At 45.2% G+C, this 288,358-nt stretch overlaps 1 protein-coding gene across 1 annotated transcript; it reads left to right on the top strand.

The window, feature by feature from the left end:
• The first annotated feature begins 94,544 nt into the window (after positions 1-94,544).
• Positions 94,545-280,009, top strand: ADAMTS18 (ADAM metallopeptidase with thrombospondin type 1 motif 18). The gene is made up of 23 exons (XM_084811929.1): positions 94,545-94,646; positions 94,840-94,924; positions 102,878-103,194; positions 170,205-170,487; positions 181,207-181,406; positions 184,963-185,046; positions 187,423-187,582; positions 190,999-191,104; positions 200,908-201,045; positions 202,384-202,537; positions 204,258-204,353; positions 211,615-211,763; positions 224,365-224,537; positions 225,848-225,978; positions 229,184-229,307; positions 231,021-231,265; positions 248,711-248,852; positions 254,566-254,692; positions 266,765-266,969; positions 270,333-270,524; positions 272,695-272,907; positions 276,239-276,386; positions 279,894-280,009. The coding sequence occupies exons 1-23, from the start codon at positions 94,545-94,547 to the stop codon at positions 280,007-280,009; spliced, it is 3,690 nt and encodes a 1,229-aa protein (XP_084668055.1).
• The last annotated feature ends 8,349 nt before the right edge of the window (positions 280,010-288,358 follow it).

Below are 288,358 nucleotides of genomic sequence, written 5' to 3'. Positions count from 1 at the left end.
AGTCAGACCAGCTCATAGATTTTCGTCTCCCCCCCCAGCTATAGAACTGGAGCCCTCCCTCCCTGCTGCCACCACCATTACTGCCACCACTGAGCAACCCTCCCTCTCTCCCTGCTGTCTCCAGCCCCCATCCCGGAGAGCCCTTCATGTCAGAAGGGAAAGGGAGAGGGCTCTCCGGCCTGGGGGTTGACAGTGGCAGGGAAAGAGGGTTGTGTGGAGGTGATGGCAGTAACAACAGGGAAGGAGGGTTCCCAGCTCATGGATTTTTGTTTTTTCCCCTGGGGGGAAAATAACCCAGGAAGGTGGGAGCCCTCCTTCCCTACTACCACCGCCACCATCACCGCCACCGTGCAACTCCTTTCTTTGTGATGTGTGGGGGCTCTCCAGGCTGTGGATGGCAGGGAGAGAGGGAGGGTTCTGTAGACACAGGCAGTGGTGGCAGGACGGGAACTTTTTCGGGGGGGGGGGAGTTCCCTCAAACCACCAATTTCTGCAAATTGGGGCCATAATTTGCACAATTTGCACTGGGAATTGGCGGAAATTGGTGTTCACGAAAAAACAAACAAACAAAAACAGCAGCAAAAAAGTCCCCGTATTTTGGGAACAAACCCCCACTTTCGTTCCCAAAGGCAAGATGAGCTGGGAGTGTCGGGGGAATCTGTCAGGCCCCCAAAGGTTCATGTTTACCCATGATGGACTTCCCTAGTTGAGGGTGTCTTGCCCAAAAGCCCTCAAAAACCTGGAGCTGGCACTGCCTTAATGAAACCCACAAGCTCATCCACTGACTTCCTCCAATGTCAGTCAAATCATGCCACCTAGGGATAGACGCACCTCCGTCTGCTCCCGTCGGGTAGTCAACAAGCCATCCTCACTGCCTGCCCACATGAGCTGCACTGTGGGAGCTTCAGGATGGCTTGGTGATCACCCGAGAAGTGCTGCGGGGCCATCCATACTCTTACCGAGCACCAATTGTGCATACAATCGCGGCTCGGTTACACTCTGCGTATGTAAAGTGGTTCTATGGCTGCCTTAAAGGGGCAATGACTCAAGATTACAGGCATAAAGGGCCCTGTAATCTTGAATCATTGCCCTTTTAAGGCAGCCACAGATGCCACTTTACATATGTGGAAGTAACCAAGCCGTGATTGTACGCACCAATGGCACTAGGTAAGAGTATGGATGGCCTGACAGCACTTCCTGCTGGTCGCCGAGCAGGCAAGTGAGCCCCCCACAGCCTGGCAAGTAGGGTCTAGGTGTGTGGGGGGAGTCCATCGGATGCCACCCCATCCTCAGACTCCTGTGCCATCCCTAACGCCACCCACAGTCTTCTGAAAAACAGGAGTTAAGGGGCCATTACAAATAGCAAGGTGGAATTGCCCTCACCCGAAATTCAAACACTGGGGGTCATATTTCCAATTTTTTTGCACATCAAAACAGCTCCTTCCATGTCAAAAAATCATATCCTCTCAGGCTGCTTACTGAGCGTGGGGGGGGGGGGGTTGACTGCAGCCCAGAGGGCGAGAGTGCGTGGGGAGAGCTCAGCTGGTGCCCGGAGAATAGGGATGGGCGGATTCCCTACCTGTCGTTCCGGCTCGGAATCCGCCCTTGCGGGAGGAGATCCATTCCTCCCCCCAGCATCCTCTTCGGCTGGCTCCGCTCCACAGCAATTCTGTGGAGCTGCCGGCCGGCTCCGAAGCGCCAGTGATACAGCCGCCATTGCCATATTGCTGGCTGAGGGGGATTGACTGCAGATGCAAATGGCGTACTGGACGCCATTTGCATCACTGCTTTTTTTTCACGTGATAGGCTATGCAAATATTTGCGTAGCCTATCACATGAAAAAAAAGCAGGGACGCTTTATGGCTGCATTTATGGCTGCATTTACCTTAATCTAAGACCTTTATGGCCGCAAATGGTGTACTGGACACCATTTGCATCTGGAGACAGTCCCCCTCAGCCAGCAATATGGCAATAGTGGCTGTATTGCTGGCGCTCTGGCGCCAGCCAGCGGCTCCACAGGATCGCCGCCCACAAGGAGGATCCAGCTCCTGAGGATTCCGGAGGGAGATGGAGGTAAGTGCTCTGTTCCGCCATGGACTCCGGGTGGAACGGAGTCTTTAGAAACTTCTTTAGAATCCGGCCTCATTGGGGTCTGTGGCGGAATTCTCCACCATCCCTACCAGAGAACCTGAGATGGGATGGGTTATCACAGCCCTACTTCTTCGGGCTGTTTCTTCCTGCTCCCTCTTTGTTCTCCACTTTTCCTGACTCTGCTGTTTCTGCTGTAGTCTTTCTGACTCTCTCTACTGGCAGTCTTGCTCTCTTTCATATACTCTCCTTCCTCAAAACTGAAAGTACTATTTCAAACCTGAAGAACTGAAACCTAACTAGGGAAATGAAATTGAAAATTAGCTGGGGAAATACTCCTCCTCTCAGGGATACCTCCTCCCAACAATAAAACCCAGGTTGCTAATCCTGATTTTTTCCCCTTTGCCTTTGTAGGCCTCAAAACCACACATTAACATATTTGTATGTTATGAGTATCTAGCAACAGCTATTCACTACCCAGCAACTAAGGATGTTGGAGAAATCTACAATGGATTGAAATAAGTTTGGGTTTTTATGAATCAGACCTGTGGATTCTGCAATGGATTCTGCTTTTTCTGAGTCACACAGACTTGCAGACCAGTTATTCACTTTGGGGGGGATCTGCACGTATTCACATTAGCACTAATGTACACCAGCACATTTGTGCAAATGCAGACACATTAGTGCTAATGAGAATTAGCACAAGTAGAATGAAATTCTTGTAAAAAAAATTCTGATTCTGTAAAACAGATGATGGAACAGAAGTTGCCTGACAATCTGCGAAACACAGATGGCAATGATTTAAGAAAAAAATCCACACATCCCTACTAGCAACCCCTACTAGCAACCCCATCTCCCTGTTCTTTTTAAGTCACACTGTGAAGGTTTGAGGCCTATAGAGGCAAGGAAAAGGTTAGGCCTAGAGGCCTGGAGTTTTTTGTTGGGAGGGGTATCCCTGAGCGGAGCAGTTTCATTTCCCCAGTTAAGTTTCTTTTCCTCAGGGTACTTTCAGTTTTGAGGGAGGAGGGTATATAAAGAGAACGAGAGAGCAGTAACAGCAGAGTCAGGGAGACCACTGCCTGAAGAGGGAGCAGGAAGAAGCAGCCTGGAGAAGTCTAAGTACAGCTAGGTTAAAGGAACTTGCATTTTGCAACTTTTATTTACTCTTAAGGCCTTTTGTATCACTCAGCTCTATTGTGTAAATACCTGTAGTTGTGATTTGCTTGCTTTAATTTACCAGGAAAGTGTTGTGGTTAAACCCTGTGTCTACAGTGTCAATCACCCCATGCCTACGGCCTAAACCCCATGTTATCGGGAAGGGGAGGTTGAAAAGAAGGAAGGTGAGACTCTTAAGGGGGCAAGAGATCCTTAAGGAGTTGCTCAGGGGATCCAGGTCATAAGGGGAACCCTGGCACATATATTCAGTACAACCACACTTAAGTGCAGAAGGAGTTGAATTACTACACAGTACAATAAACACACTGTCTAAAAGGCATGATCCAAATGGCCACTTTTATTCTGAAGAAGCAGTTGTAGGGCCCAATCTGGACCATGTGCTCCTAATCCAGATTTAAGGCCCATACCAGTTTCCTGCAGAACGTCATATAAACATAGACTTTTGATTTGGAATCTTGGTATTCATCTAGTCCAAGATTCAATGCAGGCTACAGCATCCCTGACAGATAGGGATGTATGAGAAATTCTCTTTAAAAAATAAATCAGAATGTACCCAACTTGTACCTCCCAGCCACAAATGTAGACTCAAATGCAATCTGTGGTTGAAGTCTATACCTTTCCGAGCTTGCAGTGTGATTCATGGACACCCCCCACCCCATGAGTTCAACAACATGCATACATTTGGAAAATGTACATGAAAAATGTGTACTTTTAAAAAGTGTGCACAAAATGCTTTATTCAATGGGAGAAGAATTCATACTTTAAAAAAATGTGCACAGTTGATGCATAGATTTGACAAATTACCATGAAAATATGCACACATTTTCATTCAGGAAAAAAAAATGCAATCTGATATGGACATGAGTCGGAACAAGCTTTGTGATAAACTTTAGAATTTTGCTGATTTGCACATCACTACTGACAGATAGTTCTTCAGCCTCTGCTTAAATCCCTTGAGCAAAAAGGAGCTCACTGGCCCTCGAGGCAGTCTGTCCCACTGTCAAACAGCTCTGATTTTTTAGAAGTGTTTGTCCAAAAACTGCTTCCTTGCAATTTCCACCCGTTAGTTCTAGTCCTGTCTTCTGGAACAACAGGAAACAATCCTTCTCTGTCTTCTCCATGTCAGTCCTTCAGATATTTGGAGACAGCTATTCTCGGTTTTCTCTCCCACCCACACCCCTAATCTTCATTTCTCCAGGCTAAGCTCCATCCTCCCCCTGCCCTGCTGTTAGCCCCTGAAGATACTGATTGTTGCAAACTCTGGGGGTAAACAGCAGTTAGCGAGGGGGCGACTTTCAGCAGGAAACCAGTGTAGGGCCCTGATCTGGATCAGAATGAGTTCCAGATTGGAGCTGTGTGGCTACCTTTTCTTCAAAATATAGTGGCCAGTTCAAGCGCACTTTTTTTAAAAAAGCATGTTTATCGCAATGTGTAATTTTCTCTCTTAATTCATCATTTATCACTTTCTGCTCTGGAAGAGACCTTAGGCATCTTCTGCTATTATTTTTGTCAGGATCTTAAAGATAGGGAACTCACCCTAGTTCAGGTTCTCCAGGCACTCGATGAAGCAGCGCCCTTGCTCTCATCCCCCCGAACCTGTGCTCGAGCCACCCATGAGTTTGGCAAATTCCCCAGTGCTCACCGCGAACCCGTTAGGTGAGCGCCACCATTTTTGCACCTTTGATTTCTGCGTAAAACAGGAAGTTATACCTCTAATATTGTGCATATTTAGCTTTCCCAGCACCAAACTGTGCATATTTGAATATGCACATTTTTTAAACGTCCTGTTTTATGCAGAAATCAAAGGCATGAAAATGGCGATGCTCACCAAATGGGTTTGCGGTGAGTACTGGGAAGCATGAGCGGGCATGAGTGGGGGGCGAACAAGGACAGCGTCTCGGCGGGTGCAGTTTGGGGGTCGTGGGCAGGGGTTGCTCGATGAATTCCCGAACCCTGAACTGTGCTTGTGACATCCCTACTTAAAGACCACTTGAATGCATGTAGCTTAGAAGGGAAGGGAGACATAGAGCTTTCCGAAATGAGGCATTTGTTGTACGCTTGTCATTCCCTACTTATGGTTGTTTACAGGTTCTTTAGACGACATCATTACCTTCCAGTTTTGCTTCTTTTTGTAAACATCACTTTGTGTTAGTTTTTTTTAGAGCAGGGAAATTGGGGTATTATTTCTGATTGGCAACAAATCCAAAACAACCCAGCACAATTTCCTCTTGTGTATTTGTGGTATTCTGCTATACCACAGTGCCACCTAGAGGTTATGTAGTGAAAAAGCAGGAAAGGAAATGCTCCTTGTGTAGCACTCAGATCTCAGTTCTGTGATGAAACTGAAAGTAGATGCAGCGGATTATCAGCCTCATGTAGAAACACCCATGTTAATTTGGTTGAAATAATTATAATGATCTCAGAAATAACTATTGTTCACCCTAAGCCACTGACTAGAGTGTTGATGAAAGTTGCAGGTTTTTCCCATGGAATGCAGGAATCTGTAAAACATCCCTCTCAAATTTTTATTGCCTAGTAACAGAATGTTCACCTTCCTTGGAGTATGTACCTTTCAAAAGCCATTTTGAGAATTTGGCTCACAACATCAAATCAGCACTGTAAATGTTCTTCTTTTCACATTTTTGACAGTATGAGAGCCATCTGGATCTTAAAAAAAAAACAAAAAAAAAACACCCACCCACCAACTTAACTTTAAACACTGTTTTATCTGCTAATTGCTGGATGGACGCTGGAGAGAAAAGAAATAGTGTAATATGCAATCAAACCACAGCCGTAACTTTTTAAATATCCATCCAGAGACAACCAAAATGGTTTAGAGATCTATGGCTCCCAGTGGCCTTCCTTGAACACTGTGGCCTATTTGGAATTTTAGCGCTCTCTTTCTCTACATTAGTGACAGCTACCTACGTATTTTTTTACTTCTTCCAATAAATCTCACATTTGGATTTTATTCTCTTAAAACATAAAGGAAACAGTTAGTCTGGCAGGTTTTGTCTCAACTCCTGCTCAAAATGAGCTGGATCTTGATCTGAACAATAATTCCTGTACAGAAAAAAAAAAAAAAAACCATGTTAGAATCAGGTTGTATTTTTGTAATGACCCAGCCAAAAGGCATTGCACTATCCATAGAAAAATGGATGTATAATATAATGTATGAGGGGTTTTTTTAAGAAAAAAGAAAAAAAAATGAAGAGAATAAACTTATTTTTATTATGCAGATGACTGGTGGGTGTCCTTCCTTTGGTCCAATTCCAGCCTGTGAAGCCCCTTTATGGGGCTCTAGGAAGCCCTGACAAATTTTAATGAAGGTATTGTTAACATTTTGCTCATAGTTTTTCCCCTGTAAGAGAAATACAGGGGGGTGGGAGGTGTCTCTATGAGCAATTTACTTTGAGCTGGCTGTGTTTGGAGGTTGTTAGGGATACATGATGTCGTGGCCATCCAGCATTCACCCTGGAGCTTATCATGGAAAAACCAGATTTCCTGAGACTGTTTGAAGTCCAATTATTTTCCTTAAGTCGGGTTCTCCGCATTATAGTTGTTGTGTGTGCCCCAATCCCCACATTTACCTCAGGTATGCTAGCCCTGCCCAGGGGTGTGCTTTTTTGACCATGACCAACAGGTGTTTCCTGTCCCTGTGTTTCCCAGCACAAACCAGTTAGTGTCTACTCAGAAGTAACTCCCAGTGTGGTCAGTGAGGCTTGTCCCCTGAATGTACACATCAGAATTTACAGAGATACCCACACCCCAATTGAAATAGCACATTTTAATTCCCTAAAGGCTATAAAGCACTTTTTCGAAGCTGTGATTCTCCATTGTTTGGTTTGTTGCCATTCAGAAGTAACTACGCCACCTTCCATCATCTGATCCTACACAGCATCAGGTTAGAAAGGGGGCCGGTTTCCCATCCCTTTGTTTCCCATCCCTGCCTTTCCCAGCACAAACGTAAGTGTGTCTACTCAGAAGTAACTCCCATTGTGGTCAATGAGGCTTGTTTCTAAAATGCACGCTCCTGAAGTTACAGAGGTTCCCATGAATTGAAATAACACATTTAGGAACCTTAATGTCAAAGCTTCAAAGCTTTGAAGCTTCAGTTGATTGCAAAATGGCAGAGAGAAAGCTGTGTTCTTTGTTGCTTTAAGGAAGGAAGTAATGTAGTGGGGGCGAGGGAGAGAGAAGGAGATTGTTCAAGCTTTGGCAGGTTCAAGGCAGAAAGAACACTCTGTTCTTGTAATGATTGTTGCTTTAAGGGAGTAAGTAATGCAGGGGTGGGGAGAGAGAAGGAGAGTAATCTTATCAAAGAGAAGTGTGTGGGAGGGAGAGCCTGGATGGTAGGGGGAAGCCTCTCTTATTGGTTGAGCAGCCCTTGCCAGTCAGATGATGTTCACTCCACCCCACTTCCCGAAGTATGTTCTGTGAAGCGACTTATACTGGTGTGGTGCACTCACTTGTGGAGCCCTGGACAGACCAAAGCACACCAAAGCCGATCCCTCGAAAAACTACGGGTAATCCTCCATTCGCTTCTCCTTCTGCTGTCGTGGAGAAACCTACCAGGTCCTGCACAGATGTTCAAAATGGGTAGATAAGAAATGCTTTGGGGGGCAGAAGTAAGATCAGGCCTATTGTCCTTGTTCTCAACTTCCACACATTCATCTAAAGGTTGTACATGCATGTATTCTGATGTTAGCACATTCGAGAACCTGGCAAAAGGCATGGTCCTTCATTGTGTAGAGTGTTGTACCCACATAGACTCTGTTCAGGCCTTTGGATGAATTTGTGAGGCTGACAACAGGGACAGTGGATGCATTCTTGATTCTGCTGCTCTCTATAGACCTGTTCAGGCATTTGCCTGAACGTGTGAGTGCTTAAAGTGGATAGAGTTTCAGGCTGTGCACACAGGCCTTGCCCTCTATGTCTCTGGTGTGCTGCCTCCATCCCCAGTTCAGATTTTGCCATGTGGAATTAACAAGGAGTTCTATTTGTGAGTAGAATTCTGCATAATCACGGACCCTGCCTCGTCAGGGTTCCTGATCGCACAGATAGTTCTACTCACATTCATGGGAATGCAAGTAGAACTCCCTTTCAGGCCTTGCCAACACAGCACAGTCAGAATGGGGGGGGGGCAGTGTACTCAGAAATATAGAGGGCAGGGCCAGTGTGCATGACCCTCACTCTCTACCCACTTTAAGCCCTCATGCATTCAGGCAAATGCCTGAACAGGGCTATAGAGAGCAAAGGAATCCTGTGAGTGCCTGAACAAGGCTTATGTGTTCACTGAATGGCCAGAAAGGGCTACAGTTGTTACCAAATGTTATTTAGGGAAAGATATTCCACATGTTGGTCTCCATCTTTCTCTCTGTCTCTTTGGTTTTAGGTATAATCCATCAGCCACAGGACAAAATTAGATGTGAAATGGGAGAAGCTGTTCATCCATCTCCCATGTTTTTGTTTTTGTTTTAAATTTAAAACAAAGCAGCCACTGGGTGGGGAGGGGAGATAGGATCTGTGGTGTTATGTGGCTTTTGTTTGTTTTAGGCTTTTTCCACATGCCTAACATAGGACCACAGAGTTGAAGGGGGCCATCTGGGCCATCCAGTCCAACTCAATGTATGTTCAATGTATGTAATCCAGAGAACATAGGAAACTGCCTTATATTGAGTTGGTACAGGTGGTCGTCCCCTTCATGGATCACTGCCTTGTTGTGGCGAAGGGGCTTGCGTAACTCAGTGAAGCCATAAGCTATGCCGTGCAGGGCCACCCAAGACGGACAGGTCATGGCAGAGAGTTCTGACAAAATGTGGTCCACTGGAGAAGGAAATGGCAACCCACTCCAGTATTCTTGCCAAGAAAACCCCATGGAACGTATCACAAGGCTAAAAGAGATGACGCCGGAAGATGAGCCCCTCAGGTCAGAAGGTGTCCAATATGCTACTGGGGAAGAGCAGAGGGTATTTCCAAGTAGCGCCAGAAAGAGTGAAGCGGCTGGGCCAAACCCGAAAGGACACTCAGCTGTGGATGTGTCTGGTGGTGAAAAGAAAATCCGATGCTGCAAAGAACAATATTGTTTAGGAACCTGGAATGTCAGATCAATGAATCAAGGTAAGCTGGAGGTGGTCAAACATGAGATGGCAAGATTGAACATCGACATCTTGGGAATCAGCGAACTAAAATGGACAGGCATGGGCGAATTTAATTCAGGTGACCATCATATCTACTATTGTGGGCAAGAATCCCTTAGAAGAAATGGAGTAGCACTCATAGTCAACAAAAGGGTGGGAAAAGCAGTACTGGGGTACAATCTTAAAAATGATAGAATGATCTCAGTACGAATCCAAGGCAAACCATTCAACATCACAGTAATTCAAGTCTATGCCCCAACCACTGATGCCGAAGAAGCTGAGGTTGATCGGTTCTATGAAGACCTACAACACCTTCTAGAACTAACACCAAAAAAAGATGTCCTCTTCATCATAGGGGATTGGAATGCTAAAGTAGGAAGTCAAGAAATCACCGGGATAACAGGCAGGCATGGCCTTGGTGTACAAAATGAAGCAGGACAAAAGCTAATAGAGTTTTGCCAAGAGAACACGCTGATCATAGCAAACACTCTTTTCCAACAGCATAAGAGGCGACTCTACACATGGACGTCACCAGATGGTCAATATCGAAATCAGATTGATTATGTCCTTTGCAGCCAAAGATGGAGAAGCTCCATACAGTCAGCAAAAACAAGACCTGGAGCTGACTGTGGCTCAGATCATGAGCTGCTTCTTGCAAAATTTCGGCTTAAATTGAAGAACGTCGGGAAAACCACTAAACCGTTCAGGTATGACCTAAATCATATCCCTGATGAATATACAGTGGAGGTGAGGAATAGATTTCAGGGATTAGACCTGATAGACAGAGTGCCTGAGGAACTATGGACGGAGGTCCGTAACATTGTTCAGGAGGCAGCAACGAAATCCATCCCAAAGAAAAAGAAATGCAAGAAAGCCAAGTGGCTGTCTGAGGAGGCTTTACAAGTAGCTGAGGGAAGAAGGGAAGCGAAAAGCAAGGGAGAAAGGGGAAGATATACCCAACTGAATGCAGAGTTCCAGAGAATAGCAAGGAGAGACAAGAAGGCCTTCTTAAATGAACAATGCAAAGAAATCGAGGAAAACAACAGAATGGGAAAGACTAGAGATCTCTTCAAGAAAATTGGAGATCTCAAGGGAACGTTTTGTGCAAAGACGGGCATGATAAAGGACAAAGAAGGCAGGGACCTAACAGAAGCAGATGAGATTAAGAAGAGGTGGCAAGAATACACAGAAGAACTATACAGGAAAGATCTGAATGTCCCTGATAGCCATGATAGTGCGGTCACTGAACTTGAGCCGGACATCCTAGAGAGTGAAGTCAAGTGGGCCTTAGGAAGCATTAGTAACAACAAAGCTAGCGGAGATGACAGTATTCCAGCCGAGCTATTTAAAATCCTAAAAGATGATGCTGTTAAAGTGCTGCATTCAATATGCCAACAAATCTGGAACACTCAACAGTGGCCACAAGACTGGAAAAGGTCAGTTTACATTCCAATTCCAAAGAAGGGCAACGCCAAAGAGTGTTCAAACTACCGCACAATTGCGCTCATTTCACATGCCAGCAAGGTGATGCTCAAAATCCTACAAGCTAGGCTTCAGCAGTATGCAAACCGAGAACTACCGGAAGTACAAGCTGGGTTTCGAAGAGGCAGAGGAACTAGAGATCAAATCGCCAACATTCGCTGCATCATGGAGAAAGCAAGAGAATTCCAGAAAAATGTCTATTTCTGCTTCATTGACTACGCTAAAGCCTTTGATTGTGTGGATCACAACAAACTGTGGCAAATTCTGAAAGTGATGGGAGTACCAGACCACCTTACCTGTCTGCTGAGAAACCTGTACGAGGGTCAAGAAGCAACAGTAAGAACCAGACATGGAACAACCGATTGGTTCAAAATTGGGAAAGGAGTACGACAAGGCTGCATATTGTCACCCTGCTTATTTAACTTATATGCAGAGTACATCATGAGAAATGCCGGGTTGGATGAATCAGAGGTCGGAATTAAGATTGCCGGGAGAATTATCAACAACCTCCGATATGCAGACGATACCACCCTAATGGCAGAAAGCGAAGAGGATCTCAAGAGCCTCTTGTTGAGGGTGAAAGAGGAGAGTGCAAAAGCTGGTTTGAAACTCAACATTAAAAAAACGAAGATCATGGCATCTGGCCCCATCACTTCCTGGCATATAGAAGGGGAAGAAATGGAAGCAGTGACAGATTTTACTTTCTTGGGCTCCAAGATCACCGCAGATGGTGACTGTAGCCCTGAAATTAAAAGACGCTTGCTCCTTGGGAGGAAAGCTATGGCAAACCTAGACAGCATAGTAAGAAGCAGAGACATCACCTTGCCGACAAAGGTCCGTCTAATCAAAGCTATGGTTTTCCCAGTAGTAATGTATGGCTGTGAGAGCTGGACTATAAGGAAGGCTGAGCGCCGAAGAATTGATGCTTTCGAACTGTGGTGCTGGAGAAGACTCTTACGAGTCCCCTGGACTGCAAGGAGGTCAAATCAGTCCATCCTAAAGGAAATCAACCCTGAGTGCTCATTGGAAGGACAGATACTGAAGCTGAAGCTCCAATATTTTGGCCACCTAATGTGAAGAGAAAACTCTCTGGAAAAGACCCTGATGCTGGGAAAGACTGAAGGCCAAAGGAGAAGGGGACGGCAGAGGATGAGATGGCTAGATAGCATCACGGATGCAATGAATATGAACTTGAGCACGCTCCGGGAGAGAGCGCAGGACAGGAAGGCCTGGCGTGCTATGGTCCATGGGGTCACGAAGAGTCGGACACGACTGAACGACTGAACAACAACAACAACAACAGGTGGTCGTCCTTGCATAGGGTGCCAAAATACCTTGAGACAGCCCTGCTTGATACAATGATGCTTATACTATATGTTTTCATTAAAATAAGAATTGTGCTACATTTGAGATAATGTACAGTATAACCCCCAGGCCTCAAATGCTGTCAGGGGTTCCTCTTGGCATCAGCAATTATGAGCACACAAGTCTTTTCAATATGAAGGATAGTATGCATTCATTAACTGATAAAACATATTGCTGAACTGTTAGGTAAGCTCTGTGTTCAGAATGTTTAGAACATTCAAAAGCAGTAAGTCAAACACTGGCCTGAAAAAACCAAAAAAACTGTTTTATTAAGGATCCATGGGAAAAAAAGGTCTTAAAATGAGAACTCTTGACATCACCATAATGCATTATATAATACCATTCTCTTTTTTGCTAATAAAGTAATCGCTTCCCTCCCACCTTTTTTTAAAACACACTCACAAAAGGATTGCTTAGAAGTGAGTCAGACTTGTTAGTTGTCTTTCTGCATCAAAGTGCAGAGTTAAATATTTGATTAACAGATGTCTGAATGAGGAAACCTTCATGCTCATGCCAACTCTTACTTAGCAGGGACAATAATGCCTGTTCTGCACTTACGGTAATCATTGTTTTTAGACAGAAATGCTCCAGAATGATGGTTATAAATTATCTCTTTGCTGTCTCCAGAGAATAATTGTCGTCAGACAGAGTGCAGCTAAGTAGAACTCCATCAGAAACATATAAATCATGCTTGTCAACTTTCCCCATGGATACGGTCAACTTGCACAACCTTGTTCATAATTGTCCCATGTGGTTAAAAATCATGCAGAGCACTTGAGGGAAACAAACTTTCCCATGGCAGATCAGTTCAGGGGCTGAAATGTACCTTCACAAATTATGCCTCCATATTAGATGCCTCCATTATCCTATGCCTATCAAGAGCTGGGAGGAATACTAGAATACCTGTCTGGGACAGTGCTTGGGGACACTGTTCTTTGGTAGTTCTGCTCCTGCCTGGTAGGTATTCCAGAAGGTGGTGCTGGGGGACCAAAGTTTGGTGGTGTTTGTATGCTGGATTCAGTACTGATGAACCAGTTTTCTTGACTTGTTTTCCATAATGTCTTGAATTCAGTACTGAGTATGGTGAAGGCCCAGGTGTTGTGTTCCCTTGGTCCCCTCCTTCCTCATGCACACACACAAGAAGAGAGGCTTCAGTCTCACACTTTTAATTCACTCTCAACAGGTTCATTACAGATGCAAACCCCCAAAGACTTTCAGGCTACAAAGGAATGGCAACAGGGGATCCAAGTGGGAGCTACAATGTTGCCAGCAGTTTGAAACAAGACTTGCTGACTAGAATAACTTAGGGAGGGATGCCCCCCCCTTCCAGTGATGCTCCCCTACGTCGACCCTCACACATCACAAACCAGGTCGACCATCTGAGCTCTGCCTCTAACTTTTCCCTCTTAACTCTGCGCCGCAGTCTAGCATCCCTCAGGTCATACCCCACACTCTCCTCCTCCTGGATTCTCACAGAGAAAGGAAAGGGGAGGCTTCAGGCCCAGCCATCTAGGGGTTAGCATCCTGAGGAGCGTGCCTATCCATATGTGAACTCACTCAGGAAGATGCCTCCCCTGGTTCTGGCTGTTTCCCTTCTGAACCATAGAACCATAGAACCAGAGAATAGTAGGGCTAGAAGTGGCCTACAAGACCATCGAGTCCAACCCCCTGCTCAGAGCAGGAATCCAAGTCAAAGCATCCCTGACAGATGGCTGTCCAGCTTCATCTTGAATGCCTCCAGTGTGGGAGAGCCCACTACCTCCCTAGGGAATTGGCTCCATTCTTGTATTGCTCTAACAGTCAGGAAGTTTTTCCTGATGTTGAGCCAGAATCTGGCTTCTTGTAACTTGAGCCCATTATTCCACGTCCTGCACTCTGGGATAATTGAGAAGAGATCCTGGCCTTCCTCTCTGTGACAAACTTTCAAGTACTTGAAGAGCACTACCCTATCTCCCCTCAGTCTTCTCTTCTCAAGGCTAAGCACACCCAGTTCTTTCAGTCTCTCCTCACAGGGCTTTGTTTCCAGTCCCCTGATCATCTTCGTTGCCATGAACTGCTAACTATCTCCATATGCTCAAAATCAATCCTGACACCAGGGCAAGTGGTTCGTGTGGCTGCAGATATTGATTCTAGGGAGATGTGCAGATGAGTCCTGAACCCTGAGCCAAATTGGGCTGCTTTAGACCAGTTCTGGTGCTTCCCAAGGTGAAACAGGCTTCCCTCCAAAAGACAAGAACCTAAACTGAAACCTCACAAAGCTTCATGTGTGCTTTAGTGCTTTGGAAAACAGACAGTCTGTCTCTCCCCCCCCCCCCCGCCCCAAATAGCATCTCTGAAGATTTTGTTTCTCTGAAAATGCCCAGGGTGGGGGAGAGGAAGGGAGGGAAGGAGACTGAGTGACTGACAAGTCCACTTTCTAATCCAAAGAAACATTTTGCCAGGGGCTCTCCAATCATTGCAGGAGGGATTGTTAGTTTAATAAAATAGAATTGTTTGCTTCTCAGCTTCCTGTCCTCTTTGTTGGCTGGTCAGTCTCAGCATCTGGATAGCTCAGGTGTGGTGTGGTCTCTTAGGGCACAATCCTATGGAGGTAATCGTCAGCCTCCAAACTCATATGCTGATGACTATTCAGTGCAGGGCGGCAGAGCATGGAGATGTGGCCAGTGTGGCAAGAACCATGCTGGCTACAAGGGAGCAGGGAATTGGGCGGGGAGCGCAGTTTCTGGGAACAGAAGTCGGAGCCCTGGCTCTGATCTCGGTTCCCAGAAACCAAAAAATCCTATGGCCCTCTAGACAGCGTCTAGTGGCCATAGGATTGCCCCCTTTGGGTGTTTCTGGTGGCTTCTTCTATTCTCCTTCCTCTGTCTCTTTACCAAATCAATCTTTGTCTTGCAAATCTTTCTGTGTTTTCTAATTCGTATTGCCTGGCCCTTGCTGTTCTTTCTTATTCTTACTTTCTCGTCTGTGCTGTGTGTCTCTTCCTTAATAGTAGGTAAGTAATCCCCCGTGCCCTGCTTTCCCCTAGTGTTGGTGGGGGTGGGGTGTAGGGGGGTTATTTTTTTTTTTAAAAAAAATAAGTTCCATTGTCCATCAGTTTTTTTTTTTTTTTAGTGTCTGTATTTCATTTCATTATTGTTACCTTGCAGTTGTCCTGCAAATCTTTCCAATCCTTTTCAACTCCAGTTTTTAAAGTTTCACTTCTTGTTGCTTGCTGTGGTTTCTTCTGCACATGCACCCCTATTTCTCAGTCTGCTTTCGGTGTCTTCATATTGTGTCGATTAGTATTAGCCTGTTTAATCCACCCTTTCCCCTTAAGGAGTACAACTTTCTGATTCCAATTGTTTCATCCCCTTCAGTCATATTATTTTATTGTACTGTCTGTGTTTTTTTCATATTCTGTTATTAGTACAGCAGTGTATTGTTTTGCATGTGGTATGGTCAGCTTGTGTTGTGGGTCCCGTGCCTGGATTACTTTAATTCACACAGCGACACACAGTGCTGTGAGATTGTACTGGCTGTGCCCTGTTTGTGTGTTCTGTAACACATTCAAACATTAACCCAGCTTGTGGTGTGGGCAAGCCGTGTAGTGGCAGTTCTAGGGAGGGAGGGCAGAGAAGGAAGAGGAAGACCTGATGTTAGCACTGCCATCGGACAGCTGAGTTCCCCACCCTACCCTACCCTCACTCAAAATCAAACATCCTTTATTTTCACCACTGTTGGAGCAGTCTTCGCAGCAGCATCACCTGAGCTCTAAAGTAAGGATAGGAAAACCAGTGATTTTTGAGCTTGTCCAAATACTCCAAAATTTACTTTGAAGCTCATTTCAGCCTGCTCCGATTTTTGTTTTTGATTTGCTTTTCGATTTGTTTCAACAAGAAAACTACACATTTTGAATGGGAAAAGTACGCATATCTGTGCATATTTTTCAAAATTGCACAGTTTCCCCCCATTGATTAAAGTGTGAACATGCATATTTTGGAAGAAAGGCAGGAATGCACATTTCAAAGTGTGCATTTTTTTTTAAAGCATATTGTGGTTGGTGTACACCTCTAATCGATTCCACTCGTAGATTCGCCAAACTCTGATTGCCACCATGACTTGCCAGCTATTGACTAGGGCTGGGACAACCCCTTCCTAAATTGACTTGTTGCCTGAATTGGGGCTCATATTGGCCCCTCCAGGCCCCGGTGCCTCAGCCTCTAGCTGACATCATTTCTAGAGGCATTGTGTGTGTGTGTGTGTGTGTGTGCATGCGTGCGTGCGTGTGTGTGTGGAGTGCTTTAGAAGTATTTTGGTGGAGAGTCAGTGTCCCTGAAGTGCCCCTTCCCCACAACCGGGAAACATGCTTTTTTACCCCACTCTGAAAATGGTAGAAATGTGCCCTCCTATTCACCATCTATGAACAGGGTAGGGGTAGGGTGATTACACATCAATTCTACTCTTGGTTTAAAAGGTCTTTTGTCCTGCATCCATCTGTGTCACACTAGAGTCCACCATGCTTGATCCCATGACCCACCATAATCCTCTCCTGGCCTACCTAATTTCTGTCCCTTTGTGCTACCCAGGGAACCCGGAAGGAAGTATATCTTTGATCAAAAGCTGAAATTCACCCACTTTCCCTCTATCAAGTGTTTTGGAGGATGGCTACATTCACTAATGAAGATTTATTGGATTCATGGTCATTATGTATCCCAAAAAGCTTTCAGCAGTCAGATTATATCTCAACAAATAATCTGTCGATCATTTACTAGAAATCATGTACTTCCTTCCAATAAAATATCTAACTGGAACAGGAATAGGAATAGGTTGAAAGTGGAACAAGACGTGGTATGAGCTTTCAAGGATGTGCAGTAAGAGCTTTCTCTCAGTATAGTACAAGTTAAACAGATTCCTCTGTTTGCTGATGTGCAGAGGACAAGACCCCCAGTTCCTACACTTTTATTTTCTTTAATAAAAATCTTTATTTGTATCATACTACAAAAACAAATTGCCTTCTCATGTCTATTGAAGCAACTAACAGCCTGCCAGAGGGTGCCCACAACAGGAGGCCTTTGAGTGGAGCCACCCAAAAATTCAAGAGACCTGCCCCGCTCATATAGCTTTGAAACCAAAGATGCTTGAGAACATCTTACATTTCTCCTCTGAAACTCTGTCCTGCTTCTCCTAAGCGAACCAAAACAACAGCATGCAGGTCCATGCAAGTCAAAAACTGGTAGGAAAACCTGGTCTCAGTTAAGAAGCAAATTCCAATGTTTGAGTGTATCAGTGGGCCCCATAGTTAGCGACGCTACTGTGAATTGTGTAATATTATGACAAAGCAACCCACCTACAGTTCAGAAAGGACATGTAAACACTGAGGCATGGCTTCAGAGAGTGTATTGGGTTCCTTCTGTGGGGCTGTTGCTTTAGTAAGACTACATACTTGAGAAAATAAAATGCCCTGTCTTTCTTTCTTTTCTTGGTCACGATTCTTTCCGCAGCAAGTTTGATGTGAACCCTGATGCTTTTGGAGGTGACAGACAGGAAGGGAAGAATGATAGCTCAGGAGCAGAGTGCATGATATAAATGCAAAATGTCTCAGGTTTTTAGTCTCCTTCTGAAACCCTGGAGAAGAGCTGCTCCTAGATGGACTTAGATGGGCTAGGTAAACTAGATAGACCAATGGTCTAACTTGGTACAAAGCAGGTGCCTATCTTTTTATAGCTTCAGAATCACAGGCTCTTTCTCCCTTCCCTTTAACTTTACAGGAGGACTGTGGAAAAGAATAGGGATGTATGAGAATTGCTGTTTGCAAATCATGCTAACCTGGCCTGTTTGCAATCCTAAACATGAACATGAACAACAGTGTTGTTGTTTTTTAAGAAATGTTTGCAAATTCCCGAATTTGTGATTGTGTGCAAAAAATGCATTAAAAAAAAAAGCAGACTTTGAAATGCACATTTTCTAAAAATATGCATTTTCATGCTTTAGTCAAGGCAGGGCATGTACACAAAATGCACACTTTTCCCATAAGGAATTTACATTTTTCGCGTTTGAATGAGCTGAACAACAGGTTGGAAACAGAAATGGAAATGAGCTGAAATGAGCTTTGAAGAGATTTTCAAAGAATTTAGGTGAGCAAAGAAACAACCAATTTTGCATCCTGGTTTCCCATCAGAATCTGGCACCCATAAGAAAAGTCACTCTAGATCAGAATAAAAGCAGTGTATTCCTGCATCCAATTTCCTCACAATGAAAACACACAAGCAAGGCATTGAGGCAATGACAGTCCTTCTCTTTCATGGTCTCTCAGCAAGTGGTGGGCAGTGCGATGCTGCCCCTGAACAGTGAGGTTCCATGTAGCTATCATGCTTAATAGCTGTCTGTCTTCCATGGATTTGTCCAACTCCAATCTCATTTTAGGGGCAGCTAAACCGGAGGTCATAACCATATCTTCTGGCAGTGAATTCTATACACCAGTTCGGGATTGTGTGAAACCACATTTTACAGAATGGGATTTAAACCACTGAACATGGGAACAAAGAACCAGACACACCACTTGGATTGAAATAGGTCACAGCTTTTATTAGATAGAAATAACCTTATAACAAAAACAACTAGGACCATCATGGATGACACGCAGCTCTACCTCTCGTTCAAATCTTCACCAAGGTTGGCCGTAGAATCCCTGTCCAAATGTCTGGAGATGGTGAGTGGCTGGATGGGGAGGAATAAGCTGAAGCTGAACCCTGACAAGACCGAGGTACTTTTGGTGGGAGACAAGAGGAGGCTGGGGGGTGTTGACCTGGTGCTGAATGGGGTACGGCTACCCTTGAAAGACCAGGTCCGCAGCCTGGGGGTCATTTTGGACTCCCAGCTGTCCATGGAGGCTCAGGTGTCAGCTGTGAGCCGGACAGCGCTGTATCAACTCCATCTGATACGGCGGCTGCACCCCTTCCTTCCCGACCATCTGCTCCCATCCGTAGTACATGCCCTGGTCTCCTCTCGTTTATACTACTGTAATGTGCTCTACATGGGGTTACCCTTGAAGACAGTTCGGAAACTGCAGCTGGTACAGAACGCGGCGGCTCGCCTGATTAAAGGCAGCCGCCGGCGAGATCACATCACTCCAGTGCTGAAGGAGTTGCACTGGTTACCAGTTGTTTTCCGGGCCAAATTCAAGGTGTTGGTTTTGACCTTTAAAACCCTATATGGTTCTGGCCCAGCCTATCTTAAGGAGCACCTCCAGCAGCACCAGACAGGCCACTTAACAAGATCAGCCTCAGATGGCCTTCTCTGTGTCCCATCAGCCAGGACAGCTAGACTGGTGGGGACGAGGGAGAGGGCCTTTTCTGTGGTGGTCCCCACTCTGTGGAACTCCCTCCCTAGGGAACTCCATCATGCCCCCTCTTTAATGAGCTTCCGTCGTGCATTAAAAACGTGGTTGTTCAGGCAGGCATTTGGGGTGGGTTAGGGTATTTTAGAAATGTTTTTATTGTAGAATTTTATTGTTTTAAACTGTTTTATTGTATGTTGTACATCGCCCAGAGTGGCTGGGTGACCAGCCAGATGGGCGATTAATAAATTTAATAATAAATAAATAAATAAAAATCACACAGTGGATCTGCTCTGGCTATCCAGCCACAAATGTCATCCCTCGTTGCTCCCCGTGACCTTTGGCTCAAGTCTGAGCCAACTATCTATCTGAACCAGCTATCTATCCAGAAGTCCTATGCCCTACCCAGATGGGTGGGTGGGAGCAGGTCCCCCTCAACACACAACCACCAAAACATCAGCCATTACATCTGCCTGCCTGCCTGCCTGGCTCTAATGATGCCCTTCAAGACAGGAAGGGGCTTTATACAGGCACACTCCCTAAATCTCACAGAAGGACTCATGATGTTGGTGTGGTCCCATCTCTTAAGACTGAGATAAACTAGATGGCCTTTAGTCTCCTAACTCTAATACGTTATCTACACTGCAGACTTAAAATGTCAAACATTTCTTAAATGTCAAATGACAAACTTAAAATGTCAACACAATGATATTGAGGCAACTTCTAGCTTTTGCTTAAGGCAGAGGTGGGCAACCTGCAGCCCTGGGGATGCATGCAACCATCAACCTAATTTCATGCAGCCCTTTGCAAGTGATCAGTTCAGACCTCTGCCAAGAGTTATCTGTTCCTCCCCTGGAAGCCTGCTACATGGGGAAGAATAGGGAGAGAAAGGCAGAGGAGTAGAAAAAAGACCCACCCACTTTTGGTTCTGGACCCACCCACCACTGGTGTTGGCCCTGCCCAGTGCAGGATGTAAGCCCAAACAGATTACCCCTGAAGGAATGCAGCCCTCAACAGAAAAAATGCTGCCCGCCCCTGGCTTAAGGTCTACAGAGACAGCATCATTGCAACCATCTGGTGCTGCGGCGCGAGGGCCCTTTCTCTGGATTGCACCCATCAGAGACATATACACTACAAACTTGTATTAACTTTCTACAGGTTTAACTGCCATGATGTCTGCCCAAAGGATAGTACCCAGTCTTAGTCCTACCTAGAGTAGATCCATTTAAATGAATGAGACATAAGTTAGTTACAACTAATCTAAGCCCCATTCATTTCAATGGGTCTATTCTTCATAGGACTCACAGTGAATACTACCCAAAGAATCCTAGAAATTGTCATTTTGAAAAGAAACTGAGGGTTCTTTTGTTCAGATGGTTCTTGGGGTTTCCTGGGAGAGAAGAAATGTTTGACATTTTAAGTCTGCAGTGTAGATAACGTATTAGAGTTAGGAGACTAAAGGCCATCTAGTTTATCTCAGTCTTAAGAGATGGGACTAGCTCTCCACAAATCAAGATCTACACAACGACGACAACAACAACAACATAACATTAACCTTTGTGAAGTGCTGTGCTCCATAAAATCCATTCTCAACATTTCAGTTGCTAGTGCAAAAAGCCTCTTGCATATAAGGTGAAAAGAACCCATAAAACAACACAAAATCAAACCATGGGCAAATAGATTCTGCAGTATGAAATCTAAGCCTGAACAAAAATGGCTTCCCAAATTCTCCACCCTGTTTGTAGGCTAACTTTTGTGGGGGTTAAGGAAATGTTAAGTGCAATGATATCAAATCAGGCATCATAAAGTAACAGCAGTGGAACTATAATGCCGAAAAGCCTGTTCCACCTTCTGAGCAACAGTGAGGGAGCAATCCAGAGTGGGAAAGATGCCTTTGCTCATATTATGTTCTATCAGACTCTGGCTGGATCTACACTTACCACCTTTTTTCGCTTCCAATGAGGTTTCACCGCCCGCCTTTCACACTACGCAGTAGCTGCCTCGAGTTGGAACTGGAATTTCCCACTTCCGTGTTCCCGCTTTCAATACCCTAATATCCCGGTATTTCCCCTTAATGTGCTCTGATTTTCCGCCTGCACTACCATATCCAGTCGTAGTCCCCTCCCCTGCCTGTCCATATGCGGCGATGTTTGTATTTCCCTCCTGTCCAATCACAGCTCTCGACGGCCCCATGTCTTCTTCCAGCTACCGATCGCATAGCTTCCTCAGCAGCCCCCATTTCCTCAGCAACAAGCAAAGGGCTGGATGTGCACGTGCTTGTCTGATCTCGGAAGCTAAGCAGGGTCAGTCCCGGACAGTGCTTGGATGGGAGACCGCCTGGGAATCAGGCTTCCTGCACTGAACAGGGGGTTGTTGTATCCCTTCAAATGAGATTAAGTTTTACCCCCTCCTGTCCCCCGCTCTGGATGTTTTTTAAAAAAATTCAGGCGTTATCCTTGCAAAATTGGGCTTCTCCGCAATGTTTTTTTTTTCTAATTGAGGCATGATCTTCGAAGCTTTGAAGTTGTGAAGCATGTCTTCTTGTCTTCTTCTGGCTACCAATCGCATAGCTTCCTCAGCAGCCCCTCCCCCTTTCCTCAAAGATTCCTTTGAGGCTTTGAAAGGTCATGCCTCAGTTAGAAAAAAAAATGTTGCGAAGAAGCCCCGATTCTGCGAGGATAATGCTTGAATTTTAAAAACAAAACATCCAGAGCGGGGGATAGGAGGGGGGAAAACATAATCTCATTTGAAGGGATACAACAGCCCCCTGCTCAGTGCAGGAAGCCTGATTCCCAGGTGGTCTCCCATCCAAGCACTGACCAGGACCAACCCCGCTTGGCTTCCAAGATCAGACAAGCGCACGCACATCCAGCTCTTTGCTTGTTGCTGAGGAAATGGGGGCTGCTGAGGAAGCTATGCAATTGGTAGCCAGAAGAAGACAAGAAGACATGCTTCACAACTTCGAAGATCATGCCTCAATTAGAAAAATAAAATCATGGAGAAGCCCCGATTCTGCAAGGATAATGCCTGAATTTTAAAAAAAATCCATCCAGAGTGGGGGTAAAACTTAATCTCATTTGAAGGGATACAACAACCCCCTGCTCAGTGCAGGAAGCCTGATTCCCAGGCAGTTGCCCATCCAACTACTGACCGGGGCCGACCCCGTTTAGCATCCGAGATCAGACAAACGCATGCAGGAAAACAGCAGGAAAACAGCACAGTGCTCGAGTGTGAACCGAGCTTGTGCATTCGATGAAGCACTGCAACGGGGAAAATGAGTGAGTGTGAATAATCACATTTTAATGCGAGAGCGTTTAACCCGATGGGACACCGAATTCATTGCGATGGCGGGCGCAATGTAGATTGGTCCTCTGTTTGTTGAAAGTTTGCTCATCTTCCTTTTCTCTTCTTTTGCTGCCCACCCAAATATCCAAACATTTCAAATCAAGGTTTGAATAGTGGAATGTGGGCTGCATTCTTCCATTGCCTGACGGGACAATGTGCACACCATGTGGGATCTCACTGGTAATTATTTATTAACCTGAAGTAATTCTGGGAGCTTTCTTTGGAGCTTTCTTTCTTCTTATGTCCTGTAATGAGTCAAACTAGGGATGGCAGAGAATTTCTGAGAATTTCTCCACGAATCTCGGTGAGGCCGAATGCCAACGCATTCAGGAGGGGAGGGGACTGTGGAGATGGGGATATGAACTTTCCCCAGCCTTTCCCAGGCTCCTCCTCTCCCCTCCCCAGAGGCTTCTTCCCTCCCCCTCCACAGAGCCTTCTTCCCTCCCCCTCCACAGAGCCTGAGCTAGATGGGCAAAAAATGCCCATCTAGCAAAAATGCAGAGCAGGAGTAGTGTGGAGGTGACAATCATGTCTGTGCTCCTCCCACTCTGCATAGGATGCCCATCAGCCTCCACGTTCAGAGGCTGATGGGCATCTGGATAGGACTGCAGCCTAAAGTAGACATGTGGCATGATATCCTTTATTATGTATTTTCTTCTTCTTCTTCTTCTTCTTCTTCTTCTTCTTCTTCTTCTTCTTTTTCTTCTTCTTCTTCTTCTTCTTCTTCTTCTTCTTCTTCTTCTTCTTCTTCTTCATACAGTTAAGCAGCCAAGGCTGCGAACAAGGATTTTAAAAATACAAAAATAAGTAAGTACACACTAACAAATACCAGCAAATATAAAGAGGCAGCTAAAAAGCAGGAGCAGACTGAAACAATAGCTGATTTAAAACCATCTGCCACTAACCAGCAGAAGAAGAATATAGCCTATCTAAACATGCCATTAGCATCAAAGAAGGGGCTACATAGATCTTTCTAGGAAGGGACTTCCAAAGCCTAGGCGCATCCATGGAGAAGGCCCTGTCTCACATCCAGGTCAAATGCACCTGTGATGTTGGTGGGATGCAGAAAAAAGCCCTTTCCTGAAGATCTGAATAGTCAGGCAGGCTCAATTCCATCCATGAATGGACAATGAAATGAAAGGCACCTGACAATCCATGAAACACAGACAGAACAGGGTTTACAAAATCTGTACGTCCCTAGTCAGCATTCTCTCACATCCTCTCCCACTTTTTAAGGAACTTCCTTACAAACACAGAAACTAGTATTGTGTCAGAGTACTGATCCATCTAGAACAGTACTCTGACTGGCAGTGGCTTTTCAAGGCCTCAGGCTGCCTGAGGCCTTTCCCAATACAAGATTCTTTTTTAAGGTGGAGCTGCTGAGGATGGCGAAGCAGGTGCTTTATTGAATATTGCCTGCTCTGTTGGCTAAGGCATGCATTGGCTACTTCAGGTACAGGGTGAGGAAATACTAAATGCAACTGTGTCACATCATGCACCTCCTTTTATCAAGGATTACAAGGGGATGTGGGTAAGAGATGAGGATTAACAACAACCATGCATTTAAGTAACGTATACTTTAGAAATGAGGTGTTGATTTGTAAGAGGCTGTTCAACTCGAGCACTCTGTTGCCAAATGGTGGTTGGTTGGGAAGAACTCACATGAATGGGTCTGCCCACGTGGTTCCTGGCTTTCGAATGTTACTATGGCACCACAGAAAAAGGCCCTTATGCCAGGGTGATAACGATGAGGTCCTAGACAAAATGAATCAATTGATACAATTGATCAAAGTGCTGAATGTATTTTGTATGATTCATGGTTCATACACAATTAACATTATCCTTGCAATCTTGTTTCTTATGCAAAATCACCACCACAAATAGCAAAGTTCCAAGTAGGAATGTTAGAGGAAGCTGGTTGTGGGGTGGAGCTCGGCAAACTTTCATTAGCTCGGCCCCCTAGACTCTGCTCCGTCTTCCGCCAGCTGGCTCAACTCAATCCACAGTGAGTCTTGCCAGTTGGTGGATTTTCCTCTTTTTTAATTTGTGGAAATAGATATTTGCACAAAGTGTGGATGCAATTTGTGTAATTTGCATGAATTTTGGCCACAATTTGCGCAAATTATGCACATTGCACCTGTAATTTGTGCAAATGTTGATTCCCGCAATTTTTTTTAAAAAATGTAAAAAGTCCTCTGAATTCAGGAAAAATGGACAGCTTGTCTTGCAAATGCAAGCCGAGTTGACTGTGCTGCTGTAGTCTGGTGAGCCCACAAAGGGCAAGATTTCCCAGAGATGGACGTTGGACTGTGACAACAATCCTATATTGGTTTGAAAATACAGTACCTGAAAATATTTTCCCATTTCCTCCCCACCTCCAAATATTTATTTAATTTATCTGCACAATTTCTAAATTGTTTGTTTGCCTGTGCTCCTGAAGTGGTGCCAAACAAACAAACAAACAAACAAAACCAATTATAAGAACTCAAGAAGAGCATATTGATGGCTACTAATCCTGATGACTATGTGCGACCTCCAGTACCAGAAGCAGTGAGCCTATGTACACCAGTTGCTGGGAAACATGGGTGGGAGGGTGCTGTTGTGCTCATGCCCTGCTTGTGGGTTCCTGGTCAACAGCTGGTTGGCCACTGTGTGAACAGAATGCTGGACTAGATGGACCCTTGATCTGATCCAGCATGACTCTTCTGTTCCTTTCTGGATCAAACCAAAGGCTTCCCTGGTCACGCATCCTGTTTCCCAGAGTAGCCATCCAGATGCCCATGGCAAGACCAGAAGCAAGACAGGAAAGCAATAACTCTTTCTCACTAGTTGTTTCCCAGCAACTGGTATTGAGAAGCTTGGTGGTAGGGAAATATGAGATATTCATTTCAGTTCATTTTTTATCAGGATTCACCCAGTTTGCACCTTCCAGGTCAAACATGGACTCAGACACAATCTTCTATCAAAGTCCATACATTTCTGAGTTTGCAGTGTGATTTGCATGCTAAAATGCATTTAACACCATGCATACATTTGAAAAATATGCATAAAAATGTGCACTTGAAAAATGTGCACAAATACACTTTAATCAGTGGGAGAATTGAATTCCATTCTGTTTAAGCCGAATGGAATTCCTCAGTGTTTCAATTCCAGTACGTGGTGGTGGACTGTAATGGATCCCCCCACAATTCCAGAAACGGGTGGTATTTTTTTTGGGGGGTGCACACATTAAATAGTCAATTTTTTTCCCCAGGTTCCATGATTTGCACAAATGGGATAATGTGTCCCCCCCATTTTTGGGTACCATGATTTGCACAAATAGGATTGTGTGTGTGCTTTCCCTCCCACACATTTTTCAGGTCCCGCGATTTGCACAAATGGGATTGTGTTTTTTTTTTTTAATGTTTGGGGTCTGGAAGTTTGTGCAAATGAGATTTGTTTCTTTCTTCAGATATTTAAATTTGTGCAAATGGGCTAGTAATTATTTTAAATGTTTTTTTTTTAATTGGGGGTCTTGCACAAGTACACAGTTGCCGAAGACCCTGATAAGAAACAACAACAACCCATTTGCGCAAATTTAAAGACTCAAAGTGGGGGAAAGTCCCATCTGTGCTAATTGCCACTGCCATTAAACCCTCGCCCCTGGAAATCTGCATATTGGATCGACTCTCAACAGATTGAATTGACACCAGCAGGGGAAAACAGAATGAAATTCACCAGGATGGAACCAGTAACATCTGTTGAGATTTTATCCCAAAACGAAATTCCCATACATCTCTAATCTTAGTAGAGATGCATAGGATTGTGCTATTAAGTGACTGTCATATTCACCCATGAGTTTTCAGACATTTCCAAAATTTGTCCAGGATTGTCAACATTTATTTATGAATGTAGACATTCACCAAAATACATGTGCTTATTGCATCTGCTCCAGTCAATGGGACTAAAAAGGACTTAACACAAACTGGATCATGCCCATAGTCAAAATTATCTCCCAAATCTTTGATTCCTGGGTGGCAGTGATTATGATGGATGAGTGGGTACATTTATATTTAGTCTTCGCAAGACAACGACGTGTGGGAAAAAGTGTAGAAAGCTCTGAATCGGCACAAGCTAATTTTCCCCCCTTCAAAAATGAACCTTTCTTTAGAAGCATTGTTTATTTAAATGTCAACAGCAGACATCTCTTTTATGTGTTTAGCAAAAGGTTACTGTTTTTTATTCGTTTTGACTTGATTAATTAGACCACAATGAAGACATTGGAAGGAATAAAGCTGCACTGGTGGCTTGTCTCTCTTTTGTTTTAAAAATAAACATGCTCTCTGAGACCACCACATTCTTCTGCCTGAGCACAAAAAGATTATATTTTCATGTGCTTTGATTTTTTTTTTTTTTTTAGGGTGGAAAAAAATCAAATATGGTTCTGATTAGCTTTCTCTCCTAGTAATTCTTTTCATTAACCTGTATTTTCAAACCATACTTAGATTCCTTGCAAAGAAATCCATAGCACCAGGGCCAGCCCAAGACATTTTGCTCCCTGATACAATGGACAAGATGGTCCTCCTCCCCTACTGAATGAACTGGACTGGCAGTTGGAACTGACTTCTACACTGGCAATGGAACAGCATCCTCCACCATACGAGAGGGCAGCCGGTAGATCAAGGGGTGCAAGGCAAGCTATATTATATACATTAGGGCTGTGCAAGGACCCCCTGACCAGCCTTGGAGGCCACTTTGGGGTTTCTGAGGTGGGTCCAACCCAATTTGGGCTGCTTCAGGTCCAAACTAACCTGCTTCGGGCTCCAAGGCAGAAGCGGGATACGGGAGACTGAGGTAGGCTCTCCCCTCCTGATGTCCCTGATGCACCGCATAAACCTCCTGCTCTGTATCTGCACCCTTGGGACATACATCATCAGCTTCTTCAAGGGACTCACCCTTATGGCAACTTCCTCTGTTTCCGGAAATTGAATCCTGTGCAAATGGCAGTCATAAGGCCATCATGGATGTAACACTACAGATGTTTATGCCTGTAATGTTGCTTACATGACAGGCTTACAGCCGCTAGTTGTGCAGGATTCAATTTCTGGAAACAGAGGAAGTTGCAATGGTGACTCCCTCGAAGAGGCCGACTGCTGCGAGCACGTGTCCTGAGAGTCCAGGTACGGAGCAGGGGGCTCATGCGGCTGGGCCGCAGAACGTGCCAAAGTGTGCCAAAGCACTTCTGAGTGACCTGAACCACTTTGGGTTGCTTCAGGCTGATCCCCACCCACTTTGGATGTGTCCCGAAGCACCCCGCTTCAGCTCAGAATTCGGCTTACCATTCCCAGTTTCTGCCACCTGAGACAGCCACCTCACTCTGCCTAACAGTAGGGCCAGCCCTGCAACCATCTCCAGCTTTTGAATCTTGAGTTGACAGGATTAAATTCATTTGTTAATCTTTGTAACTGCCCAGACAGCTTTGACTATGGGGCAGTATAGAAATGTTAATGATAATAATAACAGCAACAACAAAAACCACAATAATAATTTGTTACAGCGATGGATGCTTCTGAAATTGTCCTCATCTGAATTTCTCCACAGATCTGATATCCACAGTGGAATTGATGCCTTACACATCCTCCATAGTTCCATTTTTTAAAAATTTAATTTTTGTACAGCATACCGTGTATGGACAGTTTGACCTGGCTGTCATTCCTTCGGTTTATTTGTGTCTTTTTCCTGATCTACATTAGTGATGTACTGTACATATGGTTTTATCAATGTGCAGGAGAGAAAGTGAGCATCAGTAAAACACCACACAAATAGAATCTTGATGTAATCATACATGGAGATTGATTTTTTGTAGTTTTATCAATGCACTCACATACATCATCCTGGACTACTTAACCAAAGGAACCGAAAGCTATGAAAGAAACGATACAAATTCAGCATTAAAATGTTTCCCCCCCCCCAATAGAGACAGCGTGATAACAATTAGAAGCTCCAGTTAAAAAACACACAAAAAACAACGTACTAAAACAGCGAGAGCCCAAGGATTGTCATAGTATCATAGAACTGGAAGGGGCCATTGAGTCCATCCCACTTCTCAGTGCAGGAATCCAGTGTAAAGCATCCCTGACAGATCACTCTCCAGTCTCTGCTTGAATATTTCCAGTGGCAGAGAGCCCATCACCTCCCTCGGCAGTTGGCCTGCCTGCTCTGACCATTAGGAAGTTTTTCCTGATGTTCCATCTTCCTAAGGGTGCAATCCTATGGAGATAGTCATCAGCCTCTGAACTCGGAGGCTGATGACTATCCAGTGGAGGGTGGCAGGAGCACAGAGGTGATCCTCGCCACTGTGCTCTGTCCACCCTGCATTTTTGGCTAGACAGGCAATCTTGCGTGTCTAGCATGGGAGCTTCAGAGCCGGAGGTGGGAGGCTGTGCGTAGGGAGGCTTGCATAATGCAGCTTCTGCAGTCTTCCCCCTACCCCCCAGGATTGCCCCCTTTCCCTATCTCTGTGCTCCGTTTCTGAGTGCAGAGACTTAGCCGGCACAGAGATAACTGCACCAGTTATGAGGGGCAGGGGAGAGAGCAGGGAGCACACTTCCGTGGCCCTGGCTCCGATCTTGGTTCCCAGAAACTGAAAAATCCTATGGCCTTCTAGACAGTGTCTAGTGGCCATAGGATTGCTCTGTAAGTGTAAAAAATCACTTCCCATACATCCTTCCAGCAATCTTTCAAACCAACTGTTAACTTCTTCTACAATGATGCCTACTATGACACATGATTGCATCATCTATGAACAAAGAAACAATGCTCTTGCTTCAGAACTATTGCTTTTACTCATATGCAAATGTATGCACATTTAATTAAATAAGTAATCAGTCAATTAACTTTAGTTAATCAAGCAGTGTTTTGGGACTTAGGTTCTTTTCTGCAAAAAGTATAGTATGAACCAGATCTCAGTTGACTGCCTGCCTCAGCGTTTTTGTTGTTTACTGCTTACCCCAGCCCTCTTCACAGGACATATCCATGATCCATGAATGTATAGAACGTATATGTGTATGTGGGTGTGTGTAGAATTGGGATTTTGCCCACTTGTCCTGCCTCTACTCTTGGCACATTCTGTCATAAGGGACTTAAGGGGCAGAATCAAAGTGTGCCATTCTTTGCTCTATAACTTTGCTCTAGTGGAAACATGGTTCTGAACTATGTGCAAGAGGAAGATTAAAGTTATGTTTGTGCAAGCACAGCTGTGCAAGTGGTTGCGTAACCAGTTGTGCAAGCCTAATCTACAAGTGCTTGCACAACAGACAGATTCAGCAGATCTCTGTTACTGCTATTTGAGTTGTGGAATGACACGGTTGAATACTGCCCAAAAGAAAGTACATGCATACAACGTAGCAGCTGTACTTATCATCATCAGCCCTGCCTTCTATGTATAGGCTCTGTTCACACCTTCAGCTTAATGCATGGTGGTTGGGAGTGGGGAAAGGAGATTCCAGTTGAGACTTCTCTGGCAAACAACTGCAATTGTGTGAGGGGGGCAGCGGGAGAGCAGTTTCACACATGCTGACCTCACCCCATCTATCACATTCTAAGCACCTGGCCCACTGCCTTCTATCCATTGGAGGGAGAAAGTCTGAAGCAGGAAGCCTCCTCTTAACATGTAGGTTCCTCTCTTGACTTAAATCTCTGATGGCACAGGGTTCTAAATAATGTTGAGAACCTACACATATAGAGGGGGGTTTTCTTCCTATTTTCACATGTTTTCCTGTCCAAGAGGTGGAAGGCAGCAATGGGGATATGTTAGAGGGGATGGGACCAGAGGACATGGCCCCACTTTCCTCTCTCATCCAACTCTAAGTGAGACAGAAAGGGAGAGAGAGGGAGAGAGAACACCGAAATTGGACTTCTGTGGTCACCAAATGTGTACAAAAGACTCCTGTTAGTGTTCAATCCATTTCCCAATAATTATGCCAGAGATCAGGTAAATAAGAAGATGTGTTCTCCATAGTTATCCCTATTGGCTTGAAACATTTCAGTGTCACCTCTCATTCATATTCTAAAATGAAGCCGGGAGGAACCCAGCTCCTTACCACAGTAACCTTTCCATCTATTAACAGCATCTAAAGTATTTATTAAAAAAGACCAAAAAAAAATCATTAAGCCCTCATCATCCCAGTAGCTAATTGCAACAATTGTATATTTAGGAAAATAAATCCAACCAGGAAGGTTTAATTTAAAGTAGTGCTAAAACCTTCCTGCCTTTGCAGAATTGTTTTTCTTTCCTAATTTGTCATGCTGATTTGCAAAGCTCCCTTGTTATTCTGGTAATAGAGGCAACAAAAGATAATAACAGACTTTCTTTTTGTTGGACAATTGCCAGACTGTTAAGTACATATCTCATTTGTCCAGACAGTTTGAGACTCTCTCAATTTTAAATTACAAGTTTAGTATCAGAAGTTGTAGCAACTAATTACAGATCACTGTTCCAAAAAGGGCAGGGGGAACAGGGAAGGGTGTGCAGGAAAGAAACATTAAAGGAATTAACTACCAAGCATTTTTTAGATTTATGATAGATTACTGTATAAATGTGATAAGAAGGGATGCCAGTGATAATTCTTTGCAGACTGAAATGCTTCAACAAGTATTGATGGTCCTAGTTTAGAATATGATAGCATTTTTCCACAATTCAGTCTGGCTACTGTCATTTCTTTCTCCCCTCCCCCTCCCCTTCACTTGTTTTTTTTGGCTCACTTGCTTGAGTCACCTGAAACTAAAAAGGCATAATGTACAAGGCTGTCCAGGCCATAAGAACTTCAGGAGAGGACCTTCTTTCAGCATTTGGTGGTGTCATGACAGAGGGCCTTCTCAGTGGTTGATCCCAGACTGCGGAACTCCAAGAAAGGCTAGGTTGGCTCCCTTTCTGCTGTCCTACTGCCAGCATGTCTTTGGTGTGTAAGTGGATCTGTTGGCTTGGGTGCTGTTTTTATTCTGTTATTGTTGTGTGTTTTAATGAATTTGTTTTATCACTGTTTTAATCAAGTTTTCTTCAGCTGTGATTGTAAGCTGCCAAGAGTACCATTTTCTTGATAACGGGTAAAAATCCAATAAATAAATACGTAAACAAATAAAGCATTTTATTCAGGCGTATCTTCTGCTTGTTTCTGATTATGGGGTTGATTTGTGAAAGAGAATTCCTTTGCATGTTTCGATGGAGTTTATGACTGGAATGGGGCAGATTTATTCTGAATGAATGAATGCACAGAGTAATGGATGGATAGGAATGGGCAACTGATTAAGTACTCTCATTCAGATACCTCTAGACCATATTCCACCACTTGAGGTTGGGTGGGGGATGGTTACTTGCCTCTGGTGGCAGCAGAGGCAGCCAAACTTGGTTGACTGACAGCCACCACATACCTCCCCCCTGATATTGCAAGAAAAAAAAGAGAGAGTTCATTCCTTTTTTTCCATGGTGGTCACCATTTTCCCCACAGAATTCCCTAGATCAACACAAACAAAGACTAGCGGCTTCTCCGTACAGAGGCTTTTTATCCTGCAATTTTACAGGGGCTTCTACTTCTTTGCAGGATTAAGATTGGCCTTTTACATGTGGTCCCTTCCCCACTTTTTTTCACCTTTATCTGCGACTTCTGTATGTTTCATTATACAGCCACTAGATGGTGCTGTTGTTATAGTGCCACTTCCTCTTTACACTAGGGTTGGCAGAGAATTTCTCCCCGAAACTTCGGGGGGCTGAGCGCCAAGGTGTTCAGCCCCCCGAACAAGTTTCAGGGAGAAATTCTCCGCCCCCCCCGCCCCCCGCACACACCCCCCGGGACGGGACTTACCTTTGGCGAATGTCCCTCCCGGCGGCGGGTCCGGCCAGCGGTTCGGCGGGTCTTCGTCCGGGGCGGGAGCAGCAGCCGGTCTTTCGACCGGCTGCCGCCGCCGCCATTCCAATAAAAGAAAAAAAAAACCAAACACCCCCGTGATAGGCTACATGACGATTAACATAGCCTATCACGGCTAGATTTGCAAAGTCAGCCGTGATAGGCTACATAAATCGTCACGTAGCCTATCACGGGTGACTTTAAAAAAAAAAAAAAAGCACGTACGGATAATGGCGGCCCCCATAGGGAGCCACCATTCCCGTTCCTTATTTGGTCGCTGTAGTCTACGTAAATCTTTACGTAGACTACGGCGAAAATAAGGGCAACGCTATTTGCGTTGCCCTTTTTTTGGCCATAGTCTACGTAAAGATTTACGTAGACTACAGCGACCAAATAAGGAACGCAAATGGCGGCTCCCTATGGGGGCTGCCATTTGCGTACGCGCTTTTTTTTTAAAAAAAAGTCACCCGTGATAGGCTACGTGACGATTTATGTAGCCTATCATGGCTGACTTTGCAGATCTAGCCATGATAGGCTACGTTAATCGTCACGTAGCCTATCACGGGGGCGTGTTTTTTTTTTAACTTTTTAGTTCGCGGCCGGGTGAGGCGGGAAGCCTCCCCCCCGGCCTGAATTTCGGCCGGGCGAGGCGGGAAGCCTCCCCCCCCAGCCTGAACTTCGCGGGGGGAGCAGCGAAGCGCCTCCCTCCCACCGCGAAAAGCTTCGAGGACAGGTAAGTGACTTTCGTGCACCCCTACTTTACACAGACAAATTCAAACTGATTCAGACTGGTTCTTTTTTATTAGCACATTATTTCCTTTTCAAATTAAGCTGCCAAAATGGTTGGAAACCACAGGAGAGGTGCTGGAGGTTGATGAGGTGATGTAAAGGACCCTCAAACTTCCCTGAGTAACCAGTCTCAATTGCAGGATAAAAGCCCCATATAGAGAAGTACTGTGTGGAATGGGCATCAAAATAGTAAATGCAGTTCAATGTAAGCAAGTATAAAGTTATGTACATTGGGACAAAAAAAATCCAGCTTCATTTAGAAAGCAATCCTATGGTCCCTGGGGGTGCATTCCAGGGACCATAGGATTGCTTGTGAAACCCCTCTGAGGTTGGAGACAGTGCTCCGACCTCAGAAGGAGGGGCAGAGACCTGACCCCAAACTCCTCCCCCTCACACAGCCAGTGCAAAATGAACCCTGCTGGATGCCTCTTTAAGGTTGGAATCCCGGTCTTGGAGAGAGGGAAAAGGGGGTGTTCTGTTGGGCAGGGAGGGGAGGAGACTGGAAATGCCAGGATACAAGTTATCCTGAGCCTCTGCCAGCCTCCCTCCCTCCCTCTCTGAAGTGCCCTTGCTAGATGGGCTGAAAAGCCCATCTAGCAAAAATACTGGAGATTGGAGGATGGAGAGGTGAAGGTCACCTCTGCTGCTCCTCCTGGCCTGCTGGCTTCAGCCCAGCATGGCATAGGAAACTCAGAAACCTCCATGTTCAGGGCCTTCCAAGTGGTGAAGGCACAATTTATAGGATTGCACCCTTATACACTGATGGTTCTCTGGGGGCAGTGACTGACTGGGAAAGGGATTTTGGAGTTGTGGTGGATCACTTAATGAAAACATTGATCTGGTGTGGAGCTGCTGTAAAAAGGCAAATTCCATGTTGGGGATCCTTAGGAAAGAACTGAAAATAAAACTGTCAATATCATAATGCCTTTATGACAGGCATGGTGAACTTCTGACCCATGGGCCAACTACAAATTGAGAATAAAACTGCCAATATCATACTGTCCCTGTACAAATCTATGGTGCAACCCACACCTGGAATATTGTGTACAGTTCTGGTCCCCCCCCCCCATAGATAGATAGATAGTAGAGCCTGGAAAAAGTGCAGAAAAGGCCAACTAAAATGATCAAGGGGCTGGAGCATCTCCCCTATGAGGGAAGGTTACTATAGCTGGGATCGTTTAGCTTGGAAAAAAGGCAAGTAAGGGGGGACATGATAGAGGTCTATAAAATTATGGATGGTATGGAGAATGTGAATAAGGAGATATTTTTCTCCCTCTCTCAAAATACTATAACCTGGGGTCATCCTATGAAGCTGATCGGTGGGAGATTCAGGACAGATAAAAAGAAGTACTTCTTCACACAGCACATAGTTAAACTATGGAATTCACTACCACAGGATGTAGTGATGGCCACCAGTTTGGATGGCTTTAAAAGGGGATTGGACAAATTCCTGGAGGAAAAGTCTATCAATAGCTACTAGTCCTGATGGCTATGTGCTACCTCCAGGACCAAAGGCAGTATGCCTAAGTACACCAGTTGCTGGGGAACATGGGTGGGAGGGTACTGTTGCACTCATGCCGTCGTTGGGGGTTCCTGGTTGACAGCTAGTTGGCCACTGTGTGAACAGAATGCTGGACTAGATGTACCCCTGGTCTAAACCAGCATGGCTCTCCTTATGTTCTTACAGCCCATGGGGTTTCCCCATGCTATATTCTTCCCCAGGCCCTGCCCTCCTCTCCTGACAGGGGAAAGATCCTGCCTTCACTACTAATTGGAGATAAGAGCTTTTCCTGGCTAGGAGGAAGAAGCTGCTGATTGATTCAGTCCTGCTTAGTCCTGCAGCTTGTCCTGCGAGGCATGTCCTGTTTATTTCTAAGTAGGCTTAAAATTGGTAAGAACCACATTTTGGCCTAAGCCACTCTACCTTTGGCCCCACCCACAGATGGAATGCTAAGGGCCCCAAGTCCTTTCCCAGGTTGATATTCAGATGATGGACTTAAAAAGTTTCCCCAGCAGTACTTCATACAAATCTATGGTGAACTCACTTGGAATACTGTGTAAAGTTCTGGACACTGCACCTCAAATAGGAAATTGAAGAGCTGGAAACAGTGCAGAAAAGGATATGCAAAATTATCAATAGGCTTGAACAACTTCTCTATGAGGAAAGGTTACAGCATTTTGGGCTCTTTAGCTTAGAAAGAAGGTGCATAAGGGGGACATGATAGGGTTAAACAATTATGCATGGTGTTGAGAAGGTGTATAAGGTGTTAAGGGGGACATGATAGTGGTGTAAACAAAAGCTGCGCAAGGGGGATGTGATAGAGGTGTAAACAAAATGTGCATAAGAGGGACATGATAGAGATGTAAACAAAAGGTGTGTAAGGAGGACATGATAGAGGTGTTGTGAAGATTTGAGGCCTACAGAGGCAAAGGGGGGGGGAATGGTCAGGCCTAAAGGCCTGGTTTTTTTTGTTGGGAGTGGATATCCTTGAAAGGAGTAGTTTCATTTCCCCAGTTAAGTTTCAGTTTCGTTTCCCCAGTTAAATTTCATTTCTTCAGATTTGAAGCAGTACTTTTGGTTTTGAGGGGGGAGGGTATGTAAAGAGAGTAAGAGAGCCAGTAAGAGCAGAGGTGAGGAAACCAGAGCCTGAAGAGGAAGCAGGCGGAAACAGGCTGGAGAAGTCTAAGGAGAATTAGGGTAAAGGACCTTGTGTTTTGCAACTTTTATTTTCCCTTAAGGCCTTTTGTATCACTCAGCTCTATTGTGTAAATACCTGTAGTTGTGATTTGCTTGCTTTAATTTACCAGTAAATTGTTGAGGTTAAACCCTGTGTCTAGAATGTCAATCATCCCATGTCTGCAGCCTAAATTCCATGTTACTGGAAAGGGGAGGTAAAAGAAGGAAGGTGGAACTCTTAAGGCAAGAGATCCGATCCTGAAGGAGTTGCTCAGGGGATCCAGGTCATAAGGGGAGCCCTGAGAGGTGTAAACAAAAGGTATGTAAGGGGGACATGACAGAGGTGTAAACAGTTATGCATGGTGCTGAGAAGGTGAGAATGGAGGAGTTTTTCTCCCTCTCCCATCGTACAGGAACCTGGAGTCATCCAATGAACCTAAATGGCAAGAGATTCAAAACAGATAAAAGGAAGTACTTCTTCAAACAGTGCATACTTAAACTATGGAATTTGCTAACACAAGATGTAGCAATGCCCACCAACTTGGATGGCTTTAAAAGTAGGGATGTTTGAATTAGCAAAATTTGAGCTTGTTGAGGTTCTTCGAATCCCACCTTGAAGCGTGTTCTATCTTCTGTCCATATCAGATGGCAAGCTTTATTTTTTGTTTCCACATGAAAGTTTATGTGTCCTTTTGTGTTCATTTCCCCAAATGTATGCATCAATTGTTCACATTTTTTTTAAACGTATGCCTTTTTCTACCCTTGATTAAAGCATATTCATGCACATTTGTCAAAAATATGCATTTTCACATGTATACATTTTCCAAATGCGTTTGTTTTGTTTTGTTATCTGAATGATATTGCGTGCCCAGCAACATATGGACTTTGACTGCAGTTTGCGTTCAGGTCTGCATTTGGTTCTGGGAGGTATGAACTGTGTAAATTCTGGTAAAAAATGAACTGAAATGAATTTCTCATACATCCATATTTAAAAGGGAATTAGAGAAATTCATAGACAATTAAGACTATCAGTGGCTCAATGGCAATAACCTCTTTGTACTAGTTGGTAGAGAATATGAGAAGGAAGGTGTTATTGCTCTTGGGTTATGTTCTAAGCTTCCTAGAGGCATCTGAATGACCACTGTCACCACCATGGGAACTTAATGCTTGACTAGCTTGACTACTGATTATTCCACTGCAAATTTGGAAGGCATTCTAGCTCAGTGATTAAATTCAGCTATATGGGTGTGGGTCCTCCTTAGAGTTACCTATCCAATCAAATAGCCAGTTGCTGCAGCTGCTCTAACTTGTTATATTCCTGAACCAAAGTGGAATTCTAGCTAGCTAGGCTGACGTCCGTGGCAATGTGTCAGTTCACACCGGCAGAGAAAATGGCTTCATGCTCCCGGCAAGAAGGCTGAGAGAACTATACACTCCACGATGTCTTTGTAACATGATACTTTGCATTGCTATGAACTTCTTTGCTGAGAGCTCATGGGAATATGATGGGGTTATGTGAAAACTGTCAGGTGTGTGGATTAGAAACACACATCGCTCCAATTCACTTTGGAAAACATACGATAGGGAGGGTTGACAGCAAACTAATGTCCATAGATTGGGGAGTCTATGGCTAATATCAAAAGTAGTGCCAACGTAGTGGATGCTGCAGATGTTCACAGTAGGAATGGATGAATCTATCGATTTCAGTTTCTGTCAGATTCTCATTTTTCCAATCTTAAATTCAGCTTGTCCTGAATGTTAAGAAGGTTTTAAAGTTCACATTAAAAATGGTAGGCATTTTTCTGTGCACCTTTTCCGAATGCATGTATTCTGTATGCATTTTTAATGGAAGGGCTTCATTGCAAAATTCACAGAACTAAGCATTTTGAAGGATGACTGAGTTTGGGTTCACAGACTGATTTGAAAGTACAGAATTAGGCAAGTATGACTTAAAATTTGAACCAAATGTATCCCCCTATTCACAGTGACTTAGGGTTGTGTAAAAAATTGATGTTTTTAGAGAAGCAAGTCTGCATAAAGATTGTAAAACAAAAAATAGACAGGTTTAAATACATCTAAAATATTAACACTGACATAATTAGTAAAATAGCTCAAAAATTAAAAAAGAAGGTATATTTGCCAACAGTTTTTAAACTAGTAAGCTTGTTGGCTTCTCACAAAGCGGTATGTATGTACGTCTGCTGGATAAGGGAGTCTAAACATTTCCTCCCATACCTAAAACATAACAAGGCAAAATGCCTGATAAAAATTCCCAGGGTATCACACCATAATAGTAGTAGTAGTATTAGTAGTAGTAGTAGTAATTGTGGATGAGGGGGCTGACCTGGCATGTATTACTGAGACCTGGGTGGGGGAACTGGGAGGGGTCACTCTCTCCCAGCTTTGCCCTCCTGGGTACTCGGTGCAGCACCAACACCGACTTGAGGGTCGGGGAGGGGGGGTTGCCGTGGTCTATAGGAATTCAGTCTCCCTCTCCAGGCTTCCTGCTCATTCGAGTGCAGATCTTGAGTGTTTGTACCTTGTGTTTGGTACCCGGGACAGATTGGGGATTCTGTTGGTGTACCGCCCACCCCGCTGCCCATCAGACTCCCTGCCTGAGCTGACGGAGGTGGTCTCGGACTTGGTGTTGAGGACCACCAGGATGATGGTCCTGGGGGATCTCAACTTCCATGCCGAGGCCGCTGTATCTGGGGCGGCTCAGGACTTCATGGCCGCCATGACAACCATGGGGCTGTCCCAACATGTCATCGGCCCAACGCATACAAAAGGACACATGCTTGATCTGGTTTTCTCGACTGGGCAGGAGGATGGTGATCTGAAAGTGGAGGAATTAACATCTGTCCCTTTGTCATGGTCAGATCACTTCCTGCTGAGGTTTAGACTCCTGGTGGCCGTTCCCCTCTGCAAGGGTGGGGGACCTATTAAAATGGTCCGCCCCCAGAGATTAATGGATTCCGATGGATTCCAGAGGGCTCTGGGGGATTTTCCTGCTGGTATGGCTGGTGCTCCTGTCAAAGCCCAGGTCGCTCTGTGGAATGCAGAGATGACTCGGGCGGTTGACACGATCGCACCCAAGCGCCCTCTCCCTCTGAGCAGAGCCCGGCTAGCTCCTTGGTATACACCTGAGCTGAGGGCAATGAAGCAAGAGGGGAGACAGCTAGAACACAGGTGGAGGAAAACTCGTGCTGAGTCTGACCGAACACAGGTAAGAGCCCACTATCGAGCCTACTCTGTGGCAGTGAGGGTGGCAAAGAGACAGTTCTTTTCCACCAGCATTGCATCTTCTCAGTGTCGTCCAGTGGAGCTTTTCCGAGTGGATTGCGGCCTGTTACATTCTGGGCCAGGGAGAAAGATGGTGGAACCCTCAGTAGCACGCTGTGACGAGTTTGCACAGCACTTTGAGGATAAAGTCGCTCAGATTTGTCATGAATTGGACACCACCATTAATGCAGTTCCATTGGTAGAGGTGTTCAGAGCACCGTCTGGTCCAGTTTTATTGGATGAGTTTCAGTTACTGAGGCCTGAAGATGTGCTTGGCCAAGTCCGATCGACCACTTGTGTGCTTGACCCTTGCCCTTCATGGCTTATTAAATCAAACAAGGAGGGGTTGTCCGGCTGGGTCCAGGAGGTTGTAAATTCCTCCTTGAGAGAGGGAGTGGTGCCTCCTGCTTTAAAAGAGGCAGTAATTAGACCACTCCTGAAAAAGCCTAACCTGGACCCAGAGGATGTTAACAATTATAGGCCAGTGGCCAACATCCCCTTCCTGGGCAAGGTGCTTGAGCGGGTGGTTGTAGGACAGCTCCAGGCACTCTTGAATGAAACGGATTATCTAGATCCATTTCAATCAGGCTTCAGGCCTGGTTTTGGAATGGAAACTGCCTTGGTCGCCCTGTGGGATGACCTCTGCCGGGGGAGGGACAGGGGGAGTGCGACCCTGTTGATTCTCCTGGACCTCTCAGCGGCTTTCGATACCATCGACCATGGTATCCTTCTGGATAGGTTGTCTGGGTTGGGAGTAGGAGGCACTGCACTACAGTGGTTCCGCTCCTACTTGGATGGCCGATTCCAGAAGGTGGTGCTGGGGGATTACTGCTCTGTGCCATGGCAATTGTGCCATGGGGTTCCACAGGGCTCTATTTTATCCCCCATGCTGTTTAACATCTACATGAAACCGATGAGGGAGGTTATCCGGAGGTGTGGGCCAAGGTGCCATCAATATGCAGATGACACCCAGCTCTACCTCTCTTTTACATCAAAACCAGGTGAGGCAGTGACTGTTCTGAATCAGTGCCTGGGCACAGTAATGGACTGGATGAGGGCTAATAAACTGAAACTCAATCCAGACAAGACAGAGGTACTGTTACTGGGTGGTTCGTCTGCCCAGCTAGATGATATTCAACCTGTTCTGGAGGGGGTTGCACTCCCCCTAAAGGATCAGGTTCGTAGTTTGGGGGTGCTCTTGGATCCAGAACTGTCACTTGAGGCACAGGTGAACTCAGTGGCACGGAGCACTTTTTATCAGCTTAGGCTGGTATACCAACTACGCCTTTATCTGGACAGAGATAGCCTTGCTACAGTTATCCATGCTCTGATAACTTCTCGTCTGGATTACTGCAATGCGTTATACGTGGGGCTGCCTTTGAAAACGGTCCGGAAACTTCAGCTGGTCCAAAATAGGGCAGCAAGATTGTTAACAGGGACTGGCCTGCAAGCTCATATTACGCCAGTACTTTTCCAGCTGCACTGGCTGCCAGTCCATTTCCGGGCCCGATTCAAAGTGCTGGTGTTAACATTCAAAGCCCTTAACAGCTTGGGGCCAGGTTACCTGAAGGATCGCCCCCTCCCATATGTGCCTGCCCGGACCTTAAGATCATCATCAGCGGCCCTTCTCCGTGAGCCCCTGCCAAAGGAAGTGAGGCGGGTGGCTACTAGGAGGAGGGCTTTTTCTATTGTGGCACCCCGGCTCTGGAATGAGCTCCCTAGTGAGGTTCGCCTGGCGCCTACATTGTATTCCTTTCGGCGCCAGGTGAAGACCTTTTTATTTTCCCAGGCATTTTAGCATTTTAGCTTTCTAAATTTTTATCTTTGCTGTTTTAAATCTGTATTTTAAACTCCTTCACTGCTGCTAGGTTTGTGGTTGTATTGTTATATTGTGGTTTTAATGTTCTGTATATTTTAAATTGTTTTATTGTGTTGTTTGGATTTAATTTTTGTGAACCACCCAGAGAGCTTTGGCTATTGGGCGGTATAGAAATGAAATAAATAAATAAATAATAAAATAATAAAAAATATCTCTTACAACAAAAGGAGCAACCCACCAACTGAAAACCCTTAAGACTTTCTTACCCAAGACAGTAAAGTTCTTCCATCAATATATACTGAGCAGGATTGTATCAAGCTCTATTCCAAGAAAGAAGAAGATTTTTAACACTATGTCCTACTCCACCATTCGGCTTGGATGCTGTGAGTAGCCATCTACTGTTGTAATCTGGGTTACTAAATAAGGGCCTTAATCAAGGCTCAGTGCAGGTGTGTTATCAATTTAGCAAAGGGTGAGTACCCGTCATTATCTAATGCTAAACGCGTTGCTCCCAGAGTCAAGGAACTTAAGAAATTTTAAAGCCACATTCATAGCAAGAAGCCAAGAACAATCTTAAAATCCATGTAGTGTACAGAGAGAACCACTGCTTAAAAGCATACTACAAATAAAATAATCCTAAAATTACAATCAGAAAAGATATATTGCTAAGATACAACAAGCAAATAATAGAAAAACCCCCGATGGCAAGTATAGTATGAAACTAATTAGAAAACCAACACAGAGGCAATTACAAATATGGCATCCAACTGAATTCCTCATTAAGCCCGTAAGGCAACATGGTCCTTAATGTATATATCCAGAAAGTTTCCTTCCTTCTCAGTAGAGGGTATAGCCTGGTTCCACAACCTTGAATCTTCTCAATAATCCAGAACTTCAGATCATTTTCATCATGCCCCATATCCATGGAATGTTTCACCATAGGTGCCTGTAGTTATCTGGAGCAGATGCAGCTCTTATGCTCAGAGATTCTTATTCTGACAGCTCTAGTAGTCATCCCAACATATATCAGATTACAAGGACATGAATAGCATAAATGACCCCTTTGGTGTTACAATTTACAAATTCCTTGATATAATTGTATCTGTTGCCAGAAGGATCCTTAAATGACTTAAGTTTACAAATTGTTGCACACACTGCAGTGGCCACATGGATAGTTTCCAGTAACCACCTATATTAGAACTTACTAAAGGTGGAGAGGCCTTTAAAGTACTGTGAACCAGTACATCTCTTAAGTTGCCTGCCCATTTGTATGCAAACACTGGATTTTCTCTACATCTTGGAATTTCTGCCAACAGATACTAGTATTTACAAACAGCAGTTCTAATTTGTGCTGTATATCCATCATAGGTCAGGGGTACTATGAACCTTTCCTGGTTGGTGTGACATTGCTTGGGTTCTAATAGCATCTTTCTGTCCAAACTCTTTGCTCTATGAAATGCTTGTTTCAATAACTGGGGGCGGGGGTAGCCCCTATGTTTGAGTTGTTCAAGAAGGATGTTAGCCTGTATGCAGAAATCCCTCTCACAACTGTAATTTATACATAATCTGATCAGCTGGGAATATGGTAGATTCCTTTTCAGATAGCCAGGATGGGAACTATCGTAAGACAAAAAAGAATTGGCATCTGTTGCTTTTCTATATACATCTGCTTTGAACTCTATCCTGGGTGTGGTTATGGAGGCTTTCTATCCTTTGCCTGTGGTCCTGATCCAGACCCCCCCACACACACACCTTCAATTTACATTGCCAAAAAGTAATTGAGTTGCAATATATATTTCAAGTACATCCCTCCCCCCAATTTAGATACGGGGTCTTTAATCCTTTGCCCCCCCCCCCCGTGTTCCTTATTGGGCATTTTCTGTGGTGGCCCTGGAATTGTGGAATGTCCTCCCTAGAGTGGTCTGCCTGACACCTAGTTTGTTGACTTTTCAGCACCAGGCAGATACCATTTTTAAAACATTCTCCCAGACCTTTTAAAAGGCCTTTAAAAAGAATTTTGAACTGCTATTTTTTATTTTATTTTAAATGCTGGGCACGTTGTGCTCACCCCACCAGAGTGAAGCCATGCACACTGGCACCCTTAGGCATGACCACTGCCAGGTGCACCCCCGTAGCCCCTTAAAGGAGGGGTCCATCCACATCATTTTCCTGACATGGGGCTGCCACACCGCAGGGGATAAGGGCAGGCATGTAACTGTGTCTCTTGGGCTTCGAATCTCCCCTGGCCTCAAACTATATGGACTGGAAATAGGGATGTATGAAAGTGACTTACCTTTCGCGGATTATGTTGATGGTGGGGGGGAAGGCATTCCGTCCCTCCCCCCGGAATCCTGGATGGGGGGGAGGCGATCCGTTCCTCCCCCCCGGAATCCTCGATGGTTGGCTGTGCTCCTCAGCAGCTGCGCAGAGCAGCCGGCCAGGCCCAGCCAGCCTAGAGCTGTCCGCAGCCGGATTTCCGGCCGTGGGGGGCTCTGGGAAAAAACAAAAAACAAAACCCGCGTATGCAAATGGCGGCGGCTACGGGCGCCACCATTTGCGTTCCTTATTTTTCGCCGTCTGAATCTACGTAAATATTTACGTAGACTATGATGGCGAAAATAAAGGGGAACGCAAATAGCATAGCGGGTGCTATTTGCGTCCCTTTTAGATTCCCCGTTTTAGCCTATGTAAATCTTTACGTAGGCTAAAACAGCGAATCAAAAAAGGACGCAAATAGCGCCCGCTATGCTATTTGCGTTCCCCTTTATTTTCGCCGTCATAGTCTACATAAATATTTACGTAGACTAAGACGGAGAAAAATAAGGAACGCAAATGGCGGCGGCCGTAGCCGCCACCATTTTTGTACGCGGGTGTGTTTTTTTTTTAACCCACCCAGCTTTGAGAGGCTACGTAAAGATTTACATAGCCTATCACGTCTTTTTTTTTTTTTTTAACAAGACTGCAAATGGTGGTGGCGGCAGCCAGTCGGAAGACCAGCCGCCGCCGCTGCCGCTGCCGCTGCCACTGCCGCTGCCGCCCGGAAGATCCGCCCCAGGTAAGTCTCGTCCTGGGGGGGGGTATCCGCGGGGGGGTAGGGGGTGGCAGGCTGTTCTGCCACAGATTTTGGGGGGCCGAATGCACTGGCATTCGGCCTCACTGAGATCCGTGGCAGAATTCTCTGCCATCCCTAACTGGAAATCAATGTGTTGGTTAGGGAAACCTGCCCCTAGTGGCTGAAGATGTATTGCAGGTTTCAACCACATGGGGAGATTAGATACATTTAAATTAATTAACATTAATTAATGTGTTTTAAAAACCAATTGACCATGAGGTGCACACCTCTAGGGTCCCCTTAGTATGCATGCCAAGTTTCAGTTGTCTAGGTTTCATAGTTTTATGGACCTATTGTGGTGACGGATAGACAGACACACATCCTCTTTTATCATTATAGATTCTATGTTTAATGCTGCATTTTAAAATAGCCTTTTCCCATGTTTTTGTAGCTTGGATATTTATCTCTTTTTAAAATTATTTAAAATTATTGAGGTTTAAAATAATTCTAAAAAGTGTTTAAGTGTTTTGTTGTATTTGTTTTGTTATATATGTTGCCCAGAGAGCTTTGGCTATATGGTAATTCATACAATGAATAAATAACAATCATACCCCATCTGCTAGGGTCCTCATCCATATAGGTTCCCTGTGAATACTTTTGAGTAAAAAAGAAGAAAAAGACATGGCTGATAGATGCGTCTTTAATGTAATGTGTGATTTGATCCTCAGGAAACTGGGGTGGGGCATGGAATGCAAGGAAGAGGGAAGCTGAAGGTTCAAGACCTCATATGCCATTTCTGACAGCCAAAACGGAACACGGGGGCCCCAACCTCAGCTCTTCCCACCAGACAAAAAGTAAATCTGGTGTGTGTCCTTTCTGAAGGCAGAGATATAGAGCAAGTCCCCTCATCCCATCGATGTGTGCAGGAATTAATAGACCTCATAGTAAGGGTATTCACACATTACATTGAATGTGTGTGCGCACACTAAGTACATTTACTCAAATGGTTGTGAGAATCTAGTTACTACTGATGTAAGCAACAAACTGACATGAGTCAATTCAAAGGAAGACTCCTCTAGCAGTACAGTAAGGCTCGGATGCTACATAAGGCAATACAGGACCAGTGGGTTATCTTTGCTGGTCCCAGGCACCATCCTCCTCATCTGGATTTGGACCTGAAAGGCCAAGGAAAAGTATGGGTGCATAGAAGGTAAGTTGTAAGCAAGCACATTTTGTGGCATTGCACAACATCATTAATGAGCACGTCTGTCAAGGTATCCTTGGGTTTCAATTTTTCTGACTTTGTAGAGCTTGAGCCAACATGGGGGAGCTTTAACTCTGGCAGGGTTTTTTTTTTAATTATTGCTTTATTTATTTATTTCTATACCGCCCAATAGCTGAAGCTCTCTGGGCAGTTCACAAAAATTAAAACCAAAAAGCACACAGTAAAACAATATAAAATATAAAAACATTAAAGCCACAATATAACAATACAACCAGAATAAAAACAGAATAAAACCTAGCAGCAATGCAGAGATTTGAAATACAGATTTAAAACAGCAAAGCTAAAAGTCTAGGAAGCTAAAATGCTAAAATGCCTGGGAAAATTTGACCTGGTGCCGGAAGGAATACAATGTAGGTGCCAGGCGAACCTTACTAGGGAACTCATTCCACAGCCGGGGTGCCACAGTAGAAAAGGCCCTCTCCCTTATAGCTACCCACCTCACTTCCTTTGGCAGGGGCTCATGGCAAAGGACCGCTGAGGATGATCTTAAGGTCCGGGCAGGCACATATGGGAGGAGGTGATCATTCAGATAACCTGGCTACGGATTAGATCCAAACGAAGTTAGCTGAACTTAGTTCCCATTCAAATCAAGGGGAGTAACAGGGAAGTCACGGCTAACTTTTCCCATTGATTTCAATGGCAGCTAAGTAGCAACCATTTTAGTTTGGATTCAACCCTATGCGTACTTCATGGCTCGTGTGGCAAACATATCCTCGTGGAAGGGCTATCAAAGAGTTAATTCTTCTTTTAAAAACTCTGTGATGTGAAATCTTCAAAAAGATTTTTCTTTGACCTAACAGGACAAGTGTCAGCAGCTCTGAATATGGTAGGAAGCTGGGAGGGGAAGGAGGAGAATAACCCTTTGGATTTCAATCATCTTTCAGTGAGGAATTAGTTTGAAAAAGATGCACAACAATAAGCCATGAAAAGGGTCCCTAGACACCATAATTCAAGGAACAGAATATGATATAAAACTGGCAGGCATCCAGCCTGGAGCCAGGTGCTTGATTTGGCTTTGATTCAAGTGGCCTACGGCCACCTACAGAGCTTTCAGGTAGAACCAGGAAGCAGTTCACCTTGGTATGCCCTGCTTCGGTTCTATTTCAGGTACATGCAAAGGATTCCCAGATGGCTGGCTCGAGTCCAAAATAATGTGCTTTCAGATCGCATCATCTCTACATGGTGATGAGGCAGGCAGCATGGAGAAAGAATGTATCTGGTAAAGAAATACTTTCCATGCCACTTTATTCCTTCAGCCGAGAGCGCTAGGAATGGTATTGTTTACACTTGATTACTGTATTGATGGCTTCTAATGCTTGATGCTGAGCGCTGGTGGGGAAAACAATACAGAATTACTAGGGGTTACAAATGATTAAAGTAACACCAATGGGGAAGAAGGGTGGAGAATGCTTTCAGACTTTGATATGGGAAGGTGTCTAAAGTAAAGGCACCTTCAATGAAGTGTGCTTCTTTATTTCATTTTAACTGCAGTTTTCTTCCTGGCTTAGATGAGGCCTCCCTCCCACTCCCTGACCCCCAGATTAGGCCAATTTCTTCTTCTTCTTCTTCTTTTGAAGTAATATAAGTTTTTCATCTCACTACTTTGGCTGCGTGAGCATTACACACTTAAAGTTTATAAGGCCATGAGAACAATTTCATGGAAGACAGATTGATCAATAACTACGTGGGACTTCCATGTTCAGATACAGTGTGCTAGGGGTGGGCAGACTTCAGACTTTGTCCTGTTTAGTTCCTTGCTATGCAAACCCAGACAGACAGACATGCACACACACAAACACACACACACACACACACACAGAGAGAGAGAGTTAATTGCAAGGGAGGAGTCAATTGAGCAGGCCAAGGATTTTCAAGAGGTAAGTCAGGGACATAGCCAAGGTCAAGCGCACAGGACAGCAGCTAAGTATAATCGGAATCCAGAGGCAGTGTCGGGCGAAAGTCCAAGGTCAATAACACTGAAGTCCAAACATGAGTTAAGGTCAGAATACAAGATGCTAGAGCTGAGAACCAGTATTACTTTCAGTGAAGTCCAGACAGAAAAGGCAGACTTGTATTCCCAGCTCATCTGCTGTATATTACAATCCTTACTCCTGAAGAGTTCTTCCTTAGAGTCAGATACTTCATATTAAAGGAGCTTTATTGCTCTGCCTCTTAAGGTGATGGTGTTCTCTGGAACTGGGTGGACACTCAGCCTTTGCCTCTGAAGCAGAACTCCCCTCTTCTGTCAAGGGCACACACCTGTAGACTTCTCTGCTGAGGGCCCAGGCTCCCCCATGTTTCTCGACAGAGGGGGCTCCATCTTTCTCAGGGAGTTCTCTTCAGAAGAGGAGGAGGATCTCTGCAGCGGGAGCATAACAAGCTTATTGGATCTACTCTCTGTGTGTGTTTTACTAGAAAGAGTGCAAAAAGACATACAGTTCAAATGAAAGAACAGGGGGCCACTGAGCCCAGGATTTGTGTTTGGAACCAGAAATGAACTCAGTTTAGAGTCCTTCCATGCAAAACTCTACTCTTGGTTACCCCAAGCTTTCTCCATTTCAGCAGGCTAATTGAGGTGGGTCATGTGGGGCGGGGAGGGAATAATTTTATTGTTGCTGTTGTTAAACACATGGGAATGAATATGGTAAAAAGCACGCCTCATACTTCTCACTGGCCCTTGAAGTAAAAAAAGAAAAAAATATTTTAAAATTTAAAAACATCTAGCTATTTATTTATACAGCTCGTTGAGAATAATATCAATGGGCCATCTACATGGCACCGCTTTGACCCCCCCACCCCGTCGCAACTGCGCAGCAATGAGGCTTCGAACCAGTAAGTCTTGTGACACACTTGCGATGTACTGTGCACTTCTCTAACAGACTTGCTGTGCCCCCCCCTTTTTTTTTTTTGCTATTATGCTGAAATCACAGCTGTGCAGTCCCATGAGTGTGGGAGCGCAAGACTTCAGTGGCTGTTTTATATTTGAGGGGCTCTGCTGTGCCTTTCCGTCCTCTTTTAGGTAAAAAAAAGTGGGTGTTAGTGCTCCTTCATTTCCTCACCATCAGTTCGTCAGTTCCCCAGCCTGAGACTCTCGCAATGGTTCACACTCACAAGTGTGAGCACTGCATGCCTAGCCATCGCTGTGAAATGGTGGCCAAAGCAATGTTGTTCCTCCCCCAAGACCCCCCCCCCCCGCCCTTGGGTACTGAGTCCAAAAGCAACCATTGCAATGATACAAAGCTGTAGAAATGTGCAAATGTGTGATTAAATAGATGAAAACACCCCTCTGTGCCTCTGTAACTGCGCAGCTGTGAAGGGATGGGGGGAGTAAAGGGGCATCACAGTGTGATGCAGGCACTATGCATGCCTACAACATGCCCACTGCAAAATGCAAAGTCAGTTGGGGAAGGGACAGACGTCTCACAAGTGTGGGGAAACCCATAGCAAACGAAAAACATCGCAGCAAAATGACTCCTTGGAACTCCACATTTTCCGGGCAAAAACCACGGATGGCTGCAAAGTCATGACTGTGTCATCTATCACGAGGGACCTTGACTCGCACCTGCCCTGGAGTAGAAGCTGGGTGTAGATGGGGCTGAGGAGACAGCAGTAAAATAAGCAAATTTAGACATGAGTTCTTTAAATAACATAGTTGATATTATAATGCAAGCTTGAATGGAAACAATTGAGGAAGAAGAGGAACTAAATGTAGCTGGTGTCTCAGCTGAGATGACGGAGTGAGCCCTGCACCCCCATTTCTCCCTTTTCATAAAACATATTTACTTACTTACTTACTTACTTACTTATTTAAAACACTTCTCAGCTGCCTTTCAGGGCAAGATATCTTCTAAGGCAGCTTGCACAATAAAATCCCATACAGCAGAGCTAGGCAACCTTTTTGGGCTGTGGGCACATTTGGCAGTTTGAGAAAGTGTCCTGGACGGTGCCACCACAAAATGGCTGCCATGGGAGGTATACCAAAGGGCCAGTAAACTGCCCCAAAGACTGAGTGCAAGACAGAGATGGGGGCTGAGCCCCAACACCCTAAATGACTCCTTTGAACCCATAGTTTTCAACACCAGCACAAGCCTATCTCACAGCAATCCCCACAGCCAGTTATAAAACATGTTAACATTTTTATTTATTTATTTTTTAGTGGAAGGGTTAGGGCACTTAGTGGGTGCTAAGAAAGATGTCTAGAAGCACACTGGTGCCCAGAGGAACCAAGTTGCCTGTTCCTGCCATAAGGCAATTAGAGTTCTGAACTTTCTGATTCTTCTTGTACTATTATATATCCCTTTAAAAATCCATTTTTAAACCAATTTTAAACAGTTGGTTCTGCTACCATTGAATACAGCTGGAGAACTGCTGTTGAATCCAGTGTTATAGGAAAGAGCCCTTATCCGAATAACAGTGTAATTTCATTTCCTGTTCATTATGCTCTTGTGAAATGTCAGATCTTACAGTTGCTGAGGTAGGCAAATCCAAACACATCCCACTGAATGCAGACACAATAAGAAATTAAATAAGTGCTGTCACAGCAACCACTGGAAACAATGGCTTATAAAATAACTTTCGAGTCCTCCAAGTGCCAGAACATTTCTCTGTGGGATTTGACACCAGACCATCAGTTGTCCATTTTGTTTGCAAATTAGGAATTTTGTTTGTTAAAAAAAAAAAAAAAGATGCATGAGAAATTAGGAATTGCAAATTAAAAACAGATACTATCTATCTATTGCAAAATAAGATTTGGCAAGGATTGGCCCTTGAATGGAAATGTATGTTTCTAAGCAATTTATTTTCGGCAACTAAAGGATTAAATTACTGGAGGCAGAGCTAGATGTTATGAGAGACACGCAGCTACCACCGCACCTCCGCTTCCTTGTAGTGTCTAGCTCAATTAATGTATTAATGTATTAAATTTATTAATCACCCATCTGGCTGGTCACCCAGCCACTCTGGGCGATGTACAATAATAGAAACAGTTTAAAACAATAAAATTCTACATTAAAAATATCATATTTCTAAAAATACCCTAACCCACCCCAAATGCCTGCCTGAACAGCAGCCATGTTTTTAATGCGTGGCAGAAGCTCATTAAAGAGGGAGCATGGCGGAGTTCCCTAGGGAGGGAGTTCCACAGAGTGGGGGCCACCACAGAGAAGGCCCTCTCCCTCGTCCTCACCAGTCTAGCTGTCCTGGCTGATGGGACAGAGAGAAGGCCATCCAAGGCTGATCTTAAGTGGCCTGTCTGGTGTTGCTGGAGGTGCTCCTTAAGATAAGCTGGGCCAGAACCATATAGGGTTTTAAAGGTAAAAACCAACATCTTGAATTTGGCCCGGGAAACAACTGGTAACCAGTGCAAGTCCTTCAGCACTGGACTGGAGTGATGTGATCAAGCCGGCAGCTGCCTTTAATCAGGTGAGCCATCGTGTTCTGTACCAGCTTCAGCTTCCAAACCGTGTTCAAGGGTAACCCCATGTAGAGCGCATTACAGTAGTCTAGATGAGAGGAGACCAGGGCATGTACTACCGATGGGAGCAGATGGTCGGAAAGGTAGGGGCGCAGCCGCCGTATCAGATGGAGTTGGTACAGTGCTTTCCGTCTCACAGCTGACACCTGAGCCTCCATGGACAGCTGGGAGTCTAAAATGACCCCCAGGCTGCGGAGCTGGTCTTTCAAGGGTAGCCATACCCCATTCAACACCAGGTCAACATCCCCCAGCCTCCTCTTGTCTCCCACCAAAAGTAGCTCGGTCTTGTCAGGGTTCAGCTTCAGCTTATTCCTCCCCATCCAGCCACTCACCACTCACCAAATGTCTCCAGACATTTGGACAGGGATTCTACGGCCAACCTTGGTGAAGCTTAACACAGTGTGAGACATGACACCAATGTTTGTGTGTTGCCCCGACCACACTGTTGTCAGCCAATTATTTGGTATGCAGCAGAGCAATGTACAGAGCAATGACACCATATCTTATATTGTGTTCAACTAGACAATGTGAGGACGAGACACAGAATGGCTCCTACACTGTATTGCTTGTAAAGTCTAGTTTGACTCTTATATGGCTTATTTTAACTTACTATGGGTTGGGTCCAAACTTATTCCTGCTTTGAGTAGACCCACTGAAATCAACGGGACTTACAGTCAGGGCCAGAAATATTGGAACAAGGATAACTGTTTTAGCAGTTGGCCTCTGTACACCACCACATTGAAGATGAAAGGAAACACACCCAGATGGGAGCGAAGTCAGGACTTTCAGCTGTAATTCAAGGGGTTTGACAAAAGTGGGGCACTAATCATTCAGGAAGTACAGCCAGCGGCGTATACACAGACCCATGGTGGCTCATAAGTAATGGAATGAATGGCTGACAAGCAGCTGCATGGCCAGGTGTGGCCTGTTTCCTGGGTACTGCATGACCAATAAAGCAGATAAAAGGCCTGGAAGTGGTTCTGAGTGTTACATTTGCTTTTGGTAGCTGGAACTCCCAAGATGAAGTCCAAAGAGGTGTCCACGCGAGTGAAGGAGGCCATCATTAGGCTGAGGAAACAAAATAAACCCATCAGAGAGATAGCAAAAACATTGGGAGTGGCCAACACAACAGTTTGGAACATCCTGAAAAAGAAGGAATTAACTGGCAAGCTCAGCAACAGCAAAAGGCCTGGAATACCACGGAAGACAACTAAAGTGGATGACCGCAGTATTCTGCTCATGGTGAAGAGGAACCCTTTCACAACATCTAGCCAGGTCAAGAACACTCTTGCGGAGGTAGGCATGTCATTGTCAACATCTACAGTCAAGAGACAGCTTTATGAATGTAAATACAGAGGCTTCACAACAAGGTGCAAACCACTGGTAACGCTCAAGAACAGACAGGCCAGATTAGCCTTTGCCAGAAAACACCTAAAAAAGCCTGCCCAGTTCTGGAATAAGATACTTTGGACTGAGGAAACCAAGATTAACTTGTACCAGAATTATGGGAAGAGAAAAGTATGGAGAAGGAAAGGGACAGCTCATGATCCAAAGCATACCACATCATCTGTCCAACATGGTGGAGGCAGTGTTATGGCATGGGCATGTATGGCTGCCAATGGAACCGGGTCACTGGTGTTGATGACCTGCCTGCTGATCAAAGCAGCAGGATGAATTCTGAAGTGTATAGGGCTACACTTTCTGCTCAGACTCAGCTGAATGCTGCCAAACTGATAGGACGTCACTTCATATTGCAGATAGATAATGACCCAAAACATACAGCAAAAGCTACCCAAGAGTTTCTCAAGGCAAAGAAGTGGGATGTTCTTCAGTGGCCAAGTCAGTCACCTGATCTCCACCCAGTAGAGCATGCTTTTCACTTACTGAAGACAAGACTGAAGGCAGAAAGACCCACAAACAAGCAGCAGCTGAAGGCAGCTGCAGTAAAGGCCTGACAAAGCATCTCGAGGGAGAAAACTCCGCATTTGGTCATGTCCATGGGTTCCAGACTTCAGGCAGTCATTGACTGCAAAGGATTTTCATCCAGGTATTAAAGGCAATCCTTAAGTTTGAAATGATGTTGGTTCCATTACTTATGAGCCACCAACAATGGGTGTGTGTGTATGCCACTGGCTGTACTTCTTGAATGGTTAGTGCCCCACTTTTGTCAAACCCCTTGAATTACAGCTGAAAGTCTTGACTTCGCTCCTGTCTGGGTGTGTTTCCTTTCAACTTCAGTGTGGTGGTATTAGGGATGTACGAAATGCTCACCTGGCTCCGCGCCGGGGCATCGGCGGTGGGGGGGAGGCGCTCTGTCCCTGCCCCCGGAATCCTCCCTGACCGGCTCTGCTCCCCGGCGGCACCACGGAGCTGCCGGCTGGGGCCAGCCACAGCTGGAGTTCTGGCCGCAGCCGGGCTGCTGCGGCCACAAATGGTGGCTGTTGTAGCAGCCACCATTTGCTTTCTTGTAAGCAGCCGTGATAGGCTACGTAAGTATTTACATAGCCTATCACAGCAAAGAGCAGGGACGCAAATGGCGGCCGCTACGCCATTTGCACCCCTGCTCTTTGCCGTGATAGGCTACGTAAGTATTTACGTAGCCTATCACGGTAAAGGCAGCCACGCAAATGACTCACTGGAATCCGTGGCAGAATTCTCTGACATCCCTAGGTGGTGTACAGAGGCCAACTCCCAAAACAGTTATCCTTGCTCCATTATTTCTGGCCCTGACTGCATGTTGGTTCTCAGTGCCGGCTCCAGGATTTTGCAGAGCCTAGGGGCAAGACGCTTAGTGGGCCTCCTCCCTCAGTGAGGCCACCGTCTCACCAGCATTGTCACTAGCTGCTACTACCTCCCTTTCTCATCATTGCTACTATTTGGTTGCTTGACACGCAGAGAGCCAGTGAGCAAGTAGGCAGTGGCAACTACTGCTCAACTTTCTCACCACTGTTATCTGGGCTGGAGCCAGAGGCAGGTGAACAAGCAGGTTGCAGTGGTGAAGAGGAGGAACAGGTGCAGGGGCTTCTTGTCAGTCGGCCCCTGCTGGGGTGTTGGCCCTTGGCAGGTGCCCAGCCATACCTACTCTTGACACCAGACACCTGGAAAGACTGTAAAGGCTTACCAGGCAGGCCGTGTTCACTGACTGTTTAAGCTTCAGTTCTGAAAGGAGGTTTCCAAGTTAAGTCCTAGGTCAAAGTAAGACCCATAGAACTAACTGGGAGAAGTTAGTCATCACTAATTCATTTGAATGGGTCTACTGTAAACATGACTAAGGCTGGATCCAACCTAATATTTGAAAATTATCACTTGTATAGGGGTCTTACTTTGACCTAGGATTTAACTTTGAAACCTGCTTTCAGAACTGAATCTTAAACAGTCAGTGAACACGCCCCCCCCCCCCCACACTCCCCGTAAGCCTTTATAGTCTCTCCAGGTCAGAGGAAGCCAAGGGCTAGCCTGAGTGGGTGCAGTCATATAAAACAAAGGAACACTTGCCCAGCCAGAAAACACTCTCAGCTGCAGTTCATCTTACAGGGCAGCAGCAAGGAGATATACAGATATGCTGGTAAATGGTTCAGTTCCTGGCAGTTCCTAATGCCCCCTTTCAGGGCGAAGGCTCAGCTTCTTAAATTGCTGGGTGAGGCCTGATGCCAGCAGATGGTAGACATGTGCTGGAGAAGTAGGGGGTTGGACTCGATGGTCTTATACGCCCCTTCCATCCCTACTATTCTATGATTCTATGATTAAGTAGTATGGCCTACCACTGCTGCTGCTGACCAGCAGTGGCCACACATCAGGCTGTTCACTGCCATTTGTGCTCTAATATTCAACCCAATAATTTCATCCTCCTCAGATTCTCAAAATACCAAGGGGCTGATAAAATCTTGATTTGGATGGAGGTGCTCAGGAGCTCTCATTAGAGAGTTGAGGCTCAGCAGAATCATTGGCTAATGATGCAAGAAAATCCCCCAAGGAGTTCAGAAAACTCTCTTGACCCATCATTTTTGTGGGTGGACCATTGATTAAGGTCCTCCACCTCTGCAGAGGTGACAGGTAGCTTTAAGATCAAACCTGACCATGACAACAGAACCTACCTGCAGATTATCATCCATCAGGCCTGAACAGAACTCCAGATCCAAGATGTGATGTGCCACTTGCATTGGCACATTATTTGAAATAGGCCTGTGGTTGTTGTGGTAGCCATGAAGTCCCGACCTGGTCCAAATAAGGTGGCCTCAGCATGGATGTTGAAATCCCCTAAGACCAATAGCCTTGCGGTCTTCAAGATCACTCCTGAGACCACCTCTGCAAGTTCAGGCAGGGAGATCGTTATGTAGTGGGGTGGATGATACATTAACAGAATCCCATAGGGATGGAATCCTTATAGACCAAGGCTACATCCTCCCCACCCCTCCATCTGTGAGTCTTGTGGCTCACAGGAGCCAGGTGGACAGATCTAAGAGAGGTTTACACTCCCTTCTTCACCTAGACAGGTCTCAGTTATATAAACAAGGTAGTGTATTCTTCCTTACTGAATGCTCTCCTGTGTTAAGAAACAGCAATTCCTTGCAAGTGAAGAACTGGCAGAAGGAGTGAAACGGGTTAGCATTTTTCTTCCTGATGTATTAGGGTTTGTGGTTTTTTTTGGTTTTTTTAACTTGCAGGCAGATACACACACACACGCACAAAGCACCATTCAAAAAACGATATCACTCCATCTGCAGTCTGAAGTGGTACAGTCCATCCCACCACCTCAAAATTCTACCAACTTTTGTTGCTGCATGTGGGCCCTGAATAAATAATACCTTTAGGAACCTAGGAAGCTGCCTTATACTGAGTCAGGCCACTGTTTCATCTACTGCAGTATTACTGACACTGACTGGCAGTGGCTTGCCAGGGTTTCAGGCAGCGTTTTTCCCACCAACCATTCTTGGGGATGCCAGGGTTTGAACCTGGGACCTTCGGCATATGAAGCATGTCCTCTACCACTGAGCCACAGCCATGTAATGGTCTTTAACCATGTAATCATCTGGGCTTTGTGTGTGTGTGTTTTCGGAAATAGCATTTGTGTGTGGAGTTCCTGATTGAGAGCCAGCATGGTGTAGTAGCTAGAGTGCTGGACTGGGAGTCGGGAGATCCGGGTTCTAGTCCCCACTCGGCCATGGAAGCTCACTGGGTGACTTTGGGCCAGTCACATACTCTCAGCCCAACCTACCTCACAGGGTTGTTGTTCTGAGGATAAAATGGAGGAGGAGGAGGATTATGTATGCCACCTTGTGTTCCTTGGAGGAAAAAAGGCGGGATATAAATGTAATAAATAAATAAATAAATAAATAAATAAATTGGGAGCACATTATGTAGGGAAGAGGGAGGTCAAACCAAAACAGGAAATATCTCCCAATCCTTAGAAATATAGCAACAGAACAAACTGGGCTGAGCTTATAGGTGATAATACATATAAATATTCCTCCTTTCCTGGTCACTGAGGTCATCAGAAGGCATGTTCCTGGTGGTTCCACATAGATTCATGGCCCGGTTGAAGTCCACCAGAAAAAGAACCTTCAGTGTGGTGGGCCCCTTCCTGTGGAATTCCCTGCTTTTGGAGGTCAGGCAGGCACCAACGTTGTGTTCCTTCCTGCGCCTCCTGAAGACATTGCTATTTCAAGAGGCCTTCCTTGCGTTAGCAGCCACGGTTTATTAAATTCAACTTTATTGGAATTTGTCTTTTTTTAAAAAAAATAAAAAATGCTTTAACTGTTTTAACCTGGTGTTTTATTCTTTTACGTTCGTTGTTCCCTGCTCTGAAATCTTCTGACGTGGAGCAGTATATAAATATTGTAAGTAAGTAAGTAAGTAAATACAGAATCTAATGAGAATTTTTAAAAAGCTATGCAGTTAAAAAGTTGATACACAAAAACAATACAAAAGAATACACTGTTATTGTGCTGCAAAGAAACATACATCAGACCCATAAGGGAGAGTACAATGTCATTGTGTTATAAAGGCATAACGGTACCAAAAAATAACCAATAACTAATAAACCAAATGCTTTGTGACATACAGTCTTCCTCAGTGGTCTGGGTGGGAGGTGACTGCATTTTCCATCTCAAATCCCCTCCTAAAGGTTCTGTTTGCTGCAATGATGCTGAAGTGGCATTTTTCAGCAGGAAAATGGTATGGTGTATGTGTGTGGCAGGGTGGGTGGTGGACGGGAAGGCCCAGCTGTCCTCCTTATGCACTGTGGTCCCAATCTGGATCAGCTCCTGCACCCCCATTGCTATTTGAAAGCAAAGAAAGAAAACATGCCCGTGAGATACAATCATGTGGTGAACATGTCAGCTTAGGGTAGTAAAGCTTTCGGGTTCATGAGGTAAAATGTACACTCACCCCATGAATGCCACTTTGAGCTCTTTAAAGTGTGTGTGGTACAAATACGATAACAGGTAAAGGCATCTCAACAGTCTCTCTGAAGATCAGGAGACAGATTGCTTAAATGGAATGGAGTACTTGAAAATTACTCTATCTGCTGGGATGAAGCTGGATTTGGTTGCTAGTTAAAAAAAATGAACCTCTGCAGAATAAGCGTTGGTTAATGGTCAAGACACACATTAAATCCCACTCGTGGAACTTGGCAGTGTCTGCTTCCTATCTCCAGTATCTCCCATTTTAGACAAATGAGAAGGCCACTGCTGGTACTGGCTGAGAAATGGGTAGATCAAATTTAATTCTTAATTGGAAAGGGCAGCTGAAATGTTAAATAATTCTACAGAGCAAAAGTTCAGAAATGTTTGGAGCATTTTGGAATGAAATGCTATTGAATAAAGATGTTGTCTCTCAGCACAAGAAATGGTTTTATGTCTCCTATTGATGCAAAGTTGAAATGTAGCTAATGATAATGAGCTAAGCAAAGAGCTAAATATTTGAAGAAATGTTTGAAGTCTCATAATAAATAACTGCTCTTTTGGATTGGACCATGGACTCCCAGTAATCGATATTTCTGTAAGTCCAGAAGGACGGCACAAAGGCAAAAACCCTCCCTTACTTGAGGTAAACTATTTCAGGATGTGGAGGTTCCATTTAGTTTTCATGGCTCATATCCATTGATAGGCCTATCCTCCATGATTTTTTCAAAGATATTTAAACTTGTGCAGATCCTCACATCCTTTAGCAATGAATTCCATAAGATACTGTGCGTGCTGTGTGAAGAAATAAGGAACTGGCATCTCCACTTGTTGCTGCTTTTCCAGTTGGGTTGGGCCCCTCTTCCACACTCACAGAGACCTTTGCAACCAACTGCTCTGTCAGGAAGAAAAGCAGGACCATATATTCAGGGATGGGGTATAATCTGGGCCTCCTGAAGCTTATCTACAGTGGTGGAAGACATGACAAGAAGCCAGCAGTTTTCAACTAGGCCCCAGAAGGCTGAGGCCCCAAACTGTAGCACCAAAAACTTCTGGTTGCATGTTGAGGAAGGTCAGGTCACCTGGCTATTTTTTTTTGGGGGGGGGAGGGGCTGCCAAGGCCTGGTTTTGAACTGTGAGCAGCACATTTCCATCCCAGTTTGCCATTTTAAGAACCATATAATATTAAGAATTGTTATATAAAATACCCAATGGTATTAGACAGCTACAGCCCCGTTGCAAATACCCCTTTCTTGGGGAAGGTACTGGAGAGGGTTGTGATACAACAAGCACAGGTACTCTTGGAGGATATTAGTTATCTAGACCCATTCCAGTCTGGGTTTTGATCTGGTTATGGGACGGAATCAGCCTTGGTAGCCTGATGGATGACCTTTATCAAGAGAGGGACAGGGGGAGTGCAATCCTGTTAATTCTACTTGATATCTTATCGGGTTTTGATACCATCGACCATGGTATCTTCCTGGATTGATTCTGTGGGATGGGCATTTGGGGCACTGTGTTACAGTGGTTCCAGTCCTATCTGCAGGGTCTATTTCAGAGAGTAACATTGGGTGACCATTCCTTGGCCCCTTGGCAATTGAGCTATGGGGTTCCGCAGGGTACCAGCTTGTCCCCAATGTTGTTAACATCTATATAAAGTGACTGGGAGTGGTCATTAGGGGATTTGGAGCCAAGTGCAATCAATACACTGATGACACACAGCTCTATCTCCCTGTGACACCTGAATCGGGAGAGGCTGTGTAAGTCCTGGATCAGTGCCTAAACTCAGGAATGGCCTGGATGAAGGCCAAAACCTGAAACTGAATCCTGGCAAGATGGAAGTGCTGTGGGTGAGGGGTTCCTGGGTCCGGGAGATAGGCTCATTGCCTGTTCTGGATGGGGTTGCACTCCCTCTGAAAGATCAGATTTGTAGTTTGGGGATACTCCTAGATCCAGCAATGGGAGGCCCAAATGGCCATGGCAGCTCAGAGTGCCTTTTACCAGCTTCAGGTGATTCACCAGCTATGGCCTCTCCTGGACAGGGATAGCTTGGCCACAGTGGTACCGGTGTTAGTAACCTCAAGACTGGATTACTGCAATGTGCTATATGTGGAGCTGACCATAAGGATGGTCTGGAAGCTGGGGCTAATGCAAAATGCAGCAGCTCAGCTGTTGTCAGGAGCTGCCCCCTTTCAGCATGCAACTCCTTTGCTGAGGGAACTGCACTGCCCATTCACTACTGGGCCAGGTTTAAGGTTTTGGTACTTGTGCACAAAGCTCTAAACAACTTGGGACCAGGATACCTGAGAGAGCACCTTCTCCCTTAGCACCCTGCCAGGTCACTGAGGTCATCAGAGGGCATGCTCCTGGTGGTTCCACATGGACCTATGGCCTGATTGGAGTCTACCAGGAGAAGAGTCTTTAGTGTGGTGGCCCCCTATCTTTGGAACTCCCTGCCCCTGGAGATCAGGCAGGCGCCAACACTGTGATGTTTCCAGCGCCTCCGGAAGACAGCTCTGTTCCAGGAAGCATTCCTTAACTGATCACTCATGGTTTTTATTGGTATTCTTTCTTTCTTTTTTAAAAGAACAATTTTAATATGGTGTTTTAATTCTTTTTAGCTTTTTATTATTTTACTTTTTATGTTCACCACTCCGGAATCTGGATTTGGATGTGGAGCAGTATACAAATGTTGTCAATCAGTCAATCAATCAATGTGACCAATTGGCATTGCCTGAGTTTTTGTGTTGTCCTTTCCCCTCCCCTCTTCCTTCTGTGTTGTGTTCTTTTCGACTGTATGCCTGACTTACAGCGACTTACTTGTTTTTATTCACCTGTCAGCCACCCTGGGAGCCTTTCTGGCTGGACAGTGAGGTATCAATGCTTAAATAAACATACATACATAAATACATACTATATTATGCTTGCCTCTGATTGTGTTTTTTCTAAACAACAAAAATGTTTTAGCTTTTTGTAATAGAAAAGATGTTGTGTGTAACTCTTCTATCATTTTGATTGCCCACTCCTGTACTTTCCATGCTGCTTATTGCACAGGGAAAGCTAACATGTTAAGAAAAAAGGTTCCTAGCTCAGCCATCTCAGTCTGAGAGAGACCAGTATGTGAATGGCTGCCAGTCATAATGGCTATGTGCTATTTCCAGGATCAGAGGCAGCATGCCTCTGAACACCAGAGATGACAGAAGGAGAGGACGATTGTCCTCATGTCCTTCTTGTGGGTGTTCCCATAGGCATTTTGTTGGCCACTGTGGGAAGCAGTATGGTGGAGTAGATTAGGGTTGTACCAGATTTACAAAAATATTGTACTCTCCCACCCAGCCCACTGCCAAAAGAAGAAGTAAAAGAAATTAAGATGCCGTTTTCCTGTGGAGTCACTATTTTAGGATTGCATTGGATTGGATTCTTTTATGATCCTGTAAACCTCCAATGGGTGTGACTGGGACACTGACCATGATTATACACAACAGCAAGCCAGGATTGCTGGTAAATCCTGGCATATTGCAAACAGGCTATGCACTAGTCCAGCATTCTGTTCACATAGCAGCAAGCCACATACCTATGGGAAACAAGATGCAAACACAACACCACCTTTCTGCTCATGTTCCCCAGCAACTGGTATTGCTGCCATACTTCCTGCAATATTGGATGTAACATGAAGTCTGGATGTAACATTTAACATCCAGTCATCATGACTAGTAGCCATTGATAGATTTGATGTCCATGAATTTTACTAATCCCCTTTGAAGCCATCCAAATTGGTGGCCATCACAACATCTTGTGATAGCGAATAGTTTAATGATGCACTGTGTGAAGATGTAATTCCTTTTATCTGTCCTAAATCTCCTACCCCTCAACTTCATTAAATGAGCCCAATTTCTAGTATTATGAGAAAGGAGAAAAGGGTCGTGCTATCCACTTTCTCTACACCATGCATAATTTTATACACCTCTAACATGCCCCTTTGCTTACCCTTTTTTGTAAGCTAAAAAGCCTGAAAGGTTGTGCATGTTAGCTGTATACATTAGTTTACAAATGTTGTATATGTTATATAAAAATGTTCTTGGATCTGTTGAAAGGCACAATTCATCTGTGCCATTCCATCCCATTGTATAAAAAACCTGTTGCATTTCAGGAAGTATTGCCCATATCCATCAAACAAACAAATATTAAATATTATCATTTGTTTTTACTCTGAAATCTTCAAAGTTTGTATAGCATATAAATCAGTATATGTAATTCTCTTACATCTGTCTAATGGGACAATTCAATCTGTGCCATTCCATCCCATTGTACAATAAGGGGAAAACACATTTTGGCATGCCTACGACAGTGTAAAGCGCAAAATTGTTTTTATTAGAGTTTTGTGAATTCAGAGTTACCTGTTCTTTAATTACCCTGGGCAAGCTTCCAGGAAACTCCTCTTGAAGGAAAAACAAATCTAATTTGGGCCACCCACAATGACACCCCTTTTCCTTCTCCACACTTCTCTGCTAATTGATGGATATTTTTATTTTATTTTTCTTTGTGTGTGAGAGAAAGAGATCCATGGCCTAAATCACAGCCTCTCCCTTGTTCATTTTTCAGCCATCGGAGCATTTGGTGCATGAAGACAGAAACTCGTGATATTTGGAACTTGTCCAGAGCAATGGTATTTGCCCACTTTCTAGGATGTCTCCTTTGCTTTCCGGGCTTGGAATTCCCCTATCGTCTGTGTGTGTGTGTGTGTGTGTGTGTTTAATGCTGGTGGTGACACTGGAAAAGCAAGTCAGTTAATCTCTTTTCAAATCCAAGCATTAGCCTTTAGCAATCACTGAACGAGACCAGCATCTCAGAGGAGGCTCTGCCTGTTAGCCCTTAAGCGCTCAGCATGAAGGTGCAGTCTTAGTTCTGCCCCGGATTCCAGATCAGGCAGCGAAGCACAGAAAACACAATATAGAGATGTCAGCAGGATAGCTGGAACTTCATTTCTGGTTCCAGGAGAGAGGATATTCAGCAAACATAAATAAATGTGTAGAACTAATCAAATTAGAATGGCCATGCTGTGCAATACAGAGCCAATCATGTAAGCAGAAAATTGCTGTTTAATATTAGTAATCAAAAGCATCTATTTGAGACCAGAGAAGCTGGAGCAAATAGAAATGTAAACATGGATCCCTTTTAATTTCACTAGGAGTTTAGGGTGTAAAATAGAATTTTAGTTTAAGACCTTTGTTACAGCTCACATGATTAGAAAATTATGCATACTAATAACAACAACAACAACAACAATAATGTGAAAACCAATTCCACAGAGATCCTACTTTATTGCTCAGAGCTTGCCAGAAATTGTAGTTCTCAATCCCAGAAATGGTGAGTTTTAGAGCTCTTTGGGGGCAATAGCTCCACTTCTAACACTACGTTTTGAGGCTTCTGCAGAATGTAGAATTTAATACAGAGACTGGGGAGAGGGTTGGAATTTTATTTTTATTCTAGGAGCTTTCCTGGCTCATAAGGAACATAAATTAATGGAGGAACCATACCATTTCAAGCTGTAGATGTTTTTTGTTACTGAGTCTGTTTCCATGTCACCTGAAATATAGTTGCCTTTGAAAAGGATTGTCAATGTGGCACAGCGGAGGCCACGGTTTGGGTCAAGGAAAACTAGCCCTAAACAAAATACAACTTAATTGCAGGGCACTTAAATAAATTTTACCCTAGCCGTGGTAGGGTATTCTTCTTTTCCATGAACAACTCCTATATGGCTGGGGTTGGCATAAATGACCAAACTCTGTGTGTGTGTGTGTGTGTGTGTGTGATAGAAAGACTAACAACAGAGTATTAAATATATATTTAAAGCCAGTGTGTAGTGGTTAGAGTGTTGGACTGGGAGCTGGGAGATCTAGGTTCTAGTCGCCAACTCAGTAGGGAAATCTGGGTTCTTGTTCTCAGTCAGGAGATCTGGGTATTAGTTCCCACTCAGGCTGAAAGAGGCTCCCCCACTCTTACTCTAAACATGTGTGTGTGTGTGTGTGTGTGTGATAGAAAGACTAACAACAGAGTATTAAATATATATTTATAGCCAGTGTGGTGTAGTGGCTAGAGTGTTGGACTGGGAGCTGGGCAATCTGGGTTCTAGTCCCCACTTGGCCATGGAAGTTCCCTGGGTGACTTTGGGCCAGTCACAGACTCTCAGCCCAACTTACCACAAAGGGTTGTTGTTGTGAGGATAAAATGGAGAGGAGGAGGATTGTGTACGCCGCCTTGGGTTCCTTGCAAGAGGAAAAAGGCGGGATATAAATGTAATAAATAAATATATCCAATATTAGTCCTACACAGAGTAGACCCACTGAAATGAATAGTCTACTCTATGTAGGACTAGCACTGGATACTACCCTTTGCCCCCACTGCAGTCCTGATCCAGAATGGGGGTCCCAACCTGCAAGTTATTTTGTCAAATAATGACTGATTTGCTTTAATGAAGGGGTGGGCAAAGTCGAGGAGTTGTGGGGCCGCAGTGGCTCCCCTGGCAGAAGTGGCCTCTGCTGGAAGTTGCTGCTGCCACTGAAATCCCAGTGATTCTAGTGGGAAACAGGGCACATGGGAAGCACACACCTCATTTCCCAGAAGAATCAGGCTTCGGACAGCCTGCCAAACACCCGTTTGGCAAGCTGTTGGGAGCACCATTCCACAGAGAAAGAGAGCGCACAGAGGGAGCCCTTGTCAGGGTGGACACTGAGCCCATAGAATCCCTGAGTAGTTCTGATTCTGAGGAAGAGCAGTCGCTCCTGGGAGAGGAGCGCGCTCCTCTTTCCCAGGGCCCACAGCTGATGGAGATTCCTCCCACCAGCATTCCTAGCTTAGATAGCAGTCCAGGGAGTGACCGAGCGCGGGAAGTAGACTTGGTGGATGCGTGACGCCGACGCAGAGAGTGGCGCCAAATGGAGGGCGCAGAAAGGAGGCGTAGTGCCCGGTTGGCGCGCAAACAACGGCTGCGCCCAGATGATCCAAGGGAAAAGGGGAGGGACTGTCCCTAGTCCTTAATTTCAGGGGTCTGCCAGTAATTCCCTTTCAAACGGGGACCAACTGTTCCAACATAGGGCATAGCCGGTACTCTGCTGCTCAGATCTAGTTGCTACCTGTAGAGTTGTTAAGTTGTAAAAGAAGAATAAAGCTTTGAAAGGAATCCCTTTTTCTGTGTCTGGACTTGGCTACTGGATTAGACTGAGAGAGGCCTCCAAGGAGCCCTTGACAGCCCTCACCACACAACCTGTTTCTCTGCATGAACAGTTACTCTGCTTGGAAACAACGGGTGCAGGGCGCGTGTGCTCTGCTTCTGAGCTGCACTCCCAATAGCCCACCAAAGAGGAAATAAGGCCAACTCGGGTACCCAATTCTATAGGGGTGTATGGATGACTTACCCCATTCCGCTGGGGCCGTCCACTGGGGGGGGGGGAGGTGATCCCTCCCTCCCCCTGGAATCCTCCTTGGCCAGCTCCACTCCACGGGGAGCTTGCGGAGCCACTGGCTGGGGCCGCCTGCAGCTGGACTTCCGTCTGCTGCTGGGCTACGGCTGCAAATGGCGGCCGCTGTAGTGGCCACCATTTGCATCCCTGCCTTTTGCCATGGTAGGCTACATAAATATATATGTAGCCTATCACGGCTACTGCAGGGATGCAAATGGCGTAGCAGCCGCCATTTGTGTTCCTGCCTTTTGCTGTGATAGGCTACGTATATATTTACGTAGCCTATCATGGCAAAAGGCAGGGACTCAAATGGTGTAGCCGTGATATAAATGGTGTCCCTGCATTAGCCGTGATAGGCTACGTAAGTATTGCTACATTCAGACAACATGATAACCCATGGTTCAACAGCAGTCCTCACTGGGCAGGTTAGTGTGTTGTGTGAACCCGTCCCATGTCTGCAGCTGCCAAGTCTGGAGTTAGGGGTTGGCATCATTGGGCATCTGCCAAGGCCCATGTCTTAGAAGTGGGATCACTGACAACCCCCAGCCCCCCTGACCGTGCTACTCTTCCTGCTTGCCGCCTGCTCACCTGCTCTCTCCAAGTGAGCAAGGAGTGAAAGGAGCAAGGAGAAGGAGGAGCAGACTGCACCCTCCTTGCCTTCTCAGTCTGGGAAGAGGTCTGAATTGGGCTCAGAAGGACATGACATCTCCCTCTTTCAAAATACTAGAACCCAGAGTCATCCTATGAAGCTGATTGGTGGGAGATTCAGGACAGATCAAAGGAAGGACTTCTTCACACAGCACATAGTTGAACTCTGGAATTCACTACCATGGGATGTAGTGATGGCCACGGAGGAGAAGGCTATCGATGGCTACTAGTCCTGATGGCTATGCGCTACTTCCAGAACCAGAGGCAGTGAGCCTATGTACACCAGTTGCTGGGGAACATAGGTGGGAGGGTGCTGTTGCTCTCATGCCCTGCTTGTGGGTTCCTGGGTGACTGCTGGTTGGCCACTGTGTGAACAGAATGCTGGGCTAGATGGACCCTTGGTCTGATCCAGCATGGCTCTTCTTATGTTCTTATCTGATGTTCTTAAGCGGCCCCCAGCCCCAGCCCCATAAGCAGGACATTAAGGGAGAATGTACAGAGCAATACCTTTAGGAAGCTGGAAGTCCAGGGATCTAACAGAAGAGCATATAAAAGATATCGGTAGGCGTGGCTTTAAAGAGAAGGACAAAGAATATGCACTGGATGCATACTGGAGGTGATATGAAATCTCCACCAGTTTATTTATTAGATTATAATCAAACTCTTCCTCCAAGAAATTGAGGCCAGCATCCTCAGAACACCCCTGTAAAGTAGGTTAGGCTGAGAGATAGCTGTGGTGAAACAGGGGAATTGTTCTTTTTATTTAAGTTCAGCAGGTTGTATATCTACTGCTGGGATTAACAGTACTGATGGTAGAACTACATTGCAACTGAGCTTCTTTATTGTGTTGGGATTGGTCAGTGGGGCTTCAGGAGCATTTCCCATTATGACCTTGTTGGAAACTGGAGTTTGAGGGAAAGGGAGTTAGATGTCTTTGTTTTGGCTTCAAAAGAATGTGAATCGCTGCTACTGTTACTAAATAAGAGAATAAATGAATGGTTATTTCTCCAGTGTGGCTTAGTGGAGGTCCATAGCCATGTGAACTGGTACTAGCCATTTATACAGGAGCAACACAGTTGTCTTGGTATTCTTGAGGTTACAGGAAAATGGAAGAGAAATACCTCAAGGGGTGGCAGCAGGCTGCATTAGATTTCTCACTTCCACAGGCTGAGGTGTCATAATAGCAATTGGCTTGCTCAGTGTCATCCTGAAAGGTTGGTGTGGTGGCTGAGCAGGGATTTGAACCCACACCTTCCCATTCCACCACTCCAAACTGACTTTTACCTGTAGCGTTTGATCTCTGTTGGCTATTTTTCACTGGCAAGTCATCAGTCGATGTTACAGCCACTGAACAATAAACATTCCTGTGTGAACTCACCCTTTAATTCACTCGAAACAAGCAAACCAAAATACTCTCTGCCCGTTTGTGCACACCATGATATAAGTCAGGGGTTCACAACTGTTTCAATCCTGAGGGCTGCATAGGATGTCTGTTGGGTGTGTGCGCGTGCACATTCACATATAACTCACATAAACATACAACTGTTTTTCACACACACACTACTCAGTTACGCATTTCAAAGTCTTGCCACCTGCTTTGGTCAGATAAAACTCCTTCCAGAAACCTCAGTTCCCAAACCACCCAGCCATCCAGAAATCCTGGCTCCTAGGGTGGACATGTGTCTTCTTTTACAGAGGACAGTCCTCCATTTGAAGGTGTCTTCCATTATGAAGGTGTCTTCTTTTTGAAGGGCTGTCCAGTCCATGTCCAGTAAAAAGATAAGGAACAATCAGAGCTGGACCTTGAAGTAGTCCATCAACAGCACCTAGATAGCAGACTGAACAAGGCACACAGGTCACCTGGCCACAATCTTCCACACTATGGTGAGATGGACTATTTCTATTTAAATTATAATAATTTCCAAATTTGCATCTATACATATCAATTGGCAATACATTCTATGCAGACCACTGTCCTCTTTTTTCCTCTTTTTTGGTGATGCACGTCCTTTGTTTTGATGATTCACACTACTCCTAGCCTGTCTCTAGGGATGTACAAAACCCCACTTACCTGGCTCTGCCGGGTTCTGCAGGTGGGGGGGGAGGAGCTCCGTCCCTCCCCTCGGAATCCTGGCCGGCCGGCTCCGCTCCATGGGGATCCCGAGGAGCCACCGGCCCGCTCTGCCAGCAGCCGGACATCCGGCCGCTGGCTAGCAGGGATGCAAATGGCGGCGGCCATAGCTGCCGCCGTTTGCATCCCTGTATTCAGCCATGATAGGATACATAAAGACTTACGCAGCCTATCACGTCTGGGTTAAAACAAACAAACAACGTGTATGCAAATGGCGGCAGCTACGGCCGCCGCCATTTGCATTCCTTATTTTTGGCCGTCTTAGTCTGCGTAAATATTTACGTAGACTAAGATGGCGAAACTAAGGGGGAACGCAAATAGCGTAGCGGACGCTATTTGCGTTCCCCTTTATTTTCACCGTCTTAGTCTACGTAAATATTTACGTAGACTTAAGACAGCGAAAATAAGCGGGAACGCAAATAGCGTCTGCTACGCTATTTGAGTTCCCCCTTAGTTTCGCCATCTTAGTCTACGTAAATATTTACATAGACTAAGACAACCAAAAATAGGGAATGCAAATGGCGGTGGCCGTAGCCGCCGCCATTTGCGTATGTGTTTTTTTTTTTTAACCCAGATGTGATAGGCTACATAAGTCTTTACGTAGCCTATCACGAATGGGGGGGAGAAGACTGCAAATGGTGGCGGCGGTGGCGGCAACCGGTCGGAAGACCAGCCGCCACCGCTGCTGCCGCCGCTGAAGCCACCGCTGGAGCCACCGCCGTCCAGAACATCCGCCCCAGGTAAGTCTTGTCCCAGGGGGGATCTGTGGGGGGTGGGGTGTGTGGCAGGCTGTTCCGCCATGGAGTTCAGGGGGCCGAATGCACTGGCATTCGGCCTCACCGAGATCCATGGTGGAATTCTCTGACATCCCTACCTGTTTCCCTCCTTTGAACCACTCTCTTGGTGGTAAGGATGCTGACATCCCAACACTCTGTTACAGGGAACATTTTCAGACCCTCCTCCCCAACCCAGGAAAAATGGTCTAGGAACAGGATCTATGGTTCCTGCCATAAAAGCTCAATTCCTAGAGCATCCAGGGAAGCAGGAAGGAATCTTCAAGCAGTGCTTCCTAGGAGTTCCAGGGACACTCTAGGAAGAAGGCTTCTATCGGAGGAACCATAGAGCCCTTTCCTAGAGCATCCCCACCCCCGATGGCTGGCCAGATAGAGGTTGGGGGTGCACTTTTTGACCCCTGCAATAAATGATGTGAGACAGGTTGTAAGAATAGGTGTCATCAGTTCAAACATTAAACAAAAATGATCTTCTGTGACAAAGGTGGGGTCCTGCTTCACATTCTTTTATTAGTGCTTTTAATTTTGTTGTTACATGATTTTTTTTTCATTTTATATTGTTGGTTATTCTATTGATAATTTGATGTAAGCTGCCTTGGAAAATGATATTTGTGAGGCGGGATGCAAATATATGAATAAGTAAATAAAATGAAATAAAATAAAAAACATAATTTATCTAAGGTTCAGATGGTATCTAGAAGAAGCGGGGCCATTTTTGCAGTCACCCCCTGCCTAAAGAGGCTTGCCAATTTACTACTCCAGGAGGTTGATAAAGATACTTTTTTTTTATTTTGTAAAGCCTTTTAATAGATTGGCTAATTAACCTCCTTCCCCCCCACCCTCGCGGTTTTGGCTAGGTGTTTTTAGCTTGACATTTCACTACTTGTAATAGGATTGATGGTTTTAATTGTATTTTGCTATGTTTCTGTGGACAACCCTAATGATCTTTTTGAATCAAAAGGTGGGAAATAAGGAGGGGGAAGAGGAGGATGAGGAAGATTATGATGACGACAATATGATGGTAGGGATGTATGGATTGTGTAAAATGTTGTGGTGGGGACAAGGAGGAGTAGGAGATGCCATGGCCTACTTGCTTGCTGACTCTCCCTCTGTCAAGCAAGCAAGTAGTAGCAATAATGAGAAAGCAGAGAGAAGGTAGAGAGGGCCCATTGAAGGTGCCTTTCCCAAGGGCCTTCCAAAATGTGGAATAAGCACTGTTCTTATATACTGGAGGCAGCCCTGTATTCGAAGTTGGGAAGTACGGATTGCGTAAAATCCATTCTGTCTGTGATTGACAGGTTGTCAGGCCCCTTTCATTCCATCGTCTACCCATTGTTGGAGTCAGATTTTTTGTTTCCGAATGTGAGCAAATCCGCATCCGCAAAAATGCACAAATTCCCCCAAATGCGCGTTTTCACACTTTAGCCTATGGGGGAACTCAGCATTCATTTTTGGCCTTAAAAAAAAAAATTCATATTTTTCTAAGATGAAATTTGCACAAAATTCTGGAAAGTTAGAAGACTGGTCCGCAAGTCCACTGACTCTGCACACTAGCAGGAAAGCCAGTCCACTGTGGAATCCACGGTTCGGATTCATGAACATCCAAATGCACTTGGTCCCGTTGTGGATTTCTCCAACATCCCTATATGATGGGCAGATGTCTGGGTGATTTGGAGTACACTGGCAAGGTTTTCGGACTCCCAGCTGCCAGCAATACCAACACAATGATTCCCCTCCCCCTAAATTATATTGCTGAAATGACAAAAACGTGAGGTAACCAGGAGTGGAGATTTTGTGAAAGGACTGTGACCTCCATTCAACAAGTTTAGTACTCAGAACAAATTCCTGGGCTCAGAATTCCTTGCTTAGCCCTGATTGCTACATCCTATTAATCCATAGCAGCGTATTCCCTAAGTTTGAACACATTCACAATCCTAAATGACCAGCAAAGAACATTGCCATTTCATGGTAGAAATTGGCATGAGAGACTCTGATGGATAAAAACGAGGTGGCAAGAACCACAGCACTGGACCGCATGAATCGGTGTCAGAAAATGAGGCCAGCTTTGTCACATAACTGAGCACTCCCAAGCTATTTGCTGACATATACTTGGTGATTACTACTTTCCCAGTAGCAACGTATGGCTGTGAGAGCTGGATTATAAGGAAGGCTGAGCTAGGGATGTCAGAGAATTCCGCGACGGAGCTCGGTGAGGCTGAATGCCAGTGCATTTGGCCCCCCAAAATCCATTGCGGAACGAAGCCCCTGCCCCCCCAACCCACAAAAGGCACACGGGATGAAGTCCCCGCTGCCCCCACCCCATGAAAGGTGTGCGAAACGCAGCACTAACCTGCTCCTGTCCACGCTGCTTTGCGAATGGTGGCCGTCCTGCGGCCGCCATTCGCTTCCTCCTCTTCATAGCCGTGACAGGCTACGAAAAATACTTACGTAGCCTATGTCGAGGGCTCCTTGGAGGGCTCTCAGTCTAATCCAGTAGCCAAGTCCAGACACAGACAAAGGGACTCTTTTCAAAGCTTTATTCTTCTTTTACAACTTAACAGCTCTACAGGTAGCAACTAGATCTGAGCAGCAGCATCCCTATGCCCTAAGTTAGAACAGTTGGTCCCCATTTGAAAAGCAATTACTGGCAGACCCCTGAATATAAGGACTAGGGAGAATCCCTCCCCTTTTCCCTTGGATCCTCTGGGCGCAACCGTTCTTTGAGCGCCAACCGGGCACCACGACTCCTTTCTGCGCTCTCCATTTGGTGCCGCTCTCTGCGTCTGTGCCGCGCATCTAACCAGTCTGCTATCGGTGCTGGGTCACTCCCTGGACTGCTTTCTAATCTAGGAATGTGGGTGGGAGGAATCTCTGGCAGCTGCGGGCCCTGGGAAAAAGGGGCGCGCTCCTCTCCCAGGAGCGACTGCTCTTTCTCCGAATCAGAACTACTCTGGGATTCTGTGGGCTCAGTGTCCACCCTGACAGCCTATCACGGCTAACGCAGGGATGCCATTTGCGTCCCTGCGGAGGCCGTGATAGGCTACATAAGTATTTATGTAGCCTATCACGGCAGGGGGGGGAACCCCAGTGTACGCAAATGGCGGGGGCTACTGCCATTTGCATATGCTGTGGTTTTCCCCCCTGCCGTGATAGGCTACATATTTACGTAGCCTATTATGGCTCAATACAGGGATGCAATTGGCGGCTACGACAGCCACCATTTGAGTCCCTGCAGGGCTGCCCAGTGGCTGGATGTCTGGCTGCGGGCGGCTGGAGTTGGTCGGCAGCTCCGCGGCTTGGCCGCGGAGCGGAGCCAGCCGGGCAGGATTCCGGGGGGAGGGACGGAGTGCCTCTCCCCCATCAAGGATTCCGGGGGGAGGGATGGAGCACCTCCCCCCCCCACGGATTGCCCAGCACAGAGCCAGGTAGGTGTTTCGTATATCCCTAGGAGCGCTGAAGAATTGATGCTTTCTAACTGTGATGCTGGAGAAGAGCCTTACAAGTCCCCTGGACTGCAAGGAGGTCAAATCAGTCCATCCTAAAGGAAATCAACCCTGAGTGCTCATTGGAAGGACAGATACTGAAGCTGAAGCTCAAATATTTTGGCCACCTAATGCGAAGAGAAAACTCTCTGGAAAAGACCCTGATACCGGGAAAGACTGAGGGCAAAAGGAGAAGGGGACGGCAGAGGATGAGATGGCTAGATAGCATCACGGATGCAATGAATATGAACTTGAGCACACTCCGGGAGAGAGCGCAGGACAGGAAGGCCTGGCGTGCTATGGTCCATGGGGTCACGAAGAGTCGGACATGACTGAACGACTGAACAACAACTTGGTGATTGCCAGTGTGTGGTGCAGTGATGAATTTACTCTAACAAAGGAGCCAAAGCAAATAAGTGGGCATTTAGACCAAGGGCTTATTTGTTCTGCGTGGCTGTCAGCCCTGCTGATGTTAATAAGACTTTTGGCATGGGGGAAGAGCATGGAAGACAGGAGGAACACTTGACTGAAAGTTCAGCACGATGACTTTGGTTTCTTGGGAGAAAGGAAAAAACAACAACTTTTTTTAAAGCACCAAAAAGGGCGGGGGGAATACCACATAAAGTGGAGATGCTGTTAAACTGAACTGGGTAGGGACCTGCATCAAAAACATTGCACTATGGAGTGTTCCTGTTCACTGTTCCAGCCAGTCAGACAAGCCCTTTTCCAAGATTGTATTCCATTCCCTCTCCTACTCAGTTTTCCATTTCTCCTCATCTCCCCCCAGTCACTCAGCAGTTCATGGCTACTCTCAGTTCTTGTTGGGTTGTTTGGGGGAGTTTTGCCCCCTTAGGTTTTTTTTCCCCAAACGTTCTTTCTTCTTCTTCTAGGGATACCCCCAAAACCTACTGTTACCCCCCTCTTGTGTGTTATCCTGGTGTTATCCTGGCTGCACAGGCAAAAGCAATCATGCCTGAACATCAGAAATGGAAGGGATGATTGTATAACACAACCAGCCAGGATTTAGAGAGGGTATAAGGGGAAATCATTTCTCCCAGCTAGGACTTTTATCTAATTTTTATGGAGCGGAAACAAAATAGAGAAGATAAATCTGCTTGGTTTGTGTCTGCAATTTCCCACTTCAAACCAAATTCAAATAAACGTCTTATTGGTGAAAGACAAATGGGCATCTTCTCAGTTAAGTGTGTTTTTTTCACAGCTATGTGGAGCTGCCAGCAAGTTCTCCCCGCTCCTGCTGCCTCCCCAGGCCCTTGCTGTGAGTAGAAGAGCTCCCCTGCCTCTGGTTTTTCAAGCGTTCTTTTCCATGTCATGACAATTCAAACAAGAGAGGTTTCTGTATTGTGATCTCAAGTGTCACTCTCAAAATGCACAAGCTACTGAAAGGAGACAAGGGGAACTTTGCCATGGTGAGCTGAAAAAGAGGCCATCTTGCTGTGTGTCCTGCAAGCCCTGGTCCTTGCTTCTCTGGCTCATTTCACCTGGCCTGGGAGGACAGGGCCCTGGCTGACTGACTCCAGCTACAAAAGTTGCTGCCCCTGTGGCTATTTTTGCTGTTTGGATTTACTTCTCCTTTGCTTTGACCCCAGTATAACAATTATTGGGTCGTTGAATCCTAGTGTATATCTATTAATGTGCAATGTTTTATGTGTATGATTATTTAAACCTTGTTATGATTAGTAACTGATTTTTTGGGAAATGTTATATTCTATTGTGTAGATTTCCTTGATGTCCTTTTGAGCATGGTTTTTTTTCTTGGGAAGTGTCATACAAATAAACTGATGTTGGTGAAAAGAAGTCCATCAGAATGTGTGATGACTTTCATTCCTTCACCAGTGATGACTTTCATGTCTGTCCAATTAACTTCAAATCTTTTGGGTCTCCCCCTTGCTTCACCTTTCAACCACTTACATGTCATGCCCTTTGCTAACAATTTCTATAGAGAGATGAGTGGGGATTCAGTCAGAATTCTTTCCAAATAAAGTAGGGCATGCATGCATCCTACCTTCCAGAAGAAAGTCTTCAGTTTGAAAGCATCCTATGTTTGAAGTAGTGCTGTGCCGACAATTTCTCCCATTTTTTTTTTTTTTTACCATTCTCATTCAATTTGATAGAACAGAAATTGCTTTTGAAAAGAAATTGAAGGTGAAGGTATTTCAGAGAAATTCTCATGGGTTGGGTTTGGGTTTCTTGGGCTTACCTGACTGAGGAGGTGGTTGAGGAGTGAGCACAAGTGTCCTGTTTTTCATTGTACAAGCATCTTTCTGGCCTCCTGTAGCCTCCTCAGCTTCCTACACTTCAATTAAAGCCCAGTTTAAGGTACCATGAGGTAATTCCTCCCATAGGGAATTTTCAGAGAAGGATGTGCAGGCAGCCTGGGTGGCTAGCTGTGATCAGATAAGCTCAAAAACACATTATAAACCATTCTGAATGAGGCAGAACAATGGAAGCCTCTTTCATGGGGGAGAAAACTTTCAGGAAATTGGAGGACAGATTTTGGCAGAGCACTAACTCCACCTCATCCCTAGAGCTGGACACCACACTGCCCCCACCTGCACTGGGGTGGATGCAAACTGGGGGGCAGCTGTTGCTGTTTCAGCACAACGCCCCCCTCAAACCCCTTAGGAAAAAAGAAAGAAACTGTGCTACAAGCCCTGCCAAAGGGGAGCCCTACCTGGGAGAAACTGTTGAGAATTCCTCCTCCCCCTGGAGAAATTTGGTAAAACTGTCTTCCAAATTTCTCTACCTACAAGTAAGGTGGAGAATTTCAAGAGAGCATTTGCACACAGCTCTCATTTGAAGGGCTGTCCAGCCCAAGTCAGGTTTAAAGGTAGAGAAACGTAAGAAGGGAGAACAGGGGCCTTGAAGTTGCCCATCAGCAGTTAGCACCCGGTCAGCAGACTTTGCAGCAAGCACACAGGTCATCTGATCATCACCTTCTCCACTATGGTGAGATGTACTGTATTGCTATTTAAATTATAGTAATCATTTCTAAATTGGCATCTATACACATAAATCAGCACATGCAAATCTGTGTCCTCTTGTGTCCTCTTTTTATTGATTTAGATATTTATTTATTGGCAATGTGTGAATGGTGATGCTAATCATAGAATCATAGAATAGTAGGGTTGGAAGGGGCCTACAAGGCCATCGAGTCCAACCCCCTGCTTAGTGCAGGAATCCAAGTCAGAGCATCCCTGACAAATGGCTGTCCAGCCTCGTCTTGAAGGCCTCCAGTGTGGGAGAGCCCACCACCTCCCCAGGTAATTGGTTCCATTGTCGTATTGCTCTAACAGTCAGGAAGTTTTTCCTGATGTTCAGCCGGAATCTGGCTTCCTGTAACTTGAGCCCATTATTCCGTGTCCTGCACTCTGGGATGATCGAGAAGAGATCCTGGCCTTCTTCTCTGTGACAACCTTTCAAGTACTTGAAGAGTGCTATCATATCTCCCCTCAGTCTTCTCTTCTCAAGGCTAAACATGCCCAGTCCTTTCAGTCTCCCTTCATAGGGCTTTGTTTCCGGTCCCCTGATCATCTTTGTTGCCCTCCTCTGAACCCTCTCCAGTTTGTCTGCATCCTTCTTAAAGTGTGGTGCCCAGAACTGGACACAGTACTCCAGATGAGGCCTAACCAGTGCTGAGTAGAGGGGAACTAGTACTTCCCGGGATTTGGAAGCGATTCTTCTATGAATGCAGCCCAAAATAGCATTTGCCTTTTTTGCAGCCACATCACATTGTTGGCTCATATTCAGCTTGTGATCGACAACAATTCCAAGATCCTTCTCGCTTGTAGTGTGGTTGAGCCACGTATCCCCCATCTTGTAACTGTGCATTTGGTTTCTTTTTCCTAGGTGCAGAACTTGGCATTTGTCCTTATTAAATGTCATTCTGTTGTTTTCTGCCCAGTGCTCCAGTCTATCCAGATCACTTTGAATTTTGTTTCTGTCTTCCAAAGTATTAGCTATCCCTCCCAATTTTGTGTCATCTGCAAATTTGATCAGCATTCCCTGCACCTCCTCCTCCAAGTCATTAATAAAAATGTTGAAGAGCACTGGGCCCAGGACTGAGCCCTGCGGTACCCCACTCGTTACCTCTCCCCAGCTTGAGAAGGTCCCATTGATAAGCACTCTTTGAGTCCGATTCTGTAGCCAACTGTTGATCCACTGGATCGTTGTTTCATCTAGCCCACTTTGAGCTAGTTTGCTCATCAGGAGATCATGGGGCACTTTGTCGAAAGCTTTGCTGAAGTCAAGGTATATGATGTCTACAGCATTCCCACGGTCTACAAGGGAGGTGACTTGATCAAAAAATGAGATCAGATTTCTCTGGCAGGACTTGTTTTTGACAAATCCATGTTGGCTTCGAGTAATCACGGCATTGTTGTCAAGGTGCTTCCAGATGGATTGCTTTATGATTTGCTCCAGAATTTTCCCAGGGATTGATGTCAGACTGACTGGTCTGTAGTTCCCAGGTTCCTCCTTTTTACCCTTTTTGAAGATAGGGACAACGTTAGCCCTCCTCCAGTCATCTGGCACTTCCCCCGTCCTCCATGATTTCTCAAAGAGAATAGACAGCGGTTCTGAGAGTTCTTCTGCCAGTTCCTTTATGACTCTAGGATGCAGTTCATCTGGGCCTGGAGATTTGAACTCATTCAAAGTAATGAGGTGTTCCTTGACCATATGCCTGTCGATCTCCAGCTGCAATCCTGCCCCTTCAGCCTGTACTTCGCCTTTGCCAGGGGGGTCATAGACCCTCTTTTGGGAGAAGACTGAGCCAAAGTAGGAATTGAGCACCTCTGCCTTTTCTTTGTCATCTGTTATCATTTTGCCATCCTTATTTAATAGCTGAACCACCATTGCTTTCCTCTGCCTTTTACTATGCATGTAGCTGAAGAAAGCCTTTTTGTTGTTTTTAACATCCCTCGCTAACCTCAGCTCATTCTCAGCTTTAGCCTTCCTGACGCCATCCCTGCAATTCTGTGCTATCTGCCTGTACTCTTCCTTTGTTACTTGGCCTTCTTTCCACTTCCTATATGTGTCCTTTTTTGTTTTCAGGTCATCCCTAAGCTTTTTGTGAAGCCACATTGGCTTCTTCTGTTGTCTTCCACCTTTTCTTCTTGTTGGAATTGCTTGTGATTGTGCCTTGAGAATTTCCTTTTTTAAAAGCTCCCACCCATCTTGGACTCCTTTTCTCGCTAGCATCGCTTGCCATGGGACCTTACTGATCATTGTTCTGAGTTTATGAAAATCAGCTTTCCTAAAATCCAGGGTACGCGTTTGACTACACTCGGCTTTTGCTTCCCTTAGAACCAAGAACTCAAGTACAACATGGTTGCTTTCCCCAGAGTTCCTGTAACTGCTACTTTATCCACTAAGTCATCTCTGTTGCTTAGGATCAAGTCAAGGATAGCCGATCCTCTAGTTCCTTCCTCTACTTTCTGTAGGTGGAAGTTATCCACCACACAAGTCAGGAATTTCCTGGAGGGGCCATGTTTTGCAGAGTTTGTCTCCCAACAAATATCGGGGAAATTGAAGTCCCCCATTACTACTACATTATGCTTCCTTAAAACACTGGCTATTTGCTTTTCAAAAGTTTCATCCTTGTCTTCTCCTTGATTGGGTGGCCGGTAGTAGACTCCGACCACCAGGTTCCTTTTATTCTTTGCTCCATTTATTTCAACCCAGATGCTCTCGATGGGGCTACCAAGCCCCTCCTCCTGTATTTCTGTGCAGAGATATGTAATTTTCACATACAGTGCAACCCCACCTCCCTTTCTGTTCCTCCTGTTCTTTTTGAACAAGGTATATCCTACAATTGCTGTATTCCAGTCATGAGAGTCATCCCACCAAGTCTCAGTTGTACCTATCAGGTCATAATTTCCCTCTCATATTAAGAGTTCAAGTTTGTTCTGTTTGTTTCCCATACTCTGGGCATTAGTATATAGACATCGAAGACCATGTGCGTCATAGTCTGGCTTTCTTCCTACATGTGTCTGAAGACTATTATTGGGCGCTATCAGAGCTGTTCTCTCCATTGCAGTGCATCCTTCTTACCCCCAACCATCCTTACCCCCAACATTACATCTCCCTTCCCCGTAGGATTCAGTTTAAAGCCCTCCTGATGAAGTTCTTCATGCTGTGGCCAAACACATTCTTCCCATCCTTTGTGAGGTGCAACCCATCCCTAGCCAACAGCCCATCTTCCAGGAAGTATAGCCTGTGGTCCCAGAATCCAAATCTCTCTCGTCGGCACCACCTTCGTAGCCAGTCATTCACCTGGAGTATTTTTCGTTCCCTTTCTATCCCTCTTCTAACTACTGGAAGGATGGATGAGAAAACTATCTGGGCCTCAAAGTTCTTGAGTTTCCTTCCCAAAGCTTCAAAGTCTGACATGATCTCTTCGTAGCTCCTCTTGGCGGTATCATTTGTTCCCACATGGATGAGAAGAAAGGGATACCTGTCAGTGGGCTTTATGAGTGCAGGCAACCTTTCAGTCACGTCTCTAATCTGTCCTCCTGGGAGACAACATACCTGGTGAGTCCATGGGTCTTCGCGACATACTTGGGTCTCAATCCCACGCAGCAAGGAGTCTCCCACAACTACCACTCTTCTCTTCTTCTTCTTGTAGGCCTGGGTTTCATCGCCTCTGTTTGACTGACCTTTAGCCTCTTGCTCACTCTCATGCAGGTTCCCCTGTGATTCTTCCTCTGCAGGCTGTCCTCCAGTCTCATCCGCAAGTACCTGGAATCGGTTCCACAGCTCCACTGCTTCCACTGGTGCAGAGTGGCATCTGGTTCTTCTTCTCCTGTCACCCTTTTCCAAGGAGTAGCCTCTATTCCATTTTTCTTCACCTCAGCATTTCCCACTGCCTCATCTTGCTGTTGCTCTTCAAGCTTCTGGTCTGCCCTTTGCTGCTGTAGTTCCTCCATTCTGTCCACGAACTCTTCGTGTTCTCTTATTCCCCGGAGGGTCGACAGTCGCCGCTCCAGTCCACTTACTTTTTCCTCCAGCAGCGTGATCAACTTGCACTTGTTGCAGGTGTAGGCAATGTTGTTCTCAGGCAAGAAAACAAACATTGCACACACCTTGCAGGTCACCACCACTGGAGAGTCTTGTCCTTCCATACCCTCTTTTCCCTTTTTGTGTCTAGCTTTGTGATGGTTCTAGACTAGCCTGTGCCTGCTCCTCTACTCAGCAGAGGTTAAAAGCGGAGTCCCAGTGGTGTGAAAGTGTGTGTTACAAGACAAATAAATGGAAAAAAGTTAGTTAAAATAAAAAATAAAAATAATTAAAAAAATGTTAGGGGCCTCCCTCATGACCTCCCCTACCGAACTCCCCTGGCCAACTCCTGTTTGCTTCCCCTGTCCGCTCGCTCTGTTCACTCGCTCTCTGGGAGCTTGCCTGCTTCTGTAGTCCCTGGACCAGCTGGAGCAGCTTGCTCTGCTCTGCTCAGCTGGGAGGCGGGAAACAGACTGAAGCTTCCCACCCAGTCAGCTGCTGGGAGTACTCAGGCCACACCCCTCCAATTCAGTTGGAGCTCTCAGAAGCACCTGGTGAGCTCACAGCCAATCAGAAGGTTAAAGGGCAGCCCCCTGGGCTTCCTGCAACCCACTTACCTCTTAGCCTCTGTCTCCTTTGTCTCCTTTGTCTCTTCAGCCACTGCAACTCCCCTGGCCAACTCCTGTTTGCTCCCCCTGTTCGCTCGCTCTGTTCGCTCGCTCTCTGGGAGCTTGCCTGCTTCTGTAGTCCCTGGACCAGCTGGAGCAGCTTGCTCTGCTCTGCTGGGAGGCGGGAGACAGACTGAAGCTTCCCACCCAGTCAGCTGCTGGGAGTACTCAGGCCACACCCCTCCAATTCAGTTGGAGCTCTCAGAAGCACCTGGTGAGCTCACAGCCAATCAGAAGGATAAAGGGCAGCCCCCTGGGCTTCCTGCAACCCACTTACCTCTTAGCCTCTGTCTCCTTTGTCTCCTTTGTCTCTTCAACCACTGCAACTCCCCTGGCTAACTCCTGTTTGCCCCCCCCCCCGTTCGCTCGCTCTGTTCGCTCGCTCTCTGGGAGCTTGCCTGCTTCTGTAGTCCCTGGACCAGCTGGAGCAGCTTGCTCTGCTCTGCTGGAAGGCGGGAAACAGACTGAAGCTTCCCGCCCAGTCAGCTGCTGGGAGTACTCAGGCCACACCCCTCCAATTCAGTTGGAGCTCTCAGAAGCACCTGGTGAGCTCACAGCCAATCAGAAGGATAAGGGGCAGCCCCCTGGGCTTTCTGCAACCCACTTACCTCTTAGCCTCTGTCTCCTTTGTCTCCTTTGTTTCTTCAACCACTGCAACTCCCCTGGCCAACTCCTGTTTGCTCCCCCTGTTCGCTCGCTCTCTGGGAGCTTGCCTGCTTCTGTAGTCCCTGGACCAGCTGGAGCAGCTTGCTCTGCTCTGCTCTGCTCAGCTGGGAGGCGGGAAACAGCTAAGATGAAGCCTTTTCTACTGTCTCCCTGACATACTGGTTTTCTGTTTGAAGGGCTTATTATTATTATTTTTAATGGAAACCATTCATTTATCACAGCTTTAGAGTTCAGTCAGAAGGTAGCTGAATCAAGGCCAGCTCCAGGGTTGAGGGAGCCCTTGACAAAGTTCCATCAGGTGGCCCTTCGACTCCAATGGTGGGCTGGCTTCTTTCTTGAGATCATGAGGGGCCAGTGGAGGCTGGTGGCTCTGATTTTGGTAGGGCCGTGAATATATTCTGGGTTTCAGTCAAAATCAGCCAGAATGCTAAAGGAGCTATCCAAGGTGCTGAACCTATTTTAGGGGTAGGGTTCAGCTCCTTTGACCACCTTTAGGGTTCTGGCTGGTTCTGACTGAAATTCAGAATGGATTCATAGCCCCACCAAAATCGGAGCTGCCATCCTCCACTATAAGGCACTTACTTTGATTGTGCAGGCATGTCATGGCAGAAGCCATGGGGGCTTTTTTTGTCCCCCACTCCAGTGGTGCAATAGGTGATATTAGAGTCTGGACTTAATAGTCTTACACGGAGAGGGTTCTTTAGATGGCAATGTGCATTACTTCATTTATTTTGAAATATACTAAGCCAGCCCTGCTGCATTTGGGGCCCCCCTCAGTTCCTTCTGCTGGGGCCATGAACATCTGCCTCTCCTGACAACACCACTGTTCCACGCAATGCTCCAGAAATGGATTCACCTTCCGCTGCACTGTCAAGAAACAAAGATAGTTCCCTCCTGGAGCCAGCAAGAGGCTGTTTGGTGCTCTAAAGAAGGCCCAGGCAGGTGTCTGTGGTGGGCCTTGCAGCTGCTAAGGCAGGCCTATAGCCAGCTTAAATTTTTTTGGGGCGGAGGTGTACCCCCCAAAGTAGGTGGGGCAGTTCATTTGGTTTGCGGGCCTTTTAAAGACAGAATTGTAAACTGTTTTTAAATATTTGTTTGTAAACAAATTTATAGGGGCAGAGAAAATGGGGGGGCAGGTCCCCCCAGCTCCCCCCCGCCCCCAGCTACAGGCCTGTGCTAAAGGATGGTAGGTAATGGTGCCATTGACTAAGTTTAACACTTGGTATACATAATGCACAGAAATTCCAAAATCTATGTACATGTTTAAAACATGACCTTTCTGCCCAGGAAGTCCCCATTCAAGCCAGCATATCCCAATAAAATAAAGTAAAGAAAAGAATAATCTAAAAATTGTTCACCTAAAACAGATAAAACAAGAAATGAAGTTAAACAGCAGCGGCAATATACATCCAAACAACGTATTTTTTTTAACAGAAAGCTAGAGAAAATAACATGGGTTTTACATGCCTAATGATAAAAAGCTTAGGTGCCAGACACAACTTTCCGGGGAGTGTATTCCACAGTATGGGAATCACAAGACAGTGGCTGGATTCACACAATATGCTAACCCAACATGGGTTATTGTGTTGTCTGAACTCAGCATGTGTTTTCTGCAGGCTGGGTTAATGTGTTGTCTGAACATAGTATGTTTTCCGCAGCATGGGTTATTGTGTTGTCTGAATGCAGCACATTTTCTGCAGGGTGGCTTCTATCAAGGCAGTGTGGGTTATTATTTTCAAATAAGAACCTATGATTTGTTATTGGGTTGTTCAGGGTGTTTAACAAGCCACACTACATGGTTAGCAAGCAACCCCATGGAAAATATGCTGCATTCAGACAACAGGATAACCTACCGGGCAGAAAAATTGCTGCATTCAGACAACATGATAACCCATGATTCAACAGCAATCTTCACTGGGTGGGTTAGTGTGTTGTGTGAACCCGTCCCACATCTGCAGCTGTGAAGACTGGAGTTAGGGTTGGCATCATTGGGCATCTGCCAAGGCCCATGTCTTAGAAGTGGGATCACTGACAGCCCCAGCCCCCCTGACCGTGCTTCCTTCCTGCTTGCCGCCTGCTCACCTGCTCTCCCCAAGTGAACAAGGAGTGAAAGGAGCAAGGAGAAGGAAGAGCAGACTGCACCCTCCTTGCCTTCTCAGTCTGGGAAGAGGTCTGAATTGGGCTCAGAAGGACATGACATCTCCCTCTCTCAAAATATTAGAACCCAGAGTCATCCTATGAAGCTGATTGGTGGGAGATTCAGGACAGATCAAAGGAAGGACTTCTTCACACAGTGCATAGTTAAACTATGGAATTACTACCATGAGATGTAGTGATGGCCACCAATTCGGAAGGCTTTAAAAGGGGGTTGGACAAATTCATGGAGGAGAAGGCTATCGATGGCTACTAGCCCTGATGGCCATGCGCTACTTCCAGAACCAGAGGCAGTGAGCCTATGTACACCAATTGCTGGGGAACATGGGTGGGAGGGTGCTGTTGCTCTCATGCCTTGCTTGTGGGTTCCTGGTCGACAGCTGGTTGGCCACTGTGTGAACAGAATGCTGGACTAGATGGACCCTTTGTCTGATCCAGCAGGGCTCTTCTTATCTTCTTATGACAATCCAATGGGCAGCTACAGTAGTGATGAGGAGCAGATGGGGCTACTCATGGAGACCCTCCTTAAGGGCATCATATCCAAGCTCCCCCCCTCCAAATCTGAAGCAGACACTGCCAGCTGACACCTGCCTTTCCTATGAAGGCTGGGGCACTTGGAGGAGGGCCTCAGAGGATCATCTCCATGCATGAGAAGGGTGACGTGGAAGAAGATAGTCCTTCAGAAAACTATGCACAGTGTGCAAAGGATGGCAGTGTCATTCATCTGCACCTTTGGCTGTATAGTAATGTTTGCTTAAAGAAACAAGCATTATGCAGTCACCACAAGTCACCTCATTGGTACCCATTCTAAAGCAGATATGGCCAAAGGCTTATGAGGAACAGTTAAAAGAGGTGGGGATATTTAGTCAGAAGAAGAGGAGACCAAGAGGAAACAGGATCAGTTTCTTCAGTTATCAGAAAGGGCTGTCATGGAGAAGATATTTTCTATTGCTCCAGAAGGCAGAACTAGAACTAAAGGGTGGAAAATGTGAGGAAGCAGATTTCAGTTAAACTTCAGGATAATTTCCTAACAGTAAGAGCTGTTCAACAGTGGGACAAATTACCTTGGGAGGTGGTAGACACTCCTTCATTGGAAGTATAAGCAGAAGCTTACATGTCCATTTGTCAGGAATGCTGCAGTTGTACGATTCCTGCATGGAGCAGGGGGTTGGATTAGATGATCTCTAAGTGCATTCCAACTCTAAAACTACATGATTCTATGGATGTGTGTGTTCTCAGAAGCCAGACAGTGGCCAGGGACCTGAAGTTATTGAATTTCATAATACTGTTGCCATATCTAAGTTCAGATGATGATCATTTGGATTCATTACCCCCTTTTCTAGACCTTGATGCTGGGAAAGACTGAAGGCAAAAGGAGAAGGGGATGGCAGAGGATGAGATGGCTAGACAGCATCACTGATGCAATGAATATGGACTTGAGCACGCTCCGGGAGAGAGCGCAGGACAGGAAGGCCTGGCGTGCTATGGTCCATGGGGTCATGAAGAGTCGGACACGACTGAACGACTGAACAACAACAACCCCCTTTTCTACAAATCAGGAATCAAAGCAACTTGTATAAAATCTACAGCTCCCCCCCCACACACAGTATCAAGCATAAACAGAAGAAATAAATAAACAGAAGAAAATAAAGTAAGCAATGAGCAAATGGTGGGAAAGCTTGGGGGTAAAAGTAAGTTTTTACTAGCTAGTGAATGGAAAGAAAAGATATACTTGCATATCTCCTTGGGCAGGGCATTCTATAAAGTGGGTGCCAACCCCGAAAATGCCATTAAGAAAATAGGAAGGGTTTTGCAAGTCCTAGTGCTCACTGGCTCACACACCAGCACATAGGACAATGATGAATAAAAGGATATGCACTTCTGCATCGTATTATTGTTATTAAAGCAGAACAGGAGTGCCCCTTTAGTTATGATGTATTGCAAACAACCCACCAGGTTCTGCCATTATAAGCCTCAAAATTCTATTGCTTATATAAATGACAGCTGTGGAGCAAATAACTTGAAACGTGGCATCCATGATCTACCTGATGAACACTATAGTTGTGCAAAACTTCAAAGGGATCCACTGAAAATTGCCACAGGTACAGTAAGTTGAACGGTGATGAAAATGGACACATTGACCCCTTTTTTCTCCAATTTGTGGAACAGCATATATATGTCTCTCACCTTTCAATCTGATTTCGATATTGACCATCTGGTGATGTCCATGGGTGGAGTTGCCTCTTGTGCTGCTGGAAAAGAGTGTTTGCTATGAGCAGTGTGTTCTCTTGGCAAAACTCTATTAGCCTTTGTCCTGCTTCATTTTGTACACCAAGGCCATGCTTGCCTGTTATCCCAGTGATTTCTTGACTTCCTACTTTGGCATTCCGATCCCCTATGATGAAAGGGGCATCTTTTTTTGGTGTTAGTTCTAGAAGGTGTTGTAGAACCAATCAACCTCAGCTTCTTCGGCCTCAGTGGTTGGGGCATAGACTTGAATTACTGTGATGTTGAATGGTTTGCCTTGGATTCGTACTGAGATCATTCTATCGTTTTTGAGATTGTACCCCAGTACTGCTTTTCCCACCCTTTTATTGACTATGAGTGCTACTCCATTTCTTCTAAGAGATTCTTGCCCACAGTAGTAGATATAATGGTCACCTGAATTAAATTCACCCATGCTTGTCCATTTTAGTTCGCTGATTCCCAAGATGTCGTTGTTCAATCTTGCCATCTCATGTTTGACCACCTTGATTGGCTTACCTTGATTCATTGATCTGACATTCCAGGTAGGGATGGACAAAAGGGACTTACCTGGTCCTGCAGCTTGCTTCGTGGTGGGGGGGAGGTGCTTCGGTTCTCCCCCCGAAGTTCAGGCGAGGGGGGGAGGTGCCCCGCCTCGCCCAGCTGAAATTTAGGCTGGGGGGGAGGCGCCCCATCCCTCGCCGCCAAAATTCAGGCCGGGGAGGAGCGCCCCGTCTACCTGGCCGCGAAAAAAAAGTAAAGTAAAGTAAACAAACAAACAAACAAACACACCCGTGATAGGCTACGTAACGATTTATGTAGCCTATCACGGCTAGATTTCCAGAGTCAGCCGTGATAGACTACGTAAATCGTCACGTAGCCTATCACGGGTGACTTTGAAAAAAAAAAAAGCGCGTACGCAAATGGCGGCCCCCATAGGGAGCCGCCATTCGCATTCCTTATTTGGTCGCTGCAGTCTACGTAAAGATTTACGTAGACTACGGCGAAAATAAGGGAACGCTATTTGCTTTTTTTTTTTTTCAAAGTCACCCGTGATAGGCTACGTGACGATTTACGTAGGCTATCAGGGCTGACTTTGGAAATCTAGCCGTCATAGGCTACGTAAATCGTTATGTAGCCTATCACGGGTGTGTGTGTGTGTGTTTTTACTTTCCTTTTTTATTTTGCAATGGCGGTGGTGACAGCCGGTCAGAAGACTGGCCGCCGCCGCCGCCCCCACCAAACCGCTGCTGAACTGCTGCCGGGACCCGCCGCCGAGAGAGACATTCGCACGAGGTAAGTCCCATCCCGGGGGCGGGGCGGGGGGCCGGCGGAGAATTTCACCACCAATTTCGGGGGGCCGAATGCGTTGGCATTCAGCCTCCCAGAGATTCGTGGAGAAATTCTCCGCCATCCCTAATTCCAGGTTCCTAAACAATATTGTTCTTTACAGCATCAGATTTTCTTTTCACCACCAGACACATCCACAGCTGAGTGTCCTTTCGGCTTTGGCCCAGCCGCTTCACTCTTTCTGGCACTACTTGGAAATACCCTCTGCTCTTCCCCAGTAGTATATTGGACACCTTCCGACCTGAGGGACTCATCTTCCAGCGTCATATCTTTTAGCCTTGTGGTACGTTCCATGGGGTTTTCTTAGGGGTGAACGAAAGTCACTTACCTTTTCTTGCAGCTTTTTCGCGGTGGGGGGGAGCGCTTCGCTGCTCCCCCCGCGAAGTTCAGGCCGGGGGGGGGAGGCTTCCCGCCTCGCCCGGCCGAAATTCAGGCCAGGGGGGGAGGCTTCCCGCCTCGCCCGGCCGCGAACACGAAAGTAAAAAAAAAAAACACGTCCCCTGATAGGCTACGTGACGATTCACGTAGCCTATCACGGCTAGATCTGGAAAGTCAGCCGTGATAGGCTACGTGAATCGTCACGTAGCCTATCACGGGTGACTTAAAAAAAAAAAAAAAAAAGCGCGTACGCGAATGGCGGCCCCCATAGGGAGCCGCCATTTGCGTTCCTTATTTAGTTGCTGTAGTCTACGTCAATGTTTACGTAGACTACGGCGAAAATAAGGGCAACGCAAATAGTGTTGCCCTTATTTTCGCCGTAGTCTATGTAAACATTGACGTAGACTACAGCGACCAAATAAGGAAGGGGAATGGCGGCTCCCTATGGGGGCCGCCATTATCCGTACACACTTTTTTTTTTTTTTTAAAGTCACCCGTGATAGGCTACGTGACGATTCACGTAGCCTATCACGGCTGACTTTGCAAATCTTGCCGTGATAGGCTACGTGAATCGTCACGTAGCCTATCAGGGGACGTGTTTTTTTTTTTTCTTTCATTGCAATGGCGGGGGTGGCAGCCGGTCGAAAGACCGGCTGCCGCTCCCGCCCCGCTCGAACACCGGACGAACCGCCAGCCGGACCCGCCGCCGGGAGGGACATTCAGGGAAGGTAAGTCCCGTCCCGGGGGGGGCGGGGGGGCGGAGGATTTCTCCCCGAAACTTGTTCGGGGGGCCGAACACGTTGGCGCTCGGCCCCCCGAAGTTTCGGGGAGAAATTCTCCGCCATCCCTAGGTTTTCTTGGCAAGAATACTGGACTAGGTTGCTATTTCCTTCTCCAGTGGACCACATTTTGTCAGAACTCTCCGCCATGACCTGTCCGTCTTGGCCTCTTGGGTGGCGCTGCATGGCATAGCTTATGGCTTCACTGAGTTATGCAAGCCCCTTCGCCACAACAAGGCAGTGATCCATGAAGGGGTAAGGGGCCCATGTGCCTACTTTTGAGTAAAAAAATTCTTAGCTACGTACATCTTTAAGGTACCATGTAATTTAAGAACATAAGAGGAGTCATGCTGGATCAGACCAAAGAGTCAACCTAATCCAGCATTCTATTCACACAGTGGTCCAGCCAGCTGCCTATGGAAAGCCCACAAGTAGGACATGAGTGTAATAGCTAGGGTTGGCAGAGAATTTCTCCCCGAAACTTCGGGGGGCCGAGCGCCAATGTGTTCGGCCCCACGAAGAAGTTTCAGGGAGAAATTCTCCACCCCCCCCCGCACCCAGCACCCCCCCCCGGGACGGGACTTACCTTTGGTGAATGTCCCTCCCGGCAGCGGGTCCGGCCGGCGGTTCGGCGGGTCTTCGGGGCGGGAGCGGCAGCCAGTCTTTCGACCGGCTGCCGCCGCCGCCATTCCAAGAAAAGAAAAAAAAACCCCGCCCCCGTGATAGGCTACGTGACGATTAACGTAGCCTATCACGGCTAGATTTGCAAAGTCAGCCGTGATAGGCTACGTAAATCGTCACGTAGCCTATCACGGGTGACTTAAAAAAAAAAAAAAAAAAAGCGCGTACGGATAATGGCGGCCCCCATAGGGAGCCGCCATTCCCGTTCCTTATTTGGTCGCTGTGGTCTACGTAAAGATTTACGTAGACTACAGCGACCAAATAAGGAACGCGAATGGCGGCTCCCTATGGGGGCCGCCATTTGCATACGCGTTTTTTTTTTTTAAGTCACCCGTGATAGGCTACGTGACGATTGATGTAGCCTATCACGGCTGACTTTGCAGATCTAGCCGTGATAGGCTACGCTAATCGTCACGTAGCCTATCACAGGGACGTTTTTTTTTTTAACTTTTTAGTTCGCGGCCGGGCGAGGCAAGGCGCCTCCTCCCCGGCCTGAATTTCGGCCGGGCGAGGCGGGAAGCCTCCCCCCCAGCCTGAATTTCGGCCGGGTGAGGCGGGAAGCCTCCCCCCCCAGCCTGAACTTCGCGGGGGGAGCAGCGAAGCGCCTCCCCCCCACCGCGAAAAGCTTCGAGGACAGGTAAGGGACTTTTGTGCACCCCTAGTAATAGCACCCCCCTGTTTGTGTTCTCCAGCAACTGGTATACAGAAGCATATTGCCTCTGATACTGGAGGCAGCATATAGCCATCAGGACTAGTAGCCATTGATCACTTTATCCTCTTTGTCTGATTCCCCTTTAAAGCCAGTCATCATTTTAGTTGCCCTTTCCTGCAAAAACAATATCTTTTTATATTTTTTTTAGGTATGGTCACCAGAACTATACACAGTATTCTAAGTGTGGTTGCACCATAGATTTCTATAAGGGCAGTAGGATATTGGCAGTTTCATTCTCAGTTCCTTTCCTAATTATGCCCAACATGGAACTTGCCTTTTTCACAGCAGCCACACACTGGGTTGACATTTTCATCGAGCTGTCCACCACAACCCCAAGATCTCTTTCTTGCTCAGTCAACACTAGCTCTGATCCCATCAATGTGCTTGTGAAGTTACAATTTTTGCCCCAGCATGCATCACTTTACACTTGCTTACATTGCATGGCATTTGCCATTTTAATGCCCATTCTTCCAGTTCAGATGCATCCTTTTGGAGCTCTTTGCAATACTTTTTTGTTTTAACTACCGTAAATAATTTGGTCTCATTAGCAAACTTGGTCACCTCTCTGCTCACTCCTATGTCCGGATCATTTATGAACTAGTTAAAAAGCAACGGTCCTAATACAGATTCCTGTGGGACCCCACTGTTTACATCCCTCCACTGTGATTTATCTCTACTCTCCTTCTGGGAATTGGGGAGGGGGTATAGAACACACAGGTGGGGGAAACAAAAGGATCTTGGCCTTATACCAACTTTCTGAAAGCAGAAATGCAGCACAAGGACCCCACTCCCTGATAGGCATGGTGGAGAATTCCGCCACGGATCTCGATGAGGCCGAATGCCAGTGCATTCGCCCCCCTGAAATCTGTGGCGGAACGAAGCCCCTGTGCCCCCCCAAATGGGCCTGGAATGGAGCACCTACCTGCTGCCATCCGCGCTCCATAGTGAATGGCGTCCGTGTCCGCCATTCACTTTGTCTATATAGCTGTATTTACGTAGCCTATCATGGCTAACATAGGGATGCCATTTGTATCTCTGCAGAAGCCGTGATAGGCTACGTAAGTATTTATGTAGCCTATCATGGCAAAACTAAGGGAATGCAAATGGCAGCGGTTACGGCGGCTGCCATTTGCGTTCCCTTTTTTTTCTGCCGTGAGAGGCTACGTAAATATTTACGTAGCCTATCATGTCAAAACAGAGGGGCGCAAATGGCATAGTGGCCGCCATTTGCACCCCTCTGTTTTGCTGTGAGAGGCTGCGTAAATATTTATGTAGCCTATCACGGCGGGAAAAAAAGGGAATGCAAATGGCGGCCGCCGTAGCCACCGCCATTTGCGTTTGCTGTTTTTTTTTCGTGATAGGCTATGTAAATATTTACATAGCCTATCACGGGCTGGCGTAGGGACGCAAATGGTGTCCTCTACACAGGACGCCATTTGTGTCTGCACCAGCCCGGCAGTGGTGGAGCCAGCCGGGCAGGATTCCGTGGGGGAGGAACGGATCGCCTCCCCCCACTTGCAGGACCCGTCGGAGCCAGGTAAGCGGGGTTTCGTACACCCCTAATCTCTGAGCTTCCTTTCCATGTGGTAGGTAAAGGAAACATGTGGTTTGGGGTGCATGTGCTGATGTTTTGAAGGCAGAAAGACAATGTGATGGCCCCAATCTTTTCTGTTCTTTTCTGTGTGGCAGGATTTCCCATTCAGTAAAGGATTTCCCATAGGTAAGGGAACAACACAGGACTTTTTAAAATATGACCAAAGAGATGCTTCCATGCAGGGAAGAAAGGTTAGGAGCAGTGGAGATGTCAGTGGGTCTGTGAATCTGCTCTGGGTTTCAAGTCAGAAACTTGAACCATTTGGGTTCAGCACCTTGGATAGTTCCTTTAGATTTCTGACTGGTTTTGACTGAAACCCAGAGCAGACTCACAGCTCCACTGATATCAGAGTTACCAGCCTCCACTGGTTAAAAGTGAAAGAAGCCATTGCCAAAGATCTACAGCTGAGTGGGGAAAATGGTGCGCATGGTGATTAAAAAATACAATTTCTGCCATTAAACAGAGCAAGGCAGCCACACGAACTTCAGCTAGAACACCTCTGTTGCTCAAAGGTGATGCAAAAAATGCAGAAAGGTTGAAATGAGTTTCTATATATAAGCCTTCTTCACAATCCATTAAAAAGCTTGCCTCAGACACATTTAAAACTGCATTTCCGTCTTTCACACATGCATGGCAATAGTGGGAGAGAGGCTCAACAGCACTCTAGATGGCATTGTGAAATCCAGCAGAGACATGAGAGCAAAAGGAGAAAGGAGACAACATTCATGAAAATGTAAGAAGAACATGCATCAGACCAAAGACCTCTCTAATCCAGGATCCTGTTTCTCACCATGGTCAATCAGATGCCTAAGGGAAGCCCACAAGCAGGACATGAGAGCAATAGACTTTCCCACTGTTTATCAACAACTGGTTTTCAGAGCTTTGACATCTCTGACGGTAATGTATTGCCATTGTGACTGGTAGCCATTGACAGCCTTATCCTTCATGAATATGTCTAATCCCCTTTTAAAGTCATCTGGAAAGTTAGTTTAACTATGTGCAGTGAAGTAGTACACCCTTCCATCTGTCCTGAATCTCCCGCCATTCAGCATCACTGGACAATCCTGGGTTCTAGTCTTTAGGAATATGGAAGAATACATCTCTTTATCCAAAAAACAATGGCAGATGTGTTGACCATAAGCAACACTCCGCAAGCCATATAGTTCAATACCTTTATTAGGTCAACTCAAAGATAACAACAGACGTGCAAGCTTTTGAGATCTCCAGATCTCTTCCAACTTGCTTTTTGTAACATCTTACCTGATGAAGAAATGGCAAAAGCTTGCATAGTTTTGTGAATGTTGGGTGCTGTAGTGAAGGTATTACGCTATATGGATTTCAGAATTTCTCTCTATCCACTTTCTCTCCACAACATGCATAATTTTATACACTTCTATCATGTCTCCCTGTACCTGCCTTTAAAACAACAACAACAACAACAACAACAACAACAAGAACCTTAAATGAAACTAAACTAAGCCCCAAATGTTGTAATCTTTCCTTGTAGGAGAGTTGCTCCAGCCATTGATCATTTTGACTGCCTTCTGGAATAAGGTACTGATTGAAGCTAAGTAGGTTTAGTGCCAGTGCTTGACAGAGAAAGGTCCTCTTGGAGTCAGTAGGAGAGCTCACCGGATGGGACTTACATCTATTCATGCGTAGGCTTGGTCTATAAATCTGTTCCTCTTTAAAGTGCCAGAAGACTCTTGGGCTCATGGACCCAAGAAAGAGAGGGAGGGGCAGAATGGGTTAGAGACCCCCCCCCAGATTGAACACCCCCCCAAATGATCATTGCCAAATGATCAGGCAAAAAAAGAAGAAAAAAGACTACAGTCAAGCCTTATTGGTCTTGCTCTGTGTCTTATACTTTCTCCTTTAATGCTCTGATCTTAGGTCCCCCCTCTTCCTTTCTTGCTAGTGTGAGTGCAATACTCATTAAAGCAATATGGAATGTGACAGCTTCTCCTAGCTTTTATTATCTGCCCATTCAAAAAGCAGATAGAAAAAAGGCCCAGGAAAAGCAGGACACATTCCTTAGTTACTGGCCGCCAGTACTTCTGGGGCTTCCTGCTCTGGCTGCAATCCTGTGTACACTTACTTGGGAGTAAACTCCCCACTACGAAGCTTACTTCTGAGTCATAGAATCATAGAATAGTAGGGTTGGAAGGGGCCTACAAGGCCATCGAGTCCAACCCCCTGCTCAATGCAGGAATCCAAGTCAGAACATCAATCCAAGTCAGAGTCAAGGTGCTTGGGATTGCTGCTGCTGCTGTTGTTGTTACCATGTTTATTGTTATTATTTCAATCGCTGGAGGAGATCAGAGCATCAGGGTCCAGCAGTGGTGCAACCAGGTAAATTCAGGCCCTGGACTTAACTGTCTCAAGGGCCCATTTAGATGGCCAGGTGTATTGCAAAACAGACAACTAATTTTTCTCTCTCCGCCCCCCCCCGCCATTCCATCCTTTAAAACCACTTCTCCATTCTTGATAAGCTAGAACAACAGAACCACCCACTTTTTCTTTTTCTTTTTAAAAAAGAAGGTACTCTGAGCATGTGCAGTTTTGCATTTGACACTTACTTCAACACTAGTACCATCACGACTGCTGGAACGAAATGGAGTTTGCTACTCTACCTAACTCACTCTGGGTGGTCATTCGTGCGGAGAGGGCAGCTGGACTGTGGGGTGAGGGAGGAGGAGGACTTTGGCTCCCAAGGACCAACTGTTGCGGCACCACTGGGGCTGAAAATGGGTCCCCTTCTTTGCCTGTCCAGGGCAAGGCAGTGGAGGCTGGTGGCTCCGATTTTGGTGGGGCCTGAAATCCATTCTGGGTTTCAATCAGAGCCAACCAGAACTCTCAAGAAGCTATGCAAGGTGCAACTTTGGGCATAGGGTTCAGAACCTTGGATAGCTCCTTGAGAGTTCTGGCTGGTTCTGATGGAAACCTGGAATGGATTCACAGCCCTGCCAAAAAGGGCTGGATGCCCCCGATCTCGTCTGATCTCGGAAGCTAAGCAGGGCCAGCCCTGGTTAGCACTTCGATGGGAGACTGCCTGGGAATCAGGTTTCCTGCCTTGACCAGGGGGGTGGTCTCAATGGTCTTGTAGGCCCCTTCCCACCCTATGATTCTATGACGTTGAGCAAAGGGCTGGATGCACCTGATCTCGTCTGATCTCGTAAGCTAAGCAGGGTTAGGCCTGGTTAGTATTTGGATGGGAGACCTCCTGGGAATCGGGCTTCCTGCACTGAGCAAGGAGTTGGGCTGGATGGTCTTGTAGGCCCCTTTGCACCCTATGATTCTATGACGTTGAGCAAAGGGCTGGACGCGCCCAATTTCATCTGATCTCGGAAGCTAAGCCAGGTCAGCCCCGGTTAGTGCTTGGATGGGAGACCGCCTGGGAATCAGGCTTCCTGCACTGAGCAGGGGGGTGGGCTCGATGGTCTTGTAGGCCCCTTCCCACCCTATGATTCTATGACGTTGAGCAAAGTGCTGGATGCACCTGATCTCGTCTGATCTCGGAAGCTAAGCCAGGTCAGCCCTGGTCAGTGCTTGGATGGGAGACCTCCTGGGAATCAGGCTTCCTGCACCGAGCAGGGGGCTGGAGTCGAAGCTCCTGTAGGCCCCTTCCCCCCCCCCCCACTATTCCATGATTCTATGAGATCGGAGCCGCCACGCTCCACCGGGGCGAAGTGAGCGCGCAAAGGGGGCCATCCTTCCGCCTCTCCACCGGCCCAGCAGCCGCGCAGAGGGCGCGCTCCTGCCAGAGAGCCCGGAGCCCCCACGCAACCGGCTCCGCGCTCGCTGCCTCCTGATTGGCGCGCTGCCGCTCCCGCTCCCGCTCCCCCTCTCCCCACCCCTCCGCGGCTTCTGGGGCTGAGGCTCCCCGGGGGCTGCGGCGCGCACCGAGCGAGCGGGGGGCCCGGCGGCCGCGTGCGCGCGTGAAGCGCTGCCGCTGCAGTTCAAAGAGCTGCGCGCTGGGAGCGGCGGCGGCGGCGGCGGCGGAGAGGACACCTCCCTGCCTGGGCTGCCCTGCAGCGGCGGTGCCCGCGGTGGGCGGTGCAGCCGGGGGATGCCACGCCGGGCTGCCCCGAGCTCTGCGAGCATGTGGCGGAGACTGGATCTCCCGCTGCACGTGTCCGGGGCTGGCGGCGGCGGCGGCGGCGGCAGGTAAAGCCCCCCCCCCGCGCCACCTCGCCCAGATGTGCCGAGGAGAGGGGAATCCATGGATTGCCTCCTGCTTTTCCTGTGGACCTTGCCCGTGGCGATTGGCAGCAGCGGCCCCATGCACTCGCTCACCATCCTCTGCCTGGGCAGCCTCGCGAAGGTAAGCGGCGAAGGTGTCGCCGGCAAAGCGGGGCTAGATCCCCGTCACACCCCGCCGACCCCCTTCGCCCTCTCTCGATGGCCCTGGCACGCAAGCCCTGTCCCCGTCCCCCGTCCCCCCGCGCGCAGGCTCCTCTTTTCTGTGCGTGTTTTCTTTCTTTCTCTCTCTCTCTCCCTCTCTCTCTCTCTTGCAGGGTCTGCAGCTGTGCTGCCTCTGTTGCGTGTCTTTGGCGGCGGTGTTAACCGGTGACAGCACAAGCATCGGCGGATTCAGCCACGGTTTGTATCCCCCCCCCCCACATGCCCCATTACATGGAAATGGATGGACCTCTCTTGCCTTTTGCGGGAGTGAACAGGAGCACGCGAGCGGAGCATCAGGGGAAAGGTTTTGTTGTTGTTGTTGTTGTTTTGGTTGGTTGGTTGGTTGGCTGGCCTCTGGAGGAGTTTCGCTGGAGTCCAGTGTGGGGAGAAAGGTTAGCAGCCATCCAGTGGACGATGCGCTGGAAGCTGGGCTTCAGCCGCCGCGAAAATTGTGTTCCAGTCCTGGGTGATTGCAGATGAGGCTCTGATCACCCTCCCTCATTCACAGAATGTTATGGGCCAGGGGCTGGGAGGGGAGGGCAACAGCCTCCCTTGTTTCCCCACTGCTTCTTATTTTAGAAAGTCCATGAGGAAAAGATGGAATAGCTGCACAGCGCCTTCCAGACCCCTCTATCTGGAAGCGTGCCTTTCCTCAGCAGTGGCGCTCCCTGTGTGGGCTGGGGACAGGTGAACGGCCTCAGTGTGGCTCATCTGCAAAATGGGGCCAATCGAGGGTTGTCTTGAGACCGCACGATATTGTGCTTATGTTGAAATGGATCAAATGCTGCCCATCGCCCTGGGCAGTTGTACAAGTGTTATGCAGATTTAGTGGAGAACGGCTCTATCTAGGCTATTAGATAGGATGCTTAAATGGAACTTTTATATTCAGTTATAGTATTTATACCTCTGAATACTCAGTGCTAAGGATAAGCAACAGGGGATGGTTGTTCTTCTTGGCACAACACCTTAATCCTCATCACCTACTGAAACAAAGTCTAACCACATTTACATGAAATGAACATATATTCGTCACCTGTTTTCCCTTGCCTTCATCTTCTTTCCCTTTCTCTATTGTCATTGTCAGCCCCTGGGGACTTTAACCTGTTTTCTTGTATTCTTTAAAATGCCATGTTCATGGATGCCACTATATAAATAATAGTCCTTATTATAACGTCAAGCTTCCCAGAGGCATCTGGCAGGGTTACCATCAGAAGCAGGGGTGTTGGGCTGGCTGGACCTTCAGCCTGCCCTAGCAACATGTTTGTTACATTATTCGTAACTGTGGGAATCCTCTGGTGAAACTGGTGTGAGGTTTACAAACTTGCACCCTGATCTCAAGACCCATTTACATGGAAATCCGTTCCATTTGTTTAAACCCTGAGGATCAAGTGTGAATAAAGAGTAGGATGTAATATCACTTGGAAACAAGTTCCATTAGCAACAGTGGGACTTACTTCCTAAATGAAAGAGAGACGAAGATAGTTGCTGGTCAATACCTTGGCAATAATCAGCCATGTCTTTGCGCAGTTCTCACCAGTGTGAAAAGAAACCCATTAGGAAAGGAAGGAAAGGAAGAGTATGTCTGTAATGATTCATAAGGAAAGGAAGAGATCCAGTCTCACATTTTAAAAAAAATAAAATGTTGAAACTTCTCAACCGAACAAAGTGCTTAAAAAACACTTCTACCCCTCTGTCCAGAAAGAGAAACAAAGGAAAAGAAAGAAGGCCAATGAAATGAAGCAATCTAGGAAAACATGTGTGAACAGGCAGGGAATGATTCCTAGATTTCAAAGAGAACAGGAGTTGGAAGGTGATAATTGATGGAAGGCAAATTTCACATTCAAAAATGATCGTTATTGTTCCATCGACTGCACAGAGTGCTTTCTAGTCCAGCACGTATGGCAATTAGGAACATAAAACCATCGTAATTATGTTCTGCACAGATATATGCATACCTGTGTGTGTGTGTGTGTGTGTGTATAGGCAGGATGCACAGCTGTGAATGTTCTGCAGCTCAGGAAGATCGATGCACAGTGTGCTTTCTAGGACTGTTAACATGGACAGTACACACAGGGAATAGGAAAGGCGAATCTTGGTGCACCATGTGTCTGTTCGCTGGGGAATTCCTCCCTCTCGCAGCTGCTTGTGTTTTTGGCTACCAGCCTGCTGAGCATTCTGAACTCCTGACACTGATTAGCACCTTTGGAGGAAAGTGAAAGGCTGTTGATGGATCATTTCCACTGTCTACAGCAAAACCAAGCTCTCATTGCTTATATTTTCAACCGAACACGCAACTGAACACACAACTAAAAAGCTATTTAAGGTGAGGAGATAGCAAGAGCCACATTAAAAAAAGAGTAATTATTTTTCTTTTTGTCTTTCTAGACAGATGTTGTTGCTCAAATACTGGTTGTTGTTGTTTGTTGTTGTTGTTATTTATACAGCAGCATATACATATATGGTGCTTTACAGAAAACAGGTATGACAGGTCTCTGATCCAAAGGACTTACAATCTGAAAAAGATATGAGGGAAACAACAGAGGAAGGGAGAAATGGAGGCATGGGTAAAGTGAGGTTTAATTCCAGGAAGGTTAAAAGTTAAAGCAGATTTGGAAGGTAGCATATTGAAACATTTGTTTTACATTTGTTGTTGTTCAGTCGTTCAGTCGTGTCCGACTCTTCGTGACCCCATGGACCATAGCACGCCAGGCCTTCCTGTCCTGCGCTCTCTCCCGGAGCGTGCTCAAGTTCATATTCATTGCATCCGTGATGCTATCTAGCCATCTCATCCTCTGCCGTCCCCTTCTCCTTTTGCCTTCAGTCTTTCCCAGCATCAGGGTCTTTTCCAGGGAGTTTTCTCTTCGCATTAGGTGGCCAAAATATTTGAGCTTCAGCTTCATTATCTGTCCTTCCAATGAGCACTCAGGGTTGATTTCCTTTAGGATGGACTGATTTGACCTCCTTGCAGTCCAGGGGACTCGTAAGAGTCTTCTCCAGCACCACAGTTCGAAAGCATCCATTCTTCGGCGCTCAGCCTTCCTTATAGTCCAGCTCTCACAGCCATACATTACTACTGGGAAAACCATAGCTTTGATTAGACGGACCTTTGTCGGCAAGGTGATGTCTCTCCTTCTTACTATGCTGTCTAGGTTGGCCATAGCTTTCCTCCCAAGGAGCAAGCGTCTTTTAATTTCATGGCTACAGTCACCGTCTGTGGTGATCTTGGAGCCCAAGAAAGTAAAATCTGTCACTGCTTCCATTTCTTCCCCTTCTATATGCCAGGAAGTGATGGGGCCAGATGCCATGATCTTAGTTTTTTGAATGTTGAGTTTCAAACCAGCTTTTGCACTCTCCTCTTTCACCCTCAACAAGAGACTCTTGAGATCCTCTTTGCTTTCTGCCATTAGGGTGGTATCGTCTGCATATCGGAGGTTGTTGATAATTCTCCCAGCAATCTTTTGTTTTACATATACAGCTTGTAATCATAGTGTGTGTGTATGTGTGTGTGTGTGTGAGATTTGATGACCTCTGGGGTGCTTCCATATGGATTTTTTTTTTTTTGGAAGGAGATGTTGTAATGGAATGAATCCAGGTCTAGTACCTGGCATCTTTGGGAAGCTGCCAGGGTTCCACCATCCTGACATGACTCACTCTTTATGCGTGTCCCCAGCCTCCCCTGATTATTTTTTTTCCTGGCCTGGCACTCCAGCAGATGGATTTAGTCATCCTGATGTAGGATGGCTTTGAGCACTGCCACCACAGCCAGGTAAGCCTGCCATGGCCCAGTGACAGAGGAGGGTGGCATCAAGGGACACTTTGTCTAGGGCCCCCTCAATCCTAGGCCAGCTGTGGATCTGAGACTCAGCAGCCTCATAGCAAGGAACATACAAATCCCCACGTGCTCATACGACGATAAGGGTTTTGTGACCGTGGCACATTTTGCATTGAGGATGTAGTGCTGTTGGTGTGCAAAGCCCCAGTGCCCTGTCAACACTTTTCCCAACTTCTGTTTTCACTAAATTTATTTATTTATTTATTTTATTGCATTTATATCCCGCCTTTTTTCCTCTTGCAAAGGAACCCAAAGCGGCTTACATTATCCTCCTCCTCTCCATTTTATCCTCACAACAACAACCCTGTGAGGTGGGTTGGGCTGAGAGTCTGTGACTGGCCCAGAGTCACCCAGTGAGCTTCCATGGCTGAGTGGGGACTAGAACCCGGACCTCCCGGCTCCCAGTCCAACACTCTCACCCTCCCATTTTACATGGCAATTACGTCTGCTATAGTTACACCAGTTTCTTCGAGTTACATAGGTACTTCTCAGTGCGCAACTGGCGGGTGGGTGTCTTCAAACCCACGCGAATATAGGCCTCAGGGAATTCCTCCTCACAGGCACATGTACCCAAGTGTGTAGGGAATGAATGCTTGCCTGCCATTCATAAACGTTGCTGTAGGAAACATTGATATAATGCCAGTGGATCCACTGTAATCATCAGTACCACTCTGAGAATGTGGGAAGCCCCAGGTGGACATAGGGATGCTAGATCATCGTCGTCATCATCATCATCGCATTATTAGCATGATGAGACCTGGGGGAGGGAAGAGGGGTCTTCACCTGATACTGAAAAGACCAGAGTGAGACACCAAATGAGCCATTTTGGGAAGGGGAACCCAAAATTAGGGTACCACCACTGAGAAGGCCCTCTCCATAGAAGCCACCCATGTCACTGGAGAGAGGCTCAGCTGGAAAGAGGGGAAGGGGCTTGTCCCTGACTTGTGCTGGGACTTGGAAATGCTCAGCTGTGATGTAGCAGTCTGTCCCTCTCCATTGGGTGAAGGGCTCAATCCGTGGCTAGCACAAATTTTGACTGGCGACCAAAGCAAAATTTGTCAATCCCTGCTCAGTTGCTTCCTCAGGAAACCAATGTATGAATTTCAAGGGTAGGAAATTTGAACACCACAGTTCTTGATTAAAATAACCATATGCCAAGCAGTATGGTGGTGTCTGACCCATTAAGCTGTGTTTATTATCTTATACATACAGCTTCCCTCCCTCTTGCTCAGCCAACTGAACCTTCGTTTGCCCCCAAATCCTTCTGTAGCACTGGAAGCATTCTAGTCCTCATGTTGTCTAGATTTCCAATACTCTGCCTGTTCTCAACTTCGTCCTCTCTCCTCCCCTGTTGAAACTTAACTATTGCTTTCCTGTGTTGGGAAGCTAGAACTATCATCATGTTCTGTGTTTCAAAGACATGTTATTTAGGCATTTGTTGGAAAGAGCATGATTGGCACAACCTTGACATTAGATCATCATCCCTTAAGATGGAGTCCTACTCTGTATAATGTCGATGAGACCTGAAAGCTGCACAGTAGCTTTGTCCAGTTGTTTGGAATCCACACATACTCAACATGTGGAGGGAATAGTGGTCCACTATCTCTGCCTGCCATGTGTTAATTCAATGCTTTGAACAGCATCTTGAATGCATAGAAGCTGTGCACATGTAGGGTGTTTCCACATGATTGGGGACCAGGAAGGCCTGGCGTGCTATGGTCCATGGGGTCATGAAGAGTCAGACATGACTTAACGACTGAACAACAACAACACCTACTGTATAATCTCAAGTAATGAAAGTCCAGGAATGTGAGTGTGTTTGTCCAGAGTGATTCTGAAACTCACAAGTGGCTTCAGTGCTGGTTCAGTAAGCACATTTGTCAAGGTTGGTGCCTGACCAGAAAGAGCCAAATCTGTGGCCATTTCCTTCCTGTTTCTCTACTTGTGCCTTAGGCCTGATTCATACAGGCTGTGGGCTACAGGCAAAGCCCTTAGGTAGTAAGCTCGCCATGTGTGCCTGGTCATGTTTAAATGCACCTACAATGTGCACTGACTCAGTTGCATCTTAATATTAGCTAGTCAACCATCAATATCTCAGGCAAGTTCTCTACTGGAGTGCTGATTTTGCAAGTGAATGGACTGGTGCACATGGGAAGTGTGTATAAATATAACAGGGCATGCATAGGGATGTACGAAAGTCACTTACCTTTTCGCAGGGGTGCTTCGCGGTGGGGGGGAGGCGCTTCGCTTCTCCTCCCAAAGTTCAGGCGAGGGGGGGGAGCTGTCCCGCCTCGCCCGGCCGAAATTCAGGCCGGGGGGGAGGCTTCCCGCCTCGCCCCAGCCGAAATTCAGGCCGGGGAGAAGCGCCCCGTCTACCCGGCCGCGAAACAAAGTGTAAAAAACAAAACAAAACAAAAAAAACACCCCATGATAGGCTACGTAATGATTAACGTAGCCTATCATGGCTAGATTTCCAAAGTCAGCCGTGATAGGCTACGTAAATTGTTACGTAGCCTATCACGGCTGACTTTGAAAAAAAAAAAGTGTGTACGCAAATGGCGGCGCTCTATGGGCGCCGCCATTTGCCTTCCTTATTTGGTCCCAGTAGTCTACGTAAAGATTTACGTAGACTACAGCGTAGTCTATGTAAAGATTTACGTAGACTACAGCGTAGTCTACGTAAATCTTTACGTAGACTACCGGGACCAAATAAGGAACGCAAATGGCGGCGCCCTATGGGCGCCGCCATTTGCATACGCGCTTTTTTTTTTCAAAGTCACCCGTGATAGGCTACGTAACGATTTACATAGCCTATCACTGCTGACTTTGGAAATCTAGCCGTGATAGGCTACGTTAATTGTTACGTAGCCTATCACGTTTTTTTTTATATACTTTGTAATGGTGGTGGTGGCAGCCGGTCAGAAGACCGGCTGCCGCCCCCGCCCCCAACGAAAGGCCGACGAACCGCCGCTGGACCCGCCGCCGGGAGGGACATTCGCCAAAGGTAAGTCCCATCCCGGGGGTGGCGGGGGGGTGGCGGAGAATTTCACCGCCGATTTCGGGGGGCCGAATGCATTGGCGCTCGGCCCCCCGAAGATTCGGGGAGAAATTCTCCGCCATCCCTAGGCATGCATCAAAAGTGTACATGTTTAAGGGCTTTCCCCACTACTTATGTCTAGTATGAATCAGAATATATATTATCCCACCCTTCTTCTAAGGAGCTCAGGGTAGCATAAGAACAGAAGAAGAGCCATGCTGGATCAGGACAAAGCCATATCAGCATCCTGTTTCCGACAGCAGCCACCTGGATGCCTCTGGAAGTTCCTGAGCAAGCCGTGAAGGCAATGGCTCTCTCCTGTCATTGCTTCCAAGCATCTGGTGCCAAGAGGCATACTGCGTTTGAATTCAGGGCAGGCCTTAAAGATGCTAGTAGAGATAAGTATCCCAAGTACTTTCTTTTTCAGGATTGTACTTGACATGGGTCGTGGATATGTAAGCATTTCATATGTATCCTGTCACCTTTTAAATGAAGTGGCCCATATTTATGTCGTGTTAGGGCTGCCAGCAACAGACCAGGGTCAGAAATTCCTTTCTTGGTGTATTTGCTCATGTCCCTTCATTGCACTTCTTGGCTTTTGTGACTGGGAACAAGAAATCGCTCTAGTTTGACTGCAAACCAGCACTGCCAGAATTAAAAGTTTGCAGGCATGAGGATACTAAAGGTCAATTACAGGTTGAAACCCAGCCTGGCCAAGCTACTATGGGGTGGGAGGGGGATAAAGTCTGAGCTCTTTGAGACACTAAAAATTTAATCTTTTAATCTAGTTGAACAAATGGTGCAATTGCTCCTGCAGCTGCAGTATTCTTTCCTTTGCTTTCGAGGGACAGGGTGGGGGGAAAAATCACCTTCACATTTGTCATCAATTAATAGACGGGATGAGGGAAGAAGAGCAGACATCCCAGTGATGACAAATGTCTTCACCAGAATGACTGTGGGAAACTTCACAGCTACGCCACTCCATCTCTCCTAGCCAGAACTATCAGAGGGCAGAAAAGAAACAAGTGCTGTTTTATAATCCTTGTGATTTACGTGGGGCTGGCTGAAATGGCTTCAGAAGTATTTATGCATGCATGGTTGTATCAACACAGACAGCAGACTCCCAGTAACACTCTGTAAATAGTGATAATGACCATGCCGTACTGAAAGCCTTGAACTGTATAATGTCTCACGGAGGGTAGCATTTTACACAAAGAAATCAACAAAACAACATGCCCTTGGGTGGTGAAGCCTGATGACTAACGACACTTTATCCTTCCAGATTACATCTTTGTCACTCCCGTCGAGGTAGACTCTACCGGAGCATACATTTCGCACAATGTTTTGCACAGTGCTAGGAGGAAGAGATCAGCCCCAAGCTCGAAGAGTTCCTTGCACTACAAATTTTCAGCATTTGGACAGGAACTGCACTTGGAGCTCAAGCCTTCTGTCTTCCTTAGCAACCATTTGACTGTCCAGGTGCTTGGGGAAGATGGCATCGCAGACTCTCAGGAACATGAAGTTGAACAGTGTTTCTATCAGGGATTTATAAGGAACTATAGCTCTTCTTCAGTTGCCATATCTACATGCATAGGCTTGGTAAGTGTGTATTGTCCCCTTATGTATGACCCAGCCTCCTCCCCCTCCCCCTCCCTCTCTTCCTTTGGCTTAGGAGAAACCCTGCTGCAGGTCTTCATTAAGAGCCCTGCTAGGGAGTGGCATAAAACCCTATTAAAAAACTACCTAGGTTATCCACATCTGTGTGAAACCTGAATTCCATAGTCAAAAGTTCAACAGACAACACAGGTAGGACTTACTCATTTTGACCCAGTTATCAAGATCCAGCAACCTTCTTCCCCCATTGCCTGGCTTGCCAATGTAATCCTATTCGACAAGATAACTTTAGTTACAGATGATAACTTTCAATGCTAAAACAGTGGTTATCTTTTAATTGGTTCTTGAAGAGATGGGCCTAATGCAAATACTTTGACGGCAGATGTTAATCCATGGGAATTTCTTTTCTGTGCAAAGTATTCAGAGTTATATGTATGCAGCAGTGAGTAACTGGCTGGAAAGGTTCAAGACCTTCCTGTATATGGGTGTATAATGTATGTATAGCGTTCATTCTCACTACCATTACTACTCATTCGCTCATATGAACCAGATTTGCAGAATGAATTCTCAAAATTATATGGAAAAATTGGGCTCCCAAAGAGTATGTTATGATGCAAGGCACTCAGCCTCCATTCCTCTGTGGAGCCCATTCAGAAATTTATTATGCATTCTGGTCTGATCTGTCATGGCTGTGTATGTTCAATACATCTGCTTTTTGCTGTGTGAGGATAGTAGTGGGAGTCAGGTCTATACAGAATTTGGAATATTGTTGTTTATAGGGGAAAGAAGAAACTTCTAGTCCTTATGGATTGAATGGGGTGGGTGGGTGGGGTGGAGTGTGTGGGCCATGTCAGGTAAAATCAGAGAAGCCAGATGAGGGCTGGACAATGCTTCCTGCTGATTAGGGAAGGAGCTTCAGGGTACTGCAAAAATCCTTAACCCTCCCCCATGGCTGCTGTTTCTTAAATGTTGTGCTTGAACCCCACCAGATAGCTACATTTCTAGCTGTATTCCTTCCAATCTTTCATACATTTCAACTACTTCTATTTTGTGGTACCTATCCCCGCTAAATCACTCTATCTTTATTTGTCTTTGGTGAAGATGTCTTGTTAAAAAAATTTGGTTGTGTGAATTGTTACTGTTAGAACCTAATTCTTCAGGGAAGTTCAGTCTCTCGGTGGTGGTGGTGGAGGATCCATCCTGCCCTTAGTGCACCTGTAGGCAAATATATATGTGCATTAACATGAAGGCATTCTTGCAGCCCATAGCCTGAGGCTGTGGTACATTTTGAATGGTGGACTACAACCTATTGTAGTACAGTTAGGTTTTTCTAGTATGAAAAAGGTATTGGGTTGGATCCAGACTAATTTACTCACATGTGGGCCCCACTGAAATCATTAGGAAAAGTTTCTCACAATTAACTTGTCTTGTTGATTTCAGTAGGACTGTGGTGCAACTAACTTGATCAGGAATATGCTCCAACCTTGAAATGCCCTCCCAAAGGAGATACAGTTGTCACCAACCTTGTTTCCTTTTTGGTGCCAAATCAAAATGTTCCTTTTTGAAATATTGTTCCCCCCCTTCCCTTTGATTTGGTAACTGATTAGTTTGCTGGTTTGCTGACTGAATAGTTTGTATGCCTCCCGCTTTGCAATGTTATTGCTATTATATAGTATTTGTCATAAGTATGGATGAAGGGAGTTGGTACATTTTAAAAGTGTACAAAAAGTAACAAATATAAAAATAAATCAGTGGAGGTCTAGGCTGTTTCAGGGTAAAAGAATACAGCATACAACAATCAGTGTAGAGCTTCTGCAGTGCGCAGTGGTAGAGGGGTGGGACTTGTGGTATGGGATTGTGGTATGGGAACTGAGTGTTAAAGAAGCATGTGCCCAGGAAATAATGATGGGTACATTCTCCCAACTTAGGGGTTTTATCTGAAGCCTTCAGTACAGTTCAGGTGCTGGGGGGAGATAGCCCCTAAATCAGGCAGAACTCACAGAAGCTGCCTCCCCCTCCTCTTCTGCAGTAGCTCACTGACCCATTGTGGTACCCAAACCTTAGTAGAAGCATTTGGGATGGGCTGGGGGACTGTAGGAGGGAAGAGGCAGGGCTGGCATCAAGAGTACTTGGGCCAAGGGCCAACACCCCAGTAGGGGCCCACTGATAAAAGCCTGGTATTTGCATTTCTCAGAATTTTGCAATGCAGTTGTCTTATCAAAAAATGCATACAAAAAAGCATACAGCAGGGAAAATTGAGCAAAAATGCATATATTAGTGAAAACAATGCATTACAAAATACACTTCTCTGATGCAAGTTGTCAGGGAACAACTGCTTGCAAAAATTTGTATATTCGGCAAAAGGGGCTTGCAGAAATGCATACATTAGGAGAAAAAGGGCACAAAAACTTTTTTAGAAATGGCAAACTGATGCAGAAATGGGAGGGAATGAATTTAAAATGGGAAAAAGGTGAAACTCATAGAAACTGAAATTGACAGGTTCATCCATCCCTATTCAGATGTAAGTCACATTAATCTCAATGCAATGTGCAATCACTTGGGAGTAAGCCCCATTAAACTCCATGGGCCTTCTGAGTATACTTGGGTATACATAGGATTACACTGCATGATAGCCTCTGCATTTGTAGAGTACTGCGTACCCTGGGCAAATCAATGGACATTATTGTATATAATATAAGAACAGAAGAAGAGCAGTGCTTGATCAGAACAACTGTCTATCTAGACCTGCTTTTTGATCCCACAGTGGCCAGCCAAATGCCTATGGGAATCCCACAGGTAGGACATCAGTGCATAGCATCCTCCTACTAAGTGTTCTCTAGCAACTCATATTGACAGGCATGCTGCCTCTGATGCTGGAAGGAATATATAGACATCATAATTAGTAGCCATTGATGGCCTTATCCTCCATGAATGTGTCTAATCCCCCCTTTAAAACCAATACCTATATATAATATATTCACCAGGAAGTCAAAAGTATACAGCCAATGGGCCACACATGGTTTCCAAAGTATCTTGGTATGAGATTGTCAGAATTTTGCAAATCCCACTGAGAACATTTTTTTTAAAAAAAACAGTGGTTCCTAGTCCTTATGATCAAACAACTCAGGGCACAATCCTGTTGCCACAAAACAGCAGTTAGATGGCCAATGAATTGTTCAGTTTCCGGGAACCGCCTCCCTGTCCCCGTCCCCGCAGCCTCGTAGGCAGTGTGGATCGTCCCCGGGCTTGGATGAGCAGTGCACAGCGGGGCAAAAGGGGGTGTTCTCAGGGGCAGGGGTGAGGAGTGTGGACGTGCTGGTACAACACTTCCTATGAGTCACCTGCCCCCCCCATCCCCTTGCTCCAAAGTCCCATGGCGAGACAGCTGAAATCGGCCATCTAGCTGAGAATGCAGGACAGCTGGAACACGGAGGAGAAGATCCCCTCTGCATTCAGCCCACCTTGCATTAGATAGGTGGTCGCCTCCAAGTTTGGAGGTGGCTGCCTATCCCAATAAGATTGTGCCCTAATAGTGCAATCCTATCCATATCTACTCAAAAGTAAGTCTCCTTGTTTCAGAAGAGCTTACTCCCAGTTAAGTGTATATAGGATTGCAAGTTTTACAAAACTAGATTGGCACCTATGGATTTTTTTTTAAAAAAATACAAACCTTCTTGTTGTTGTTTATTCGGTCAGTCACTTCCGACTCTTCGTGACTTCATGGACCAGCCCATGCCAGAGCTTCCTGTCGGCCATCGCCACCCCCAGCTCCCCCAAGCTCGAGTCCGTCACCTCCAGAATATTATCCATCCACCTTGCCCTTGGTCGGCCCCTCTTCCTTTTGCCTTCCACTTTCCCTAGCATCAGCATCTTCTGCAGGGTATCCTGTCTTCTCATTATGTGGCCAAAGTACTTCAGTTTTGCCTTTAATATCATGCCCTCAAGCGAGCAGTCTGGCTTTATTTCCTGGAGTATGGACTGGTTTGATCTTCTTGCAGTTACAGAAGTCAAAATTCATTATTTTAGGACAGATTCATGTTTTCTGCCTTTCAAGGCTGCCATTTCAGGATGATATGTTATTATTTTAATGCCATGCAGCTAAATATGGATGTTATTATATTACTTACATGCAACAATATGCAAATAAGCTGTGGCGCTCTGACTCGTGATATCATCCTGCGTTATTCTCAGTCAGTACTGAATCCCTGGTGTGCAAAGTTGGCAGGAAAGTGGATTTAAGCAGTTTGTGGTTTCAGAAAAGATGATAATGAATGATTAAGTTTTTAAAATAGCTGTTGAGATTGAGCTCAGAAGTGCAGATGAGAATGAGATACCAACTGAATCTCAACACTTATGTTAAAGTGATGTGCTTGACTACCATGAGAAAAGCATAACATGCATTGGAAAATATCCAGCACAGTTTGTTCCTTAAGTGAATTCATTTCCCCAGCTCTTTGCAATTATTGATGCAGTTCCAATTATTATATGGAGCCATAAGGTGATGTCAGTAGTTCTTTGAATATGATTGTAGGGGAGCCCATAGCTCAATGGTAGACCACATGCCTTCTCCAACTGGGCAATGACCCCAGGAGGGACATTGGCCATGCTCAGGGCTATCGTCAAGGGTAAGCATGGTTGGGCACATGCCAAAGGCCCACGCACTGGCAGGGGACACTGATGAGAACCTGCAGGAGTTGCTACTCCACTTCAGCATTGCAACCTGCTTGTTCATCTGCCTCTTGCTCTGGTCCAGACAACAGTGATGCTGAGAAAGAAGAGCAGTAGATGCCATGGCCTACTTGTTCACTGGCTGTCTGCCTGTCAAGCAAGCAAGTGGTAGCAATGATGAGAAAGTGTATGAGGAGCAACAACAGCTGGTGACTATAGCGGTGAGAAGGTAGACTTACTGAGGGAGGGGGGGCATTGAGAATTACTTGTCCAAGGATCTTTAAAAACCTAGACCCAGCACTGCTTAGCATAACAGGTGCTATGCTTCTGAGCTTGCCTTCCTAACTTAGAATCTTTCCCAGCCATCTCATCTGTCATGGTTTCCAACTACTGGCAGATTTTCTTAATTGTGTAACTTTTGTGTGTGCGTGCATGCATGCGTGTGTGTGTGTGTGGGGGGGTGATTCAATACAAATCAAGGGGGAAATCACAATAGCTGACAAATCTTTTCATTATTTCAACCAAGGGTCACTATCAACATGCAACACCAATGCAATCTTTGATTTTGATTAAGATTCTGTAATCATACAGTTGCTCTAAATGTGGTGCTGTGGTCAGGAGACCTTTGTGGACATCCGCCCTCCATATTCCCTGGTTTCCCTAATGGTGTTTTGTCACTTGGTTGCCCCTTCTTTCCCATTTGCTTTGTCCTCTGCAATTAAATAAAAAATGGTGTTGCTTCTACATGCTTCGTAGCACTAATCTTTTCATTGTTCCTTTCATCAGCGGCTGTTTCTCCACAATAAAACCACAGTGGCCCATTCTTCCAAGCCTGAAACACCACAATGTGATTTGGAAGCAATTGTATTTCAATAGACTGCAGGGCTTCTTTGATCTCACTTGTGTTTTTGGTGTGAGTGTGTGAGAGGGAGCAACTTAGAGAACTGAGTCCTTCACTTGCCTACTTGCTGGGTTTGTCTGCATAAGAGAAAGAGAAAGTCTGTGAGGGATCTAACTAGGAAAAAAAGAAAAGAAAAAAGACAGAGGATTTGTTGTGCTGCTGCCGTCTTCCTTGAGAGGTTGGCATGAGCTGTCTGTGTCTAAGGATTGATTTGCATAGCCATTCTGCTTAGCAGTTGTGAATAGAAATTGACTTTTTAAATATAGAGACAGAAGAAATGGCCTTATATGGATCCTGCTTCCCCCTTTGCATGCATTTGGTAACTACACTTGTGACATCTGCATAATCCTCTTGTCTTTATTGCTAGTGTTGAATCGTGTCTATTTTAAAGAAAGTCCTATTGAGCTCCACCAGCAATATGCCTTAGAATGCAATCCTATGGGTTCAGCAATTCACATGAAGAGACTTAAGAGAGCCAGTGTGGTGTAGTGGTGAGAGTGTTGGACTGGGAGCTGGGAGATCCGGGTTCTACTCCCCACTCAGCCATGGAAGCTCACTGGGTGACTTTGGGCGAGTCACAGACTCTCAGCCCACCCTACCTCACAGAGTTGCTGTTGTGAGGATGAAATGGAGAGGAGGAGGAGGAGGATGTAAGCCGCCTTGGGTTCCTTGCAAGAGCAAAAAAGGCGGGATATAAATGCAATAAATAAATAAATAAATAAATTGTGCTCACGTTGGATGGAAGCCTCTGATCTCAGAGGCCTCCAAGTATCCAGTGCCCTGACAGGCTACTGTGATCTTTGCCTCCTAGCTCTCCTTTGTTCCCCTACCTCTAGATGGGCCTCTGAGCCCATCTAGTAGAGGCATGTGGGTGGGAGCAGAACTAGAGCAGGAGAGGCCATCGAAGTTCTTGTATCCTGGCCTATCTTCTCCCCTCCCCTCCCACTGCAATGTCCCCTTTAAGACCTCTCCGAGGTCTTCTGGGGCTGCTTTTGCAACCCCATAATGCAAGAATAGTGGTTCTTTTTGCTGCTGCTAGGAAGAGGGGCAGGGCAGGAGGACAGATCAGATTCTAGAGTCCCCCTTCTGAGGTCATAGTGGTGTTTATGACTTTGGAGGGGTGGGGGCTCTGAAGAATCCTATGGTTCCTGGGATGCTCTCCAGGTGTCAGGATTGGGCCCAGACTTCCTGCAGAGACCATGGAAATAGATTCATCATCAGAGACAGAGGGGGAGCTTCAGGGAACTCAGGCAGACAAAGAAGAATCTTCACAAGGGCAATCTAATCAGTTATATCAAAGCCCAACCATAACTTCTCCTTCTGTGGGAATTCAGCATCTCTCAGAGGGGGAGGAACTGAGCATGGCAGATGTATGCATTAGATGTAAAGTAAAGAGGGAAGAGAAGCACAAAGAAGTAAGGCATTCAAGCAAGTTAGCCCATCACAAGAAGTCTCAAGGGGAAGACCCTCCCTGAGTGCAGGACTGAGAAAGTCTTTCAGGGTCTGTGCTGTACATTGGTGTCAGACTTGCAACAACTATCTCTCCTACTGTAATGCATCCCCAGAGGTGTCTTTAGATAAGCTATTAGATTTGTGGAAGCGTAATCAGAGATCTTGGCAGTAGGTTGCCATATGACGACCAAGTCTGTAACCTGAATTGCTGATAGACTAATTGCTTAGCACAATAAAGCCTATTTACTTAAAGATTGACTTCTTTGACTACAAGCATGCCGGGGGAGCTCAGACCTTGACACCAGGGACCACAGGGTTGCTCTCTCTGTAACTATGGTTAAAATTGCAGGGTTTGACATTCATCCAGCACCCAATGAGAGCTGAACTAGATGTGAGGTTAGATACATGAATCCATTTAATACAACCTTCCTCTTTCTTGTTCCCTGCAGATGTTGCAAATTACAACTCCCATGAACCCCAACCAGCATCACCAATGGTCGGGGTGATGGGACAAGGATGACCATGTAGTGGTGACCATACAGGCCAAAACATCTGGAGGGACCCAGATTTGGGAAAGATTAAAGATTACTATGTCTAGATTCTTCCCCCTAAAGAGCACCCCCCCCCATATTCTGCCCCTTAAAGTCTGTATTCACCCTGAGATGAAAGCTTCCATTGGGAAAGGGTTAACCCCCTCCCAGCTTGCTGTGGTCCTGATCCTGATCACATGCACCAGATGCAATCACACACATCACATCACATCTATTTTTGCCCCTGGGTCCATGTTCAGGAGAAGATTTGAATCTTGGGGCTGATCCAGATGCACAATATGATTTCTGAGCATTTCATAGAATCATAGAATAGTAGGGTTGGAAGGGGCCTATAAGACCATTGAGTCCAACCCCCTGAATGCAGGATTACTCAGTGATAACCTGCCGTTGGATGTGCCATTTATTTTAAAAGGGGATTGATCAAATTCATGGAGAATTAGGCTATCAATGGCCACTAGTCATGATGGCTCTATATGACTGCACTGGTTACCAGTGTTATTCTGACCACAATGTAAAGTATGGATTTCGACCTTTAAAACCTTAAACGGTTTGGGATCAAATTACTTGAAGGACCGGCTACACCCATACCAGCCGGCCCACACTTTAAAATCAGCAAGAGAAGCCTTCTTTCATGTGCCTACCTGTGAGAACACTTAAGTGGGCAATCACACAAGAGAGGGCCTTTTTTGAAGTGATCCCACACCTCTGGAATAAGTTGCCATCAGGAGTCCACCAGGCAGGTTTTTAAGAAGGCCTGAAAACATATTATTTTACTTAGGCTTTCCCCTGATATGTTTGCTGTTGTTGCGGTTTTCATTGTTGATTTTATTGCTATTTTTATTGCTTTTTAAGACTATATAGGTTTTTATTATATGCTTTATTACAATATGCTGCCTTGGGAGGGCCTCTGCCCTGAAAGTTTTTATTTATTTATTTATTTATTTAATTTCTATACCGCCCAATAGCCGAAGCTCTCTGGGCGGTTTACAAAAATTAAAACCAAACACACAATAAAACAATTTAAAATATATAGAACATTAAAACCACAATATAACAATTGTTGTTGTTGTTCAGTCGTTCAGTCGTGTCCGACTCTTCGTGACACCATGGACCATAGCACGCCAGGCCTTCCTGTCCTGCGCTCTCTACCGGAGCGTGCTCAAGTTCATATTCATTGCATCGGTGATGCTATCTAGCCATCTCATCCTCTGCCATCCCCTTCTCCTTTTGCCTTCAGTCTTTCCCAGCATCAGGATCTTTTCCAGAGAGTTTTCTCTTCGCATTAGGTGGCCAAAATATTGGAGCTTCAGTTTCAGTATCTGTCCTTCCAATGAGCAGTCAGGGTTGATTTCCTTTAGGATTGACTGATTTGACCTCCTTGCAGTCCAGGGGACTCGTAAGAGTCTTCTCCAGCACCACAGTTCGAAAGCATCAATTCTTCAGCTCTCAGCCTTCCTTATAGTCCAGCTCTCACAGCCATACATTACTACTGGGAAAGTAGTACATACAGAACATACACAGTCCTTATTTGACTGTCTTGGAATCCCCCATATCTTAGGGTTTGTTTGTTTTTCTAAAGAATTGTTCATACTTCTAGAAACCATGGAGTTTCCCCCAAGCCTACTGATACTTCCGTCTTGTGCACAGATGGTGGTGTTGGCTATATAAGCAATGTCACTCACCGCTGGAACTTCAGAAATAGGGGGAGTGGTAACACAAACAGGGCAAGAACTCTTGCTCCTTTTTCATTTCTCCTCCTCTTTCAGTGGGGCTGTTCACACAACATGCTAACCCACACTCTGTGGTTGGGTGTGGGTTATTTTGAACTGTGGGTTGTTTGTTGAACTGTGGGTTAGCATGTTTTCTGAATGAAGCACATTTTCTGCAGGGTGGATTATCGTGTTTTCTGAGTGCAGCCAAGGTGGCTTATTAACCATGCAGTGTGGCTTGTCAACCACCCTGAACAACCCAGCAACAAATCATGGGTTCTCAAGGTGGCTTGTTTGAGAAAAATAAGCCACACCACAAGTTTAACAAGCCACCCTAGCTGCATTCAGATGAGACAATAATGCACTGTTCAACAAACGACCCATGGTTCCAAAGAATCCACACTCCACCACTGAGTGTGGTTTAGTGTGTTGTGTGAATAGCCCCAAAGTGAGAAGAAATTCAACAGGTTTAAGGACTTTAAAGTGTTTTTGTGCCCACAGTGTGGAGTGGGTGGGGTGCAGGAACACATAGGCTGAAGATGGTTTAGAAATGATCAGAACTTTTATTGGTTACATCTCACAGAATTTGGTGTGGCATAGATGTTCAATGGTGTCCTCTCAGCTGGCATGCTGGGGTAACATTGATGGGACTGGATGGAAACCCATGCTCACTATGGCAGCTCCCGTAGCCTGGGAGTGTGGTCTCTGATCAGGGCTGGATCTTTGCAGCCACACCCCAAGATCCCTTATGGCAGTGATGGGGAGCCTTTTTCCTGTCGAGGCCCACATTACTTTGGTCAAAACCTGACAGAATCCACATTCCAGCAGTGGACATGGCCAGAGTCAAAAGTGGCAGCAAAAGTGGGTAGAGCCAGAGCCAACTGTGAGCAGAGTTACAGATGTGACTCTTAATTTATTTTATTTACAACGTTTATATACCACTCCACATCTAGACAGATTCCAGAGCGATGAACAGTACAAGATATAAACATAAGATAAAAGAATAAAACTCCATGTTAATTTTTTTTTTTTTTTAACAAAACAGAATTCTGATAAAAATGGTAGCTGGTCAGTCAAGGAAGGCTTCCTGAAATAAAGATGTTTTCAGGAGATGCCAGAAACAACACTGTGTTGGCACCTGCTTGACCTCCAGTGGAAGGGAGTTCCATATAAAGGGGGCTACCACACTGAAGGCTTTTCTCCAGGTCGACTCCAATCGGGCCATAGGTCCATGAGGAACCACCAGGGACATGCCCTCTGATGACCTTAGTGATCGGGTAGGTTGATAAAGGAGAGGGTGCTCTCTCAGGTATCCTGAATATACAATCAAGAAGAAGAAGAAGAAGAAGAAGAAGAAGAAGATCTAGGCATTCTCCTTCTCCAACTTGTGCAAGGTTCCCTCCATCACCTTTGTAGCTGGTTGACAGAACAGGACAGAGTAAGTAATATTGATCACTCAAAGTAGAGCTGATGAGAGAGCATGGCCTAGGGAGAGTTCAGAGGTCTGGATTGAGAGGCCTGAAGGTCTTCATTTGGCCCATGGGCTGGAGAGTCACCATCCCTTCCTTATGGGGATTCCCCGTGAAGCATGGGAAATATATCCCTGCTAACTTCACTTTGATGGGTCCTATGCACCCACGCCAAGGATCTCAGACACGAGCACCAGCACTGTGACGTCCCTGGAAAGCAAGAACCAAGGGCTTGTTAAAGCCAAGTACCGATTCATGTAGACATGGCCTGAGTATAGATTTCTCAGATAAGAAAACCACCGATTACGTTACTGTCTGCCTTTCTGATTCTATCAGCAGGGAAAGGGTTTTTTGCTTCTTTCTTGCCAAATTCTTTTTTGGCAGTTTAAAGTACACAGCAGGCATTCTGCACTGATATGCTCTGACATTGATTTGACTAGCTATTCTATAGACTGCTGAAAGCTAAATTAGTTTTGGTTTCAAACAGTAGGGAATAGGTTAGAATGTGGATAATGTGTGTGTGTACAACACCGCATATCTATTTTTTTTTTAAAAAAAAAATCATACAGGTGGAAATCATATAGACATGGAAACATGTCAAATGGGATTTTTTTTTTCTGGTATTCAACTGATAACAATAAATGTCAAACTGCAGTTGGTGACAAGGCTGACCCACCCCTCAATTCCAAATGCTATCTTCAAATATGAACAACTTGTCAGTTCTTGAAAATATATATATTTATTGATATCACTGTTGATAAATAATAATATTGGGCAGATACTCTTTTGTCTCCTCCGTATTTTCTGAAGAAGACTTTTAACAGGTGCTGAAAAAAGTGAGCTGTTGAGGCTCTGTATGGTTTGGTTGGAAAGTCCTCTGGAGGAGCAATCCTATGGCCACTAGACACTGTCTAGAGGGCAATAGGATATGCTCATTTCCGGGAACCAACCTCGGAGCCCGTGCTCCAAGGTCAGTTCCTGGAAAACTCAAACTGACCTCCCCCCTCATCTGTGTTGCCTCGGAGGTAGCGCGGAGATGCCCCATCCTCCGTGCTTGGAAGATGAGTGCAGAGCGACTGAAAAGGGGTGTTACAGGGAGGCGTTACAGGGCGGGAGAGTGGAGCTGCGTGTACAACACATCCAATGTGTCATATGGCAGCTTCCTTTCCCGGTCGGCTCCCCGCCTTAGACAGCTGAAAATGGAGCGATCCCCCCTGTGCCTCTCCTGCCTTGCTTTCGCCTGGCAGTCGCCTCTGAGTTTGGAGGCGACTGCCTGTCTAGTTAGGATTGCACCCTGAGAGACTTTCCTAGAGCCATTACTAGCCCTGTGCAGATGTTCAATGAATATGTGGAGACGGGAGAAATTGGTATTGCCCCCAGTGTCTCTTCTCCTGACGTGCATACATTTTTCTGAAAGTCTGAACAGGCCCTATACATATTCAAGTGGGCACTTCTAAAGCCTTCTCAATCTTGGAACTGGCCCTGACTCCACCCTCAGTACAATGAAAACCCTGAAATAGGATGCAATTTTTTTTTTTTAATTAACAGGATGTTTTGGATTACAGAGTCAGGAAGATTCTGCATTAAAATACATGTGGTTCAGATGTCATCTTCTAAATGCAATAAGGCAGTGGCAGGCAACTTTTTTGGGCCCATGGGCATATTGGGCGATTTGAGAAACTCTCCTAGACACCACTAGAAAATGGGCATGCTGCAGAGGAAGGCATCAGCCTGCAGCCACCTGCCATCTTCATTTCCTAAGCATGTCTCTGAGCCCCATGTGTGGTCCAGGTGTGTTCATGGGAAAAGAAGATGGGAGCAGCTAGAACCTCTCGCTTTGCTTTGATGCAATCCCAGCTGCCAGTAAATATTAATGAATGAATGAATGAATGAATGAACATAAATAAGAAATAGAAAGAAGGAGGGGTAGGGCACCTCAGTGGGCATCAAGACAGACCTCTGAGGGTCCACTGGTGGCCATGGGTGCCATATTGCCTACCCCTGTAGTTATGGTGATGGGGAGAATGTGCCCAGGCCCCCAGGATCTGTTTTTGATTTCACAACATACATACATCTGGTGGTTGTATCTGTACAGGCTTTTATTCTTTTAGCTCAGCCATCTTCAGCTTGGTACCCTGGTGTGCTACAACTTCTATCACCCCAGTCAACAAGGCCATTGGCCATGCTGGCAGGGAAAGATGGAAGCTGTCATCAAACACATCTGTTGGGTGCCAGGTTGGGGAAGGCTGCTTTAGCTTTCCCAATTAACTTTTCTTTAAATTACAATCTTAATTAGAAAATCAAAACACAACACTACACCACTGTATAAGCATCACTATATGAAAAATATTTAGGAAGGCTATGATGTAACACAAAGCAACATATTAAATCCACACACGATTAAAAGATACAGCAAAGGCAGGTGCGTGTGAATCAGCGAAACTCAAAGCTTGCGGAAGTTCTCCAAATTCCATCTCGAAGCTCATTCCGACTTGAGTCTGTATCAGGTTGCAAGCTTGGGGGGGGGGGGGGATGAAAATCTGTGTGAATTTCATGCGTAGTTTTCCAAATGTACACATCAATTGTAAGCCTCTTCTTCTCTCATCAATTAAACTGTAATTTCACACATTTCTCAAAGACATGAATTTTGGATGCACATTTTTCAAATGCATGTATGCTGTTGAGCACTTTTTTTTGGTCCATGAATCACACTGCAAGCTCAGAAATGTACGGACTTCGACCACAGATTCTGTGTGATTCTGTGTTTGGCCTGGAAGGTGTGAACTCACCCATTTCAATCTGGATTTTGTCCTGGTTATGGGACTGAATAAGCTTCGGTCGCCCTGATGGATGACCTTTATTGAGAGAGGAACAGGGGGATTGCAACCCTGTTAATTCTGCTCCATCTCTCATAGGCTTTTGATACCATTGACCATGGTATCCCCCTGGATTGGCTCTGTGGGATGGGTATTGGAGGCCCTGTGTTACAGTGGTTCCAGTCCTACCTACCTATTTCAGAGAGTAACATTGGGTGACTATTCCTCGGCCCCTTGGCAATTGAGCTATGGGGTGCCGCAGGCTACCATCTTGTCCCCAGTGTTGTTTGACATCTATATGAAGCCACTGAGAGAGGTCATTAGGGGATTTGGAGCTAAATGCTGTCAGTATGCTGATGACATGCAGCTCTGTCTCCCTGTGACATCTGAATCAGGAGAGGCTGTGCAAGTCCTGAATCAGTGCCTAGACTCAATAGTGGGCTGGATCAGGGCCAATAAACTGAAGTTGAATCCTGAATCCTGGCACGATGGAAGCCCTGTGGGCGAGTGGTTCCCAGGTTCGGGATGGGGGTGCACTCCCTCTGAAAGATCAGGTCTGTAGTCTGGGGGTACTCCGAGATCCATCATTGTCACTGGAGGCCCAAGTGGTCATGGCAGCTCGGAGTGCCTTTAACTAGCTTACGGCCTCTCCTGGACAGGTATAGCTTGACCACGGTGGTACAGGCATTAGTAACCTCAAGACTGGACTATTGCAAGGCACTCTATGTGCGGCTGCCCTTGAGGCTGGTCCGGAAGCTGGAGCTAGTGCAGAATGCAGCAGCTTGGCTGTTGTCAGGAGCTGCCTCTTTTCAGTGTGTAACTCCTCTGCTGCAGGAACTCCACTGGCTGCCTATTCACTACCGGGACAGGTTTAAGATATTAGTACTAGTGTACAAAGCCTAAAACAACTTGGGACCTGGATACCTGAGAGAGCACCTCCTTCTTTACCAACCTGCCTGGTCACTGAGGTCATCAAAGGGCATGTTCCTGGTGGTTCCACATGGATCCATAGCCTGGTTGGAGTCCACCAGGAGAAGAGCATTCAGTGTGGTGGCCCCCTTCCTGTGGAATTCCCTGCCTTTAGAGGTCAGACAGGCGCCAACATTGTGTTCCTTCCAGCGCCTCCTGAAGATGTTGTTATTTTAAGAGGCCTTCCTTGCATGACCAGCAGTGGTTTGTTAAATTCCACTTTACTGGGGTTTGTCTTTTAAAAAAATGTTTTAACTCTTTTAACCTGCTGTTTTATTATTTTACCGTGTTGTTCATCACTCTGAAATCTTCTGATGTGGAGTGGCATATAAATATTGCAAATAAATAAATAAATAAATAAATAAACAAACTGGATAAATCCTGCTAAAAAACAAACTGAAATTAATTTCTCATACATCCCTAAGCAAAGGGTCTTTTCAGTTACACCTTTGCTTACATATTGAATGGATACTACCACTCTAATAGGATCTCATTATTCCTCAAGCCATCCTTAGAATATATTAGAGGTGCAATCCTATGCATGTTTAGACAGAAAAAAAGTCCTACAACTCCCAGCATTCCCCTGCCAGCACGGCTGGCTGGTGCATGGTGGGAATTGTAGGACTTTTCTCTGTCTAAATATGCATAGGACTGTAGCCTAAAGGAGTTAATTCATCCATTTCCACTCCCCCCAGTACTTGCCTCAACCATCTTGGATTTCCAGCTTCAGCAATCACCATTTCAGCAGCACAACAGGTTTGTAATTAAAACCTAATCAACACTATGCACAGAGTTGCTGTGGAAACCCAGTAACATCACAGCCCAAGAATCAGCTTGAAGTTTACATCTAGTGATATCACGAGCGACTCTGAGAAACTGAGCCCAATATTTATTAATAGCTGGGCTGAGACATCACGGGTGAAAAAAAGGTACCTTTGTCAGATGACATTTCCAGCACTTCCAATGATTAGTTCTGAGTAGCATTCTGGAAATGAATGGTGGTCCCATTCCCATCCCCATCCCCTGTAGCTCGCAATTGTGCTCTGTCACATTTTTCTCCCTCTCTCAAAATGCTAGAACCCGGGGTCATCCCATGAAGCTGAATGGTGGGAGACTCAGGAAAGATAAAAGGAAGGACTCTTTCACACAGCACAAGATGTAGTGATGGCCACCAATTTGGATGGCTTCAAAAGGGGTTAGACAAATTCCTGGAGGAAAAGACTATCAATGGCTACCAGTCCTGATGTCTATCTGCTACCTCCAGTACCAGAGGCATTGAGACGGTGTACACCAGTTGCTGGGGAACATGGGCAGGAGGTTGCTGTTGCACTCATGTCCTGCTTGTGGGTTTCCCGTGGGCGGCTGGTTGGCCACTGTGTGAACAGAATGCTGGACTGTATGGACTCTTGGTCTGAACCAGCAGGGCTCTTCTTATGTTTTTATGGAGTGTCATTTTGTTGCATGGGGGGCAGGGAAGAATGGTGGCCCCAGTGGCAGTAGGTCCACAGGAGAACTGGTAGGTTTTGTTCTCAGTGAGGGCCAGCGCCAGGGGTTAGCACCAATGGGCAGTTGCCCTCAGGGGCACACGGTCAAGCCTGTCTCTGATCTCTACAGCCACCTGGGCCTAGAGGTTGGTCTTCTAAGTGTTACTTTGCCCAGTGCTGGAGCCTGAGCAACTGTGGTTGGCAGCCATCATTTCGATTTCCCCAGTATTACTTTGGAGTCATGCTATGTCAGAGGCATTGTAGGGGAATTTAAATAGTGGATGCCAGCAGCACAGCTCACCATCTAGACCCACTTGTTTGCTGGCAAGGTTAGGAAGGGGGAACCCATGAAGTGGGGTTGGGGGGGTGCTGAGGGCCCCACCATACCTGCCACTGTCCTTGCCCCCCCCAACTCCCCTCAATTTGTCCCACTCTCCAAAAATAGCCAAAATGTTCTTCCCATTCACACACTTCAATCAGTGCAGCTCAGGAATATCTGGCCGGTACAGCCGTAGGTACCACATTGAGTCTGGATCTTTCCCCCTCCACAGCTATGAGGAGCTTCGGGTGGGATTTAGATGGTATGGTGGGGAAACAGTTCAACTCCCCCCCCACTGTGTTGTGGCTCTTATCCAAACTGGGGGCTGTTGTGGCTGCTTTCGACCCAAAGGAAAAGATGCTGGGAGACCTGATCACTGATCTCGTATAGTTTTGCCCTTAGAGGGACCTCTGGTGCACTTCTGGCTACAGTGCCAGTGGCAAACCAGCTGAACGGCAGTGGAATAAATAGATCATCGAAGTCATAACATTAGAATCTGAATGGTTGCTGTCTCTTTCTCTCTATGCAAATAATTATACTTCATTTGAGGTGGGGGGAACACATGGGAATGTACTTATAGGGGGAAAAATAAACTTGTGTTCTGCACCACATTCCTAATTCAGCACTGATTCCCCCCTCCCCCCTTTCAAAGGAGCTTGGGATATAGGATGTTATTATCCATTCCATATGCTTTAAATTAGTCTAGCCTAAACCGCAGGAAATGTTTAAAGTTAATGTTATAATTGTAAAATGTTTCTTGTAGGTAAAAAAAAACAAAACAGTTACACAATTAAGAAAATCTGCCAGTAGTTGGAAACCGTGACAGATGAGAAGGCTGGGAAAGATTCTAAGTTAGGAAGGCAAGCTCAGAAGCATAGCACCTGTTATGCTATGCAGTGCTGGGTCTAGGTTTTTAAGGATCCTTGGACAAGTAATTCTCAATGGCCCCCCTCCCTCAGTAAGTCTACCTTCTCACTGCTATAGTCACCAGCTGTTGTTGCTCCTCATCCACTTTCTCAACATAGAATCATAGAATCATAGAAAAGTAGGGTTGGAAGGGGCCTATAAGACCATCGAGTCCAACCCCCTGCTCAGTGCAGGAATCCAAGTCAAAGCATCCTTGACAGATGGCTACCCATTGCTACTGCTTGCTTGCTTGCTTGACAGGCAAAGAGCCAGTGAATAAGTAGGCTGTGGCATCTACTGCTCCTCCTTCCCACCACCACCAGAGAAGGGCCAGAGCGAGAGGCAGGTGAACAAACAGGTTGCAATGGCGAAGAGAAGCAAGTACAGTGAGCCCATGCTGGTGTGTGGGCTCTTGGCACGTGCCCAACCATGCTTACTCTTGGTGCTGTCCCTGATGCTAAGAGGGTTTCCTTGTGGCAGGGTGATGGTGGTTGTGGCGATCTATTTGCAGGCAGGGATAATTCACTCTTTTAAAAATATATTAGGGCTAAACTAGATGTGACACAAGTAAAAATTGTGTGAATGGCATTTTTTTTTTAAGGGAAATTAAAATCTGGATCTGGATTAGGATCCTGGAATGGGTGGGTGGGTAGGGAGATTTTAACCCTCCCGCCTCCACAGTAGTCCTGATCTGTATCAGAGTTTTTGCACCTGCCATTTGCATTGGGGGCAAAGCTCTCACTTGTTATTTATTTATTTATTAATTATTAAATTTATTGATCGCCCATCTGGCTGGTCACCCAGCCACTCTGGGCGATGTACAGCGTATAATAAAACAGTTTAAAACAATAAAATTCTACAATAAAAACGTGTTCTAAAATACCCTAACCCACCCCAAATGCCTGCCTGAACAACCACGTTTTTAATGCACGGCGGAAGCTCATTAAAGAGGGGGCATGGCAGAGTTCCCTAGGGAGGGAGTTCCACTTGTTCCAGTGAAAGCTGTTACCCAGTGCAAATAGCAGTCACAGGCTCCATATCTGGATCAGGAATACAGTGGGGGAGGGGAGGGCAAAGGGTTAGACCCCTTAATCCCTCCGTCATGGTCCCAAACCTGATTCCCCTCCCCGAAATGTACTCTTCAAAAGCCATTTGCTAATTATGTGAATGGTGTCTCATCCAGTTTGGCCCACAGAGCCCCGATTTTAGATATTCCTTCCCTTGAGAGTGGAGTGCCTTGCATTCAAATCTTAAAGGCATTTTACTTGGAAGCAAAAATGATCAGTTTTATTGAATGAGTTCTATAGCCCTATTCAGATGTTCTAAAACTGAAGATGCTCTCATGTGTGGAGTCGGATCAGAATTCTGTCCATTGGCTCCAAACCCATTTTAAGGGTAGTAAGGGGTGTGTGTGTGTGTGTGTGTGTGTGTCGGGGGGGACTTATACTTGATGGCATTAGGGATGTACAGATTTTGTTTAATCCATTCCATCTGTGTTTCATGGATTGTCAGGCTTCTTTCTTTCATTCCATCATCCGCTCATTGACAGAACTGGATATTTTCCCCTTTGGAAAGGAAGCAAAAGAGCCAGCTGAATTTATGTAACTTTCACTGGCACTAACATTTTGCATATTTTTCTTAGCCCAGCATACAATCAATGATCAGAGCACACACAAAAAAAGAGTACTATGCATTGGAGGCTGAAGGGAGATCAGAGATGTCTAAAACATTGTGTGTGTGTGTGTGTGTGTGTGTGTGTGTGTGAATGGTGTGTATATTAGCATATCTTCTAGTAACTTTCTTACCTTTGTATGAATAACTATGCATACAATTCTGAAAAGTTTTTTAAAAAAACTGGTCTGCAAGTCCGTGTAATCCACGGGTTGGAAGATGCCAGTCCACTGCAGAATCCATGGGTTGTATTCATAGAAATCCAAAGTCATTTGAATCCATTTTGGATTTCTACAACATCACTAGATGGCATCAGTAATGGAGTGTTTGTGTGTATGTCTGTGCTATGGGAATGGCTATTAAGTGGGGGTGGGAAGACCAGGGATCCTTGAGCTCGTTGAAATTTTCCGAACTTTACTTCAAAGCTTGGTTTTGCTCCCATTCTCATTTGCAACTTGTATTTCAGTTTGTTTGAAAGGGAGAAGTTGTGCATTTTTCAAAACTTGCATTTTGAGGAAGTTGTGCCTTTTTCAAGTGCACGTTTTGGAAATGTGAATTCGGGAACTTACGAACATTTATGGCGAACACGTGCTCCCATTCGCTTTCGCATGTGGGGTTGTGAACAGGGCATTTTCAAGTGATTTGCAAGCTGAAACAAAATGCTCATACATCCCTACTATTAAGCTACTTCTTGCCCCCTTGTGCAAAAAGCAACACGGAGAAAATGATGGTGATGACATGGAGTTGAAGGTAAAAGGGCAAAACACTCTAGAGAACTGTGGTCTGGTTATGTAACTTCGTACTTAGTAGTCCTGGGGGGGGCTCTTTAGATGGTAATGTGTCTTACTAAAGCCTTGCTGCATTTGGAGTCCATCCTGCTCATTTTGCTGAGTTGAGTCCTAGACATCTGCTCCAACGTCTTGCCCTGACTGCAACACTACCAATGTGGGGGCTGGAGCATAGGTCAAGGGGTACTTGCACTTAAGACTGGTGAATCCCTCCACCACTCCTAGGGATATCAGAGAAATCCGCTGTGGATCAGGACCACTTACCTCTGCTCCAGGAGGACTGGAGGCGGAATGGCACTTGGCTGCTTCTTGCCAGCCAGAGCCATTCATCTCCTCCCTGTCCCTGCCAATTGCCATGTCTTTTTTTTTTTTTTAAGGCGATCGGCAGGATGTGCCCATAGACTTAGATGGAAATAGAGTCATGAATCTTGCATCTAAGTCTATGTGTCCATAGGCGTATATGCAAGATTCATGACTCTATTTGCGTCTAAGTCTATGGGCACATCCTGTTGATCGCCTTTAAAAAAAAAAAAAGACATGGCAATCAGCAGGGACAGGGAGGAGGTGAATGGCTCTGGCTGGCAGGAGGGAAGGTAAGTGGCCCCCAAGCCAGTCCCCCCCCCACTGGAATCCTCATGGAGCGAAGCTGCTCTGGGGGATTCCAGGGGGGAGGAACAGATTGCCCCCCCCCATAGATTCCCCACTGGAACAGACAGTGGGGAATCTGTACACTCCTAACCACTCCAAATCCCCACTTGCAGAAGGTTTAGCCCAGTGGAGACTGGTGACTCCAATGTCATGAGGCGAGTTTCTGCTCTGGGTTTTGGTCAGAACTCTAAAGGAACTATCCAAGCTGCTGAACCCTAACCCCAAAATAGGTTCAACACCTTGGGTAGCTCCTTTAGAGTTCTGACTGGTTCTGACTGAAACCCAGAGTGGATTCACCACCCCACTGACATCAAAGCCTCCATTGCTTTAGCCTACTGATTTATGCACAGTAACAAATTAGACCCCTTCATGGATCACTGCCTTGTTGTGGCAAAGGGGCTTGCATAACTCATTGAAGCCATAAGCTATGCCATGCAGGGCCACCCAAGAGGCCAAGACGGACAGGTCATGGCGGAGAGTCCTGACAAAATGTGATCCACTGGAGAAGGAAATGGCAATCTGCTCCAGTATTCTTGGCAAGAAAACCCCATGGAACGTATCACAAGGCTAAAAAATATGACGCCGGAAGATAAGCCCCTCAGGTTGGAAGGTGTCCAATATACTATTGGGGAAGAGCAGAGGGTATTTCCAAGTAGTGCCAGAAAGAGTGAAGTGGCTGGGCCAAAACAGAAAGGACACTCAGCTGTGGATGTGTCTGGTGGTGAAAAGAAAATCTGATGCTGTAAAGAACAATATTGTTTAGGAACCTGGAATGTAAGATCAATGAATCAAGGTAAGCTGGAGGTGGTCAAACATGGGATGGCAAGATTGAACATCGACATCTTGGGAATCAGTGAACTAAAATGGACAAGCATGGGCAACTTTAATTCAGCTGACCATTATATCTACTCCTGTGGGCAAGAATCCCTTAGAAGAAATGGAGTAGCACTCATAGTCAATAAAAGGGTGGGAAAAGCAGTACTGGGGTACAATCTCAAAAATGATAGAATGATCTCAGTACGAATCCAAGGCAAACCATTCAACATCACAGTAATTCAAGTCTATGCCCCAACCACTGAGGCTGAAGAAGCTGAGGTTGATTGGTTCTGCGAAGACCTACAACACCTTCTAGAACTAACACCAAAAAAGATGGTTCATCATAGGGGATTGGAATGCTAAAGTAGGAAGTCAAGAAATAACTGGGATAACAGGCAAGCATAGCCTTGGTGTACAAAATGAAGCAGGACAAAGGCTAATACAGTTTTGTCAAGAGAACACGCTGATCATAGCAAACACTCTTTTCCAACAGCACAAGAGATGACTCTACACATGGACATCACCAGATGGTCAATATCGAAATCAGATTGATTATGTCCTTTGCAGCCAAAGATGGAGAAGCGCTATACAGTCAGTAAAAACAAGAACTAGAGCTGACTGTGGCTCAGATCATGAGCTCTTTGTTGCAAAATTTTGGCTGAAATTGAAAAACGTAGGGAAAACCACTAAACCATTCAGGTATGACCTAAATCATATCCCTTATGAATATACAGTGGAGGTGAGGAATAGATTTAAGGGATTCGACCTGATAGACAGAGTGCCTGAGGAACTATGGACGGAGGTCTGTAACATTGTTCAGGGGGCAGCAACTCAATCCATCCCAAAGAAAAAGAAATGCAAGAAAGCAAAGTGGCTGTCTGACAGGGCTTTACAAGTAGCTGAGGAATGAAGGGAAGCGAAAAGCAAAGGAGAAAGGGGAAGATATATCCAACTGAATGCAGAGTTCCAGAGAATAGCAAGGAGAGACAAGAAGGCCTTCTTAAATGAACAATGCAAAGAAATTGAGGAAAACAATAGAATAGGAAAGACTAGAGATCTTTTCAAGAAAATTGGAGATATCAGGGGAACATTTTGTGCAAAGACAGGCATGATAAAGGACAAAGAAGGCAGAGAACTAACAGAAGCAGATGAGATTAAGAAGAGGTGGCAAGAATACACAGAAGAACTATACAGGAAAGATCTGAATGTCCCTGATAGCCAGGATAGTGCGGTCACTGAACTTGAGCCGGACATCCTCGAGAGTGAAGTCAAGTGGGCCTTAGGAAGCATTAGTAACTACAAAGCTAGCGGAGATGACAGTATTCCAGCTGAGCTATTTAAGATCCTAGAAGATGATGCTGTTAAAGTGCTGCACTCAATATGCCAACAAATTTGGAACACTCAACAGTGGCCACAAGACTGGAAAAGGTCAGTTTACATTCCAATTCCAAAGAAGGGCAATGCCAAAGAGTGTTCAAACTACCGCACAATTGCGCTCATTTCACATGCCAGCAAGGTGATGCTCAAAATCCTACAAGCTAGGCTTCAGCAGTATGCAAACCGAGAACTACTGGAAGTACAAGCTGGGTTTCGAAGAGGCAGAGGAACTAGAGATCAAATCGCCAACATTCGCTGCATCATGGAGAAAGCAAGAGAATTCCAGAAAAATGTCTATTTCTGCTTCATTGACTACGCTAAAGCCTTTGATTGTGTGGATCACAACAAACTCTGGCAAATTCTTAAAGTGATGGGAGTAGCAGACCACCTTACCTGTCTCCTGAGAAACCTGTACTAGGGTCAAGAAGCAACAGTAAGAACCAGACATGGAACAACTGAGTGGTTCAAAATTGGGAAAGGAGTACGACAAGGCTGCATATTGTCACCCTGCTTATTTAACTTATATGCAGAGTACATCATGAGAAATGCCAGGCTGGATGAATCAGAGGTCGGAATTAAGATTGCCGGGAGAATTATCAACAACCTCCGATATGCAGACGATACCACCCTAATGGCAGAAAGTGAAGAGGATCTAAAGAGCCTCTTGTTGAGGGTGAAAGTGGAGAGTGCAAAAGCTGGTTTGAAACTCAACATTAAGAAAACTAAGATCATGGCATCTGGCCCTATCACTTCCTGGCATATAGAAGGGGAAGAAATGGAAGCAGTGACAGATTTTACTTTCTTGGGCTTCAAGATCACCGCAGACGGTGACTGTTGCCATGAAATTAAAAGACGCTTGCTCCTTGGGAGGAAAGCTATGGCACACCTAGACAGCATAGTAAGAAGCAGAGACATCACCTTGCCGACAAAGGTCCGTCTAATCAAAGCTATGGTTTTCCCAGTAGTAATGTATGGCTGTGAGAGCTGGACTATAAGGAAGGCTGAGTGCCGAAGAATTGATGCTTTCGAACTGTGGTGCTGGAGAAGACTCTTACGAGTTCCCTGGACTGCAAGGAGGTCAAATCAGTCCATCCTCAAGGAAATCAACCCTGAGTGCTCATTGGAAGGACAGATACTGAAGCTGAAGCTCAAATATTTTGGCCACCTAATGCGAAGAGAAAACTCTCTGGAAAAGACCCTGGTGCTGGGAAAGACTGAAGGCAAAAGGAGAAGGGGATGGCAGAGGATGAGGTGGCTAGATAGCATCACCGTTGCAATGAATATGAACTTGAGCACACTCCGGGAGAGAGCGCAGGACAGGAAGGCCTGGTGTGCTATATTCCATGGGGTCATGAAGAGTTGGACACAACTTAACGACTGAACAACAACAACAAATTAGAAGCCAGTAAAAATCTTTAAAGCACAGTGGCTTCCAGTTTATTACTGGCCAGAGTTCAAAGTACTAGTGTTGGCCTAGGAAGCTTTAAGTGTTCTAGGACAGCGGTAGAGAGAACATAGATCTTCAGATGTTTTGGACTTCAACTCCCAGCATTCCTGTTCATTGGCCATGCTGGCAGGGGTTATGTGAGCAGAAGTCGAAAAAGTTCTGCCCACCTCTGTTCTACATGCAGAGCATCTGAAAGATCACCTTCTTCAGTAAGAACTCAACATTTGCTGAAGTCCTAACTGGAGGCCCTACTCTGAGTGCTACAACCTTCAGAGTTTATGGACCTCTACCAGGGATGGGGATACAACCAAACATAGGGCCTTTTCTATGGTGGCATCCCAGTTGTGATGTGCTCTCTCCAGAGACATTGACTTGCTGCCTCCCTCCCCCTGCTTTATTATTTTTTATTTATTTGAATGTTTTATCCTGTTCCTCAGCCAAAAAGGTTCATAGAATGGCTTATATATATATTCATTTAAACAAGACAGTCCCTGCCCACAGGCTTACAATCTAAAAAGACATGGCACGCAAGGAACAAGGAATGGGGAGGGAAGAAGGAAAAATAATTCTTTTAGCAGGCCTGGTGGAATGGCACAGCTTCTCCTCTCATCTCTCCCTCCATAGCGCCTGCTGGAATGGCTGCTGGTGGTGACAGCTGAGGGAGTAGGAGACTTCATGAGGGAAGCACCAAGCTGAGTGTGCTTTGATTGCATGCACTTGGGTTAGGAAGTAGTTTGAAAGTGTTTTTCCTGCTGTTGCCTTCACCTACTCCACCTGTATAAAGCTGAACTGAAACCTACCCTTCCTGTGTATATCCCTTTGTGGAATGTAAAAGTCCAAAGCATCATTCATTGTGTGTGTGTTACACACACACACACACACACACACACACAGAGTTCAGGAGAAGTGGTTCACACTGGATATGAATGAAGGTGTTACGGTTGCCAGCATTTCATCAGAGCCTGTTATCTCGTTTTATGTATTTAAGCTATTATTTCCCATCTTTTCAAGTACAGTCCAAGGCAGCTAACGTAAGAATAATAAAACACAGTTGTCAGGGTTCCTCTTATGACCTGGACCCGCTGAACAAGATCCTTAAGGACCTCCTGCCTCCTTAAGAGTTCCACTTTCCTTCTTTTACCTTCCCATTTCCAGTAACATGGTGTTTAGGCAGTAGACATGGGGTGATTGACATGCTAGTCATGGGGTTTAGCCGCAAAAGTTTGCTGATAAATTAAAGCAACCAAATTACAACTAAAGGTATTTACACAAGATAGTTGAGTGATACAAAAGGCACCCAGCAGAACCTCAAGGCTCCATATTCTATAATTGCCCCTATGAATGAGCAACAGTCCCTGTTGTCTGGAATCTGTTCTGGGTAAATTCCCAAACCTGTTTTGTAGCTGTTATGACCGTTTGAGAGACACATTGTTAATCTTTTGCAAGTTGTTACTGTTGGCCTTTTCCAGGGTTCAGCTCCCTCTCTAGGGTCTCTTGACATGAAATCAGAGCAGGGAGATGGTGCATCTTGTCTGTGGTCCACTTGCATTTAAATGCACGCACAAGAATGCTAAGGCATAATGCAGTATGCAGCTTGGACATTTCTCATGAGGGTGTGGCTCATTTTGAACTGTTGATAGCAGACTGTAGCAAAATTATAGTTTGGCAAGCATATCTTTAACTTAAATAACACACAGCTTCATTTTGGGGGAGGGGGTTGGCTGTTGTAAAGCAAATGAATGATGCCTATAGCAATATGTGCTGCATATTAGGCAGTATGAGAATAGAGGTATTAAGAACACAAGCCCTACTGGATCAGAGCAAATACCTATTTAGTCCAGCATGCTGTTCTCACAGTGGCCAACCAGATGTCTATGGGAAGCCCACAAGCAGGACATGAGTGCAACTGCCTCCTTGTTCCTGTTCCCCGGTAGCTGGTATTCAGTAGGATGTACGAAACATACTCACCGGTCCGCTGGGGGCATCTGTGGGGGGGGGGGAGGCGATCTGTACCTCCCCTTGGAATTAGGGGTGGACAAAAGTCACTTACCTTTTCTCGCAGCTTGTTCGCGGTGGGGGGGAGCGCTTTGCTGCTCCCCCCGCGAAGTTCAGGCCGGGGGGGAGGCTTCCCGCCTCGCCCGGCCGAAATTCAGGCCGGGGAGGAGGCTTCCCGCCTCGCCTGGCCGCAAACACGAAAGTAAAAAAAAAAACACGTCCCCTGATAGGCTACGTGACGATTCACGTAGCCTATCACGGCTAGATCTGCAAAGTCAGCCGTGATAGGCTACGTGAATCGTCACGTGGCCTATCATGGGTGACTTTAAAAAAAAAAGCGCGTACGCAAATGGTGGCCCCCATTCGCGTTCCTTATTTAGTTGCTGTAGTCTACGTAAATGTTTACGTAGACTACAGCGACCAAATAAGGAACGGGAATGGCGGCTCCCTATGGGGGCCGCCATTATCCGTACACACTTTTTTTTTTTTAAGTCACCCGTGATAGGCTACGTGACGATTCACGTAGCCTATCACGGCTGACTTTGCAAATCTAGCCGTGATAGGCTACGTGAATCGTCACGTAGCCTATCAGGGGACGTGTTTTTTTTTCTTTGATTGCAATGGTGGGGGCGGCAGCCGGTCGAAAGACCGGCTGCCACTCCCGCCCCGCTCGAACACCGGACGAACCGCCAGCTGGACCCGCCGCCAGGAGGGACATTCAGGGAAGGTAAGTCCCGTCCCGGGGGGGTGTGGGGTGCGGGGGGGTGCGGAGGATTTCTCCCCGAAACTTGTTCAGGGGGCCGAACACGTTGGCGCTCGGCCCCCCGAAGTTTCAGGGAGAAATTCTCCACCATCCCTACTTGGAATCCTCCCCGGCCGGCTCCGCTCCATGGCAAGTCTGCAGAGCTGCCAGCCGGGCCCGTCCGCAGCTGGACTTGCATCTGCTGCAGGGCTGCGGACGCATATGGCATCCGGCGTAGCTGATGCCATTTGCGTTCCTGCTCTTTGCTGTGATAGGCTACGTAAATATTTACATAGCCTATCACCAAAAAGCGCAGGGACGCAAATGGCGTCGGGTACGCCGGACGCCATTTGCATCCACAGTCTGGGACAACGGATGGACGGCAGCAGACAGACCCAGCCGGATCGGCTGGCAGCAGGTAGGGTCTGTCCTGGGGGGATTTCGGGGTGGGGTGGGTGGGGTAGTCTGTTCCACCACGGACTCCAGGGGGATGGATTCTAAAGAATCCGGCCTCACTGGAATCCGTGGCGGATTTCTCCACCATCCCTAGTATTCAGGGGCATACTGCTCCTAATCCTGGAGGTAATATGTAATGATCATGACTAGTAGCCACTGATATCCCATCAATGTGTCTAATCTCCTTTGAAAGCTGTCCAAGTTCGTGGCCATCATTCCATCTTGTGAAAGAAAATTCCATAGTTCACAAGCATGTTACAAACACGTACCTCTTTCTGTATGTAAAATGTTTGAAGGTATGTGGCTGAGCAGAGATTTGAACAATGGAAAGAGCCTTTTCAGTGGGGATGCCTTGATTTCAGAATACCCTCTAGTAGAGTAGTGGTGAACTTTGAACTGCAGGAACTCATCTTGACTATCTCCATAGCCACGCCCCCAGGGCAAGTCCCAAAATTCAGGCTGCTGTGTTGATCCATCTCAACAAACCAGTTCTAGCAGTTTTCAGCTCCACCAAGAGCAGGATTTTTGTAAAGCTAATGGATCTTAATTGCCCATTCAAGAACACCCAGCCATTGGAAAATACCTTGCATTATGATAGAGAACAATATGTTGTTGTTGGAAAAATTCACTCCCTCTGAGCTACTGTGAGAATTGTAGCTAAGCTCTGAAAGAATGGAATTCTCCAGGGGTTGGCAGAACACTTCAGTGTCCCTGCTATTTAAAAAATGCCAGTGCTGCATCCCTGTAAGCCTGTTCCTGCTACACCACTCATACCCTCCCTAGTAAACTATGACTGGCCCCAACCTTACATCTCTTTGGTGCCAGGTCAATTTGCCCAGGCATTTTAATTGACTGCATTGTTTTTGCTGCTTGTATAGCTCTATGGTTTGTTGTCTCTCATTTTTTAATTGTCACGATAGCTTTGTTTTAATAGTATTGTATTTGTAGTTTTGTTTGTATAGTATTATATTTGTATGTTTGCATTTTTATGTCTGTAAACTGCCTTGGAATCTATTTTGTATGATGGGTGGTCTAGATTTTTAAAATAAATGAATAACTAAATTTATTGCAAGTCTCTGGCCAGCAGTAATGTTCAAACTGTGGAGACGGAGGACTAGTGCTACATTAAAATGCCTCCTCCCTATTTTGTGGAGCTGTTCACAGACTGCAAAATTGGCTAATTTCTGCCAGAGGGCAGGGCTAATATCATGGGGAAGGGGTGCGAAAAGAACAGATAAGGATAAGCTTGATGAAGATAGAGGTTAATGAAGATGGATGGAGGAACCATCCATCTACCCCCTTTTTTGGATTGATTTTTTTTTGGGGGGGTGGATATGCCTTGTAAGGAATAATTTCTGACATATCTGCCAAATCAATGAGATTATGCTATGACTTCAGACATAGTTAAATATAGGAGAACAGATTTTGTCCTGTCAAAAATAAATCACAACTGTGGAAGTGTGAATATGAAAAATGTCTAGTTGACTGTGAGGCCAGGCTACGGGGAGCAATCTTGAAATGCCAAAGAGATGTATTAGATCTGTTTGAAATAAGTCTTTCCAATACATCATTGTAGTATTTTATATGTCTGGAACAAGCACAGGTATAATTCACAGTTGGTTAAAAGAAAAGGTGCTAGGCATATACAGTACATGGAAACAGAATATGTATTTTGCAAGTCACAGCCTGATCCTACATGGATAGACTCAGTTATGGCTGCAGTGGAAGCAGCGATGTATCTCTCTGCAGCTAAAGGAGGACCCTTCATGAGAGCATTGGAGCCAGCTTTCCCAGACATGTTGTGAGAATATAGGGAGCTGCCTTATAGCAGTTCAGACTCTTTCCCATCTAGCCTAGTATTGTCATCACTGACTGGCAGCAACTTCCCAAGGTATCAGGCAGAGAGGCCTTTCCCTTAACCTGCTACCTGATTTTACCTATAGATGTTAGGGATGGAATCATACATTCATGTATTCTACTAGGGCTTTCTGCATGCAAGGCGTGTCGTCCAGGAGCTGCCTTATACTGAGTCAGACCATTAATTCATTTAGCCCAGTATCATCAACAGTAACTGACAGTGGCTCTCCAGGATTTCAGGCAGGAGTTTTTCCTGCCCTACCTTGAGATGCTGGGGATTGAACTTGGGGTCTTCTGCATGCAAAGCATGTGCTTTACCACTGAGCTAGAGACCTTTCTTCAAAATATCAAATGAGTAGGGATGGCATGGGTGCCCGATTCCATCTGGGAATCTGGCAGAACACCCCCCCACCTGCACCCCCAAGCTGCGCATATTTGCATATAAACAAAACGGGATTGTGAATTGCCCATATCCACAAGATTACAGGCATCTGCTTGCCTGTAATCTTGCGTAAATCGGCCATTTCATGGCCCCATTTTGCATGTATGTGAATGTGTGCATTTTTGCAAATGTGCATATTTGCATATGTGCAAATATGCTCATTTTCACAAATGTGCATCTTCCGCATAAGCAAATGTGTGCATCTCCCCAAATGCACATCTTTGTTCACGCATATGCAAATATGCGCATTTGTGCAAATGTGCACATTCATGCATATGCAAAATGGAGTCGTGAATGGCCCATATACGTAAGATTACAGGCAAGCAAATGTCTGTAATCTTGCATATATGGACGATTCATGCCCCCATTTTGTGTATATGCAAATATGCACGTTTTTGCACTCACCATTTTATTTTTCAAAAATAGCTATCATGGACCTCGACGAGGCCTCCTGGGTGAGTGTGGGCAGCTTGGTGAGTGGCAGGGAGCTCGAGCATGGTCCAGGTATCCACGAGCGGGGACAGGGGCTGGGTGGGTGCCCAGAGAACCTGGACAGGGGGCACCCATCCCTACCCATAAGGTTGAGAATGAACTATCAAGGTGCAATAGAGGTTACTGCTTAGAGACATATCTGAGGAATGTTGACAGAATTTTGAGAAGAATGTTGGAATTCTTCAGCTGAATTCTGATCAGAAAACATTAATGCTGGTTGTTAGGCTGTTTCTCCAGAACCCTAGAAATCCTGTCTAGGGATGTCAGAGAAATCTTTTGGAGGTGGAGTTTGATGAGTTTTCCTAGGTTTGGCCCCCCCAGACTTCATTCCGGTTCTTGCTGCAGTATCGAACTTGGTCCCCTTTCCCCTTGGAAAAAAGGAGGCTAAGGGGAGACATGATAGAGGTGTGCAAAATTATGCATGGCATGGAGAATATGAATAGGGAGATGTTTTTCTTCCTCTCTCACAATACCAGAACCCAGTGGGGTCATCCCAGGAAGCTGATTGGTGGGAGACTCAGGACAGATAAAAGGAAGGACTTCTTCACACAGTGCATAGTTAAACTATGGAACTCACTACCACAAGATGTAGTGATGACCGCCACTTTGGATGGCTTTACAAGGGGTTACATAAATTCCTGGAGGAGAAGGCTATCAATGGCTACTAGTCTTGATGGCTATGTGCTACCTCCAGTACCAGAAGCAGTGAGCTTATGTACCCCAGTTGCTGGGGAGCATGGGCAGTAGGGTGCAGTTACATTTGTGTCCTCCTTGTGGGTTCCTGGTTGACAGCTGGTTGGCCACTGTGTGAACAGAATGCTGGACTAGATGGACCCTTGGTCTTATCCAGCAGGGCTCTTCTTATGTTCTTACGCAGCAAGTTGGGCTGGTTTGCAGTTTTTCTGGGCATTTTGCTCATTTCCCCCCCTGCAGGTTCTGCAGTTTGTATATATTATTTAAAGCGGAGGTGCAGAACCACAGGCCCAGGGGCAAAATCCAGCTCTTGTGCCAAGTGGTTTCCTGGCTTTTGTGCAGTTTGTTCCCCATTCTAAAGTGTGGAAATGCCTCCTAAGGCTTAGTTATTGGCAAAAGAGCTTTAAGCTTTAATGCTGGTATTTTTCGCCCTGTCCCTTTTGTCTTCAGCCTCACCCACCACCAACTCAGCTTGCATTTGCAAGCCAAGCCACAGATTTTCCCCAAACTCCAGAGACTTTTTGCACATACTTTTTTTGGGTTGGGCTGCAATTTGCGCAAATTGCAGCCACAATTTGCACAGATTTGCATAATTTGCACAAATTGCAGCTGCATTTTGCATGACTTGCACACATTGTTTGCTGCACGTTGAGCAATTTGCTCAAATTACACAAACTGCAGCTGTAATTTGCGTAAATTTAAAAACTCCCAAAATCCACTAACTGGCCTGACTCGCTGCAGACTGAGTTGGGCCAGTTAGCAGAAAATGGTCTGAAGTCCAGGGGGCCAACAAAAGTTCATCAAGCTCCACCCCCCAAATGGACTCCTCCCACATCCTTAAATGTGGGCCCCAAGAGCTTCTCCGAAGTGGAATTCAGCCCCTTGAGCTGAAATACATTCTTCACCCCGATTTAAAATATTCACATCCCGACTCTCAATCACAAGGATTCTTGAAGAGGCTACCAATATAAAAATCATCATCAATATAAGACACAGCAAAATTTAAACTGATAAATAAAAACAGTTACTTTGGCAGAGACAACCATCAGATCCCATTTAACAATAGGGGACAAAAGCATTGTCAGTTGTCCCCTAAAATCAATCAAGAATGGAGTCTGGTGATCATGCAGAGGGAGAGCATTCCTGAACTGAGGTGCCATGACCAAAAAGCACTGTCTCTTGTTGCCAGCCACTCCCCTCAGAAGCAGGGCCCTATGAAGAAGATCGTAATGCTGTTATTGTTGTTATTGTTGTTTCTATACCGCCCCATAGCCAAAGCTCTCTGGGCAGTTTACAAAAGTTAAAACATTAAAATAGAATATAAAAAGTTTAAAAACCATTTACATAAAAACATATGGACAATATATACAACAACATATAACTAAAAACAACTTTGAATTAAAAACTTTTTTTTTTTAAAAATCCAACAATAAAAAACAGCTTAAAACAACACTGCTTAAAACAGTTTGCAAGAGTCAGCAGAAGGAACAAGAGTTCTAAAAAGGGAAGGCCTGCCAGATTAACAGAGTCTTTAATGCCTGTTTAAAAACTTTCAAGGAGGTCAGCACGAGCATTTCAACCGGCAGGTCGTTCCACAACTGAGAGGCAGCAAAGGAAAAGGTCCTCTTGTGTGTGGCTACTGGTCTCGCATTAGGCAGCCTCAGCAGAGAGCCCTCCGAGGACTTTAGGTGGTGGACTGGGAAGGTCATGGGAGCAGGTAGTCTTTCATGATTTGGGGGCATGGAATTCAGCATTATCCTTAGTATTTAATGCATAAAACTGGTTGATTAGATATTCACTGTTATACTGGGGTTTTGCTGTAAGCCCTTGGAAGCTGTGGGATATTGCAGACAGGGCCCCTGCTGTGTGGAGCCCCTTCATGTGGATAATGCATGAAGGGGGCTTTGACATTGTAGTCATCAAACTATAAGCATCTATCAGCCTTTGACCAATTTTTCAGCTCCCTGAAAATGGTCCATCCGAAGTTAATTAAGCCACTCTAGAAAGCATTAGGGATGTACAAACCCCCTACTGTCCGGTCTGGAGGAGGGGGTCCATGGAGGGGCAATTTGGGCCACCCAGGGCCCTGTGGAATCCTCTGGAGCCCAGCCACATCTGCTGGAGTTGGCAGACCAGCTCTCCCGCTCCCTATAGGATGCGATACACAAATGGCAATACACAAAGCACTGTCTTTGACCTAAATTGCAGCTGTTTATGGCTGTATTTAGGTCAAAGTAAGTGCTTTACGGCTGCAAATGGCTTACAGTACATCATTTACAGCTGTGTTTTTCCCACAATAAGCTAATGGCAGCCACCATTAGCGTATCGTGTCTTATAGGGAGCCAGAGAGCTGCACCATGTGAACTCCTCTGGACCTGGAGGTAAGTACAGCCGCTCTGCTGTGGACTCTGGAGGTTGGATTCTTTGGAATCTGGCCTCATTTGAGTCCGCAGTGGAATTCTCCAGCATCTCTAGAAAGCACTAGCCACACCCACCAGGTAGATGATGATCCAAGCTACCATGACTACTACATCATTGTGATTCAGGGAATGGTGGAGGGCAAAGGCGTGCTATTTTTTCTTCTATCCCAGCATGAACCTGGTCTTCGCTGCTCTTCGTTATGAAGATCCATGTCTTCCTTTGCTAAGGTTACTGGAAGTGGATTTGAACATTGCAGGACAGTTGGATGCCCATCCATTATGCTTTGTGAAAGTGAGAAGATAAGAGTCATCCATGGAACTGTATAGAGACAGCAACATTTTTTTTTTAAATGTCGTGGGCTTCCCAGATGTATTTGGTTGGTCACTGTGGGGAAACAAGATTTTGCTAGGGATGTCACAAGTACCCGACTGGGTCTGGGAATCTGGCAGACTCCCCTGCACCTCTCCCCTACTCACCGAACTGCAGGGCACTCACATGCATGCTCATCGAGTGCTGCACAGTCCAGGAACACCCTCCTGCTGCTCACTGCGAGCCACCATTTTTATGCAAGACTGAGGCTCCGTAATTTTTGTATATTTAATGTTGTGCAAAATGTTGGCCATATAGGACTATCTCCACAACATTGGAGGCGGAAAGGGCTCCCTTACTCCTCTAATGTTGTGGAAATGGCCTGTACAGCTGCCATTTCATGCAACATTACATATATGGGAATTACAGACCCCCCATCTTGCATAAAAATAGCAGCTTGTAGCGAGGAGAGGGCAGTTGTGGGGTACTCCCAGACTGAGCACCAAGCCCTCCAGAGCTCGTGCAGCCTAGTGAGCAGAGGTGGGTGGCAGCATCGACCTGGTGAGTGCCCACACTCGGCAGGTGTGGGAGAGTCCATCCATCCCTAGGTTTTGCATTAGATGGGACATGGATCTGATCCAAGGAGGCTCTTCTTATGTAATATAGGTTAACCACTTGAAGTAATTAATGTTCCTTAATGTAGGGAGCAACTGATGATCTTGACTTTTGCCATGATAACATTACTGTCCACACATTTCTGGCTCGCCTTTGTGCTGCAACGGTGATCTGTATTGGTGTGTGCTGAGCCATTGATACAGTTATAAATGAGAAGCGGTGTGAAGATGCTACAGCAGGCAAAAGGCACCCTTTTACTGCTTCTCACTAAGAGCACTCGCTAAGCAGAGGAAGTAAGCTGGAAGTCAACCTTCATACCTAAAGAACCAGCTGTTGCTCATCATGCACTCCCAAGTGTGGAATCTGGTGCATATAGCTGCCAGATCAACTTCCTTTTAAGGGTGCATTAGGTCTCCGGTCAAAGTGTAGTAACTGCAAATGAATGAAAAATAATAATAATTGGAATTCAGGCTGTTCCACTGTTGGACTGTCAGGATAAGGATGGCCCTAGATCAAACAGTACTCCAAAGAGGAACATAATTGGCACCTCCCCTCTATTTGTTCAGCACCTTATTTGTAGCCCATTTGATGCGTGATTTGCATTTGTGATTTATCCCTGACATATGAGGCAATATATTTGAACATATGGACCTGATCACAGGCACTTACAGTCACACTCGCACACACAGAGCTTGTTGAATGGATGTGGATGTTGAGAATTTCCCCACACTAACATTAAAGCAGCACAGGTCAGTGTTGCCAGCTTTACAGGTGAAGATTAACTATTTGCAGTATTTGTTTCAGCTGTTGAATGGAGAGTTGAGTAGATTGCCCATAACAGGTGCCCTCCCAAGTCTGGTGCACCTCAAGTGCATTGCCTCAGGTGTTTGCCAAGGTCATCTAACCCTAAACCCAACCCTGCAAGGAACTGGAGCCCACTTAAGGCCAAACAAGATGTTATTGGGGTAGCCATGACTATTCACATAAAAAGCATATTTATTCATTCAGTTACATATGAAGTCATGTTCACATACAAAGCAGGTACGTGTGTGTGTGTGTGTTATTGGGGGATGGGGAGATACAGGTGAGTTGAAAGTTATGTCAAAACTTGGAAAAGGTTGGAAAAGACAATCTCACTTGTATTGAGATTTTGGTAACATGTACGTTTAGTTGGCTAAAAGGCTAAATTCTTCAATTGGTTATAGAACCATCGAGTGTTAGAAGGGATCTTGGACATCAGTGAGTTCAACCCCCTGCTCAGTGCAGGTATATGTAACTCCATCATTCCTGAGAGTTGGCCATCCAGCCTCTGCTTAAATACCTGACAGCCTTGCTTTCAGGTGGCTTATCATGCTGCATGAAGGCATGAAGCAGATGATCCCCCCCCCAAAAAAAAAAATGTTATAAGGATAAATTCTGGAAAGTCATATGGTTCCTCACTAGATGCATTGGGATGGATGTAAAATGAGTTTAAGAAGTGTAGTGTAACTACTGTACAATCTCTTACACAGTAGTTTCAGAGCTTGGGGCTTCTCCTTTGTGCAAAGTCTGACTGATGCGCAACTAGCAATTACATAGTCTTCCAGATAGGAAGGCTGGGTGTTTTTGAATTATACCATCTAAATTTAAACAATTTCCATTCTCTTGAGTGCCACTTCTGACTTCCACAGAATATTGCTTGTTTTAAGCTGTATGCAGGATTTCTGGCTCAACCAGATGTCATGTTCTAATCTTCCAAAGCATTGTTTTGAGGATCGGGATGTGCATAGGGTAGCCATAGTGTCCTAACTTTACAGATGACTCTCCTCTATTTAAAGGGCTGTCAGAGGACAGTCCTCCTGATTAAAAGCATCCTGTATCTGAAGTGCTGTCCGGTCCAGGTCCGGTTTAAAGAAAAATAGCAATAAGAAGGGAGAACAAGGACATATATGATTGACTAGTGTCTACATGTTTGGGTCTAGAGATGGGTGAGCAGAAGACTGTTCACACTAGGGTGACTAAGTGTCCATCTTTATGGAGGATGCTCTTCTGCTTGAAGGTGTCCTCTATTTGAAGGGCTGTCTAGTTCAAGTCCAGTTTAAAGATAAAGAAAAACAAGAAGTGAGAGCAGGGAAGATACCCATCGACAGTTCTTGGATAGCAGACTGAGCAGGCACAAAGTTCACCGGGTCACAATTTTCCCTGCTATGGTGGGATACATTGTATTTCTGTTTAAATTATACTATTATTTCCAATTTTGCATCTATCGATATAAAACAACACATGCAAAGTGTTATTTTTGGGGCCAATGTATCTCTTTTTAGAGCCACTAGAGATTAAATTCATTGGTATATTTTTCATTATTTTCATTGTAAAATTTCAACAAAAGAAACGGGGGAAAAAGAAAGAAAAAATGGCCACATAGATTTGAATATATCAATTTCAGTGCATACGTATTGCATATATGAAATACACACACACACATATATATATATGTGTGTGTGTGTGTGTGTGGAAATACAGGTTTCTAAGAAATATACATAAACTTCAACAAAAGTTTATGACAGTGCTCCAACCTCAGAAAGGGGAATTGGAAATCTGACCTCCCTCTCCTGCTTGGCTGGAAAAGCAACCCCAAAGAGAAGGAAAAGGGGATGTTTTGGTGGGCTGGGTGAAGAGGAGACTGGAGAGGTCAGGATATGAGCTGTCCTGAGGCCTCTCCAGCCCCTTCCCTCCCCCTCCAAAGTGCTATCACTAGGTAGGCAAAAAAGTCAGTCTAGTGAAAAATAGAGGGCAGAGGATATGGAGGTGAACATTGCCTCTGCCAGTCCTCCTGCCCTGCATTGGATGATTGGAAGCCTCCAAGTTTGGGGGCTTCTGATCATCAAGGGCACAATCAATAGGATTGTGCTCTGAGTATCCATTCATGGTTAGCATCTATACACCACTCGTTCAAACGTTGAAAGTGTTGTAAGGTCTTCAATCCATTGCATTATAGGAGGTGAGCATGTATCCTTCCAACATTATAATACTAGTCTTTTAGCTGTCAGAAGGGCATGGAGAATCCATTTGTGCTGACCATGTATTAGCTTTCAGGAAGCAGGTAGATAATTTAAAAGAGCATGTATATATTAAGGAGTGTTCCAATACAAAATTTATCCATAGTCCTCCTCCTTATCCTTGGTCCTCCTCCTAAAAAGGGGCAACTACTGGGCATTGCCAAAATATATGCTTAAAGGAAGCATTAGCTGCATTACACCTCCAGCAATTACACAGATCCTTATTAAGGAGACGTTGTGGCATCCAACAGACAGGAAACAAACATTTTTGCTGAATGACACAACCTGAGATCCATAGACGCACAGGATACAGATGCCAAGGCAGAAATCCATTGATAGAATAACACACAATATACTTTAAAATCTCTCTCTGTCCATGACTGAGTTTAGCGGGCCTTTTTACACACACCTTTTTTAGAGTCAATACATAACCAGGATTTGAATAATTTCCCCAAGAAATCAACCCTGAAATTAAGGTGCAAAGCAGTCCTCACTTGCATGGATATTTTGTACATCCTAAGCAATTCTCATGCTTTGTCAAAGCATCCCCTTCAAAAGTGGCACCTGCATGTGTTTCCACTGTGAAGCCAACTGAAATGTGGCTGTTGTTAACAAAAGGCCTTTTCATTCACATTGTACCGTTGGAATTGTATGCCCAGTTTGGATGCTGCAGCAAACAATGGCTCTGTCAGTGTTCCCCTTATGACCTGGACCCCCTGAACAACTCCTTAAGGATCTCTTGCCTCCTTAAGAGTCCCACCTTCCTTCTTTTACCTTCGCCTTTCCAATAATGTGGGGTTTAGGCTGTAGACGTGGAGTGATTAACCCTCTAGACACAGGGTAAACAACAGTTTACTGGTGAATTTAAAGCAAGCAAACACAACTATAGGTATTTACACAATAGAGCAGAGTGATAAAAAAAGGCCTTAAAAGAAAATAAAAATTGCAGAACACAAGTTCCTTTACCCTAGCTGCATTTAGACTCCTCTAGGTTGCTTTTTGCTGCTCCCTAGTCGGGCTCTGGTCTCCCCAACTCTGTTCTTACTGGCTCTCTTGCTCTCTTTATATACCCTCCTCCCTCAAAAGCAAAGGTACTGCTTCAAACCTGAAGAAATGAAACTTAACTGGGGAAATGAAACTGAAACCTAACTGGGGAAATGAAACTACTTTTCTCAGGGATAAGCCCTCCCAACAAAAAGCTCCAGGCTTCTAGGCCTGACCATCCCCCCCCTGACCATTGCCTCTGTAGGCCTCAAACCGTCACATAGTAAACCCCCCCAAAGAAACTCAAACAAACAAGCAAACAAAAAACCACAACAAGGATAGCTGGCCAGCAGGTTAAACTATTAAGAACAGCTGGAGTGCTGTCTGTCAGAGCAGAAAATATTGTGCTATATAGACCAAAGGTCTGATTAAATATGTATTAGGGATGGCGCAGAATTTCTCCCCGAAACTTCGGGGGGCCGAGCGCCAACGTGTTCGGGCCCCCGAACAAGTTTCGGGGAGAAATTCTCTGCACCCCCCCGCCCCCCGCACACCCCCCCGGGATGGGACTTACCTTTGGCGAATGTCCCTCCCGGCGGCGGGTCCGGCCGGCAGTTCATCGGGTCTTCGTCAGGGGCGGGGGCAGCAGCCGGTCTTTCGACTGGCTGCCGCCGCCGCCATTGCAATCAAAGAAAAAAAACCAAAAACGCCCCCGTGATAGGCTACGTGATGATTAATGTAGCCTATCGCGGCTAGATTTGCAAAGTCAGCCGTGATAGGCTACGTAAATCGTCACTTAGCCTATCACGGGTGACTTTAAAAAAAAAAAGTGCGTACGGATAATGGCGGCCCCCATAGGGAGCCGCCATTCCCGTTCCTTATTTGGTCGCTGTAGTCTACGTAAATGTTTACGTAGACTACGGCGAAAATAAGGGCAACGCTATTTGCTATTTGCATTGCCCTTATTTTCGCCGTAGTCTACGTAAACATTTACGTAGACTACAGCGACCAAATAAGGAACGGGAATGGCGGCTCCCTATGGGGGCTGCCATTTGCGTACGCGCTTTTTTTTTTTAAAGTCACCTGTGATAGGCTACGTGGCGATTTACGTAGCCTATCACGGCTGACTTTGCAAATCTAGCCGTGATAGGCTACATTAATCGTCACGTAGCCTATCACGGGGGCGGTTTTTTTTTTTAACTGTTTAGTTCGCGGCCGGGCGAGGCGAGGCACCTCCTCCCCGGCCTGAATTTCGGCCGGGCGAGGCGGGAAGCCTCCCCCCCGGCCTGAATTTCGGCCGGGCGAGGCGGGAAGCCTCCCCCCCCGGCCTGAACTTCGCGGGGGGAGCAACGAAGCGCCTCCCCCCCACCGCGGGAAATCTTCGAGGACAGGTAAGGGACTTTCGTCCACCCCTAATATTTATATCTTTATTCCTTTAAAGATATAAATAAAAAACTTTACCCTAGCTGTACTCAGACTTCTCCATGCTGCTGCTTCCTGCTCCCTTTTCAGGCTCTTGTCTACCCGATTCTGCTCCTACTGATTCTGTCGCTCTCTTTATATACTCTCCTCCCTCAAAACCAAAAGTACTGTTTCAAACCTGAAGAAATGAAACTAACTGGGGAAATGAAAATGAAACTTAACTAGGGAAATGAAACTATTCCTCTCAAGGGTACCCCCTCCCAACAAAAAACTCCAGACCTCTAGGCCTGGCCTTTTTGTCTTACCTCTGTAAGCCTCAAACCTTCACAGGCTCTCATACACCACAAATAGGAGAAGAGATCTGTGTGCGAAAGGGGGGAGCACCAACAAAATAAATACATCTTACCTGAGGACTCACTGAAGGTTGGGGCCTGCTGGCTGGGGCATACTTGTAGGACTTTTTCCTGTCTAAACATGCACAGGATTGCACCCCAACTGGACTTAACAGTGGCTACTTGCCTTCAGCCTCCCATTGGCAATAAGGAGATCATATAATGACTTTTTGTATAGAGCTGTTGTAAAAGTTGACTTAGATAACAAATGTGGAATGCTCTGGAGACTCTCTAAAGCAGGGTTGGCCCTCCAGATACTATTGGACTCTGACTCCAATCAGCTGTATTCCATGGGCAATGAACAGGGAAGATGGAAGTTGTAGTCCAACAACATCTACAGGGCCACAGTTTCCCCACCTGTCTGTCATGCCACCACTGGATTCATCTTCAGAAGAGGGGCCAGAACCTTCAGAGCTAGTTGGCCCTTCAGAAGACCCTGGCACTATTCAAGAAGGTCTGAGAACGTCAGGGGTGATACCTTTGGATATGCCTCCTGGAGAGACAGAGAACGTCTGAGGTGGAAGGGAGTCCCAGGTCACAACCTAACCCCCGAAAATGCTGTCACCTTAAGATCTATGATTGGATGGTGGCCAGGCAAAGAAGTCCTCACTTATTATAGAGGACTACTCATGAGTCAGGCTGTCCTCATGAGCAGGACATCTGACAAGTGTCTGGTGTGATGAAGCTGAGCACTGGGTGGGGCTCTAGTAGGTCTAGGCGTATCAGCTCTCACTGGTAATTTGTGTCTGAACTTGAGTTCTAGTCTCTGTATCCTGTTTTCTTTCTGACCTTGCTGTGTGTTTGGACCTCAGTGCCACTGACCTCTGGACTTCTACCTGACTCTGCTTTAGACTGTGTTTTTACTTGAATGATCTTATGGCTTATGACCTTGGCTATGCCTTAGGCCTCACTCTGGAAAAAAACCTATGTGTCTGATAAAAACTGTTCAGACCATTTGTCTGCTACATTGATTACTCTATTGTATACATCCCTGTATTTGCTTAGCAAAAAGCCAGGACTCAGTTTAGAGCAGGACCCTCCTCTGAAGAATTATGTAAATGCTAAATAATAATTAAAAAACCCCTTAACTGTCTCCTTTTGTTCCTGCTTTATGGTCCATCATAGGCTAAGCTGAGAACACCCCAGTTTACTGGTGGTCCCAAAGATCATCTTCTGAGAACATGCTGTTCTAGGCAGTAAATTTTGGAAACTCTCCATTCTGTGAAGGTTTTCATCAAGAAATGGTATTCACAAGCTTGAAACAAAAAATAATCTAATACATGTCTGCCATATGGAAAGAAAATGTTCAGTGATCATTATACTCTCTTTCTTGTGCGCCTCTGTCTCTCCACCCCCAGCCTTGTTTATAAACATCTGAAAAAACAAAGGGCAGGGGAAAGGGATGTCTTATGTTCTCTGTGTAGCTTCCTTCATCTCATCCGTCAGTCTCATCTTTGAATTTCTGCAGGGCAGCATATGACTGATCTTCTTCATATACGAATGCTCACTGTACAGTTGATGGCACACTTTGCATGACAGACATCCTAAACAAACTGCATGTGTTTGCAATGTCAGAGCATGTAGCTGATTTATATGAGGCAATGAGGGTAGAGGTGCACAATGTGCTGTGCTAAATGGAGCATCTTTTAAAAAGCATCTCAGGCTGTAATCCCCAAACAAGCTGTGCTGGAATGATGCGAAAGCTCACTAGAGATCACCCTCATTTACTTTCAGCACCAGACCCATGACACATATAAAGTCAGAATAGATGGAAGTGTTCCAGAGCAGGTGCAGAGTGCATTTCTCTCCCCAGAGACTGACTAGAGGAGATCCCCCACACATCTGGGACTGGGGAAAGGGCTTCCAGATGAGGGTGGTATTTCCAGACAACAGTGCCAATAGGGATCAGAAAAAACAGCTGTAAGGCTGGAAACCAAAATCAAAAAAGGAACAGCTGCACCAGTTGAATTCCCAATGTGTTTCAACATGGATCTTTATCAAGGGAATTACATCTTAGAGACTTTTCTGGAGGATTCCCTCTCCCTCACGTCTTCTTTGGAAGATGTGAGGGAGAGGGAATCCTCCAGAAAAATCTCTAAGAGTTTGTAATTCCCTTGGTAAAGACCCGTGTTCAAAGAACTGGTGCAGCTGTGCCTTTTTTGTTTATGTTGGTATTTCCAGACCCCAGAATCTCTTTTGCTAGAAATTAATCAGCAGCGCCTGTGAAATCATAGGAAACTACTAGTTCAGACTAATTGCCCATGAGGTCCAGTATTGTCAACTCCTGACCAGCAGTTGTTCAGCAGGGTCTCCATTCTTTCATATCACCTGCTAATTCATCATTCTTTTAACTGGAGATGCCAGGCATTTATCCAGGGGCCTTGTGTAGACAACATATGTGATCCAACACTGTAATCTCCCTCCCTCCCTCCCTCCCTCCCTCCCTCCCTCCCACGCACACACACACACACACACACACACACACGCACACACCTATATATGTCATGTGAGCAAATGTTTTGGGGAGGTGTGTGAATTTGTGTCGCTTTGTACACTTGCATAAATGGCTAATCATATTTGTTCCAGAACCCTATGTCTCTTATGTGCAGCAGCAAATAACCATAGTTTAGCACAGCTCCATAAAGCTCGTTTTATGACTTTGGGCTTTTGGCTCAAGAATGTGTCATTTTTAACAGACAACACAATGATGATTCAGTTGTAGTTTAACAGGCATGCTTTGCACTCTCGGATCTGTTTGCTATTAAAATTTGGAAGTTAGGGGATGTTTATCTGGTTTACTATATATCTAAAAGTTGCAGTTGTTGTTATCTAGGCTTTTGAGCATTGTGGAAAACCATAAGGAAAATAATAATGAAGAGATGGGATTTTTAAACCTGTTCATCTTCAGCAGAAATACTGCTGTTCTGGAATTCAAATTTAACACAGCTTGAATTGTAGCCAAAGAGAAATTTACTGCTTTATCACCCTCTAATATCAGAATGGGATTCAGATGAGCCAAGAATGTTTCTTTCCTTTGTATGGGCAATAGCTGGAAAAAGATGACATTTACTATCCTTTCCCTGGTGACTCCCACAGACATGCCAAATAAACTTATTTTATTCAGGGGAAAAAATGATGGCAGCGGTGCTATGAATGTCTCCATTGTTTTCAATGAAATAAGGAATGGGGATATGTTGATGAGAAAATGCACACCTTTCCACACAGTCATTGGAGTGCATAGAGGCGGGGGGGGGGGCATCAAGATCATACCGACTAGAGACTAGAGATATATGGATAATGTAAAATCCGTTCCATCTGTGTTTCGGGGATTGTCAGTCTCCTTTCATTCCATTGCCAACCCATCAACAGAATTGGGGGGGGGTTGTATCCGAATTTGTACAAATCTGTATTCACGTAAATTTGCACATGCAAAAATGTGCAAATCCTCCCCCCCATTTCCCCCACTTTAGCCTATGTGGAAAATGCACATTTTTGATGGGTTTTTTTTACTTTGCATATTTTTCTATTACAAAATGTGTGCAAAATTTGGGAAAGTTAGAAAAATGGCCCGCAAGTCTGCGGAATCCACCCAACAGGGGCAAAGCTGGTCCACTGGGGCATCCATGGGTCCGAGTCATGAAAATCCGAACTCCTTTGGTTCCACTGCGGATTTCTCTGACATCCCTGATACCCACTATATCCCACCTTCTGACCTGCATATGTTCCTTGACAGTCTGAACAGAGTCCCGCAGTAGCTAGTAAAGTGGTTTGCAAGGAGAAACCATGGCAGCTGTCTGTATTATTAACTCATCCTGAAGAACCTGCCTTAACAAATACAGCTATGCTCTCCTGATTATCTCATCCATCTTTATTCCTGGACAGGATGTTAATCATTTCTGTTGTATCAGCTCTACCTATCCTTCAAGCTAACTTTTGGTCTACTGATGCATCATCACCACACACTTTTCTGTTCTACATTTCCAACTGATATCAAGGCTACTGAGCATGCTCACTCTATATTGAGTTGTTTTTGTGGGGGATGGGTTGCCTGGTCAGTTTAGTTTGTTGGGATTTTTATATACGTTCTTCCGCAAAGTTCAGGGTTCCCCCAGGCATGTTGATACTTTCCTCTTGTTTCTTAGTAGACCCATTTTAGCTCCCTTTCTATCAGCACTCACCACCTGAGTTCACTATTAAAGGCAGTGATATTACCCAAGATTAAAGTTTTAGAGAGCTGCTTCCTGATATTTGTGCTAACTTTTACATTTATTTTGTAAATTACTTGATTTGCCTTTTGGTTTTCCAACAGTGTCTATGGCTACAAGGATGGGTTTATCTCTTTCCTCTTTATGACAGTCTATTATGTATCACTCACCTATATTTTAACTTTTCATCACTGGTTCTTGTTGGTTCATGAGTAACAGTCCAGACATATGAGAGATACTGCACTTTTACAACGAACAAGTGAAGCATTAGGGAATCCATATCATAATCTCATGGCTTCCTGTTTGCTTTGGAATGCATTTTGGAACTGTCATTACTAATAAAATACTTAGACTTTTATCCTGCATTCACAGGAGGCTTGCTTTAACGGCTCCTCTCCACATAACTGTCAAGCCTGTTGTAGGTCTTTTTCTCTCAGTTAACTGGAACTGTTCAGGGTATAGATTTAGGTAGGGAAGCTAGATTTCAATTTGAAGTGCTCCTTTCACAAGACTTATTCTAGAGCCTTATTCAGATATACCTCCAAAGTGTACGTGTGGTTGGGGAGCAAGATTGTGCATACCCACTTCTCTGAGGTACCTCTATACCAGATTCTTGTTCACAGTTGGGATAAAAAAAAAAAAATCGTACGAATCAAGCTGATGGATGTTGCACTGAGTCAAGTGAGGAGTCCTTCTGCATGTACATTTCAGAGGTACAAGTGAAGAAAATTCTGCCATCCATTAGACCAGTCCTTCCCAACCTGGTATCCTCCAGATGTATTGGATTATAACCCCCATCATCCTCAGCCAGCACAGCCAATGGTCAAGAATGATGGGAGCTCAGCTCTTATTTTTTATTTCTCAGCTCCCTCAAATATGATTTTTAACTTTTTTTAGCATTTTTTTTTAAAAAACAACCCTGCCAATGCAAATCAAGTCTGCCATTGTACCCATATTGTGGTGTGTGTGTGTGTGTGTATTGTGGTGAGTAAAAGTTATGTCAGCAATGCAAAGTAGTCCATTATTGTCATGCCCATATTGGTGGGAGAGTAGCGTATGACATGACTGCAGTGTAGTCCAGTGTTGTTACATAGTCTGTTGGTGGGCTATTATTATTATTATTATTATTATTATTATTATTATTATTTAAGGGAAATGCAGTCCGAGGGGGCAGGCTGTGAAGTTAAGGGCTAGGAGTATATTCCCATAAAGTTTAGTGGCAGTGCCATCTTCCAAATATCTACTTGGAGGATTGAGTCCTATTGAGTTGAATGGGCTATATACCCTCTTAGACTGGGTCAGCGGTGTAGTGGTAGCAGGTCGCGCTGGGGCTTCGCTCTGGCACTTCTTTTGAAGCCAGCCCCCAGCTGGGTCGCAGTCTGCTAGGGAAGGAGGAGGGAGCAGAGGGAGTGAGGGCAGCTGCCTCTTGGCTGCCTCTTGTCTACTACGCAGAGCTGGCCAGACAAAGGGAGCAAGCGATGGAGGGAGCCTGAGGGAGCTCTGCAGCCTCCTCTTGCCCCCCACCCATTCTCTTCCTCAGCTCTTGGCTTCTCTGCCCATCCCTGCTCCGTGCCTGCGCGCCCGATGCTGCCCTCGTCTCCTGCAACACCGGCCACCCATTCAGGGCTGCTGCTTCTGGCCACGGCAGCAGCAGGAGAGTGGGGTGGTGCTGCTGCCACCATTATTGGCAGCACCAGCATTATGGGGCAGGGCAGGTGGCTGGTTTGTGCCAGTTTTTAGGATTTATCACACAATCCTATGCATGTTTCCTCAGAAGTCAGTCCCACTATGTTCAATTGCCAACTGGGCTTTCTCCCAGGTAAGTGCGCATAGGACTGCAGCCTTAGCTGCCTTCCCAAGATCTCTGTAAATTTAATTCTAAATAAACACCCATTGGATTGTACTGTTAATTCTTGACCATTAATTTCCACCGTAAGCAGAATTGCCAAATGCAACCTGCTCTGTCAGCCACACTGTTTGGTACAAGGTTGGCATGTATCTGGGCAAACAAACCCTGGCGGAGGGGAGGGAAACAGAACAAAAACAGTTGGGGGGAGAGGAGAAAGAAGGTGTGTGTGTGTGTGTGTGTGTGTGTATGTGTGGTTCAATCCAGCTGGGTGTGTGGACGTTTCTGTTGTGAGATGGGAGAGATACAATGAAGGAGCGTAGGGAAGGCTAATAGGTAATGTTGGGGCACTACGGGATGCGCAAGGGGGCCGTTCAAATGAGAAGGGACCTGCCCATGAGGGCTGAGTTGAGAGGGTGAAGTTTCCACAGAGTATCATATTTTGAAAACCTAAAATGTTTGGGTGTGAGTGAGTGAGTGAGTGAGTGAGTGAAAAAGATTAACACCTGTGCATTTTTTTCCTCAGACATCCAGTTGAAATGTCACTGTCTTACTCTCAGTTGCACTGTTTTTGGATCCCAGTTGAAGGCTGTATATCTTACAAGGTTGTGCAATCTTAGAAGGGGGCATGGCTATGAGGGGGCATGGCTGTGACTGTCACGGAGGGACCCTCCACTTCTGAATTTGCCATGGACTGGATACATGATATACCTTTTTACGTGGGAGCAAGCCTAATTTAGGTCAGGGGCTTACTTCTCTGAGTAGGCATGTAGAGATTGTGCTGTTTTGCTGCCTGTTTGTTCCCTCTGAACTCAGCTCAGCAGCTCTACTTTAACTGACGTGTCTTAATAGCCACATAACCTACTGCCTCCTTCCCTGACCGACAACCAGCCAGTGTGGCACAGTGGTTAGAGTATTGGACTGTGACTTGGGAGACCTGGATTCTAGTCCCCACTCAGCTACGAAGCTCACCCTCACTCACTGAGGTTGTCTTGACCAAGGACCCTCAAAAACCTGGAACTGGCACTAGTCTTGGGTCAGCCCTGGCTCTCTGTGCATGTGTCTCCTGTCCTGTTTGGCTGCCATGTCTGAATGAGGCAATGGCACCCGTCAAACAGCTGGGAACCACATGGCGCTGTGTGGTTCCTGTAACCACCCCTCTCCATAGTTACCGTAACCATCCTTTGCTGCTCCCACCGGTTGATCCCAGCAGACCTCACGCTGCAAAAAGGCATGCACCAGCTGCTCCATCCGTCACTATGCAATGGCGACCATAGAGAAAGTCCACACCAGCTAGAGTGTTGCTGGAAGTGCAGGATGCTCTAGTCTCTGTGGTTGTGGCCTAGAAACCCCCAGGAGCCCATTTTAACCACCGGAGAGCACACCACACATCACAGTAAGCCACTCCAGGCCCCCTTAACCATGCTTCAGGGAGGTGGTTACCTGGGGTGGTTTTGGAACCATGGTTAGCAGGTTTTTCTCCCCACACACAACTCATTAAGCCACTGTGGTTAGTGCAGATCCTCTAACCATCATGTCTTAGTGTTATGTTCGAACAGGGCCAGTGAGTCAGTGTCTTTTTTGAGTGAGTGTGTGTTCGTGAGAGTTTCTATGTGTTTTCTGTTTCCTGTGTCTATGTGCTCTGTGCTGTAAAAGGGAAAGGTTGTGTTTGTACTTGGCTCTCTACCATGGATATGGTATTAGTCTTTTGTTTCCAGGAAAGCATGGGAGATGATTTCCTCTAAAATATGTAGTGAAAAAGAAAAGAAAAAGTTTTTGCATTGTTTTTGCACATAAAATAGCTTTCTTTGACTGTGTGTCTGTGCATGCAGAGATGTCATGTGCAAGTTCAATCGGGGGGCGGGCAGAGTAGGGGACCACTACAGGCTGCTAGTCCCAGGGCCCATCATGGCCTTGATCCAGCCTCAATTTTCATCATGAGGTATAAAAATAGCTGAAGATGCAACTCCCAATGGAAAGGGGCCATGAAGGAGTTAAGAAGCACCTCTTCACTCATGTGCTTTTCAAACTGTATTCTCAATGCATCCCTTGTGTATGGGTGGGGGAAATTTTTAACCCCCCCCCCGAAAAGAAAACACCAGGGAGGGAAGACTCACAGAATGTATATATAACATGTATATAAAGCAATATGGGGAGAGTGGGAAGGAGCAGAGATTGTGTTTTTCTGCATTTTGCATTACAGAGAAACCCTAAGAATTTGGGTGCATATCAGTGAAATGTTCTACGTATCATCTTAAAACTATGGGAACAATGTATGCTTTACGAAAAAAAATCCAGCCCTAACCCAGGAAACGGATTAAAATACTGCATCATAGCCACACAAAGATGGAAACGGATGTTTCGGGGATGTTTTTAAAAGATTCAGCCAACGGCCAAAGCACAAAGACACCATTCACTACAACCTCATCTCTCTGTTCCTATCTGAATAATTAGAAGGAAGGCTAGTTTTGTTACCTAGTTTTTAACCATTGCTGAACGTTCAGAAATAGCACTCATTCTTGTGGCACTAACTTGAACTGAGTGGTCTCTTAGCCAAAGGACCAAATGGTTGTTTGAAGGTTCATCTTGCTGAAGATCCTTTAATTTGTGGGGGAACTAAAATGCTATGTTGTGTAAAGCAGCTGAACATTTGAAGGTTAAAAATATATAGTGTACAAAAAAGCCATGTCATTATACGTCCAAAGCCAGCCATTTATAAAGCACTTATCATTTACAGTTTGCCAAGTTGTTCTGCTTGGTTTTTGCAAAAGAATTATGCCCATACTCATGCCCATCTTTTAATTTTCTTTTTATCCCAAATCCACTCCTCGCTCACCTCCTTAGTGATTCAGCACATACTATTTCATCATTTCATCTCTCTCTCTCTCTCTCTCTTTCCATCTAAGGAGCTCAAGACAGCAGAAGAGCATAGACATATAAGAGCCCTCCTATATCAGAGTGAAGGTCTAACTAGTCCGGCTTCCTGTTCCTAATGAGATGCTTCCAGGAAGTCCCCAAGTAGAGTATGGAGACAACAGCCCTCCCCCGCTGCTGCCTGCAGATGGCATTTAGTCAGGGCCAGTGTCTAGGGTAGACATGGTCAGGCACCTGCCAAGGCCCCACACCCTGGCAGGGGCCCACTGACAAAAGCCCCCTGGATGTGCTCATCATTTTCATCATTGCAACCTGCTTGTTCCTCTGCCTCTCACTCTGGTCCAGACAACTGTGGGGGTTAGAAGGAGGAGCAGGAGATGCCATGTCCTACATGCTCCCTGGCTGCTAAGCAAGCGAGTGGTAACAATGATGAGAAAGAGGATGAGGAGCAATAGCAGCTGGTGACCATGGTGGTGAGAAAGTAGACTCCCTGAGAGAGGGCTTGCCCAAGGGCTCTCAAAAGACACTGAGGGTGTTTTGCCCAAGGCCCCACAAAAACTTGGAGCCTTCACTGCATTTATTATTATACTCCCTCTGAAACTCAAGGTTACATATAGTCATCATGACATATTGACACTGATAGACTTATCCTCCATGAATTTTAAACTTCCTCCAGCCCCCTGATTGGGTGTAGGGTGCCCGGGGGTGGGGTTTCTAGTGGGCTATGTTAAATCTGCATCTGAGGTAGGAGACCCAACTGAATAGAGATCAAAGAGGGAGATTCTTAACTCCTTCTTGGTGGCACCTGTATGCTTCTTCACTTGAAATGCCAGCACTCTACCTCCCACAAGCCCTATACTGGGGTCCATACGTTTGTTTTGGCCTTTAAAGCACTTGATTACTTAGAACCAGGGTAGACTTGAAGGACTGGCTGGCATGTCTCCATATGTACGTCCCTGTTAATTAATATCTTAAATAGAGGGTCTCCTCCAGGTGCCCCTTCTGTCTTAGGTGATGTGAATGGCTACCAGAGAGAGGGCCTTCTCAGTGGTGGCACCCCAGTTGTGAAACACTCTCCCCAGAAAGATTACACTGGTGGCCTATTCCATCATCTTTTCAACACTAGGCAAACACTTCCCCTGCCAACCTTTCTTCTTCTTCTCCTTCTTCCTCTCCTCCTCCTCCTTCTCCTCCTCCTCCTCCTCCTCCTTCTCCTTCTTTAAAAGATGCAATTCAAGTCCACTTGGCTGTTTTAGGCTACTCCCTTTCCATCCTTTTTTTCATGGGGCAACAAGAATGCACAGGGTTCCCTCATTTCATCCTCATGGCAACCCTATGAGGTTTTTTTAGGCTGAGGGAGAAAGAGAGAGAGACTGGCTCTCTGGGGCTGAGGGTGTATTTGATCCTGGGTGTCTCACTTTAAATGCAACACTCTGTCCCCTTCAGTTCACTGCAGGTTCACAGCTTTGCAAGGCCCATGGACCACTTCTGATATTGGAAGCAGCTTCAGCAATGCTCTTTTCCTATACCTCTTGGGTCACACATGAGATGACTCTGAAATGCAGATCCTTCCCATGCCAGGGTTGCTTTTCTAGGATACTGGAGGGTGGGGGTAATGCTGGCATGGAGAGGGAGGAGACCGCTAGAGACAGTGAGAGACAAACATTGTTCCTTCCCCCTTTTTCTTCTTTGCTGGCAAGGGCTGGCCCTACCATTAGGCAGAATGAGGTGGCCACCTCAGCAGATTTAGGGTGTCATAAAAGGACAGCAAGTTGTCAGATATTAGCTTTTTTATTATTGTAATTTCTACACCAGGGACGGGGAAAGGCACTTGTGGGATTTTCTGCCTCATGTACCAAAATAACTTGGCTGGTTTTGGGTACTATGCACCTTGATGTGGGTTGATGGGGCACAATTTGCTGCTCTGCCTCAGGCAGCAGAATGGTTTGCTTGCTGGTGGTGGATGGGACTGAAGGAAACTGGGACTGAAGGAAACTCGGAAAAGGAGGCAGTGATGGCTGAAGCAGCAGCTCGATCCAGAAGGTCCCTGAGTATTATGGGATCAGCTTGAAGGAAGTAGCACACCAAGAGTAAAAGAGATTGTGACTGAGGCCCTCTTCACACGAGGCTTTTATCGTGCGCTCATGGTAGGTTGCTCACGGAAGTTTGCAGGTCCTTTTCATGAGGAACCTCTGGTGCCTCTCCTGTCGTTTTTAAGTTTTAGTCTGTCCTTTCTTTAAATCGCTGAAAATGCAGTAATTTATTAATTAAATTATTTGTTTATTTATTAAATTTATTAATTGCCCATCTGGCTGCACTCTGTGTACCCAGCCACTCTGGGCAATGTACAACAAAAGAACAGTTTAAAACAATAAAATACTACATTAAAAACATGAGATTTCTAAAAATACCCTAGCCCACCCCAAATGCCTGCCTGAACAACCATGTTTTTAATGTGAGGTGGAAGCTCGTTAAAGAGGGGGAATGGCGGAGTTCCCTAGGGAGGGAGTTCCACAGAGTGGGGGCCACCACAGAGAAGGCCCTTTCCCTCGTCCTCACCAGCCTTGCTGTCCTGGCTGATGGGACAGAGAGAAGGCCATCTGAGGCTGATTTTGTTGAGCAGCCTGTCTGGTGTTGCTGGAGGCGCTCCTTAAGATAGGCTGGGCTGGAACCGTATATGGTTTTAAAGGTCAAAACCAACACCTTGAATTGGGCCCGGAAAACAACTGGTAGCCAGTGCAACTCCTTCAGCACTGGAGTGATGTGATCAAGCCAGCGGCTGCCTTTAATCAGGCGAGCTGCTGCGTTATAATAAATATAAACCACCATCAAAGAGGTGGTACCTTTCCAAAATTGCGCAATATCACAGCACCATCGACTGGCTGTATAAATTAAGCATATGGAAATTGCTGAGAAAGGAAGTCCCCAATTCAAAGCACATGTCTGCCCATGCAAAAGAGCTGATCTTAATACTGCAAAGAATCCGGAAGCAAAAGCCCCGGTAAGGATGTGGGATTTTAGCCTTGTTTGGTGAAACCCTGAGAAGCAGGCCCAGGGCACAGCATTATGTATGGGGGTTATGAGGAGAGATGACAAGGTTATCCGTTTGAGATGGGAAAGCAGTGAACGTGTTTGAAGAGGATATGGAGAGGGAGAAACAGTGGCAGTTAGGGTAGTGGCATGATTTCTGTATCTGAGAATCCAGTAAAGCTGGATAATGCGTGGGGAATTTTTGATATGGGGAAAAATAGAGTGGTTGTGTGGGACCACAGTACTGAAGGATGGGAATTTTAAAGCTTTCCCCTTATCATTTTCCTGATCTACTACCCCCTCCCCCGGAAAGTGGCTATTTGCCTTATTTTCCTACTGGCAGTAGTGTAGTGGAGGGGACTGCAGTTCTGGGACTTTTTTTTTCAGAGCAGGAGTGATGATGTTGTGTGTCGAAGCAAAAGGGTAATTGATGACACTCCTTGCTTTGCCAAGTGAAGGGTGGGGGGATAACAAGGCGTTCAAGTTTTACTACTCTTTGTGATCGATTACCGTAGAGGAAGACAGAGAATGAAGAAAACAGTCAAGCAGAAGCTGCTTTCTTCATCTTTGCAAGATGGCTTGCATTTTAATTAAATGCTGAAGATTCCATTTCAGCTGTCTGAAGATCTTTTGCTAAAGTTCAATGTCCTTTACACGTTGTATCCTATGCAGTCAGAAATCAGCACCACTGAGCACAGTGGAGCTTACTCCCAGGGAACTGTAGGACTGCAGGATTCCAGTCATGCCCCTTAATCTTAATTGTGAGATTTCATTAGTAGTGGGTTTGTTTGTTTTGCATGTCTGTGTTTTATGATGGAAGTTTTAACCAGACGGTTGGCTCCTTCGAGTATAAAAGAAAAGCAGGAGATTATCTATCTATCTATCTATCTTTCTATCTATCTATCTATCTATCTACCTACCTACCATCCATCATCCATCTGTCCATCCATCCATCCTTATTCCATGGGGGCTGTCATGATGAGCTCTTGCACTTCAAAATTTACCACTGTTCACTGGAGAAAACAAATAGCAACTTTGGGAGGGGGCAATTTAAATGGGAACTTGGTGGGGAGGAGTGTCCCTCCCCCATTTCCCACCACCATGTTCTTGACCTAGTTTGGCCTTCCCATGGCTGCCTTGAAGAACAAGAGGAAACATCAAGTGAGACCCGAGCACAGATCTTCCACGTCTTGCCTAGTTTTGTCCTTAGAATTAAGATCTTTGGTCTCCCTTGATTCATCATTTAATGTAGTTCAGGAGACAGTTGTCCGCCTAAGGTTGCTCATATCATAACACAAAGGAGAGATTTACTGCCAAGACCCCTGCACTACTTAACTTGACATGTTTAGCATAAAGTTCAGGTCATTGGTCTGGTTTCCTTCTTATGTACTAAGTTTTGAATTTCTTGTTGCTCCAAGTCATACCTCATTATCTGTGTCTGGATTGTGAATTTCTGTTTGATCCAAAATGCATATTGATGAACTGTTGCTTGTAATTTGATTAACACTTCATGAAAGAGACTTTCTGCAGCTATGAAATTCATAGGTACATGGTAGAATTTGTAGATAGGAACTAGTCTTCATCTAGTATGCTGCCTTCGTGAAACATGAACAAGATACTATCCAGTACTGAAGCACTCCAGGGATATGAACACTTCATATGCCTCTGAAAATTGCCCAGTACATTAAAGGGTAGCATCCTTATTATCAGGAGATAATTGCAATATGAGCAGTGGTTAACTATTCCAGATTATATTCAAATCACTGCAAGATGTGTTAGTGGTATTATTCTTACTCTACTATGCCCTGTTATGGACCAGTGCAATAGCCCCCTATTTGAGTGGGCTCACCTCCTCATTGCCACTGTCACTGCTTGCCACTGTCACTACTTGCATTTGCTTGCCCTCTGAGCTGTCTAGCTGCCCAGAGAGAGGGGGTGGGGGAGAGCATAAAGCAAGTGGATAGTGGTGCAGAGAGGGCAAGTGAACAAGCTGGAGCACCATGGAAGAGGACCATCAGAGGGAGGACATTCCAGGGATCAGTGGTGGGCCTCCTGATTGTGTCTCTGTCTTGGCAAGTGCCCAACACTGCTGCCCCCTGGCACCAGTCCCGATACGATCTCATACATGCATTAAACACCTGATGCTGCAGTGATGAAGTGCTGAGCATGCAAGTGATGACTTGCATGTGTGAATGAGCCATCAGATATAAAATGCTACAGGAAGAACTTCCGTATCAGCTCACTTTATGTCAGACACAATCCTTTTCCATTGTTCCAGTCCACACATTCAGCTGTGAGTCATCAAGTATTGAGTAATGAAGTGATATCTATATCAATATGTCAGTAGATGTATCATGAAGTTTTCTGCCTAGAGGGTGGGCCAAGAATTACTGCCACCACTAGAATTTGTCTCTATAGCCAGATGGCATGAAAACCATAATAGTGGTGTTTATGACTGTAAACCAGCCCGAGAGGACTTGCCAGTTGGGCGGTATACAAATCTAATAGATAAAAATAGTAAATAAACAATAAGGAAGTGGGTGCTATATCTATTGAACAACCTTTATTTCCTTACAATTGAAATTGTCTGATGCAGAAAAATCACAGAAGGAAGAGAGGAAGTACAACTTGTATTTCTTAAATTGAACTCTGTGTAACAGCGTGTGATCTACTGCTTAGCTGTTGCCTGATCCCTATGCAGTTACCAGCAAAACTACCCCAGCGGTCACATTGACGTTTGTTATGGCATTGATGGCTCCATTGCACATTAGTGCCCACCATTTTCTATCTGGTCTGCTGGATGCGCAGATCTCATGGATCGCTATGTCAGCATCTAGCTGAGGGTAAACCATTCTGGAAATTCACATTGTTTGCAGTTTATTGATAGATATGATAACATGGGTCAAAGGTTAGAGCAAGTTGTTGAATCCACAAGTTACTGTTCTGTATATGTTTCCTCAGCTTAAAAGAAAAGAAAAGACAATACTTTTGGATGGTTTTAAAAATGTAAGATAAAGAAAAAGTTGACACTTTTATTTAATTTTATTTAAAAGTCCATTCTAGATAGTTTTTTAAAACAGTGAGGTAGGGATGCTGGAGAAATTTGAGATGGATTAAAATGAGCTTGGATTTCTAAGAATCCAGCCTGTGGAATCCGGTGAGGAGCGACCCCCTCAGGCCATGTGGAGTCCATGGACCTTTGGACGATTTTTTTACTTTCCTGAAATTTATGCATATAAATCTGTCGAAAAATACATACGTTTCTGCTGAGAAAACGTTGAATGGAAAGGGGGACAATATACCAAATGTTACATACTGAGGTAAATAATGTAAATACTTATGTAAATACTTATGTAAATACTTACGTAAATATTTACGTAATTATTTCGGTATTTTTCCGCATGATGAAAAAACATTTGCATCCATCTGAGGGTGGAGGATGGAAGAAAAGGCACCTGATAATCTCTGAAACACAGATGGAGCGGATTTTACACAGTCTGTGCACCCCTACAATAAGGCTGAATCTCGTCTTGAGGGTACATAATTTTGGGGCATAGATACATCATCAACTCAGAAGGACACACACAAGAACAGCATAACTTCTAATGATAGATGAGAATTAGTGGTATTGCAAAACTTCATGATTACATGGTTCAGAATCTGAACTTGTCCACTTTATAATGTTCAGATGTGTTAAGAAATGGACATAATTTCCCCCTGAATTACCAGGAAGCATGCAGGCTGTTTTACGAACTTGTGCAAAAGTATGTCAATGAAGTATACAAAAATGGGAAGTGTGTCTCTGCTTTTTTTGTCCAAATCATAGACTTTGAGCACAGCTGATGAAACTATGAAGGCAGTTGAAAATTATGTGACAATATGCAGTGTCTGCCCCAGGTTTTTGAGGGCACTTGGCCAAGACACCCTGAGTGCCCCCCTTCCTCTGTGGGTGTCAGGGTGGAAACTGAGCCGATAGAACCCCAGAGCAAATCTGATTCTGAGGAGGATCAGCAATCCGTGGGAGAGGAGCCAGCTCATCCCTCACAGGCACAGCAGCTGGCAGAGGTTCCTCCTGCCGGCATTCCTGAGATAGATAGTGATCCTGGCAGTGAGAGAGTGCAGGAGGGGGGCTTGCTGGATGCTTGACGCAGACGCAGGGAGTGATGAGCGATGGAGGGCGCGGAAAGGAGGCGTAGCACCCATTTGGCGCCCAAGCAACAGCCGCCTCCCGTGGACCCAAGGGAAAGAGGGAGGATCTCTCCCTAGCCCACAATAGGGATGTACGAAAATGACTTACCTGTTCACAGATTATGTTTATGGTGGGGGGGGAGGTGTTCCGTCCCTCCCCCCAGAATCCTCGCCAAGGGGGAGGTGCTCCGTTCTTCCCCCCCAGAATCCTCCGCGGCCGGCTGTGCTCCGTGGCAGCTCCGCGGAGCAGCCGGCCAGGCCCAGCCAGGCCAGAGCCGTCCGCAGCCAGATTTCCAGCCACGGAGGGCTCTGGGGGAAAAAAACCCGCGTACGCAAATGGCGGCAGCTATGGCCGCCGCCATTTGCGTTCCTTAGTTTGGGCCGTCTTAGTCTACGTAAATATTTATGTAGACTAAGATGGCGAAAATAAGGGGAACGCAAATAGCGTAGCGGACGTAGACTAAGATGGCCCAAACTAAGGAACACAAATGGCGGCGGCCGTAGCCGCCGCCATTTGCATATGCCTTTTTTTTTTTTACCCAGATGTTTTAGGCTACGTAAAAACTTATGTAGCCTATCACGTCTCTGTAAAAAAAAAACAAAACCCTGCAAATGGCGGTGGCAGCAGCCTTTCGGAAGACCAGCCGCCGCCGCTGAAGCTGCCGCCGGAGCCGCCGCCGCCGCCGCCCGGAAGGTCCGCCCCAGGTAAGTCTCGTCCCGGGGGGGATCCACAGAGGGTGGCAGGCCATTCTGCCACAGATTTCAGGGGGCTGAATGCACTGGCATTCGGCCTTACCGTGATCTGTGGCGGAATTCTCTGCCATCCCTAGCCCATATGTTCAGGGTCTTCAAGTGACTCGCCTTCAAATGGGGACCAACTGCCTACTTGGTAGGGATGTACGAAAGTCACTTACCTTTTTGAAGGGTGACATTCGTGGTGGGGGGGGAGGCGCTCCATCCCTCCCCCCAAAATTCTGGCCGGGGGGGAGGCGCTCCATTCCTAACCCCCAGAATCCTGGCCGGCCAGCTCCACTCCGCAGGGATTCTGCAGAACCGCCGGCTGGCTCCGCCAGCGGCCAGACATCCAGCTGCTGGCTAGCAGGGACGCAAATGGTGGCGGCCGTAGCCGCCGCCGTTTACGTCCCTGCAGTCAGCCATGATAGGCTACGTAAATGTTTACGTAGCCTATCACGGCTGATTTAAAAGAAAAAAAACGCGCGTACGCAAATGGCGGCCCCCATGGGCACCGCCATTTGCATTCCTTATTTTGGCACGTCTTAGTCTACGTAAACATTTACGTAGACTAAGACGGCAAAATAAGGGGAACGCAAGTAGTGTAGCGTCTATGCTATTTGCGTTCCCCTTATTTTCGCCGTCTTAGTCTACGTAAATGTTTATGTAGACTAAGACGTGCCAAAATAAGGAACGCAAATGGTGGCACCCATGGGCGCTGCCATTTGCGTACGCACGTTTTTTGTTTTTTTGTTTCAATCAGCCATGATAGGCTACATAAACATTTACGTAGCCTATCACGGTGTTTTTTAAAAAATCTAGCCGTGATAGGCTACGTAAATCTTTACGTAGCCTATCACGTTTTTTTGTTTTTTTGTTTTTTTATTTTTTTATTTTTTTAACTGGAAATGGTGGCGGTGGCAGCCGGTCGGAAGACCGGCCGCCGCCGCCCTGCCGCTGCCCCGCCGCAGCTCCGCTGCCGGAGCCGCCGCCGGAGCTGCCGCCAAGAAGATCGACCCAAGGTAAGTCCCGCCCCGGGGGGGGCGGGGGGGCAGACCGTTCCGCCACCCATTTCGGGGGGCTGAATGCACTGGCATTCGGCCTCCCTGAGATCCATGGCGGAATTCTCTGACATCCCTACTACTTGGCGCATAGGCTACTCTGCTGTTCCTTGCTTAGTCACTGGTGATAGCATCTGAAAGAGTCATTAAGTTGTGAAGGGATTAAAGCCTTGAAAAGAATCCTTTCATCTGTGTCTTGAGTTGGCTATTGGAGTCTATTGGAAGAGGCCGCCAGGGCGCTCCTGACAGTGAGTACCTTTTTACCACCATGGCCACCGGCTGCTATTCCTCCTCATCCTGTCTGTCATCATTGGCACCACTTGCTTTCTTGAAAGGAAGACAGCCTGTGAGCAAATAGGCAGTGGCATCTGTTATTCCTCCTTCTCCACATATCCATTGTCTGGGCCAAAGCAAGTGTCAGGTGAACAAGCAGATTGCAACGGTGAATAGGAAAGGAAACTCCAAGGAGATCTTGTCAGTAGGCCCTTGGCAGGTGCCCAACCATGCCTACTCGTGACCCCAGCCCTGGCAATATGAGAAGATGCAGTCAATTTACAAGTAAGTCTAGGAGTTGTGGGTTGGGAAAGGCAAACCTTTTCCCCATGTGTTCTCCAATAGCACTCCAATTCTGTGCTGAGCAAATGGAAGCTCATCCATTACTAATTAAACTGCAAGGCTTAATTTGCTTAATCAATTGGTTTTTGATCAATTTTTAATCGTCAAGGACAAATTTAAATGGAAAGGGCTGAGAATTAGGGATATGCTTTTGTGATTTTGTTTATAAAAAGTAGTAATTCTGGCATATTACTGTAATAGGGAATGACTATTTATTCATTACATTTCTATACCACCCAATAGCTGAAGCTCTCTTGGCAATTAAAATTAACAACAATAAAAACCATAAAAACAAGACATTAAAATACCATATAGAATTTTTAAACTTTAAAACTTTTTTTGAAAGGGGGGTCCACCATTAATAATTTACTTTTAAACTATGAATGCTGGGCTCTTCTTCTAGCAACACGCAATAACATTTTGATTATTAAATGGCTCTTACATTTCTTTCAGTGTATGAAAAAGGCATCCATATCAAGTCTTTGGTAATATGCAGATTTATAATAAGAACTGGTGATTAATCAACTAAGGGCGCCATCCTATCCTCTGAACTCAGAAGCTGCTGAGTATCCAGTGCAGGATCGCCGGAGAGCAATGGCTCTATGCTCCAGCTGCCCTGTATTTCTGCTAGATGGGCAATTTCACCTGACTAGCAGCAGAACCTTAGAGGGGGAGGGAAGGAGGCTGGGGCAGCCATAGGAACTGATGTAACACAGCCACTCTGGTCTCCTCCTCTCCTTGCCCCCAGGAATACCCCCATTTCCCTATCACCATTTTCTGAGTGTGGAGCGGTAGCCACTGCAGTTCTACGAGGGGGATCTGAAGGGGGTGGGGTACACGGTTTTCTGGCTCTGAGCTTGGAGCCAGGAAACTGAACTATCCTATTCCCCTCTTGAGATGCTGTCTGGTGGGGATAGGATTGCTCTCTAAACATTCTTTAATCAGTGGACAGTCTTAATAAGAAGAGCGTTCCTAATATATTTCTGGAATTCTCACCCTGTGAATGCAGTCTTGAAATGGTGAGATTCTAACTGAGACTACAATGTAGTCATGGGCAGGTTCTTAAAAGGGAAACACAGACAATTCTGTACCATATGGTTCAAATCATTTATGAAATGAATCCCCTAGGAATAATTTCAGATGTTGGAAACCTTTAAAATGCCAAAATAAAAAACAGATTTACTGTGTTTCTCTCTCTCTCTCTCTCTCGGACAAAATAAAATCAGTTAGCAGATGCCCTGTTGCTCATGCAGAATACCAGATGATTATTAAGTTCCCTTTCCCCTTTTACTCAGAAGTGCACATGAATGGTGTCATTTCTTAATAACTGATGACATAAATCATAAGGATTAAAATATCAGTTCTGTCCCCTGCAGGGATATGCTCCTCCATGCCCCAGTGTGACGTGTGAGTTTGAAGATTACTAGTGCATTGAGCGGAGTGACCGAGTGAATTAAGCCCTTGCCAGAGATGAGCGCTACTTATTCTTTCATTGGTGACGTTTTTCACAGAAAAGGAATTTAGATGAAGCTGGGTAGGCGTAGCAATTCTTTTTTATCTTGGTAAATAGGAGTTGCTGCATTTTCATAGCAAATCTGAGGAAACAGTAGATTCAGAAACCACTTCAGGGCCACCTCACTCAGAGCATATTATATAATAGTCCTTACAGAGTAGTACATCTCAGCCAGGGCTGCGCTAGGTTTGAGGTGGCTCTGGGCAAATTGTCTTCCGTTGTGTCAGTGGCCCCTGGCACGCTTGCCTGGCTAAAATAACAGTGCTCCAAGGAGCACAGGGCAATGCTATGTCAGGTGCATTGTGGGAAGTTAAAAGGGTGGCTCGATCCAGCCACCTGGTGCTGCTCCGAAGGCCAGGCTAGAAAAAAGAAAATGGAGGGCATAGTTCAGGCATCAGCAGTGTGCCCTGCCTTGGGACTGGGCTTTGCCAGCTGCCCAAGGGTGCTGACATCAGTCCTGACTGCAACTATGACATCATCACTCATGCCAGAACATGAAAAAGAACGAGTGCTGTGATTCTTCCACTCTTGTTAACCACTCTCATTCAATCTCATAAAAAAAAAATGCTTTCAAAAAGAAAATCAAAGAAGAACATTTCAGAGAAATTATCATGGCTGGGGATCAGGGTTCTTGTGCTTATCTTACCTATGAGGTGGCTGAAAAGTGTGTGCTTACATTTCGAAGATGTGCACAACATTTGGAAAAATATACATGGATTTTCAGTGCAAAAAGAAAAGAACACCACCACCAAAGCTCGAAATCTGGTACAGACTCAGTTTGGAATGAACACCAAGATGGAATTTGGAGTTGGCCGTGCTTCAGTTTTGCTGAATCACACATCCCTAGCCATCTCTGCAGGAATCCTTTTCGGAGAATGCCCTGGAACCTGCCGAGACAAACGTTGCACAGGGGCAGCTGGTGTTGGAGGGACATTGCAGCAGATCAGGAGGAACCTGGGCCCTCATGTGAGATGGCAGTTGGCTCTTCCCTCCAAGATCTTGACCTCTCTGAGATGAACACCCAGTGGCCTCCTAGCCCTCAGGAGCACAAGCACCTATAGATGCAGGCTTGGTCAGATGCCAGGTGAAGTGCCTGGCCTGCAGGTGTGCTCTGTATGGGGTTCTGTAGGCTCAGGCTTAAATGCCTTCAGTTCTCAGCACAGAGTGCTTGAACAATGTCTGGGCACCAGCTTTCTGCTTTGTGTTTTCCCTGACTACCAAGCTCTTCTCTGGACACCCCCCCTGCAAAAAAAAAATAAAAATGTTTGGACCTTGGACTGCATTAAGACCTTGCTTTAAGACCATTGCTAATTCCTAGCTGCTCTGTGTTTTCACCACAGGAAAAGGGTAAGGGATGAGGAACCTTTGGCCCATGGGCTAAATTTGGGCCACCAGGCTAGCCCATCTGGCCTGGAGGGCCTTGGCAGAGGCCCCTCTTCTCCCTCAAGCCCTGCACCTTCAGGGCCAGTGGGGATCTCCTTCCATGCCGTTCCCCCTCCGAATTACGGAAGGCAAGTGGTATGCTCAGGGGAGTTCTCGCTGTTATCTCTGATCACTGATTGGAGAACAGTGGGTATTCCCTTGGCATGCCACTTGCTATCCTGATGTGAAAGGGCGTGGCACCGGCAAAACCATTTGGCCTTGGCTAGGGCTGTTTTGCTGCATGTGGGTTTTCCCTGTGTGCAGTGAAGCCACGTCCCTCACCAAGGTGGCTCCCTGCCACCTCAGTGGAAGATCTGTCTTTGCCCACTCTGTGTCCTCTCCAATGGAGGAAGGCATAGAGCTGGTGGAGCCAAGTCCCTGGCTGAGGTGCTGGGTAGAGGAGTGCTCCTCCACCTGGCAACCCAGTTGGGGCAGCTTTGTGCACCCCACATCCTCCCCACTGGGGGAATGTAGGGGGCAGGTGAAGCTCCAGTGGAGGAGCTCCAGTTGCCATTTTGGCTTGGGACCAGATTATGTGTGTGTTTGTGGTGGTGTGTGGCCCTTCTCCCTGACGTCATCTGGCCTGCAGAGGGCTGGGTAGTAGGGTCATCTGCCCTCCTGCAAGTTTCCCACTCCTGATCTAGGCCAATGTGGTGTATTTTGACTGCCAGCAGTTCTCCGTGGCGTCAGGCAAGGTGGTTGTCATTGACCCAGTCCAGGTCTTTTAATTGGAGATAGATGGGAATGAACCTGGATCTTCTATGGATACAGCATATCCATTGTCATTGATATGTGGTGCTGTTTTTCCCCAAACTAACTCTCAGCTCACAACATGAGACATTGAATAATAATAAAGGGGAGGAAGGGGGGGGAATCCAACATACCTATTTTTGGTAAAAGATGTAGCCACAGTCCTATACCCGCTAATCCCAGGTATGCCTCATTGAACTCAGTGCACATCCATTCTGCTTCCATTGAGCTGTATTGAACTGAATGCACTTGCCATTTAGGGCACAATCCTATCACAACAGTCAGCCTTCTCCGAACTTCGGCCGACTATCCAATGCAGCGCAGGTGGAGCACGCAGGGGAACCTTTCCTCCGTTCTCCAGCGTCCCTGTATATGCAGCTAGACAGCTGATTTTGGCTGTATAGTTGGGGACATCAGAGCAGAAGGGGGGGAGGCTGGATGGTGCATAGGAAGCATTGTAACAACACTTCCAAGGTCTCCCGTGCCTGCCCCCAGGAATGGCTCTTTTTTGCCCACTCTACACTGCAGTTATGAGCACGGAGACAGGGAAGAACCGTGCTGCCTATGAGACAGCAGGGGACGGGGAGGGGAGCACGGTTGCTGGGAGCTGAGCTCAGAACCTGGGAACCAAGCTCATAGCCCTGGCTCCGAGCTCAGTTCCCAGAAACTGAAACATCCTACGGCTGTCTAGACACAGTCTAGCAGCCATAGGATTGCTGCCTTACTGTATTTCTAACCCACCATTTGACCTAATTGTATTCATTTATTCAAAAGAATTTTATAGTATTGTCCTAGGGCAAGGCAGCTCACAAAATGTCATTAAAATATGGTTAACAACATGGCACTCTCCTCCTGAGCAAATAGCATTTGAATAGCCAAACCTCTTGGTACATCTGGTTTTGATGAACCAGATGGACATAAACAACAGAAGCTGACAAATGGTTCACAAGGTTCACAATAGTGTTGACCTCAATAAAGATCATGTCAGCCCCTGAAACTAAAATTGTCCAGAAAGAAGGATATCATAAGACTAAGACTTTTGGTTTTTATTTGCCTTTCATTCCTATTACTAGTTGTGTGTGAGTGTGTATGGCAGAAAAAAAGAGAGTGAGACAGAGTGAATCTTTACAACTGTACAAAACATTTCTGACTTTGTGGCTCTTGGGTCAAAAGCAGTTGTGCCAAAATCCCAAATGCTTTAAATCCCAAATGCTTTAATTAACAGAGCAACCTTAACCTCCATGGGTTGCCTTCCAAAGGGAGTTAGGATGGGGCAGAGATCCCCTCTGGCATTGGAGAAGAGCTAACAGGGCTTTAGAAGTGTCAGAGGATCCACCATTTCAATACCAATTAGGATTACTTTGTAAGATCTTTCTTATCAGGCATGGGGGTTGGTAACCTGTAGGCCAAAATATCTGGAGGGTCACAGCTCTCATCATTGCTCATCATTGAGTATACTGGGTAGACCTGATGGGAACTGTAGGCCAAAACATCTGGAGAACCACAAGTTGCCCACCTCTGATTTACAATTAGCAGATATTTACAAACACATATTTATAAATGTTCACATGTCTGGCTGCCAGTGGTTGCTGGGGGAGTTCTTATTTTTAGGGCATTGATGTTCTATAAATGTCTAAAGATTGGTTAGTGTGACCAGATGGACTAATACATTTTGTGGATTTATTTTCAAGGCTATAACTATGTTAGCCTTGATGTGCTAAGCATCAGATGCATGTGTATTTTGGTCCCCTCTCTTCCGTGCTTTCTCACATATGTAGGGTGGCCACTTGCACGTCATTAAAAAGAAGAACTGCATCACCAAAAAAAAAGGATAACAGAGGGGAGAGCTTTGCATACAGTTTGCAAATGCTAATTTGTATGTATATATGCAAATTTAGAAATAATGTCTACCATTTTAATAGAAATAAGGAAGACTGTGACCTGGTGCCCTGTGTGCCTGCTGTCCAGATGCTAACTGTTGATGGGCAACTTCAAGGCCCATGACATACTCCCTTCTTATCTTTAAACTAGACTGAGGTTGGAGAGCACATCAAACAGAGGACACATTCAAATTGAGGACTGTCCTCTATAAAGTAGATTGGCTGGATAGCCTACACACATTCATTTGAGCTGCTTCCCCATGGTAGAATTAGAGATGGACAACTGAGCGATGTTCGAGGATTCTCCAAACACCATCTCTCCACTCATCTTGTGCCCAATTCCCATTCACGGTTGCTGCTCATTCTGCACGACTGGGAAACTTTGCAATCAATCTAATGAGAGATTTGAGCAAATTTGCACAACTTTCCTCCATAGATTAAAGTGGGGCTGATTCAGTCTACTGGGGAAATTTGCACAAATAAGGAAATTGTGCAAATTGAACTGGAAATTGGGGATGAGAGAAAAGTGAGCCCATGTTCAACAATTTACCAATGTTTTTGGTGGACACATGCTTGTGCTTGCATTCAGAGCTTTGAACAGGGCATGCTCGCATGTTTTGTGAGCAAAAACAGAATTCTCATACATCCCTTAGTGGAATCTAACAGTAAATACCATGTGGGTAGAGCCAGTCCTTATTGTTGTTGTGGTGGTGATGGTGGTATTATTGTTGTTGTTGTTGTTATTGATTTATTTTATGTTGCATTTCTATACCTCCACATAGTCAAAGCTCTCTGGGTGGTTTCCAAAGACTAAAGAACATTAAAATACAGTATACACAATTCAAAAACCATTTATGTAAAATACACAAACAGTATACACAGAGACAACATATATCTAAAAACAACTTTGAGCAGTCAACCATAACCATAAGACAGATCCAGGACTGATTTAAAAACTCGTCATACGCTGCCAAATGCATAAGAAAAAAGATAGGTCTTAACCTGAAGCCAAAAAGACAACAGTGTTGGTGCCAGGCCGACCTCATTGGGGAGCTAATTCCGCAGTTGGGGGGCCACCACTGAGAAGGCCCTCTCCCTCATTGCTACCTTCCAAGCATACCTCAGAGGAGGCACCCAGAGGAAGACTTTAGATGCTAAGTGAAGAATATGGGTAGGCTTATGTCGGGAGAGGTGCTCTGTCAGGTTTTGCAGTCCCAAGCCATGTAGGGCTTTGTAGTTTAAAACCAGCACCTTGAATTGAGCACCTTGAATCGAGTCATGGGTCTTTCCCTCCCTATATGGGAGGGTGTTAATCAGATCAGATGGAAAGTGGTAAGCCTACCTGATTGGTGAATTCACCTTCATGGTGAATTCATGCACCCATGCTCTCTCTCTCTCTCTCTCTCTCTCTCTCTCTCTCAATCTCTCCTGGAATGCACAAGGGGAAATTCTCTCTCTATGTGTATCAGTGAAGCAGATCAAAATGTGCACACAGATCTGATCCTTAGGATATGAAGACCAATGTTTTTAGAATTTTGTCAGGGAAATCCTTAGCAGCAACAACAATGACCGGCTCATACATCCCTATGTTAATTATGGCACACAAAAAGGTCTTTACCTCTTAAATTTGTCATGAATACATGCAGTGGTTCGTCCTTGCGGAGTTTCAAGAAATGCAGATGGGGGCAGGGAATTTAGCTAGTAGTTGCCCTAGTTTGTAGGCTCAAGCTATAAGCATCCATCTCCCCAGGAGCTTCCACAAGATCCAAGTAAATGCATAGAATTGTGTACGCACCTCAAAATAAAAAAAGTGCAGATTTTGAGCATTATCCATACAAAATAAGGAGTTTCATTGCAATCAGCATGCTTAACTGTGTGCTCAAATGCCCGTGATCTCAATGGAAAATTAAGCATGCTTAAATGGGTATTTTATCAGTAGTTATGTGCTTATGTATATTGGCACGTGCTAAAATATTTCAATCTGCCCTGGCTCTGTGGAATAGGTGGAATATTCACTGATTTTCTATCACATTTAAATCTAGCTGCTTTTTAAATTCGGAAGAGTTGCTAAATTCTGCCTGACTGGGATTATCTTTAAGCTACAGCAAATTGTTTTTGTAGTGTCTAAAAGATGATTTGAATCTTGTGGCTTTGATGATCTCCAGTCTTAATATCCTCCTCCTGCAGTCACCAGTTTATCTGGTTGAGTTCTGATGATGATCATGGTGAAACAGGAGACACAATGGCTACTTTCCTTGGAGCCTTCTGAGCAATGCCTGGGTGTATCCACCAAGCCTTCAGTTGCAAAAGTGGAGGAGACAAACCCAACTGGGCCATTTGAGAAACTGCCAGTAGAATTTAGTATTGTCTAATGCAATGTCTCTTAAGCTGGTATTTAGATATGCCTTTAGAAGGTGAGGCTATGGAACAGGGTCAGCTCCAGGTTGGGGGGGGGGGCTGGAAAAGTGGCTCTGGTGCCCCTCTGCTTACTTACATCTCATGCCCCTGGGTGCCAACTTGGGAAGGCTGATTGCCACTTTAATTTCCCACGATGCCTCATTGTGATGCTATGTCAGGCACTCCCAGGCTTTGTGGGAAATTTTAAATGGTGGACAGTTTCTCAGACTCATCCAGATTAGTCCATGGCTGGGGGAGCAAGCATGTGGCCAAGGGAATGAGTAAGTGAGCAAGCAGTGGGAGGCACACTGGAAGCGCTTTGTCAAAGGGCCCCTCTAGAACCAGCGGTGGCAGCCATGAAAAAAACAACAACCTGGGCTGAGGGAGCAAGTAGGTAGGCCAAGTATCAGCACCAATGGAGCCCTTTGGATTGTTTGAGTTTCAGCAGCTGGCCAAGTACGACAGGTGCTGATACCAGGCCTGGTGGCCACAGCATAGTCAAATCCCAACAAGTCAATGAGCAACCTGATACCTTGGTGGCCTACTCTATCATCCCCTGCAGGCTGCATGTGAGAAACACTTGTCTAGTAAACATATGTATAACCTTTGTTTTTCTTTATATTTATCTCTTAGTCAGGTTTGATAAGGACACAGGAGAATGACTTCCTTATATCCCCATTACCTCAACACCTAGCGCAGGAGCACCACTACATGCCACCTGCCGGACACCACCCTCATGTATTGTACAAACGGACAGCTGAAGAGAAGGTTCACCGGTACAAAGTAGATTCAAATCCCCATCACTTTCCCCCCAGCCATCACAGAAATCACACTGCCCACAAGTATCACGTTCAAGCTAATGATTACCAACACGGAAGGTTTCAAAAGCAGCATTTTTGTGGACGTCGCAAGAAATGTATGTAAGGAAACTTTCTCTCTCTTTCTTTGACGTAGTAATTATTAGATTATTAGGTGCTTATTGCTGAGGTGATTTGCAGCCATGGCATTGATGATGACTGCATGTTGTCAATTGCCCAAATAAAAAGGGCATTTTAGAAATTATCAGTATTGGTTTCTGTAAATCCCAGTCTTGTAGCTCCTGTGGATATGTAGGGGAATCAGATGAGTACATGGATATTCATAGATCAGGGACTTCTCTGTTTACTTGAACAGTAGGAATAGCCCTATGTTTCTACCAGTTGTACAGATATATTCTAGAGACTGGAGCAAATAAAGAAGACTCTGCTCATGTGAAGAGATGTGTGTGCTTAAGGGTATTCCAGAACTTTGGATGGGGATGTTACCTCATTCAGGTTCACAACAAGCAGTCAAGTGCTGCTTTCCCATTTTATTGATAGGGAAATTGAGCTCCAATTCACATCTTTGTTTCTGTAATGGTGACTTGACTACCTCACTTGTGGAGGTCCCACTCCAAAACTAGTGCGTGTGATAGCTGCTGTGACATTTGCCATTTCCACATGGGCACGGTTTCAGTTGTGCTAAATGCATGTTCTCCCAGCTAATATTCAGAAGCTTTCCTAAGGCCAATTTGCAATATGACAACTGGTGTATACAAAATGACTATTGGAACATACAGTGATGTCTCCATGCAGCAACAAGCTGTTTGTGCAATAGCTTCCTATCTACATGAAAAGGTGTTTCTTTGAGCTAGTGGAAACTTTTTCTGTGGGACGTTTGCAGTGGCATGACGTAAAGTTCCTTGGTCTGCACAGCAAGCCATCTTGTTCATTGTGGAGGTGATCACTATGAGAAATGATTTTTGGTAGCCTTCACATGATTATCCTTTCTTGTGCATTGGCCATAACAGATGTCTCACAAGACCCCAAGAATTCTGATTACTCAAGCCTTGTTCATGTACTCATCTGTACAGAAAGGAACACATGCTCAGGTTCACCCTGCCTCGACCTCCACATGTTCAAGGCTGCCATTTACATAGAGCCTGTGTGCATATCCTCCCATAACTTTGGATAAATTGAGGGTATCAGTGGAATCCTATGCTCACAGGCAGCAGATGCATGGGGCCCTTGAATGTGTCAAGGTCTGAGGCTGAGCCAACAGGGAGGATGCCAATCACAAGTCCATTTCAGATGAATATGTGAATAGAACTTCAGTGCTTGCTTTTAGGTTAGCTAAGTTGTTTTCTTGTTGCCTTTATGAACACCAAACCGAAATACTCCTGAAATGTGATTAGGAGAGCTGACTGACTACGAATGTGAAATGGTTGCCAGAGGTTCCTTTTCTACCTGGATGCTAATGTCCCTCAGTACAAACCTAGCTAAACATTCAATGATGATTATTATTCATCTGATTCAGTTTGGAAGATGACCTCTTTCTAGTTGTATAAAAGAGATCCATCCCATCAATGGAACAACTTTTTTTTTTTAAGGGAATAAAATATTAATATTAGGGCATAGGTCTAACATTTGTTGCTTCCAGATTTCTTTAATAATTACAGTCAGTGTGTAGATTTCTAAATTCAGCATTAATCAGCAGTTTTTTAAAGCTGTTCATCCCAAAGTACATAATTCCAGAGCAGATGTGCCAAGTGGATCATGTTTAGCAAGTCATGCTTTAGTAATACTATTTTCCCTTTTTTTAATAACTTTTTTTCTTTAATAGCAACAGCCAACACAAGATTTATCCCAAGACAAGGTGACCTGGAAAAGCTACCTGCTGCAATATATAATATATAAAAGCAATATATAAAGCAATATATTTGTATGTATATAAAGCAATATATTTTGTGATGCCTGTGAGATCCCATATTTCCAGCTAAACAAATTTTTTTTTAGCACACTGAAAATATCTGCTGTGCTTGGTTGGTACATATGGCTTGATTTCAAAAGATAAGGGGTTAGATGTAAAGGTTGTGTGAGGAGATGTATACTCATACCACAGGCCTTTCCCCTCCCCTTCTTCTCACGGCTGCCCCCGTGAGCCCTCCTGAATGCCATGGGCTGTGTAGTGGAGGGCTGTAACAGGAGAAGAGTATCACCCCCAAAAGGGCAGAGAAACTCTGTGAGAGGAGTGTAACCTTTGGGTCCAACCCAATGCTTTCCAGGTCACATATCTTGTTGGTGAATATTAAGAACTGAGCTTACTCTCTAATGCACTGAAATACAAATGCTGAGAACAACGGAATTACCCAAGGCAAAAAGTCGATATTGGATTGGCAATACTTGCTGCTGCTTATCTGCATAGTGGTAGCTGCCAGAAATAAATTGAGATGAAATAAATTGAGATAAATTGAGAGTAGAGTCCCCTCTACTCAGCACTGGTTAGGCCTCATCTTGAGTACAGTGCTCAGTTCTGGGTGCCACACTTTAAGAAGGATGTAGACAAACTGGAGAGAGTTCAGAAGAGGCAACGAAGATGATCAGGGGACTGAAAACAAAGCCCTATGAGGAGAGACTGAAAGAACTGGGCATGTTTAGCCTTGAGAAGAGAAGACTGAGGGGAGATAGGATAGCGTTCTTCAAGTACTTGAAAGGTTGTCACAGAGAGGAAGGCCAGGATCTCGTCTCGATCATCCCACAGTTAGGGATGTCAGAGAATTTCTCCACGAATCTCGGGGAGGCTGAATGCCAACACATTCGGCCCCCCAAAATTGGTGGGGAAATTCTCCGACACCCCCCGCCCCCCTTGCGAATGTCCCTCTCGGCGGCGGGTCCCAACTGCCATTTCCCAGTAAAGTAAAAAAAAAAAACTGTGATAGGCTACGTAACAATTTACATAGCCTATCATGGCTAGATTTTCAAAGTCAGCTGTGATAGGCTACGTAAATCTTTACGTAGCCTATCACGGCTGACTTTGGGGGGGAAAAAAAAGCGCGTATGCAAATGGCGGCGCCCATGGGCATATTTGGGCACGGGTAGTCTACATAAAGATTTACATAGACTACGGCGAAAATAAGGGCAACGCTATTTAGACTACCCGTGCTCAAATAAGGAACGCAAATGGCGGTGCCCATGGGCGCCGCCATTTGCGTACGCGTTTTTTTTTTCAAAGTCAGCCATGATAGGCTACGTACGATTTACGTAGCCTAACATGGCTGACTTTGAAAATCTAGTTGTGATAGGCTATGTAAATCGTTACGTAGCCTATCACGTTGTGTTTTTTTTACATAACTTTTTTCTTTCGCGACCGGGGAGACGGGGCGCTCCCCCCCGGCCAAAATTTCGGTGGGGAGGGATGGGGCGCCTCCCCCCCGGCCTGAATTAAGGCCAGGGGGGGCGGGGCACCTCCCCACCCGCCAAGAATTTCGGGGGGAGAAACGGAGCGCCTCCCCCCCCACCGAAAACAGCTGCGGGACCAGGTAAGGGACTTTCGTCCATCCTTACCCAGAGTGCAGGACATGGAATAATGGGCTCAAGTTACAGGAAGCCAGATTCCAGCTGAACATCAAGAAAAACTTCCTGACTCTTAGAGCAATATGACAATGGAACCAATTACCTAGGGAGGTAGTGGGCTCTCCCACACTGGAGGCATTCAAGTTGAAGCAGACAGCCAGCTGTCAGGGATGCTTTGACTTAGATTCCTGCATTGAGCAGTGGGGTGGACTTGATGGTCTTATAGGCCCTTTCCAACCCTACTATTCTATGATTCTATGAGATTGTTAGGGTCTGAACCCCAAGTCTAGGTGCTGTGTCTCAATCCTAAACACATTGGGTTGAATCCAAAATTTCGCTTTCTACAGTGGAAAATTTCCTCTGATGGAAGGAGTCCATCTGTCAGAAGAAGACTCTTTCCATTCAAGGAAAGATACTGTTGGATCTCATGCATTCACAATACATTCAAGCCTTATGTTTGGATGTTATATTACTGGGGGGGGAATCAACCCAGACCATGTTTCAGGCATGTATGCACTCCTGTCTCTTCCCTTCATAGAATAGTAAGTAACAAATTAATTGGGCTGTAGCATGTTTATTTGGATGCAGTATTTTCCTAGGGACATGATAGAACCACTCCATATTTTTCAGAGAAAAAGGTAGTCAGGGAGATATTGGGTTAAATAAACATGGTAGATCTCTCAGTGATATAGGAATCCCTTCCATTTGGCATGATCCCTCATTATTGTAGTATGCATGAGAATACTGGGCCCATGCAGGAAGAGCCAATTACTGTGTCTTTCCTAACCAATCAGTACCCTCCTTCTCAGCTAGGTGATATGATTGGCTGGAAGACCTCATGTGATGGGCTTCACTGCATGCCATTAAAATAGCCTTCATCAGCCTGGTACCCTCCAGATGGCCATACTGGCTGAAGGATGTTGAGATTGGTTTTGAGGTCATATACTGGTCATCAGAACAGCGTGACCCATGATATTAATGCAGTGCAAACATTTACAAAAATGTTTGCAGTGATGCAATAAACTGGAAGCTGAGAGGATGGCTGATCACTCAGACTTCCCTTTATGCTACATCAGCAGTCTGAAACTCATAAGGCAGTCTGAAGAAGAAACTCATCATGCATGCAAAATAAGCTTTAAAAGAAAATTAGGTGTATCAGCCATTTGAGCTCAGCTACATGATCAGCTTAATCACATGATGAAGCTCTTGCTGGGCTATGCCACTTCAGTTTGCAAGAGGGGGATCCTGTGTTTGAATATGACTCTATGTTAAAAAAGAAAAGAAAAGAGCTGCTTGTAGGTCAGGGGTGGAAACTTTGGGAGATCGGGAGGTCATTTTCACCCCACAGACCTGCCCTATGGGCTGCAGTTTCCCACACCCAGAAAAAGTTTATAAGAAATTACTCAAAGAAATGGCATCCGTACCAGCTTCGGAGGCCTAAAGGAGTCAATTCTAGTTTGCAAACAAGCTAAATGTGACCTTTTGATGCTCCCTGGACACCATTTTTCCATTTTTAAAAAACAGTATGGGGAGCAGTAGTGTGTGTGTGTGTGTGTGGGGGGGGGCGACTGCATGCTGCACGTAGAAAACAGACAAGTTAGGGGGAATGCTAGGCTAAAGCTCAGTGCTCAAATCAAGGTAAGGGGTCCTAATGAAATCCATAAGGCTCAACCCCTTCCACTAATTTAGCCATTTCATGGCTTTTATTAATGGCATTTGGCTTGCAAATATATGACTGACACTAATTTAACCAAACCATGCCTTCTAAAACAGTAGCTAAGCAGAAAGTCACATAAGGCAGAACTTTCCACCCTGATGTGCAGGAGTTTTATACATGTTGATCCCTCAGTTGCAGTTTTAAATAGAATAGTACAGGAAGAGGATTACCATGTGATTCTGCTGACCTTGCTGGTATAGCCCAGCAAGAACTGCAGTACATGGATTGGCTGATCATACAGCTCAGCTCTTAGTCTAGCACAGACAGAATAGCTTTACAATTCTAAAAGGCACAAGCATTTGCTGGCCATGTTTTCAGACTCTACAGATATCAAGTATCTGCAGTTTTCCTCCAGTGGAAGGCCATGTGCTTAAGATTTGCTGGATTATGCACATTTAAGTTCCAGTGACTTTAAAGTAGGGATGGACGAAAGGGACTTACCTTGTCCCGCAGCTTGCTTCGCGGTGGGGGGGAGGCGCTTCGGTTCTCCCCCCGAAGTTCAGGCGAGGGGGGGAGGCGCCCCGCCTCACCCGGCTGAAATTCAGGCCGGGGGGGGAGACGCCCCATCCCTCACTGGCGAAATTCAGGCCGGGGAGGAGCGCCCCGTCTCCCCGGCTGTGAAAAAAAAGTAAACCCCCCCAAAAAAACACACACCCGTGATAGGCTATGTAATGATTTGCATAGCCTATCACGGCTAGATTTCCAAAGTCAGCCGTGATAGGCTACGTAAATCGTCATGTAGCCTATCACGGGTGTGTGTGTTTTTTTTTACTGTACTTTTTTATTTTGTAATGGTGGCAGTGGCAGCCGGTCGGGAGACCAGCTGCCGCCCTCGCCGAAACGCCGCCGAAACGCCGCCGGGACCCGCCGCCGGGAGGGACATTCGCTGAAGGTAAGTCCCATCCCGGGGGGGGGCGGGGGGCTGGCGGAGAATTTCCCCAACACTTTCGGGGGGCCGAATGCGTCGGCACTCGGTCTCCCGAAGATTCGTGGAGAAATTCTCCGCCATCCCTGCTTTAAAGATAAATACATTGTCAACCCTTGTCCCACTGAAATCATATGTATTAACCTAGGTATGCAAGTTCACCATGTTCTTGGGAAGTGGCTGTAATGCAATTGTAGAGCACATAATTTGCATGCAAAAGGTTCTGATTCAGTCCCTGGTAACTGCAGGTAAGTATGGGAAAGACTCCCATCTTAACCCCCAGAGAACCACTATCAGTCAGTGTAGACAATGCTGAGCTAGGCAAAGCAATAGTCTGACTCAGTATAAGGCAGTTTCCTACTCTTTCTAGTCAAAATTCAGTGGTATATGTCCTGGGAAGAAGCAGCTGTGATCTAATCCTTTAAGGTGTCCCATGACTAGGGATGTGTGAACTCACCCCTTTCCAGGTTCTCTGGGCACCTGCCCAGCCCCTGCCCCTGCTCGCCAGTCCCTGGAACACACTCGGGCCCCTCCCACACTCGGTGAGCAGCCCGCACTCACCCCGGTGGCCTCATTGAGCTCCGCGATTGCCATTTTTGAAAAATAAAATGGTGATAGCAAAAATGTGGATATTCACACATGTGCAAAAATATGCAATTACAAAATCATGTGTTTTTGCACATGCGCAAATATGCACATTTTTTTCAATCACCATTTTATTTTTCAAAAACTGGTGACTGTGGAGTTCAATGAGGCCACCGGGGTGAGTGTGGGCTGCTCACTGAGCATGGGCGGGGCAGGGGGGGCAGGGGCTCGGAGAATGGGGCTTGGGGGAGCGGGTTGGGGGGGTTCACTGGATTTCTGGACTGAATTGGGTGTCTGTACCATTTCTACCCATGACTCTTCATTGGTTTTGGTGCAAGAGACCAACATGGTTACCCCTCTGGAAATCATTTGATATCTAGCTAATGTAACAGAAAACAATAACTTTTGGAAGACTTTGGCTGCAATTTTATAGACACTTCCATGGAGTAAATCCCATTGAGTATTACTTAGGAAACATACAGAAGATTGCACTGTGATTGCACTTTCACCCTAAACATCTAGCTTTGCCAAATCCCATTGAGAATCCATTTTGTTGGAGTTCTGTGGAACAGACTAGGTCAGTGGCTGACATCCATTGTATAAGCTTCATGTAATTCTTCATTTGTATCACTCTAGTGCATAGAACCTTCTACTCTAATCAAGACTGGTTTCATTCTGCAAGACACTACACAGACACAGTAAGAGAGATGCCAAAAAGATTAAAGATTCACAAAATCTCAGGGTTCAAAGGAACCAAAACCAAAGGCCATCAAGTTGAGCAATCTGCCATGAGGCATGCTCATCATTGCATTGTACCCAGCCAGATCACCTACAAAATTCAGGCCCCAGGGTGCCACAGAGAGAGAAGCAGGAGCTTCTGCTTGTTTCAGAGAAGATAGCTTTCAATGACTCAAGCAACAGAGCCAAGCTATACTGAAATATAGCTTGGCTCTTCCCCAGTAAATGGGGCCCTGGCCCCATCGAGGACCTGCTGTGGCCTTTTTGCATCGCACTTTGAGGACAAAATCACGTGTCTTCGTGGTGAACTTGATGCTGTTGTTAGTGCAGTACCAGTCGAGGTGTCTGATACCACCATCTGCCTGATTTTGTGGGATCAGTTCCAGTTGTTACGACCTGATGATGTGGACAAGATGCTTGCAATAATGCAACCGACCACGTGCCCTCTTGATCCCTGTCCCTGCTGGCTAATAAAAGCTAGCCAAGGGGGTATGACTGGGTGGGTCCAGGGGGTGATAAATGTTTCCCTACAGGAAGGGATGGTTCCTGCTGTCCTTAAGGAGGCAGGAGCGTGGCCACTCCTAAAGAGGCCCACTACCACCCAGTTGCAAATACCCCTTTTCTAGGGAAGGTACTTGAGAGGGTTGTGGTGGACTAACTGCAGGCACTCTTGGAGGATACTGATTATCTAGACCCATTTCAATCTGAGTTTCATCCTGGTTACGGGACTGAATCAGCCTTGGTCGCCCTGATGGATTACCTTTATCGAGAGAGGGACAGGGGGAGGGCAACCCTGTTAATTCTGCTCGATCTCTTATCAGCTTTTGATACCATCGACCATGGTATCCTCCTGGATCGACCCCATGGGATTGGTATTGGAGGCACTGTGTTACAGTGGTTCCAGTCCTACCTACAGGGCTGATTTCAGAGAGTTACATTGGGTGACTATTCCTCGCCCCCTTGGCAATTGAGCTATGGGATGCCGCAGGGTACCATCTTTGTCCCCAATGTTGTTTAACATCTATATGAAGCCACTGGGCATTGTCAGGGGATTTGGAGCTAAATGCCATCAGTATGCTGATGACATGCAGCTCTATCTCCCTGTGACTTCTGAATCAGGAGAGGCTGTGCAAGTCCTGAATCAGAGCCTAGACTCAGTAATGGGCTGGATGAGGGCCAATAAACCGAAGCTGAATCCTGGCAAGATGGAAGACCTATGAGTGAGTGGTTCCCAGGTCTGGGAGATAGGCTCATTGCCTGTTCTGAATGGGGTTGCACTCCATAGTCTGGGGGTACTCCTAGATCCATCATTGTCACTGGAGGCCCAAGTGGTCACAATGGCTCGGAGTGCCTTTTACCAGCTTCAGCTGGTTCGCCAGCTATGGCCTCTCATGGATAGGGATAGCTTGACCACGGTGGTACAGGCATTAGTAACCTCAAGACTGGATTACTGCAATGCACTCTATGTGGGGCTGCTCTTGAGGCTGGTCTGGAAGCTGGAGCTAGTGCAGAATGCAGCAGCTCAGCTGTTGTCAGGAGCTGCCCCCTTTCAGTGTGTAACTCCTCTGCTGAGGGAACTGCACTGGCTGCCTATTCTCTACCAGGCCAGGTTTAAGGTATTAGTACTTACCTTAAGTAAGCCCTAAACAACTTGGGACCAGGATACCTGAGGGAGCGCCTCCTTCTTTACCAACCTGCCTGGTCACTGAGGTCATCAGAGGACATGTTCCCAGTGGTTCCACATGGATCCATGGCCCAGTTGGAGTCTACCAGGAAAAGAGCCTTCAGTGTGGTAGCCCCCTTCCTGTGGAATTCCCTGGCTTTAGAGGTCAGGCAGGTGCCAACGTTGTGTTCCTTCCGGCTGCTCCTGAAGACGTAGTTATTTCAAGAGGCCTTCCTTGAATGACCAGCCATGGTTTGTTAAATTCCACTTTATTGGGGTTTGTCTTTTTAAAAAATGTTTTAACTCTTTTAGTCTTCTGTTTTATTCTTTTACCATGTTGTTCACCACTCCGAAATCTTCTGATGTGGAGCAGTATATAAATATTGTAAATAAACAAATAAATAGTAATATTCCAATAGAAATGACAGATAAAGGATGGGCGGGAAAATGAGTGAAGTTGTCCTGTCTACATTTATGCAGTAAGGTAGTATGATATACATGCATTTCTTAATTCAGAGGCAACAGTTGTTATCCACCTGTCCTTCCACTATAAGCAGGATTAGTATCTGTAAAGAGTCTGCACAGAAAATGCATTGCCTGGAGAGAGAAAATAAGTTGATGGTGTCATGAACGAAGCATTGTTTCCCACGGTGTACACACAAATCCCACTGTTGTCTCTTGGTCATTTCACATGTTATACAGAGGCAAGGAAGCTGCAGCCAGTCATGGCTCCAAATGAGAGTACAGTTAAATTAGGTGTACACTTAAAATGTCATGTGTGAAGGGAACCTCCATGCATGTTTCTGCAACTTTTCAGAAACCTATTTGCCTAGAGGTGCCAGTGAGGCAAAAGAAGTGAGCATCTACACCATGGAAACGTATTACCTACAACTCTCTAAAAAATGTGAAGTATTGGGGAGATGTGAAGTATTGGGTGTGTGGTTTTTAATACTCATTTGCAATTTCTCATTGGAGGAATTGACAACCAGTCTGTGGAACATTAGGGTCAATTTGCATGAACAGTACACATGCCTTTAAATTTGGCCCAAGTAGCAACATGTTTATGGTGAACAGGTTTCTGGCATCTATAGTCCAAGCAGAACCCATAATTTTGCTTGCTATCCCAACAGCCCTAACACCATTCCATTTGTGCTTTTGGGGGTGCTGCTCATCAAAAATCGGTGTGCAATTCAAGTCAGGCCACACACATAGTGTAGTCATTTGAACTGGTCCCTAGATATTGCAGAGGTCAGGAGAAAAATGTTGTGTGTGTGTGTGTATGTGCGCGCGCGTGCCACAGGCAGATAAAAAATAATTAGGCAGAACTTAGCAGTGCGTTTCCTCCAAAGCATGTGAAACTCATTCTTTTAATGTTTTCTTCTCTACAACAGATTGCATTAAGAGTCTGTTCTTTCTTTTTTTTGACAAAGGAAGAAGAATCACGACTCAATCATGTCTTGAAAAGAACTCTGCATCTAACAGCCCATTTTAAACAGCATTTGGCATCCATCATAATATCATACTTCCATTCAGGGTTCTAGTCCCTCAGCACTTTAGGACTGAACCAAAACGCTTATTAAAAAAGAAAGAAAGTCAGTTCTGAGCCTTTTCCAAATCTCTGCTCTGTTTCCTTTTAGACACACCTAAGCCACCCACAGAGGACACATTCATCCTCTCCGATGAATTCGGGAGCTCAGCAAGGTTGAAAAGATCCCCCATTAAAAGTCAGAAGGGTGGAAGTTTGAATGTGGAAACTCTGGTTGTGGCGGACAGGAAAATGCTGGAGAAGCACAGCAAGGAGAATGTTACCACATATATCTTAACAGTGATGAACATGGTAAGACAGCATGGCGTAGCTGATGAATAAGACCCAAATTCTGCTGAATTTATTCAATGATGCATTAAAGATAGTGATGGCGATAAAGTTCAACAACATGTAGATAGTAAGTGCAAATTTTCCATAGTTCATAATATGCACACAGATTTTGAGATGAGTTGCTCAGAAAACAGTTTTCAGCTTGCAGTGTAAACCAAGAGCATTCCAAGCTTATGAGCCCATTTTGTGCCTGTGCAACCTGCTCACGTACATATGCCTGAAGAATAAAGCCCAAGGTCCACGCCATGCAAATGTTACTTTTACAAATGCACATCACACAGGTCTGAAGCTGAGGGGAAACCAAAAAGGTCCTCTAACCATTTGTGGGGAAAGATAGACACCTCTTCCCTTGTAAACAAACTGACCAACAAATGTATCATCTTCCCAATCTGAAATTTTGAATCAGCTACTCCCCACTCATGCTACTCCAGCCCTTCCAAGACTCAACACTATCACTTATAGCAATGTTTCCCATCCTGGTGTGCTCCAGATATTTTGGACTACAACTCCCACCATCCCCAGCCCATATGACCAAAGGCCAAGGATGTTGGGAGTTCTAGTCCAAAATATCTGCAGGGTGCTAGCTTGGGGAAGGGTGACTTACAGGGATCAGGTGTCACTTGCCCCTGGAAGGGAAATTGCAACTGCCATCCTGCAGAAACAGACACATTCATTTCATTCATTCATTCATCTCATTTCTATACCGCCCAAAAGGCAAAGATCTCTAAGTGATTCACAAAAATTACAATGCAGAATGCACAATATAAAATCTCCAACATATAAAAATTTAGAAAGAGTTAAAAAGCTAAAATAGTTACACTAAAATATTGGGATATGATAAAACAGAGATATTAAAAGCCTCATCATATGCCATCAAATGCCTAGAAGAAGAAGAAAATCTTCACCTGATGCTGAAAAGATGACAGCGTTGGTGCCGTGCAGGCCTAAGTGGGGAGAGCATTCCACAATTGGGAGGCCACCACTGAAAAGGCCCTTGTAGCCATCCTCTGAGCCTCGCCTGGAGGAGGCCCTTGGTGATGGGCCTCAGATACATCTCGGGCATCCCTGCCTCGACTGATGAGCTATACTTTGCTGATGCCACCATTACTGGTGTAGCTGCCCAGACCTTTGGCAAGAAATGGCTGACATTTGCATCTGGCTTTATTCCCCCCTGTGTATTTGGCTGGATTTATTCCATTTGAAACCCAATCATTTTAAACCAATTGAAACCAATTGTTTTGTTTTTAGTTGAAAGCCCCTTTGGCAGATAATTTTTTGTCTGAGAGGTGGGATACAAATGTTTTAAATTACAAAAAAAACCCACCCCAAACCCCGAATATACATGCAATGGTAGAATGGGCAAGTGAGGGCGAACACAGTGAGGGCAAAGGAAGGATGATGGCATCAAGAAAGATGGCCCTGGACAGCATTGAAACAAAGCAAACTTTCAACAAAGGGAATATCTTTCCCCCCAGTAATTTGTTTGGCTTTGCCGAATGTGCTGCTTCCAAAGCACAGATGGAAATGAGAGGATCTTTGGCAGGGGCCTGTTTGAAAGCTGCCTGATGGTCCTGCATAGCAAAGATAGAATGAAATATATGAATGAAGATATGTTTTTCTTTCCTAAACCATTTATTTTCTCAGCAGTGCTTGGCCTGGTCTGTGCGTAGCTTTTATACTTGCTAGAAGCTGTGTCATTTTAAATTAAATAGCACAATGCAATCAATCCCAAGGCCTTGTTCAAGTGATTAAGCCTTGCTCCAGTGTGAAGAAGGAAACGAGGTTATGAACTTGCTCCCTGTTTCCCCTCCTGACCTCTCTCCTTGCATATGCTGGCTAGAGTGCTGCTCAGAAGCCTGAATGCCTCCTTCTCTGGAAATAAGTCCAGTCATCCTTCATTAATGAGGGATGGTGTATAGGCAGTTGAGCCTGAAGCTAGGGGAAGAGGGGGAGGCAATGTGGGATCTGAAGGGATGCTGGGCCCCATTTTGTTTCCAGTGCAATTCCCAACCTATAAAGCTATAACTGGCCTGGGACCAGTCTTTCAGAAGGATTACTTTCTCCAGTATGGACTTACCTATTTATTAAGGGCAACTTCTTAAGCCCGGCTCCAATTGCTTCTTCCTTCAGAAGTTAGGTGGGTTTCTACTGGCTCAGGGCTTTTTCTAACATGGCACCCTGTCAATGGAATGCCTTCACTGGCTTTGACATCTTTTAGGTGCTGTACGAAAGTCTTCTTATCTACCAAAGTGGCGGTGATGGTGATGGTGGTAGGTATTTATAGACAGTGCTATGAACTACATCTACTCTAAAGCATTGCTTTTAGGTGTCGGCCTTCTGATGGAGGATATTTGAGGTTTTGTCAATTTAGTATTGGGCAGTATCCAATCTGACACTACCGCTAATGCAAATTATGTTGTGCTAGCATAAACAACCTCTAAAGCACTGTTGATGTTGTGCTAGAAGTCATTTACACCAGTGCACGTAGTGTATGTTAGAAGTAGTGTTGCACTGGGTACTTCCCAGAGATTTTGCAGTTGGTTTGTATCAATTTTGCATTTGTAATTTTTAGGTCAGTTGCCTTGGACATATGTGTAAATGCAAAAGTGGGTTGTGTTTTTAAACAAACAAATTTAATTTTTGTACTGGGGCCTACACCAAATGCTAACAATATGGTATTGATTGGGCTCATATTATGGTTGACCGTGATGATCATGCGACAGCGACAAACTTTGTATAGTGAGAACTACTGAAATGTAATGACTGAGTTTGTTTGAATGTCACGCTAAGCTCATGTTTTCCCAAGCTCATGCGCTCCCCTACCCTTCCTTCCATCAACACAGCTAGGAGAATAATTATGGAAGCTTTCATTTCTGGTTTCCTTTAAACTTGGCTTGTTGTTGCATCTGAACCAAGGATTGTGGTTTAACACTAACTATGGTTCTTTTCCAAATGAGCCTGGTTCAGACCAAGTGATATGAAGCTGCCCTGTTGAAACTAACCGTAATTAGTGTTAAAGCATAATTCCCAGTTTGGACACCATGTCAAGTCAAGTTTAAGCAAAAACAAAAGCTTCCAAACTTCTCTTCCCAGCTGCATGGGGGGAGGAGGGAGGAGTACTCTACCCTGGGAGGAGCTAGGCTTGTTCACGTTATGCTAAATCATGGTTTAATATGATGTATAAACATGGCCAATGGCTAAAAGACTGAGATGTGAACCAGGGAGACATGAGTTCAAATGTTGCCTCTGATTAGGCTAGTGTTTCTAAGACATTGTGCTGACATTGTTGGGAAAGACACCTGCACATCTTTTTAGGACTTACATTCCCATTCATTTCATTGGAGGGCTGCATAGGAAAACTTCCTGATGGATTGTGCCTTTGTAAATTAATACTTCACCCAGCACATACTGATGGTATCTGGTAGCTGTAGAGGTAGTGGATTTGCATCTCTACTATTAATTTTGCTTACCACCTATTCTTTTTCTCACTCTCTTGTCTACATTAACCTTCACAAAGGTATCAAGTCTTTTCAAGGATGGTACAATTGGAAGTGACATCAATATCGTAGTTGTGAGCCTCCTTCTTTTGGAGCAGGAACCCGTAAGTGATGTGTCATCTTTATGTGCCAGTGTGATGCAGTGGCGAGATTGTTGGACTGTGAGTCAGGAGATCCGGGCTCTGGTGCCCACTCAGCCATGGAAGCTCACTGGATGACTTTGGGCCAGTCACAGACAGCTCAACCTACCTCACAGGGTTGTTGTTGTGAGGATAAAATGGAGAGGAGGAGGATTATGTACACTGCCTTGGGTTCCTTAAGGAGGAAAAATGGCAGGATATAAATGATGTCGATTATGACGATCATGCCAAAATATACTTTACATTGAACTCAGAGACATACTCTACAAGCCCCCACTCCACAGAGGGAATTCTGATGATATTATAAACCATACATATAACATTGTAATTGTTGTGATTTTACTCATTCTTGTGGTTACATTTCCTTAAAAAAAAAAACAACCCTGCTCCTACTGCTGTTTTTATGGTTGCTTTCTGAACAAGTGAACAAAGGAGGCTCAAATTGCCTTGTGCCTGGGGCAAAAGTCATGTGACAGCATCAGGATCAAGTGAATAAACAATCCTTAAAAATAAATTGGCATGGGTTGAAATTGAGGCCTGGTTTAAAGTTTGTGTTGCCAGGTGGACTGGGGAACTGGTGTTGCAGTTTGAATGGCATCTCGTTTAAACTGGCCTCCCAGCTGCTATGCATGTGAACTTGGCATGCCTGTGTAGCACCCACTGAAGCTATGGAATCATGAAGTACTAATAGTACCTGCACAGATGAGGTAAACAGGTTTTTAAAAGACATTGGCTGTATGTAGTGCTGGATGACTAAGTTCTTCTAGCTAGGGATATAGGAGAATTTTGTTTCATTTTGCAAATCACTCAAAAATGCCCCATTTGTAAGCCTGAATATGAACAGAAGCGCATGTTCTCTGAAAATGTTCATAAATTCCTGAACCTGCATTCAAAAAATGTGCACTTTTTTAAAAAAAAGTTTAAAACTTTTTTAAAGTTTTTAAAAAAGTGCACTAGGTTGGACTATAAGACAATAAACAAATCCCCTTTCAAGCGTCCCTTGTTGGAAACACTTCCTGGGAATCTCTCCCACACCAACAGTATTGAATCGAATAGGAGCATGAATGCAAACTTGAATCCATGTTCTTCCACACGGCCCCTTGGTTTCAATAAGGTTTGTCCAGGAGAAGTGCTGTGGTGGACTCATGCCCATTCTGGACATGATCAAAGTCCCATTTGCTCTTCAAGTGTTGAACATCCTTCAAACCAAATGATGTTACAAAAGATGCATAGACTACTTTATTCAGCTAAGCAGTCTGGGGTGGCTGATGAAGTGGTTTGCTAATGGGAGCCACCAGATGCCACTCCGAAACAATGGAGACGGGAGGCGGAAGTTTGTCCTTATCAGAAAAAGTTGGGAGGTTGTGGTGATGTGTCAGGCTGTTGACTGGGTAGATGCTTCCGGTGTGTCTACAGACTGCTGTATCAATGAGGGCAGCTAATCAGATGGGAACCACACTTGTTCATGCCACTAACTGAGCTGCCCACTGCCTCTACCACTGCTTCTCAACATTTACCAGTAATGCTGGAAAATCCCCTCTTCCCTTGATTGCCCCACTTCTTCAGCAGTTCTAACGGCTAAAACACGCACACACACACACACACACACACACACACCTCTGGCTGCATGTATGGTTCTCCCTTCTATAGCTCCATTGGATTGTGGTGATAGATGACAAATACAGCAGCTGAGTTTTTAATTTGGAAGCCTTCCAAGTACTGAGTATCATGTGGTGTCTATCAGGTAAGCAACTTTGGTATGCAAGGAAGAAACTAATCAAGGGTGTGGCCCTCGCTTAGGGATGTATGGATTTTGTTAAATCCATTCTGTCTGTTTCACAGGCATCTTCCATTCTATTGTCTGTTCATCAATGGAATCCATTTTTTTAACCAGAATTTTGTTCTGTTTGCACTGATTTGCATTAGTGCTAATTCACATTAGCAATAAGGTGCACTAGCACTAATGCACTAATGCGTACATCCCTAAAATCCATACATGCCTAATCAGTTAATTCACATTAGCACTAATGTGCACTTATGCGAATTAGAGCACACACACCCTCCCCCAAAAGCGAATACAGGGTCTGCAAGTCTGTGTAATCCACATGACTCAGAAAAAGCTGGTCTGCTGAGGAATCTGCAGGTCAGGTTCATAGAAATCCAAACTCATTTGAATCCTTTCTAGATTTCTCAGACACCCCTACCCTCAGTATAACAAAACCTAAGAGCCCATTACTCCAAACATATGGCCAAAGCAGTTTTTTGTTTCCTAAATCCCTTTCATTGTCTTCCAAGAATTCCTCCTGGTGACAGAATTTTCTGTCTGTCTGTGCATTATAGGGTGGACTCATGATCAACCATCATGCAGACCAGTCATTAAACAGTTTTTGCCAGTGGCAATCTGCTCTGGTTGGAAAGAATGGAAAGCATCATGATCATGCCATCTTGCTGACTGGATTTGATATCTGCTCCTGGAAGAATGAACCATGTGACACTTTGGGTATGGCAAAGATAACGTTCTGTGGGAAAGCATTGGCAACATTGTAATGTAAATATTGTAATTCATCTGGATTTATCAGCCTAAATACTCCATTACTAAATACTACAATGCAACTGGTGGTTGACTGGGTTCTTTGTATTTTATTCAGATTTCTAACAAATAGACTCCAGGCGTGCAACTTAGCTTGGAGAGGAAGCTTTAACATAAGATGAGCCATTCTGGATCAGATGAAAAGGCCAGCATTCTGTTTACAGAGTGGCCAATAAGATATCTATGGGAGCCCACAAGCAGGACATGAGTGCTATAGCATCTTCCTACTCATGTCCCCCTGCAACTGGCATGTAGAGGCATGCGGGCAATATATAGCTATCATGACTCGTAGTCATTGATAGCTTTATCCTCCATGAATTTATCTTATCTAGGGATGTCAGAGAATTTCGCCACGAATCTCGGGGAGGCCGAATGCCAGCACATTCGGCCCCCCGAAATTGGTGGCGAAACGGTCTGCCCCCCCCCCGGGACGGGACTTACCTTGGGTGAATCCTCCTGGTGGCGGCGGCTGTGGTGGTGGCGGTGTGGTGGCGGTGGTGGCTGCGGCAGCCGGTCTTCCAACCGGCCGCCGTCGCCGCGATTTCCAGTAAAAACAACAACAACAACAAAAACATGATAGGCTACGTAAAGATTTACGTAGCCTATCATGGCTAGATTTTTAAAAAATACCGTGATAGGCTACGTAAATGTTTACGTAGTAAAAAAAATAACAAAAACCCGCGCGTACGCAAATGGCGGCGCCCATGGGTGCTGCCATTTGCGTTCCTTATTTTGGCACGTCTAGTCTACGTAAACATTTACATAGGCTACGGCGAAAATAAGGGGAATACAAATAGCGTAGCATCTACGCTATTTGCGTTCCCCTTCTTTTCGCCGTAGTCTACATAAATGTTTACGTAGACTAGACGTGCCAAAATAAGGAACGCAAATGGCGGGGCCCATGGGCGCCGCCATTTGCGTACGCGCAGTTTTTTTTTTTTACTCAGCCGTGATAGGCTATGTAAACATTTACATAGCCTCTCGCGGCTGACTCCAGGGACGCAAACGGCGGCGGCTATGGCCGCCGCCGTTTGCAGCCCGGCCGGCCAGGATTCGGGGGTGGAGGGACGGAGCACCTCCCCCCCTGGCTAGAATTTCGGAGGGAGGGACGGAGCACCTCCCCCCCCACGAATCAAATTTCGTTCAAGGTAAGTGACTTTCATACATCCCTAGACTCTTATCACCTTTTAAAACTGATTGGCTTGGTTGCTGCTAATGGCTGCTGTTCTGGATAACTTTGGAGAACTTCCACCATAACATCTGCAATGGAATTTGCACACTTCCCACTTATGGTGCAGCAAACAAACCATTTCCACATCTGTGGTCCAAATTAGACATGACGTTAAATGCATCTAATGTGCCTAGTTTTTCTCTCTGTAAATAACAGCTGTGAGAAGGGGGGGGATCAGGGCTATCTGGGATGGGGTCTTAACCCTTGTTGCAATCCTGATAAAAATGGCCTCCTTCCAATGCTGTTCCAGGATAAAAGTTTCTATTGGCCTGAATGAAAACGTCCCTCCTGGGGATAACAGGAGCTTTGGGGAAAGGATTTTCATACGGTTGATGGGAGGAGGAGAAATGAGTTAAAATCATTTCTGTACATGTGGTGGTCCCAGTCCAGATCACCCCTGCCCCTTGCTGCTGCTATTTAGAGGAACAAAGCTAAAGAACTGCTATTATGCATTTAACATCACATCAAGTTTGGAGCCCCTATTGCCCAGAATGGTAATAGAGCAGTACAAGGATGATTAGTTCATCCACAGTTCCTGCTCCCCTCTCCCACCCCCAGCCTCCACAAAACTCTGCCATCCAAAGGATTTTTATTTTTTTAATAATAATAATTTGGCAGTTTTTATAAAATGCTTTCCTATGGGAAACACCCATGGAATTCCAGTGGTGGAGCAAGGCATAGGGGAGTTAGACCTCTTGGATGTCATTCATGCCATGAAAGATCAGGAGCATTTCATATCTATCCTTGCAGATGAAACAACAATAAAAAGGATTGTGTCAGTGGAGGCTGGTGGCTCGTATGTCAGAGGGGGCAGTGAATCCGCTCTGGCTTTCAGTCAGAACCAGTCAGAACTCTAAGGGAGCTATCCAAGGTGCTGAACCCATTTTGGGCATAGAATTCAACACATTGGATAGCTATTTTAGAGTGCTCACTGGTTCTGATGGAAACCCAGGGCAGATTCACTACCCCACTGACATAGTAGCCACCAGCCTCCACTGGATGGTGTGAAGCTAACTCAAAGCATAGGTGATTGGGGTTATTGGATGAGTGATCACTTAATTAGTTTTATGTTCATCTGCTTGCTTTTATAATTTTGTTCTGGTTGATGTGTGTTAATATAAATTAAATGAATGCATTATATATTCTCTCTCTTTTGGAGGTTAGGTAATAGGATGTTATATAGCACATCACAGCTGGGATCAGAGGGTGTCTCATCTTGTCAAAGACACAATCGGGTTGCAAAGTTGTGCCTCATTTTGAAGTACCAAGAGTTAAGGAGTTAAGATATGTGATCATTCTGGAGTGTATAAAATAAGGCAGTTAAAAATGTAATCATAACTGAAAACGATGAAGGAAACTTGAGAGAAATAGCTGGGAATCTGATCTTTAGTTTGGTCATGCTATGAAGGATCAGCTATGAAGGATCAGTGCCCAAACCATCCAATAACTGCAGTACATAGGAGTTTCTCCATTTTGATGGGGCCTCTAGTCAACGGCATAGTTACTGTCATGGTTAATTCAGCCCCCAAGACAACCCAATGCGAGAAATTAAATTAGAAAGTAGCAAGTTGATGCCAGTCTCTCACACTTTTCTCCAATATTACCTAATTGGGATTGTGGACCCAACAACATTGAGACAAGGAGAGATCTTCTGAGGGACTCCTTTTGGATGGCCACTGTGCTTGGGGAATCTTCAGTTCAGTCATGTTGTTTTAGGTTTTGAAAATATCTCTGGCCAACGGCACTCTTGTTCTTTCTGGCTGACCTTCACAAAGGAGCTGGCGCCCCCTTTTAAAATAGCTTTCCCAGCTGACTGGACTGATGTTGAGTCAGCAGAGAAAATGAGCCTGTGTTAGTTTTGTAGGCCAGCTGCTGCAGACAGAATGGATTTTTCTTGGATTGGGCCCAGCATTACCATGTGTATATGAGTTTGTCTTGTGTATTCCTTCTACATGACATAACGAAATGTGCACTGAATCTTCTTCACATAAAATGTGTGCTGAATCTCTTTGAAGTTATGCAGCAGAATAAAGTTATATACACAATGTCATTCCTTTCTTCCATAACTTTCTCATTCTCTATAATTTCCTGGCAGGTTTTGCTCCGATCAGTGGAATGTGCAGTAAATACCGCAGTTGTACCATCAATGAAGACACTGGGCTTGGTTTGGCATTTACTATTGCCCATGAGTCTGGACACAAGTAAGCTATTTCTCGTGAGTCTTTCTCCCTACAAGCTAATTAAAATTCTTCTCCTTCTCCTTCTTCATTATACTACGACCTCTCCTGGACAGGGATAGCTTGGCCACAGTGGTACAGGCGTTAGTAACCTCAAGAGTGGATTACTGCAATGCGCTCTGTCTGGGGCTGTCCTTGAGGCTGGCCCAGAAGCTGGAGTTACTGCAGAATGCAGCAGCTTGGCTGTTGTCAGGAGCTGCCCCTTTTCAGCATGTAACTCCTTTGCTAAAGGAACTGCATTGGCTGCCTATTCACTACCAGGGCACGTTTAAGTTATTAATAGTAGTGTACAAAGCCTTAAACAACTTGGGACCAGGATACCTGAGAGAGCGCCTCCTTCTTTACCAACCTGCCTGGTCACTGAGGTCATCAGAGCGCTTGTTCGTGGTGGTTCCACACAGGCCTATGGCCCAGTTGGAGTCCACCAGGAAAAGTGTGGTGGTCCCCTTCCTGTGGAACTCACTGCCTTTGGAGGTCAGGCAGGCACCAACACTGTGTTGCTTTCGGCGCCTCATAGGGATGGGGGAGAATTTCTCCCCGAAACTTCGGGGGACCGAGTGCCAACGTATTTGGCCCCCCGAAGTAGTTTCGGGGAGAAATTCTCCGCACCCCCCCTGCCCCCTCCCGGGATGGGACTTACCTTTCCCAAATGTCCCTCCCGGCGGCAGGTCCCGGCGGCGGTTCGTCAGGTCTTCGACAGGGGCAGAGGCGGCAGCCGGTCTTTTGACCGGCTGCCGCCGCCGCCATTCCAATAAAAGTAAAAAAAAACAAAACGCCCCCATGATAGGCTACGTGATGATTAATGTAGCCTATCATGGCTAGATTTGCAAAGTCAGCCGTGATAGGCTACGTAAATCGTCACGTAGCCTATCACGGGGGCGTTTTTTTTTAACTTTTTATTTCGCGGCCGGGTGAGGCGAGGCGCCTCCTCCCCGGCCTGAATTTCAGCTGGGCGAGGCGGGAAGCCTCCCCCCCCTGGCCTGAACTTCGGGGGGAGCAGCGAAGCGCCTCCCCCCCACCGCGAAGCAAGCTGTGAGACCAGGTAAGTGGCTTTCGTGCACCCCTACTCCTGAAGACATCATTATTTCAAGAGGCCTTCCCTGAGTGACCAGCCGTGGTTTATTAAGTTCAGAATCTGTTCTTTTAAAATGTTTTAATTGTTTTAGTTATGGGGTTTTATTCTTTTGTCTTGTTGTTCACCTCTCCAAAATCTTTGATGTGGAGCAGTATATAAATATTGTAAATAAATAAAATAAATAAATAATAATAATTATTGGTTTCTTTTTATATATCAGCTTTGGCTGATAAGTTAATATTTTGTTTGATGAAAGATGTTGTCCATGCAGGTCTGGCAATATGGAAGACACCTGTCATGAGATGTTTTTATTGCCTTTGTCTTGATCTTTTAGGGAGGAGACACTTGGGGAATCATTTTTAACAATGGGTTGGCCTTCACACGATGAACTTTTCTCAGATACAGACGACTTTGTAACTTGGCGCAATATGAAGCTTTTGACGCTAAGTTTTGTCTGCAATTTGTTAAGAATGGGGTGGTGAATTGCAGATGTGATGATCCAATTCAAATGAACTATTGTTTATTTTATACATTTTTTTTAATATCGTCAAGCAACACTGCTAGATATAATAATTTCTTTGCTTGCTTCGTTTTCCGTGGGGCTCTTCTGAGATGATCTTAGTAGTGAAGTGCTGAGCCGCACTTTCAAAAATCCAAAATATTCTGCCTGAATTGGGAGCAGGAGATTTGAAGCAAAAGAGAGGGGAAAAATTGTCTCCCCTTTTTTGATCTTTTTTTTGGGGGGGGGGAAATGATGTCAGAGTATGTGAGAGCAACACTAACCAGCATTGTGTGAGTTCCGGCAGTCTCTTTGCTGCTTATAACCATTTCCAGAGGGGTAGCAGTGTTAGTTGGTTGCAGCAAAAACCACAAAGGGTTTTGTGGCACCTGAAAGACTAACACATTCATTACAGCATCTGATCGAGCTCCATGGAAGCTTGCTGATTGTGGTCACCTTATTCTTTTTGACCCCAGATGATGCTGCATCATGCTCCACTGTGACATAGTATTCTTCTGAATGGGATTCCTGCAGGGGGAAAAAATGGCACCCCCACTGGAATTCTCTATTTTGACATTCTGGATTTCCCATGTTCAGGTGAAAGCCAACGAAACCAGGAATGTGAGAAGTCTTCTCTCCTCTCCCTTGCTTGTGGAAATCCATTGGTTTCTTCAGGAAGCCAGCTTGGTGAACACTGTAGCCTGTGGCAGTCCTCCATGTGCCCATGTCGGTTGGGTGGCCCTCTGATAGATCAGCATGGGCTGAATCACTCTGCATGTCTGGGCTTCACTGGCTGGAAGTGCTGAAACCATGCACATGGTTGCAGTGGTTGGAGCCATCTAGGCATGCCCTAAGTCAAGAACAACTTGGGCACCACTTTGGCGCACCGTCCCAATAATTGATCTTGACAATACATGACTTGATCTGTGCAGCACTCAGAAGCTGTCTCTTCCCTGTGGCACCTCCTTCCCCTGGAGGCTTACCAAGAGCAAAACAAGAGTACTTTTTGGAAGCATTGGAAATGCATCTTTAAATATGTCCTAGCTTTTGGATGATACTATGGGCCACACCAGCTTTGAGGAGGCTAAAATAAGCAATGAGCATGCTGTGTTCACCCCCTTGAGCCACTATAGTCACCCTACCTGAACCTGCTGGACAGGAAGATGAAAGGGTCATGGAGAACACCAGTCCATGTCCTCTATCTTACAAGTGTGTGGCTTGAACCCTTACCCTCTGGGAGCACATCTATAGACACCTATGGAGTAGACAGACTCATGGAGGATTCAACATCAACAACAATTAGCTATGAAGGAAACTCCAAATTCAGAGGCAGTATGCCATTAAATACTAGTTGCTGGGAGGCAGCAAGGGAGGGATATTTCCTTCATGCTCCATTCATGGACTTATTGGAAGCATTTGAGTGGCCCCTGTGGGAAGGAGAATTCTGGATTGGATGGATCTTTCATCTGATCCAACAGGGCTGAACTTGCATTATGCTCTTACATTCCTATGTTTGTTTATTTATTTATTTCATTTCTATACCACCCAATAGCTGAAGCTGTCTGGGTGGGTCACAAAAATTAACACCACAAGGCGCAGCAAAATATGAGAGCTTAAAACCACAATATTACAGTACAATCAGAATAAAACCTAGCAGAAATGCAGATATTTAAAATATAGATTTAAAACACCAGAGCTAAAGGACTGGGAAGCTAAAATGCTAAAATCCTGGGAAAATTAAAATCAACAACAGGTCTTCACTCAGCACCGAAAGGAGTACAACGTAGGCACCAGGCGAACCTCTCTAAGGAGCTCATTCCACAGCTGGGGTGCCACAGCAGAAAAGCCCCTCTTTCTGGTAGCCACCTGCCTCACTTCCTTTGGCAGGGGCTCCCAGAGAAGGACCCCTGAAGATGATCTTAGGGCCTGGGCAGGCACATATGGGAGGAGGTGATCCTTCACAGGAATGCACATAAGAATGAACAAGCTTCCAGTGGCCATTCTGATTGCCATTGGAAGGTTGGGGAATCTTGCATTTGAGATGATTTAGCTATTTTGATAGTGTTTTTATTAACACCTTTACATTTGCTATCTTATAGCTACCTTTTCTCTGCAGTGACATTGCATTCCTAAGGTATCAGTCACAGGCTAACCATGGCATTCAGCACCAAGGCAAGATTAAATCCAGAATTTCTTTGTTTTGTTCAGGAAACTGTATGAAAATACATCCCACACAGAAGCTCTCCTTTGTTGGCTGACAGTTCCATTCAGCTCATCCCCTTTTGTCAATGGCCATACTGCTGTCATCCCATTCACTTGTTACATGAATCCCAGATTCTGCATGACTGCTCAGAGCTATTCAATTCTCATTGTGTAAATATACTGTAGAGCATTGGCTGTGACCTCATGTCTATATGAGTGGTCCTTTTGCAGGTTTCTGTCCATCTGAAAAGAAATGAGGGATTAAAAAGACTAATCCTAAACTCAGTGGCAACATTGCCAGGGATTTCAACAAGCGGGGGGGCGGGGGAGCAGAAACAAAAGAAATGATGGAATTCAGATACGCACCTCTTAGGCTCTCTATAGTCACATGTAATTGCAGTGGTGGGAGCATGGAGGGAGCACATTCACAGCAGTCAGGACATTCCAATAGGCTCCTTCCCAGGATGAGGTTACCCTATTTGATGAGAAGTCTGTTTTGTTCAGCACTGATTGGCTGGCCATTGTGCAGAACCCAGGTGAAGGGTAGGCATGGTTGGGCATCTGCTGAAGGCCCATACTCCAGTAGGGGCATGCTGACAGGACCCCCCTGGAGTTGTACCTCCTCTTCACCATTGCAATCTGCTTATTCACTTTGAGTAGATGCTGCTGCCTCCTACTTGCTCTCTGGCTCTCTGCTGGTCAAGCAAGCAAGTGGCCCTCAAAAACCTGAAGCCGGCACTGCCGTTGTGTCAGACATAAGGCGGTTCTCTCCACTTTCTCAGAGCAGGGTTACACACAACACTAATTAGTTGGGCCTTCCATCAGTCATGAAGCCACCTCCCTCCCCAGCAGATTTAAAAGTGTAAAAGAGAGGTGGGGGAAAGAGAAACTCTTTTAAAAAAAGTAATAACTAAGTGTCAAACAATACATTGATCAGATAAACTTGCGGACAGTTGGAAAAACAAAGCAATGTGGGCAGCCCGCCTGAAGCATACGGGAAAGGTGAACACCAGGTTTAAATCTGGAGACAGGTACATATGTCAGGATGGGAGAAAAGGTAGCAGAAAATAAGGATGGATGAATCTATCATTTTTGCTTTCTCCTACATTCGATTTTTGTAAAATCTCAAATTCTCAAATCTCAGATTTGCTCATTTTTCCAAATTCTTATAAAAATGAACCAACGCAAAATTCTCAACCTGCTATTTCTGTGACTTTCTGTATGCAGCCTAACTGGTATCCAATATGGAAACTGTAGCAGAAACGATAACCTAATATAGAGAATTAGGGATGAGATGGGATTGCTACTGTTCTTTAATCATATTCCTTTAATCCAGGATCATTTTTTTTTACAGCTTGATTTATGCCCAGTAAATTTATGCCCAGATTTATGCCCAGTATCCAGGCAGATACATGCCTGGAATACATAAGATCAGGAAGAAAGTAGGCCTGTCCCAATCCCCCAGCAGCTGTTATTTTTTTAATTAACAGCAAGATACATTAAATGTATTCACACATTTAACATATCGCCTAGTTTGGCACTAATGCTTGTGTTCAAAAAGCCCGATTTGAGGAAAAGTTTGATTTTCTAGTCCTAAAATACATGCTTTGTGGAACAATTATGGTGGAAGAGTTACAACCCCAACAAACCTCTCTCACCACAAAAATGGATAGGAGCCATGGAATCTACCCAAAAATTCAGTTGTGTGAATGTCTCGAAGTATCTAGGTTATTTACAGTAAGCATAATCTCCCAGGACGTTCTCTTGCACAGAAAAGAGCACAGGACTGGGAAGTTCTCCTGCACAAGCAACATTGATATGAGTGGGAATTACATATGAGAATGGTGTGAGGCTGTCCTGCAGAAGTCTTATTGAAATTAAAGGGAGCTGCCCAAGAGAATGGCTCCCAAAAATGTTCTGGCAGAGCGGTCCCTGTGAAAATAAATTAGTTGAGCTGTGCAACAAAAAATATTGTTTTGCATCTCAACCTTATTTTCTTCTTCTGATTTCCCATTTTCAGTAATATAGCCCAATGACTGTCATTCTTCCTGGGAGTTCTCTTCTTCTTTTTCTGTTACAACCTTCCTTTTCCAGCTTGGCATAGAAATGCTGATATCCGGACAGGAAGGATTTATGAAATGCCTCCAAAAAAAAAAAAAGTATCTTGGAAAGACAGCAATTCTTTCATTTGGCAACGACGGCTAGAAATTTCCCTCAATGTTGTTTGTCCAAGCATGTGCCTTTTCAGCTGTATAATATGGGAATTTGGCAGCAGTGCCCTTCAGAAGCCTGGAGGCTGATGATCCTTAGAAGTATTGCCTAATGATCCTATTAGCAGTCAGATAGTAATTATAGGTGGGAGGGAACATTAGAAACAATTATAGGCTTTTTGTGTGTGAAATAAATCGCTTAAGGTTTAATAGAACTTCCTTTTCTATGAAATAGAGGATATCATAGATCAGCTCACGTTTAATTAGGAAAACCAGAGGCTTTAAAGTTGGAGATTTGGAGGCCAAAGTAAATTTGACAGCATAAATCAAAGTATCAAAAATATAAGTGTTTAAGCTAGAGCTGCATGAAAACTATTTCCCGATATTCCCCAGCCTGTTTGTGGATGATGAGATTAGGGGGATCATTTTGCTGAATATTCTTGGCGGGGTGGGGGGTGGGGTGTTCTCTTAATATGTTTTCAGGGCTGGGGCTCACCATTAGCAATGGCAGTGTGTCAGGGTTCCCCTTATGACCTGGACCCTCTAAGTAACTCCTTAAGGATCTCTTGCCTCCTTAAGAGTCCCACCTGCCTTCTTTTAAACTTCCCCTTCCCAGTAACATGGGTTTAGGCTGTAGATGTGGGATGATTGACACACCAGACACTTCGGTTTAACCACAACAGTTTACTGGTAACTTTAAAGCAAGCAATCACAACTAAAGGCATTTACACCATAGAGCTGAGTGATACAGAAAGCCTTCAAAGAAAATAAAAGTTGCAAAATGCAAGTTCCTTTACCCTAGATGTACTTAGACTTCTCGAGGCAGCTTCCTTCTGCTCCCTCTTCAGGCTCTGGTCTCCCAGATGCTGCTCCTACTGGCTCTCTCACTCTCTTTATATACCTTCCTCCCTCAAAACCGAAAGTACTGTTTCAAACCTGAAGAAATGAAACTTAACTGGGGAAATGAAACTGAAACTTAACTGGCAGGGATACACTCTTCCAACAGAAAACTCCAGGCCTCAAGGCCTGACCTTTTTATCTTGCCTCTGTAGGTCTCGAACCTTTACACAGTGGTGCAGCTTCTTTCTTTTCTCCTTTTCTCCTAGCTGTGTGGGCATCCTGGATACCATTTAGAATCTTTTCCAGTGCCCTTTCTGGAGGACGTTGTGCATGTGTGAGGGGGGAGGGCAGCAGCCACCACAAAAGAATGGTAGAAAGTATTCATCAATATGGCCCTCTTTTTCAGGGGGTGGGGGAGAAAAAATCCTTAGACATTTTGCCAGGAAAATATCCTCAGAGAAATTTCAGCTCTGCACTTATTTAAACATGGATGTTCCCAAGTCACTATAAAAAAGAGGTGAGAGAGTTCTGATTAGGGATATCTGTCACTGGTAAATTCAGTTCTTTTTTGGCTCAACAGAGTTCCGCAGTATGTACGACTCGATTTGTATCTGCAAGCCGAACTTCAGGCTGTTCCCTGAACTCTGGGAACTTTTTTGCACATTTTGAGGGGGAAGGTTCTGCAATTTGTGCAAATTACAGCTGATTTGCACAAATTATGGCCATAATTTGCACAAATTGCTCAGAAATGTGCTCAAATTGCAGAACCTCCCCCTCCCATGCAGAATGCCCAGAAAATCTGAAAAATGGCTGGACTTGCTGCAGATTGTATTGGGCACTGCACCAGGAACCAAAATGAAGTCCAGGGGGCCAAGCCTAGGAAAACCCGTTGAACTCCCCCCGCAGTGGATTTCTCCAACATCCCTAGATCTAATCTAAGCAACAATTTTGCTTTTAAAATCAGACCTTGTCCCCTCTTTTGAATGAATGAGGCAGTATTATATTTAAACACATGGAGTTGGATCCAAAGGTTTTCTTCCTCCAAAAGCAGGAATCTTCAGATGGAAGGAGCCCTTCCATTGCATGGAGTCCTTCCATCAGGCAAAGACTCCTATCAGAAGAAGGAAACTTTTGGATCATATCCATGATACTTTCACATCTAATTTACCCCTTTGTGACATGGGCTGAATCTGCACATAGCAGCTATACCGTTATCATACCGTTATCATAGCTATTGGTACACATGACACCAGTGGGCACCAACAGTTATGATAACGGTATAAGTGCTATGTGTAGATTCAGCCATGGTGATAAACAGATCTACAAACAGTGGGCTTGGTCCTTCTTCTTCCCATACAATTTTGCTCCTGCAAAGAACCCCAGTATGCTGCACCCATGGGGGCCTTGAGAGAAATGGGTTTACTGGTTCTTCATTTTCTGGGCCAGACAAAATGCACAGCTGGGGCATCTGTGCGTCCATGTTGAACTTCTATCTTGCACTTTACATTACATATGTGATTGTGAGGAGGAGTGGGCAACTTACCACAAGGAGGATCAGAACTCATTAAGCATATGTACTGAGGTATAGATATGAGAGATCTAGATATACAGATATGGCAAGGGTAAAAAACAATAACAACAACAACAATGATTGAAGAAAACTAAAACTGGGTACCATTTTGTACACTGGGGTTCAAATTAGGTCTTGGATTAGGAGAGGTTGAATTCCAGGCTGCTATTTTATAATATTTGGCCCCAAAGTTACAGACAGTTATTAATTCAATTATGTTTATTTAAAATATTTACACCCCACCTTCCTGTCTGTAAGGATCTGCAAGTACTTTAGAAAAAATAAAGATATAACAACGTTATAATAATACAACTGCACCACTAGCAGCAATACAAAAATGCAACTAAACAAGGGCATAAACTAGGCACAGGCAGCGTGTGGCCTTCCAGATGTTTGGGAGCATAGTTCCCATCAACCCAAGCCAGCATAGCCAATGGTGGTAGTGGCGGTGGGGTGATGGGAGTTGATGACCAAAACATCTTCAGGGCCACAAATGCTCCACCCTGACAGCAGGGTCTTAACTTGGCATCTTAGTGGAAGGGCTAAGTGAGCCTCCCTTTGAATTCCAGGTGCTGCCATTTATTACATTTATTTATTTATTTATTTATATCCCACCTTTTTTCCTCCTTAAGGAACCCAAGGCGGTGTACTTAGCCCTCCTCCTCCTCCTCCTCCATTTTATCCTCACAACAACAACCCTGTGAGGTGAGTTGGGCTGAGAGTCACCCAGTGAGCTTGCATGGCCAAGTGGGGACTAGAACCCAGATCTCCCGACTCCCAGTCCAATATTCTAGCCACTACACCACACTGGCTCTCATAATTTATCTGCGTAATTGATATCCTACTCTTCTTCCAAAGAGTTCTGGGAGGCATAAATGTTTCTCTCCCGCTATGTTATTTGCATATCAAAGCTATGTGAAACATAGTGACTGGTCCAGAATCACCCAATGAGCTTCATGGTTAAGTGTGATTTAAGCTTCAGTTTTCTTAGTTGTAGTCCAATTCTCGAGCCACCATCTTTCTAAGACCGCAGGTAAATTCATGTGGGAGAAGCTGTCCTTAAGATATCCTGGCCCCAGACCATTTCAGGTCAAAACCAACACCTTGACTTGAGCTTGGAAATTAACAATTTTGTATCAAAGTTGGACTTCCATACTCTATGTGGCATGCCTCAGCTAATCGTGTTGTTAATGCTGCTGTGTTTTGGACCAGTTGTAGTTTCCAAATACTTTTCTATGTTGAACACATTACAATAATCATTCACATTGCCATAATGCTCCACACTTTTTTTTTTGTCCTTACATATTCTATTCCTCCCTCCCTCCCTCCCTCCCTCCCTCCCTCCCTCCCTCCCTCTTTGTTTTTCTCCAGTTTTGGCATGATTCATGATGGAGAAGGGAACCCCTGCAGAAAAGCTGAAGGTAACATTATGTCACCCACTCTCACGGGAAACAATGGAGTGTTTTCGTGGTCGGTGTGCAGCCGACAGTATCTTAACAAATTTCTCAGGTAGGTTTCAGGTTGGAGGGGTTTTCTTTTTGATTCTCAATTGTGGGACAGATATGCTTGGAGAGTAAAGCTCTATTTGGGTGTTCCAAATCACGTGATGAACATGTGCGGTGTAGGTGGGCATTGGCCCTCCTCTCCCCCATTATCCTTGTCTTGAGGGGGAAGGTCTGAAGAGGGGAAACATCTGTGATGTAGAACACTGGTCGTGCAGGGTTCTCCATCACAAAGAGAACCTCTGCTCACAGAGCAGTCTCCCTTCTTCAGGCATCCCTCCTCAACACATCGACAGTGGAGGATGGGGCTGTAAGGTCAGTGGGCAAATTAATCATGTGATGTAGAACACACAGATAAGAGTTAAGTCTTCTACTGAAAAGGGATATACAGAAAATTACAGCAGAAGTCAACATGTTTTGTGATGGACCGAAAGCTGTTCTTCAAATGAAGGCACCAGAATAAAAACGTGTTATAGTAATATAGGCCTATGCTTTAAAAAAGAAGAAGGTATTTTGTATATTTTAATATTAAATGGTAGTTCTTACAGATTCAGTTAATACACATGTACAGCATGGGCAGGCAATGTAGTGATCCTGGTCACCTTTCTTGGCACCCACCAAAAATGTGAATTTTGCACATTGTCATGGTTCAGGACTACCTGGAGCACAGAGCTGTGGAAGACAGCCTCAAAAGTTTCATGAACCATTTTCAGGGTTATCAGAGTATGCTTGACCCCATCTGTAGATGGTTATGAATAAGAACATAGGAAGCTGCCTTAGACTGAGTCAGGTTGGTCCATCTAGCCCAGTATTGTTGACACTGACTGGCAGCGGCTCTCCAGGGTTTCAGGCAGGAGTTTTACCAGCCCTGCTGGTCTGCCAGGGATCGAACCTGGGATCTTTTGCATGCAAAACATGTGCTCTACCACGGATATTTGGGCTTTCTTGGAATACACTGGCTTTCTTGAGAGCCAGTGTAGTGTAGTGGTGAGAGTGACGGACTGGGAGCCGGGAGATCCGGGTTCTAGTCCCCACTTGGCCATGGAAGCTCACTGGGTGACTTTGGGCCAGTCACAGACTCTCAGCCCAACCTACCTCACAGGGTTGTTGTTGTGAGGATACAACGGTGAGGAGGAGGATAATGTAAGCCGCCTTGAGTTCCTTGCGAGAGGGAGAAAGGCGGGGTATAAATGCAATAAATAAATAAATAAATAAATAAATAATACCATGAAGAGTTAATGGATGCAGTCTGAGCTGCATATCACCCTGTGCTATTCTATGGACATAGAATAGCTGCAACGCAGTGATCAAGTTGGTCATTCATCGATGCATTTCTTCCTTACAGTACTGCTCAAGCAGCTTGCCTGGTAGATGAACCCAAGCAAGTCGGACAGTACAAATACCCTGATAAGCTCCCAGGGCAGATCTACGATGCTGACACACAGTGCAAATGGCAATTTGGAGCAAAAGCAAAACTCTGCAACCTGAGTTTTGTGAAGGTACTTCTCTCCTTTTTCTTTTTGCAACTTCCTGACAACGTTAGAACTTGCAGTGGAGAATAACAATGAGTTATGAAGAAGGAGTGTATGAATGAGTGGAGGGGTTCCAATGAGCTCCAGGGTCTGCAGTCTTTCTAAACCTTAAATTGTTTGGCAAAGCCATGGCTTGCTTTGAAGGTGTTAGCTTGGATGGAAGTCAAGGTGGTCCAGCATAGCTGGAGGAAAAGAGTGTGCTCACAGGATGCAGAGTGTAATTGCAGGGAATATGGGGAACTCGGGTAGGGGAAGAGTAGGGGATGCCCAAGCTTCACTGTGCAGTAGGTGTTTTAGGCTGCACTCCTATAACCAATTTCCTGGGAGTAGCCCCACTGACCTCAATGGAACGTTTGAGTACACATGGATAGGATTGTGTCATTACGGAGCAATCCTACCTGCCGCGGATAGCAGATCTGAAGGTGGATGAATCACCTTATCCAAAGTCCTGCTGCCAGCCTCAGGCTGGAAGTAAGTGAGGAACAGCTCCCTTCTGTGCCATTCCAGTTTTGTTGTTGTTGAACTACTTCTCTTCCATTGCAACTAGGGATGGCGCTGGCACTCAGCTCAGTCTGGGAGTCCATTGGACTCCCCTCCCCCTGCTTCCATCTCCAGGCTGCGCCTGCTGAGCCATGGCTCTGCTATACCCCCCCCCCACTCACTGAACCGCCCACACCTACCCTGAGCCATCGCCAAGCACCCGCTGTTCCTGCAGTCACCTTTTTGGAAAAAAAAAAAGGTGCCTCGGAAACTTCCGAAATCTAATACTGCACACACAGGGCAGTAAAGGCCCCATCTATGCAAAATTACAGGCAGTGGAGGGTCTCCATTCACTTACATTAGATTTTCAAAGTCCTCCTTGCAAACATGGAGGGGGGGAATCCACCCCCTCGTCATGGTTTCTCGGGGCAACTGGACCCATGGCGGGGGTGTGTGTGTGTTCCCCACTCCCACCTCCAGTTTTCACGAGGAGCACTTTGAAAATCTAATGTGATGGAGCTCCTCCGCTCCCTGTAATTTTGTGCAGATGGGGCCTTTACTGCCCTATATGTGCAGTGCAGCATTACATTTATGGAAGCGCTTTTTGTAAAAATTGGGGGTGGGGGGAATCCCGCCCCTGCCCACCATGAGTCCTTGGGGCAACAGGACCCAATGGGGGGGCAAAGGATTCCCCACTCCCCACTCTCATTTTCACGAGGAACACTTTGAAAATCTCATGTTAGTGAATGAAGCGCCTTATTCGCTTTTGTGCAGATTTCCTAAGTTGCACAAATTTCCACTCTAGACTGAATCAGCCCCGCTTTAGTCTATGGAGGAAATTTGTACAGCTTTGAATACTACTGGCTGCAAGCATTCAACTGATGAGAAAAAGAGTGATATGTGTGCATGTGTGAATGGAATCATTCTGTGGTTTTTCAAACACTTTAAGTTTGTTTAGTATTTTCTAAAAAAAACCACACTCAACATTTTGCTAGTTGCCTTGGATACTTCATGCAGAAAAGTGAAAAAAGAATAACTTCAAAGTAAGTCAATACAGTATTGAGAGAGTAGACAAGAAACCACAAATCTCAGGACTATTTCTTTTTCATCGGTCTCCTTGTTTCCAAGACACTGGGAACAAAAATTGGGTTGTTCCAGACATGAATGATTAAGATTAATAGGTGCTTCTTCTTTTTTACAATTGCAGGATATATGTAAATCACTGTGGTGCCATAAAGTAGGTCATCGATGTGAGACAAAGTTTATGCCAGCTGCCGAAGGGACCCCCTGTGGGATAAGCATGGTAAGATACTGGACTCCTGTACAAAAGTCCTTGAGGATAAGCACCATTCATCCCACTGGGACTTATGTCCTAATTAAAATTCATAGCTTCAGGTGGTTAGTTTGTTAGATGGGAAACATGATAGGCTGAACAGCATGGTGTTTCTCTTGCATGTCTGCACCAAACCAAACCACAAGCATTCTACACATTAACTACCAGTCTGTCAGGGTGGAAACTGAGCCCATAGAGCCCCAGAGCAGTTCTGATTCTGAGGAAGAACAGCAATCTGTGGGAGAGGAGCTCGCTCATCTCTCACAAGCACAGCAGCTGGCAGAGATTCCTCCTGCCAGCATTCCTGAGAGAGAGAGTGACCCTGGCAGTGAGACAGCGCTGGAGGCGGGCTTGCTGGACGCTCAGCGCAGATGCAGGGAGCAATGACAGATGGAGGGCACTGAAAGGAGGCGCTCTGCTCGTTTGGCGCTCAAACAACGGTCACGTCCTGAGGACACAAGGGAAAGAGGGAGGATCTCTCCATAGCCCATAAGTTCAGAGTCTTCCCGCGGTTCTCCTTCAAACGGGGACCAACTGCCTTGCCTGGAGCTTAGGCTACTCTGCTATCTTTCCCCAGTGCTGTTCCTTGCTTAGTCGCTAGTGATTAGTATCTGTAAGAGTCATAAAGTAATAAAGGAATAAAGCCTTGGAAAGAATCCTCGTCGTCTGTGTCCTGAGTTGGCTATTGGAGGGGACTGCAAGAGACAGCTAGGGTGCTCCTGACACAGTCCCCACACGTATTAAATTAGCATGTCAGGGAGAAGTATCCTAGCCTAACCATCTCCTTGACTTGCCATCTTTTTATGTGCAGGGAGTTTTCTTTTTTGTGTGGGTCAGGCCTTGAACTACATGGTCATCCCCACTTATGGTTGAAATGGTTCAGACCAGGAAACAGTGTACACATAATTTCCCCAATGATGTATTTCAGCTCATAAAATAATGTTGTTCTACCAGTCCTTCTGTATTTGATCCTCCATCCCAGAGATGTAAAAAGGATATAAAGAGGGATGGAGAAGAATTTCATTTTGATTTGTTTTTAATTCAGACTTACTCTGTTTGTAGCTCCAAACAAAAACAGGAACAGAGTTTTCAGAAAAATCTTGCACATTCCCAAGCTTGGGTTTGTGTTCACAAAATGTGTACTTTAGAAAAATGCAAACTTGAAAAATATGGATTAAAACACACACACACTAGGGATGGGGGAGAATTTCTCCCCGAAACTTCAGGGGGCCGAGTGACAATGCATTCGGTCCTCCGAAGGTTCAGGGAGAAATTCTCCGCCACCCCCCCACCCCCCCGCCACCCCCCCGGGATGGGACTTACCTTTCACGAATGTCGCTCCCGGCGGCGGGTCCCAGCGGCGGTTCGGCAGGTCTTCGTCAGGGGCGGGGGCGGCAGCCGGTCTTTTGACTGGCTGCCGCCACCGCCATTACAAGAAAAGTTAAAAAATAACAAAAACACCCCTGTGATAGGCTACGTAACGATTAACGTAGTCTATCACGGCTAGATTTGCAAAGTCAGCCGTGATAGGCTACGTAAATCGTCAAGTAGCCTATCACGGGGCTTTTTTTTTTTTTCTTTTGAAGTTCACGGCTGGGGAGACGGGGTGCTTCTCCCCGGCCTGAATTTCGGCCAGGCGAGGCGGGAAGCCTCCCCCCCAGCCTGAATTTTGGCTGGGCGAGGCGGGAAGCCTCCCCCCCCGGCCTGAACTTCAGGGGGAGAAGCGAAGCGCCTCCCCCCCACCGTGAAGCAAGCTGCGAGACCAGGTAAGTGACTTTCGTACATCCCTAACACACACACACACATGCATTTTCACACTTTAGTGAATGGGGGAATTCTTCCCATTCAAATTTGTCCCATTTGAATGAAAAGAAAGACAGATTGCAAGTGAGATGGTCTGAGCTTCAAGGTGAGCTTGAGCATCACATATTCTCCGACTCCCCAGTAAACCGCTAGGGGATTTTCTCTGCCTGCCTGGGGAGAACCCCCGAGTATGGAAGTAATACTATGTGGACACTCAAACAGGGCCAACCACAGACAGCATAGTGGTTTCTACACACTCAGGGGATTCATGGGAAAATGGTATACCTCACTGGTGGCTGCCATTTCTGGACAGTGAAGGACACCATTTTGCCTCTCAAAATGCCTCTCAGAAAAATTCAATGTTGTGATGTAGTATTTTAATTCCCTATACTGCATACTGCATTTGGTCCCTATAATGCAGTATAGGGAATTAAAAATGGTGGCTGGCAGCACTGAGGAACCAGGAAAAGCACCAATACGTTTCTTGCCTTCCCTACCCACAAAATTCATAACACACACACACACGATACCCCCATATTGGCTGCCCCTATATAAGACAGGGAAATGGGAGGACATTTAAGTCCAACCCTATTTCATTTATGTGTGTTTTTTCTCCCCTCCCCCCTGTTTTTTTAAATTACATACACATAAATGCATATTTTCTTTTGACAGTGATTCAGTTAGCGAGAACTAAGGACAGACATTTTCCCCAAATTTATTATTCTGAAATGCAAGAAGGAAACTCCATCTCTCAATAAACCTATTTGTAAACATGTGATCTTGTTTTGCCTTAATATACAATGTTAATTTCATCATTATTGCAACATCCCAAACCCTGAAAAATCAATCAAAGGGAGAGTGATTTCCTTTTCTGTGTGTATGTGTGTGTCCACACACACACACACACACACACACACACATATACATATATAGATACATACATACACACACATATACACATTATTTAGTTGGGTAACAAGCCTGATGTCCTAACTGTGACCAGCAGCTGGTTTCAACCACAATTACAAACTGTGACTGTATTAGTTTGGTTGGGAGTGATTGTTGGATGAGTGGAGTGTATGAGTTGACTGGTTGATTATATATTTGAATGGTGGGTGGCTGTGGAGAGTGTGTGGGTATTTTACGGCGGTAAGGATGTGCCTAGGAGACTCTAATGTGGGGACCTATGGAGGAGGCACCACCATTCCAGTGACTTGGGGCAGAAGGAGATACGGTAGGAGGAGGGGGTTGGGACTAGGGGTGGACGAAAGTCACTTACCTGTCCTCGAAGGACGTTCGCGGTGGGGGGGAGGCGCTTCGCTGGTCCCCCCGCAAAGTTCAGGCTGGGGGGGGAGGCTTCCCGCCTCGGCCCGGCCGAAATTCAGGCTGGGGGGGAAGCTTCCCGCCTCACCCGGCCGAAATTCAGGCCGGGGAGGAGGCTTCCCGCCTCGCCCGGCCGCGAACGCGAAAGTTAAAAAAAAAAAAAAACGCCCCCTGATAGGCTACGTGACGATTCACGTAGCCTATTACGGCTAGATCTGCAAAGTCAGCCGTGATAGGCTACGTCAATTGTCACGTAGCCTATCAGGGGGCGTTTTTTTTTTCTTTCATTGCAATGGCGGCGGCAGCTGCCGCTCCCGCCCCGCTCGAACACCTGCCGAACCGCCGGCCGGACCCGCCGCCGGGAGGGACATTCGGCGAAGGTAAGTCCCGTCCCGGGGGGGGTGCGGGGTGCGGGGGGGTGCGGAGGATTTCTCCCCAAAACTTGTTCGGGGGGCCGAACACGTTGGCGCTCGGCCCCCCGAAGTTTCGGGGAGAAATTCTCCACCAACCCTAGTTGGGACATCAAAGTAGAATGGGCCACAGGTGTTTATACGCTGTTCCCCTTCTACCCCCCTCCTCTAGCTCTCATGTAGCTGGTAGCTCTTCCACTGTGCCCTCCTGTCTTGCAGTGCTGCTATTTAATGCCAGATCGGTCTGCACGATTTAATCGTGAATGAGAGGGCCGAACTGGTGTGTATCACTGAGACTTGGGTGGGTGAGCTGGGTGGAGTCAACCTGACTCAGCTCTGTCTGCCTGGGTACTCAGTGCAGCACCAACATAGGTTGGAGGGCTGGGGGGGGGGGAGTTGCCATGGTTCATAGAACTTCCATCTCTATCCCCAGGAGACCACTCCACCTTGGAGCAGGCCTTGAGGGGTTGCACCTGGTGTTGGGCCATAGAGACGGATTGAGGATGCTGCTGGTATACCGCCCACCCTGCTGCCCAGCATCCTCCCTGACTGAGCTGGCGGAGGCAGTTGCAAGTGTGGTGTTGAAGGAACCCAGGACGGTGATTCTGGGTGACTTCAACTTCCATGCTGAGGCTGTCTCCAGAGTTCCAGCTCAGGACTTCATGGCCTCCATGACAACCATGGGGCTGTCTCAGTATGTCATCGGCCCAACACATGAAGCAGGACACAGCCTTGATTTAATTTTGCTCCAAGTTGTGAGATGGGTAGTCTGAAGATCGGGGGGCTCCAAGTAATCCCATTGTCATAGTCAGACCATTTCCTGGTGAGATTTGAACTTACGGCATTACTCTCCTCCCGCGGGGGTGGGGGGGCCTATTCGGATGGTCCATCCTAGGAGACTGATGGAATCCAATGGATTTCTGAATGCTCTTGGGGATTTTCCAGTGGAGAGAGCTGGTGATCCAGCCAAGACCCTAGCCTCACTGTGGAACAGTGAGATGCAGTGGGCCATCGACATGGTTGCACCTGAGTGCCCTCTCCGGCACTGTGGAGCCCGTTCTGCTCCCTGGTATACTGGGGAGCTGTGGTCAATGAAACAGGCTGGATGTCGGCTGGAGTGCAAATGGCGCAAGACTCGGAAGTGAAGACGACCAAGCACGCTCTAGAGTGCATAATTGTGCCTATTGCGTGGCAGTGCAGGCAGCAAAGAAGGTTTATTTTACTGCCTCCATTGCATCCTCAGGTAGCCGTCCAGCAGAGCTCTTCCGGGTGGTCCAGCAGTTGTTAACATCTTCCCCAGTAAATGGGGCCCTGGCCCCGTCGAGGACCCACTGTGACCTTTTTGCATCGCACTTTGAGGACAAAATCGCTTGTCTCCACAGCGACCTTGATGCTGTTGTTAGTGCAGTACCAGTCGAGGTGTCTGATGCCACCATCTGCCCGATTTTGTGGGATCAGTTCCAGTTGTTACGGCCTGATGATGTGGACAAGATGCTTGCAATAATGCGACTGACCACGTGCCCTCTTGATCCCTGTCCCTCCTAGCTAATAAAAGCTAGCCGAAGGGGTATGATTGGGTGGGTCCAGGGAGTGATAAATGCTTCCCTAAGGGAAGGGGTGGTCCTTGCTGTCCTTAAGGAGGCAGTAGTGCGGCCACTCCTGAAGAAGCCCACCCTGGACCCAAAGGCATTAGACAACTACCACCCAGTCGCAAATACCCCTTTTCTAGGGAAGGTACTTGAGAGGGTTGTGGCGAACCAATTGCAGGCACTTTTGGAGGATACTGATTATCTAGACCCATTTCAGTCTGGGTTTCATTCTGGTTATGGGACTGAATCAGCCTTGGTTGCCCTGATGGATGACCTTCATTGAGAGAGGGACAGGGGGAGTGCAACCCTGTTAATTCTGGTTGATCTCTCATTGGCTTTTGATACCATTGACTATGATATCCTCCTGGATCGACTCCATGGGATTGGTATTGGAGGCACTGTGCTACATTGGTTCCAGTCCGACCTATGGGGCTGATTTCAGAGAGTAACATTGGGTAACTATTCCTCAGCCCCTTGGCAATTGAGCTATGGGGTGCCGCAGGGTACCATCCTGTCCCCAATGTTGTTTAACATCTATATGAAGCTGCTGGGAGCAGTCATTAGGGGATTTGGAGCTAAATGCCATCAGTATGCTGATGACATGCAGCTCTATTTCCCTGTGACATCTGAATCAGGAGAGGCTGTGCAAGTCCTGAATCAGTGCCTAGACTCAGTAATGGGCTGGATGAGGGCCAATAAACTGAAGCTGAATCCTGGCAAGATGGAAGACCTGTGGGTGAGTGGTTCCCGGGTCTGGGAGATAGGCTCATTGCCTGTTCTGGGTGGGGTTGCACTCCCTCTGAAAGATCAGGTCCATAGTCTGGGGGTACTCCTAGATCCATCATTGTTGCTGGAGGCCCAAGTGGTCGTGGCAGCTCGGAGTGCCTTTTACCAGCTTTGGCTGGTTCACCAGCTACGGCCTGTCCTGGACAGGGATAGCTTGACCACGGTGGTACAGGCATTAGTAACCTCAAGACTGGATTACTGCAATGCGCTCTATGTGGGGCTGCCCTTAAGCCTGGTCCAGAAGCTGGAGCTAGTGCAGAATGGAGCAGCTCGGCTGTTGTCGGGAGCTGCCCCTTTTCAGCGTGTAACTCCTTTGCTGAGGGAGCTGCACTGGCTGCCTATTCGCTACCGGGCCAGGTTTAAGGTATTAGTACTAGTGTACAAAGCCCTAAACAACTTGGGACCAAGATACCTGAGAGAGCGCCTCCTTCCCTACCAACCTGCCTGGTCACTGAGGTCATCAAAGGGCATGTTCCTGGTAGTCCCACATGGACCCATAGCCCGGTTGGAGTCCGCCAGGAGAAGGGTCTTCAGTGTGGTGGCCCCCTTCCTGTGGAATTCCCTGCCTTTAGAGGTCAGGCAGGCGCCAACATTGTGTTCTTTCCGGCACCTCTTGAAGACGTTCTTTCAAGAGGCCTTCCTTGCATGACCAGCCATGGGTTGTTGAATTCCACTTCATTGGGATTTGTCTTTTTAAAAATGTTTTAACTTTTTTTTAACTCTTTTAACCATTGTTTTATTCTTATGTTGTTCACCGCTCCAAAATCTTCTGAAGAGGAGTGGTATATAAATATTGTAAATAAAATAAATAATATACATATACATATACGTATACGTATACGTATACATATATCTATATCTATATCTATATCTATATCTATATCTATATCTATCTATCGATAGATATAGCAAAGACCATCCCCACAAGAAAACCACAGTCTGATGAAGATTGAGAATGTCCCCTGCTTCCTAGGATGTATGAAATGTTGAGGGTGTCAGCTGAGGGTAGAAGCAGGATAATAGGGTAGAATTGGCCTGATTGAGCTTATAATTGATTATGTATTTTGGATGGGTGAATACGGTCTGGCGATGTGCACTGTGAGGAACATTGTCTCTGGCCCCATTTCTCCCCCTTCCCAAACCTTAGGTACTTATTTGAATCATGTTTATTACTAATTTACCTTCCCACCTACTCTTAAGTTTTATCTTCCTTTCCACTCTAATGGTACATAATTGCTTATGTCTGGTTCTTCTTTTATCTCATCCAGCCATCCTGGCAAGCACTGACAAAGCTGTGGTTTTCTACATTCTTTCCTACAGTGGTGTCGAAGAGGTCAGTGTGTGCGATACGGCGACCACGGTCCCAAGGCGGTGAATGGCCAGTGGTCCACATGGTCTGAGTGGTCTGATTGCTCTCGGACCTGTGGGGGTGGAGTTATGTACCAAGAGAGACACTGCAATAATCCAAAGTAAGACATTGATATGAAAAGGTATTATTTTTATCATTATTTGTTATCCTAAAAAGATAGGCAACACAGTACATAGGGATGTGCAAATCCACCCCATCTGGGTTCTCCGGACACCCACCCAGCCCCTGCCCCTGCTTGTCGGTCCCCATACTGCACTCGAGTCCCTCCCATGCTCGGTGAGCAGCCCACACTCACCCTGGCGGCCTTGTCAAGCTCTGTGGTCACCATTTTTTGAAAAATAAAATGGCAATTGCAAAAATTTGCATATTTGCATATGTGCGGAAATGCACATTTTTGCAAATGCGCATTTCTGCATACGCGAATATGCATTCGCAAAATGTGCATTTTTGCAAATATGCACATTTTTGCAATCCACATTTTATTTTTCAAAAAATGACAACCATGGAGCTCAACAAGGCTGCCAGGGTGAGTGCGGGCTGCTTACTGAGTTCAGGGAGGGAGCAAGCGGGGCTCGGGGCTCAGCTTGCAGGGCTCGCAGGTGTGGGCAGAGGGGCTTCCACTGGATTCCCAGATGGAATCAAGCACCCGCACCATCCCTAACAGTAGATGTTTGGTCCGTGTGTGTGTGTGTGTGCATGTGTATTTTGCGGTAGGATTACAGAACATATAATGAAAGTGGGACATGCCACAAAATGTTGCACTGTATCCTCGGTTCTAACATGAGTGCTCCTGTTCAAGGTTATAGCCAGATGGCTTCCAGGATACCATAAACTGTAATGGGCTCAAGCAAGGCATTACACTGCCCCTCCCCTGCACAGAGTTTTTCATTTTTCTTTTCCAACCAACGCAACATTCTGCAGCTACTGAACTTGCTCGATTTTGGGGAGAGAGGGGCAGGGTTTGCCAGCTTGCAAAAAAAAAAAAAAATTCTTCCTCCAGAGATATTTTTTATACTTCTGGAAACCTTGGAGTTCTTCTAGCAATCTCATATCTCCTTCTTATTACTGGCCCCTTTTTGATTCCCATCATGTTACACTCACCACATGAGTTTGCTATTAGAGAGAGTAATATTGTGCTCAAATAATAACTGCTTTATCTACACTTAGGTAAACTGCTCTATTCCTACACTTTGAATAAAACAAATCATTACCAAAATAATTATCTAGAATGTTACTTGAACATCTGTATTTTTATCAATATAATCACTCCAAAAGTTTTCGTGGAAATTGTCTACCCTTTTAACACTCCCGTTCACCTCATGATCTCACTAGATGCATTAACTTGACAAATACCGCCCTCCTGATCTTTCCAATGATGCAATTTTGCCCATTCTATCTCTTGCTATTACCATCAGATGTATTGAGCCACAGTTGTGGCCTTATGCTAAGGGTGAGATGGATGAATGTTCTGCTGTTATAGCCAGAAATTAAGGGACCAATAGGTTCTACAGCTTGTACTGAGAAAATGGCCCAGTGAATTGATCTACATTGAAAGTTGGCAGTGTAGAAAGATCAGTTTGGGGACGATTTGTGTCATTTTTGAGGTAGAATGGGTAAGATATGGCTTATTTATAGCCATCTAAAGTTTGATGAGGGACTTCATGCACAAACCTCTTTTAATATTCCTGCTCCTGTGAAAGAAAACTAACAAAGTGCACTAAACACAGCATCAGTCCTGTGAAATATTGCTTTAATATTCCTCCCCCAAAACACTTGGATTGGAGGGCCCTGGTAAAACCATTCACTATGATTAGAACCTAGATCTGCCAGTCTCAGAGTTATTCCCCCTCCATTCCTTAGCCTTATATAGAGATTTATAGGAGAAATGTTATAGATTTTTGGAAACATGCTATCTGTGTCTCTGTGTCCCTCTGAACCCCAAAACTTCATGAGCGTTCAAATTTGGATTCAATCTGCTTTGGAGGAGCCTCAGTTTGATTTGGACACCTCCTGAATCAGTCCAAATCAGCCTGATGCAGTTCAGAATTCAGCTGAAACTGAAGTACACCCCTAATCATGACTACAGGAATAAAATAAGAGTTTGTTTCTGCTGCCCTGATGCTAAACAAATTCCCTTGGGAATAAGCATCATTTTGTTGTAGGAAAGGATAATATATTTTTTAAAGTAAAACCAAAATGAGCATCAGTAAATGTGTATGCACTCAGCCGACCACCCCTGGCTGTAAAATGTTTTTAAAAGAAAAAAGAAAAAGGATGCTGCACTGACCAGGATCAGCCCTGTTGGGTACTAGGAATGCCAGGCCAGTCCAGGTGCTGATGTTGGGCTTGTTTGCTGTTGCTGCTCATCACCTCTTGCTCTCTCTACACATGTTCAAGACCTTGCATCTTGTATATAGAGGCAGTAATAGGGATGCACACAAAACTTGTTTCTGTTCTCAAATCATGCAATCCCAAATGCAAATGCAAGCAGGAATATGTCAGGCTTCCCAATCCTCTCAGCTCACACACTCAGGCAATCTGACACTGGACACCAAAATCAGTGAGATTTCTTTATTGCAGGAAATCCCATGGGAACAGCTTTATGGTTACACTCTTCAAAAATCATATAGCTGATGGTCAGTAGCTATAGCGTCTATGTAACTCCATAACAGTCCAAAGCTAAACATTACTACCGTGACTGAGTTCCTCATCGACGTGGTTTCCCCGTTGTCATTCTCCACAGTTCTGAACACAAGGGACTCTGGATTCCTGGGTACCTAATGCAGGTAATCCTTTCATGGGGCTCCAACCCCAGACATGGAAAGGGAATGATTCCTGGAATGAACCCATCAGGCAATGAGGGGATAACTTCTTGAAGGGCCTAAACAAACTACACCCATAGAGAGTCCAATTCTGAATCTTTTGTTGATAACTCCAGGCTACATGGCCAAGGCCTATCAACTCCCAGAACATGCAGGGAGTTCTGTGACACCACTTTTGCATCGGTAAGCCCACACTGCATGCGTCCAGGCAGAGGAAAGTCCACAAGTCGTAGATCAAACCCAGCCTGCCAGTATTCCGAGCTGATGACAAACAGGCACATATAATCCACAGCAACGAGAGTTCAAGTCTATGAAAAGCCTCACAGTACTTTTCATGGCAAGTCCTTAACAATCCAAAGTTGCAGTCCATGTGCCAAGTGCCTCCAAAATAGGGATGGTGGAGAATTTCTCCCCGAATCTTCGGGGGGGGGGGGCTGAGCGCCAACGCATTCGGCCCCCTGAAATTGGCGGTGAAATTCTCTGCCCCCCCGCCCCCCCCGGGATGGGACTTACCTTTGGCGAATGTCCCTCCTGGCGGCGGGTCCCGGCGGCGGTTCGTCGGCCTTTCGTTGGGGGCGGGGGCGGCAGCCGGTCTTCCGACTGGCCGCCGCCACCGCCATTACAAAGTGTAAAAAACCCCCCAACTAGGGATGGCGGAGAATTTCTCCCCGAAACTTCGGGGGGCCAAGCGCCAACGTGTTCGGCCCCCCGAACAAGTTTCGGGGAGAAATTCTCCACACCCCCCCGCACCCCGCACCCCCCCCGGGACGGGACTTACCTTCCCTGAATGTCCCTCCCGGCGGTGGGTCCGGCTGGCAGTTCGTCCGGTGTTCGAGCGGGGCGGGAGCGGCAGCGGGTCTTTTGACCGGCTGCCGCCCCCGCCATTGCAATGAAAGAAAAAAAAAAACACGTCCCCTGATAGGCTACGTGACAATTCACGTAGCCTATCACGGCTAGATTTGCAAAGTCAGCCGTGATAGGCTACGTGAATCATCACGTAGCCTATCACGGGTGACTTAAAAAAAAAAAAAGCGCATACGCGAATGGCGGCCCCTAATTCGCGAATGGCAAATAGCGTTGCCCTTATTTTCGCCGTAGTCTACGTAAACATTTACGTAGACTACAGCAACTAAATAAGGAATGCGAATGGTGGCTCCCTATGGGGGCCGCCATTCGCGTACGCGCTTTTTTTTTTTAAAGTCACCCGTGATAGGCTACGTGACGATTCACGTGGCCTATCACGGCTGACTTTCCAGATCTAGCCGTGATAGGCTACGTGAATCATCACGTAGCCTATCAGGGGACTTTTTTTTTTTTACTTTCGTGTTCGCGGCCGGGCGAGGCGGGAAGCCTCCTCCCCGGCCTGAATTTCGGCCGGGCGAGGCGGGAAGCCTCCCCCCCCGGCCTGAATTTCGGCCGGGCGAGGCGGGAAGCCTCACCCCCCGGCCTGAACTTCGCGGGGGGAGCAGCGAAGCGCTCCCCCCCACCGCGAACAAGCTGCGAGAAAAGGTAAGGGACTTTCGTTCACCCCTACCCCCAACCCCGTGATAGGCTACGTAACGATTAACGTAGCCTATCACGGCTCGATTTCAAAAGTCAGCCGTGATATGCTACGTAAATCGTCACGTAGCCTATCACGGGTGACTTTGAAAAAAAAGGGCGTACGCAAATGGCGGCGGCCTATGGGTGCCGCCATTTGCGTTCCTTATTTGGTCCCGGTAGTCTACGTAAAGTTTTATGTAGACTACGGTGTAGTCTACGTAAATCTTTACGTAGACTACCAGGACCAAATAAGGAACGCAAATGGCGGCGCCCATAGGCCGCCGCCATTTGCGTATGCGCTTTTTTTTTCAAAGTCACCCGTGATAGGCTACGTAACGATTTACGTAGCCTATCATGGCTGACTTTGGAAATCTAGCCGTGATAGGCTACGTTAATCATTACGTAGCCTATCACGGGGTTGTTGTTGTTTTTTAGACTTTGTTTCGCGGCTGGGGAGACGGGGCGCTTCTCCCCGGCCTGAATTTCGGCCAGGCGAGGCAGGAAGCCTCCCTCCCCGGCCTGAATTTCAGCCGGGCGAGGTGGGACAGCTCCCCCCCTTTGCCTGAACTTCGGGGGGAGAAGCGAAGAGCCTCCCCCCCACCACGAAGCACCCCTGCGAAAAGGTGGCTTTCGTATATCCCTACTCCAAAAGCCCAGATGATTATCTATTCAAACAGAATACACTTCAGGCAATGAAGGTGATATGTTCCGAGCAAAGGCTTTTCGCCTTTGCATCAGCTTAAAAGGGAAGGCATGGCTGTGGGACACCCCCTCCAGATCCCTTGACAGACAAGGGCCTTCAGCCTTTCAGCAAGGCCCCTGTCTGAACAGGGCAGCACTGCTTAGCCCCCCTACAGTGATGCTTCAACCTGGGCGACCCTTCTGCAAACCCCACCCCATTTTGGTCAGGTTCTCATGGACAGCTTCCAGCCCCCCTGCTTGCCAAGGCCAGACAAGCAGGTGGACGGGGAGTTGGGTGACTCCCCTGGCTCTGCTCTGAGAACACTGACAGAGAAAGGTCGCACAGACTCTGACATTCCAGAGGCTGAATAGGCCCGAGCCCTTCCAGGCTACTTCTAATCAAATCCTCCTGGCTGTAACCTACAAGGCCCTGACAGAACTGTAATTGGAAGTGATGTTTCATGTAATCAGTTTTCCTACCACAGTTATTTTTTCTTTGCTATTAGTATGTCCACTTGCAGCTCAATCTTGTGAATGCTCCAAACATTTTATTTATTGCATTTATATCCCACCTTTTTTTCCTCCAAGGAACCCAAGGCAGTGTACATAATCCTTCTACTCTCCATTTTATCCTCACAACCACAACCCTGTGAGGTAGGTTGGGCTGAGAATCTGTGACTGACCCAAAGTCACCCAGTGAGAGTTTCCATGGTCGAGTGGGGACTAGAACCCAGTTCTCCCAGCTCTCAGCCCAACACTCTAGCCACTACACCACACTGGCATTTTGTCTGCCTCTCAACCTATGTGTGTCCTGGATCTCACAAATCTGGATTGGCCAATGCATGTGACTCAAGAGTTAAATATGTTGTGGACCCCTTCACAAAATCAGATTCCATATGGATCCCTCCCATGGAATGATTGTGAATCATCAGTGCGTGGTGGAAATATTGGTTGTGTGACTGTGTCTTTAGTGTCATATTGAATGGTTGCATCATTCATCCTTCCAATTATACATTGGTGTGAGATGCATCAGGCTGCAAAAATGAAAAACAAATTGATGTGACAGAGTCATTACTCTATTCAGTTATTTTGGTCATAGAAACTGATATGATTTATACTATGACATGTGGATAGCTTGGTAGGGAGCTTTTCATCACTAATGGGTGTCATAATCATTAATTGCTGGTTGTTGAAGTTTGTCCAGTTAAGTACATTCTTTGGAGTCCACTGGATATTTGATCCATTCAGACAATCCCAGTTCCACTTGATTCATGCCACATGGTCACTGTATGTCTTCTTATTGGGGGGGGGGATGTGTCTTCATTACTTTCTTGTGTCAAAACTTGTAATTCCAACTTTCTCCTGGGCATGAACAGTAATTTTATAATAAGAACATACAGTACAAATGGAATGTGTTGAGCTTGTAAGAAAATTGGCTATGGTATTCTGAATATTTCTCAGCATCAGATACGTCCTTACAGTACCAAACACCTTTGGAGGTCATCCACAGTACAACAGAGCTATGCAGATTTGCTAAAATCATTATGGTTGTACAAGCTGCTGCAGCGTAAATTCATGGATCTGTTTTCCATACATCACAACATTTTACAATCTAGATTTTTTTTTTCCAAGAAAGAAATAGATTACATAATTTAATAGCTTGGCTGTAAAGAGCATGAAGAGTGCCCAGGAGACATAAGCTCATAGTTACTCATATCTGTGGGATTGAGTCTTACCTGCTTCATAATAGTGCATTGTTCACTAAAATATTAGAATGCAATTTTAGACGTCCATGTACTTAAAAAACCTACCAAAGCAACAAAATGGCTTCAGCATATGTACTATTTTATTTGTTGTATGCTGTTGCTTGCTGAATGATCATGAGAACTGCAAATGAAATCGGAGTGCACAAATAAAATGGTAATTAGTCTAATACTGGAGGGATCTTGCAAGCATGGAATACCATAAACCTTTACCTTTCTAAAGAAAACATAGAGCTTTAATAGCCTGACCTCAAATGCTTACTTTGAAGTAGTATGATCTTAATAGATTTACTTGCATAAGTAAAAAAGAGCCCTAGTGGATCAAATCAATGGTCCATCCAGACCAGCATCCTATTTCTCATAGCTGTCAACCAAATGCTTCCAAGAAGTCCACATGTAAGGCAGGAAAGCAACAGACTTCACCTACTGTGGCCCTCAGAAACTCTTATTCAGTGACATGCTGTGTCTCAGCCTGGAGGTTCCATTAGCTATTGGTACTATTAGTCATTGACAGAGTTATCTTTCATGAATTTGTCAAATTTCAATTTAAAGCCATCTAATGCTGCAGTCTTAGGGTCTCCATTTTTATCGATTCGATTTGATTTGATTTGTGCCCTGCCTTTCTATGAAGGAAAATGGCAGCTTACGATCATAAATAAAACTTGATTGAAACAATAATAAAACAAATGCATTAAAACACAATTAAAACCACAACAATAGCAGAATGAAAACAACAACCAACCCAAGAGACCTGCTTACATGCCAAAGGCCTGCTTAAATAAAAAGGTCTTTGCTTGCAAGTGGAAGTATGGCAGAGAGGGAATGAACCTAGTCTCCCTCGGCAAGGCATTCCATAGACTGGGAACAGCCACTGAGAAGGCCCTCTTTTGCATCACCACCAAACGTGCCTCTGAAAGAGGCAGTCTCAAAAGAAGTGCCTCTCCTGAGGCTCTTAAGACCTGGGCAGGCCCACATTGGAGAGGGTGGTCTTTCAAGTAGCCTGGTCCCAAGCCATATAAGTCTTTATAGGTCATAACCAGCACTTTGAATTCAGCCTGGAAACAGACCAGTATCCAGCGAAGCTGTTGTAAGAAGGGAATCATGTGTTCCCTGTAACTGGCCTCAGTCTCTAGGGGCCATGGGATTTATTTGATTTCTCTCCCCACCAGGGTCAGAGGGGGAAGCCCATGCTTGGCAGGGAGATCTGATCTCAGATGCCCCCTCCCAGCCCCTGTGGAAACCGCTGCCACCCTCACCTCTCCAACATTGGAAAGGAGGAGATGTGCAGGCAGGCCCACAGTTCTCATGGCCCCTAAACTCATTGCTATGCCAGCCCTGGATCTGGAATAGATTAATCCCCTCCTATTGCAATGGAATTCATAAAAACAAAACAAAATTTCACTGGAGGGAAGGAAACAGTGGAAATGCTGCTCATCCCTCAATTCTGCCCTGCCAGCATGAGCCTGCCAGGACTTTGCATGCTTCAGATAGGGCCAGTGCAAGGCATTTTGCTGCCTGAGGCAAGGGGCATGATGGCCCCTACCATACAGAAGCTGACTGGATTGGCAGTTGGATTTGACTTCAGTATTGGCAACAGGATAGCATCCTCCATTGCACCTGAAGGCAGCAAGCTAGTTGAGGTTCGCAAGACGGGCTAAGTGGCACATACAGCTGTCCTCCAAGAGAGAGGAATGATCGGGGGGCTCAAGAGGAATACGCAGGAGGCTGCCACTGCTTCTTCCCAGCATCTGCCTGCTGAGCATCTGCTTAACGGTTGGGTCGGCTCTGGCTTCAGAGCAGGGGTGGGGAAGTGCTTTTGGCCAAATGACATCAGGGGGTAGGGCCACGCCTCTGTTGTCAGTGAGTGGGGCCACACTCCTTTGACATCAGTAGGTGAGGCTCTTTGGCTGGGTACCCAGCTTTGCTGCATGTGGGCTTTCCTGGTCAAGGAATGTCCATGCACCACAAAGCCAGGCCCCCAACCAAGGCACCAGCTGGAGGAGCACTCCTCCAGTCAGTGTCTCAGTCGGAGCGGCTTGGCCTGCGCTGCACTTTCCCCCATTGGGAGGATGAGGGCAGGCAAAGCTAGCAGAGAGAGAAACCCCAACCGGAGAGGAAAGGGGATCATTGATTGCTATCTCCAGTCAGTGTTCAGAGATAACAGTGGGTTTTCCATTCCCTGCTAGCCTTCAGGGGTGGGGCTTTTGGGAAAGGCCCAAACTTCCCAATTGGCCAGCCTGGGAGATAACAGTAGGATTGCTCTGCCTGCCTCCATCTTATAGCATTGAACTCCATAAATTAATGATTATGCTCAGGATTGCAAAATGCCGGCGAAGCAGCTGTGTTAGCCTGTTGCAGCAAAAGCAAGAGAGTCTTGTGGTCCCTTAAAGGCTGACAGATTTAATGTGGCATAAGGGTTTGTGAATGACTTGGGCTCACCTGTATCTGATGATAGGAGCTGTGGTCCATGAAAACATATGCCTCAATAAATTGGCTAGTCTTTAGAATGCTGCATGATCACAAAACCTCAGACCCAGATGTAGCTGCTTGCTTGTTTTCTTACTCTAAAGTAAGCACAGGGGCCTGATAGAGATTGGGACCATAGCATGGAGATAGGGGCTTTATCCTTTGCCCCATGCTGTGGCCCCAGTGAAGAAAAGGGTCCACATGCCTGTAATTTTCATTGCCAGAGAGTTAATGCCCCTTACTCCTCATGACAGAGTCCCAATCCAGATTGGGTCCCTTACATTTACTTTAGACTAAATAAGGCAGTGGAGGGTGGGGGAGAGGTAGCTGCTAGCTACATCTTTAAAGTAATGTGTAACTTCACCCTCAGATTCATAAAGTCTTGGGTTTTCTTTGCCAGTATTTATGGCTGAGCTAAAAACTTTACATCTGGGTACCACTCAAACATCTAAATCCAGTGTTTCAAATCAATTGTCAGTGGCTGCAAATGGATATTAAATATTCTTGCTTGTATAATGGCTGTCATATACAACAAAATGTTTGACTGACATATTCCTGCTTTTGCTAAAGGCTTTGGGGAAAGGAAGGTCGTTTTGTATCAGCACTATCAATTTAGAGGCATACACACAGAAACATGTTCCAGCTTGTTTTGTAAATATATATTAAAATGCCAAGTTGGAGCAGAGGCCATAAAAAAGTCTAATTGTGTAAATTGCACCTGGATTCTTGTCCTCCCTCCCTCCCTCCCTCTCTCTCTCTCTCTCTTTCTCTCTCAATTAACAAGTTCTTTCCTTTATGGATTCAGCTGAATAGAATATTAAGAGATGGTAGCAAGTTGCACATAATGGACTTAGCATCCACTGATAATGAACCATGTAGGGATTTGGACATCATTGTTGGGTAAATACTGTGCACTAATCTGAAAACAGTTTCCCCATAATATATCAGGGTGATTTCATACAGTGTAAGAAGTCCTGGATCAGCCCAACAAAGATTTGCCCAGGGGTGACTTTGACATGTGTATTTAGGAGACATGGTTGGGTAGATGATGACATTGTTTAAAAATCTGGAACATAATCCATCCTGTTTGCTGAATAAGTGCATCATGTAATTAGGGATGTCTGAGAAATCTGCAATAGATTCAAATGAGTTTGGATTTCTATGAATCCAGCCTGTGGATTTTGCAGCTGACCAGCTTTTTCTGAATTGCTTTTCACTGTTGGGCAGGATTTTCACTAATTCACATTTGCACTCATTTGCATTAAGTAATGTGCATTTGTGCAAGTGCAATGTGCTAATGTGAATTAGCAGTAATGGGAATTAGCACTAATGTGATTTACGCTAGTAGAATGAAATTCTGGTTAAAAAAATCAGAGGCTGTCAATGAGCGGACAATGGAATGAAAGATGCCTGGCCATCTGTGAAACACAGATGTAATGGATTTAACAAAAGCTGTGCATCCCTATATGTAATCAGACCCATGGAAGAGCTTGCTTAGGCCAGTCCAGGACCAATTGTATGACATATAGAAGTGCAATGACCAGTCAAGCCAAGTTATCTTTGGCCACTTTCAGCTAGGGATGGTGAAAGAGTCCAAAGAGGGGGTAGAATCTGACCCCCCCAACCACCCAGACCCCACTCGCCAGGCTACGGTGGGCTCACTTGCCCACTTGGCAACTGGAGGGAAGTGCTCTGCCTATCTGTTGCCTTATTGAGTTGCCATTGTGTGCAGAAATTGTGGCTTGGTTACTTCTGCAAGTCTAATGCTGTATCTACCTCTTAGGAATGGTGCAAGTGCCTGATTCCATCTGGGAATCCATCCAGTGGAACCCCCCCTGCCCACACCCCTGAGCCCTGCTCACCAAGACCCTGCCCCCACTTGTCCCCTGCCTGTGCTTGTTGAGTGGCCTGGACTCACCTCGTTGGCCTTGTCGAGCTCCACAGCTACCATTTTTTGAAAAATAAAATTGCGGTCGCAAAAATGTACATATTTGCACATGCATGAAATGCACATTTTTTGTGAAAGTGCGCATTTTTACACATAGTAAATATGCACATTTGCAAAAATATGCATTTTCACGCATACACAAATATGCGCATTCGCAAAAATGCACATTTTCATGAGTACGCAAATTTTCATGATCGCCATTTTATTTTTTAAGAAATGGCGACCACGGAGCTCGACAAGGCCACTGGGGTGAGTGCGGGCTGCTCACCGAGGATGGGAGGGGCTCAAGAGCAGTCTGGGGACTGGCAAGTGGGGGCAGGGGCTGGGCGGGTGTCCAGAGAACCCAGATGGGGGTGCGTTCGCACATCCCTACTACAGCTGCCTTAAAGGGGTGCTGACTCAACATTACAGGCATAAAGGGCCCTTTACCCCTGTAATGTTGAGTCATGGCCCTTTTAAGGCAGCCATAGAAACAACATTAGATTTGCTGAAGTAACCAATTTCTACACACAATAGCAACTTGGTAAGGCAACGGATGGCTCCACAGCACATCCCGGGTGGTTGCCAAGCCATCCCATAGCCATCCCATACCTTGCATGGGCAGGCAGCAAGGGTGGCTCATTGATCACCTGATGGGACCAGACAGGGATGAGTCCATTCAGCCCTACTTTCAGCGGCATAATCGCCATTAGCTTTTAAAATGCTTTGCAACGTGAGCCAAAACCTATGAGATCTGTGAAATCAGTAATTAGATCGCCTAATGTTTTCATTTTTACCTAACAAGAGCCAGAATTGATTGGACTAGTGGTATTGATGTAGGTGGGATGTGATCCTGCACTGTTTCCATGATATAAATTGTGCCCCCGTTGAAACTTGGATTTCTCCTGCTGCAGAAAACAATGCTTTCCTTAGCATAGCAAATAACAGCACTGAGAAGTAATTTCAATCAAAGAAATGTGGGGGGTATTTTTCCAGAATCACTACTCCAATCAAATTGGGACACACACACACACACAGCTGCTTTTAAGTAAAAATAAAATAGAATGTTTGGAGATCTGAGATTGGATTAGGAAATTGTGATTGGATTCATATGTTTGCACATGGGTTCAGGGGCCACTTTGAATCCTAGCCATGGAAGATAAGATAAACCCAATATATATGCAGGATAAGGGAGTATTTTCTGGTTGATGAGAGATTTTATTCCACAAGCAACTTCTCAGATAATGGATCATTTTTGCTTGATTTATAGGACGTTATTGGATGGCATATACTAGCTCCATTGTTTTAGTGAATGAAGTGGAACCCAGGATCTGATGCAAAGTTTTTTGAATTAGAATGATTTGGTGTTTGGTGTTTTTCTTAAACTCTAGAAGCTGATTTGATGTTAATGCATTTAACAGTTGATCACCTACTCAGTGTTTGGTATTGAAAGAAAGAAAGAAACAAAACAAAAAACACGGTGTGTGTTTTTCTTTGAAGGCCTCAGTATGGTGGCAAGTTCTGTCAGGGCTCAAGTCGCATTTATCAACTTTGCAGTGTTCAGCTGTGTGCATCTAATAGCCCCGAGTTCCGTGCCCAGCAGTGTGCAGAATACAACAGCAAGCCTTTCCGTGGATGGTACTACAAATGGAAACCCTACACAAAAGTGGAAGGTAAGCCACTAACAGCACCAGACTAATTTCTTGTAGGCCTTGCATGATTTATTTGAAAATCTGATATCCTGCCTTACCATCACCACAGACCCTCAAGTCAGTTTGCAAAAGATTAAAATAATCTCCAATAAAATCCCACATGGAAAACAAGCAAAAAAGAAAAAGAAAAAGTCGACAGCAGTGGAGAAAAACGAAAAGCCCAGGCAAACAAAACTGTTTTGAATTGCCATCTAAAGGCCAAAAAGAGATATTAAAGTAGAACTGGTGTAGTGGAGTGACTAAGAAATTGAGCTGTGAATCAGGAAGTCCCCAGTTTGAATCTCACCTCTGCCATGAACTCATTAGGTGCCTTTTAGGTAGGACACTTTCTCTTGGCCTCAGTAGTCCCATCTGCAATATGGTGGATAATAATACTGACTTGTCTTAAAGGTTTAAGAACATAAGAGCCATGCTGGGTCAGACCAAGGGTCCATCTAGTCCAGTGGCCAACCAGCTGCCCACAGGAAACCCACAAGCAGGACATAAGTGCAACAGCACCCTCCCACCCATGTTCCCCAGCAACAGGTGTACATAGGCATACTGCCTCTGATCCTGGAGGTATCATATAGCCATCAGGACTAATATCCATTGACAGACTTCTCCTCCATGAATTTGTCTAACTCCCTTTTAAAGTCATACAAATTGGTGGCCATTACTATGTCTTGTGTTAGCAAATTCCATAGCTTAACTATTTCCTGTGCGTTTGTTGTAACGATTACAACTTCATAATGTATGTAATCCTGAACACTTGAAAGCGCTATTCACATTTTAAGTATTAAGTACTATTATTATAGTTCTGGGGAGGGTGTTCCACACTCAAGGTGCCACCACAGGAAAGACCCTATCCCTGGTTATCACATGCCTAACTTTCTAAGACAGGACATCCGTGCCCCCCCACCCTTGCTGGCCATGGCCACAGCGGATGATTCTACTAGGCATAATCCTATGAGAGAAGGTTGTCCATCTATCTATGGTTTTAGACCTAGCACCTGGTCTCATGCCTAGAAACAAACTGGAATGCAGAGAAGGTATTTTAACACTGATGAGATTTCATCCACTCTGTAGGCTATTCCAAAACAGTATGATTGTCCAAACAAGTGTTCTGGCTTCTTCTATCCATTTTCTTCCTTGTGTTGCCAGCAGGCTCCAGGATGGAACATCAACATTGTTTGTCTGTCTGTCTACCCGTCCGTCCATCCGTCCATCCGTCCGTCCATCCGTCCATCCGTCCACACTATAATGTATAATGGGCCCTTTTCATGTCTTTTCAGAGGAAGATCGCTGCAAACTCTACTGCACAGCAGAAGATTTTGACTTTTTCTTTGCAATGTCCAACCGAGTGAAAGATGGAACCCCTTGCTCCCCATACAGAGATGACGTGTGCATTGATGGGATTTGTGAAGTAAGATTAAGCTGACAATTCTCTCCATCACAATGCTTTGAAACAGTGCAGTGGCAGAGCATGTACTTTGCATGAAGAAGGTCTCAGGTTAAAGAATCCAAGTGGCAGAGCTGGCAAAGATGTTTGATCTTGGAGAATTGCTGACAAGCGGAGCCTGGCCCATATGGACCATTGGATGGAGTCAAAATAAGGAAGGAGTGGACAACATGAGGCCATTGTTGCTTCCTGGTGCAGCCTGCCAAAGCATTGCCAGCTTGCCACCGATTCTCGGTTGAAACCCAAATTTCTGCTGAAATTTGGCTTCCACAGCAGTAGTAAATAGTGGTTTGCTACTGCTACGGAAGTGTAAAATGGCCAAATCTCACTTGAAATCACTTGTAAGGCACAATCACAAACAATTCCAACAAGAAGAAAAGGTGGAAGACAACAGAAGAAGCCAATGTGGCTTCACAAAAAGCTTAGGGATGACCTGAAAACAAAAAAGGACACATATAGGAAGTGGAAAGAAGGCCAAGTAACAAAGGAAGAGTACAGGCAGGTAGCACAGAATTGCAGGGATGGCGTCAGGAAGGCTAAAGCGGAGAACGAGGTGAGGTTAGCGAGGGATGCTAAAAACAACAAAAAGGCTTTCTTCAGCTACGTGCATAGTAAAAGGCAGAGGAAAGAAATGGTTGTTCAGCTATTAAATAAGGATGGCAAAATGATAACAGAGGACAAAGAAAAGGCAGAGGTGCTCAATTCCTACTTTGGCTCAGTCTTAGGGACAAATGCCAAGTTCTGCACCTAGGAAAAAGAAACCAAATGCACAGTTACAAGATGGGGGATACGTGGCTCAACCACACTACAAGCGAGAAGGATCTTGGAATTGTTGTCGATCACAAGCTGAATATGAGCCAACAATGTGATGTGGCTGCAAAAAAGGCAAATGCTATTTTGGGCTGCATTCATAGAAGCATCGCTTCCAAATCCCGGGAAGTACTAGTTCCCCTCTACTCAGCACTGGTTAGGCCTCATCTGGAGTACTGTGTCCAGTTCTGGGCACCACACTTTAAGAAGGATGCAGACAAGCTGGAGAGGGTTCAAAGGAGGGCAACAAAGATGATCAGGGGACTGGAAACAAAGCCCTATGAAGAGAGACTGAAAGAACTGGGCATGTTTAGCCTTGAGAAGAGAAGACTGAGGGGAGATATGATAGCACTCTTCAAGTACTTGAAAGGTTGTCACAGAGAAGAAGGCCAGGATCTCTTCTTGATCATCCCAGAGTGCAGGACACGGAATAATGGGCTCAAGTTACAGGAAGCCAGATTCCGACTGAACATCAGGAAAAACTTCCTGAGTGTCAGAGCAATACGGCAATGGAACCAATTACCTGGGGAGGTGGTGGGCTCTCCCACACTGGAGGCCTTCAAGACGAGGCTGGACAGCCATTTGTCAGGGATACTCTGACTTGGATTCCTGCATTGAGCAGGGGGTTGGACTCGATGGCCTTGTAGGCCCCTTCCAACCCTACTATTCTATGATTCTATGATTCTATGAGATCTGGCCAATTTAGGCTTCCTAAGCAGTTTACCACCAAAAATTGTTGGCAAACTGGCAGGTTTTTTCTGGTACCCCATGGAATGCGGCCTGGGTGGGGGGAATGGTCCCAGGCCCCTGAAGTTGCACCCCCCTGGTATAAGGTCATAGAATCATAGACTCATAGAATATTAGGGTTGGAAGGGGCCTACAAGACCATCTAGTCAAACCCCCTGCTCAGTGCAGGAGTTCAAGTCAAAGCATCCCTGACTGATGGCTGTCCAGCCTCGTCTTGAATGCCTCCAGTGTGGAAGAGCCCCCCACCTCCCTAGGTAATTGGTGCCATTGTCATATTGCTCTAACAGGAAGTTTTTCTTGATGTTCAGCCGGAATCTGGCTTCCTGTAACTTGAGCCTATTATTCTGTGTCCTATACTCTGGGATGATCAAGAAGAGATCCTGGCCTTCCTCTCTGTGACAACCTTTCAAGCGATCAGATCTCCCCTCAGTCTTCTCTTCTCAAGGCTAAGCATGCCCAGTTCTTTCAGTCTCTCTTCATGGGGCTTTGTTTCTAGTCCCCTGATCATCTTTGTTGCCCTCCTCTGAACCCTCTCCAGTTTGTCTGCATCCTTCTTAAAGTGTGGTGCCCAGAACTGGACACAGTATTCCAGATGAGGCCTAACACGTGCTGAGTAGAGGGGAACTAGGACTTCCCGGGATTTGGAAGCTATGCTACTATTAATGCAGCCCAAAATAGCATTGGCCTTTTTTGCAGCCACATCACATTGTTGGCTCATATTCAGCTTGTGATCTACAACAATTCCAAGATCCTTCTCACTTGTAGTGTGGTTGAGCCACATATCCCCCATTTTGTAACTGTGCATGTGGTTTCTTTTTCCTAGGTGCAGAACTTGGCATTTATCCCTATTAAATTTCATTCTGTTGTTTTCTGCCCAGCACTCCAGTCTATCAAGCTCACTTTGAATTTTGTTTCTGTCTTCCAGGGTATTAGCTATACCCCCCCCACACACACAATTTTGTGTCATCTTCAAATTTGATCAGCATTCCCTGCACCTCCTCATCCAAGTCTTTAATAAAAAATGTTGAAGAGCACTGGGCCCAGTTCTGAGCCCTGTGGTACCCCGCTCATTACCTCTCCCCAGTTTGAGAAGATCCCATTGATAAGCACTCTTGCAGTCCAGTTCTATAGCCAGCTGTGGATCCACCTGATCGTTGTTTCATCTAGCCCACTTTGAGCTAGTTTGCTAATCAGGATATCATGGGGCACTTTGTCAAAAACTTTGCTAAAGTTTAGGTATACTATGTTCACAGCATTCCCACAGTCCACAAGGGAGGTTACATGATCAAAAAATGAGATCAGATTCATCTGGCAGGATTTGTTCTTGACAAATCCATGTTGGTTTCGAGTAATCACTGCATTGTTTTCAAGGTGCTTACAGATTGATTGCTTTATAATCTGCTCCAGAATTTCCCCAGGGATTGATGTCAGATTGACTGGTCTATAGTTCCCAGGTTCCTCCTTTTTGCCCTTTTTGAAGATAGGGCAAGATCACGTCATAAGTTAATTTTTAGGGGGAGCGGGGAGAGCAACAGACAACCAATCTTCCCTTTATAGAAAAGGCAGCTGTTCCTTTGTGTACCCTCTTTCACTCATACTTTCTTTGTTGCAGCAAGTAGGGTGCGATCGTCGGCTTGGATCCAAAGCTGTTTTGGATGCTTGTGGAGTTTGCAAAGGAGACAATTCTACATGCACATTCTTCTCAGGCCATTATTTGACTCAGCATAAAATGAATGGTAAGAAAACCATTCCTTGTGACAATTAACCAAGTATTTCTTGGTATTTTCTCCTTACAAGACTACTTGTAGTTCAGGATTCCTGAAGTTGAAAACTGAGGTATGAGTTAGAGGTACATGTAGGAATTAGATCCAGCATATCATTTGTTTGTTTATCAAGATAATTTATCCCATTTTTCCTGACCCAATGGCCCTCCAAGATGGCTAAGAGTCATAAAATAAAATAGTGCATTAATACTATACAAGCCAATCTCACATTAAAAAACCAGGAAATCAAAATAATTAGCAAAAATTTATTAGACAGCATCAAAAGATATTATAACATCAGCTGTCATAATTAATATAATGCAGCTTCAGGTACAGACTCCATGCACTGACCTAAGCCAAATGCTCACTGGAACAACAGCATCTTGACTTTATGCCTACAAATGGGCAGTAGAGCACAGGTGAATGGGACAAAGCAATAAGTTCCCAAAACAGGGTGCCACTACTGAAAAGGCCATTCCTGTGTCCCCATCCATTGTACTTCCAATGTGCTAGCACACTGAGCAGGTCCACATCCAAGGATCAGTCTCTGGATGCTTCATATGGGTGGAGGGCAGTGGTCCTTTAGATAACCTTGGCCTCAAACTATTTAGGGCAGGGATTACACTGATAGGATTACACTGAATACCAGTTTCAGGAGTGGGGGCAGCAGGGGAGACCAATTACTTGAGGGCTTCCTGGAAGCTTCTGAGTGGCCAGTGTGGGAAGCAAGATGCTGGAGTAGATGGGTGTTTGGCCTGATCCAGCAGGGCTCGCTGTATGTTCTTCTAAGTGCTGGAGAGGGGAAAGCCCACCTCAGTGGTGCCATTTAATTCATCTTCTCCTTCCTGACTTCCCATACTGGAAAAGGGTGGTAAGGAGGAAAGCAGGATGGCACCAAAGAGCCAGCTCACAAATATATTCACCCATTGACATTCATTTGATGACCGATAGTTGAATGTATGAAGGGACCCCATGTGTGAAAAACATTGAGTTGGATCCAGACTGAGTTACTTGAATTTAGGTCCTATGGAAATCAATGTGACAGTCGTGACTGCTTAGTTCCCACTGATTTAAAATGCAACTGAATGCAACTAACTCAGTCTCAATCCAACCCATTATGTTTAAGGAAGAGTGAGGAGACATTGGAAGTCTTATTCATGCCCTTTCATCTGTGGTGGCTCATTTACACACGAGTCACCATTCGATGTAACAGCCCTTCAAATAGCAAACTGGCACATGTGAACCAGTCCAAAGGAAATTTTGCTTTGGTTCTTCTTGTTCATTTTCCCAGAGCCTCACTCTCTGTGATCTTACAATGTTTGGAAATTTGTAAGTGGGAAACATAGCAGAGCTCACATGACACATACTGTGGCACTTATAGGAATGGTAGCCAAGTGGCTAAAAGACTTATAGCCTTCTCCAGTTGAAGAAGTCCTTGGTTCAACCCTTGCCTTTGCCGTGAACCCACTTGGTAGCCATAAGTAGGTATGCTTTCAACATTCCCCTCTGCTGAATCTCTCTCCAAATTTTGGGTTCCATATCACTTAGTAGGGCAGAACCAATCATGTCATAATTTGGGATTATTGTTATTAACATTTCTAATAGAGAAGATCCTGTGGTACTTTGAATAAAAGAGGGTGCTAACCTTCCAACCAGAATAAAACACTACACTTTCCCTTGATTTAGATTATTACCCCATCGTTACGATTCCAGCAGGAGCTCGCAGTATTGAAATCCAGGAGTTGCAAATGTCCAGCAGCTACCTTGCAGTGCGCAACTTGAACAAGAAATATTACCTAACCAAAGACTGGACAATTGACTGGCCTGGGAAACTCTACTTTGCTGGGGCAATGTTTGACTATCAGCGCTCTTTTAACCACCCAGAGAGGCTTTCTGCATCTGGGCCAACTAATGAGACACTTGTGTTTGAAGTAAGCTTACTTTTTTAATTGTATCCTTGATGTCTGTTTGAGAATTACCAATGACCGGTTTAGGCTGGTGCAGTATCTGTCCAACAGGTTAAATTGTGTAAAGAGTGAGTCATGGTCCTGTTTGCAAAGTCATGCTAGAAGAGTAAGAGTTTTAATACTCGTTTACAAAGGCCTGTTAATTCATTTCAGATTTGCAGAGAGATGTCAGTTGCATCAAGTAAGGCAGAACTACATGTTAGGAGGGTCAGAAAAGAAGGGCAGTTAGAGACAGTTGGAGTGTATAATGAAGTCAGTCATATGCACACTGATCTAGATCCTCACGTCATGCCCAACGAGCCAGTCACAAATAGGAATGGGTAAGAAATTAGTTGGGTTCGTGTTTTAGCAAACCCAGCTTCAAATCCACACTTCCCAAACATATGCATGAACTGGAATGCAAACACCTTCCCAAAGTTCACAACATACTTTGTGAATCAAAAGATGCAGACAGAAAATGCATTTACTAGGAGGATTATTTTTGCATTTCAGGACATAGTGATATCGTCTCATCTACCAAGACATCCTTCAGTTCCACAGTGCAGTGTAAGATGGTATTAATGATGTAGGGACACTTATCAATACCAGGAGAAGAATATAAAGATGAGATACTAGGAATGTAATTTAACATCACATAGTGCCTTGTATTATTGGGAGTGCATGAACATTTGACATCGGCTTATACTGACTTGTAGACCATTGGTCCATGTAGCCCACTATTGTCTACTCTCACTAGCAGTGGGGGCCTCAGACAGGGGGTCTTTCCCACTTTTTCTCCATGAGATAACTGGAGATACCAGGGTTTGAAAGTGGGATGTCTGCATGCAAAATATGTTTCCTACCACTTAGCTATGCCCCCATTCCTCCAAATCCAGTGGTGCCAAGAATCAAACTCCATTCACAATTCTTAAACCTGCAACCTGAGATTCTTGCATTGAGCAGGGGGTTGGACATGGTGGTCTTATAGGCCCCTTCCAACCCTACTATCCTATGATTCTGTGATTCTAACCTTCTGCTCTGCAGGAAAATCCCTACCCACAAAGGACTCACTTTGGAGTGGAAGCTCTGTTCACATAAGCTAAAATCTGAATAACTAACCAAATTACAAAATTAACTTAGCTATGGATTATATAGCACATGGACATTGCCAGACATTTCTGCCTGACTTAAGGGCCAAACAACATTTCTAGCCTTAGCTTCTCAGTGTATTTGGAAGAACAGCTCTTTGCTTTTACAGTCTATTTTATTCTCCCATGAGTTCCTGTTAGAACACCCCCCTGAATTTTGATTGATATACCAACACCACTGTGATGGACAACTAGCACAAAGGTAGCTGTGTTAGTCAGTGCAGCAAAACCAAGAAAGAGATGAGTGGCACAATAAACGTGATAGTCTTTAAGATGCCACAAGACTGTACTGTTGTGGGTTTTTATTGATGAATAGGGGTTTTAGTAACTAGAAACCATACAATACATGTAGGAAAATATATTTCAGAATTATATAAAGTGGTCATGGTGGTAACATTTGTTGCCATCCACTACGGCATATAGGCAGGTTAGTATTCTCAGGCCCTGGACTGTCCCTACTTAGCCAGGCTGATCATTGGACCCTACCATTAAGTTACAGTTGAACAACAAGGTATTCCTGAATTCTGGCATGTACCTTTATCTTTTGATTGTCTATTATTCCTGACTGCTGGCTTGCTATTTTCTCCTGCCTCCTGCTTAAGGTGGCCAGATGCAGAACACTGATAGCCTTCCTGGAGGAGAAGGCTATCAATGGCTACTAGTCCTGGTGGCTCTAGTATCAGAGTATCCCTATGTACACTGGGGAACATGGGCGGGAGGGTGCTGTTGCACTCATGTCCTGCTTGTGGGTTTCCCATGGGCAGCTGTTTGGCCACTGAGTGAACAGAATGCTGGATTAGAAGGACCCTTGGTCTGATCCTGCATGGCTCTTCTTATGTTCTGATGTTCTTAGGAATTTCAGCAGGTGTAGTTTGCCATGAAACCTTCACCTGCTGAATTCCCCTCTTCTAAACAATTATGAGACATGCAGGAGCTCTTTTGTATTTGGCCATCCGAGTCCTGGTTTGTCCCTCAATCCTGACTCACTCTTCAGTCCAGACCTCTGGCTTCATCCCACAGTTTCTGGTTTCCAGCCTACCTCAGACCACTGCCTATAACTCAGCCCTGATAGGTGCAACAGGTTGAAATCTGTTTAAAGGATAACTAAAATAATTCCCTATACAATCTCAGAGTAACATTCAACATGCAATCCTGTACGCACTTACTTTGGAGTACATCTCATTGAACTTGGTGGGGTTTACTTCTGAGTAGAAATGTATAGGGCTGCATTACCACTTATCCTTTGGATTAAGCCAGTTCCTCTTGAAGAGGAGTCACAAGACTTGAAATACATTAAACCAATCAGTCCCTTTCTCTGCACCTTTGAGATCTGCTTTTCTCTTCAAATTTTTGAATGCAGACCAAGAGTTTAAATAAGTCTAGCAAGGTTTCTGCAAGGATTCTCCACATCCATAGAAATAAAGTCTGGACTCCATAATCAGGGAATAAAGTAAACACAACTACTTTCAATGGCATTTCTTCATCGCTTTCTCTTCAAGGTTGCTTGCTCAGATTCAGGACATCCAATCTTTGCAGTCCACTCAGGATATCTATGCATTTCAGACCAGGTATCAAATATGAGAGGAGTTCTGAGGCATCATAAACTAAGGCCAAAGGGAATCTTTGTCAGAGAATCAGACTGAGATCAATTCTCATAAGGTGGAATTGGAATATAGGAGCAGGGGGGACCAGGTCACTAGGTTGTCTGGGCCGGGTAACCAGGAGAGGCTTGCAAAGGCAGGGAAGCGTCATTGAAACCAAGAGAAGTGGAATGAGGATAAGAGCCTGAGGTCCATGTAGAGAGGCTTTGTTTCACAAAGTCTATGGACAGTAAATAGGAGACAGTATAAGGACAGAAACAAGAAGTGGGTCAGTTCAGAGAGTACAGAAAATGCATGGAGAGAGGAGTGATAACCGCATCTACTGGACCTGCTCTGCATCATTGGGTCCTGTTGGCCCCATCCCAACTTCCTCATATTAGCTAGATGGTTGCACATAGCACATACCTCCAGTTGTACATACATAGGCACCTCTACAACAGGTGCTTCCACACAGGTGCCTGCACCCTGTGATCACACAGGGTTCCTGATAGCATGGAGTTGCCTATGGCTGTACAGCTCTATGCTCACAGGTGCCCCTTTCAGACCTTCTGGCAAATGCACAGAGACATGGCCATTTCTCAGTATTCTGTCCCACATCCTCAACATTCTGTTACACTGTAGTGTGACCATGAAACACAAGCCAGGTAGGATTATGCAGGTGATTGGTTCTCAGTAGGTAGAGAATAGAGGCAAAGTAGGGGAAGGCACTGGAACTCTCCATTCTTCAAACTTGATGCTGTCTTATCTAAAGAGCATCACACTGATCAATGTTACCGAGATACATAACCAGCATGGTGTAGTGGCTAGAGTATTGGACTGGGAGTCGGGAGATCCGGGTTCTAGTCCCCACTCAGCCATAAAGCTCACTGGGTGATTTTAGACCAGTCACAGACTCTCAGCCCAACCTACCTCACAGGGTTGTTGTTGTGAGGATAAAATGAGGAGGAGGATTATGTATGCCACCTTGGGTTCCTTAAGGAGGAAAACAGGTGGGATATACATGTTAATAATACTAATACTACTACTAATAATTCTCATGTACCTTACATGGTTCTTTTAAAGATTACTGAGTTATAATTGATATTATGAAGCACTTGAAACACTAAAGGCACAATCCTATGCATGTTTAATTGGAAGTAAGTCCAACTGTATTCAGTGTGGCTTACTCACAAGATAACGATGACAATGACGTCACCATCAGCAACAACAATAGCATTGACATGGCGATCCAGGCTGCATATTTATTCAGTGGAATAAATCCCATTGAATTCAATGGGTCTGAATAGACATGCATATGATTGTGCTATTAGGTTGCAATTCTGAAGTCCTTCTCTTCCTTTTCCTCCTCCTCTTCCTCTTCCTCTTCCTCCTCCTCTTCCTCTTCCTCTTCCTCCTCCTCTTCCTCTTCCTCCTCCTCTTCTCCACTACGACCACCACCACCACTACCATCATTACACCTTAGACTGTGGATGCTTGGGAAGCCAAAGTAGGCAGTAAACATGGGAATCCTTTTGCTTGTGAATGCTTCCTGAAGTCAAAAGCATACACTATGTACACCTTGCTGATTGTGAGCTGACCGAAGCCTGTGAAAGCTGATATAACAAAAACACAGCATCTTAGTGGATTCTGAGCCTAACTCTGCAAAAATAGGCTGATTCTGGCTGAAGGGGAAAAAATGGACCAAAATAATAGCTATGTGATAGGACAATGATCATCTGCCATTGTAAATTAATAGCAGCTTTTCACATATGGTTTTGGTAATGTAGTTGTGTCATCTTAAGTGGAGACATGCTGGAGACTTTTTTAAAAAATGTAATCCAGTTAAATGCTTAACACTAAAACATTTTGTTGAGATTCTGGCATAGGTAATTTAAGGTCATCTGGTTTTAATTTATAGAACTTGTTCAAAGAATTGCAGGGTGGTGATGGCTTTGGACAAGGAAAAAACTTATTGTGGGTTCATCATTGCCTGAATGGTGGCACAGCCTTAGAAATCATGGTTGTAGAAAGAAGAAAAGGGCATGAAGCCACAATCCAAGTTAGGCTCAAAGTACATATTATACAGAATCCCTGTGAGTTTTCTTCTTCCTGTCTGTCTGTCTGTCTTTTAAATCCAAAGCAAACTGGGACAGGCTGCATCTAAAAAGGAGAAGGGTGGTCTGGGAGAGGCGGCTTAACTGAAGAAGTGAAGACCCAGTATCTTTCCCCCTGTGGGGGTGAAAAAGCAGCTTGGGGAGGGTGAGTTTGAAATAAAAGTGACAGTGGGGAAGGGTTAAACAGCCTCTCCCCCATGCATGTTTCTTCTGCTCAGATGCAGCCTGCTCCACACTGCTAAAATCAAATGCAAAGGAAAAGAGTAGTGGAAGCCATCTTAAGGTGTAGTTTGAGCCTGGGATATCAGCTTGATATCAGCCTTAAATGGTTTGGGACCAAGTTACTTGAAGGACCACCTACACCCATATCAGCCTGCCTGCACTTTAAGATCAGAAAGAGAGGCCCTTCTGATTTGCCCACCTGTGAGAGCAGTCAGGTGGGTGAACACACATGAGAGGGCCTTCTCTGCAGTGGCCCCACATCTTTGGAACAAGCTGCCATTGGAGGTCTGCCATGCCCCATCACTGCAGACTTTTAAGAAGGCCTTGAAAACATATTATTTTACCTTGGCCTTCTATTAATATGACTGCTACTTCTGCTGTTAACATCACTGTTGGTTTTATTTGCTGTTTTAATTGTTGGCTTATATTGTTTTTATGTTCTTATCACTTTGAATATTATAACTGTTTTTATGTATTTTATTGTTGAAAGCTGCCTTGGGAGGGCTTCTCCCCTGAAAGGTGGCCAAGGAATATTTTAAATAAATAAATAAATAAAATTTATGGCATGACTCTAGAAATGTTCAATAATGATGATGATAGCAACCACCACCACCACCTAGTAAGAAAAACACCTGCTTCCATCTTTTGAAACTGTTGGATGGTGGGGAGGGAGGGTGTTTTTATTATTATTATTATTATTATTATGACCTGTCACAGAATTAATGGAAATATTGCAGCTTTCCACAAAGCTGACTGATACTGAATGAGGGAATTATGAAATCCCCATAAAATACGATGTGTTTATCTCTACTGCAACATGTAAGAGATGGATGGAACACTTAACAAAGTGGCAATCACTCAGAAAAAGGAACCTATCGGATATCCTCAAAGCAGGAAAAGATGATTAATTAAAATTGATAAATCATTTCCTCCACTCTTTGTTGACGGGGAAAATAGAGGAAGGAAACCAGGTGGAAGGACTTTACTGATCATTTAGCAGCCACTGGGTGAAAGCCAGCATGGAATTCGAAAGCTTTACTTTTATTATTAGCTACTAGATGATAAATTAGCTCTGATTTCCCCTGAAGAGAGTATGTGTTGGACAGAGCAAAGCCTTGCTTATGGGATACAGATGTAAATTTAATGTAAAGGATAAAAGAGTTCCGCTTAAGTGAAAGAGATTAGATGGGCTGTATCCTTAAAACGGGTGCATTTAGCACATGATGTTTACAAAAGAAGAGAGAGTGAAAAACGCATATCATGACAAATATAAGCCTCCTGAAGAAAGGATGAGATCATAGGAGGACCTTTCAAAGGCTACCTTTTCTTGTCAATGCTCTTAGTGGGTTTGGGTGAACTCTCCATTTTTCATGTAATTTTAAAGATTGCTTTTAAAATACCTTCTAGAAAATGCAAAGCATATAAACCATTCCTGTCCTGGAGTTCAAGAAATCATTCTGTATATGCAAGCAGAAATTAGCATTCCCTTCTTCAGTGAAGCATCTGAAGCCAGTTTTTCAGACCATGCCCCACAGTCACTGTGAACGGTCATGGGCGGCCGGTCCATACAGGCGAACTAGGTGGTCGCCTAGGGCTCCCAGTTAAGTGGGGTACCACATTCGAGCAAAAGAAATACAAATAAAACAACTACGATGTCGTTATTTCAATTCCCATGCAGGTACGGAGGGAATATGACCAAGGCTGTGAAGGAGAGTGAGGGATTAACTGGGAATGGTAGGGCTAAGTCAGGCCGCCCACCTGCCTGCCTTTTGGACCTGGTCATCCCTCAGGCAATGCAGGGTAATCTCCTGCTCTGCTGCTGCTCGCAGTTGGAGGCAGGGAGTGAGAGGCCTCCCCAAGAGCAGCCGCTTTCTTTGCCCTCAGCGCCTTGTTGGCCATGTTGCCCCAAGGATGCAACCAGGACCCTTCTTCCAGGGACCCTCCTTGCAAGGCTGTGGTAATTTGTTGTTTTTATCAGACCCTCTGTGCTGATACAGTGCTTAGTAAAACAAACAAACACACGCCGCATGCGTGCACACACACACAATTTCTTTCTTTCTTTCTTTCTTTCTTTCTTTCTTTCTTTCTTTAATTTCTTTCTTTATGTATTTATTGCATTTCTATACTGCTCCATAGCCGAAGCTCTCTGGGCAATTTACAGAAGTTAAAACATAAAATACAATATAAAAAGTTTAAAAGCCATTTACAAAAAAGCACATAAAAGCACACAGACAATATACACAAACAACATATAACTAAAAACAACATTGAACTATCAGTCATAACTACAGACAAATCCGGGACCTATTAAAACTCATCATGCACTGCCAAATGCCTGGGAAAAGAGATGGGTCTTAACCTGGTTCCTAAAAGATAACAGTGTTGGCGCCAGGCAGACCTCATCAGGGAGCTTGTTCCACAGATGGGGGGCCACCGCTGAGAAGGCCGTCTCCCTCATTGCTGCCTTCCGAGCTTCCCTTGGAGGAGGCACTTGGAGGAGGGCCTTAGATGCTGAACGTAGTGTATGGGTAGGTTCGTTTCGGGAGAGGTGTGCCATCAGATATTGCAGTCCCAAGCCATATAGGGCCTTATAGGTTAAAACCAGCACCTTGAATTGAGCTCGGAAGCATATAGGCAGCCAGTACAAGTGGGCCAGAGTTGGTCTTATATGTTTGGACCTTCTGGTCCCTGTTAGCAATTTGGCCGCTGCATTTTGCACGAACTGCAGCTTCCAAACCGTCTTCAAAGGCAGCCCCACATAGGGATGGCGGATAATTTCTCCCCGAAACTTCGGGGGGCCGAGCGCCAACGTGTTCGGCCCCCCAAACAAGTTTCGGGGAGAAATTCTCCACCCCTCCGCCCCCCGCACACACCCCCGGGACGGGACTTACCTTTGCCGAATGTCCCTCCCGGCGGCGGGTCCGGCCGGCGGTTCGGCGGGTGTTCGTGCGGGGCGGGAGCAGCAGCCAGTCTTTCGACCAGCTGCCGCCGCCGCCATTCCAATAAAAGAAAAAAAGAAAAACCGCCCCCGTGATAGGCTACGTGATGATTAACGTAGCCTATCACGGCTAGATTTGCAAAGTCAGCTGTGATAGGCTACGTAAATCGTCATGTAGCCTATCATGGGTGACATAAAAAAAGAAAAGAAAAAAAAGCGTGTACGGATAATGGCGGCCCCCATAGGGAGCCGCCATTCCCGTTCCTTATTTGGTCGCTGTAGTCTACGTAAAGATTTACGTAGACTACAGCGACCAAATAAGGAACGCGAATGGCGGCTCCCTATGGGGGCCGCCATTAGCGTACGCACTTTTTTTTTTTTTTTTAAGTCACCCGTGATAGGCTACGTGATGATTAACGTAGCCTATCACGGCTGACTTTGCAGATCTAGCCGTGATAGTCTACGTTAATCATCACATAGCCTATCACGGGGGCGTTTTTTTTTTTTTTAAAAAAAAACTTTGGAGTTCGTGGCCGGGCGAGGCAGGAAGCCTCCTCCCTGGCCTGAATTTCGGCCGGGCGAGGCGGGAAGCCTCCCCCCCAGCCTGAATTTCGCGGGGGGAGCAGCGAAGCGCCTCCCCCCCACCGCGAACAAGATTCGATGACAGGTAAGTGACTTTCGTCCACCCCTAGCCCCACATAGAGTACATTGCAGTAATCTAACTTGGAGATTCCAGAGCATAGACAACCGAACCCAGGTTATCCCTTTGGGCATGTTTTATTATAAATGATAATATTTCTGTTTCTGAAAATGTGGGGAGGGGTGGGGGGTTGCCTCTTCATTACATGGAAATTAGGGGCAAAATGTTTCCCAGTTTAGCTAAAACCTCAGCCTAGATTAGGGATGTCAGTTGCAGAGGAATCTGGCCCTTCTTAGGCCCGACAGATCCCCACAATGGCCCTGATTCTGCTCACATTTGTGAGCCAAGCTGCAGGTCAGTGCCCAAAATCCGCAAACTTTATTGGACATTTTTTAATTTGCACACATCATGATTTGTGCGAAATTGCAGCCATGAATAGTGCAGGTTGCTCAAAATTGTGGGCATAAATCACCTAATTTGTGCAAGTTCAAGCATTCACGCCCACAGTTTTGCATGAATTGTGCTATTTACGGCCACGATTTTGCACAGATCATGATTTGCACAAATTTTAGAAAGCCCCCAAATTTGTGAACTGGCCTGACTTGGCGCGTGCAAAGTCAGGCCAGCTCACGGATGAGCGAGCCAGAGTCCAAGGGGCTGTGCCAGCAAAAAACTACCAAGCTCCAACCTCCAAATGAAATTTTCCAACATCCCTAGCTTAGATCTACACTTGGGGTTTGGGGGTAGGGGCGCCTATGGCAGTGTTCACTTAGGGTGCCCACTGCTGGCAGCTAGTCTAGGGTCACCCCTGTGAAAGGTCCTTCTACCTCTGCACTTTTTGCTCTGCTTCATAAATACCCACCTCCTGGAAATAAATCAGCTTTCTTGGCAAGAAGGGAGGGGGTTACCTTCTTTGTGACTCCTTCATATTTCGTCACTGGAAGGCCAATCCTTAGGGTTCCACTGTGCCCTATAGGCCTTGCTCCAGGTGTGAAGGGGGTCCTGGTAAAGTGTCATGTAGTGGGCTTCCTGATACCTGTGTACCTCCTGACATCCTTGATTTGTTCTGGAATCTCATCCCTCAAAACAACGACAACAGCCATACTGTTTAACATGGGCACAATCAGTTAGTATGTACCCTTCCATATTTGCTGGTGCAGCAAGTCTTAAAACATCAATTGACTCGGTTCACACAACATGCTAACCCACACTCAGTGGTTGAGTGTGGGTTGTTGTTGAATCGTGAGTTGTTTGTTGAATCGTGGGTTAGCCTGTTGTCTGAACCCAGGACGTTTTCTGCAGGGTGGCTTGTTAACCATGCAGTGTGGCTTAGTTTTCTTGAACAAGCCACTTGAGAACCCATGGTATGTTGTTGGGTTGTTCGGGGTGGTTAAAAACCCTGCATAAAATGTCCTGGGTTCAGACAAAATGCTAACCCATGGTCCAACAAACAACCTACATTTCAACAACAACAACCCACACTCAACCACTGAGTGTGGGTTACTGTATTCTGTGAACAGCCCCCATTGAATGTGTGCAATTATTCACTGTAATTAATTGCATGTTAGCACTAATAGCCAGATGTATGATAACTACCTAAGATCTTCATAGGAAGTTTACAGTCTAAAGGAAGTGTTGATGTACATTTAACAGGAATTGCTTGACAGACCCACAAAGGTGCATATACATCCTTAATAGCCAAGGAAGAGGGGGAAATCAAAACAGAGAATAGATGCACAGCTGGTTAAAATATTTATTGGTTTAACTTTGAAATCAAAATTAGCAGGAAAATAAAATAACGACTTACTCAAGAGAGATAAGTTTGCCCATTGTTTTAACTTTCTTATGCCCTAAGCAAAAGTATTGCTTTTCCAAATAGATCTGGCCGATCTTAGCCATCGAGTCTGTGGTTTTTGAACATTCGAAGTTGTAAATTTTATAACTCTGCGCCCTGCGGTCAAAGCTGCTGAGTGTTGTGTCTAAAGTCAGGTGGTTAGTGTGTAAAAGGTAGACATTAAACAGTTCTGTGGAAGACCTGGAAATGTTTAAGGAGGATGTTTGCCAGCTGTAAATTTGGGAGCAAATGCCAATTGGCTGGGAAGCCCCTGGAATGTGTCCAGTTAAGTAGACTGAAATGCTGGAGGTCTTTCCAAATTCGTAGTTTTAATAACATGACGGCACTCACCAATGTTAGATATTAGATTGCCATGGAAAAGCTTTTTAACCAAACACTTGACTCTGTTGTAGGAAGAGATAATGTTTTAAATCAGCAGGTTCTTGTCACTTTGATAAATGACATCTTGGCAATAGCTCTGCCTTCATAATGGAAAATAAATATTATGCAGTATTCTGGATGCAGCTTACACTGAGTTCAGGCTCCTCATTTTGACGCTCTGTGATGCTTGATCCGCTGTCTATTCTGTAATGCACCCTGGCATGTTGTAGCAATAATTGGCTGAGGTATACAGAGTCTCTGTCTGCCTTTGGTTTATTCATTTATTTAAAAGATTTATACTCTGCTTCCCCCACACACCCCAGGGCAGTTGAGAAGAGTCTCTGGCTGCCATGGATTGAGCTATTTGGATCCCAGGAAGAGGCAGGACAGGCTGACTATGAGAGAAGGGCCAAAGGGCCCACAGAAGAGGCAGGGGTCAAGGCAGGCCAGCTCCAGGATTGAGGGGGCCCTTAGCAAAGTGTCCTCTGGTGAATTAAAATCATGGCCTCAAGTTCCAGTTGCCCTGCATTGATTGGGTCATTGATACTTTTTCTTTAAGAGAGAGGGTGGGGCAGGCATTTGTCCAATATGCTGCCTGTGATTCTTGCATGCTGGTGCCAGGTAGGAGCTGAAGGGTTGTTGTTGGTGGTGGTGAAGTAGCAAATGAGGGTTTACACTTGGGAGAAATGAGAGCAAGGGTAAAAGGCCAGAGTGAGTGCAAAGCGTGTCTCCTTTAAGTTTTCTTTAAAGTCGGCAAGAGAAAAGGAGAGAGGAGAAGCTGTAGATGTGAGGAATCCCATCAAGAAGAGTGCTTCCCTCATGAAATTTGTGGAGGAAATCCAACCCCAAACCATCATTCAGCCTCCCTTTGCCCCCATTGTTGTGGGGAGCAGCGCCAGTGCCAGGTTTTTGAGGGCCTTTGGGAAAGATGCCCTGAATGAGCCCCCTCCCTCAAAGAGTCCCCTTCTCACTGCCATTGTCACCAGCTGCTATTACTTCTCTTCCTCCTCATTGCTACCACTTGCTTGCTTAACTGGCAGACAGCCATTGAGCAGGTAGGCATTGGCATCTACTGCTCCTCCTCACCACATCCGTTGTCTGGGCCAGAGAAATAGTCAGGTGAACAAGCCGATCGCAGCTCTGGAATCCATAATTAGGGAATCCTGACCAGTTCCTGAACTCAATAATGGGCTGGATGAGGGCCAATAAACTGCAACTGAATCCTGGCAAGACAGAAGCCCTATGGGTGAGTGATTCCCGAGTCCGGGAGATAGGCTCATTGCCTGTTCTGGATGGAGTTGCGCTCCCTCTGAAAGATCAGGTCTGTCGTTTGGGGGCACTCCTACATCTGTCATTGTAGTTGGAAGCCTAAGTGGCTGTGGCAGCTCGGGGTGCCTGTTACCAGCTTCGGCTGGTTCACCAACTACAGCCTCTCCTGGACAGGGATAGCTTGGCCACAGTGAGAGAGGCGCCAATAACCTCAAGACTGGATTACTGCAATGCGCTCTATGTGAGGCTGCCCTTAAGGCGGCTCTGGAAGCTGGAACTAGTGGAGAATACAGCAGCTTGGCTGTTGTCGGGAGGTGCCCCTTTCTATCACGTAATTCCTTCGCTGAGGGAACTGCTCTGGCTGTCTATCTGCTACCAGGCCAAGGTTAAGGTTTTAGTATTAGTGTACAAAGCCCTAAACAACTTGGGACCAGGATACCTGAGAGAGCTCCTTCTCCCTTACCAACCTGCCTGGTCACTGAGGTCATTGGAGTCCTTGCTCCTGGTGGTTCCACATAGACCTATGGCCCAATTGGAGTCCACCAGGAGAAGAGCCTTCATCATGGCAGCCCCCTTTCTTTGGAACTTCCTGCCCCAGGAGGTCAAGCAGGAAATAGCAGTGCCTCCTGGAAATAGCACTGTTCCAGGAGGCATCCCTTAATTGGCCAGTTACAGTTTTTATTGTCATTATGTTAAAAAAACAAAATAAACAAAAAAAGTATAAATCTGATGTTTTAATCTTTATATTCTGTTATTGTTTTATTTCGTGTGTTCACCTCTCTGAAATATGTTCTAGATATGGAGCGGTATATAAATACTGTAAATGAATGAATGAATGAATGAATGAAACACAATTACTTTCTATGGTATTCCTTCATCTCTTCCTCTTCAAGGCTGCTTGCTCAGATTCAGAACATCCAGTCTTTGCAGGCCACTCAAGATATCCATGCACTACCTCTACATGGATATCTTGACTTATTTAGGTGGAGCCATATTGCATCTATCCATATTACTCCAGAGGATAATTACCTTTCATATGGATAGACGTAATATGGCGCCACCTAAATAAATCAGTCAGAACTCTTAGCTGCAGTATTCTGCATTAACTGCAATTTCTAAACCATCTTCAAGGACAGCCATACATACAACACATTACAGTCATCCAGTAATCAATTACCAGAGCATGGATCACTGTAGCCACGCCAGGCTATCCCCCTCTTGGAAAAGCTACAGCTGGCAAACCAGTTGAAGCTGGTAAAAGATGCTAAGAGCTACCGAGGTCATCTCAGTCTCTCGTGAAAATGTTGGATCCAGAACCACCCCCAAGCTGCACACCTGCTCCTTCAGAGGGAAAGGTAAAGAGCAAAGTTTGAGGGGGGAAATAGAGGAGGTAGGGAATTGATGCAAGAAAATGTTCTCATTCTGAGCAAGTAAAGTACCTTCTTATTTGCTGGATCCAATACCAGCAGCATATGTATTTCACAAACAGGGACCATAATGAAATAGTCATTGAACCTTTTTTTTAAAAAAAGATGTATCATTGGATATTATTATTTCGTTTTTGTGTGCGTCCGTCTCACACATGTGCACAGTATGCATATTCTTGCTCTCTGTGTGGCCGGATGCAAGAGAGCGGCTGATTACACGCCTGTTCTCCATAAAATCTCATACATTATTTTACATTTGCCTGATATTAGGTGTTTCTCAAACCCGGGTCTTGCAATAAAGCAGAAAGCCAAGCTATTAGTTTTGCTGGATGGATACATATTTCTGGACTAGCTCATATATTTCTGGTTTGGATCACTACCAGAATTTGTGGACCAAAATAGAATCTGGCTAACAGGAGTGGAAAATATACCATCCATTCCTCGTTTTCACCACCACCACCACCACCACCACCACCACCACCACCACCCCAGCTGCAACAAACACATTTTTCTATACAATAGTAAATAGCGAGCTACCCAGATTTGTTGTATGTTCAGTGTTAATGGAATGGAGTTTATGTAAATTTCTGTTAAGGTTTGTCATTATCATGACTTATTGCTTCCCTCCTTTTGCCTCCCAATGTGTACATTTTCTGAATGATTAAAATCTCCTCTTCTGCTTTTAAATATATTAATTAAATGTTCTTATTATTTTTTTAAATCTCAGCCATACTGCTGATCTTTCATGAGTCTATCATCTCACCTACTCTGGTTTAGAGTTCATATCTCTCCATAGATTTAATTCATGTGATACTGGGTTGCTTCTGGCAATTCATCATATTTTGCTAATATCCATTATGATGGAATTAAAGTGTACACTTTAAAATTTTAAAGGTTTATCAAATGGTGAAGATATAAGATTAATCATATTGTTGTTGTAACCCTTTTGGAGGCTGGGGGTTGGTGGTGGGGTTAGCCAAATCCTTACGTTTTCTGAAATAAGCATTAGCGGGACAATATAATGTTTAAATGTGACATCCTAGCGACATTAGCCGAAATCTGCACCAGATTTAATAATGAAGGTGAAAAAAAAATTGCATTGGACAAAACTGATGGTTTATTTCGTTAACATTTTAGCTTGTATGTTTTGTTTTTGGTTCGCTTAACATACGCTTTTATAAAAGTTGGAAATTAGTATAAGAGAATTTTTTATCATCAATTTTAGTTCATTAGTTCCAAATTATTAGTTTTCTTTATGTTTTATTTGTTCATTTTTTTAAACTTTTGTAAAAAAAAAATTCTGTTATATTGTGGTGATCTGGGGTTATAGATAATAAAACTGAATTGAACTAAATGTAGTATGAGAGGGGCTAGTGTTTCCACTGAACTTGGCTGCAATCAATGCAATTGGAGTAGTTAGGAAAGAAAATTAAATTGTAATCTCTAAATCATATGTGGCAAAAGCAGGAAATGAATTAAGGATTTTGATCTTTGCAGAAGGTAATATTAACTGACATGATCTGCACCTCCTGGACTAATGCATAGATTGGGATTTAGCTACCCACTGGCTGTCACACTTCTCACACGATTCCTTCTCAGCGTTTAAAGATGCATATTTAAAAATGCATATTTAAAAATGCATATGCAAATGCATATGCAAATGCAAATGCATATTTAAATGCATATTTAAATGCATATTTATTTATTTATGCATAAAATGCATATTTAAATGCATATGCAAATGCATATGCATATTTAAATGCATATTTATTTATTTATGCATAAAATGCATATTTAAAAATGCATATTTAAATGCATATGCAAATGCATATGCATATTTAAATGCATATTTATTTATTTATGCATAAAATGCATATTTAAATGCATATGCAAATGCATATGCATATTTAAATGCATATTTATTTATTTATTTATGCATAAAATGCATATTTAAAAATGCATATTTTGAGAGAAAATACATTTTCAGATAGATGCATCATCATCATCGTCATCATCATCATCATCATCATCATCATTATTACATCTATATCCCACCCTTTTTCTCCTTGCAAAGAACCGAAGGAGGCTTACAGGGTTCTCCTTCTCTTCCTCTTCACAACAGCCCTGCGACATAGGTTGGGCTGAGAGTCTGTGACTGGCCCAAAGTCACCCAGTGAGCTTCATGGCCGAGTGGGGACTAGAACCCGGATCTCCTGAGTCCCAGTTCAGCACTTTAACCACTGCACCACACTGGCTTTCCGTGTTATTTGAAAATGTATTTAAATGTGAATCTTCATGTGAATTTTGTTTTTGTTTTAAGATATCACTGATTAAAATGGAAATGGGATAGTATGGACTTTGGGGTATACTGTACACCTGTGGAAGTGACATGGATTGGAAATAGTTGGATTCATCCATCCCTAGTTTTAATTTCGAGTTGAATTCTTTGCCAGCATTTTTAGACCTTGTTTTATAGACTGAATTCATGCTGTACAATTATCTAAAATGGCTTCTGTGGAGGACAATATAATTTACATCCAACTTCTTCAGTTTGCTCTTATCTATCTGAATTGAAACATGTGACTGTGTGTGTGTGTGTGTGTGTGTGTGTGGGTTAAATGTGCAGTTCATAATTGAGAACAGTGTAAAATTAAATAGCCCATGCTGGAAAAGATAGATATGTCTAGACACACAAAAAAAGATGTCATCTTGTGTGGGCTCTGTGTAGTACATTTGAGCTGGGAGACCTGCTCTTTAAAGAAAGAGATATCTTTCTTTATTACATGTATATCTCACCCTTCCTTTGGGGAGCCCAGGCAATACATAGGACTATCTCTTTCTATCAGGGTGGGCAACCAGGTGAAATATACAAAATGACCCCTGGTTGTAATATACGAAGTGTAATTTACAAAGTGCCCCCAGTTGCAATACACAAACCTCAGAAACTTGCAATGCTCTCCTGAAATCAACAGATACTTCTCTTTCATTCTGTAGTGAAATGTCTTTTGCAGTCTGATTTCATTTGGACACCCCCCCCCCCTCAGCAATTATTTAGGAAAGCATTAGCAGATCAATGAATAATGGAAATCTATTTATGGTAGTTTAAAATGTGTCTCCAGCTTGATGTTATACAATTTTTCACATTGTATTTGGGTGGCAGGGGAGCGGGGTAGTGCTGTTTTCAGGCTGTGAATTCACTGGGCATTTGAATGATTGGTGCTCACAAACAAGCAAAATATGGGACTAACTTACACACTGTGGGCTGTTGGTGAGCACCGTCCTCCCCTGGCCTCTCCAGAGGGCAGCCAGAAGCCAGGAAGCCTTGCCCTCACTCTGATTTGGCTTTGTGATGATGTCTGAAGCCAAATCAGAGGGAGAGCAATGTGTTCTGCCCTCATACTGGTGTCTTCTGATCTTGGCATTAAAAGTAAGTGTGTGTATGTGTGTGTGTGTGGGGGGGGTACAGTTTCATGGAACCATCCACCTCTCCAAGCCCCCAATTTCTAGCTCAGCTCTAATGATTACTAGGGATGTGTACAGAGGTGGGGTTCACTTTTAACTCTAAAGGAATTGGCTATCTCAAGCGCTCCAGTGTATCCATGGAGCTCCTGTGGGCTGGCCCTTCACTTCAGTGGGAGGGGAGGTTCCAAAGATACAAAAAAGGATTGATGTGTGGGATTTCCTCCCTCAATTGAATGGGTGGTGGTTGCAGGTGGAGAACTTCAGATGCACATCAGTGTATCTGAACCCACTGGGTGCTTCTATGATAAGATCATAGTGCTTCTTTGGTAAGATCAGGGTGCTTCTGTGATATCTTTAACTGTATAATTATTCTGCCTCAGGCTTGATAATGTATTTTCCTCTCCGTGCCTTTTAGATCCTGTTACAAGGGAAAAATCCTGGCATTGCCTGGCAGTACACCTTCTCCAAGATGATCAATGAGAACAAGATATTCACAAAAGGACACAGCTACTCATGGGTGACGGTGCACTCAGATTGTTCAGTCACATGTGGCGGGGGTGAGTAACCTGCTCAGAAATGTTGAGCTTTCCCAAAATGTAGTTTCCAACATTTCTTTTTTTAAACACACACAGCTGATAATACATTTTAATTAGGGCTTCATCTTACAAGACAGACAAGCATGCTAATGCAGAAGCTAGGGAACATTTGCAGGAAAAAGTCACTGGGTGGAAAGAGGGTGTTTAACCCTTTGCCTGCTCATTTATCCCCCCGGCAAATTCCTGCAAGACATTTTACATCCGTTTTCCCCAGAATCAGCTGGTGGAAAACCGTCACAGGAAGTTGTTAATTATTATTGTCCCATCTATGTACATGGAACTTCATAAAGAAAAGGAATGACATGTCCCTACCTCAAAGGGCTTACTATCGGACCCCTAGTCTTTTGGGGAAGTTACTTGTCCTTTGCCACACCTCCCATAGCACACATTTTGTGGTGGTGCCCAGGGGAGTTGATCAAATTGCCAAATGGGCCCATTGCCCAAAACGTTTGCCTACCCCTGGATTAGGGGGATGATCCAAAGTTTTCCCAGAAAAGGTGGGCTTTGAGGATGGGTTTTAAGGAAATAGTGGAAGTGGTTGCACAGAGCCATTCTGAGAGGCAGCTCCCAGTAAAAGGACAGTAAAGTAACAACAACAACAGTCATAGTAATAGTGGCAGGGGAGAACTGATGTGGGACGAATTGAGCACCTCTCACATAAGTGCCCCCACTGATTTTTCTCTTGTAAATAATATGGCTTTGTGTGTGTGTGTGTGGGGGGGGGGTTGTCTTGGAAACACGTGTTACAGTGAAGCATATACATTTATCAGATAAATTAAATAAAGCACCAACATTTACATAGTCCATGCTTGAGCAATAACATATGAATAGGGCTACTCTGAAGTCAAAATGTTGGAGCTGTGGAATTTTCAACCACAAAAAGCTTTATGAGAGGCAAATACAGGAATAATATCCCATGTTTGAAAGGAATGCCAGCACTTTTCTATGAGAGGTGGTGTTCTGTATGTATATGGTGAGTCCACATTACATTAGGAGAAATGTCTTGAGGGTAAGATCAGTTTGACACTGGAATAGTCTCCCTCACTGGAGGCCTTCAATGTCCTCCCTCTCCAGAGGTCTTCTCTTGGGGATGCTCTACCTCTGGATTTCCATAACTGAGCAAGGAGTTGGTCAGGATGGACCCCTCCAACTCTATGTTTCTATATGCTGATCATTACCCTACTCATAAACAAGAATACATCTGGTATGAAGTAGACATATTCTACTGTTTTGTAATTGTCTTCAAACAATTCCTCCAACTTGCAAGTAGGGATGTCGGAGAAATCTACAATGGAACCAAATGAGTTTGGATTTTCATGAATCTGACCTGTGGATTCTGCAGTGGACAGGCTTTTCCCCTGTTGGGTGGATTCCACGGACTTGTGGACTGGTTTTCTAACTGTCTTGAATTTTGCACAAATGTCATTATTAAAAAATATGCAATTTTTTAAAGGCCAAAATTGCACATTACCACCATAGGCTAAAGCTGGAAAATGCACATTTTGGGGGAATTTGCACAAAGAACTTACATTTTTGTTTTGTTTGGGGATTAATGCTTCTGGACTGATATTCACCATAATTAAAATGTCCTACTCTTTAATCACAAAGTTCAATGCATTCTGAGCATGATGCATTGTGGCAACACTGACCTCCAAGCTCATTGAATAACTCTTGGATTGTATTGATACTGTGAAAAACCAGAAGCCATCCTATATGCACATTCAATAATACAATATTTCCACAAGCTCCCTGAAGCTGCAAGTACAACACAAATGCCACACAAAATTTCTATCAACTTCTCCTTTTCTATCCCCCTCTGGTACCTCAACCCAAAATGTTATACCACATTTCCTCAGTTTGAAGTCCAGTTCCTCAAAAGTCTTTCTCAACTGGTTAATCTCTATTCTTTATTCTTTATTTTCTACCTAATTTTCTTCATTGACTGCCTTTCCCACTGGATATCATATCTTCCTCGATTTTTCCTACCTTTTCCTGCCATTTTAGTGATTAATTTCCCCAGTATAATATATTTTCCTTCATACTGTTTAATATTTTCCATCATTTCATTCATTTTAGGATCTATTTTGTTTATCCTAGTCTTCTGATTTGTCTTCAAATTTCCTTTCTCTTCTTGTCACCTCACTTCTCTTATCTCTCTTTACACTTCTGATTATATCTTTCGTCAAATATCTGAATTAATTTTGAAACAATGCCTTATTTTTCCACAGATAAACTTGCTTGCAACACTTCCCTCTTTCTCCTTTCTATAATCCTTTCCCTTCTCTCTTTTTTTCCCCCCTGCCACCTTTAGGAAAGCTACAATATTTTCATCTTTAACCCCCCCACTCCATTCAATACTATAAGGGTTTCCTTAATGAAATCTGAAAAACTTTAATCAGTGGTTCAGTTCCTTCAAATCTCCCTTCTTCTTCAAATCAAATTTAAATCTAGAATGCAATTATATTAAAAATGGCACCAAAATATCTCAACCACTTTTTGTGAGAGTTACTGTAAGTTATTATTTAAAAGCAATAAGAATATTTATAGTGAATCATTGGCTCTAAATAATTGATTCCTGAGGGAAACTAGGGCTGGTCCAAAATATTTTGCCACCTGAGGCAGATCAGCAAGTAATCTTTTCCTCCCTGCCCTCAAGTCAAGGTACAGTACATAGTACCCAAGACTGGTTACATTATTTTGGCAGCTGAGGGAGAAAATCCTACAAATGCCTCTCTCTGTCTCTGGCAGTAAAAATACAATAATAATAAAATAACTAGCAATTTTATGCCCTTTCATGAAACCAAAACATAGCTGCCTGAGGCAACCACCTTGCTTTGCCTAATGGTAGGACTGGCCCTGACAGAAACCTTTAACTTGCACATCTTTCATTAAGGCCATAAAAATCCAATTTAATTCAATATTTTCATATAGATTACTTAGATTTATTCTTCCCATGTAAACTACTAAAATCCATTCATTAACTCCATAATTACTTTCAATTAATTAACCTCTCTTTTTTCAACTGAGCATTTGCAATTTGAATTCCAAAGCTGAAAGAAGACATACACAAATACAAATTCATATTGCGACAATAAAAAGCATATCAACAGACAAAGATACAATCTATCAAGAAGGAATAAGGTGAATATGTTCTCTGTTCAGCCATACAATTTACCATAACTTCCTAACTCTATAAAACACATTGAAGGATGCCCAGAAATAAAAGCCTGTTACGAACATTTCATTATGTCAGTAGATCCAGACAACAGAGTTATATTTCCAGTTCTCTACTTTAAAGACAGTTTCTTCTCTTTCATTTCTATCAACTTTCCGTTTCTGAATTCCTTTTGGAAAACGTGCTTTCTTTAGCCAAATAATTCCCCTTCTGTAATTATTTATTACATTTCTATACCGCCCAATAGCTGAAGCTGTCTGGGCGGTTCACAAAAAAAATATATCTCAAGAATATATTGCTCTTTAAACCTGCCAGAATATTCCTGGCTGTTTGTTTATTAACTTTATATGCCACCCAACCAGCAGATGACCGCTGGGTGGTTTACAGTCATAAAATAATTGCAATGTTAGGAACAGCGGACCAAAAGGAAGCCCAGAGACATACACATTTATTGTGCAGCAAAGGACCATCACAAAGGACCCTTCTGAGTGCTGCTGCCAAAATTTAAATCTCCAAGCCAATGCCTGGAGCTCAGTAGCCAGGTACTCGCAGATGGGCAGCAAACTCTTCATCCTCTAGGGTCCAGCATGAGTCACACTTCCCTGCTCCTCCTAGATGGTCTTGGCGGGACTATTGCCCAATTAAGATTGATGAATTTATCTTGAACTGCAACACCATGTTCAGTCATCTTCTTTTTTAAAACATTTCTGTGACAGATATTTATTTCTCTGATATTTTATTTATTATTTATTTTATTTATTACATTTACAGTGCCTTGCATAGATATTCGCTCGCCTTTGACTTTTCCACATTTGGTTGTGTTACAACCTGAATTTAAAATGGATTTAATTGGGATTTGTACCATTTGATTTACACAATATACTTAACACTTCGAAGGTGCAAAATAATTTTATTGTTGCACAGAAATTAATTAAGCAAAAACAAACTGGCATTTGTTGGTTGCATAAGTATACCCCCCCCCCCCGAGTCATTACTTGGTCGAAGCACCTTTGGTAGCAATTCCAGCTGTGAATATCTTGGGGTAAGTCTCTACCAGCTTTGCACATCTGGATCCTGCAATTTTTGGCCATTCTTATTGGCAAAATTGCTCAAGCTTTGTCAGATTGGATGGGGACCATCAGCGAACAGCAATGTTCAGATCTTGCCACAGATTCTCCATCGGATTTTGACTGGACCATTCTAAGACATTCAGGTTCTTGTTTTTAAACCACTCCAGTGTAACTTTGGCTGTGTGTTTAGGGTCATTGTCTGCTGGAAGGTGAACCTCCACCCCAGTCCCAGGTTCCTTGCAGACTGAAACAGGTTTTCTTCTAGAATTGTCCTGTATTTGTCTCCATCCATCTTGCCCTCAATCCTGACCAGTTTCCCAATCCCTGCCAATGAAAAGCATCCCCACAACATGATGCTGCCACCACCATACCTCACCGTGGGGTGTTCTCAGGGCAATGAGCACTGTTGGCTTTGCACCTCACATAGGGTTTTGCAGTAAGGCCAAAAAGTTCAGTTTTGGTCTCATCAGACCAGAGAACCTTTTCCCTCATGTTTGCTGTGTCTCTCACATGCCTTTTGGCAAAATCCAAATGGGATTTGATATGGGTTTCTTTCAGCAATGGCTTTCTTCTCACTACTCTTCCATGAAGCCCAGCTTTGTGGAGCGTCTCGGTGATAGTTGTCCCATGGAATGTTTCTCCCATCTCAGCTGTGGATCTCTCCAGCTCCTTCAGAGTTACCACTGTCCTCTTGGTTGCTTCTCTGACTAATGCCCTCCTTATGCAGTCACTGAGTTTTGGTTGTGCCATATTCTTTACATTTTGTAAGAATGGATTTAACAGTGTTCTGGGGCATGGTCATAGTTTGGGATTGTTTTTATAACCCAACCTTGATTGGTGCTTCTCCAGAGCTTTATCCCAGACTTGTTTTGATAGTTCCTTTGCTTTCATGATGCTTTCATGATGCCTTCCAGAAACAGGTGTATTTAACCTGAGATAATGTGAAATTTGAATTGCATACAGGTGGACTCCATTCAGCTAATTATGTGACTTCTGAAGGCAGTTGGTTGCACCAGAGCTTATTTAGGGGTGTCAAAGCAAAGGGGTGAATACTTATGCAATCAGACTTGTCAGTTATTTATTTGTAAATCATTTTGTAAAATATGTAGATTTTTTCCCCACTTTGACATTATGGAACATTTTGTGTAGATGAGTGACAATAAATCCTAATTAAATTCATTTTAATTCTAGGTTGTAACTCAACAAAATGTGGGAAAAGTCAAAGAGGGGAGGATACTTATGCAAGGCACCTTTGTTCTATTGTGGAACTCAGGGTGGCTACATGGGATTCCCTGGTGGTCTCTCCTCCAAGCACTGACAAGGCCCAGATCTGCTTAGCTTCAATAAGGTGGCTGCCTCATGTGCCTTCAGACCATGTCTTGGAAGCAAGAGACCTCATTCAAACAGCTGTTTATTTTATTTCTCCTAGGGCACTTGATAGCGAAAGCTGTATGTTTACAAGATCATCGTACCCGAGTCAATTCCTCTTTCTGTGGCCCAAGGACAAAGCCCTTAACAGAAACAAAGATATGCAATACAAATCCTTGCCCAGCCTAGTAAGTGTGATGGATTTACATTCCCTGCCTCTTTCTTTTCTGAGTCTTTGTATTTGAACAAGTATGTGGAACAAACTCCCCCCCCCCCATTTCTTCATGGACAAATGAATCCATGCACTCTGGTAAGAAACTTTGAAGAGTTTAAACATGTCATATGGATAGACTAGGTGAAGCTCATCAAAGTAGAATGAGGGAGACAATGTCTCCATAGGTTTGCATGGGGCAGGGATGGGAAAACTCCAACTCATCAGCCTATGGAGGTCCCCTATCTGGCCAATGGAGCTTCTTTGGATTCTTCCAGGGGGCAGAATCTGTGATTGGAGATAACAATGAGGACTCCCTTCTGCACTGCTTCTCCTCCCGATTGGGAGGGCAAGTTGTGCACAGGGGAATTCCCACTGTTATCTCCCATCACAGATTGGAGATAACAGTGCAGAGGCAGGTAGCAGGAGACTCAGCTGATGCGGAAAGGAGTGGCTTCACCCAGCACTGGCCAAGTCTGCTCGCATTCCACATCCTGCCACCCTGGAGATGACGTCAAGCGTGTGAAGCTGGGGACTCAACCAATGCTTGGAGAAGCCAAGTCCCTTTCTCCGTGTCTGTCTCAGCATGTGGAAAGACAAAATGAGTGGGGGCAGGTCAAGGAGGTCAGCAGGCATGGCCAGGCCCACTGACATCATCTGGTTTGATGGGGAGCAACTTGGCTACTGCTGGGGATCAAACACCCACCCCTACAGGGGAACCTTGGGGCAAAGAGGTGCAATAGCAGCACTTTTCCCAGGAGCAGACCTTCAAAGTGGAGTGGGAGATTCTTTCTTTCTTTCTTTCTTTCTTTCTTTCTTTCTTTCTTTCTTTCTTTCTTTCTTTCTTTCTAGCATTCCTTTCAAATACATGCAAAAGCCCCAAAGGCTGGACCTCCAGCAAAGCTTTCCATGCCATGGTGCCCCGCATTTATTTATTTTTTAAAACTTGAAAAGTGTTAGGGTGCCAGGTTCTTTTTCCTGTTCCTGAACAGCTGCTGATCAGCTGTTTGGCAGACAGGAAGAGAAGGAAAGAGTTGCTTCCTGGCCTGCCCAGTTATCTTCTGCACACACAGACCTTTCTCCTTTGTGCTCTCTCTCTCTCTCCTCACTCTTTCTCCCTCCACCTCCTTACTTTGCTGTTTCTCCCCCTCCTGGCATCTAGCCTTGCCCTTTCTCTCCCTCTCACCCCCTTTGTCACACCATTTCACTGTCCCTTCCAGCCCCTAGCATTGCTCTTTTTTCTTCCTTCCCAGCCCCTTCACTCATTCTTCATATATGCGCGCACGCACACACATACACACACACACACACACACACACACACACAGAGGGAGGCAGAGAGAGGGAGACAGAGGAAGGCAGAGAGAGGGAGACAGAGAGAGGGAGAGGAAGAATGGAGTGGCTGAGCCTGGGGTCAAGGTAGGGAAAATGTTTCCTTTCCTTTTGTGCTGGAGAAAAGTGTGACTGTGTCTGTATAGGTTAAGCAGAGCAATCCTAGGTAGGTCTATTCAGAAGTAATTCCCCTTGGGTTCCATGCAAGCATGCAATCTTAAACGGGTATTTTGTTGTGCTTCTGTGCGGTCAAATATGTGGATTGGCTTTAGAATTCAGACCCTTTCTCTTCTTGTACTTCATTTCCTGAATGAATTACTTGTTCTTTGACTAGCCAGCAGCCATGATGTGTCTAGCCACATCCTCTGTGGGAGCCATTTTCTGGAGGTGCCCACAGCAGTTTCTCAAATTCCCAAATGTGCCCATAGGTCCAAAGAGGTTGGAGACTCTCAAAAGTTTTTTGAGACCCCCAAAGTTTTTGTAAGTACTTGATGGGAATGCTCACAAAACCCTACTTGTTTCGGGGGTTCACAGGAGGAGCGAACACTGTGCACACCAGGGCTAGCTATTTTTAAGTGCCCATGCGAAGTGAAATAAAGTTATTGCAATAGCTGAAGGAAGTATACAGTAGAAAACTGGGAAGAACCGCCAGCATGGTGCAAGAAATAAATAACACGAGTCTCCTGTGAACCCAGAGTACTCATCCACAGAGGAGGCTTCCTGTTCGGCCATGCTGGCTGGGGATGAGGGGGGTTGTAGTTTGACCTGTAGCACCAGGTTGAGGACGGCTGGATTAGAGGCTGAGAACAGATTGTAGGATTGCACAATGCTTCCCTTTTCATGTGGAACTTCCTCTGTCCCTCTTACCACTGTTTGACGTAACTATGTCTGACCACTAGGAAAATGGCTCATTTATATCAGGTTCAGTTCAATTTAATTGTTTATAACCCTAGGCCATCATAATTGAAACAGGAAATAGAGAGTGTTGGAAATAGAGGAAACAGGAAATAGAGAGCCAGTGTGGTGTAGTGGCTAGAGTGTTGGACTGAGAGCCAGGAGATCTGGGTTCTAGTCCCCACTCGGCCATGGAAGCTCACTGGGTGACTTTGGGCCAGTCACAGACTCTCAGCCTAACCTACCTCACAGGGTTCTTGTTGTGAGGCTAAAATGGAGAGTAGGAGGGTTATGTACACCACCTTGGGTTCCTCAAAAGAGGAAAAAAAGTGGGATATAAATGTAATAAATAAATAGCGCTAATGTGTTAGAAGTAGAATACAAAGTATATAAAACTAAGCATAAATCAAGAAAAAATATTAGGGTGCAATCCTATGTCTGCTAGACAGCAGCTAGATGGCCATAGGACTGGTCAGTTCCCGGAGAACCACTTCCCCTCCTTCTCCTCCTCCACCTAGGACGCAGTGCGGGTCATCCCTGGGCTCCATGCTTGTAAGAGCAGCATGGAGCAGGGCAAAAGGGGGTGTTTCTGGGGCAGAGAGTGAGGAAGTGCCTGTACGACACTTGCTATGCATCATCTGGCCTTCCCACTCTTGTTTTGAGGTCCTGTGGCTAGACAGCCGAAATCAGCCATCTAGCTGCAAATGCAAGGTGGTGGGAGCATGGAGGAGAGGATCCCCCCACCCCCGTGATCTTCCTGCCGTGCATTGGATAGGTGGTCGCCTACGAGTTCGGAGGTGGCCGCCTATTCCTATCGGATTGCTCCCTCAGTGAATCTAACAATACCAGTTTCAAACTAAATATAGAATTCCATAATACCAGTTTCCAGTTGGTTAATTTGCGAAGTTTGGGACCCAACTAGCACATATTTGGTGTCCGGAAACATGCCAGAGAACAAGGGAGGGGTTACTTGGGAATCCAGATCCCAGGTAGATGAGGCAGGGCCATACGGTGATTTCAGAACAGGATCTGTGCTATTCTCTTCAGAATAGGACAACACCAGTGAGCAGCAGAATATTCACCCAGTGTGATGCAGAAAGAAATTCCAGATTTCCAGGAGGTAAGGCAGCCTCCCCTAACATGGTTAAGAATGCTGGGAATTGTAGTCCACAACATCTGGAGGGCATCACATTGGACAAAGCTGATATAAACACAGCTTTGGATAGAGGAATCTTGATATAGTTATTACAACTGCATATAGAGAACAAATTCATTTTTAATGGTTACATTGTGAACTAATGACCATCCTGTGCTGATTGATTCTGGTGAGTCTGGGTGCTGCAGAGCAGTTGGAGAAAGCTTTGGATTGGATCTTGAAGGCCTAGACAACCATGCTTAAGGAGGTGCTTCTCAAGCAGGGCCAGCTTCAAGAGTAGGCATGGTCGGGCACCTGCTGAGGGCCCACGCGACAGCAGGGGCCCACTGGCAAGAGCCTTTGGAGTTGCTCCTCCTCTTCCCCTTTGCAACCTGCTTATTCATCTGCCTCTTGCTCTGGACCAGACAGCTATTGTTGGGAGAAGGAGCAGCAGCAGATGCCACCGACTTCTCGCTCACCGTCTCTCTGCTTGTCAAGCAATCAAGTGGTAGCCATGATGAGAAATCAGAGGAGGCGACAATGATTGTGAGAAGGTAGACTCACTGAGGGAGGGGACCCGTTGAGGGTGTCTTGCCCAATGGCCCTCAAAAACCTGGATCTGGCACTATTCTGAATCCTCGGCTCTGTGAGCTGAGAGAGCTTTGAAGGCTTCTTTCTAGGGATGTATGAATCCCTTACCTGGTTCCGGTCCGGGGCTTTGGCGGTGGGGGGGAGGCGATCCGTCCCTCCCCCCGGAATCCTCCACAGCCAGCTCCACTCTGTGGCAAAGCCGCAGAGCCGCCGGCTGGGGCCAGCCACAGCCAGACTTCTGGCTGCTGCCAGGCTGCTGCAGCCGCAAATGGCAGCCATTGTAGTGGCCGCCATTTGTGTCCTTGCATTAAGCCGTGATAGGCTACGTTGGTATTTACGTAGCCTATCACGGCAAAAGCCAGGGACGCAAATGGCGGCCGCTACACCATTTGCATCCCTGCCTTTTGCCGTGATAGGCTACGTAAGTACTTTACTTACTACATTAAGTACTACGTAAGTACTTTATGTAGCCTATTTATGTAGCCTATCATGGCCTAATGCAGGCACGCAAATGGCGGCTGCTACGATGGCTGCCATTTGCAGCTGCAGGAGCCTGGCAGCGGCTGGAAGACGAGCTGGAGCTGCTGCTGCCGCATCCGCCACTGCATCCGCCACCAGGTAGGTCCATCCTGAGGGGGATTTCGAGAGGTGGCAGGGGGGGTGACCGTTCCGCCACGGACTCCGGGGGGGGGGCAGATTCTAAAGAATCTGGCCTCACTGGAGTCCGTGGCAGAATTCTCCAGCATCCCTACTTCTTTCCAAAAGAGCCCATGATCAAGGCAGAGAATGCTTCTGGACACTGAGTCCAATTGAGGATGATAAGTCATAGTAACAGGCTGCAGGACTCAGTGGCAAATTCGCTTCAAATTTAGGAATCAAAAGGGGAACTGAGAGACTTGGGACAATGTTCCTAGTCTGCAACAGACTAGAAGGTTCCCCACACAATCCAGTAAAGGGCACTTCTAAACTCCCGTTCAAAGTCCTGGATTAAAGCTACCAGATGTAATACCAACCAACCCACATTTGAGGGAAAATTTGTGCACAAATGATGGTTAATGTCAGCCTTAAATAAAACAAAAACATCCATATCCCGTGCATTTCATTTTGTTTAGTGTATGATCTAGAGCATGTAATGTGTTTTACATATCCAAGAACATTTCACCAATAGAGTAGTATTTTATGCAAAAGTGTATGGCTCTGCATGTTTATCTCTCTGTCTCTTTATATACAAACAAAACACACATACACACAAATGTAGTGCATAAAATCCTAAAGGAAATTATAACAGAACCGCAAGAAGGCAGAGATAAGGTTTAATTGGGGTAACATATCATGTGGCAGTTTCAGCAATTTTGTTGCCTTGCCTTGAGCCATGCCATTGTCTGCAAACTAATTTGAAGTAATCTCCGTAGCCAGATAATCTATTTGCATGTGATTAATCTTCTGCCAAACGTTTATTTCTGTACCCATGGGCTCTGGTTCTTGCAGACAGAAAAGCCTTCCATTATGTTTCCTTCAGCTTTCTCTGGGTTATTTGTATTTGCCTTTTAATTGTGGTTGGCAACTTCTAAAACGTAGCATTTATTTTAATTGGTGAAAAAGCCACACAAGTAGCTACGATCGCATACCTCTGCCGTTACTGGAAACTCTGTGTGCACTTTGAAGCTGGGTGTGTAGATTCCGAATGTTCCATTTGAGGATACTCCCATTGAAACCCTCTCCGCTGAAACCCTCTCCTGATCACACAGGGCTCCAGTCAACTGCTGGGTTCCCCATCACACAGTTGTGCAACATGTGGACGGTCAAGGGGTGGGGGTGATGATGGTGATCAAGTCCATCCCAAGACATATCAGTGCATGAAGTGGAAAAGCAAAATGGCACCCTTCCCCCTTGCTGCCTCCCCTGCCCCACACCCCAAGTAATCAAGGTGGAAATTAGTCCCCAGAGCCAATCCAGTTATTTTGGCACCAAGGCAGGAAATCCCACAGGTGCCTCTTCTTCACCTCCTCCACAGTAGTAAAACAGATCACAAATTAAGCAAAAACAAAAAGAATCCTGTGGCATCTTAAAGACTAAATGACCTTAAAGACAGTTTTGTTATGGCATGAAAAGCTTTTGGGGACTCCTGTGTTGCTGCACCGTGGCTACCTCTCTGGAAATTAAATAACTAATGACAACGAATAACTAATAACAATGTGCTAAATTTTCATGACCCCAAAACAGTTGCCTGCTGCGACCTGCTGCCCCGCTCTGCCTGATGACAGGGCCGGCTCCTTTGTGTGATTAATGCATGAAAGGGACTCGCTTTTCCTGCAGTTTCAAGAACATGGCCAAGCTATAGTTTGCCGCTTCATAGTGATTGTTGTTTAACAAATAGCCAGCACGGGGGTGGGGGTGGGGACAGGATTGGCACCATGGCATCAGTGTGTGTGTGTGGGGTTAATTCTTTGCCCCCCACTGTGGCCCCTAATGGAATTGGGGTGTGTGTGCCTGCTACTTGCAATAGAAGGAAAGTTTCCATTCGTGTACACGGGAGCTTTCCTTCCATTGCAAACAGTAGGCAAGGGGGAGGCAGGAGGACTAATTGGGTACAGCACTGGGGACAAAGGGTTAACCCCCTTCTCCATACCATAGTCTCAACCCAGCTTGGTCTTCAACCCAAATATGTTGAAATAGAATAATGGCATCTGAGAAGCAAACGGCTGTTGCAAGTAGGGTTGTGTGACCACTGACATGCGTGTGCGTGTGTGTGTGTGCGTGCGCGCGCACCCCCCCGAAGAATTTTGCTAGCCTTACTGAAACTCTTGACTTCCTTTGAAATTCTTCAGATGTTTTATTGGAGGAAGAAGTGCCAAATTAATTTTGCACTTCACTAGGCAAAATCTGTGGAAGTTTAGGGATGTGTCAGATGTTTCAGCAGGGGAGAATCCCTTATATTTGCTGTGAATTTTCCCCTTAGGCAAAATTTTGGCAATAACTCTAGTTAACATATATGTGAAAAGAGGGACATTTTACGCAAATTCTTGTCAAGCGAGATATTGTATATCTCTCCTTTTTAAGAACTGTGTGCTTTGTTGTTCAGTCGTTCAGTCATGACCAACTCTTCGTGACCCCATGGACCATAGCACGCCAGGCTTTCCTATCCTGCGCTCTCTCCCGGAGTGTGCTCAAGTCCATATTCATTGCATCAGTGATGCTATCTATCCATCTCATCCTCTGCCGTCCTCTTCTCCTTTTGCCTTCAATCTTTCCTAGCATCAGGGTCTTTTCTAGGGAGTTTTCACTTTACATTAGGTGGCCAAAATATTTGAGCTTCAGCTTCACTATCTGTCCTTCCAATGAGCACTCAGAGTTGATTTCCTTGAGGATGGACTGATTTGACCACCTTGCAGTCCAGGGGACTCGTAAGAGTCTTCTCCAGCTCCACAGTTCGAAAGCATCGATTCTTTGGCGCTCAGCCTTCCTTATAGTCCAGCTCTCACAGCCATACGTTGCTACTCAGAAAACCATAGCTTTGATTATACGAACCTTTGTTGGCAAGGTGATGTCTCTGCTTCTTACTATGCTGTCTAGGTTTGCCATAGCTTTCCTCCCAAGGAGCAAGCGTCTTTTAATATCATGGCTACAGTCACCGACTGCAGTGATCTTGGAGCCCAAGAAAATAAAATCTATCACTGCTTCCATTTCTTCCCCTTCTATATGCCAGGAAGTGATGGGGCCAGATGCCATGATCTTCGTTTTTTTAATGTTGAGTTTCAAACCAGCTTTTGCACTCTCCACTTTCACCCTCAACAAGAGGCTCTTGAGATCCTCTTCGCTTTCTGCCATTAGGGTGGTATCGTCTGAGTATCTGAAGTTGTTGATAATTCTCCCGGCAATCTTAATTCCGACCTGTGATTCATCCAGCCCGGCGTTTCTCATGATGTACTCTGCATATAAATTTAATAAGCAGGGTAACAATATACAGCCTTGTCATACTCCTTTCCCAATTTTGAACCAATCGGTTGTTCCATGTCTGGTTCTTACTGTTGCTTCTTGACCCTCGTACAGGTTTCTCAGGAGACAGGTAAGGTGGTCTGGTAGTCCCATCTCCTTCAGAATTTGGCACAGTTTGTTGTGATCCACACAATCAAAGGCTTTAGTGTAGTCAATGAAGCAGAAATATACGTTTTTCTGGAATTCTCTTGCTTTCTCCATGATCCAGCGAATGTTGGCAATTTGATCTCTTGTTCTTCTGCCTCTTCGGAACCCAGCTTGTACTTCCGGTAGTTCTCGGTTCACATAATGCTGAAGCCTAGCTTGTAGGATTTTGAGCATCACCTTGCTGGCATGTGAAATGAGCGCAACTGTGCGGTAGTTTGAACGCTCTTTGGCGTTGCCCTTCTTTGGAATTGGAATGTAAACTGACCTTTTCCAGTCTTGTGGCCACTGTTGAGTGTTCCAAATTTGTTGGCATATTGAGTGCAGCACTTTAACAGCATCATCTTTTAGGTTCTTAAATAGCTCAGCTGGAATACTGTCATCTCCGCTAGCTTTGTTGTTACTAATGCTTCCTAAGGCCCACTTGACTTCACTCTCTAGGATGTCCGGCTCAAGTTCAGTGACCACACTATCATGGCTATCAAGGACATTCAGATCTTTCCTGTATAGTTCTTCTGTGTATTCTTTCCACCTCTTCTTAATCTCATCTGCTTCTGTTAGGTCCCTGCCTTCTTTGTCCTTTATCATGCCTGTCTTTGCACAAAACGTTCCCTTGATATCTCCGATTTTCTTGAAGAGATCTCTTCCCATTCTATTGTTTTCCTCTATTTCTTTGCATTGTTCATTTAAGAAGGCCTTCTTGTCTCTCCTTGCTATTCTCTGGAAATCTGCATTCAGTTGGGTATGTTGTTGTTGTTTATTCGGTCAGTCACTTCCGACTCTTCATGACTTCATGGACCAGCCCACGCCAGAGCTTCCTGTCAGCTGTTGCCGCCCCCAGCTCCCCCAAGGTCGAGTCCGTCACCTCCAGAATATCATCCATCCACCTTGCCCTTGGTCAGCCCCTCTTCCTTTTGCCTTCCACTTTCCCTAGCATCAGCATCTTCTGCAGGGTATCCTGTCTTCTCATGATGTGGCCAAAGTACTTCAATTTTGCCTTTAATATCATTCCCTGAAGTGAGCAATCTGGCTTTATGTCCTGGAGTATGGACTAGGTTCTTCTTGCAGTTCAAGGCACTCTCAGAATTTTCCTCCAGTTGGGTATATCTTCCCCTTTCTCCCTTGCTTTTCACTTCCCTTCTTTCCTCAGCTACTTGTAAATCCTCATCAGACAGCCACTTTGCTTTCTTGAATTTCTTTTTCTTTGGGATGGATTTAGTTGCTGCCTCCTGAACAATGTTACGGACCTCGATCCATAGTTCCTCAGGCACTCTGTCTATCAGGTCTAATCCCTTAAATCTATTCCTCACCTCCACTGTAAATTCATAAGGGATATGATTTAGTTCAAACCTGAATGGTTTAGTGGTTTCCCTACGTTCTTCCATTTCAGCCGAAATTTTGCAATAAGAAGCTCATGATCTGAGCCACAGTCAGCTCCAGGTCTTGTTTTTACTGACTGTATAGAACTTCTCCATCTTTGGCTGCAAAGGACATAATCAATCTGATTTCGATATTGACCATCTGGTGATGTCCATGTGTAGAGTCGTCTCTTGTGCTGTTGGAAAAGAGTGTTTGCTATGATCAGCGTGTTGTCTTGGCAAAACTCTATTAGCCTTTGTCCTGCTTCATTTTGTACACCAAGGCCATGCTTGCCTGTTATCCCGGTGATTTCTTGACTTCCTTCTTTAGCATTCCAATCCTCTATGATGAAGAGGACATCTTTTTTTGGTGTTAGTTCCAGAAGGTGTTGTAGGTCTTCATAGAACTGATCAACCTCAGCTTCTTTGGCATCAGTGGTTTGGGCGTAGACTTGAATTACTGTGATGTTGAATGGTTTGCCTTGGATTCGTACTGAGATCATTCTATCATTTTTGAGATTGTACCCCAGTACTGCTTTTCCCACCCTTTTGTTGACTATGAGTGCTACTCCATTTCTCCTAAGGGATTCTTGCCCACAGGAGTAGATATAATGGTCACCTGAATTAAATTCTCCCATGCTTGTCCATTTTAGTTCACTGATTCCCAAGATGTCGATGTTCAATCTTGCCATCTCATGTTTGACCACCTCCAGCTTACCTTGATTCATTGATCTTACATTCCAGGTTCCTAAACAATATTGTTCTTTACAGCATCAGACTTTATTTTCACCACCAGACACATCCACAGCTGAGTGTCCTTTCGGCTTTGGCCCAGCCACTTCACTCTTTCTGGCACTACTTGGAAATTCCCTCTGCTCTTCCCAAGTAGTATATTGGACACCTTCTGACCTGAGGGGCTCATCTTCCGGCGTCATCTCTTTTAGCCTTGTGATACATTCCATGGGGTTTTCTTGGCAAGAATACTGGAGTGGGTTGCCATTTCCTTCTCCAGTGGACCACATTTTGTCAGAACTCTCCACCATGACCTGTCCAGTCATGGTGGAGAGTTCATAGCTTAGCTTATGGCTTCACTGAGTTACGCAAGCCCCTTCGCCACAACAAGGCAGTGATCCATGAAGGGGCAGTGATTCATGAAGGGGATTGCTTATAACAGCCTAAATGCCCAAGTAACGGAACTCTTCCTTAACATTTAAGGGAGTTCATGTGGGCAATAAATAACTTCTCAGGAAGAATCAACAGTGCATAGGCAAGTGAATCTCCTTTATATACCATTTGTAATTCATACGTTAACTATCACATTTTCTTGGGTGGGTGGGGGAGGGGGTTTCTGCCAAATCTCTGAAGTCTCTGGCATGTCCTGAGGGTATATTTGTCTGCCAGTGGTCAGTTGATTAATTCACTGTCCTTTTTTGTATAGACGTTTTTTAATCATCTGCCAGTAGGCCGCTTATGTTATTTTCCACCCTCTAATAACAGGGTTGCTGAATTTAGCAAGCTATTTCTTCCTTTATTTGAAAGATGAGTCGAGGTTACTGAAAGCCATTGTGGTGTTGGATTTAGAACTGGGAAGACTTGGGTTTGGGAAGTTCACTAAATGACACTCTAACCCAATGGGAGCTGGTGCTACTGGGACTGGTGGATTAGAGGGTGAGTCACCAAGGGTGGAAACAGTGGGTCACCAGAGAAGAACCAATTAGTCTTTTGAATTCACAGCAACCAGCAGTCCATGGCACATAAATAGTAAACTGAGGCACATGAACTGTAAGATCACTGCTAAAAAGCAGAGTATCGGGGTGGGTGATATTCTCAGAGCAACACAGAAAAGCAGTCTTCTGAATTTAATTCACAGAGCCTGGAGCCCTAACAATGAATGTAGAGAGCTGAGAGCTGTACCCAAGCCCTGAAAAATAATTTATAGAGCCTAGAGTTGCGCCCAAGCCTTAAAAATAATTTATACAATTCAGAGCAAATGAGGGAGAAGAAGGAGTCTGTGTGTGTGTGTGTGTGTGTGTGTGTGTGTATTGTGGAAACAGCACCAATATAAATCAAAAAGATGAACTCCAAGGTGTAGGGATATATAGCACCTTTAATCAGAAACATCAAATACTTAACATGTTTTAGTTAAACAAGCTTTCCTCATCCTTTTGCCTTCCAGGTGTTTTGGACTACACTTCCCATCATTCCTGATGAGTGGTCAAGTTTGCTGGGTCTGATGGGATTTGAAATCCAAAACATCTATAGGCCACTGGATTGGAGAATGCTGGGATAAACCTTCCTCAGGGGCATAACTTTGAGTTGTTAGAGTGCTTCAGTTGGACATCAGGTTCAATAGATTCATTTCCTTCCGCCTTTCTTGTCCTGATGATTTCTCTCTCGGTCTTTTATGCCAACATTGTAGCATCCAGAGCTGAATATGTACTTCAAACAAAGTTATGTGTAGACGGCTGCTGTTACTTTATGGTTGCTTGATGGAATATTTCACTAGCTATAACTGCAGCTGATCTATAGACTTCACCTTTTTGGATTTCATTGTTTGCTCCTTGGATAACTGTAGTCAACATGTGCATTCTTTCTTGAAGTTGGTCAGCAAGTGAATGGAGCGTTTGCAGCCAGTCCTGTGGTGGAGGACAACAAAGTCGTCAGATCCAGTGTGTCCAGAAAAAGGCTTTTCAGAAGGAAGACATTGTGGCCCATGCACTCTGCCCAGTAACCACTCCAGCACAAATACAAGCATGTAATAACCAAGGCTGCCCACCGGAATGGAGTCCTGGCCCATGGTCTCAGGTAATTGATAGAAATAGCTGACACTATCTTACACTGTATTATTACAGATAAGAACGCGAGAAGATCCCTGATGGATCAGACCATTGGCCTTCCTGGCTAGGGATGATAGCTGTATTCCAACACATCTGAAGTCACCTGTAGTGTATTCTGTCACAGTGGAATAATGAAGCTACTGATTTGAATGAGTGTAAGTGCGCCTATTTAGAAGTGGCCCTCCACACAGGGAGGAGGGGGAGGCTGCCTGCTGGTCATGCCCCTAACATTAGGGATGTACGGAACACCTACCTGGCTCAGCGCTGGGCAATCCGCAGTGGGGGGGAGGCGCTCCATCCCTCCCCCCGGAATCCTCGACAGGGGGGGAGGCAATCCAGTCCTCCCTCCCGGAATCCTGCCTGGCCAGCTCCAGCTGCCCGCAGCCAGACATCCTGCCACTGGGCAGCCCTGCAGGGACGCAAATGGCGGCTGTCGTAGCTGCCGCCATTTGCGTCCCTGTATTGAGACGTGATAGGCTACGTAAATATTTATGTAGCCTATCACGGCAGGGGGAAAAACGCAGTGTACGCAAATGGCGGTAGCCGCTGCCATTTGCGTACGCTGGGTCCCCCCCCCCCGCCGTGATAGGCTATGTAAATGCTTATGTAGCCTATCACGGCCTCTGCAGGGACGCAAATGGCATCCCTGCGTTAGCCGTGATAGGCTACGTAATTATTTATGTAGGACGGCCGCCATTCGCAAAGCAGCGCGGACGGGAGCAGGTAAGTGTTCCGTTTCACGTGCCTTTCGTGGGGTGGGGGCGGCAGGGACTTTGTCCCATGCACCTTTCGTGGGGTGGGGGGGTGGGGGCTTCGTTCCGCGACGGATTTCGGGGGCCAGTGCCAGTGCATTCGGCCTCACCGAGATCCGTCGCGGAATTCTCTGACATCCCTACCTAACATCTAACTGTCTGTTGGTTCTGCTCCTCCGACCTCTGTGCATTCAGGTGAAGATCTGAACTTAGAGCTGTATATACCCATAAGCTCCCCATTGGGGACAGACCTAGAGGGCACTTTGATATTGAGGATGGGGCAAAGCCAGCCCTACCTTTAGGCAAAGTGAGGTGGTTGCCTCAGGTGGCAGATGCTGGAAGGCAGCAGCAAGGTGCTGGAGGAGAGGATTGTGTGCCATGTGGCTTTTCCTATGCCCCCTAAGCTAGTCTGCTGCCTTCAGGTGTGGTAGATGATGCTGTGCCATTGCTGATGTTGAAGAAAGATGTTCAGCCTTGAAGAAAGGCTTTTGGACGTGGAATAGAAGGGGGTGCCATTTTGTTCTTTGCCTCAGGCAGCAAAATGTCTTGGGTGGGGCCATTATACATAGCCCCCTCCACATATTCAGTGCATGTATAGAAAGGCACTCCAGAAAGGGGCTAACTGTGCATTGGATTACAGCCTAAAATGTTCAGTACTAGAAGAGTGAAAAGGAATGCAAGATCACATTAGGCAGAGAAATGTATCATCAGTTACCTCATCAGTAGACATAAATTCATATTTCCAAAGGAGACATTCAGCATGAGATTATTCTCAGCAACACAGAGAACAATGACGGATGTCTTCTTTTTGTTGATAATGTAGCATTCCAAGCAACTTAATATCATGGTACAGTTAAAAACTACACTTAGAAGTGTAGCTGGTAGCAGCAGTGCCTCAGGCAAATTCCAACACGCGCGCATGTGCGTGCACACAGCCCCCCCTTCACCTGTTTCAGAAAGATATAGGATGTCTGACAGCCTTCATATTGAAGTGAAACACTTACTATTTTGTAATGTTGCTAAGGCAGACATATCACTTTTTTTTTTTTTTGTATTTAAGTGAATGTACTGACACAAAATGGTTGAGTCTAATCTAAAACAGCTCACTGGAGCTGTGAAAGCAAGCAAGCAGAAAGAAGGTTTCTTCTTTGCTTAATGAGCATTTTGGAAAATGAAAGTATCTTATTTTTCCTAAGCACACTGGCCATTGCACCATTGGTCTGGCCTAAAAATTATGAGTATTCACCTAGTTTGAGAGAATAATCCTGAATAGCCAGCTGTGGTTTCATTCACCAGCTGAGAAATGGCTAGCAGCAGCTGTTTGCTATTTATTCCTTACCTTTTGGGGGACTGAGCTGCATTGGGTTTGGGATTCCAAAGGGCCTAGCCAGGGTTGACGGGGAGCTTGGCAAAGGGCCATTCAATGGCCACCCACCTGAGAATTTGTGTGAGGCCCTGGGGGGCTTACTTGGGTGGTGGTGATAGTTCTAACTGTCAGCCATCCCACTGCCCACCCAACAATGTGTCATAAGTTCAGACAAATTCAGGGACATTATAGTGAGGGCAGAAATGGCAATCACTTCAAAACAGACATACATACATTTTATTACATTTATAATCCACCCAGTAACTAATGCTCTCTGGATGGGTTACAGCCAGTTAGAAGACTAAAATGCCATAGAACAGTTAAAAATATAAAATACAATACAATTAGTTAAAAGAACGAAATACAGTACAATGTAAAACAACAAATGCACAGAGATCGATAAAACAGCCATAGAAATCTAGAACTAGGCCTCTAAAATGCCTGGGGCTAAATAAAGGCCTTTGCCTTGTGCCACAAAGATAACGACATAGGCGCCAGGCAAACCTCTTTGGTGAGTTCATTCCATAACTGGGGCACCACCACTGAGAAGGCCTTCTCTCTGGTAGCCACCTGTCCCGCTTCCTTTAATTGGGGCACCTGGAGGAGAGTGTCCAAAGATGATATAAGGGTTTGAGCAGGTACATGTGGGATGAAATGTTTCTTTAGATATTCTGGTCCCAAGCTGGTTAGGGTTTTAAAGGTCAGCACCAACACTTTGAATTTGGCTTAGAAATGGACTGGAAAGCCCTATATATCATCCAGTCCCAGTTAGTAACCTAGTAGTTTCTGAACCATCTTCAAACATAGCCCCACATACAGCACATTGCAGTAATCCAGGTTAACATGGTTGATAAGAGAGATGTCTTTTAAAAACAGAGGCCCTAGGGCAGATGACAGTGGTGAGCCCAGCTGAGGCAGTGGAACTGCTGTTCAAGGATGCAGGATACAGACATGTGCCTTGAAGGTGACACCTAAATGTAGGGCTTGAGTATGGTATGATGGCACATGATGCAGCGAACATGCTAAAGCTAAGCAAGCCTGGGTTGGGTCATTGCCTGGCTGGGAGGTCTCTGAGGAACCCTATAGATTGCCTTGTATTCCATGATGAAGGAAAGAGGTGGGATAAACGACCCATTCGGTTCATTGTTCTTCTGTGACATTGCAGTGCCAACGTGATGTCTCTGACATGAAACTTTTTCCCACTCCCATACAGTGTTCCAAAACTTGTGGAAGAGGCATTGCGAAACGTGATGTTTTCTGCCAAAGTGTAGGACCGCCCATATTGAAAATCCTGCCGGATAATATGTGCAACAGTGAAACAAAGCCAGACATGCAACAGACATGTGTGTTGGGAAGATGCCCTAAAAATGATCGGCTCCAATGGGTGATTTCTGCTTGGAGTGAGGTAAACAAACAAATAAACAAACAGGCATGCTCCACACAGGGCTCAGATACGAGTAGGCTAGGATTTCCACATCAAATTATTTTGTAATAGAATGGATGGAGTGGCACAATTCCCTGGTAATACAAAACCTGTTGTTAATAACATGTCATTTAATCGTGTTGTTCGCCTTTACGGTCAAACTTCATGGAACAGAAGTGTGTTTGGAACTGTGTTGGGGCAGTTGTTGCAAGCTTTGCTCACTGAACATGTCAGGTTCGTGTGGGGCACGAAAGGAAAACCCTGTTGAATCCTTTCCTGTTTCTTCTGGATTGTATTGGTAAGGATCACTTCACAACCTAATAAATAATGATTTTATATGATGTATTACTTTATAGAAAAACCCTGTTGAATCTTTTCCTGTTACAGAGGAATATCAGGATTCCTTTCCTGATAGGAAATCATGATTCCTTTCCTGATAGGAAAATCCTGTTGAAAGGAAATCAGGAACCCTGTTGAAAACCCCATTGAAAGGAAATCAGGATTCCTTTCCTGATAGGAAAACCTTGTTGAATCCTTTCCTGTTTCTCCTGGATTATATGGCTAAGATCACTTCACAACCTAATAAATAATGACTTTATATGACGTATTACTTTACAGATTTATTACATACTTTACAGATGTATTACAGAGGAATATCAAGATTCCTTTCCTGATAGGAAATCAGGATTCCTTTCCTGATAGGAAAATCCTGTTGAAAATCCTGTTGAAAGGAAATCAGGAAAACCCTGTTGAAAACTATTGAAAGGAAATCAGGATTCCTTTCCTGATAGGAAAACCTTGTTGAATCCTTTCCTGTTTCTCCTGGATTATATCGCTAAGGATCACTTCACAACCTAATAAATAATGACTTTATATGATGTATTACTTTATATGATGCATTTTAAGTGTTCTTTAATGTTTGTGAACTGCCCAGAGAAATATAATAAATGAAATGAATTAATGACAAAATTCAACATGATGGCAGCAGGTCTCTGTGCATGACACAGATCTGCCACAAAAATGTAGAAAGCAGGGGCTCCAGTAAGGAGCAAAAGAATGCAGGAGATCCCATGTTAATACATGACATCTTCAGATAAAGGATGCTTCCAGATGAGGCTTTTATTGGGTCATTACTCTGCCTCATTCACGGAATTTTACCATGCGTCCAGATGTTGTTGTCTTCCATTTGTAGTCCTCCCATGTTTTCTCATGGCTTCTTCCATATTTTTCCTTACTGTTAAGGAAGAACATGTAGAATGTGGATAGGGAGACATTTTTCTCCCTCCCTCATAATACTAGATCCCAAGGTCATCCCATGAAGCTGATTGGTGGGAGATTCAAAACAGATAAAAGGAAGGGCTTCTTCACACAGCACAGTTAAACTATGGAATTTTCTACCACAAGATGTAGTGATGGCTACCAATTTGGGTGGCTTTAAAAGGGGATTAGAGAGATTCCTGGAGGAGAAGGCTATTAATGTCTACTCATCCTGAGGGCTATGTGCTGCCTCCAGTACCAGAGGCAGTGAGCCTATGTACACCAGTTGCTGGGGGACATGGGTGGGAGGGTGCTGTTGCACTCGTGTCCTGCTTGTGTCTTCCTGGTCAACAGCTAGTTGGCCACTGTGTGAACGGAATGCTGGACTAGGAGGACCCTTGGTGTGATTCAGCATGGCTCTTCTTATGTTCTTAAGATGGAATTGCTGTGCAGTGCCTTTGGATTTTTAGGGTTGGGAGCCTTCTGGAAGCACCAAAAAGGATCAGCTAGCACAGGGGTGGGCAACATGTGGCCTGTAGGCTGCATGCATCCTCTGCCACTCCCCACTGTGTCCCCCACTGCCCCCTGCACCCCAATGTGGAAAAATGGCATGTGTAACACTACAGAGTGACCAAAGGGTCAAATTTAGCTTGTTCGCAAGCTAAATTTGACCCTGTTAAGGCTCCATTCCATAGTGCTACACAGGCCATTTTTTTCCCTATATAGATCCCGGCGAGCTTCTGCCAGTCAGCCTAGACAATTCTGGTCTTGATGGACCAGTTATGTCAGCTTCCAATGTTCTTAGGCACCTGCCCGCCCCCTGCCTGCTTCTTAACCCCCCATCTGGAGGTTGGTTATCCAGTGAACGTCCCTCATATTTTTTTGCTGTCCACAGTGTTCTGCCACCTGTGGACCAGGTGTAAAGCGGCGAGAAATGCAGTGCAGTGAGAAGAGTGTCAGCGGCAAATTGCTCATGTTCCCCCAGCGACGTTGTCGAAATCTTAGGAAGCCAAACATCGAACTGGAGGATGGGTGCAACAGAGGTGCGTGTCCTCTGTACCCTTCGTACAACAGGGTGTCGGGATGGTATTCTTCACCTTGGCAGCAGGTAAGGGCCGGGAGCTTACATGGAAATCTAAAACAGCCATTTTGGAGACTTCCTCTCTTCTGTCCCAGCACTTGTACTCTCCCAATGGCATAGTTTGCTCTAGTTTGTATGCTTGTTTGCATGAAAAGGGCTCACACAATGATTGAGGAGTGGGGCCGTGGAAGTGTCTTGATCACATGGAAGCCTACATACAAGCAGCTGCTTACCCATAACAGTCTTCATTGTAGACAATAAGCCAATGTGTAGATGTCCAGATTTCCTCACTATCTTCATTCTGAAATGGTTCAGTCCAGGAAGGATTTTACCATGGATTGAATCAGCCCTTAGGGATGCTGGAGAAATTCATGATGGACTAAAATGAGCTCAGATTTGTAAGAATCCACTGCTGCGTGACCCCCTCAGGCTGCGCGGAGCCCGTGGACTTTCAGTTGATCCCCCCCCCCAATTTACACGTATTTATTCATAGGAAAATACACAAGTTTCTGCCAAGGAAAAGTTGAATGGGGGATAATGTGGTAAATGTTACATACTAAGGTAAAATATGTAAATTGTTATGAAACCCCTTATGTAATTATTTGCATATTTTTCTGCATGACGAAAAATATATATTCGCATCCATCTGTGAACAGACGATGGAACAAAAGGCTCCTGACAATCCGTGAAACACAGACAGAGCGGATTTTACACAGTCCGTACATCTGCAGCCCTGAGATCATCTGCGGTTCTCTTTATCTCTTCTCCCAGATTATCATTACCTCCCAGTAAAACATATTATGTTAACTTTTTTCCTGTGCAGTCCCAACTAAACCTTTGTTAATTCTTTTTGTTCATTGTTTGCCTGTCCATTGACAACTGGGTGCTTCCAGATAGGCAGGTCCTAGTGCTCCCAAACAAAATGCCTTGTGCAGCTATTCTGTCTTTTACTCCTTAATGGATTTTTGGTTGTAAGAAAAAATGGCGGAGGAAGCAGTGGGAACACACAGAAAGGTTACAAATGGAAGAAGACAACGGCATCTGGATCCCTCATAAAATTCTGTGATTGAGGCAAGTTGATTGCACAATAAAAGCCTCATCTGGAAGCACCCTGAATCACTACCATGACGTGTACATCATTTGCAGGAACAGGAAGAGCTAGTAGAGAAGCAACAATATCAGCAGCATTGTATTAGTGTAACTGATTCATTTTATTTATCTGGAAGCTGATGATAGTCACTTACGTATGTAGCAATGTTTCTGCTTTTGCAGCTCTGCTACATTCCATGGTCCTTTCCATACCATTCTTTGCAGGGATGCACTATGGCTGAACCATTACAAATCTTTATGGACAGTGTCCTTAGGGATCTGCACAGACTGTCTGGAATTCTTTAAATGGTGTGATTGATTACTGGATAAGTCTGCATTTGTTTCCACAGTTTCACAAACAAGCTTCCGTAATTTGGAACTTGCTTACTGTGTGAGTCACATATCCCTAAGACAAGCATTTATTCAATAGTACATACACACAACTTTGGATGCTTAAGCTTCATAATCAGATGAAGGTGATCCCATTTGTCTTGGGGACATGATGTTCATAGAAAGATTCATGTACATCATTAGTGCTTCGGGGGTTCCTTGAAAATAGAATCAGGGAGTTTCTACCACTTGTAATAACTTGATTCCCTCCCCCTCCCCACTGCATATAATAAGAGACAAATTCCTAAAGCTTCCTAGCTGCCTTGGGGGATATAAATTCTCACAAATAAACAAACAAACAACATTTTTAAGCATTTAGCTCTCAGAACTTAAATATGTGCTCAGCATATTGTGGGTTGGCAGATTTCAAGATTTGGCTGTGAGTGATTGCAGATGAGGACTTCTGAATGGTAGAGCACATGACAGATGTCTCATGCTCAATTCCCAATTCAAGGATCTTAGGTTGCAGGGCCAGGAAAGGCAGTATAAAGCAGCTTCATTCTTTTCAGTTGAAAACCTTGACTTTATTGTGATCTATAGCTATAGGAACTATAAAATACTGAAACTGTATGTCTGCTCTTGAATGAGATTACCAATGGGGCAAAATTGATTCATACCCTAATCCTGTGTTTATTTGGAAATAAAGTACAATTAGGGCAAATGAGCGATGTTCAAGATCACCAGGATTCCCCAAATATCACCTTGCTGCTTGTCTTGTGCCAGATTCCTGTGCAGATTTGGGATTGCTGCTTACTCTGGGTGAATGGGGAACTTGTGCAAATTGAGCAGTGATCAAGTGGGAGATTTGTGCAAATCTCCCCACATTTGTGCAAATTCCTCCATAGGCTAAAGCGGGGATGATTCAGTTTACTGAGAAAATTTGTGCAAATTAGGAAATCTTTGCAAATTGAACTGGGGATCAGGAACAAGGAGAACGTAAGAATGGGTTCGACAATTTGTGAATATTTTCAGTGGACATGTGCTCATGCTCATGTGTGGAGCTTTGAACAGGGCATATTCACATATTTTGCCAGCAAAAATGCAATTCTTATACACCCCTAAATACAATAGGATTTACCGCTAATAAGGATGGGTTCACACAGTGACAAATTAGTGATCCTTCAGTTCAAATAGGGGTTCAAATAAGGGCAGGGGAGGATAATTGAAAGTGGGCAAACAGATATACACATGTATGTCTCTGGTCACATGTAATGATGGACATGTGGTGAGGGACACAGGCTTAATCTCATAGAATAGTAGGGTTGGAAGGAGCCTATAAGACCATCGAGTCCAACCCCTATCTCAGTGTAGGGGATAAGGAGAGCCATGATGGATAAGACCAAAGGGCTATCTAGTCCAGCTCACAGTGGTCAACCAGATGCCTGTGGGACCCCCTCCCCACCCACAAAACCATGAGGGCAATAGCACCCTCCCACTAGTGTTCCCCAGCAGTTTCAACTGAGAGGCAAAGCATCATTTGAAGCACTTTTATGGTGTCATCATTAAGTAGTTCATAGACCCCAGGGGGAATAAAAAGATTACTTCTTCGCACATGGTGCAAGTGGGTCGGTTTTGAACCACTGCACAATTGTCTGTGGAGATACACTCTATGGCTCCAAGCCATATAAGCTGCCATAACACACTAGAAATATATAGACAATCACATGTGCAAACCTCTCTAGGGAAGAAGTGTGACCATACAGGTAGCATCACTGAAATGGATCTACACTTTGTCTGTGTGTGTGTGTGTGTGTGTGTGTGTGTGTGTATCTCAGGGTAATCTCCATTGAGAGGTCATCAGATGGGAGAAGATCTTATGAAGAGTACAGGAGATTTGAATGGTTATAGAATATAACCTCTTATTTCCCCCCACTTTCAGTGCACAGTGACATGTGGTGGAGGAGTGCAAACACGGACAGTGCAGTGTCTTCGTCAGGGTCAGACAGCTACAGGCTGCCTGTCTCATCAGAAGCCTGCAATGTCAAGAGCCTGCAATACAAACTTCTGCCTCGCTCCTGAGAAGAAAGGTAAAATGGTCCACTTTTTGAAGTAATTGTGTAGCAGAGCTTCCCCTTGTTTCTCGGAGTGGATACATAAAAGCCAATGATAATGGAATGGTTGAATTCTCAGGCAAGGGACATCTACCTGAGCAGTGGGCAAATGAAGGCAAAACATGGGTGAAGCCATATGTTTGGGGTGCTGAGGAGAATGTCAAAGCCTAGTCCTAAGTCATCAGAATCAACTGTAGGGATGGGTGGATTCCCTACCTGCCAATCTGTGGGAATCTGCCCATGGGGGGGACAGGCAATCCGTTCCTCCCCCTGGAATCCTCCTCGGCCGGCTCCGCTCCGCCGTGATTCCGCAGAGCTGCTGGCCAGCTCCGAAGCGCCAGCGATATGGACGCCATTCCGTATCACGGAAGGGGACTGACTGCAGACGCAAATGGCATCCAGGACGCCATTTGCGGCTGTAAAGTTCTTAGTGTGAGGTAAATGCAGCCGTAAATGGCTAAAGCCCTGTTTTATGTGATAGGCTACACAAATATTTGTGAAGCCTATTGCATGAATGAAAAGCAGGGACACAAATGGTGTCTGGGACGCCATTTGTGTCCGCAGTCAGTCCCCTTCAGCCAGCGATAAGGCATGGTGGCCGTATCACTGGCGCTCCAGAGCCGGAGGATCCAGCCGAAGAGGATTCCGTGGGGAGGAGGAGGTAAGTGTTTCATTCCACCACGGACTTCTAAAGAATCCGGCCTCATTGAAGTCCATGGTGGAATTCTCCACCATCCCTAATCAACTGAGTCTTGGCTGGACAGATGGAATGAATGAAGGGGTCCTAGCCTGAAATCATGGGTTCATCGTTCATCCTAGACCATTGTTTTGAACCTAAGAACACAGAATTCCTGCCAAATTCCATCCAAAGTACCACCTCCCATGGAAATTGCCTCTTGGAACTCCAGAATGAGTTGTTCCAAGGAATTCTTGGGGCTGGTTTCACCCATCTTTATTTTTGCCCGGTGAAAAAATATCAATTTTCTGTCCCAATACGGTAATTTTTCCACTTCACTTCCTCTAACTGGATTTCTTATCCAGTCTCTGTTATTCATTTTGCTTCAGCCTTGTCCCCTCCCGCTCCTGCAGCTGTAGAAGTCCTTTTGACTTTATTGAAACTAGGTCTTTGGGCTCTGGAGATCAATTATCTCTTCACCGTGCTCTAAGTCTCTGTCTCCACCAGTGAACGCAGCCAGCTGTGCTGGAACTGTATGGAAGCCAATCACTCTCAATTACCCACCACATAGTTCCAGCCCGGCAAGTCATTGGGGAGAGATCATGGGAAAGAAATGAGCCTTTCGGGGAGAGTTAACATGCTTCCCTAGACTAGCTGGGTCTGCTCCTCTGCTCAATTTTTCCTCATTTCCATCACTCTACTAGGTAATGTAACTTATAGCTTATAAGTCAGCTTGGTTCCCTTGGAAGGGAAAAGCAAATATTACTTAAAGGAAAGTCATGTGTACTGTGGCTGACCCAGAAATATAAGAACAAGCTTCACATCTAATAGTTGTCAATGGAACTGGATGGAGACACTTTGAAGGAATGAGAATTGTTTGAGTCTTCAACGCCCAGTCCTATATGGTGCCCCTGTGTGGATCCATGGCTAGGACAAGTTCAGAACATGTAGGTTCTCTCACCACTACACAGCTGGCAAGGGGAAGTTGTAACAGCCGGGCTTCCTTCTGCTAGTGAGCTACTGAAGACATAGGATATCTTCTTGCAGCTTTGGGCCCAAAGCTGGCAACTTATGTATTATGTCAAGATGCGAGTTTTACAAATGAGATTTTTTTCTTCTGTGCCATCAATTTTAAGCTTTTGGTCTGAAAGCACAAGAGAATGGCAAGCTGTGTACGTGTGCATGTGAATAAATAAATATTTAAGTCCATGTCAATTTCCTTTACTGTGAATTACCACAGTAGTTCTGAGGGCAAACTAAAAGGCTTTCCCTTGCTCCAATAGCTGAACTTGACCATAAATCTTTCCCAGCCTCACTTTCGTGCTTTAATGCCCCTATAATGTTTTTTTAATGTATTTATAGAACATCCACATGATTCATTACTATTTGCTTTAAGAGTGAAGTGTAAAGCATAAATCAGTTCCAACCAAACTGTGGAATGATTTGGCCATGTGAATATTTTAAACCAAAATGATCTCTGCACTAAAAAGATAATCTACAAAAATAAATGGAATTTAGGACATTTGTCCTAAGTGCATAGAAAGCTTCCCTTTCACCATCCCTCAACCAGGCACTGAATGCAAAGCAACACACCTGGACGTCCCCAATAAAGTCATCTCCTCCTACACCTCATGTTCTCTAACAGCTTCTCTTTGGGTCCCTGGCATATGTAGGCTGCTCTCACGGAAAGCATGATTGTGATGTATATTCAGCATTGAGAGAGGAGCAGGCAATTGGACAACTTGATGTAAAGTACAGGAGGGTTCCACATAATCAGAATGTGAACTTGTGCCTGACACATGAGCAGGAAAGCCAGCTGAAGGAGGGAGAAGGAGGCCTTAGCAAGAGCTGATGGGGCATCCCATCCACATGCATAGGAAGGGAAAGGATTGTGATTTTTTAAAGTTCAGATCACTTATTTTTCAAATAATTGTGAAGTTAAAAAAATTGGGATAGTATTATTACCAAAACTTAATTCAAACAGATCTTAAGGAGGTTCCTTTGGTTGGCTTTATGGGGGTGTGATATAGCTGAACAGGGGGGTGCTTAAGGGTGCTTTCAGGTATCTGCACTTTGGAACTTATGTGTCAGAGATAACACTCACTACCCCCATCTGAGATGCAAAATTTCCAGAACTTTCGAAGCTGTGGAAAAAAACTGCCCCCCTCCCAGGAAAAAATGGAAAATTTGGGAAAAAATGAAAAACATACAATACTTATTTTAATGCTCTTTACGTATCTAAAATAACTTGGTTACTTTAGGAACATAAACTGGTTTATGTATAACTTGGTTATACGTATCATTAAAAATAAAATCAATAAATCTGTAATTATTGTCTGAACAAATGATACTTTTAAATGTAATATGCCAAACATGATAATTTTTTGAGCAAACCAAAACATGATACATTTTAGGTTAGAGATGGACAAACTTACCATAGTCTGGGTTGTGTGCTGCTCTCCGGGCCCCGCCAGCCACCTGCCTGCTCCTGCTTGTCATGTGCAGTGAGTCACTTGGTAGTCCGTGACCGCTGAGTCACCAGACCGCCAAGTCAGCTGCCTGATCCCTTGCCAGGCTGCCATTTTGTGTAACAATGGCGGCTTGGCCTTTTTTGTAAAGTCTGATTTTACGCAAATGGTGGCCGCAATCTTATGTAAGATTACAGGTTTTATTTATTTATTTACTTAAAACATTTATATCCCGCCAATTAAATGTGCATATCCTCAGACAGCCCAGGTATCTGAGCTTCAATAGTCCTGAGATGTATCATAAAATAAATATACTTGTCTCGAATTTCACCACTACAGATGATCCTTCTTGTGTGGACTTCTTCACTTGGTGCCACCTGGTCCCCCAGCATGGTGTCTGTAATCACAAGTTTTACGGCAAGCAGTGCTGCAAATCGTGCACATGGAAGAACTGATACAAATCGTTTCATTTCTGACACTTCGACGGTGTGAATCTCCCTTTCGGTTGATGGCGAACTTTCCTGTAGGGCCTTCCAGAACAAAACATCTCATAAATTGCCAATGGAAGAGACTTGGGTATTGTAGAGCAATATTTGCTAGGTACAACGTTTGATGAACAATGAGTATACAAGGACTGGATTTTTACCAAACACACAGGGTATTATTGAACACCAGCAGATGTTTAGCCTTCTTTGGAGTTGTCTTTTCCAGTGTCCGCTGTTGAAAGTGGGAGGGGGACCTCTCTGTTAATGTCAAAAGCTGATCTCTTAAGTGGAGTTGCCCATTTGGCATGGCACTCTGACTTTGCTCAGTGACATGCAGAGAGCTTACAGTATGACAGTACTATGAAGATACGAGTTGGCTGTTGCGATGTTTGTCAGCACAGTCCTTTGAAACAAAGAGAAATTACTCTTGAGACAATGTGTTGCCATGCATAACATAGGCATGGTCTTACCCACAGCAAGCACATATGCTGCACTACAAAGATGGAAGGCAATTTTCTATTTCACTTGCTGCTGGGAAAGCAAGGGTTATACTGTATCACGTAGGACTTTTAATTTTATTTTGTTTCCCTTTCCCTGTTGAACAGTAACTCAGGCATGGTTTACTAACCACTTGAGAAGTAAGAGGCACTCCCACAGATGCCCACCCAGAAGAACAGCATGGGACTTTTCTTTATAGCATTGCTGTGTAGGATGAGCAAACTAGAATTTCATACTTCAGCTAATTCATGAAATGCACACATTTGCTGTTATGCTTCATTATTGTTAGTACTGAAACAAAGTATCACCGGTATTCCAAAATGCCATGAACATCCTGCATATGTTAACACTGAGTTTGGTTTAGAAAACTTATGGTTCTTGCAAAACTTGGTGTTGCTTATGGCTATTAGGTTTTTCAGTACAAAACTCAACAGTTTCCTGAAAAGAAGAAAATACAGGAAACCTATGAACCAGTTTTTGGAAGTTGCAAGAATGATAATGGTGAATTCAAACTTGATTCTGAAGTACTATGATTACTTTTAAATTATGTCATTAATATTTGAAAGCATATTACATTAATATTTGAAAGCATATTACTATCATATGGTAATATGATGCAGTTCAGTGATTGCTGCTCCAGTATAATACAATCGTCTGGATCCAGTGATTCCACTTTGCAAGCAGAAGGTACTTCTGCTTATGCAGATGGGATCACCAATTTCCCCCTGTCCATCCCACCTTCATTCACCTGCCTAAAAAGCCACCCTGGAAGGTCTGCTGACCCTCTGCAGCCAGTTTGCAAGGGGCTGCAAATGTGGGGAATTTAGTAATACCCTCTGTTGTTGTTTATTCGGTCAGTCGCATCCGGCTCTTCGTGACTTCATGGACCAGCCCACGCCAGAGCTTCCTGTCAGCCATCGCCACCCCCAGCTCCCCTGAGGTCGGGTCTCAGCCTGTCACCTCCAGAATATCATCCATACCCTCTGCATGCATATAAATGCCTTATGATGCAGTGGGCTCTTTGGATCCAAGGTTATGATCTGTGCTGTTTGTGGTAGCGTCACCAACCGGTCCAGAACCAAGCACCATCACTCCAGTGTAGACTGGAACGACAGGTCATACCAGACTGAGTGTTGTTGAGTTGCACATGGAAGTAGCATGGCACAGTGACAGAGGGAGATGGGGCCATATCTATGGTGGCATCAGAGGAAGAACCTGGCCCCCATTTGTGCAGCCCTGTGCATCTGAGAGAGAACCTAATAAGGCATTGCAACAGAATTGATACACATTACAAAAATGTAGGTTTGCACCTGTGGATACAAGATACCTCAACGGTTCCATTACTGTTTTCAGCTTCTAACGCAATGACATAGAAACTTTAGAAGATACCTTACACCGAGTCAGACCATGGGCCTTTTTAGCTCAGTATTGCCTATATTAGCTGGCAGTGGCTCTCCAGCAGTTCAGACAGGTGTCTTTTCCATTCCTACCTGAAGATGCCAGGAATTATCCCTGGGTACTTTCCCATGCAAAGCAGGTGCTCTATCACTGAACGCAGTGACATGCAACTATAGGTTCAGAGACTGATCTCATTAAGTGTGTCATGGTAAACCATGAGCCCTGATATTATAAGAAATGTTCTAAGCAGGACATTTGGGCAAAGCACTAATTTTCTGAAATATTTCCCTGTTATCCAGCACATTTTTGATCAGAGAAGGAAGCAATTAGTTGCAAAGATGCCACTGCAGATACATAAATATACCATCATCTGATAGGAACATAATTAGCTAGCAAATCGTGTGTGTGAGAGAGAGGGGGGGGGGAGAGAGAGACCACCTGTTCCAATTGTGATTAGGCTCTGTTGGCATATATATGCTTCAGCTAAGCATTTTTGCACTTCTGCTGACTTCTGTAAATTCAGAATCCGGTGGAATCGTGACACAATATACTGAATGCAAAAACTGCAAGCTGGAGTAGAGAAACCCCCTAAACTATCTCTTTGACAAAACCAATATGGCTGGAGCAGGGTTGCATCTTGATGTAATTTCCTGCAGAGTGGCTAAAAAGGACATTTAAAAAACTCTTTCCACCCAGTCCCACAGCTTTATTTGATGGATGTAGTTCAATTTTACTGCTTCCTAAAGTATCATTTCCAAACTAAAATTATCCACATCAGTGCTAATGGCAGACAGTGGGCAGTTAAAATTAGCAGTTGCTTTTGCAACCGTTTAAATGAAAAAAATCTAGTATTCTCTGATTGCTTAAGAAATTATTATTAGAACCATATCTCAGATTCTAAATGCTCAGTTTCTTCAACACTGAAGTGGGGCTGTTTTCCTCCCCCTGGTAAATGCCCTTTGTCCTAGAATTGTGTCTTTTTTATTATTTGATGTAAAAAAAATTAATTTATTAATGCGTAACTTTCCCCCTTTTTTATTTCATCACTTGCTGAACAGGTAAGTGTTGGCAATACAGCAAAGAAGTGTTGCAGAAAAGTATGGATTATGGTGTAAAAGAAACTCCTCCACCCTGCAAAGTATAAAGTGTACTATTTAATTATTTTATACATTTTATAATAAAAAAATACTCGGTTTCATTATGTTTGGTACCCATACAAGTCTTGAATAAAATATGGGAGCTCTACATATATTCAGAGTAATGTCCACTGCATCTCTATTAGTTCATGCTCTTGCAGGTTACCTGTCAATTACTGCTTTCTGTATTTTCATGTGGCATCAGGGCACCTTACTCTCTGTACCAAAGGCGTAACTTACAGATGGAGGGAACTAATGATCTGGATAGGGATGTTAGAGAATTCTGCCACAGATCCCAGGGAAGCCGAATTCCAGTGAATTCGGCCCCCTGGAATCCGTGGTGGAACGGAGCAACCTGCCCCACCACCCTGCAAAAGCCCTGCGAAACGGAGCCTACCTGGTGGCGGCTCCAGCGGCGGCGGCAGCTCTGGTGGCAGCGGCAGCTCCGGCGGCTCCAGCCGCTGCTGGGCTGCAGCCGCAAATGGCAGCCGCTACGCCGGCTGCCATTTGTGTCCCTGGCAAGCCGTGATAGGCTACGTAAGTATCTATGTAGCCTATCACAGCTCAGAGCAGGGACACAAATGGCGTAGGAGCCGCCATTTGCGTACCCGCTTTTGCCGTGAAAGGCTACATAAATATTTACATAGCCTATCACGGCTCAGCGAAGGGACGCAAATGGCAGCCGCTATGTAGGCTGCCATTTGCGTCTGCAGGCCTGCCATGCAGATGCACCCAGCCGGAGGCTCCTTGGAGTTGCCACGGAGTGGAGCCAGCTGGGGTAGGATTTTGGGGGGAGGTATGGAGCGTCTCCCCCTGACCACGAATGTCACCCTTCAAAAAGTTAAGTGACTTTCTTACATCCCTAGTTCTGGACAATCCAGAGGAAGTGGGTAGGAACATAGGAAGTTGCCTTATACTGAGTAAGACCATTGGTTTGTCTAGCTCAGGATTGTTGACACTGACTGGCATTGGCTGTCCAGGGTTTCAGACAGGAAGTTTGCCAGCCCTACCCAAGGATCAAACCTGGGACCTTCTGCATACAAAGCATGTGCTTAGGGATGTATGAAACCCCTACGTGGCTCCATGCTGGGCAATCCATGGTGGGGGGGAGGCACTCCGTCCCTCCCCTGGAATCCTCCCCAGCCAGCTCCACTCCATGGCAGCTCCGCGGAGCCGCCGGCCAGGGCCGGCCACAGCCAGAGTTCCGGCCACTGCCGGGCTACTGTGGCCACAAATGGCGGCCGTCATAGTGGCTGCCATTTGTGTCCTTGCATTAAGCCATGATAGGCTAGGAAAATATTTACGTAGCCTATCACGGCAAAAGGCAGGGATGCAAATGGCGGCCACTACACCATTTGCGTGGCTGCCTTTCGCCATTTGCGTAGGCTGCCTTACGGAGCCTATCACGGTCTTTGCCGTGATAGGCTCCGTAAGGATTTATGTAGCCTATCGCGAACAAAGCCAGCCACACAAATGGCGGCTGCTACGATGGCTGCCATTTGCAGCCACAGCAGCCCAGCAGCAGCTGGGAGACCAGCCGGAGCTGCCACCGCTGCATCCGCTGCCGCCACCGCCGCCGCCTAAAGAATCTGGCCTCATTGGAGTCCGTGGTGGAGTTTTCTGACATCCCTACATGTGCTCTACCACAAAGCTATGGCCTCCTCCCTATGGGTGATCTGTGGGAGCCAATAAGATCCCTGTAGACCATATATAAGAACTGTCCAAGGTTTGGGTCCACTGGCTGAGCATCTTCTTGCTCAAGTAGCCACACCAACTCCTGTACCTTGCCTTGCTTCTGCTGTGTTCTGGAATCCAACCGTCTACTGGACTTGAACCGTGTCACCTGTGTCTGTACAAGTTGCTGAATAACTGAGTCCACACAGTAAAGACAGTGGGGGGGGCACTCAATGGTCTTATAGGCCCCTTCCAACCCTACTATTCTATGATTCTAAGGCTATGCAAAGCAAACTTTACATGGGTATAAAGGCCACACAAAATGCTGACTAGAACTGTGATATACAAAAAGCCCAGATTAAGAAGCAAACTTCTTTGGCTCATCTGTCTGTAAGGCAACATTCCCCACCCAGGACTCTGCATGCATCCAGGACAGTGAATTAGCTCTGCACCCTGGATGACCCCTGCTATTATATCTTTAAAACTCTAACAATGAATTAACACTTAGGTGCACCTCTTTCTTGGTGTGACCTTCTTACAGCACTACTGCAACACTGAAACCCCACCATCAGCCTGTTGTGGTGTACATTGCCTGTTTCTGGTTCTTCAGACCCTTACTTCTTGCCGCTTGCCCTGGACTTGCTTCTGACTTCACCGAGCCCTGAGAGCCAGATTCCAAACCCTACTTAGCCTTGAAGCTCACTGGGGCAGCCTCACCTACATCACAGGGTTGTTGTTGTGATGATAAAATGAGGAGGGTCATGGATCTGCCCTGAGGTCCTTGGACAAAGAGTGGCATAAAAAAAAGAAAAGAAAAATAAATTATAGAGCTGCTAAGATTCATGCTAGGTGATTGTCTTTCCTTTGGACAACTAGCTTCAAGCTGTATCACAAACTATTTTGAAAGTCACCTCAGTTTCCAAAGCAGTTTGCAAGACATGGCATGGGGTACTATTGGAGGAACACAAATCTAAAGTGTCTTATGGAATGCGTTTTATGCATCTTTGTATTTTTGCCATGATATTTAAGCATCACAGAATTCTATCAAATCAATACGTTCGCCATGGTCTAGCAACACTTCAGCGTAGACAGATTGCTGCACAAGAAGAAATTCCTCCATTCTCTTTTATGATTAGGAGAGCCCTCCGCAGCTTTGTGAAGTATCCTTGTATGTGCTAGTTCCTCCTTCCTTCAAAGGCAATGTATAATGACTGGAGCTCCCCTTGCCAATTGTGATACATGGAGCTCTGTGTGTGACTTCTCTTTCCTCTTCTTTCACCCAAGTATAGAGTTGGAATGGACCTTGGAGGTCTTCCACTCCAACACCCAGATCAAAGCAGAATCTACAAGGCAGGATGCAACTACAGCATCCCTGACAGATGGCCATCCTTTACCCTCTGCTGAAATTCCTCCAGTGAAAGAGGGTCTCCCAAGGCAATTTGCTCCACTGTCGAACAGCTCTCATCAGGAAGCACGTGTTCATGCTTGGTCAAATTGTGCCCATGGTGTCGAAGTCATTCATGACTTAGGACTGTGTGTTGCCTCTTCAAGAAATCACACTAGTCTCATTGAAACGTGTTCAACTTCTCTCAAAATTCTTCCAATCTTTGTCAGAGCAGGACACTTTTTTTTTTTACTTTAGGTGGAATGCAGTGGGAACCTGTGGCAACCTATGTATGCAACCAGCCTCCCTGAGAAATTGTACTAAGCTTACAGAGAAAACTCATTTTCACTTCCCTCAAAATTCCTCCATCACTCCTCCATCATTTTGGTGAAGCATCAACCTTTGTCTTTCCATTTTATCCACACGTAATACTCACTAGCAACTTTAATTCACATTGATTTCAATGGAATTTGCTCCCAAATAGCTCCCAGCCAAACATCAAGAATTGTGAACTTGCCAGGAGACACCAGGTTTATTCTTCCCTGTGTAGTTTTGTACAGTTCCACATTTTCCCATGAAGCCCTCTGTTGTTCCTTTAGTTTGTGAAAAAATTGAAAAGAATACATGAGATAAATAAAGGCTTGGATCTTATGTGATGTAATTGAAAACACACAATGCATAATTTGCTCTTCAGTTCTGCCCACCATAAACAGTGATTTTTCCAACACTTAAAAGCTGTGCTAGAAAAGTTTCATTTTCAGAATGACTTGTATAAATATTTGAGTTCATCACAAATACAAAGAAAAGTTTATTTGGTGTTCTTAATGAATACCACTGAACCTAATCTTTACTGCTGTAGTGGGAGCCCACTTTCTTTCCTGGAACACGAAAAATATTTAAACAGATATTTCTAGATGAAACAACCATCAGGTGGATCCACAGTTGGCTACAGAATCGGACTCAAAGAGTGCTTATCAATGGCATCTTCTCAAACTGGGGAGAGGTAACGAGTGGGGTACTGCAGGGCTCAGTCCTGGGCCCAGTGCTCTTCAACATTTGTATTAATGACTTGGAGGAGGAGGTGCAGGGAATGCTGATCAAATTTGCCAATGACAAAAAATTGGGAGGGATAGCTAATACTTTGGAAGACAGAAACAAAATTCAAAGTGATCTTAATAGACTGGAATTGTCAAGGGCTCCTTGGAGGCCTCTCTCACTCTAATCCAGTAGCCAAGTCCAGACACAGACAAAGGGATTCCTTTCAAAGCTTTATTCTTCTTTTACAACTTAACAACTCTACAGGTAGCAACTAGATCTGAGCAGCAGAGTACCTATGCCCTAAGTGGAAACAGTTGGTCCCCGTTTGAAAGGGAATTACTGGCAGACCCCTGAACTTAAGGACTAGGGAGAGTCCCTCCCCTTTTCCCTTGGATGCTCTGGGCGCAGCCTTTGTTTGCGCGCCAACCGGGCACTATGCCTCCTTTCTGCGCCCTCCATCTGGCGCCGCTCTCTGCGTCTGCGTCGCGCATCCACCAAGTCTGCTATGTGTGCTCGGTCACTCCCTGGACTGCTTTCTAATCTAGGAATGCTGGTGGGAGGAATCTCTGTCAGCTGTGGGCCCTGGGAAAGAGGAGCGCGCTCTTCTCCCAGGAGCGACTGCTCTTCCTCAGAATCAGAACTACTCTGGGATTCTATGGGCTCAGTGTCCACCCTGACAGGAATGCTGGGCAGAAAATAACAGAATGAAATTTAATAGAGATAAATGCCAAGTTCTGCACCTAGGAAAAAGAAACCAAATGCACAGTTACAAGGTGGGGGATACGTGGCTCAACAACACTACAAGCGAGAAGGATCTTGGAATTGTTGTCGATCACAAGCTGAATATGAGCCAACAATGTGATGTGGCTGCAAAAAAGGCAAATGCTATTTTGGGCAGCATTAACAGAAGCATAGCTTCCAAATCCCGGGAAGTACTAATTCCCCTCTCCTCAGCACTGGTCAGGCCTCATCTGGAGTACTGTGACCAGTTCTGGGCACCACACTTGAAGAAGGATGCAGACAAGCTGGAGAGGGTTCAGAGGAGGGCAGCAAAGATGATCAGGGGACTGGAAACAAAGCCCTATGAGGAGAGACTGAACTGGGCATGTTTAGCCTTGAGAAGAGAAGACTGAGGGGAGATATGATAGCGCTCTTCAAGTACTTGAAAGGTTGTCACAGAGAGGAAGGCCA

Source organism: Heloderma suspectum, chromosome 8 (assembly GCF_057233095.1).
Source record: "Heloderma suspectum isolate Gila_16-S chromosome 8, 16-S_ref, whole genome shotgun sequence".
NCBI classification, from domain to species: Eukaryota; Metazoa; Chordata; class Lepidosauria; order Squamata; family Helodermatidae; genus Heloderma; species Heloderma suspectum.
This window is presented reverse-complemented; position numbering and strand designations above follow the sequence as displayed.

Excerpts from the sequence above, each read along its gene's own strand:
- ADAMTS18 (XM_084811929.1), top strand. The coding sequence starts at position 94,545 with ATGGATTGCCTCCTGCTTTTCCTGTGGACCTTGCCCGTGGCGATTGGC. Across the intron at positions 266,970-270,332 it reads GTCCTGGCCCATGGTCTCAG|TGTTCCAAAACTTGTGGAAG; the intron begins GTAATTGATAGA and ends ACTCCCATACAG. Across the intron at positions 272,908-276,238 it reads ATTCTTCACCTTGGCAGCAG|TGCACAGTGACATGTGGTGG; the intron begins GTAAGGGCCGGG and ends CCCCACTTTCAG.